The sequence below is a fragment of the Anopheles coustani genome, chromosome 2 (assembly GCF_943734705.1).
Source record: "Anopheles coustani chromosome 2, idAnoCousDA_361_x.2, whole genome shotgun sequence".
Lineage (NCBI taxonomy): Eukaryota > Metazoa > Arthropoda > Insecta > Diptera > Culicidae > Anopheles > Anopheles coustani.
Window position 1 is genome coordinate 63755633 of NC_071289.1, and position 280962 is coordinate 64036594.

At 45.4% G+C, this 280962-nt stretch overlaps 29 protein-coding genes and 1 pseudogene across 30 annotated transcripts in view; 12 read left to right on the forward strand and 18 right to left on the reverse strand.

Annotated features, from left to right (window-relative positions):
* Positions 1-1578: 1578 nt before the first annotated feature.
* Positions 1579-3557, reverse strand: LOC131264799 (sodium channel protein Nach-like). Its single transcript, XM_058267065.1, has 5 exons — positions 3247-3557; positions 2407-3179; positions 2240-2340; positions 2073-2131; positions 1579-2011 (listed from the first exon to the last, which is right to left on the reverse strand). The coding sequence occupies exons 1-5, from the start codon at positions 3555-3557 to the stop codon at positions 1579-1581; spliced, it is 1677 nt and encodes a 558-aa protein (XP_058123048.1).
* Positions 3558-4326: 769 nt separating this feature from the next.
* On the forward strand, positions 4327-6342 carry LOC131264800 (pickpocket protein 11-like). The gene is made up of 7 exons (XM_058267066.1): positions 4327-4529; positions 4642-4932; positions 4969-5372; positions 5437-5505; positions 5580-5680; positions 5762-5823; positions 5898-6342. The coding sequence occupies exons 1-7, from the start codon at positions 4327-4329 to the stop codon at positions 6340-6342; spliced, it is 1575 nt and encodes a 524-aa protein (XP_058123049.1).
* Positions 6343-6906: 564 nt separating this feature from the next.
* On the reverse strand, positions 6907-15181 carry LOC131264801 (uncharacterized). Its single transcript, XM_058267067.1, has 12 exons — positions 15169-15181; positions 14818-14930; positions 13790-14032; positions 13619-13714; positions 9626-9818; positions 9449-9532; positions 8306-8439; positions 7976-8112; positions 7655-7888; positions 7422-7584; positions 7172-7340; positions 6907-7094 (listed from the first exon to the last, which is right to left on the reverse strand). Exons 1-12 carry the CDS (start codon positions 15179-15181, stop codon positions 6907-6909), a joined length of 1767 nt encoding a protein of 588 aa, XP_058123050.1.
* A 7987-nt stretch (positions 15182-23168) lies between these two features.
* LOC131262638 (uncharacterized) lies at positions 23169-23599 on the reverse strand. Its single transcript, XM_058264686.1, has 2 exons — positions 23331-23599; positions 23169-23253 (listed from the first exon to the last, which is right to left on the reverse strand). Exons 1-2 carry the CDS (start codon positions 23597-23599, stop codon positions 23169-23171), a joined length of 354 nt encoding a protein of 117 aa, XP_058120669.1.
* Positions 23600-28614: 5015 nt separating this feature from the next.
* On the reverse strand, positions 28615-29723 carry LOC131262634 (chymotrypsin-1-like). Its single transcript, XM_058264683.1, has 3 exons — positions 29491-29723; positions 29027-29420; positions 28615-28962 (listed from the first exon to the last, which is right to left on the reverse strand). Exons 1-3 carry the CDS (start codon positions 29721-29723, stop codon positions 28813-28815), a joined length of 777 nt encoding a protein of 258 aa, XP_058120666.1. The 3' UTR covers positions 28615-28812.
* A 3184-nt stretch (positions 29724-32907) lies between these two features.
* On the forward strand, positions 32908-33881 carry LOC131264802 (uncharacterized). Its single transcript, XM_058267068.1, has one exon. The coding sequence runs from the start codon at positions 32937-32939 to the stop codon at positions 33879-33881; it is 945 nt and encodes a 314-aa protein (XP_058123051.1). The 5' UTR covers positions 32908-32936.
* Positions 33882-33907: 26 nt separating this feature from the next.
* Positions 33908-34866, reverse strand: LOC131264803 (uncharacterized). The gene is made up of 2 exons (XM_058267069.1): positions 34819-34866; positions 33908-34731 (listed from the first exon to the last, which is right to left on the reverse strand). Exons 1-2 carry the CDS (start codon positions 34864-34866, stop codon positions 34387-34389), a joined length of 393 nt encoding a protein of 130 aa, XP_058123052.1. The 3' UTR covers positions 33908-34386.
* Positions 34867-35142: 276 nt separating this feature from the next.
* Positions 35143-37694, reverse strand: LOC131262625 (BTB/POZ domain-containing protein 9). Its single transcript, XM_058264673.1, has 2 exons — positions 36597-37694; positions 35143-36532 (listed from the first exon to the last, which is right to left on the reverse strand). Exons 1-2 carry the CDS (start codon positions 37444-37446, stop codon positions 35523-35525), a joined length of 1860 nt encoding a protein of 619 aa, XP_058120656.1. The 5' UTR covers positions 37447-37694; the 3' UTR covers positions 35143-35522.
* A 458-nt stretch (positions 37695-38152) lies between these two features.
* On the forward strand, positions 38153-42919 carry LOC131262629 (serine/threonine-protein kinase OSR1). Of its 2 annotated transcripts, XM_058264677.1 has the most exons (2): positions 38153-39354; positions 39409-42919. In XM_058264677.1, the coding sequence occupies exons 1-2, from the start codon at positions 39324-39326 to the stop codon at positions 40992-40994; spliced, it is 1617 nt and encodes a 538-aa protein (XP_058120660.1). In that variant the 5' UTR covers positions 38153-39323; the 3' UTR covers positions 40995-42919. The 2 variants fall into 2 exon arrangements, with proteins under 2 accessions (XP_058120660.1, XP_058120659.1); XM_058264676.1 differs by having other exon boundaries at positions 38153-42919.
* A 633-nt stretch (positions 42920-43552) lies between these two features.
* On the forward strand, positions 43553-45124 carry LOC131264804 (gustatory receptor for bitter taste 66a-like). Its single transcript, XM_058267070.1, has 4 exons — positions 43553-43563; positions 43986-44793; positions 44851-44940; positions 45020-45124. The coding sequence occupies exons 1-4, from the start codon at positions 43553-43555 to the stop codon at positions 45122-45124; spliced, it is 1014 nt and encodes a 337-aa protein (XP_058123053.1).
* Positions 45125-45858: 734 nt separating this feature from the next.
* LOC131264805 (putative gustatory receptor 59e) lies at positions 45859-47554 on the forward strand. Its single transcript, XM_058267071.1, has 3 exons — positions 45859-46986; positions 47058-47147; positions 47438-47554. The coding sequence occupies exons 1-3, from the start codon at positions 45859-45861 to the stop codon at positions 47552-47554; spliced, it is 1335 nt and encodes a 444-aa protein (XP_058123054.1).
* Positions 47555-48565: 1011 nt separating this feature from the next.
* On the forward strand, positions 48566-50639 carry LOC131262632 (putative gustatory receptor 59e). Its single transcript, XM_058264681.1, has 3 exons — positions 48566-49693; positions 49764-49853; positions 50275-50639. The coding sequence occupies exons 1-3, from the start codon at positions 48566-48568 to the stop codon at positions 50383-50385; spliced, it is 1329 nt and encodes a 442-aa protein (XP_058120664.1). The 3' UTR covers positions 50386-50639.
* Positions 50640-50722: 83 nt separating this feature from the next.
* LOC131262631 (excitatory amino acid transporter 3-like) lies at positions 50723-57064 on the reverse strand. The gene is made up of 5 exons (XM_058264680.1): positions 56902-57064; positions 52751-53494; positions 51870-52261; positions 51606-51777; positions 50723-51532 (listed from the first exon to the last, which is right to left on the reverse strand). The coding sequence occupies exons 2-5, from the start codon at positions 53461-53463 to the stop codon at positions 51319-51321; spliced, it is 1491 nt and encodes a 496-aa protein (XP_058120663.1). The 5' UTR covers positions 53464-53494; positions 56902-57064; the 3' UTR covers positions 50723-51318.
* A 698-nt stretch (positions 57065-57762) lies between these two features.
* On the reverse strand, positions 57763-58895 carry LOC131262633 (transmembrane protein 177). Its single transcript, XM_058264682.1, has 2 exons — positions 58686-58895; positions 57763-58618 (listed from the first exon to the last, which is right to left on the reverse strand). The coding sequence occupies exons 1-2, from the start codon at positions 58841-58843 to the stop codon at positions 57835-57837; spliced, it is 942 nt and encodes a 313-aa protein (XP_058120665.1). The 5' UTR covers positions 58844-58895; the 3' UTR covers positions 57763-57834.
* Positions 58896-59062: 167 nt separating this feature from the next.
* Positions 59063-64431, reverse strand: LOC131264806 (uncharacterized). The gene is made up of 11 exons (XM_058267072.1): positions 64283-64431; positions 63954-64154; positions 61832-62030; positions 61545-61705; positions 60346-60454; positions 60165-60268; positions 59953-60031; positions 59757-59847; positions 59529-59667; positions 59306-59418; positions 59063-59223 (listed from the first exon to the last, which is right to left on the reverse strand). Exons 1-11 carry the CDS (start codon positions 64429-64431, stop codon positions 59063-59065), a joined length of 1506 nt encoding a protein of 501 aa, XP_058123055.1.
* A 6802-nt stretch (positions 64432-71233) lies between these two features.
* LOC131264807 (uncharacterized) lies at positions 71234-136761 on the reverse strand. The gene is made up of 8 exons (XM_058267074.1): positions 136716-136761; positions 126607-126748; positions 108555-108700; positions 108320-108486; positions 108031-108225; positions 82377-82574; positions 79771-80222; positions 71234-72510 (listed from the first exon to the last, which is right to left on the reverse strand). Exons 1-8 carry the CDS (start codon positions 136759-136761, stop codon positions 72504-72506), a joined length of 1353 nt encoding a protein of 450 aa, XP_058123057.1. The 3' UTR covers positions 71234-72503.
* A 29716-nt stretch (positions 136762-166477) lies between these two features.
* LOC131264809 (esterase B1-like) lies at positions 166478-170821 on the reverse strand. Its single transcript, XM_058267075.1, has 5 exons — positions 170140-170821; positions 169610-170078; positions 169198-169528; positions 167740-168237; positions 166478-167668 (listed from the first exon to the last, which is right to left on the reverse strand). Exons 1-5 carry the CDS (start codon positions 170591-170593, stop codon positions 166478-166480), a joined length of 2943 nt encoding a protein of 980 aa, XP_058123058.1. The 5' UTR covers positions 170594-170821.
* Positions 170822-171885: 1064 nt separating this feature from the next.
* Positions 171886-188165, reverse strand: LOC131264810 (esterase B1-like). The gene is made up of 4 exons (XM_058267076.1): positions 188128-188165; positions 172909-173722; positions 172367-172835; positions 171886-172285 (listed from the first exon to the last, which is right to left on the reverse strand). The coding sequence occupies exons 2-4, from the start codon at positions 173684-173686 to the stop codon at positions 171886-171888; spliced, it is 1647 nt and encodes a 548-aa protein (XP_058123059.1). The 5' UTR covers positions 173687-173722; positions 188128-188165.
* On the forward strand, positions 174494-176145 carry LOC131265621 (esterase B1-like). The gene is made up of 4 exons (XM_058267906.1): positions 174494-174816; positions 174890-175498; positions 175562-175684; positions 175758-176145. The coding sequence occupies exons 1-4, from the start codon at positions 174509-174511 to the stop codon at positions 176056-176058; spliced, it is 1341 nt and encodes a 446-aa protein (XP_058123889.1). The 5' UTR covers positions 174494-174508; the 3' UTR covers positions 176059-176145.
* On the forward strand, positions 178491-180342 carry LOC131264811 (esterase B1-like). The gene is made up of 4 exons (XM_058267077.1): positions 178491-179101; positions 179173-179781; positions 179847-179969; positions 180042-180342. Exons 1-4 carry the CDS (start codon positions 178491-178493, stop codon positions 180340-180342), a joined length of 1644 nt encoding a protein of 547 aa, XP_058123060.1.
* Positions 183730-185624, forward strand: LOC131265620 (esterase B1-like; annotated as a pseudogene).
* Positions 185669-188149, reverse strand: LOC131265619 (juvenile hormone esterase). The gene is made up of 4 exons (XM_058267904.1): positions 188095-188149; positions 187236-187603; positions 186177-187163; positions 185669-186111 (listed from the first exon to the last, which is right to left on the reverse strand). The coding sequence occupies exons 2-4, from the start codon at positions 187601-187603 to the stop codon at positions 185811-185813; spliced, it is 1656 nt and encodes a 551-aa protein (XP_058123887.1). The 5' UTR covers positions 188095-188149; the 3' UTR covers positions 185669-185810.
* A 2861-nt stretch (positions 188166-191026) lies between the features above and the next one.
* On the forward strand, positions 191027-197292 carry LOC131264812 (juvenile hormone esterase-like). The gene is made up of 5 exons (XM_058267079.1): positions 191027-191107; positions 195409-195435; positions 195510-195877; positions 195938-196921; positions 196992-197292. The coding sequence occupies exons 1-5, from the start codon at positions 191027-191029 to the stop codon at positions 197290-197292; spliced, it is 1761 nt and encodes a 586-aa protein (XP_058123062.1).
* Positions 197293-197887: 595 nt separating this feature from the next.
* Positions 197888-199495, reverse strand: LOC131265421 (ester hydrolase C11orf54 homolog). Its single transcript, XM_058267680.1, has 3 exons — positions 199377-199495; positions 199214-199312; positions 197888-199142 (listed from the first exon to the last, which is right to left on the reverse strand). The coding sequence occupies exons 1-3, from the start codon at positions 199453-199455 to the stop codon at positions 198352-198354; spliced, it is 969 nt and encodes a 322-aa protein (XP_058123663.1). The 5' UTR covers positions 199456-199495; the 3' UTR covers positions 197888-198351.
* A 2100-nt stretch (positions 199496-201595) lies between these two features.
* On the reverse strand, positions 201596-205506 carry LOC131267432 (uncharacterized). Its single transcript, XM_058270312.1, has 5 exons — positions 204934-205506; positions 204598-204831; positions 202715-204518; positions 202499-202638; positions 201596-202425 (listed from the first exon to the last, which is right to left on the reverse strand). The coding sequence occupies exons 1-5, from the start codon at positions 205169-205171 to the stop codon at positions 202250-202252; spliced, it is 2592 nt and encodes an 863-aa protein (XP_058126295.1). The 5' UTR covers positions 205172-205506; the 3' UTR covers positions 201596-202249.
* Positions 205507-206065: 559 nt separating this feature from the next.
* LOC131262275 (THO complex subunit 4) lies at positions 206066-210784 on the forward strand. Its single transcript, XM_058264242.1, has 4 exons — positions 206066-206539; positions 208814-209048; positions 209129-209332; positions 209410-210784. Exons 1-4 carry the CDS (start codon positions 206297-206299, stop codon positions 209541-209543), a joined length of 816 nt encoding a protein of 271 aa, XP_058120225.1. The 5' UTR covers positions 206066-206296; the 3' UTR covers positions 209544-210784.
* LOC131262274 (DNA repair protein Rad51 homolog) lies at positions 210785-211834 on the reverse strand. Its single transcript, XM_058264241.1, has one exon. The coding sequence runs from the start codon at positions 211819-211821 to the stop codon at positions 210865-210867; it is 957 nt and encodes a 318-aa protein (XP_058120224.1). The 5' UTR covers positions 211822-211834; the 3' UTR covers positions 210785-210864.
* A 4899-nt stretch (positions 211835-216733) lies between these two features.
* LOC131264813 (cilia- and flagella-associated protein 44) lies at positions 216734-223392 on the reverse strand. The gene is made up of 10 exons (XM_058267080.1): positions 223271-223392; positions 223029-223191; positions 222637-222946; positions 221031-222540; positions 220324-220962; positions 220152-220259; positions 220034-220069; positions 219617-219800; positions 217824-219545; positions 216734-217756 (listed from the first exon to the last, which is right to left on the reverse strand). Exons 1-10 carry the CDS (start codon positions 223390-223392, stop codon positions 216734-216736), a joined length of 5817 nt encoding a protein of 1938 aa, XP_058123063.1.
* A 7695-nt stretch (positions 223393-231087) lies between these two features.
* LOC131264814 (zinc finger protein GLI4) lies at positions 231088-235067 on the forward strand. Its single transcript, XM_058267081.1, has 3 exons — positions 231088-231698; positions 233914-234187; positions 234261-235067. Exons 1-3 carry the CDS (start codon positions 231088-231090, stop codon positions 235065-235067), a joined length of 1692 nt encoding a protein of 563 aa, XP_058123064.1.
* Positions 235068-266833: 31766 nt separating this feature from the next.
* The window catches only part of LOC131264815 (uncharacterized protein DDB_G0271670-like), a 17318-nt gene continuing 3189 nt past the window's right edge, over positions 266834-280962 (reverse strand). Inside the window, exons 2-5 of the mRNA XM_058267082.1 lie at positions 271262-271356; positions 271028-271109; positions 270695-270985; positions 266834-268030 (exon numbers count right to left, since the gene is read on the reverse strand). Of these exons, the coding sequence (XP_058123065.1) occupies positions 266834-268030; positions 270695-270985; positions 271028-271109; positions 271262-271356 (1665 nt within the window). The remainder of the gene's footprint in view (positions 268031-270694; positions 270986-271027; positions 271110-271261; positions 271357-280962) is intronic.

Here is a 280962-nt window from a genome sequence, read left to right on the forward strand (position 1 = left end):
ATCAGGACCTGATATACTTTTTATACCGGATTTTCAATAAAACTATCACTCTACATAGATAATATTCTCAAGGCAAAGTAGCATCCAAAAATCACTGTGTCAGATTTTCAATGCCAATGCGAAGCACATCGATTCCATACTGTCGTGACTGTTGGGCGACGTTTTCTGTTTTCTTTCCAAAACGACTGCTGCACCCTCTACAATTATTACAGTTTTTTTGGTATCTTTATTTTAAGCGATCCTCCATCGCTTACTTCTCTTTGCGACACATACCACAAGACTGACGAGCCCATGTGGGGCTCGCGTGTTCCTAATCCATCTCTTCCTTTCTCACTTCTCTCGCTAATTCCCCTTATTCGAATTTTCTGTCATCCTGCTTTTCGCGTGAATTGAATTTAAACTCGTTTGCAATTCTGCCCGATATGCATGCCGTTGACCATACTATCATTCCGTTACGCTCTTCTTTCTTTTTACTTGATCTATTCCTTATCTTTCTTTTACCCTATACTCGATCCCTACACATACGTTAGTTGATTTTCAAGATACATCGGTGAAACTCACATAGGAAATGTGTAGAAAAGGCGAGTTGTGATTTGATGGGGATTCAGATTAGGGTAAACGATTTGTAGATCGGCATTTGATCCAAGGTGTTGTTTACCTTTTGTACAGCACAGCGACGAAAACACTGACAGTAAGTTTTCGGTCCTTCCAATCATGATAACCTAAACTGACAGGTTTAAATCGTCTCGTGATTTTTTTTATAGATTGGGATTCGGATTTGGAGATTCGGTTTACCCACCACTAGAACGAAGCTCCAGCGCGCCAAACGAGTATCAACAAGCTTCAAAAACCTTGGTCACAGTTTGAAATAATCCGTCCAACACAAGCTTACTCAAAAGGTTGGTTCATATGGAGCTATTTGACAGGTAAATATAGCGCCATCTTGGAATTTTTGATAACTAAAACAAACATTCGTAATGAACGTTTGAATTCAGTTCGGTAATAAGGATATATGGTCTTAGCAGCCGATCCTTACCGTTAACAGAGGTCTATGTCACCAGATTAGCTTGCGAACGTCCAGGAAGCTGGATTCAATGGTGTAAACCCTCGACGAAGAAGAAGAAGAATTCGGTACCAAAAAACAGTTTAACCATAATGTAAAACATATTTATATTGATCAACTGCTACCCACCATATGATTCCCGTATCAGAAAATCTATTCGATTGCAATTTTAAGGAAAACTCCTATCTGTGTATCTACATCACCCGGCGATTTTAACCTCATTTTTTCAGTTATGGGTATGTAATAACCGGAATAATAACGGTTATTATGAGGCTTCACATACGAAGCTTGAGAAACAGGCACAATAAATCATGTCGGAAGGTTTTACAGAAGGTTTCAATATACGAACAGAAGGGTTACAGAAGGTTGCACACAGCACGTGTTCTAACGGTTTTCCGTTCCTTACATAAACGGCTCGATTAATAAACTGGGTTTGTGATAATTCTCCATAATCTAAGAAGCTTAACATAATTGTCATTGTAAATGTTGGATCAAATTTTCAAAAGTCACACAACTCAATAGATCATTTTCAGCTCATCCACATAACTTTGCCTCCATTTCGGTGAATTGGCATAATTCTTTTTATCGATTCCTTTGGGGGTGCTACCATCCTGCGTAATAGCCCGGGCGATTACTTCATTCCGTCGAAAGTATCCAATTGGTGGCCGCCTTGGAAAAGGCACGTGGGCCATTGGCAGAGGGCCGGCTTTGCAACGCGACACCAACTGTTCCTTCAGTTCTTGGTACACTATAAACGGCGTAATCCCAAAGTGGTACATCATTTCTACTAGACTCAGTATCGAACCGCCCATGCAGAGCCCGAAGATACCACCAAACGTCGCTACCAGCGTCTGCCAGGTTACAAACGGCTCGCGGCGGTACTTCAGACAGTTGGTCGATCGGAAGTGCACGTGCAACAGTCCCTGGGAGGAAAAGTTGAACTCTGGTCTGGGGTGGAAAAGAAGGCTGTGTTTAGTTTGTACTCAGAGATTGAAAAAGATATGCTTACAGGTTTGCGTTTCTTTTAGGGTTGTTGATGGTATTGGAGATAATGTTAACCTGATTAAGCTGGGAATTGAAAACTGATTATAATCTTACAGGGATATTCAGATGATATCATAGCAGTAGTAGCATTATTTATAACTGCAACACTTGATATTCCACGGACCTCCTTACCTCAGTGGTACAACTTGGATAGCATTGGCATTTGACGATGCTGCGATTGAAATTGGTTGCTGCTGACGAATCAATCGCCGCTGAGGTAAAACTCACTCCATCTGAAACGCAATGATTGATCGTACGTTACTTCAGCCAAAAACCCCCACACATCATATGATACGTACGCTTCATCTTCAGCAAACACCCGACATCGCGGAATCCACAAATGGGAACCTTAAACTTTACTTGCAGCTCGAAAATTTCTCTAAACAACGGGATGCATTTGCACACCTCCGCGACGTACCGCTGCTCACACTCATTCATGCAGTTGCTATAAGTGTACGGTAAAGTCGTGGACATGTTTCCTTCGTCGCTGAACGCACATCCTCGCCGTTCAATAGGGACACTACGCAACGACGGACTAGCGGACACGATCGTCGGCAGAACGGACACATCCGTTTCCCAGCCCCGCTGGACGACGGTCGTGTAATCAGAGTAGTCCGGGAAATCGTACGATCGATGGATAAACACCTCAACCCCGTAGGTGAAGCGGTCCGATGACGTGTAGTTCGCTTCACCGATATCCACCACCACTGTCAGCCCTTCACCCTTACCGATCCCGTTGACGTGGATGCTTTTCGCGTCATGGTTCGACCGCCTGATATCGGCCGGTTCGAGGAAACCATCCGCATTAAACGAGCAGCAGTACCCGGCGAAGATTTTCGTCCTACGAAACAATTGCCCACATGGTACCGGTTCCATTAGCCAGAAGCAGAAGGCCACCATCGTTTCGCAGGGTGGGGCCAGATCGAAGGCAAGCTGTTCCACCCGGTATCCCTTGAAGTTGAGAAACCGTTCCAATTGAAGAATCCGCTCATCGACAGGACGATAATCGTTCAGGCGTTGAAGGGACGCTAGCAGATCGATGGTGTCATTTTCGGCCATTCCAAGGTTCATTCTATCGGAGAAATGAATATATAAAACCTGAAACGAAATCAACTCCGGGATGTAGGATGCATACTTACAACATCTTACTCATCTCCAACGCCTTGGCCGAGTGTATCTTGTTGATGTTACACAGCGTTACGGAAGGGAACGGAATCAGTGACACGGGGTACGTCGTCGTCTCGATGGTGGTCAGCGTCGGGTTACTGCGGAACTGATCCCAGGCCGAGCTGGCCAGCATCAGCGTAAAAGCCAGACTTACCAGGGCGAACAGGCTCCAAACGAATCGCAGCAACAAATTGGCCCGGGTTGCATTGCTCCTCCCAATGTACCGAAGTCCGTGAAGCGACGAGTTTTCACAGAATACCCAAAACGTCTGCAGGAGTGTCATCGCCGCCAGCCGAAGTGCGCCGAGAACGGTCTGCCAGTGTGCCATTTCTTTTTGTAGGTCAATGCTACTACACGGGATATGCGGTCAGCCATGGCGTTAAGGTACGGTTTATATAGGGCGGAAGGTGCTTAAATATTCATCGTTCAGACCAAAAAGTTCCCAATTCGATGACAAGTGCGTTATCGTGAGCATAAAGACGCTTCGGACGTTCCCATTGTGCTTCCATTTTCGGCTCATAAGCTAATTGAATAACATCCAAACATGCGTTGGGGATGTGGTATCGTAGGCCGTTGCATTAAAGGATCTAAAGCAACTCGTTGGACTATCATAAACCACCATCGTTGGAACAGACTCGATATGTTTCGTTGGTACTATAATTAATCATTCATCACCAACCGACGCGATGCATCGTTGGACGAATTAGCAATCCCAGAAATGCATACGACATCAAACACGGGGTGACGGAGCTACTAAGCCTTGAATTATGGACAATCCATTAACAAACAATGTCCCCGATTACGCTGCGGAGGTATAAAAATGGACTACCTTTGATCGCACACGAAACGCTGACCCAACACTTCCGGGTTTGCTTTCCCACCAAGAACAGGGATTGAAGTGCGTTATGAAAATACCACAGGCGTTGTTGGCCGCCCGGGAAACGGTGCGGTATATAGTTAGAAATTTCTGTGAAAATACATCCCTCCACGGGTTGCGGTACGTTTACGGTGGTGAAAGGACGGAGCATCCGAACGGCCGTATGTTACGCGCAATGTGGCTGATGGTGTGCCTGGTCAGCATCGGGTTTACGATGGTCATGGGTGCGATCGCATGGACCCGGTTCCGCACAACGCCTACGATAACGACCATCGAAACGATGACGTATCCGATCTGGAACATCCACTTCCCGGGCGTGACGGTGTGCAACATCAACAAGGTCGACAGCCGAAAGGCCAAAGTCATCGTTGATCGACTGTAAGCAAGACTGTGTGTGGTGGGAATGTGGGAAATTGGCGGTTCCTTTGGTGGGAGTTCCCAGAAGCGCTTATCGTAATTTCGTTTACCTATCTTTGGATCTTATCTCTAGCGTCCAGGAGTTCGGTTTTAGTGAGGTCAACGCGACCGGTCTGCTTGTGGCTCAAGCCAGTCTGGTAAACTTTGAGCAAACAAATTTGAGCTTTATCGAGCTCGAGGGGGCTCTGGGTCAGATGGGCTGGAACCCGAACACGCTGCTGCTCGAACTAAGCCAACCATGCTCGGAGCTGATCAAAGTTTGCTACTGGCTCGGCTCGGAGGTTCCCTGCGCGCAGGTGATCCATCGGACGAAAACCGATAACGGATTCTGCTGCTCGTACAACGTCGACCAGGCGATGTACCCGCTGGTGGGACGAAGAAATGCTAACTCCACCGACAGTGCGCATCAGGGCCCGTACCGACCGCAACGGTTGTCCGGCGCCGGACGGCATGTAGGACTGTCGCTTCTGATCGATGTAGAACCGGACACGTACATGGCACCGACAAAGTCGTTCTACGGAGCCGAAATCTATGTGCACGACTCGATGGATTTCCCATCCGATGCGGACTTTGAGTATGTGGCTCAGCCGGGCTGGGATTTGGCGATGTCCGTTATACCGCTGCCTATCGAGAGTAGCAGCACGATGCGCCAGGTATCGGAGGAGATGCGCAAGTGTTTCCTACCGGAGGAAAGTTCTGAGAAGCCGCATGCTGAGATGAACCTGAACGTTTGCTTGGCTCAGTGTCGCCTACGGACGATCCTCAAGCTGTGCAACTGCGTCCCATTCTACTATGCCGATCTGAGTAGGTCCTGAAAGTTATTCCCTTTTTGATCTTCTACATTGAGTGTTGGAGGATCTCTTTTCAGGTATTCCCGAAGCAAGACAAAAGGATTTGTGTGCCCTGAAGCATGTGGCCTGTCTACGATACTTTAGAAGTGAGTCCGATGCCTAGAAGCTTAGAACCTCAGAACCGCTTTACAACAAACGATTATTTCTTTGTAAAACACAGGATATTTTTACAGTCTACGCCCAGACTCACAGTCAGAAGCGGACCTTACGGACGTCGAGTTCGGCATGGACTGTGAGTGCATGCCACCTTGTTCTGTGCTGGTAAAATAAAACATTAGCTTGTCATTTCCTGAAAGTGGATGACATCTTGTTTGAGCTAATTAAAATTCGCTTACATTCTAGAACTACAACGTACAGACCATCTCGAGTCAAAGGCTTTCGAAGGAATTCGTGTCGTCGCAATTGTGAGTATGCTAAATGCTATCAAGAGATTTTATACACTAACATCGCACGCCAAATGGTCTTCGTCCTAACATAGCGGTGGAAGAAACGTCTCCAAGTACGCCACCCTCAACATACACTTCAAGGACATCTACTGCGTGAAGTACAAGCGTGACGCGTACATGACGTGGGACTCGCTGGTGGCCACCTTCGGGGGGATTTTCGGCCTGTGCATGGGCGGCTCGGTGCTAAGCATGGTTGAGATGCTGTACTACTTCACCGTGAAGCCGTTCACCGCTTATCGACGGGCGCATCGTGAAAAGCGTTCCGGGAACCGCACCAGGAACAGTGTGCGGCGGCATCCACCGATCGCGGTCCTTCCATACGAAGGTCAACGGTTTCCGGTGGGCTACTTCCTGCGACGGAACGTGCTCGCTCGGTCTAAGGACGTGGTGCAGCACAAGATCAACCGTGGCCAGCTTAGCTGGTCGGTGGAGAAGCCCTCGAAGGAAATGTCTCACGGCCTATCTTTCATTTATTGATAGAGTTGCACACGTGTTGGGAGTTAACCGGGAAAATTAACATCAGAATCAAACAGTTCATTAGATTTATGTATGTGTAGTTTATTTACAGCGTAATATTATTGTAGCACAGACGACAGTTTGATTAATCTACGCTAGCTTCTAGCACTAGCAGGGCACAACCGGCGCGGATGAATTCGATGTTCTTAGGTTACTGATAGCGTTGTACGATGTTCAATTATAGCAGTTATTGCCGTTTACAGCTTGGAACAACGCGAACAACGCGTTTTTATGGAGAATACGCGATGAAAATGTGTCGTTTCTATGAGTCGCAAAAAATGCTTATTTACACTCGATGAAATGTGTGTCCGGGGAAAGGTCGTCCAACATTATCCTTTACCGAACGGCCGTTGGAGTCACTCCAGACAGTCCGAAATAGCCCTCTAGAGAACGCCTTCCTGATCTGACTACTAAACCTACCTTAACCCTATAGCTTATCGATCGATTATGAATGTGTTTTTTGAACGACGACGTGAAGCACTAGTTGCTTCAATGAGCGCGCTGTTTTCGACCACCGGGCAAATTTCAATCCAGCTGTGCCTTGTGGCCGACGTAGTTGTCGAAGAAGGCGGCATCCTTCTTGCGGTGTCGCAGCTTTCCGCACGCGGCTAGGAGCGATCCACCGAGCACGCAAAGTAGCACGCAGCACGTGGCCAGCAGAGCCGACAGGACGGACGTTTTCATGCATGTCTCCGACATATCTTGTTGAGGTTCTAAGCGTGTGGGGGGAGGGCATTAAACAGGCATGTGTGAGCGACAGGGACACGGCAGGGGCGGACGTGTGACTTACTTGCCGAGGTGATCGATTCCTTCTTGGCACGCGCCTCCTCGTCGTCCTCCTGCAGTACGCGCAACGCTTGAAAGAGGCTGATGTTGTCCGAGAGTGTCGTGTTGACGGCCGGTTGAACGGCCTCACGCTTCGAGACGCCCTTCAGGTTTCTCCAGTGACAGGGTTGACTCTAAGGAAAGGGTAGGGTGGAATTAAAACCACCAGTTGGTCAGTTGGTAAAATTCGTGGCAAAAATGCCGAGGTCACCTACCGGGCACCGTCCGTGACACATGCGAACATCGCACTCGATGTAGAGGGCGGGCGAGCCGGTGAAGCGGAACGTCTTCATGTACGCGTACACCTGCGTCTCGAACACCCCAGTGTCCGACCAGCTGCCACGGAATCGCGAAATCAGCTTATCGTCCACGGGGCACCTGTGGAAGCATTGGTTCAATTTATCCGAAGATCCGAAGCGTTTGTTGCTGTGGAAATCTGTCACCATACCCATACTCGTCGATCAGCTGGATCCTCTTGTTGGCCCCGTTGTGGGCGAAGCAGTCGTTCACCACGATGTCGAAGCCGTCGTACTTGCTGCGCATGTAGATGATCAGCGTGAGCGGGTCGCCAACACGCACCGGTCCCGTTACCCGCGCCCCGTTCGTTCCGTATCCGTTCCGGATCTCCATGTAGCACTCCGGTGGGCTGAGGGTGAACACTACCGGGTTTCCCGTTGCGACTCTGCGTCAAGAAAGCAAAGAAAAAGAACGGAAATGCAGCTCCAATCCCATCGACTTCCGTAAGGCCAACCCTCGTTGTTCGACTTACTCGACGTCAAGAAAGGGAAATGTCACCGTTTTCCAGAAGTCGTAGCCATACTCGCAAGTCACCTTGAAGTGCTCGTCGAATTCCTCCTCGATCAGCGGATTGTACTGCACCGTCACCGTGTTCCACATGAAGTTTTTCTGTCGCAATGCAACGAAATGGAGAAGAACCGCACCAGAGAAAGACACAGAGAGGTGGCGTTAGATGAATTGCATTTCCCACTCGCTCACGTTTGGAGTAAGGATTGCACATGACGTGAATTTTGTTTGCCAATCCTCCCCTGGGAAATGGCTTAATTTTCCTCCGGTTGGAACGGAGCACGTAGGTACGTACCGTTGGATTCTTGCGGCTATCCTCGCCGATCGCATTCTTTCCCAGTGTTCCGCAACGGTTCAGCTGGATGAAGAACTCGTAGTAATCGCGACCGGAACCGTTAATGTACATACAGTCTGGATCGTACGCGTAGCCTGGAATGGTGGAGTATGGGAGTAGATTGGAAAAGAGAAAATAAAATCCAGCACGTTTTTGGGCAATATAGGTATTTTAAACCATTGAAATTAAAGGAAATTCTTCAGGAAAATCCTAAGAGGTTTGTTAGGACAAATAGTAGTACTTGTCCGTTACCTAACCCTACCGACCATCTTTTATGTTTGTTTGAAATTTTGCTATGGTTGTATTTATAATAAATAAAGTTGTTAAGAATTAGGTCGATACATTAAAACCTCTTTTAAAAATGTGTATCCATCCCCATTTAACTCAAATCTTGATCCCATGATCCTAGACTCATATGGTACGATTTACATAAATTTCCATTCATCCTTCTTAACATAATCTTTTTAGGACCAATTTTACTATTGATCCATCTAATTTTTCTTTTTGAGAAATCTTTCGTGAAAAAATGATTAGATTAACTTAATTTATTTTTATATAAGCAGGAAGTTTTATACTCTCTCTTAATTTGCCCTTCTCTCTATATTTCTCTTCAACACCGGTTTTCGTGGGTTTTGGTCATATGCTATGATATAAAATCGATGCTCTATAATTTATTTAAATTTAAGATGTTTTACTGTCTATTCTATTTCTATTCTACTATTGTACCAAATTTTCTATATAGAAATTACTAACTTTTCATACTGATCAGGAATTCTGTTCAATAAATATTAATGCTGTGCTGATTTGCCTAACTCATATCTAAAAACACTTGGCACAATATTGTAAAAAAAAGAAGTTCATTTCATGCTTCATTTAGCATAAAATATTTGAAATTTAACACTTTCATTCTTAACGCATGAGCAGACTGTTTGCTTAGAGAAAAGGCAACATTCAGTTATTATCGAATTGTTTCGAAGTGAAGCTGCAGAATATTTCAATGAGGAAGCAATTATAATCAAAACAGATAGAGCGAGTTGAAGTGTTTCCATCAATTTATTCTTACTTCCCAGAGAATGCTTAAGAATGAATCCTTATTCTACCTACCAGAGGAGTAAAGTAGTCCATTAAAGGAACCGTTGAATCCAATGCGTATCTTCATGTAATCATCTTGACACTCGGCTTCGATGTCTGTACTCGATGATGATAAGAAAAACGGACATGTTAAATATTAAATAATGGAAGAAATGATGCGCAGTTGGCCAAACTAGGCTCGATACTTACGTTGCACACGCGTGTTGTTGAATCGGTACCGCCGATTGTAGTCCCGGTCCCAAGGATCGGGCCGCCAGGCCGCTGCATCGATGTCTCCACCGTAGACCGAGGGCTGTGGTGGTGGTGGTGGAGGAAGTCGCTGGTGCGATGACTGCAGTGCCGTCAGTGGGATGTAGCCGGACGTGTCCGAAACGTACACCACCTATGGGGTCGGGGGGTCGATAGGGGGTCACGTTAGTCAATCATCTGCGGTGATGTGTTTTTCCTTTAAATTTTTAGTGTCTCCACGCACGAAACCCGCGCAACCATCAAACCGGCGCACTTGTCATTAGCTAAACGACAGAAGCCACCGCCATTTGCAATCAAGATCGCTATCTCGCGGTCGGGTGGAATGCTCTCGACCGGAAAAGGCTGCGAGCAAACATCGCGGCAACAACGTTTCGATTAATTGCTCACCCGCCTTTTGGCCGCCGGTTGCACGCGAAACGGACGAAGAAAAAGAAGTGGAGCCAAAGTGCATCCGTGACTAACTTTCGGTTCGGTCCACGGTCGCCACGTCTACCGGGGGGCTTGAGCAGGTGGACCGGTAGGCGTTGCTCCTAGTTTTCGCACTCTGCCCCTAGAGTTGAGCCACTGTCGAAAGCGCCGACGACGCCGAGACTTCACAGACTAAAAGGATATTGCATCAGGGTTGTTTTTTTTAACCACACGTTCACGTTTACGGCGGAAAAGGCTGCCTTTTTCCACGACATCAAACCTTGAGCTACCTACAACCAGTAGGAAAAAATATGTATACATCCGCGCGCAACGGTTCGCTCGGTAGGGCGTGAAATCGATGGCACATTTAATTCGATTTTTCACTCATTTTCACCCAACAACGACGGCTCGCTTCATTGAAAAAAGGTCTCAATTGCTGGGTGCTTTCGTGCCATCCGGTGATCTATTTGTTTGATCGATTTTTCCTTTGATCAGCATAAGAAAAACAGACGTTTCAGATTCACGAATGCGTGAGGCGTCGAACCCTTACAACCATCTTCTCATCCGCCGAGGAGATGAACCTCAATTCGGACACCGAAATGTACGTTCGAAGTGCGCCATCCACGCATGAAGAAGCGCGAAACCGAAAGTAATCCAACCGAACCAAGCGCGTGCCGGTTTTACGTTGCTTTAAAACCGTTTCCATCTCAGCGGTGGTGTTTTTCTTTTCGTTCGAGCACTGGGAAGCAACCTTCCGCCCATCCCACCAACCCACCCTAGCGCCGGTGTTGACCAATTTTCTTGGCCACAAATTTATCTTTCCAATCAGAATAGCACCGAAACCTTCATTTCGGCTGCAAGAGAAGTCCGAGGTCACGTGCTCCCCGCCATCTTGCCTCACCGGCGTGCCTCAACCACGTGCCACTGGTCGCTGGTAGAGGAGCTGGGTTCTTTTGTTTGTTTTCACCACCCCGAGCCGCCTTAAGCCGGGCCAATCATTAGCCTTTCTTGGCCTTTACACGTCCAATTCTGAACACGCCTCGTGTTCGATGTCCGGTGGGAAAACTGGCGAATGGAAAATTCTTGCCTCTGTTGCCTTTTGGGTGCGAGAACGTTGGCGCACTCAAAGTTCTCAGCGCGATGATGATGGTCGTGTTTCCGGTGGCGCGAGCGCGCGGAAATGCACGGATGGTTTCCTTGCCACGACGGTCATCGTTTTATACGCCCATTTGACGGGGGGGTCAGTCTCATTACCAGTCCCCAGTGTTGATGGGTCTTGTTTAACCTCCAATTTACGCGGAAAAGCACTCGGGTTAGTTATGAGCATCGTTTCTTAAGACAGTGTGTAATGACAGATGTTTTTGAATAATTATTTAAATGAACTTCCCTTGTATTCTTAATGGCACAAAACTTGTATACGTTTCTCTTGTAGCCAAAAATTATTACTAAAATGTTTCAAAGGAAAAAGTAAGTGGTAAGACTGTCCATGTCACAAATTAACTTCTTTGATGGAGATAGTCTCTGACGAAAAAAATATTTCCCCTACCGTAAATACGTCACGCTAGTAGCATGCTATAAATTCCTGCCATAATTCTTTATCATATCATTTGAATCATAAAAAATGCCAAAAATGTAAGATAAGCAAACATAAAAAATGCCGATAAAATGGAAACATCGTTGGTTAACGCAGCTAACGAATGCCTATCGAAAGTAGCGCAAGACAAACGACCATAAAATGTGCTTCTCTATTCAGGTGGGAAAAATTACCTTCGACTTTTTTGTTGCTTTTAAACTCTTGTATTTATTTCAAATTCATTTGGTTTGCCATTTGATAGAAACCCCTGTCGATCGCATGTCTTAATGTTTAACGTAATGTTGAGCCATTCTTCAAATGCTCAAATCTGGCTTCCAATGGAGTGCATTGCACTCAGTGACGTACAGGGAGTCATTTGAACTCGCACCGTCAACAAAGGTTTCAAAAGTTAACGAACCAATTTGTGTGCAAAACATATATGAAAAAAAGAGCAATCAAGTGATGATGCTAATTTTTGTACATGATGCAACTGAAGGCTTTTAAAAACCGGGTACTTTTCTTTGTTAGTTTTGCATGACTTTTGGTGCACAATCCGCCCGTTCGTCCTCAGCTCTGACTGAGTGCGTTAGTAGTAGTAGTAGTAGTAGAACATAAACCACCCAGCAACGGTACACCGCTGCTGCACTTCTTCGTCGGCAAACGGGAATGGCCGTCCTTCCCACCCACAACACGTCGGAACGCAACGCGAAGACGCATGTCTGCGCTTAGTAAAACACACTAAACCGCCGGACCGGAACCAAAATATGCGCCCGCCGCCATTCGCTTTTGCATACATTCCGTTCGCATCCCATCGTTCGCTCGACGCGGTTTTGGTTATGTAAGACGACGTCGACGACTACGCCGACGACGGTGGCTTTTAAAGAGAAGACTTAACATTTCTGGCGGGATCTGACGCTCTGCCGGCTTGCCGGTAAGCTAACGTATTTTTTCCTTCAATTTTCTTCTGTTTCTCGCTACGGTTTTGGGATGCCCGATGGTCAACCGGTGGCACTATCAACCGTGAGATAGTAATAAGGTGAGGAGGGTTTTCTTCCGTGGGCCACTTGATTGGAGCTGCATAAATGGAGCAATTATTAACTTTTGTTTTCAATCGCTCCAGTTTAGGTTACAGCAGAGCTTCTCAAAGCAGCATAATTGGGTGATCTTTCGAGGTAAACGTATTTGTGAAAAATTATTTCTATAAATTTCCTTTACAAGGAACAACAACAACAACAATCTATGGGACAATACACCTAGCATTTTTGGATAGGTTTAATGTTTTAAATTAAATCAATGGTTTTGCGTTTTAAAATATCGGTAACACATTAAAAATTATTGTCAAAAAACTACAATATTTGAAGTTTAGTTTCCTTAAAATTGTTTAAGTTTGAGTTTTCAAAGGTTCCATGATTCCATGAAACCAGAGAAATGAAATTTAAACACAAAAATACATCAATTTCCCTACAAAATGTTTTCAAACCTACAAACATGTTTTTGATCTTCAATTATACTTTACGGAGCATGACCAGTTTGAGAATGGCTGATTCCTTAGTTCACATGTGATGATGCAGTGGAACTAGCTCTGCTTTTCCTTTTCGAAGGTGGAAAAGGTTGAAGACATGGACGAGGGATGAGGTTTCCGCACCGTTTCTCGTGGCTGCCGTAGTTTGCAATTGATATGCCATCCATTGTGGCCCACGAAACCAAGTGTCTCGAGGCGGGTGAAATAGAGACAAAAAACGCCCCATGGTAGATCAACGAAGCTGGCGCGGAGGTGCATCGGTCGCGTCATAAATCCGGTGCTCCCCTTTGCGTCCGTTCGGTTATGTCGCGGTTAATGCGATAATCGGTGGCACACCTTGGCCGTGACGCCAGTGACACAGATTATCGCCAGCCCCGGCCACGAGCAAAGTACAGTTGTGTGCGGCCGTATATCGCTCGCGGTGACTTACCGGTTCGCTGCCCTCGTGGGAGAGTGCCTCGCGGGAATTGTTGGCGCTGTCCAGCGGTCCACCGCCGGCGGTCGGCTGCTGCACGACGACATTTTTCTGCAACAAGTGAATTTTGGTTTCGCGGTAAATTTCCGCCTGCCTTCGCGAGGAATTTGTCCACCGCAAACCTACCTTTCCGCCGCTGATGCTGCCCCGCTTGCGCTGCACCTTTGGCGCCACCGTAGATGAAGGGTTATGGTGGGCGTTGGGAGAACCATTGGAGCCTGGGGCGGGCCGGCTGGCAGTGGTCAGGGATCCGGTGGCGGCCGTCGAAGGAAGGCCGTGTGTGCTGCTGGCGTTGTTCGGTTGAAAACTGACCGGTGAAACCGTGGTAATTCCCGAAGTTTGCTGTGCAAGGTGAAGGATGGCAATTGTCTGGGGGGAAAGAGTATTTAATTGAGCCGACATTAGCATCATTAATGGCAAACACAATCACCATCAAAATTTGAATTATTTAAAGTATTATATCTTGAATTTGCTTTAGCTAAAGAAATGTTTAGTCAACTACAGAAGACAAATAAAAATGCAATTTAAATTTTGGAATAAAAATAAATCGCAAACATAAAATGGGGATATTTCATTTCTAATGTTCAAATTTTAAACCAACTAAATATCCCTAGTAGCAATTTTTAACAAATGCTTCAATCTTCCTTGTTTGTTCATATAAACAAAAAATATAACTTCACAAACAAATATGACACTAAGATTTAAAAGACTCTACCTCGAATTATAAATTTACATGTTTCCTTGTCTTTTTCTTTGACATAACACTTTGTATTTTCGTGTTAAACAACATATTTTGTATTTCCCAAATAAGGAAATAATCGTGGAATGTTAAAGCTATCAAGGGGAATGTATGTTTTCCAAAAAACAGCTCTCGTTTTTTTCCGCCAAGGATGCCCAGCTTTTGAGTACATTTTTTGTAACTTTTGCTTTCCAAGATGATTTGCCCTACGTTTCGGTTGGAGCTCGCTTTGGTGCCCCATTCATCGGCATTCGTCGCCACGGCTCGATGCATCTGGACCGCCGGGCTGGAGTCCATCCACGGAGCGGACCGATGCCCCGACGATCCGTACCGTTTCGCTTTTAAGGTGGTAGAAAAAAATAAAACGTCCACTTCCAAGTGGGCTCCACCGGTTCGACATGAACTAATAACTCACCTGTGCCACCGCGATGATGAAAGCACACCAGCCCGGATGATGTAACCTGAAACAATGAGAAATATTTGGCATATTAGATCGGTTTGAACTTCTTGTGCTGGCTGCGATCGGGTCTTCCCGGGATCGACGGATCCGCGAAAGCGTTTTGCGTTACGATTTTCCGACCATTTTTCCTACTCTTTGTTGTTTGCTGCTGCGGCTCCGTTTGTTCGAACGGCGCAGGGTAAGCCTTTTTCGGTAAACCCCGATCGTACCCCGATAAGCGGTCCGGTACGCACGGATTTGTGTGCCCAGAACCGGCCATCCGAGCGCATCGGGTCAACCGCCCCGCGAACCATTTCCATGACCTACCACCGATGCACATCTACGCTTTGTGTGTTTGTGCTCTGCTTTTCGTTGCTCAGTGTAGTTTTCCTTTCCTTTTCTGCACGACCTGCTTTGATTATGCGGCCAGGTTTATTGGGCGGATATTATCCAAGATTTTTATGGGCGATCCTCCCCCATCCCCCCTTTTCCTTTCCTTTCCTTTCCAATACTACGTCTTTATCCCCTACCCGTCGGGTGAAAAAATGCGAAATTGCTACAGGAAGCGAATTTTTTACAGATATCTGCCACTGGAAGCGCAATTTATGTCTCTCGAATGGGTCGGGATTTCTGGGTGGCAAATTTCCCGATCGAAGCTACGACGAACGGTAACGCTGCCAACCGAAGGCGCAATCAATCAGTCAGCGCAGTGAGCTTCCGGAATGGGCTTGTGGTCTGCGAGTCGACGTGAAGGATCGGAAGGCACGTCCCAGAAGAAGTATTTTAAAAGCAAGCTTATGCTGGCAAAGATTCAGTTTGCCAGTTTTTCACTTCGAACTCGATCGTTGCAACATCTTCCAAATCCATCGGGGGATCTAGCCGCTCGCGGATTAATCAATGCTACGGTAGTTTGGGGTTATTTGTCGCTTTTCCTCCTCCAACAGCTGCTGCTGTTGCTTCGTTGCGGTCACGGAAGTAGCATTTCCCAACCCGCCCGTGGTTTGACCTGCTTCCAACGGTGCCAACCATAACTCACCGATGCGGCAGAACCACGGGACACATTCGTCATAGCGCGCACCGCACCCGTAATCATAAAGCTGGACAAATTACGACGCGTTCGGCACGGTACACGGTCCAAACACTTCCCGGATAAGAACGGGAAACCGTCACCGATTTTCCACAGCCAAGCTAACTAGAACACGGCTCGCTAAAAATAACTTCGATCGTTCCAAGCGTCCCGGGTGGATCACCGTCATTCACTTACCCACCGGGATGGGGTTTGTTTTGCTTTGCCACTCCACCCCATAATTCTAGGTCCTCGGTACACGTTCCGCTGCACAATGGCGTTATCCCTGTGTAACGGGGGTTTAAAGTGTCTTTTAACCGACACCTCCCGAGCGCCCGTTAAATGTAGGTCAGCTCCGTCCGTTCGGCAACATTGGGTGCCAAGAAACGCAATTGAAACGCCCGCAGGATGATAATTTTGAAACTTTCCAGAATTTTTAAGCAAGACAAGACGCCCACTACTCGGAACTGTGCCACATTGAGCGATCAAGCTGGGATCAAATTTTCGCGAAAGGTGTTAATGCGCTTGGGAAACGCGGGTCAACCGCTGGAGGCAAAAGTCGCCGCGCCCGATCGATGCTAAAATCTTCTGAACAGAATCCCATCCGATCCCTTATTATTCCTCCGCGTGCCTCGTATCGGCGTACGATCGATGGGGTAGGGTAATTTTCCCGCAAAACCCCGATGCAATCTCGTGTTCGTAAAATCCAAAACGAGAAGATTAGGTGTTCGTGTGGCGGTTTGCATACGGATTCGACGACCATGGGGGATTTAATGTGAGGGATTTTCATTTCGTTTAGCAAGTCAAACGTGAATCCACCGTTGGGCTTTGTTGCATGCTCGTTCGGTGAGAATTGTGTCAAATCTTGTCGTGGAAATCAATCTCCGCCAAAGCCGCTGGCCCCCTTAGGAACATTTAAACATTCTCGGTACGGATACTCAAACACCCCCCCGGAAGTGGCAGGATTGTATTTTTTCTTCCAGGTTTATTACTTCCGCCACCGAGCGAAGATCCCCCCTGCCCTGCCTGTACGACAACTTTGTCTTTATTGTCGCGTGGAAAACGGCGCGACCAACTGCAACCAAGCTACAAGATGAGCTGAATCTAATTTTCCTTTCATTAGCCCCATCCGCGCAACGAGGTTTATTTCATTGATTTATTTCTTTCTGCTTAAATCCCCTCCCGGGCCGTCGCTTCCGTGGTGGGCGGCAGAAGCGCAGAAGTTCTTTATGTTTTTCAATTACCGCTGTTCCAATTCATTTCCGCTGCGGCCTCGACAGGATTGAGACAACGGTGGCGCAATCGTTTGATGATCCTCTGGCTACAACAGCTGGCCCGAGGCGGAGGTTCACCAAACCCCGGGGGTCTTTGACTGGAGTTGAATGGAGAAAGACAAGCAAAATGTTGTTCTTGCCTGACAGAAAAAAAAAATTCGTAGATAAGGAAACAACTCGTTTTCAATTCGCGTACTGACAAACTTAATTTCCCTGTTGTAGAACGAACTTTATTGCATTCTTTCACAGATGCAAACAAAGGTGCTGAATGAAATACTGCAATAAATGCTTCTGAATTGCGAAACAGTTATGTAAGAACATTGTATCTCAATTTTCAGATTTTATCAAATTTTTAGAAACGTTTCCAATCGACTGCTATTAAAACCCCGTTTACCCGCCCTACGATGTCTTGCATATTGTAACGTTTTGGCGGTACAATTGCAACGAAATGAGACGTGAAATCGATCAACTGCTAACTACCACCCCGGTTAGCCCGGGGTTGATGATTCGTTTCGCTTCTCCAGAACCAACCGAATGTTCAGACTTAAAAACGAAAAGCGATCAGAACGGTTCTACAGCGCACCTGGTGTGGCGCACCGTGGATGGGAATTTAACTGTGGCGATGGCACGGAAAGTACTGTTAGACTAATTCGTACGTTTGGGTTCTATCTAGCGAAACATTGGTGGGGTGGTAGTAATCTGGGCCTGTCTAGATAGAAACGCCGATGGAGACAAGGGCAGGCGTGCTTTTAAGTTTACACCGACGGTAATTAAAACTGTATACGGAGGTGCCTAAGTTCTTAAAATCGGTACTTGAATGAAAGGATGAAGGATGTTACAAGAAAAATTAAATGAAAGTATGTTTGTATTCAAGAAATCCGCAGCTTCAAGTATGTATATTAAAATGGCTTTTCTTAATAATATTAATTATACAATCAGGTGGTAATTTAAGCACGGTTGACTTACCTGCTGGATTGAGTCATTTTGTGGCAACCGATTGGTCCGGTGATGATCGCTGGGAAATCACTATAGTTATCGGTAGCGATGTGTTACGAACGAAACCAAAACTTATATATCGTCCCGCCACTTTTCTGGCCCGTTTTCGAATCACCACCCTCTCGTACGCGTCGTTGCCAAAAGGGAACGTCGCAGCCACGGAAGGAAAACCTGTGGCGAAAGTCACACTTGCCGCTGTCTAAAAAAAACCGTTCAACAAATTGCCCCCTCCGAGGCGCGTCGCGGTTGGAAATGATTGTCTTTTAAAACCCCGTCGTCAGCTCGGCACCGGCGTGTGTGCGAAGGTGTGTCATCAGAACGGAATCAGCAGAATCTCTTCTTCGGGGGGCGGCTGGACCGGGGTTTTCCAACCAAACCGTGACGAATTTTCCGGCGCGGTTCTTATTACCGCAACCGGGGGGCGGACGGTAGGGGGTTTACCCTGTGGCGAAGAGAGGTGGGCGCGAAATGCTTTCCCACCTTGTCGCTGGTGTTTGCGCCGCGCACGCTAGAACATGTTCACCGTTCGGCCACGCGTGCGGAAGGTGTTGCTTTATGTTTTTCCGGTGCAGTCAGTTTCCGTTGAGACGAGTTTGTTTTTCGTTTTCTTTTGCGTTTTTGTCCCGTTTTGTGTGTCTCTTTATTTGGCTAAACGGTGTTCTGTTGCCTTTTTTTCCATCCGCTACTCAAGTCACTTCGATCGCGTACTTAATGCAATCTTGTGTGCACCGACAACTTCTATCACTCCAAAGCGTATCCCTTTTTTTCTCTTCTTGTTCTAACAATTTTTAAACTCGCCGAACCAAAGGAAAGCATAAATCAATCCTAGACCAATTAACACCTCCTTGCCGCTACTGTTCTATAACTGTCCAGCGTGGAATTAGTTTTCACTTTCCACCGACGTCCTTCGTTTCGGAACCGATGCACCGCGGCTAGCCGAACCGTCGCTCGGCGCAATAAATGGGCTCACTCGAACTTAATTTATTCACACCCATTCACGTTTTATTTCACTGCACACTAGCGCCTTCCAAGGTACGGATTCGCGTTTCGCTGGTCAGCTGTGGGTGCCCTCTTACACAACTCCCCGTCACGGGCAGGTTTCGAACTAGTTTCTTGCCGTCCGTGCCGAAGATTTTGGCCCGATGGCCCGATTTATTTGCCCCGCCAACAATGGGCGCCAGTTACAATGTGCATGGGGTTCGTCGCTACGAGAGCCGTTGAAGTTCTTCCTTTACGGCTAGAGCGCTAGAAACCGAACTCGACGCAAAGGGTTTTCGGCCGTTTTTTGGGTGGAAAATTCACCTCCACACTCGAGCGTTGCTGCTGTCAAACTGATTCGCCTGCCGGTGGCTGCGAGCGAAGAAAACCCCCACGCCGATGTTGATGATGATGATGTTGGGGTGGCAACTGGCGTCGTGTCGAGCACTAATCGGTTCTCTCGCTCGTGCGGAGATGGAAACCATTTTGCGGCGGTGGAAAATGAAATTCGCTCGGAAGGGAAAAGCGACCCCGGGGAAGGCGGAGGGAAAGGGTAGCGCACAAAACGATGAATGAAACATGGAGGAGATATGTATGGACAAGCTGTTGGAATGAACATGCAGAAAAATTTGATCCTACTAGATCTATAAATTTTTTCTACCTTTTACAATTTCCGGAAATGTCTCCGCTTTAAAATTTTATTTTTCATTATTTTGCATGCTCGTTCATTAATCAAAGTAGAGAAATTGGTTGCAAATTGGTTTGGTTTCCTGTAAATGTTTTTACCAGACTTCTTCACCAGATCAATTTCTTCAATTTCAATTTTTTTCACGATAATCCTTCATTTTTATTACATTTTTAAATTGTGAACCAAACATTAGTTCCATCGAAAAATAAAAAAAGACGCGTCACTGAAGTAAGAATGGTAAAAAAAATCATTTTCTTGATCTTGATGATCGTGATTGAAGAATATTGTTGCAAAGCACCAAATCTAAAATGTTTTGCACGTTTGATGGACTTATATTGTGTTTTATTACGTTCGGTATGTGCGAGTAATACCCCGATTATCTCAATATGTAAAATGTTCAATGTTTTTAGCGTCCACCATGATTTAAATACTAGCCCGACAATGTTCAAAAATGCCATAGCATTAACTGAAGGAAATTTTGTTCAGTTTGTGATTTTTAGTTTTTTTTTCAGGAAGATTGTAAACAAAGACTTAAATACTAATTTTAAGTTCAATAAAACAGAGAAGTACCTTGAACAAATAGAAACAAATAAATAAATAAATAACTTTTGAAAACTAAATATTTTGTTTTTAAAGGCTTGAACGAACCATTTTGCAAGAAAATGCACGCTTATCAGCCAAAAACTGCAATTAATACTGGCATCAACATTAGCTAATACCGTGTGGCACAGTTTTGAAACGTTAACCAAATTATGATAATACGTTTGGGCCACTCTTTTATCACCGACCATCGCAGAAACAAAAGGAAAGGAAAGAAAACTTGGTCCACATTTTCACGCTCTCGTGTCAGCATGCAACGTTGACCTAGGGACAAAGGAAAAATACAAACTTCATTGCCATCGTACAATCACTTTTGCTTTGCGTTCATTTTGGGTTATCAATCAACAACAACTCGCCGCATTTCGCGGGCCTTTCCGAGGGTTTGATCCTCATCCTTTTTTGCGCAATTTCTTCACACCCACCGTCGGTGTTGGTCGGTAGTTTCGCTCCAATCGATCCTCCCACGATCGTTTCCTGTGTCGATTCGGTGTATGTTCATTCGGTGGGCTTAGGAGGCCTTTCAGCATTCCGTGGAATGCCGAACTACTTGCTCATTGGTGGGGTGTGAATTTTCTTTTCTCTCACTCCAGTCACCCCCAATTTTTCCGTCCAACGAGCACATTACAAAATGTCTGCGATCTTCTTGCCGATTCGAAAGCCTTCATTTTGCGCACTATCGGCACCACCGTCGTCTGTTTCGAGCAACATCCTGACATTGAACCACGTGCGTCGGTGGTTTATGCGTGCGAGCGGGCGTGACCCGTGTCTTTTGGCTCCTTCACAGTGTGATATATAGCGAACCAACGTACAGGTCAGTGAAACATGGCAGCTGGCGTTGACAAATCGATATCACATCCATCATCGGACGCGACCGCATAATTAGGCGCGAGTAGAGAGCGCAAAAAGTCTAGCAGCATCTTAAAATGGTTTAGAAATAGTGTGAAGAGCTCATGGAGAAGGGAGAGGGTGAAACATCCTTTACACTAGAAGAGATTTCACTCAACGATGGAAACGTTGCAAAAACATTATCAGCTCGTTGATGAATCAATTAGCGGATGAGTTGGACAAAAGATGTGTAGATGCGCAGATTGCCGACTGCGGTCATCGTTAGGCAAGATGGGTACTCCCACGAAGCCGCCCGCGAGGTCATTCTCAACTGCTTCATCATGATGGACGATGATCGTCAGAACAGCACCGATCGAGCAGCTTGTTCTTTGACGGATTTCATTCATGCCGCTAAAGAGAAAAAACAAGCAGAACCAAAACTTAAAAAAAACACCGCACCATCGGAAAGCCAATCTGATACAAGAAGCCAACGAGTATCTAGTCCGGCGAATGCAATTTAATGCGAATCATTCGCCCTGCCCATGGGTGAGAAAATTTCTAATCAGAACTCTACCATCTTTCCGTGGAAGGCTTTCGATTTTTTCCTCCCAACGCCCGTGGCGTATTTCGCAAACTCTCCACTAGAACTAGGTTGGGATTATTATTGCTTCTTCAGCTCAGCCGAGTTTAATCTCCGATGTTATCCAGTGGCGTCAAATGTACCTTCGAACCATACCCGATAAAGATGTAGCTCACCGTCAATCCACCCATGAGTTTTACGACGGCATTTCTTGGCAATTATTTTATCTACCAGATAGTGCTGGAACTATGTACCAATGTTACTTTGAGATTACGCTTCAAAGCCATCGCGGTATGATTAATAAATTACGAATCCGATAGATAGTGATAATACATAAATATACAGCATGTTTAATGAAATCAAACACTGCAAAAGGCCGTTCCTATTTTCGGAGTTATCAAATACTTCTTCGCTTGAACGACATTGATCCACTGATAACGGGATTATATTCCAAGTATTATCTAAAAATGTTATCTTCATAATATCTCTTTGATTCAAGGTGTGTCCATGTTTGATAAGGAAAATATCTTCGCCATGAAACGCCATAAATCAAGATTCTTTTCTTCCAGAGGATTCGAAAAGCCCTCTAGGCTATAGCATCAAGAATGGACGAAACGCTGTAGTTCTGTTCTCACTAATGTTGACCACCGTCCAGGGGTCGCTTCGGAAGCGGTGACGCCTTGAAATTGGGATTCTTTCTTATTACTTCCCGCCCCCCACCGCGGGTGACCGGAAAATATTAATTAACGTGTCGTCGACCCATTAGCAGTGGCCTTTTCCTTTGTCGCACCGTGCTAGTTTCTTCTATACAGGTCCAGGTTTTTCTGTTTCATTTCGCATCTTCCATAGATGCTCCCGTTTTTCGTGCTGTTTTTCATGTGCACTTAATGTAACGCCTATCGGTGCCCGATTTGTTATGGGAAACTGCAAGGCCCCCCTGGCGGGAAAAGCGCTATAGGTTGAGCGATGAGCGGGTGAGGCCGGTGACTCACCGAGTAATTCTATCTGCAGAATCTGTCACCTCGGGGTCGCAACGAGTGACGTTGAACAGCGACCAAAATTTGGTACCAATCATTGCTCATCTTTTCCCATCCATTGTGGAAAAGAATTAACATCCTTCCATCCGCTGCGTAGCCCGAAAGTCGGCACGCGCCAATTAAAAACGCGCCTCCACCGGTGGTGTATTTGAATTTAAACGACTTATTCTTCGACCGGCGAGGGGAAGCGTTTGCTTCCGTGACCGATCGTCTCTATCTTGGCACGCCGAGGGCATCGGATCGGTTGTTTTCGGCTCATCTTCCTGCACGCCACCATTGCGCGCTACCTTGACACTGGTCCAGTCGTACCGCGCAGAACTGAACTGATCACCGACAGGGCGAAGAACAGGAACAACGCCACGGCGGAACTGTTTGGAAGAACGAAGGCCCATACCTCCATCAGCAAATGGCATACCATTAGGTGGTGCAGTGGGGCGACACTTACCGATCCGCATCGAGCAGCCCCAGCCAGAGCTGAAGGGCGCCCCGAGTGAGGGCCACCCAGAGCAGCATCACCGTTTCGATCACGCACCCGGCCAGTTTTATCGTTCGTTCGACGTACGGTTTCCACCGCTGCCAGAGAGTCACATTTTCCGACGTCGACGTATGCCGGCTGACGGCGCATGATGGCACCTGATCCTTAGCGGTCGTTTCTAGCAACGTACGAAGGTACTGGAGATGTGGACACCGTTCGGAAGCACAGGAACAGTTCATGACTTTGGTATTGTGTGCCGAAAAATCGATGTGAAGGAAACGAAAATGTTTTACACAGCGAATTTTGAACGTACACCGACGCGAGAGGTTTTATTCCGAACTAAATCACACTGACATATCGCACTACAACGGCGAACGCACTCTATCCTATGGTTGCTAAGACTACTGGGTTTTTTTTTGGCGTGAAGGTTTCCACTCTTCCAAAGACGATTCCACTCACTTCACTTCCTCATCGCTCACGTTAGCATACAATCGATCTCCTTGGGATTGGAGGGAAAGGGGGCGGGGGAGAAGGGTTTCTTTTCCGGTTTCCGGCACGCAAATGAGGATGCGCCACGATGAACGTTTTATGGCCTATGTTCCGGTTTGCTCTAAGGCATTACGTACGCCGCTGCGACGTCACTAGTATTCACAAGCGCAGGGTCAGTTTGGGTGACCAAACCCTCACCCCCGGTACCGTTGAACGTGGAGATGAACACGTTGATCAGCGTCACCAGGAAGACGCCAGCCACCGAGAGGTTGTTCATGTGGGATGCTTCTTTCATCTCAGATTTGTTTTTCATATTGTACCTACGATTTAAAGAGTGGTGGCATTGAAAAACCAAACTGGAAAGCACTGGACACACACAAATTACCTGCTCATGTACAGCATGGACATTCCCACCACGACCTGCATGACCAGGCTGAGAACGATCAGGCATAGGCTGGTCGAGTAGTAAGGATGTTTCTCCCCTAAATCGATCACGTACCGCAGCTGGTTCGTGTTGGCGGACAGCAGCGCAATGTCCATCATGTTTTGAGCGAACGACTTTTTCTGCACGAAGCTGGTCAGTTCCGAGTTCAGCTGACAAAACAAAACAGGAATGTCCGTTCATGGTGACAACTGCTTAAAAGCAAGCGGCACGAGGATTTAATGTAGTTACCTTATTGTTACTGTTGTTGCCACCCGGTTCTAGACGAAGCGTAAGGTTAAATAAAGATGATTAATCAGGCATACGTTACGACATGCGTTAAATGTGACCGCCCTGTTCGCTTGTTTTGGGCTTGAATCCTTTATGGCACTCACCAGTAGATTCGGCTTGCGATTTTGTATCTTCTGCGTCTCCAACTTTCTTAGCGGCATTCAAATGCTACAAAAAAGCAGCATAAGAGAGCAGTGAGTAAATAATCGAACTGTGAAGAGATTACAAGATATTTACATCAATATCATCCTGCATCGTTATACTAACGTATCCGACACTTCGCTTCAGGCCATTGCTATTTTCCTCCGTGTCAGAATCAGCCACACTGTTGTAATCCTCATCTTCACTGAGATCGTAGCTGACGCTTTTCTGTAATTTTCTCGCCTCCGGTTTGCTACTCTCGACGTCTTCCATATTCGAGCTGGTTTTTGGCAGCGTTTGCTGTACGCCGGTCAAGCAGAGACTAACCCGCGGTGGGTCAGATAAGTGAAGTAAATCCTTGGAATTACTGTAGACTGTGCGATGTCGTGCGGCTTATCGTTATCGATGCGATGTAAACTTTGTATCCATTTCTGGTTCTCGCCCGTCCACCCGATAAGATGCAAAATCAAATAATACCACACGACTATATACAAATATAAATTTGAATATTTGAATTCTTGGTAGTCATCGATGCGCAAGGCGTCCCATTTCTCGAGGAAGGGAAAATAAAAGAAGTAAAAGAAAGTAGCATTTTTTCCCACCATTGCACGATGGAGCGAAGCCGGGATAAAAATCAAAAATTCATTTTTGGATTTCAGAAAAAAGAGACATGTTTTCTTAAACTACAAGATGAAACTAAGAAATGACCCAAAAACTAGAGCCTCTGCTCTTCCAGGTTCTGAGAAACAGCCCCTCAAAGTCAAGATTTGTGAAAATATTGGGTGAAAAATTGAAAAAAATCCATCAACTTTGAAGGTCTGTAACTCCTATAATAATGGTCGGAATCGGATTCCAAGCACAGTTTTGGAAAGGTATATTATCATGCTTTATAATTGTTGACAGTTTGACCAAATTGAAATTGAATGTCAAAAAATATTAAGCATTGTTTCGCAAAACTCCCGGAAAATTTTTCAATTTTCTGTTTTTAACCTTATGCCATCGCTAAGGATTGCGAAAGATTGTAATATGATGCATACCCACTTATAGTCTAGAATGTTTTGTAACAATAAATGATAGTTTTTTTTGCGCATACGCGCGCATCTTTACGTTATTCTGTACTTTAGATGTGAAGCTTATAGTTTATCAGCTACTAGGCGCCTCCATCATGCCATATGCAGCATCATGTGTGGTAAGAAATATGAATTCTCATTCAATGCATTCAAATTTGAAATTTTCATTCAATGAAAAATGTGAAGCAGGGTAGTGATTGAACATCACATAAAAGGGGAAAGACAAGCCAAGTCACTGGCAAAGAATGAAATTTGGTTTGGTTTGCTTTGAATGTATCAGGTCGCTTTTACTTGTTCTACAGCTCACAAACCCATCTTTTTATACCCAAAATTGCCCAAGCTTTACCTTTAACTGCATAAACAGCAATTGTCAGTGAGCTTCTCGGAGAACAAACAACGTTTTTATAGTTTTGAAGTTAATAATCTGTCTGAGATTGATTTAATAATCTCACGATGGTTTCCTTTATAATCAACGATATCATAAACGTTTTGAAAAACAATGCTTCTTGCAAGGAAAACATTGGGTATGCTTTACAGTTCATTGAAAGTAAAGAAAGCATCAAACCGTGTGATAAATTGAAAGTGACTAATAAGTTGATGATACTGGAAAAAAGTTTCAAGGCTAGATTGAAGAAATGTGCTAGAAACTCGAAGAATTTTCAAAAGGATTCGAAAATCTGGTTGAACAAACCATTTGACATTAGTGCCTATACGGAAAACAAAAGTCGTGGACGGCCAAAAAAAGAGTTTAATGATCTCTGCGTGAGGAATAAACGTCGAAGTGTGGCCAAAGAGACAGATATCAACGGCAATCTCGAAAAGGAATTATACTCAGTGAGGTTGTTAGCTTTTAAAGAAAAGCAGTTAAGGCTGATGAGTATGATAGACATGTTTTTGAAAAATCCTTCAAGTGTTATGCCAATGACAACCAAAAGTGATGTTTTAGTATCTGCCGAAGAAGCGTTGGCATGTTTTATAGACAATAGTTTCTCAAAATCCCAGTATAATGATTTGCATAAAGTATCAAAAAAAGTTTTTCCGTCATATTACCAAATCAACAAACTTAAAAAAACCTGCGCACCAAGTGAAGATTTTATTTCTATTAGTGAAACAAAAGCTGAAGTTAATCTACAAGAGTTGGTTAATCACACTGCGTGTAGAATAATTGAAATACAAAAGGCAGAAATCTTGCGACACCTTTCATCTTCTTTGTGTGATTCACTAAGCGTCGTATTATTGTTCTCGTGGGGCATTGACGGATCTAGTGGACACAGCATTTACAATCAACCGCTTCATGGTTCCGGAGAAAATACTGCATCAGACAGTGATTTATTAGTATCGGCATTAACGCCTATCCGTCTTTCGTTCATCAGTGACGATTCAGATATCATCTGGATAAACTTGATGCCTCAAAGTGTTAGGTTTTGCAGGCCAATTGTGATCGAGTTTGCGAAAGAGTCAAAACAAAAAGTTATACAAACAGTAGACGAAATCAAAAGCCAAATAACCAGGTTAGTTCCTTATACAATTCAGCTAAATGAAACAAGTAGTGTGACGGTAAACTATTCATTTTTCATGAGTTTAATTGATAGACAAATATTGGCATATTTAACCGACACTCTATCTATGCAAACATGTTGTATATGTGGTGCAAAACCAACAGAAATGAACAGTGTAGAGCACTTAGAAAATGGATTTATTCCAACTCCTGAGAATTTATCTTATGGAATATCTCCACTGCACTGTTGGATCAGATTTTTCGAATGCTTGCTTCACATTTCGTACAGAATTGAATTTAAAAAATGGAAGGTTACTAAAAATTTTAAAAGCATGTACAATGATCGAAAAAAAATTGTATTGGAAAAGATGTACAAGGAATTTGGTGTAAAAGTAGATGAACCAAGGCAAATGGGTGGAAATAGTACGACGGGAAATGTTTGTCGTCGGGCTTTTTCAAACATAGAAAAATTGAGCGATATTTTGCAAATAGAAACAGAACTCATAGAAAGGTTTCGAAATATTTTAATAGCCATCAACTGTTCACAGCCTTTAAATCCAAAAACTATTAGTCTATATTGCAAAGATACATACAAGTTTTACATACATCATTATAATTGATACAAAATGCCTTCCACTGTCCATAAAGTTCTTGCGCATGTAGGTGAAATCATTGTAAATGCCCCAGCTCCATTGGGATCCTTAGGAGAGGAAGCAGCAGAAGGTAGAAATAAAATATACAGAAGGGATAGAAGAGAACACGCCCGTAAAATGTCACGAGAATTCAATATTAAAGACATTTTTATGAGAGCATTACAATCATCCGATCCATACATTTCAACAATATCTCTGGCTAAATCGTTGAAAAATAAAAAACAAATTCCTTACCCAGACGCAGTAAAAACATTCTTCGTAGATTACAGCTCCTCAAATAGTAACAGTCCCTTGCCAATTCAAGCCCAAGAAGATGATGGTACAAGTTCAGAATATTAAGATAGTAGCTCTTCGTTAGGAGACGTTATGTCCGCGTTAGATGCTTTGAATATCAATTATATTCCAGATGACAATATTTTGAATGAAAGTTTGTAGTAAATTTAGTTTGTTTTATATCAAACTTTAAAAAATCTTTAAGTTAATATAAAAAAAAAAAATTAAAAAATAATGCACCCATAGAAAATTCCAAAAATATGAGGTTTTTGCAGCGCCACCTGGCGGGATTGTCCCGAAACATTATAATTTCGTGTAATATAATAGTATTACACGATATTACAATGAAAAAATTGCAAAACATTTGATTCCGAATTTTATCCCGGCAATTTGCTCTTTTCGCTCCATAGTGCATTGGTAGTTTATTTTAAAACTCAAGTAATAGGCATGACAAGGTAAATTTAATCTGAGGAATTTGGTTTTTCAAAAGAATTTACCGTTACCGCACTCGAAGCAATGCCAACTCCTAGTGGTATGCAATGCGCAATACACTTTGCCCAGCGAGTATGAATGGATTGAAAAGTGATGGTAAGTGAGCGAAGATCAACTAAGGGTCCTACGAATTATTTGCCATCGTTGTGCGCACCCAGTCGTGATAGTAGGAAACTCTTGCGAATCCATCGGGATATCCCAAGGCGCAAGGGACTCCGAAGTTGACAACACCAACCACTTTCCCATCGTACACCAACGGGCCACCGGAGTCTCCCTGTTTGGGTGCAAAAAGAGGTTAGATACATGCCAAGCTTGTGGTTACCACGCGTTTTACTTACATTGCATGCCCCTTCGCCAGTTTTCGTCAACGTGCAGACGTGTCCAACATCAACATTCTTTGGGTTGGAGCTTTTCGTTTTGCATACTTCGTTACTCAGGGTTACCAAGTTTATGGTCTGCAAGAGGGTCGGGACTGGCCCACCGGCACTGGTGCGTCCCCAGCCGGTCAGACGGACGGTCACGTTGGCCGGAAGTGCCTTCTCCGAGTAAGCGATACTTTGGACTACATTTGAAAACGTCACCGACTTTGCCAGGCGCACCAAACCGACGTCATTGTGGAACTGGGGTCGGTTGTAGCGGCTGTGGTAGAACAGTTTGTCCACCTTGTACCGCTGGCCACCTTCCTTGAGGCTGTTCGTTCCAACCAACACCTCCAGAGAGTCGGGGTTACTTCTGTGCAAACCAAAATGACAAGCTATTTAGCAGTGTTGCGATTATCAATTAGCCTGCTGACAGTACCTACCCCACGAGACAATGAGCAGCAGTAAGAACCCAACGATCGTTCAGCAGCGACCCACCGCAATTGTGTCCCCATCCGGCAACTTGCAACGACACCTGATACGGCGCGGAACCATTTGCAGCTACCTGGCCACCAACGACCCGATTGACGTAGTTATCATCCAGAACGAGCCGAGGAACCTTAGCCGCGAGCGTCGTCAGGAGTACGGAAAAAATCACAAGCGCACCTCGAAACATTTTGAGCTGTCTAAAACACTTGTCCTACAAGCTCAGGAACTGACTTCTGTATAGTGAAAGTCTGCGCCAAACTACGTTTATATACCGCTCCCAAACAAAGCGCAGTTGAAGTGGCTTTGAGCGTTCGAAGTATAAATCCGATTGTACGGATAAGGATAACACTAGCCAGGAAGCATCACCTTCACGTTTTTTTTTGTTTTTGCTAAGATCCCAGTAGATAACTTTGAACTATTACATTTTATAACCCTCCTCGAGCCTCGAACAACCTCTTCAGAAAAGTTTATCTTTAGAACCTTGTAAGAATTACGAATTATTACGCCTACAAACCATGTTTCTACAAAACAGACATTAAAACTGACTTAATGAAGCAGATTGTCCAAGGAAAAATTAGGGATACATATTTATTATAAACATACAAATGTGACTATAACTTGAAAGTATTGAAGATAATCTTGAATTGAAAAAGAAAATATATCTGTTAAACAAGTAGTGCGATAAGATTTCATAAGCGCGTGTCTGGTCAATAAGTACTTCAAGTGAAAGCCACTCAATGGAGTCTCCTTCGCGAAGGCCAGGAAGTTATTGTCTAGTGGCGATTACGAGCAGGAATAACCCAAACGTTGATATTAGTTAAGTATTTTAATACTACCATACAGGTACAGATTGAACAAATAGATAATTGAATAAATCCACGACAATGAAGGATCATGATCTGTGGAAACTCTTGAATTTCTATAAATTGTGTCAGGGCATCAATCATTGCGATTATTTTTATGCATGTAGATTTGTGTAGAAGTTGGAGTGAAATTGAAAAAATACTAACAACACTAATCATCTTTCCGATAATAATTCCTACGAAAATAATTTCTTGAGAAAACACAAATTTATCTTTTGCGGATTATAGCACTTTCTCAATTACTATCACCTCCTTGAATAAACTGAATTATCAAATCAAATTATATCGTAATGGTCACATTGCGAAATCTTTTTTCATGAGCCACCCTGAAAGTTTTTATCAAACTACAAACGTCTCAAATACCCGCAGAATTGAAAGCTCCTCGTCATATACAGTATTTAATCTGCCTTTGTCCTCTCGAGTGTTTGTGCCCAGAATGATGTAAGGAAGGGCGCCTTCCTCTTCTGATATCCGATTTGCGCCTTTGCCGTCGTACTCAGCTCGAAGGAGTGAAAGTGTTTTGAAAGACTCAGCTCGATGCAAATTGAATCAGAATGGCAAGATAGGTACTCAATGCGCCAACAAGCTGAAAAAACAAATGAAGCAATATACCCAAAAGTGACCATTCTCTGCCTTGTCTCATAATCAGGAGTTTACCGTAGATATTAGAGAAAGGTTAAGTGGGACGATTCCGCACGCCTTATATTTTTCCTTCTGGTTTAGAATTTGTTGAGAAAAGTGCATCATCTGCAACAAAAAAATCTTTTGTTTTAATTTATCCCATTGAACGATTTTTACATACTGCCTCAATTTCCCGCTCCGAGTGTGGTCCTTTTCCTAGTAGGTCAAAAAGCACCAAACCAGTGCGTCGTCGCTTTTAGAAAAAATGATGGTACAATCTCAATAGAAGCCGGATGAGATATAATGTGATAGCCTCACCTCATATTCAGTCCAATGGCAAGGATACACAATCATAAACAGCAAGCCAAGGTGCAGGAAAAACCATATCACCGCGTACATGACAAACCAGAAGATGGACGAGGTCGTAATACCGTGTCGAATGTATTGGTACAACTCCAGGAGTTCCACGTTGACCACCACGACAACCGTCACCGTGGTGTTCAAGAGCAGCTTGCCATAACCATCGTTCACGTACAGCACCAGTTCGTGCAGTTCACTGTGCTGTCTACGGAGGTCCTCCAGCACATCCAGCCGACAAGTACCACGCAAGCCACTGGAGTAACTCTCCAGTACGCGATTCAGTTGCCGTCGGTGGCGCAGAATAAACATAATGGCGTACCAGTACTGCGAGACGGCCAGGGCGGAGATCATCGTCGGTATGTGCACTGACCAGAAGGAGGCAAGTGACATTACCGGACTCTTCCAGGCGCTAATATCCACCACCAGCATGACGAGAAACGTCCCAGCTGCCACGAGAAACAGTCGATGAAACCACGTTTGCATCCAGCGTAGTTCCGACCGCCTCCCATCCTGGTGCAGGACAGCGAATCGTTGCAACACGTGCTCATACATGTGCCGCTTTCGCTGACACGCCAGGATCGCGAGCGGAGTGTTAGTAATCTCCAGCAGCAACTCCAGGTTGTACAGCAGGTTGTTGAAAAATGGGAGGTTTTTCACTTGAAAGCGGAACACAAATTTGTACAAGTAGCCGCTCATTGCCAGTACTATGATGAGTAGGGAGAACAATAACTGGACTCTTCTGACGATTGACCACCGACTGTTTGTCACACGTTTCCCAGGACCGATGATGTGTAGCGGGGCAATTCCCAACAGTTGGTGAACTCGTAACGATGGCTCCAGTGACTTTCGGATGTCTTCAAACGCACTAGCAGAAAATCGTCTATCAAATTCTTGCGGTTTCATTGTCAAATCTTTTTCCGGTTTTAACCAACTTTTTCCTCTCGATTCCTGCCAACGACAATGGGGTACCGTACGATGTACAGTCTTTTATTGCAGTACCAGCCTTCATGTCAACTATCCATTCAAAATGTTCGTGTGCATATAGAAAGCCTTTTCGATTCAGGAAATTGGTACGCTATTCCCTAGACATAAATGTGTTCTCCAGTAATCGACGGTAGGTACAATTCGCGTGAGAATATGAATGACCTTAATCGAACCTACTACCCCTTTCCCCACGGTCTTGGACTCACTGCAAAGTAATGATTCAAAAGTATAGAGTATTTTTGATGAATTAATTCGCAATATTTGCTACCTGTTTTAAGATTGTTTTCATTTATTAGACATATTTCAATTCAAACTGTTCAACAAGCATAACTTTGTAGTATGAGACATCCACTTTATTTGTTGCGTGTAGTCTAATGATGGATGTACACGACCTTTTGCAAGTTTAATGAGAATAATGATAAGCAGGAGTTTTCAGCGTGCAATCGTCCACTGGAATAATTTATTAAAATTTACGAATGAACAACACCTACATCAAGAGCTAATGGAATGGAACAATGTCGAAGTGGATGCACCGATGCGGGCTTTTAAAGCAACTCCAGTAACCAGTCACTATGGACGAGACCAACTCCCAGAGGGATAGAGCACGATCTCAGCTATATCAGGCACTTAAACCGTACCTTTTCTATAGCCAGCTCATGTGTAGTTCACCATATCCGGTGGAAAGTTTACAGGGCAATACCGGCATGGGGCTTAATCCGAGATCGTATTTCAAATCGGCACGCTTTCTGCTAACTGCCGCCTTACTGGCCTATACCATTATATGTAGTTTGGAAGCCATGGTAGAACTGATCGCTGTCCCGATGCCGTTCTTTACCGGTGTGCTGTACGTGAACGAGGTAGTCCTCGGAGTGATGCTCAGTTTGATGACCACTGGACGAGGCTACAAGGAAGGAAAACATTATGATCGATTTGTAACGAGCATCCTGACGGTCGCCGAAGCTCTACCGCCCAGCGAGTGGAAGAAAATTCTATCCAGCGTTCAGTCTAGATTGCGGTTCACCTGCACGGGCTTGGTGGTCGTCATTATGCTGTGCCTCATTTGCGACTACGTGCACTTTGGCAGCGTGAAGGCGACCATGTTCAGCTTGGGCGCGTACATGATGCCAAACATGTTGGTAATGCTATCCTTCCTGCAATGTTGCTTCGGAACCGTGCTGATCCATCGCCTCCTGAAAAATATGAGACATCGATTGAGCTCCGAAGAACTGGCCCGGTGTGATCCGATGGAGCGCGTTGTGGAAACCGAGCGGCACTACATTCAGCTTACCGCTTGCATGGAGCTTATCGTTCGTTCCTTCGAGTATCTTATCGTGATCAGCACATTTGCCGGTATCAATGTGACCAGCCTGCAGCTACTTGAAATCTACCAACACCTGCAGCAGATCGACGCGAGCGAAGTGTACATAATGTACAATATCTTCTGGATCTTGATGCAGCTGTGCATTCTGCTGACGGTACTCTATCCATGTCATTTGGTCAAGCAGGAGGTAGAGTAAAAAGATAATGAATTGTCGGTCTGTTGTTTTATTGTAACCACATTTTAACTGTCTGCAGCAATCTCGGCTTGGCTTAACGATGTTTCAACTGTCCCAGCGTGGGGATGCACGCATCGAGGCAAAGGTAGCGTTGATAAGAAGTGATCCTCACTTGTTTAAATAATACAAGCGTTTCTTTATGGCATAGCTTGCTCGATTTGGTATTTTAACTTTGAACAGGAAAGATGTGGCGTACTGGGCCTTGGGAATGCTGAAGCTGGAGCTATCTTCTTTGTCTTCGGTACGAAATTTCTAAGATCGACATTTATTAACAAATCCTCTCTAAAATTCCTCTTATCTACTCCAAACATTTAACAGATCTTTGTAGCACTGCTATCATTCCTGATCATCCTGATTCAGTTCGATTCATCCAATTTAAACAAACACAAAGGGGCGGTTACAACCATGGACAGCTTGTACAACATGATACAGGATTAAAAAACCTCTTCTACGCTCAAAGCTTACGCTAAGCTTTGGCGTCGATCGATGTAATCATCTGGGCACGTTTCTCTAGAAGACACTGCACATATTCCTCTAACGAATCCTTTATGTCCATGCACTCATGCAATCCAGCATACGTATACAGCTCCCGTCGGAAGTCCATATCCATGTAGATCGCGTCAACCGTATCCAGCCCTTTCGAGGCCTCATAAGCGGATAGCTTCCTGTGGAACTCTTTGAAACTTTCCGTCTCCTTCAAAAACAGCACTCTCGACGCTTCGTCCACATTTTGACACTCTTCCGGGAGCTGCTTTAGAATAGCGGGATCGTCAAGATCAAGGTCACATTCGACGAATCCTCCGGCGGAGAACTAGACCACAGGAAGACACACGAACACACATGCTCACCGATAAGTGAAACAAACAATGGTTTATCTTGCATTGTTGAGGAAACTTACCCTCAACGAACAAAATACAACGACGACCAACCCAACGGCGTACTTCATCGTGAATGATGTGGTTGGGTTTTGATTTGAAGTGATTTGTGGTTGCCGCCCCAGCAAGCAATAACAAACCCCAACGAATGTGAGTAACCAATGATTATTGCCGCTAGATAGCCGAAGATAAGATAGAAAGGAGTGTATCCGTCATAGTTTAAGTAAGGAATTGAAATTTGTCATCGTTCATAGTAAGCAAATATTAAAATAGATTCCGGTTCCATGCAACGTTCACACATACGTTTTATTTCTTTTTATTATGTTCATAACAAGTTAAAAGTCATCAGAACAAGTATTCTATACATACATATCAAATTGTATTTGTCATCGTTCATAGTAAGCAAATATAAAAATAGATTCCGGTTCCATGTAACGTACACACAGATCCATGCTCCTTTATTTCTTTTTGTTCTGTTCAAAAAAGTTAACAGTAATCAGCACAAGTATTCCATACATACATATCAAATGGTAATTTTAAACAGCCTTTCAAAAATACAAAGTTTTCAGTACCGAATTAGAGACATCCCAATGATTTTTTGAAAATCGTCCTTAAGAGATTCCAGTGTCAGTGATGTACCGGAGGCACAACTAAGTAGGAAACAAACATTCACTTAAACAAATATACTTTCCTCTTTAGGGCTATAGGTATGTTTTTCTTGTTTCCCCTAGTCGCTACCATCACCTTCTGTCGCTGAATTACGATCGTTGGCAGAAATTTGCTGATTCGGGTCTGCCGTGTCCGTTCGCTCCGTATCATCAAGCTTCCCTCCGGTGCCATTCTGACGTTCGGTTTTAATAAAATCCGGATCCTGTGAGGGACACTCAAAGTGCACACAGTGAAACATCTCGTTGGCCGTATTGGCCGTGCCAACGATGCGAATGTACACGATCACCATCGGGGTGAAGGAAAAGTGCTGCCATGACTGCAGTGGTTCCCTCCGTTTGTCAGCAATCAGTTCCCAGTGCTTCATGTCGGTAGATGCCTCGATGAAGAAGCTGTACGAACGATTGTCACGATCCCACAGCAGTAAGCGGAGCGAGCTAATCCAGAACGGTTGCCCAAGCTGAACTAGAATTACACCCGTACCAATTTGGTGACACGTGTAACCCGAATCCCAGTCGTAGTTCTGCACGACTCTGTTCAGAAGGACGTTCCGGGTGCGGCTGACACCTTCCTTGACGAATGCACCACACTCGACGGTGGCCACGTTATCAGTAGGCGCTAAAATACCCTCCACCAGCGGTACCGTTGACTCGGTAAACATCGCTTCCAGGGCGACGACATGAAATACTTTGTTCATGGTGTTGTACGTACCGACCAGCCGGATGTAGCGGACCGCTTGCGCGGGAAAGTACAGCTGCTGCCACGATCGGCAGACGTATTTGGTGTTGTCCACCACGCGTACCCAGTTGCGCTGATTGACCGACACCTCGATGTAGTAGTTATACGACCGGTTGTCACGGTCCCAGAGCAGCATTTTGATATGGTTTATGATGAACACCGTTCCCAGCTCGACGACGATTCCGTGCGCTTCTCCGTTCTCACCGATCGAGTGGCGCGTGTATCCCTTCTCCAAGTCGTACGAAACGGTGTCCCCATCGAGCAGCGCCGACCGCATCTCCCCGATGATGGTGTGTGAGTTGAACTTTGCCGTGGCAACGTTTTCCTCGGGCCCTGTAACGATTGACGCTGATAAGGTCCTAGCGAAGAAGGTAATAGTTCACAAGCGAAAACTTACACAAGGCCCCACGGTACGGTAGCTGCGTGCAGGAAATCTTCTCGGCGATCGCATCAAGAAGCCGGTCGGGATCCAGAATCCCTGACGGTCTCACCACGGTCAGCAGTTCGTCGACGGACATCAGCGAGAAACGAACCCGGCCAACTACGCTGCTGATGTCGTCATTTTTCAAGCTTTCCTTATTAGCACGGCACCAATCAAAGACGGCTTGGAATATGTTTACCTCTGTGGCGAAGAATGAATCGCGCTGCAGTAGGCAAACCAACGAGTCGAGTGATAGGTTGAAGAACGTTTCATGCTTGAGAATTTCGGTCGCATTGCGATCCACGAACAGATGACACACGGTGGACAAACTATCGAGCCCGTACAACCGGGCAGCGTCCAGAATGGCACACACGTTGCCAAGCGCGAGCACCTGCCGGAGATAGTCGGAGATGGATTTTTCCAGGTCGTCGAAGCCGTACTGGTTGGCCAACCCCAGCGTGTCGAGAATGTGCTCCTCCCGCATCTGCGACAGGGACATACAGCCGGAGTAGATGTACCGCAGCAGTGCCTTGAACGCCATCAGGGGCACGTCCAGCTTGATTTCGTTCTGCTGCGATTCCTTCATACCGCCGTACAGTAGTGCATTAAAGTAGGCGCTCCGAGCAGCCAGTATTACCCGATGTGCCGGTAGCCGCATATCGTCCACGATGAACGTCACATCGGAGTACATCTGGGACATGCACAGCTGCGCCATTTGCTCAGCAAAGCGAGCCGTCAGCTCGATTTCCTGAGTGGCCGTCATGCAGCTGGCAGCATTGGAACCGGAACCCGTGTGATGTGTACCGGACATGGTTTGACTGCTCATATTCCACAAGACGTCCCGGCGAGTCTCTTATCACTAAACTCCATCAAAACACACACGCGCGAGAGCTGCGAGGCGCAGAAAGGTGTTGCCTACGATGACCTTCAAGTGGAAGGGGAATTTTCGCGAATAGTATTCACTAAATAGCGTATTTTTTACTCCGCCACTGAACTGCGCCGTGAGAAAAGAAAATCTCAACTGTGACCGCCGACTATTTGATGATACTTTTTATTTACGACGCATTCGAGGAAAACACGGTCTCATTCTAGGTAAAATCAAAACAAACTTAATCCGTAAGCAACAACGCGGTTAATAATGCCAGGTTACCACATGAGACACAGTTTGACACAACACGAGTAGCTTGTTGTCCTTTTCTGCTGTAGTAGATCAAATCAAATCTGATTCGAATCCACACCTAATCAAATCCGATTCTTATCCCAAACAAATCAAATCAGATTCGAGTTCGAAACAAATCAAATCTGATACGAATCCTAAACAATTCAAATTTGAAACGAATTCCAAAAAAATAAAATCTATTTCGAATCCCAATAATATCAAATCGTTAGAATCTGTCAAACGGGACTCGAATCTTTGGAATCCGTCTAGGAATCGAATCTTCGAGTCTTCCAAATCCCAATTCTGCCAACACTAGTCAAGACGCTCAGTCAAACATCGTGCACGTCCGTATCTGGACCGCTGTTTTGTGCTCCCGGAGGAGAAAAAGTCGGTCGCCGCTGTCTCCATTCCATCTTTGCCGTGTACGCAATCGTCCGACGTCAGCAGCCAGCGGTTAGGAAGTACGCAGTGTGCTCAATCCTGGTGGTTTCTGCTGACGTATTCACGTTTCACGACGGATCACGACGTAGCAGCCGCAGCAGCCGGGGGCAGAGGGCACGGGGTGATTGTTGTGGAGTGCGTTGCGGAAAGGAGCAGACGAGGCAGCCGAAAAATAACATGAATCATTGAGTTTGCCATCGTCGATAGCGAGTGCCAGCAGTTTGCGATACCGTATCTAGCGGCCAACAAATCGAATCCGCGTATCAGCAGCAGCACAAGGGTAGATTCTGTGTGCCTGGTCTTATCGTATCCTCGCTCGGTTGTAAGCTAACCAAACACGGCCAGAGGAAAGGCCAGTCGGTTTTTTTTCCTGTCCCTGCATTGCCTTGTGTGTGCACGTTAGAGACAGTCGACGACGGGCACGACATTTGGGTCCATTTCCAACAGGGCCGACGGGTCTCCTCTCGCGACACCAGGGGAGCAGCCGGCGGCTACGGCCACTGGAAAAATTTACACATCACACGTAACATCGAAGGGTATCTAGGCCTCCCGTGTTCGCGCTGCGGCAGTCAACGACAAGAACAACAACAACACAGCTCCAATACCATCACGAACTGTGATATTTGACCGTGGTCATAAAACCATAAAGTCAACAGACGGCGGAACGACGCAGGGTGGAAGGGCCGGACGGGCGGTGCGACGCAACGCGGAGAGGAATATCTAAATAAATCTCGTGTTTGCACACCACAGCATTGCATTTTTCGGTCGCCTGCTCGGTTAATGTGCTTTTTTTTGCTGCTGTATTGGCTCGTGTCTCCAAAGCAGACGTCTGGTAGGCAGAGTGAGTGAGTGTGTGCGCAACAGACGAAGCGCTACGCGACATAAGAAAAGAAAAGGAGTTTCGGATCGAAATCGGTGCGCTATTCTACGGTCGCGAGAACGTTCTGTTCGGTGACATTTCACATTCATATACCTCCGTGACTCTACGCCGCGGCGCGTGTACCACAGTGCGTGAGTGTGTCGTCGTCGTTCGGTTTGTTTGTTTTTGTTTGCTGCCCTTCGAGTTCGTCCGCAAAGGTAGCGTGAGGAGACGGTGGTAGACGATGGCAACGACCGGTAGCGGAACCGGCTCGAGTGGCGCACTCGGCTCTGCAACGGCGTCGGCAGCTTCACTGGCGTCGGCGGCAGCCTCGCTCACGGCGTCGTCCGCTTCGTCAGCGAATCTGGCCGCGGCTAAGCCACAACCCGTGGTCACTCCGTGGTCGAACAGCCGGGACGATTACGAGCTGAACGATGTGATCGGCGTCGGAGCGACGGCTGTAGTGCACAATGCCTACTGCATACCGCGCAAGGAAAAGTGCGCCATCAAGCGCATCAATCTGGAGAAGTGGAACACCTCGATGGACGAGTTGCTGAAGGAGATCCAGGCGATGAGCAGCTGCAACCACGAGAACGTGGTCACGTACCACACCAGCTTCGTGGTGAAGGAGGAGCTGTGGTTGATCCTGCGGCTGCTCGAGGGAGGGAGTCTGCTCGACATCATCAAGCACCGGATGCGGACGGTCAACTGCCGGCACGGTGTGTTCGACGAGTCAACCATCGCGACCGTGCTGAAGGAGGTGTTGAGGGGGTTGGAGTACTTCCACAGCAACGGGCAGATCCACCGGGACATCAAGGCGGGCAACATCCTGCTCGGCGACGAGGGCACGGTGCAGATTGCCGACTTTGGTGTGAGCGCGTGGTTGGCCACCGGTGGCGATCTGTCCCGGCAGAAGGTGCGCCACACGTTCGTTGGCACGCCGTGCTGGATGGCGCCGGAGGTGATGGAGCAGGACCATGGGTACGATTTCAAGGCGGACATCTGGTCGTTCGGGATCACCGCGATCGAGATGGCGACCGGGACGGCGCCGTACCACAAGTACCCGCCAATGAAGGTGCTAATGCTGACGCTCCAGAACGATCCGCCAACGATCGATACGGGCGCGGACGAGAAAGACCAGTACAAGGCGTACGGTAAGACGTTCCGCAAGCTGATCGGCGAGTGCCTACAGAAGGAACCCTCGAAGCGCCCGACGGCGAGCGAGCTGCTGAAGCATCCGTTCTTTAAGAAGGCGAAAGATCGGAAGTACCTCACGCAGACGCTGCTCGCGACTGGTCCGTCGATGGAGACGCGCGTACACAAGGCGGCCAAGCGGCAAGCTGGTGCATCCGGTCGGCTACACCGCTCGATGACCGGCGAGTGGGTCTGGTCGTCGGAGGAGGAAGATAACGTAACGAAGGGCAACGAATCAGATGACTCGGAAACGGAGGAACGTCCGATGAACCGGCTCGAACGGATGGACTCGTCGTCATCGGAAACGGAAGATACATCCGAGCGCTCCGGTGTCACCGTGACCGGCTCGACGATGTCGGATCACAAGGCGGTCGATGCCTCTAACGCGGCCACCGTCGGTATTGGCACCATGACGGTCGGTGACGCGAGCGTACCAGTCAATCTGGTGCTCCGGATGCGAAATGCGAACCGCGAGCTGAACGACATTCAGTTCGAGTTCGTCGTCGGCAAAGACTCGGCGGAGGACATCGCGGCCGAGCTGGTCGGTGCCGGTCTGCTCGACGAGCTCGATGTGGCGATCATGTCGGTGAACCTGCAGAAGCTGATCGACAACCGGAGTACACTGCGGACGGTCACGTTTCAACTGCGGTCCGGGTGCGCACCGGGCGAGCAGCTCGACGAGAAGTCGCTAGTCGGTTATGCACAGATTTCCCTCAAATGATGTGTCGCCGGTGCTGATCCGGTGAGCCCGCCCCATCCGGTGTCGGGTGGCCACTTAAACTGATCGCCGCCGCCGCACTCAACCGCGCACCTTCGCGTGTGCGTGTGTTTCGCTTCCTTTTTAACGTTGTGGTTGTTGTCTTTTTTTGCAGCATAGAAGATTTCCCTTAGAAAAAGAACGAAGAAAGTTAAACTTTAACCGAGTAAAGGAAACACTGGAAGCCATTTACATCAACAGACACACACACACACACACAAGCACATACACACATAAACACATACGTACTTGGTATAATCTAAAAGATTTTCTGATGTTTTGTAGATCATCACGGCAGCATATTAGCAAACGCTCGAAAAGGGGGCGGAAAGAGCCTTACAAGTCGGACCGAAACGAACAAAAAAAACCGACCACCACAACAACAGCTACTACTACTACTACTGCAACTACTACTACAACTGCTACTAGCGCGGTAGTTCCGCATTAGCCTAAGCATATACCACAGTAGCAGTATCGAGAGAACGATAGATTGACGCATATAGCTCCCCAGGGAAGTGTGAAAAACGAAGAAAAACAAAATTCCCCAACAACTTAGTTAGTAGGAAATTTAAAAAAAAACCCTCGTAGCATAAGAGAGAAAAGATTTGTCGAATTGAAAACAGCAAAAACGAGTCACCTAAAAGCACCGAACGAAAATGCTAACAAAAAACACACACACACATACATACTAATATACACAAAAACATAAACTGTTCAACTTCCTCTTTTAGCCGGATGTTAAACGACCCGCTCACGGCGTCGCACACGTGGTCACCGCCGCCACGCTGCTGTTAGCTTTTGGGACCAGGCGGAAACGAACGAAAAGTAACGAAAACGGAAGTGCAAAGGAACATTAGAAAGAAAACAAACAAAACACGCTAATAGTGAGCAGCGAAACGACGAAAAACGAGAAGAACAACGGAGAATGAAGAACGAAACAAAATAGTACACACCTATGTGACCGAGAGGAGGCAATACGCCGCGTCGATAAAGCGGTGACATACACACATATCGTGCCTCCAGCAAGCTGTTGTCCAGCGTACTACTAAATCTAGGGGAAAGCGGGGCAGAGGGACGCTGTGTACATAGTTAAAAGGGTTTTGGATGGTCTTAATTTGTTGGTCGCAGTAGGAGAGAGGGTGAGGGATTTTATCCATAACTAAATGGTAGCGAAACGAAACAAAAATCTTAATTCCGATGAGTGGAGTGAAAGCGCAGGGGAACGAACCGAAGTGGCCAGACGGGTGCGAGCGAAAACGAGCATTGCCCGAAAGTTAGTTACATTCTAATTAGTGGTGAGATGATTTTGGAAAAAAACGAGTAAAACGAACGGAAAACAAACACAATTCAAACAGCAGGCGGAATGAAACCTATCGACGTGTTTAGAAACGAAGTTGCGTAAAGAAAATAGACCTATGTTTTCACCCGGATGGACCATCACAAACCCTCTCGGAGAAGGGGGAGGCACCACCACCACGTCCACCATCGGTAGAAAAGCACGTGTGTGTGTGTGTGTAGTAATCCAAATATTAGAGAGTTGCCTAAATAATGAATAACTTTCCTCTTTTTGTTTTACAAAAAAATAGTGAAATTGAGCTTTTAAAGTGTTGCAAAGTTAAAAATCCGCCACCTGTCCCGACATAGATCGCCAAACGCCAGTAAACTGAAAAACTAACGAGAGTAAAGTAGGCGCCGCGGGAAAACTGAAATGTTTCAATTGTGTTTTTTCTTGTATCGTTGGTTGCGTGAAACACGTGTTTAGTTTTGACTGACAAATAGTTTTGAGTAGTAGTGTTTACTATCGATTGCAGTTAATGAAAGCAAAATGCAAAAACACAAAAAACCTAAAAAAAGATTAAATATATAATTACTGCGCAAGCATCATAATACCCTCTATAAAGCGAACGTGTTACTTATGCTACGCTTGGGAAAAGATGACCGTCTTAAACTCGTTAGGCTTTTTCATTCCAACCCTTTATTGGCACAAGGGAGCGCTGGCGTTGTGCAAAGTACTTCGTGTGTTTTGTCGTGCCGTGAATAAGGTATTATGTTACACGTTTCGCTGACGTCGTCGGCGGGACAGATGTTTACAGTATATGCAAATTGATTATGTTAATTCGTGAGATGTGGATGAAGAAATGAAAGGAACAAGACAACAGCACACGTCGCACAATTTGCGTCAACTCGAAACAGCCGACAACCAGAGGAGATACAGAGTGAGGGGCTTTTAATTGTCGTGCGGCGGGGACCTCTCCGTAGTCGTTTATGTTTATTTTGCGATATGTTGATTGTTCGACATACCAACCTCGGTAGAAACAGCGGTTTTCAAAGGTGATTATCAAAGAAATATTTCATTTGATGCCCTTTAGTTCGCTGGTGGTTTTTTAAGTTACTAAATTATTCAATAACATGACCCGCATGACACTTTGACCCAGGTCTTTTGTTTTTTCAGCTTTTGCTTATTGTTCCACTGAGAGAACTGCACGGACCTTAATTGGAAAATATTATAAAAAAGCACCAACATGAAGGATGAGTAGGTCACGCGATGATAAAACATCATCACCGATGTTGAAAGATGCTATCGAGATCGTTGGTCGCAGGTTGAGGTCAGTAATGTACTTGTCGGTGTTGTAAACGGGAGCATCGAGAAGCAACATTCCACTAAGGAAGAATGATGTTGGGACCTGTTTTTAAACACTCCTTGCGGAAGGAAATCTTTCAACGGTCCATCAGCAGCATACTGCGAGTTGGACTACTGTTTGCTGTTGTACCGTGGGGTGTACAGCTTGATCAACGAGCCTCGCTGGCGCGATCACACTGGGCAAAGCGATTGCTGTGTGTGGTCAACGTAATTTACTCCCTGGCCATCATTGTCGCTGTGTTCATTGCTACCGGTTTTCATTACTCCATCTCTATTACAAGTGAATTTTTTGCTATTCAAATTCTCCACATCAGTGAAGATGTCACGGTCAACGTTATCGTCATCCTGAGTCTGATCGGTTGCCAGTGTTTGCGTCCATTCTATGCCAAGTTTAACATGGCCATCGTTGCCATTGCGGACGAATTATTCGCAAGTGGAGGCTCGGTCGACTTCCAGCGAATGGAATCGTTTACCCGGAGGCTTCTGTGGGTAGCGCTTCTTTCCTTCGCGACACTTCTGGTGTTTGATTTCCTAAACGGTGATGCCTGGCCGTATCGATTAGTGTATCGCACGGTTCTCTACACGCTGCCGAATGTCATCAACGTTCTCGCACTTTACCAGTACGTCGTACTGCTTTGGTTCGTCTGCGACTTCTACCGCACGGTAAACGAACGACTGAAAGCCCTGAAAAGCGACACATCTGCCCCGAAAAGAGTAGGTCGGTTCGAATACCGACGAAAAATACTGGCCATATCGGATGATACCATCGTGTACGACCGTGTCGACCAGATCGAAACCCTACGTCGCACGCATCTGGAAGTTAGCAACCTGACCGGCGAGGTGAATGCTTGCTTCGGGGCACTAATTGTCTGCACCATGCTTCTGTCGTTCGTCGTCCTGAGTCTACTGCTGTTCTTGCTCTACAAGGCGATGTCCACGATACGCTGGTCTTACCGGGAGTGCATCAACCTGATCGGCCTCCTGCTATGGATAGCTTTCCATGTGGCAAAGATTCTGCTTGTCCTCTACCCGTGCCAGCTGGTGCAGCGGGAACGCGATCGAACTGGTCCAATGCTGTACACCTTCGAGCACTCCTTCACCGACAACTATTTACATAAAGCGGTAAGACTCTCGGCAACATGCGTCGACAGCAATTTTATCCACATACATACATTTCAGTTGGTGAAATTTTCATCGCAGCTTTTGCATGAAAAGGAAACCTACACGGCATGCGGTTTAATCACGCTCGATATGACCCTGATAAGCACGGTATGGTACTCGTTGTGCACGATTTTCCTAATCTTGTTAATTCAGGTACGTTTTCCTCTGTCTATCTCCTCCCGTCAAGATGGTCGGTGCACTAACAACATATTTGGTGATTTTGATTCAATTTGACTCGTCGTTTGTGTCTGTCCAACGAAGTGGTGATGGTGTGAGTACTCCAGCACCCTGAGCATGTTTAGAATTATAATTAATCTTAGTTATACGATACAGTTTTACCTTTGATTAAATGCTTTACTAAATGATAATAACACCCACATGAACATGATGGACTAATTCCTTTAAAGCACATCCAAAATCCTCCATAGAGTATCCTTACACCAGTGAACATGTTTCCGGTGGGATGTCTACAATAATAATGCCAGCGCGATAATGGGTGGTAATTTATATCATTACTTTTTTTTTGTAATAGCTTCGTTACGGTTTGATGTATAAAAAACGCAAAATAGCCCTTGACCATCAAATCTGTATAGTTTTCATATTTTTTTAAAATTTCTAAAATTGTTCATTTCTGAGAACCAAACATGGTATAACGCACCCTACAGCATTAGTCGATGAAATGGACGTTTTTCATCGATTAAACCTAGTATCCTAGTGGCGTTACTATGGTTAAACGATGAAATATTGTCATTTTTTTAAAACGTAGTGTGGCGATGACACTTTAGTGTTGCTGCACTGAAAGACACGTATGGCGAAGTGTTCGAGGATGTAACAAAAGGGAAGACACTCAAGAATAACATGAAAAAACATTTAAATATACATTTATCATTTATAGTAAGGGGGGTGAAGGGAAGGTTTGATTATCACGCGGTGCATGTGGCTTATTAAAGCGGGATATGGTATCGTTGTAACGACCTTTTGTCAGTCATGTTTGATCACGAGGTGGGGTATAAGTAGATTGGAGTGATGGTACTAGAGCTGCTCTCGAACAAACAACTGCTGAAGAGTGATTTTCTTCAATCGGCCCGCAAGCTGGTGCGCATTTGTCAGCTTTTTGGAACGGTGCCATGGTATCTGGATCTGTTCGAAGCCGGTTTCGTCCTCCGAGAGCAACAGCATGGCGGGTTGCGAGGCTGGAGACGATGGTGCATGCAAGGGTTGAATATGCTCTACTCGATCGGGATCGCCACGGTCGTCATTATCGCCACCATTCTACAGTCCTCCGAGGATGACTGGAAGATGCCGTTCTTGACGCAAATTCTGTTCATCAACGAGTATATCTTGGCGAACATCGTGGTGCTGATGGTGTTGATCGGGTGTCACTATCAGTGTTGCTACTATCAACAGTTTACAGATAAACTGATGGCAATCACAACCACCATCGCATCCTGCGGTGCTGTGGTCGATTTCCAGCGCATTGAGACCATCTTCAACCGACTGCTGCTCGGGGTGGCACTATTCTTCGGCACCGTGCTTACGGTGGACTTCCTGTACAACGATCGATTATTTTGGAATTTCGTGAGGAGCTCGTCTGTGTACACGTTGTCGAGCATAATCAACGTGCTAGGGCTGATCCAGTACACCTACCTGCTGTACTTCATCTTTCTCTTCTACAGCGACGTGAACCGGTTACTAATGTCCTACGAGGATCACGCATCCCGGGACAAACAGTGTCGCACACACCGTCGCCTATTTTACGAGACGACGGTCGTCACGCCGTCTAGTGGTGGCGCTTCCTTGCTGTACGACTACGCACGCCTCATCGATCTGCTCCGCTCGATCCACCTCGAACTGAACGAGCTGCTCGAACAGGTGAATGACTGCTTTGGGGTGCTGATCGTAACCACCACGATCGCCTCCTTCGTCGTGCTTAGTCTGCAGCTATTTTGCATCTACCTAGCAACAACGGTGCGGTCATGGAAAGTGACTGACACGATATTCCTGGTGTACAATGTCTTGTGGATAATGCTTCACGCTATCAAAGTCCTGATGGTCCTGTACCCTAGCCATCTTGTGCAAAAGGAGCGCGAGCGTACGGGGCCCATTTTGTACCATTTCAATCCGCACGAGAAGGATTCGGCACTCAACAATGCGGTTAGGGATGAACATTTCTACATTTGCGGGAGGGCATTAGTGATCACGTCTTTTATCTTTCACCCTTCCAGCTTATGAAGTTTTCGAGCCAGCTTTTGCATGAAACGAGACATCCAACTGCTTGCGGTCTTATCCATCTGGAAATGACGCTCATAAGTACGGTATGATTGTTTTGCTCATTTTATACAATATTCACACACAAGTTTTGTTTGATTTGAGTGCTATGTTTTCATGTATCATTTGTTAATGAAAAAAAGTTAAGGTCTTTGCGAGACGGTAATGATAAAAAAGGTTTTATCGACGTCCCGAAATCCCATACTAAAAGTAAACAACAACTTTTGTCTGCGCACAGATTCTCATTGCGTCGTCATTTCGCAATGGTCTCTTATCATAATTTTTGACGAAATGGATGAAGACTGATAAATGCATATTATTTTTCCATTCTCTGCAGATGGTTGGTGCACTCACGACTTATCTGGTCATTTTGATTCAGTTCGAAACGGCCATATCCCAAGGCCAATCGGCTGCCAACGCGTCCCAGAAGGATGGTTCCAGTACTTACGGTTGATCTAATAAATTTTGCATTAGGATCGATCACGAAGGTGGCGTGATTCCGTGTTTCGAAGATGGGTGCATCGACGCATAGAGTGTGTTGATGGCGTGTGGTGAAGGCAGTCGTCGGCATAAAATATCAAATCATACCTGCCTATCCTCACATTAGGCAAGATCTACACGAAGCGCAAACTCGTTAAAACATATAAAAATGTCGTTTCAAACAATAAGCGGATAGTCAGAATGAGATGTGTCTCATTCGTTTTGATTTCGATCCAAACAACCGCTGCTTTGCTCGGCGTATACAAATCCCAGCCTAACGCTACGTTTAGACCATATCCAGCAAACTGTACCATTTTCTTCATACCGTACCTCCGGCGAGCCATGTTGTCGTTAAAATTTCGTTATATTTGCTATTAAAATATCATTAAAATACAAACAATCAGTTCATCCGGTTACTTGAGGTGGCAGCAGTATACATTTACGGTTTTTGAGGTTCACGAAGTCAGTTATTTTAAATTGTTTATTATACATAAGTTTGTACTTGGTGTAAACTTCGTTTAACTACAGACTATGCTATTGTCTTACTTAAGAAAGTTGCGTTCCATGTATGAAGAAACAGCGTTTAGAAATTTTTAACCGATGAAAAATATCCATCTAATCGATGAATGCTGTAAGGATTGCTATTATTGACTGCGAAATTTAGATTTTGAGCACCAAAATAACCTCTAGTGGTATCCAACAGTGTACTGAAATAGTGTGATATACATTTGAGGGGAGACACGGAACTAAAGGATATGCGTGCAGCAAATAGTGAAGTGTTTGTGGATGTAAAAAAGGTAAATCACTTAGGAATAACATGATAACCGCTTTCCAATGTAAAATGGGGTGTGGGAAGGGTATAAGTGTCATCACGCGATGCACCTGCCTTCTATCAATCCCGTTAGAAACCAGGATATGGTATCGTATGAAGGGTCTTCTGTCAGTCCTGTTTAACCACGAAGTGAGGTATAAGTAGACTGAAGTGATGGTACTAGAACTGCTCTCAAACAAGCAGTTATTTAAAAATGATTTCCTCCGATCGGCTCGCAAAGTGGTGCGTATTTGCCAGCTTTTTGGAACGGTGCCATGGTATCTGGATCTGTTCGAAGCCGGTTTCTTCCTTCGAGAGCAACATCAGGGTGGGTTGCGATGTTGGAGACTATGGTGCATGCAGGGGTTGAACACGGTCTACTCGATCATGATCACTTCGGCTATAATGACCACCACTGTGCTGCAGCACTCTGACTTCGACTGGAAGATGCCGTTCATGACGCAAATGTTGTACATCAGCGAGTATATCACGGCGAACGGTGTGGTGCTGATGGTGTTGATCGGGTGTCATTATCAACGCTGCTTCTATCGAAAATTTGCAGAAAAATTGCTCGCAATCACGGCCAGCATCGCATCCTGCGGTGCTGCGGTCGATTTTCAGCGCATCGAGAACATCTTCAACCGACTGCTGCTCGGGGTGGCACTATTCTTCGGCACCGTGCTTACGGTGGACTTCCTGTACAACGATCGATCGTTTTGGAGCTTCTTGAGGAGCTCCTCCGTGTACACGTTGTCGAACATAATCAACGTGCTAGGGCTGATCCAGTACACCTACCTGCTGTACTTCATCTATCTATTCTACAGCGACGTGAACCGGTTACTAATGTCCTACACGGTTAACGCATCCCGGGACAAACAGTGTCGCACACGCCGTCGTCTGTCATACGAGACGACGATCGTCACGCCGTCTAGTGGTGGCGCTTCCTTGCTGTATGACTATGCTCACCTCATCGATCTACTACGCTCGATCCACCTCGAGTTGAACGAGCTGCTCGAACAGGTGAATGACTGCTTCGGGGTGCTGATCGTATCCACCACGACCGCCTCCTTCATCGTGCTTAGTCTGCAGTTCTTTGCCATCTATACGTTGACAACGGTACGGGTATGGAAAGTCAGTGACACGTTATTGCTGGTGTACACCGTCTTATGGATAGTGCTACATGGTGCCAAAGTCCTGATGGTTCTGTACCCTAGCCATCTAGTGCAGAAGGAGCGGGAGCGTACAGGACCCATTTTGTACCATTTCAATCCGCACGAGAAGGATACAGCACTCGCAAACGCGGTAAGGGAACGAATTTGCCATGTATGTTGTTAACGGTGATCACGTCTTCTTATACCTTTCACATTTCCAGCTAATGAAGTTTTCGAACCAGCTTCTGCACGAAACGGGACACCAAACTGCTTGCGGTCTCATTCATTTGGAAATGACGCTCATAAGTACGGTAAGAAAAGAGCTTTATAAGACTTTTCCCCTTCGTCTATAGTTAAATCTAGGTTTTCCACATTCGTTCTATGCTCATTCTACTCATTTCTGACAATTGATGAGTTATAGATTGTTACAGCTTCTGTTTTACCATAATAACGTGTTCTCGATCAAAAAAGCGTTGCCATGGTTGACTGAGGGAAAATACCAATCTCATCTCTGAGGTTCGAATATCAAGACAATTAGGCGCAGATAACGGCTGTTGAATTATTACTCAGAAGACTGTCGCAAATTGCAATTACCACTAAGCTGGTTTTTATTTTATTTTTGTATCGTAATACTTGAATTAGTTTTCTGTTAAACGAAGTTATGTTCTTTATCATAGTTATAAAAAGCAATATGAAATAATGACCGAAATACTATGTTTATCGTTTCTGCAGATGGTTGGTGCGCTTACGACCTATCTGGTCATTCTGATACAGTTTGACACGGCCGTATCACAAGGCCAATCGACTGCCAACGCGTCCCAGAAGGGTAGTTCCGGCGCCTAGCACTAGGGATTCCACCCCCATCGCACCGATCTAATAAACTTTGCATCAGATTCGAGCACGAAGGTGGCGTGATTCGATGTTTCGAGGGATCCGAAGCAATACGCTTCGAAGATGAGTGCATCAAACAACGTGTAGAGAAGATAATGATGGACATTTCAATTTCAAATCGTATCTACCTACTCAATGGGGTAAGTTAAAATACTGTCCTTGACGGTCCATTTTACACCTCGCATAAGCTAAGAAATTTATAAATGTAAAAATGTCAGGAAACGATTCGATTTGTACAAATAAGATAAAGTTGGCTCAAAACAATGTACTTAAATTGAACCCCCTCGGGTGTATACTTGTTCTTGAAAATTGAACTCAATTTTATTGAACTGATGACGTCAGTATAATTTATATCACTTAATCCTAATCGTTCGATAAAAACCAATCTTGTACATTATCATTACGGTACACTACACACCGGTAGAAAGTGTTTTCAACTGTTTGCTCTATTGTAGCCACCCTACCCCGGGGGCTCTAATAGTGACAAACGCTACAACTATCTTATCAGCTAGCGGTTTGTGTTAACAAAATTGAGCCAAAACAATAGCAAATCACCTTTCACCAACCCCCCCGTGTGGGGTTTGCTTCTCAACGCTCCAGTCTCTGTGGTATTTCCGTAATAAATTCACATCCAGATACTAATCAGATAAGAGTGATGGAGGTTCAATTTCCGACATTGGCTCATAAAATCGGCAATGATTGAACATATTGGCGTGCACATCCGCAAACAGAGACAACAACGGACCAGCAATACCGGCGGACGGCCGTCGCGTTAAATGGCAGACACAACAAACAAGTAAAAATAAAAAGGTGATAGCCATGCTCTTCCTTCTCAATCCGAGAAGGAGAACGATAAAATACACTCCATCCCGGGCCCCCGCTGGTTTACAACCGGCTGTTCTTATCGACGGTGCGCTCATCGTTCGCCAGTATCGTGTCGGTGTGGTACACTAGCTCCGGATCGGAGTCGGATAGTTCCGTCGACGCTCCCAGGTCCGCGTCCCCTTTGTTGCCTTGCAGCTCGGCCTTGCTGTAGTGGTACACGATCGCTGCCCCGAAGCTGTCCCCGAGCACGTTCACCAGCGTTCGGAAGCGATCCCTGGAAATGCAAGGGTAAAAATACTTGTGAGATCTTCTTCGAGAAATAAAACCCCTCTCCTCATGCGACTTACAGCAGCCAATCGACGGCAATAATGAGCGAAACGTCTTCAGCGGGCAGCCCAACGGTGTCCAGCACCATCACCAGCGTGACCAAACCTGCCTGCGGGATGCCAGCCGCACCAATACTTGCCGCCGTGGCCGTTATACTGATCGCCAGCACGTTACCAAACGATAGCGAGAGTCCTAGGAAATAGAAATCAAAACAATTAGTACTTCGAAGCTCGGAGGAATTACGAGGATCCATCCTCAGAGCATGTGAGGAACTGGGTCCTTACCTCGTAGCTGGGCAATGAAAATAGCGGCCACCGCTTCGTACAGCGCCGTTCCGTCCATGTTGATCGTGGCCCCGATCGGTAGGACGAAGCGTGACACGCGCGGATCTATGTTGTTCTTCTCCTCCAGACACTGCATCGTGACGGGCAGCGTGGCCGAACTGGAAGACGTACCGAAGGCGGTCGCCAGCGCCTGCCCCATGTTGGCGATGAACCGGAACGGGTTTTGGCGCGTAAACAGGAAGAACAGCAACGACAGCACGACGAACCCGTGGAACAGAATGCCACCGGCGACGACGGCAAAGTAGAGCCCAAGCTTACCGAACATGTCGCCGAGGTCCTCGATTTCCAAGATTTTCGATGCAATCAGGAAAGTGACTCCCACTGGAGACAGCCTGCGAAGTGGGGTGAGAAGTATCGTGAGAGGAATGTCGTGAAAAAAGGTAAAAAGACAGAGATAAACGATTGGCGTACCACATCGTTACTATGGTGATACAGAAGCGTTACTTTTCGATCAACGGTTGACAGGTGGATTCGGATTAATCTTTCTAATTTAACTGTTGATGATGTTTTAATGTAGATAAATACCAATACTTCATATAGTAAAAATGAAGAAGAATGCCAATCAATTCCAATATGTCCTAATTATGCAGAAATTAACTCAAAGCTACGAAACCTGCATTGAAAACAAAGTTGTTTTGCTAACCTAATTTTTACTTTCGATCAAAATGATCCTCAGTTCCAACACTTGTACACTTTCAGCTTTCTTATATGTTTCATTGAACTACTCGAGCGATTTGTCATTGACATTTTCGGGAGGTACTCAAGCTGTTGTTCGTTTTTCTGATTGGATTTTGGATTGGTTCGGAAGGGAGCCTACTTACCATATCACCCATCCGGTGACCTTCATCACGACGTGGGACAGCTGCTGGAAGAACTTCAGTACCAGCGCGTTCTCCTGCTTGGTGGCGCCGAGAGCCACCCCGAACACGATCGAGGCGACCACCAGTCCGAGAATGTTCATACCGTCTGCGTACACGCCGGTGATGGTCCACTTGTAAATGTCGCTCTCGGTCGGATTGTCGGCCGGTGGCTTCAGTACCGTCTGATACTGCTGCGTGCAGGCCTGCACCAGATTTGGCGGGAACATGTTGCGCACCAGATCGAGCAGCGTGTCGACCGTCGTCACGTTACGGCCCACTCCTGAGCCGGTCCCTTCCTCCGTCTCGTCGTCACTGTTCGAACCGGGCTTGATGGTGATCACGAGCACGATTCCGAGGATCACGGCCAGCACCGTCGTGGCGAGGTAGTACAGCACCGCCCGGCCACCGATTTTTTTCGACAGCGACAGATCCAGCGAACCGACGGCCGCAATCAGCGAGGACACGATCAGCGGCAGGATGAGTGCCTTCAGCGTGCGCAGGAACAGATCGCCGACATAGTTGATGTAGGCAACGTCACGCAGGTCCCAGGATTCACCTTCGGCCGGCACCGCCCGCAGTCCGAGCCCGAGCCCGATACCCACGACCACACCGAGGATCGTAAGCGTGGTGAGGAGGTTGCGCCTCACAAAACCCCACACGTTCGGCCACTTCATTGTTGTTGCTCGCCGGAAGGTTGCACTGAAACTGAACGGACATACAGCGGCGCGTTAGTGTCCGCAGACGCGAAGAAGCAGTGTCTTTAAACCCGCTGCGAACCCGATACACAGACACACGCGAATGCCTGTACCATTAATGCCACCACCGGTACGACGGCGGGTTCTTTTCTCCGGTATTTGGAACAAGGTTGATCGGTTGGGGACCAAGAATGGGCTGCACTTTATGCGCCCTTAGGGAGGCTCTTAGATACCTCCTGGGCTATGACGATATCTATTGTCTTATTAAGATAACTGGGATGAAAGCCCCCCTCCCTTCCCTCCACCTTCCGGGGGGAAATTATGGCTCCGTTATGGAGATAAGCCTGCCATTAAATGCGAGAGCAATAACCCACCCCTACATGGCGGGCCACGGTCAATCTCGGTTGCTCGTTTTTGAACTCGGACCACCTCAACCGTCTTCAAGGGTGCAAAACGTGCGTGCCCATGAACGTTGACTAAAACCAATGCAAAAAAGTTGAAACCTTCGCCATGTGTCCAAAAAAGTCCGTTGTACGCAGATAATTTCCAGTTACATTCACGCGACGAGACTAATGTGCAGTGACGGGTCGGGAGGCCGCGGAATGCATCACATGTCTTCGACGAAACACGCTCTCAATAACCCTGCGTTTTTTTCATTCCTCAAAATCCTACCAAAAAAAAAAAAAAAAAAACACAACAACATTCTTTCCCCGTACCATCGAACGGAACTGGTTTTAAAGCGTCCGGTGGCTGAAAAATCTGAACCCCCTTCCCGAAACTCCTCTCCAACCCTTCGAAATTTCGTTTTCCTCACGTGTAATAAAGGAAGCAGTGGAAAAGGGAAACCAATCATCAGCATCGCCAACATCATCATCATCATGATGACCGGGCATCTAACGATCGACGGGTGGCATCTGTCGGTGCCCCTACTCATCCGGTGTTCTGTTTTACTCTCGTTCGGGGTGAATAGAAAGCAAAAAAAGTAACAACCCCACATCAAATCATCCCCCGACCCTATTGTGCAGGGAGATTTTCGGGGGGCTTAGCGTAACAGCAAGAGCATAAAAACTGTCTGCATTTTAAGCTTCGCTCGGTAAACCCGCTGTTGTTGGTGGTGGGTATGTTTCGGGACTTTTTTTTGGGGCTTTCCAGCTTTAGTTCAATTACACTCGATTAAACTTTTGAATGAATACTGACCTGGTGTGGACTTTCCGGCGGGGGAATACCATTTTACAGTGATTGCTCATTTAGTTTACCTATTTTATTAACTTTACATGTTTAAAAAAATTAACTAGTCCTTATTTCTTTTAATTTTTTTTGTTCATATAAACTGAAGTCTACTGATGTCAAATTCACTATGCGTTGACCGACTCTTTTTTGTGTTTGAATGCTTCATCATAATGAACAAGTCCAAACACGTGTTTTATAATTTTTTTCAACGAATATCGATTCATTTTAAAAAATTAAGCTTTTCTCTAAAAAGTTTCTTTAACAATTTTGCCTTGTATTTTAGCATGATTAAATCAAGATAAACAAGGGAGTTACATTAATGTGATCGATTTTCCAAAATTAGGTAATATGCAAGGGGTGGAGATGGTGGAGGAGGAAGAGGAGCAGGCGTGGAAGGAGGTAGGAGGATAGAAGAGGACAAGCAATGTTTGAAGCAAAAAATGATCTCTGATCCGATCGTCTTCAAGATTGTCTTGAAAAGAACTTCGTCATTGGATTTACGCCGATTTGGATGTGCCATCATAAACCGGTCACGTATTTGGGGGTTTTTTTTCGCGTTCACTACCACGAACCAAGCCCCCCAATCTTCACTTTTGGTTTCTGATGTTACATCGCCAAAGGGCTGAAGTGTTGTTTGTTGTTATTCTTTGTTCTTCAAATAAAAAAAGGGGTTGAAAGAGAATCCGTATGCTCAAGGTTGTGAAATTACCGAACGAAAGAAAAACCAGATGCTAACGATGTTGCGAATAGGAAAGCGAAAATGTTACCTCAACATTGACTTCATCGAGACACTTTTTTAAGATCATTTGAATGCGATGATCAGTATCGCTTAATAAAATTTGTAAAACAGAACGAGTAGAAATTTTCTTCAAACACAAAACCAACAGGAAATGATCCGAGCCGTTCTTCGTTTGTTGAAAGATAAACCCCCGACCGGGAGGATGTCACGGTTGGTCACATTGTTGGGCGTCCGGATGAACTCTTTGACGCCTATGTCATAAATTCTGCCAGCGCCGATTAGGACGCACACGGTCTATTGCCTCGCCCGCCCGCCGGCCCTCCTTCGTAAGGGTTTTATGACTCCTTATCGTGACCGCGCGAAAACGGTTCCGTACCGATCCGCTTCCTTGATTATGATGAATCGGTGTATCTACGTCTTCCTTAATGGCAGTAATTGACTGTTGTAATGTAGTTGACGATAAGGCCGGAGATATCTATGCCGTTTTAGGGTACAAATCTAATTACAGAAGTACGGCATAGACCGAACTACTCGGTATCAGATTAGCAAGATCTGTCTCGGTCTGTCTTGTTACTTGGTGTCTACAAGAACCAGTGCTTCGAAAGTTTGTATGACTGATCGCCGAGTGGGATACTTTTTGCGTGATTAATGCCACAGAACATCTGCTTACATCATCCCGCACAAGTGTGCACAGATCGTTTCACTGGAGAAAAAGAAAACGAAACCGACTCCACACAGCCAACGTGTGACGAATCGACGGGCGCGGAATCCGGAATCGATCGCGAAAACGTGATAGACAAACTGGTCGTGATCAATTATTTCCACGAGTCCGTACGTACCGCCGACGAGCGCCACGCGGTGGTTGTATCTGTTCTAAACCTGGGCGCACTTTCCGGAGACAAATTCCACGCTTCCGTCGCCCCGGTTTGCTCTCAAGGTGATCTTAAACAAACACAGATAAAACTGCCGCGAAAGAGGCTGGATGGAGCACACCTCCGTCTGGAAATGCAAAACCTCACTATGATGGTGAATTGTTTCCAACAGGTGGAGGTTGGTTTAGGAATCAGAGAACCAACTGACCGACACCCGATGCACATGATCAGATACAACGTGGAGGTATTTAATTCACGAATCGCACATATGTTTTATGCACCTCCCCAGCTGGACCAGGTCAATTCTCCCGCGTGTGCACTTAGTCGGACCGACTGGCGCGACTTTCCATTTTCACGTATCTACTCGACACGGTCACTGAGCAACTCCGGTAGGTTTTCGGTTTGCAGAATGTACTAAAGATATTCGTCACTTCCTGGGTCATGGTCCGCGCATGACCGCGTGAAGGTGTGCCCGATGCAGTTGATCAGAGCTGCGTCCACTTCAATCATTAGTTCTTACTTATTGTTTTATCTGTTCTTTTCCATCTACTGTTTGCATTGTTTGCTCTCACTTACGAATTGTACACCGGGTTCGTTGACGGTTTGTGCCCAACTTGGTTCCGTTTTTTTTTTATTTTATTTTTTTTTTTTTCAAACGCTGCTCGCCCGCTGCAAACCCGTTTGAACTACTTTTACTAAAAACCGAACCGTTCCGCGCGACGGTTCGTTCTGTACTGTGTGCCCCGTGGAAACAACTGTTCCGTATAAAGCCTTTAAGATAATATGCGCCGCCGGCGGGCGGCTGGACGAGATGGGGGGAACGGCGTGGGCTGTTGGTACCCAGCGTGTGTGAGTGTGAGGCTGGGGATTTTTCTTCGTCTAGTGCCGAAGTAAAGAAAACAGTGATACAGTATAAACATTTCGTGAATGATTGCTCGGAACGCGCGTCCACGTGTTGAGCGTTTTACATACATAAAAATATGTAGATGTTCAACTGCCATGTTATGTCTCCAGGAATTTAAACAAAACCGGGAACAACGAGTTAAAAGTTAAATGCACTCGATGTCTGTGTCGATAGGTCAATCTTAGCTTGGACATTGTGGGGAGATGGGTTGGAAGGAAGCGAAGTTGGTTTATTTGCACTTTCGTAGAATCGACCCTCTCGGGCGCATTCTTTAAAGTAATTAAGACCATGAATCACCGAGATGAGCGATCATCCATGCGTTCGAGCTTGAATTAATTGACATAAATTGTGATGTCATTGATCACAATTTTTAATATTCATCGCGAAAGATGAAAAATTGATTGTTATTAATGCGATTGATATTATTAAACCATTTCAAGGTGATTTCAACTAACAGATTTATTTCTCACATCTCTGTTCAATTGCTTTCTTTCTTAATTTTTATATCGAGGTCTAACAAGAACAAATTTAACACGCTTCTTGAGCACTATCAACTTTATTCCAAGCTAAATACAACGAACAACGTTTAATTTGTTTTATTCTACTCAACTGCTGTTTTCCGTTCCGATGAAGTCCTTATAACCCGTTTGGAAAAACTCCTTCCGCAACGTTAGCGGGGCGGCCTTCTGGCGGATCAGGTAGTTCACGTTGCCTTTGGCGGTGTAGTAATCTTCACCAGTCAGCTTCCGGATGGCGACATTTTTCTTCAGTATTTTATCGTAAAACCGAGCGCCTGCATCGATCACATCTGGCCCCAGCTTGGCCATCTGCTTGTCGACGTCGGTTTCGTAGTAAATTTCGGTCATATCGGTGGAAAAAGAGTAAATGCCAAAACCGAACAGACCGCAGATCGTGTACAGCATGAAGCGCAGGGCACGTGGTCGAGCGTAGAAATTGCAGCGCTCGTTCAGCTGGGAAGCCAAACTATATGTGAACATCCACGAGACCGTCGGGATGATGGATTGTATCAGTGATTTGTGCGTTTTCATGGTAAGTAGCTCGCGTGCAATACCGAAAACCTGCTCATCTTCACTCAACACGAGCGCGTCCTCGAGCAGTTTACCCGGCTCTGTGTTCCAGTCGATCGGTTTGTTGCGGATCTTGATATCCTGTCGGTCCATATCCGCCGCACTGTCATACTCGAAGTTGCTTGGGATACCGACATACGCGCCGTACCGTGTCTTGAAGGAACCGGCGTTGAACACATCGAAACCGTACACGACGAATGGTTTGGCAAACTTTTTCTCAAACTCGGACAGGTCAAGCAAATCCAATGCACGTTTGTAACGTTGCTGTAGCTTTTCCGATAGCTTTCGCTCCTCACCATCTCTAGAAGAACGGATTCATGAGAGTTTAGAATTACATTTCCAAACTACCGGCATCTTCCTATACTCACTTGTACGCCTGCACGAACTCTCTGTAGTATGATATGCATATCGAGTGCGGAAAGTAGTGGCCTGCAAACAAACCTAATGCCGCGGTTGTGGCACCGTAGAAAACAACTTGACGGCCTGCTTCGGTGAGGAAAAATGATACTTTTCCCGGTCTGACCATTGCGAACTGTGTTTTGAAGGGATTTTACAAACAATTATTCAATAGGTAGGATCGTTTGTTTTTGTTTTGATTTTTGATACAAGCTGTCAAAATTAACTGGTCTATGCCACAGTAGATAATTTATTATGTACTACAGTTGCACGCAACTGTTGCACAGTCGCACAGTTTTCAAAATGCCAGTTAAAACTATTTTTTACGTAGATTCACTTTTAATTTTTATTAATAGCGTTTGAGTCTAAAGGAAAATCGTTTCCTTTCCTGGAGAGCATGCAATTTAAGTCGTATCCAACCAGCCAACTCGATCGTTAGAAATTCCACAATCTTGGAAACGTAGAATCCGTTTTTACCAATAAATAACGCCACGGCACCACCGAATGACACTGCAAAGCACGGGTGAAAGAGCATATATCGATACGGGACATTAATCATTAGAAAGTGAGCGAATCCACCGGAGTAAGGTACCGAGCAAGTCTTCGTAGCTGAATATTAACACCCGTCGCAGCCGCGTTCGGGGTTGCAGGATCTCCCAGCGTAGCGAAGCCTTGTGGGTAAATGGAATGCCTCCTTCACTCGTCCTGTGAAAAAGCGAACGGAGATAAAAATAAGTTTCTCTCGTATACCCAACGGTGACGGTGTTAGAAATGTGGCCACTTCTTATCGGAGGCAACGTGTACACCATACTCACCACTGCGTTTTGCTGAGCGACGAAACGTAGAAGCTCACGTCGGTGCAGGATTTCAGACACTTGCAGCCCACATCGCTGTTCCACTCGGGATGCCGGTGCTGCAGGCAGTGTAGTCCTTTCACCGTACACTGCGGACCCTCTGCGCTCGGATCCCGTCAGCAAGTTTTCGCAAAAATTCCTTTTGATTAAAAACTCTGCCAACGCAGCAAGCCGAGACGAATTACCTACCGGCGAACGGATAGAAGTGGGGCCGGCAGCGACACAAGGCGAGCGCACGTTTCGCCCGGCAGCTCATGACACACAGGTTGTGGCTGTAGAACTGGAAAAGAAGACGTTCCGAACCGGGGAACCGGTGTGTGCTATTATAAATAACCGGTGCTCGCTTAAAAGCCCCGTTGCGTCGGGACGTCGGGTGGCCACGTACCGGTAACTGTTCGTACGTTTCATCGTAAAAGAAACAATTACGTTGCTTCACCGTCAGATCCTTGAGGCGCTCGTTGGCTCTACCGAAAGGGCGAGAGATGCCAGCGATGAGGCAACGCAGTACCGGACGCCGAACCAGAAGCACACAAAAGATAGGTTTTCAATCTGATTAGACGAAAAATTATGCGATGTACTAGAGCACAAGTGGCTTACACCATCTCCAGCACGCTGTACACGGCAACAAGCTCGTCCGATTCCTCCACGTTGGTGAACAGCTGATCAATGCTGGCCACCTCGTACGGCGAGTGGATGGTGTACTGAAAGTGTAACGGAAAGCCGAAAAACTGTCCTTAATAGGAAAATGGTGACAAAGGGCCAAAACTGGGCCACCTACCGACACTGTTGACCGATACATGTCCAGCTTCATGTAGCAGTGGTGTCTGTTGAATTCGCAGGATATGGGTTGCTTGTTTGAGAAATCCTTCTTGGAAGGCAGCAGACGCCTGAGGGGGTGAGAAACAAAGTCGAAAAAGTCACACACACTGTCCAACCCGGGCCGTCGATAAAGTATAAATTCGGAACAAAGGCCATTGGACTAACAGCTTCTTTGTAATCTTTGATTTTATATGCATTAATAAAAAAATGGACCAATGTTTCCGAAAAAAAAGTTTGGAAAGTATGCTTTCGGGCATTAATAAAAAAATGCTGGTTCCGTTTATCAAGCAAGCGGTCAATTTTTTTACACAAAACTCTTAAAGAAAAGTATTTGATTAAGAAATTTCACAAATTAAACGAACGAAAACTTCACATTTAATCTATAAACCATTGTTCAATTTTGATGTTCCATTGTAGGACTACGATTGTTCGAATCTAAAAGCTGATCAAAACGTTTCCCGGTTTCACCTGTTTAAAATCAAATCAAATCAAATTAAATTTGATCATGTTCTAAAGTGTTTGTGTTGAATTAAAACCAATTAGGAAAAGAATTAGGGAAGTATGGTGTTTCCTTGATTGAAGTTACGTGTCTTGCCGGAGGAAAAATAAACTTAAACCCAGTTCAACTGAGAGTCAGTGAATGAAAGTGCCTCTGCAAACTCTAATAAATTTTTTGATTAGTACTTTCTGAATGGGAAATTATCTGTTAATAGACGCAAATAAAAATCGCACTCAATCAAATCTAATCTTATATTTAAGATATTTATATTACTTTGATTAATAATTCACATTCATAAAGGATTTGTTATGTTAAAAATAAATCATAATCATGATATGGTCAATATGCAACAAATAAAATAATTACATGATAATTTGAAGAAAGATTAAGCTATACTCGACGCGCTTCTAGATTTAGTGCTCTGAAAAATGAAATATTCAACCCAATGAACTGTTTGACACTCCATCTCGTTCGTAGCAAAAATTAAGTGCTACTAGGGGTTAAATTATCCTGACCCTGCCCCGTGGCCAACCCCAACCGACCTCCCATTTTCCCAGTGTGCGAAGGTTCAGTCAGCCATAAAGAAATCGTCTCCAAAGCGCGCGTCCACCCGTTTATCTTTATGGCGGACGGTTGCTAAGTGCACCGGCGGTACTCACTCCGTCGCGTTGGTCCGCTGCAGGTAGGACAGGGGTGCATTCAGGCTGTAGCAGATGCCCCGCTCCGTGACAATCTGGTGCACCGGCGGAACCTCCTCGCCAGCCCCGACCGTCGTCGCCGGCTGGATGCTGTTGATGGCGATGTCATGGTGCGGATGGACCTGAGCCAAAAACGGTAACAATGAAGATAAAACCCGAAGGCTCTAGCGAGAGAGGCAAGCCGTCAACTGTTGCTGACGTCCGCGGGGATGGGTGAGAGGTTGCACCTTTTAGGGTGGTATGCTTACCGAGCTGATTAGCTCCAGAATGTCAACGGCATCGGCCGGCAGGTGGCGGGTGTCGTCGAGAAAGCGGGACAGATTGCCAAAGTCGGTCGCCGTCGCGTCGACGAGTGTTTGGACGAAATCGGTAAGATAACGACTCCCGGCGGAATCATTTACCGGGAAGCTGCCCCCGGGGAGGCTTTCCAGCGTTTGGGGATGCTTTCTGATCGTGTTGCGGTGAATCGTGGCGTTTTTTCCGGGGAAGGGTACGGTGCGGAATTAGAAAGTAAAAGAAGATTAATAGCAAAACCCATCGCGCAGAAAGGTAAACAGATGTGTAGACAACATCGTCAGCTTCCGTGCGAGGGGAACACTTAAAGGCCGATTGTCGGGATGGGCATCATGGAACGGCTGGCCGTGACTTCCGGTTTACCACCACCCCCAACCACGGTGCGGGTGGCACCGGGTGTCACCGGGTGTCACATTTGAGGGTTTCGTCAGCGATGAAGGATCAGCACTCCGATGTTGTACAACATGGTTAATCGTGTCGTGCTTTATTGCCTTCCTGTAGGGTTAAACGTTAACGGGTCTTGGTGACGGCATCCGAGCCAGCACGCATTCGCTGTCGGTCGGTTATGTTTTTGGGTGCTGGTATTGGTATGTATAGCATGGTATCATCATGTTGTTCTGAGCTTTAAAGGGGTTTCATTTATGACTTGTGCATGGATGATGAGGTTAAATCTCAAGGGTAGTTAATGGTGTTTTTTTAAATAGGTTCATTGGCTTTTGAAGGTTTAAATTTTTAAATTATATTATTCAAGATTTTCATTCTGTGGTATGGCAAGTAACTCTTCAAGTATTCTGTTTTAAACACGTTGTCTATTATACCTATCTATTATTCTATTATTGATATATGGATAGTTTCCTATAAATTATTGATATATCTATTATTGATATATGGATAGTTTCCTATAAATAATGCCTGTTTCTTTCCAGCAGAGCGTTGAAAAAATGAATTCTTTTTTTTTTTAATTTCCGGTTATAAATCTTGTTGATGATGATGATGAGCCCTACCTCTTACCCCAACATAGGTTTGAGAATGGCGGAGTTATGTTAAGACATTTGTGAGCAATAACCAAAGCAAATCACAAAGTGGGGGTATCGAAGTGACCCTTCATGAAAAAGACCCGTCAGCTCTCTTTTCCTTGCGTATACAGCGGTTAGCACAACTTCCAAAAGACAGAACGGGCAAAAAAAGTTGAAAAAATTGAAGTAATAAATCTGGTTGTAGAAACTTTTAATAGTTGAATGAACGAGAAAATAAAAATTGAACTTTACTACTAAAATAAACTAAACTTGCTACTGGTAATGATCATGAAAATAATTTTTCAAATCATAGTAATGAATAGTCTAATTACATTAGGGGGTCCGCGACAGCCGAGCGGTAGCGCCGGTTAGAAAATCGGCCCATGAGCGCCGGGGCTCACCACCTCGACAGCGTGGGTTCGAATCCCAACCGAGACCGGACCCCCTCCCCTGTACGAGAGGACTGACTATCCACGTACAACAGGGAAACAAGTCTCGTAAGCCCTTAACGGGCGGGCAGGCATGACCAAGAGGTCGTTACGCCAAGAAGAAGAAGAAGTCTAATTACATTTGCCCAAAAACTCCTTAGATAGAAGAGTTGTAAGAACACCATATTTTTTCAAAAAGGGTTAAATATTCAGGGATGGTAATATAAAAGAGTCCCGTTGAATATTATCAGCAGAGGCTCGACCTAATTAAATGGAATTAAAAAAATATGTTCAGTGTTTATTCTATCAAGCTTCCTTCTTTGATAGAAATAATTGACAAAAACTGAAATATACACAATACAATATCTCATTTCATTTTCCCCAAAGCAAAGCATATGTTACAGACAGCACAAAAGTCAAGAAAATAAGCTGCTTAAGCACAATGGTGTATGCTTGTTATGATTACTTTTCTTTCTCCCTTTGGCCACCTTTGGGATTAAACCCGTAAAGAACACTAATTTTCACTGCGGACTTGCACCGCATAATAGCGCCGCGATGCCTTGGCCCTTTCGCAGCTGGCGGCGAAGCAGGGACCGCCCGGTTTCCCGGAACCTTAATTATCATCATCTCACCGTGCCAGGTATGCCCGCGCCTTCCCCCAGTCGACCCGGTCGTGGAAGCAGAACGTTAAGCCCGGCATAATACCGATCCAATCGCGGTAGTTTTTGTCCAGCTGGATCGCGGTCGGGTTGGCCGCGTACCGTGCGTACTGATACTGGCCCAGCAACAGGACGCCCCGGATCGCCGCCAGGATAACGAGAACCCAGGAAACCCTACCCCAGCAAGGGAGAAAAAATAATTATAACATATTATATACCAAGGGATGCTGGTGGCCGCACTCACAACGGGTTAGCGTTTCATTCGTCAACCAAGACGTCGGGAGGGAAGGGATCAAGCTTACCTTTCGAGCGGATGTTTTCGACGATCAAACACGTACTGGAGTCCGGGCAGGTTCAGCACGGCCAGGAAGTTTTCGGCAACACTTTTTGTCGAATCCCGACCCACCGCCGACCGAGGGTCGATTGGTTTGCTTCCTTTTTTCCGCGCCATCGCTTCTGCCCCGCCGCGGGGGGTGTTTGGTTTGGTCAAAAGACGAACTTTTTCCCCACCACGACCACCACGATCTTATTTGCACCACTACCCGAAGGGATTCGTTCACGTTTTGTTTAACCTTACCTGGACCCTTTCGTATTTCCTTGCAGAAAGAACTAACCACGAAAATTGACCGCAGCACAGCCAAAAAAAAAAAAGGATAAGAAAACTTGGCGGAAAGCCTCCAATGCCTAATCTAACGCGGATCCTGGCCCTTAGGAGTTGCAGCAAGATGAAAGTAAACCAACTCTTCGACCGGCGCTCGCGGCACTGATTTGGGAAACTGTCTGGATAAAACAACCGACCAAGGATTAATGCTGACCCCTATCAAAACCGTTCCGCGGGAGAAGCGGGACAGAGTCCTAATTTATAGATTGGGCTGCCCGGCGCGGGGGAGGGATTATTAGAAATTAATTACGATCAGCCCATAGTCTAGCGTGCATTAGATGAATCAAAGCGAGCGAACAAAGACATCATCTTGATACGGTTCTCTGCTTTTATCGGGGCTCCATTGTTTTCCCGCCTTAAAAAAGGGAGCTTTTTCGGCCCTCAAATGGGTTGGTCGACGGGTTCGTGGTGTTAGCTAAATGTATTTCCTGTGGTAAGGTAATTAATCTTTTGCTGACCAAATCGTTCTCTATCAGGGACATATGCGAGAAAGGGATTTGAGTAACCAAAGTTTTACACACAACAAAACACATTGAATTATGTTCTCCTTGGCAACCCTGGTTAGAGTAGGTGATGAAAGTAATTAGAGCACGATAACGAAGATCGACGACAGGTTATTGTAATTGTTATGCTAATGTTTGCGAACGGGGTCGAATATCTTTCCAAAACAATTCGCCGTGGAATGCAGACGAAAAAATCAAATTCAAGCGAAAGGTTGGAAGAAACCGGCCCGAAGACAATAATTAACCCTGTTGGTGTCTGGAAAGTTTTACAAGTATTCGCCAAGTTGCCAACGAGGTGCACACGTACACTGGAACGTGATTCTTTAAGCTCGACTTAACGACAACTTTTCTTAGACAAGGAAAAAAGTGGGTTGCCAGGGATTTGTAATTGGTGTAGTACGCAAGTAAAGGATTTGCTTGCTAATAGCATCGCAAATACTTACCCCTCCTTAACGGAAATTATTGCCATGGGTTATTTTTCTTTCCGTGGTGTCATACAGTCAAAACATAACGCGCTAGTTCGTATTAAAATACTCTGAATGTTTATTGACCTTCATTGAATTAGGTTTCACTTTTTTTATATACTTTATTTCCTTAGTGGACAGTGCTGCACTTATCGGTTAACTACATAAGGGTGTAAAACAGACACGAGTCTGGGGTTGAGTCCTAGATGTGCTCGTCTTCTCGATCGTGCGTTTCTACAGGTTCGCACTCTGAATTGAACCTTCAATCATTCATTTCATAAAAACCGTCCAGATTTGTTTCTTAATGAGTGCAACCCTTCGTAGGGGGTTTTATTTTTAAATCGTTTCTAGCGATTTTTATACCTCGATCGAACATAATTTTTCATCTTCCCCCCCAGGGCCATCCTACAGGATAAAATGTGAATCACAATGAAGTATAGTGTAATGGCGTTCTAGGATTCTTTCCTCTTTTTCAACGTATTTATGTGTTTTGTTTTCACAGAAATGGTCCTCGATGTTTTTGATAGTTTCACATAATGCGTAGGTGTTTTTTTGGCTTCCTAAAGAAGTTCCTAGTATGGTGCAAGGATTTTTTTGATAGGTGCTTAAGTTGACTAGAAACAGTGGGACCGGAAAAGAGAACTCGGGACAATGGAAAGCGTTTGACAAACAACAGCAAACTTGCAGTGGTTGTTTGTATAGAGATACACGGAATAGGAAAAAGTGAGAATGAGAGAGATAGAAATTTCAATCTAGATAGAGTAAGTGATGTGTATAGAACAGTAGTATGAGTACGACGCTAGCAATAGACAACGATAGTTGTAAGTTAGTTAACAGGGATATGTGTGTGATTTTTAAATAGATGTTTTCGCAAGATTAGTAATGCGCTTGTCGTTAAGTTTTACCTTTTTAAAAATGGTGGATATTTGGGGTTGGGGGAAAAACGGTGAGGATGGTGCATTGGCGAACTTTCGAAGGAGTTCGTAACAGGTAAACAGGGTGAGCAAGTGTGAGGTAAACGTTAAATACTCTGCGAGGTCCTACAAGAGGAGAATGGTAGAGGATGTTGCTCTTTCTGCTAAATGGTGTTTTCCTTTTTATTTTTACTTTTTTGAGTCTGTATGGTGATGAGTTTTTTTTTATAAAATTCCTTCCATAAACTTCTCTTCTCATCCGGTCTAACAAGGATACTCGCGGGAGAGTAGTATTAAGGCTTAGTTGCTTAGTTCTTGCATTAGAATATCGACCACGTTTGGTTTTGGTTTTGCTTACTGGCGCTAACGTTTTTATTACTATTACTATTATTAATATTATTATTATTTTTCTAACATTGGATATAGAAACAGCAATTGTATTTTCCAGTAACATTCTTCACTTACCACGCTAAAGGTATTTCATGGACATTTATTGGACAATATTTTCCCGTATGAATTCCTATGGTCTTATCCATTTATTTACAGGTCCGGTGTATATGCGACTCGCGGAGGGTTTTAGTTATAAAATGTACGCTAGAGGAACGTCTTTCCACTCTACACTACACATTACTTGTTGTGGTGTCTTCCAAATCAAGAATATTCTAGTAGATTTATTTATTTTTTTTATCCCTTTATAGCCATCTTTTTATTTCGGTTGGGAAAACGACCCGAAAGTGGTCAAACATAAAGTAAACTATTCGAATTGCCTTTTTTAAAAAAGAACTAGCACTCATTTCTAATTGTGCACTTTGTAAGTACATTTTCTCATATCCTTCCTATTGAGTGCATTTCTTCCGGAACAAGACACAAAATGGTCCCGTGTCACATTTATTTTTTATCATCGTGTTGTGTGCTTAAAGAGTTGTATAACTTATATAATTCTAGGAGCGGTTTTGATTGCTTCTTGAAGTTGTCAACCAAGCTAAAAATAAATTCATTCCTTCCACGACTGTCAGAAGTTAATAATAGTTTTGCTCGCTGTAAATGGCCGGGAGTTGTTGCTAATCCACTACGATGGACATTAACACACACACAAACGCACGCTCTATTAGTTATATTTTGAGAGAAAATATGTGAACAAAGTCTTTGAGGAAATTGTTATTCTTGTTACTTTTTTTCTTGCTGTTGAATTGTAACAAACGAATAGAATGCTGATTATTGTCTCTGTGCTTGAATGATCATCATTTCTTATTTCCACGTCGATCAGATTTCATTTAATTTACAAAAAAAATGTTCCACAAAATGTATCAAAACACTTTTCACGAATCCGGCGGCGAGTTATTCGGTTGTTAATTCAACCCAACGCTTAAGATTTCCGTGAAATTTCCATCCCCGATCGCCTTCGGCGTGTTTGCGCCATTTTGCGCCCGAAGGAAATTGTTTTGCCGTTTTACCAAATTACCATTCCATTAGTCGTACTTCGTTCGTCGAACTTCCTCCACAATCGGTGGAACAATTATCTCCCTAATTGGCGCCGCGTTGTTATAACGAATCATTTTAAGGCGGCATTTTCCCTCCATCGGTCAATTGGAGAACGCCGTTCGTTAGTGGATCCCGTGTGGTTCCGCGTTTTGCGCACTGCGTTTTAATTTTGGTTCAACGGAGAAGGAAGAGATTAGCATAGAGCTGAAACAGGCCCAACCGAACGAAAAAAAAACAAGACAAAAAAACTGGCATGGACCTTCTCGCCATCCTTCAAATAAAGGAAAATTCTCCCCGTCCCCATCTAAACGATTCATTTACTAATTATCACTTACTTTCGGTGCCTTCGTGTGTCCTGCTTTCCGACACTCGGCCCTATTCCCGGGTGAAGCTTGTGTGAACACTCTCATCGACCGGGGACGAGATGGAAACCAAAAAGGCTGCTCCCAAAATCATTCCAACCCGGCGGTCGGGATTTAGGCTAAATATTTACACTTCAAATTAAACCATCATCGTTTCGGTTCGTCGTTCGGCTGGCAAGGGGGAAGTGAACGGGGCGTTTCATAGGAAATTGGGACCATCTCACGCCGGAGAAGAAAGCTATCCATTTTGTGCCAGCGAATTGTCCTTTTTTTGGTTTGAATTTTCTGTTAGTTTTTCCGCTGCTTTCGGTGCTCTTTTTGCTGGTCTGATGATCCTGTCCATGTTCATTCCCTTGTTGAGCAACGTTTGACTAAACGGGTACGAGTTTAAATACGCTCGCCGCTTCGTATACTTAGGTTTACCGTTTGCATTAAGGGCTTTTAATTTTCTACATTTACCCAGAGTAAAAATAACAAAAATTAAATAACAATATAGTGACTGGCGGGAATCCGTCCACTATCGCGTGTTCCTCCAAACTGGGACTGTTGTCGCTCCCGGTACGCACATTCAGTAGCGCTCCTTTTCGATGGTTTTCCCCTCGGGTATCGTACCTGGGCCGTCCGCCGGAACCGCCACCTTCTTCGTAACCCCATTTCTGCGCTCGGGAAAGTTTCCGTTTCCCGCGAAATGACAGGGTTTCCACCGAATGTCCGAAGCGACGCGCGAAGGAAGAAATGAAAATTAATTTAATTACACCAACATTTGGCAAATCAGTCCGGCGCATTTGGAAGCTCTCGCCAAATGGGGAGCAGGGTGAGTTTTGTTTTGTCAAGCATGGCTTAAAACACCCCGGCCGTTGTTGATTTTCCGTTGAGCAAAGCAGCAGTAAGCGGGGCCATTAAATGCTACGAGGCGCTACAGGCAGCTATGAAGGGACGGGAAAGCAAGCGACAGGCGACAAGTGCTCACCTACAGATTCGGTACGGGTACGGGCTTCGGCGAGCTATGATTGACACGGGCACGATGACATGCAGGATGTTGGATGGAAGCAGTCCCCGCCCAGGGGTCTTTGCGGTGGGGATTGTTGAGTGGTAATTTTCCCGTTTTTTCTGCCCATGAAATGGGGTTCTCAAAACATGCTTAGTTGCTTCAGCAAAAGGCGTTGACAGGGCTGGAAAATGGAGCTCAACTGAAAGCGGGTACTGAAGGGACTAAAGGGACAGTAGTTACGATACCGGGAAACTATCCAACTGATGAAAGGGAGTTGTCCTACTAGACGGCGATGAGTTGAGTATTTTTAGCGTTAAGGTCGAAAGCTTGGCTAAAAGTGCTACCGGATGAAAGGTCATCAGCAGAGGAAAGGTCTTTTCTCTGAATTCTACTTTGAACAAATTATTTTATTCTAGCTACAAAGTGTTGTTTGCCAATCGAATATTTTCTGCAATGGAAAATTGCTCGTTTTCGTTATATTCAGTTTTCTTTCGATAAATCATTTGCGTTCTTCTGACGGTCAAACATAACTTGCGGTCAAACATATCTTTGTAGGTCGATTACGAAACAATCAAATCGATTTCGATTAGACTTCAAATCGAGCAGCAAAGGAAATTAATGAGTTCCTTAACGGTTTAATGAGCGGTCGCTCGAAACCCGTTGATTGTTTGGCACTATAGTGATAAATATTCAAATGGAACCGGGTTTGTCGGTCGAGGGTTTACCGCAAACATTGTCCAATGTGTCCACCGTTATCGCTATTTTGTCATTCCCATTCGGGGGCTGGGCATGTTCCAGAACCGACGGTTTTACTATCCACCTCCCTCGTGCAGGGAAATTTGCATTCCTGGTCGGTTGTTTTCCTTTCGTTTTTTTTGCCTGTGGACTAGACCATCAATCCTCAAGCGTTTCGTCGTTGTGGTATGCAAATCACAGCCAAATGTTCGTCAACAGAAAAAAAACAACACTAGAAAAAGTTTCTCTCACTTCGGTTGCCGGTTTTTCGTTCAGCTTTTTTATACAGCACGTCATAAAAACTCTTTTTACGCTGGCGGATGATTCACGGCAGACTCGTGCGAACGGCCGAAAGGATAATCCATCCCGTTCACCAGCGGTCACGGGAACGGCATCGTGTTGGCAAATGAGCTACCATTACCGTCGGATAAGGATGTGACTTTTGTTCCCTGCTGGTGGTCGGTGGGAGAGTTCATGAAGCGTGTAAATGGTTGTAAAAATTTCGGAGAGATTGCTGCACGTCCGCCAACTGCTAGCGCAGGATCTGCTACTTTGTCCCAGGCATCGCTTCTTTATGCTTCCGTCTCGCAGTGTGGCGAGTGTCCTTGCATTTTGATTTGATTCAACGCCACCGCATGACTTTGATGATGACATTGTGTGTGTGTGTCGTTTTAACGTTTTTTTTTATACGCCAAAGAGACACACTCGAAGAGGCAGCTCCGAAGAGCACCCTGTTGAAAGGTGCAGCTTTTCGCGTGTTTTGAGGATAGCGCAAGAGTAGCGAGACAATTTATAGTCATCGCAACTCGGTCCTTTCCGGGGAAATTTATTGTACATTTGAATCGATGCTGGCAACGAGACGGCGCTGGGATACCGTTTTTGTGGATGATTTATCATTATGACCCGTGCTCGTGCACTGGTGCACTGGTGAGAGCGCAATGTTCAACATTTTTATGTGAACTGATGCTCCTTTCTTCCCCATGGTGCAAGCAGCATAATTTATGGACATTGAGCAGAGCAAGCAAGCAAGCGAGCGAATGTCCTGTCGTACAAGACGTACGAAATGTGAAAACCAGACAACTTCACACAAACACACACACACACCCCAAGATACTCTAAACTCGTATGCAATATGATAAATGTTTGTTAAACTTTATTATTTCGTTTCGATACTTCCACCCACTCGATACGTCCGAACAGTGACAATCCGCTATACGTTGCGTGTAAGAATACATACATATTTCGTAGGAAAAATATGGGTCCTTAACGGTCACTGGATCGGTTGGTTTAAATTTAAATTTCAATGTTTCTTTTCCTTTCTCTCCCCTTCTCTAGCTCTCCCTATCGTTCTTGGCGCTGGCTTTACTCACTACGGTCCCGCTCGGAGAAAGGTTTCAAAGTGAAGTCTTTCGGAGCACGCCATGATGTCCTTTTATCGATGTGGTTGATTTATTTTAATTATTTTCTTACGCATAAAAATATACTTTCCTAGCAAACGATGCTCCCTTTCATGCTCCTTTCGACACGCGCATAACATTCCACGCACACATACACACACACACACATACATACATATCATTTTGAAATACTTTGGTCTGCTCGTTTCTGGAATACTACACACACACACACACGTCCTCTAGTCGCTCGCTACCTCCTTACGCTATGCCGATAAGAGATTCCACGATCATCGTCGATCGAATGTACGTTTGAAATGTAGGAAAAAGGTACATGTGGGCCTGGATGAGTTGATTCCACTCCTAACCTACACTACAAAAAAAATACACTCATTTGTGTTCGGTATTCTTTGGTCTTTTCTGATAAATACCCTTCGATAAAGGAAATTAAAAACAAACATCGGTTGGTCAAATGTCAAGGATGTCAACATTTTGTCCTAGTTACGACATACAGAAACGTTCGCTCGAACGGCATAGTAGCAGTGTTGGTAGTGGTAGTCGTTGCAATAGTAATAGCAATCGCCGCCTGCTAGTGGATGAACCGTTTAAAGCTCATCGGAGTTGAAGCTAGCGGCACGATGGACACGTACGTCCTATCGTATCGCAAGTCACCTGCGCTTCGAATGAAGTAGTTGTCCTTTAAAGTCCTACTTTCCACGAAGTCGAACGGTAATTTACAGGAGTGTGTTTTCTCCACAACAGCTTCGATATACTAAGAGAGGATTTGTTTTGGTCATCTTCTACCGAACTACACACCTTCAAACTACGCTTTCTCCCACCACGAACCTATGTTACAAAACCTACTGCTCTAAGTGTGTTTAAATGCGCCCTGCGTTTCTCATTTTCTTGTTCCCTTGTTGCTCCGCTCGGCCTATCCTACCTGGTTATCACACCTTGTCACCCAATCTAAGCGAGTTTATAAGATCTTAAGTTCTAAGTCGCCAGGTCGTACCGGGATTATAACCTACAGCCACCGGATTTAGGGATCGATTGTGTGTTCCGATATTGTGTGTTCGGTTTCAAAGTCAGTGGGAATGTTTGTGTGTTAGTAAGAGTAAGATCAGGAAGAGAAAGAGAGAAAAAGAGAGATATAGAGAGAAAGAGAAATGGAAAGAAAAGAGAAAAAAGGAAGAAGAAAAATGTATGATTAGTTCACAATTTCACCGGGAATGGTATAGTTTACAATTAAAGCGATAACGAGGAGGGATATAATGTTTAATACAGAAACACAAAAAAACACACACACACACATACAGGGTTCAACCGAAAGGAACGAAACTAAAATATGAACAAACTCAAACCAGCAATAAGAAGGGGTTGAACGGGGACAAAGACTGTATGTTGTCTGTCGAGGGGGTCTGACTCGAACAGACGAGGGTGGTAATTGTTTCTGTCTCTACTTTGTGTTGCTATTGTACAAAACGTGGGTGATTCGGGAAAGTCTGGTGTACGGTGATTGCTCCAGTAAATAAAAGCACTCAAGTTCGTCCATCTCCGATGCGTATCGCTTATCGATACTCCGGTAAACGCTCGGATGCAGGATGCAGCTTTGCCAAACGAGACAAACTACCTTTCCCGCGTAAGAGGATTATGAATAATTGGCTTAGGTGTTTCCACCGTGAGCCTGCCACCGGATGGCATTGTGCCAGGATGCAAGGCTATTTACGTGATCCTCTATCCATCGAACCGGAACTCCAGTGCAATGGAACATAGGTCCAACGTAGCCAGCGGGTGGTTTTAGGTGCTGAAGCAACGAGTTTGGGTGATGATGTTGTGATCGTTAAGCTTCCCTGATTAGAGCTACACCGCAGAGGAGTCCATCATGTTGGTCTGTACTGGAGTTTGTTTTAATTAATGCTACTGCTAATACTTCTACTGGTCTACTCTAGCGCCCGGCGGAGATGTTTATTTTGCGGTCTATTTTGGAGCAAATCGATGAAGAAACATCATCATAAGAGGATAAACTGGATACTATAGCATATTGTATGGGTTTGAAGGTATGTTTTTACAGAGCAATTTTTAACTAGGTATTTATGGATAGGTTTCATCTACGATAATCGAAGAACGAATGAAGTGTATCTGCTTGGTAGAGTAGTATTAATATTTGAAGAGAAATCCTACTACTCCGGGAATTAAAAAGCGAGCAATAAAATCCATTAAAATATTCTCTCGAAGAAAACTCCATTCAACACCTTTCGCTTCACTCGCGCACTTCATGCTAATCCTCATTAGCTCTCAATTTTCACCACCATAAGCCCCACCAGGCCACTGCAGTGGCCAGATTTCCCCGAACATGGGTTCGACAGCAACAAAGTGTCTTCAAAAACACCCACCTCCGTGGGAAAGGGCCGGGAAAAAAAAACGATCTACACAACAACAGACGACTCCCGTAACGACTGCGGGGATCTGTTTCTCATTTCTTAAACATCCGCTCCGTGGGAGTACTATTTCCGTTTCCGGGGGTCCGGACGGTGAAACAAAATGGCAGGAAAAAACGGCAAAGTAAAATAAAGCGTCACCTAAAGCTTATCGCAATTGTGTGAGCGCGCGCTTTTCTAATGGTGAAAATGGAGGCACACTCTGGTGGTCGGGTTGGTATGTTGCCTTTCTAGGTTTTGTTTTAGCTGGTAAGTGGTTTGTTTTGAGAATGGACGCCATAATGGACCCACTTTTGGCCTCTTGTGGTGCTGTGGAAATTGTGGCAAATATCCTTTTTTTGTTTTGTTCCCCCATTATCCGCTTCGATCAACGTTATGCATTAAGGGACCATTCCGCCCTCGCCCTCCGCACCGTAGTTCGATGGTTCGACAGAAAGACAGCAAATGAAAACCTCTTCTCGGGCCGGAAAATCTCTGTACCGGTTGCGGTTCAAATCGGTGCCGTGCTTGCGCTTCCTTGCGCTTGCGGTGATTTTATTGTTCGTTTGTTTGTTTGAAAATTGAAACGGTTACGGGACACGAAAGTCACCCAGCGTGAACGGCATCCTGCTGGATGCTTTTACCCGAAAAAAACCCCCCTGCGCACCGAACTCCAGCAAAGTTCAAGCGCAAATGACAAGAGGCGAAAGCTATAACAAAAATGGTGGCCCGTTCTCGAGGACCTACATGGCAGCAAAGGTATTGTCCGTGTCCTTCGGTAACGCGCGACTGGATAATAATACCGTAATCGAAATCCCGGTCAAGTATGTTTCATGAAATTGCCATTTTTGCAAGTGCCACTCGACTCGTTTTGGAGTAGATAGTCCGAGCCCGACTTCGGTCCTGGGAAAAAAGGTTCCCATTTCCTCCGATTGCGGTGTAGTGAGGAAGAAAAATTCAAGAGGAACAACTCAAATCGACACGCTATTCTTATCGTATGTCACTACTCTTCTCGTCGGTTTACTCCCCGTGCCAGTGGTTTTTCCCAACACGGACACGAACATTGTTACTAGCCCCACCCCGTGCCACCCATTCGTCTATGGCTCAAGGAAAAGCACACTTATCTTCTGCGCCAAACTAGAACGGATGCAGTAATTTCCCGTAGCGTGACACGTCTCCGGAGCGGATATGCGATCACGGGAATCATGCAATAAATTTACTTTCGCTCTTAAACAGGACGTCCTGGGTCGAACTCGGGTGCTTGCATGCCTGCACGGTTCGATAAAGTGCACTTTGCCGGCATCCGCCAACGGTTCGAAGAAAACTTGCTCTTCATTTTCCGAACCGGATCGAAGAGTGTTCTATACGTATCGTTTTGATCCACATGCATTCTAGCCGTCTTAAGCGCAAAGGTACACGAGTCATAAAAGTGATACAAACTGGAATTGATCAAATTAATGTCCACTTCGGTAATACATTGCCTTTCGGAGGGAAAAGTTCGTACACAGGAAAACCACCCTTCCCTCTCGACAGTGGCACATAAATTACTAGCAGTAGAAAGTAATCCTCTAATGGAAAAGCCTTACCCTTCGCGCGCTCATGTATTTAATTGCAGACGCCTCAAAAACACAGGTAGCTAATTTAAAATGTTATACTCTGCCCAGGATGATAATGGGAGTGAATCAACAAATTGCGCGAAAACAAGCTAGAGTTGGGAAAGGGCACATCCGTTTAGTTAATAGGCGCTCATTTAGCGAAAAGTTATGGTTAGAGGGGATGCGGAACCGTGTAAATAATTTATTTACCCCTTCATGATGTGTGTGTGTGTGTGTGCTGTTGACAGATTTCAGTTGGAGGTGTTAAACCATTAAATTAATTATTGTCACAGAAAGGAATTACAGCTTTGAACAGCTAGAACAACTTTGAAATTCAATAACGTGGGACGGTAAACTTTTGATTTTCATATGTAAGCTTTTCGTTTCAGTCGTCCCTTTCACATGAACAATTGATAATCTGTGTAAATTATACTAACTTTGGGGTGTTATACGCTCCTTTTGTTTTGATTCTTACTTATACTTTTTTATGAATCAAAATTTTCCTAGACATGTTAATTTTTTTGCATGTTTCTGTTTGCTAGTATTGATCTACTTAACACGTTGGCTGTCAAGTCTTCTAAGTATACTTCTTTGGGAATTTTTTTTTGAATGTGGATATGTGAATGTATTCTTTTTGGATGTATATTATAAAAGTTATTAAATCGATAGTTTCCAAATCAAGCAAAGAGTATGCTTTCCAAAGAATTAGTTTTTGGTAGAATCACAAACATGTTTTAGAACTTTCGACATCCCTCGTACAATTTAATTGTTCTGCCTTCGTAAGGAAAATTTAAAAGAAACTGTGGAGAGAAAAGGAAAAGTTTTCTTAGATCTGTTAACCGATGGCAGCAGTAACTTTACTTCAGTGTTAAACAATATTATCAAATGTAGTTTAAATAAGAACTCTGTATAAGTGGAGGAGTCTATTTGAACGAGAATTCAACATGGTGTTGAACATTTATTGATTTGAACAACAATTGATGAAACACAAATAGTACACCATAATACCTTTGGATAAGCCAGTAAATGGTCAAGTTCCTTAAATGGTACGTTATCCCTGTTCATCAACTATCAGCAACAATATCGAAAACATTTCGGCAGCTCCATAATTCCAAAATGCCCACATGATTGATCTTGTGCGTTTACTCCAAAAGCCGTGGAGTTTGAACAAAACTCTCCATCGCCTCTGTTCCCTTTGTGGCGAACCCCCCACCTCAAATCCAACATAGCTTTAGACTTATGACAAGACTTTTCCTTTATTAAAGCTCCCTGGCCAGAATGGGTGTGTGTGCATCCGGTGGCGAAAGGCAAACAAACGATGTGAAACGCGTCCGTTCGCTGGGACACGGACACGCTGGCAACACACGCGCTCAGGAGCACACGCTAATCCACAATCGAGCCACTTCATCGAGCAAAAGCCCGATGTAATCCTGGCCAACGTCGTTCAAAAGGATCTCCCCTTTGGGCGAAAAGCTCCCCACCCCCTCCGGGAGCGAAACCAAACAAAACAAAAGGGAAGCCCTTGAAAATCCCTCAAGACAAGCGTTGGGCTAGGGGATCGGAAGGTTCCTACCCGGTAGGGCAGGGGTTGTGGGACAGGATGTAGATAGTTTACATATTTTCGTTTCGTGATTTGCATAATTGAATTCGGCGAGCCTTCCCCTTTCGCGGCGGAAGATCAAGGCTGGGAGCGAACCGGATGGTTGTTTAACCCTCGGAGTGTTGTCCTGCTTGACAATTTGATGATTTGGATGCATATCGGAAAATAACGACGCTGGCCAAGATGGACCCCGCCACAACCACATTAGCATCAACACGAGTGACGTTGATCCCAAAATGGTCAAAAAATAAAATCAATACCGCCAACGAATTCGTCACTGTTACTTCTGTCCCCCGTGCGAGAAAACCACTCAATGTTTGATTATCCTCGTTTCGTTTGGGTCAAGAGGACGTTTCCCCCTCCTTTGCGTGCCTCTTCTCCTCTTCGAACGATGGCAGCCGGGGCATGATGGGAAGGTAGCGGGTTAACGAGGAAAAACCTAGCCCCTAATCCCGACGACGATTCACAGCGGGCTCAAAATGTGACCGCAACGGCTTGACTCCCCGAACCCCCGGCCCGAGTTTGACATTGATGGGAAAAACAGTGAGATGAACTTCGCACACGCCCTTGCGGTTTTCCGGTCTTCCGGGCGGTCGCTGCTGAAGCTGACACGCGACCGAACCGAACGTGGCCGTCGATGACCGGTGAAGTGGAACGTGGCACATAAATCTCCCGTGGTTTTCCCATAAACAGGACCTTTTGTAAATAAGAAAAGTGAAAAGAAAAGATGACACTCCACACAAGGCACAATTTGCAACGACAAACGTCAGCTCCTCCATCATCGTCCGGAAGGAGGACGGCTCGAAAGAGAAAGAGAGAGCAATAGGATGGGAACTGGAAAAATAGAAGAAGAAGTGAACCACTAAATGAAGCTATCCCATCGCGCAAGAGGCCATACTAGAAAAGGCCGATTGGATTGTGGTCATTTTTACTCCACTGAGATAACCTGATATTGTCATTTCTATCGTGCTGACATTAGGGAGGGGACAAACGGACGCAACGAGTCTTTCGAGGCCAATCGAATTCGCTTTCCGAAGCCTGATCCAATGCGTCCAATGTTTACTGCCGTTCCTGTCGTGAGCGGCCCTTTTATGGGCCATCATGGCTGGGAAGAAAAGATCGAATTCTGTCTGTCCGCATGCTCGCCATTCACGAGGGAACCATTTTTTCTGACGCAGGTTTCTAGACACGACGCGGAGGAAAAAGAACAGCTCCCTCGAGTGTTGGAAAGCGATACAATCTCTTTTCGATTCCATCGACAGTGCGATAGATGTTAAAGGTCAGCGAGTCAGCGAAATCCGTAAGAACCTGTATGTTTGTGTGCTTATGCGCATCGTAATGGTCAGCCCATCAGCCAGCAAGTCCATTGGATGATGGCGTGCGAGACGACGCATAAATATGTGATAATTATGATTTCCAGTTCGCAAGCAACAGTTCGATATTTGTTTTTCTGCGTTCGTTTCACCATTCATTAAATAAGATATCGTGCTTCAGTACAGTTTCTATGCTTTCGACCCATTTTCTCTTTGATATTTCATTTCCATCATGAGTTTTCATTTTGGTGGATTATTTTCTCATGTTATGTTTGTTTTTTGTTTCCACCTTTTGCTGGAATAGTGTTTGTTTTTATAAGTTTCAATTTTCACCACTCACCTCACGTGACGTTCACGTGTTGTGGCATCATTTGTTTCAAAGTTTTTTCTTTTTCTTTTCCACCACCAACCCCTTTTTGTGGTCCACCACGTTTTGTATATGAATATAAAAAGAGGGTTTTTTTTTGTGTTTGATTCCGAATTCGCGCACGCGGCGTGACTTAAATTTTTTCTTCTTTGTCAAGTACTTTGGTTTTGTCGATTAAGCTTAGGTTTAGCAGAGAAAGAACTAAATCTCTCTACAAGTTTTCCACCCACCACGTTTCGATCGCCAAGCAACAAAGGGCGGGCTCGGAAAAGATTTTAGTTAATTTTCATTTTCGTTTAGCTGCGTGCTTATTTACAAAAATGAGCAGCTTTTAGTACTGGTTTCCTTGCTTTCTTTCGTTGCTTCTGTTATTATTCATTCCACAGCAGATGTTAACGAGGTTGATTTTGCGGATGAGATTCGGCATAGCAAGCGTTAGCTAGCGAGTGGTTGCTATGGGGGGATGGGAATTTCGATTTACACTGTAGGATCTACGGTTTGAAAGCGAACACTTGTCTACTACTATTTACAGACGGCGCTTGAAGTGACCACGTGTTTTTCTTTGCTTTTTTGCGTTTCTTTCGGGAAGAAGTCCTTCCGTTACGATACCCTTAAAGAGAGAGGAGGTCACTTCAATCGTCTTGAAAGCTGCACTACCCATTCTAGCGGTCGTTTTGTTAAACTCTAAACGGCGAGTCTATAGAGCTAGTTTGCAAACTGTTATAACGTAATTACGAATTAAACAAACGAGCACAAGCAGCGCAAGATTATGATATCGATTAATCAGTCAAGTGAAAATCGCTTGGCAGGCGATTACATGTCTGATGGTTGGAATTGGTGTTTGCAGTTTTCATTCAACATTTTGCCATAAATTTCTTCATTTTTACAATTTGGAGGGAAAATGAAACATTTACAATCGGGGGACATGTGGGTGGGAAGAAAAGCGGTTTTTAGCAGTTTACGGTGATGAGAAAGTGGGAGCGGTACATTACAGAAATTCTTCCTCGTGCGGTGGCGACGGTCCGGACACCGAGAGCGTCGGCAGGTTGGATAGCTTCGGCGTCGGTTTGACCCCGATCGGTATTCCGGCGCCTCCCCCGGTGCCGTTGCTGACGCCCTGACCACTCAGGACGCCGACGCTGCTGTTTCCGGTGAGCCCGGGCGGGATCGTGATCACCTTGCTCGGGGCCAGCGCGATCGGAACGCCGACCGTGACCAGCGTCGCCGTCGTGCCGGCCACCACCGGGAGGGCACCGGGCGTGACGGTGGGCACGGGTGGCACCGGCACCGTGACCTGCACCGGTTCCTTGTGGCATTCCACCATCTCGATCGAGTCCTGCGGCTTGAGGGACTTTTTCCGCCGCGCGTTCCCACCGCCGGCCGGCCCGCTGGTGCCCGTTGTGCTGTCCTCTGTCTCCCACTCGGGGTACTCGGAAAAGCGCCGCTGCAAGTGAACACGGAGCAGGAATTAGTACGAACCAAATGCAACACGGTACAACGGGGTTAACGGGGGAACAAAACCAACGAAAACGGGCTTCGGTATACAATACATGACGGACTTGGGATTGAGGCTACCGAAAAACCGAACAAAAAAGTAAAACACACGCAAGGGAGTAAAGGTAAAAATACATTCAAGCAACAACCTTGCACGGAAGTTGCCCTTAGTTTAATTTTTACACGTGGAGTTGGGGCTTTTTGACACATTTTTGTACATTGAGTGCCAATCGGAACACGGTGATTGTTTTTTGGGGGGGATCGGGGGTATATAAATTGGACATAGAACAACACGCACATATAAAACAGTTTGTTGGGTTCAATTTACTGGAAAAGCTTTCTTCTACACAGCACAACGGAATCGGGGGAAACGAACAACGTGTGGAACGGCTATCGCCGGTCAATTTTATAATGGTCTAAGCTAAGCGACTACGATTGATTGTGGCACGCGCTTTCCCAAACCTTTTGCGGGACTTTTTGGACGTCATTTTCCGGCCACCCCTTCTACTTGTAGTCCCGGTGCAATCAACACTAAAGCGTCACAATACCAAACCAAACAACCCCCTTGACGGTTGGGAGTGGGGGAGGGTGAGTTTCGGGGGGCGGTCGCCGGGCGCAAAGTTTATGCCACCGAGGCCTACAACAAACGCGTGCAACAAAGCCGGTACTGACGACCTACAAAGTGCTTCATTAATTTTGCCTACGGGTGCCATTCATCAAAGCCGGAAGCCTGGCAGGACAACTGCTCCTTCCGGTGTGTACTCCTTGGGCCAGGAGCCTAATTAGTGCCAGGGGTCACGTTTTGGGTTGAAGGGAGGGAGGGAGCGAGGTGTGGTAGAGTACCCACGCCAGCGCATAAACTTATTCCTTCGGGGGAGTTGACAACGAAATAGCTGGTGGCAAGTTGACCCATCAAAGGCCGAGGGCAAGGTGGTAGGTTAAAATCTATCGAAATTTGACTTCCTCAAAATGGTGCGTTAAAGTTGAAATATTTATAATTTAACCATTTATTCCATGCTGTTTGGCCAATTAGAGAAGCCAATTAGAAAAAATAAGGTTGGAGAATAGTTTTTGGCTAGAATTTTCTGTACAAATATCCTCCCAACAAGCTGGAAGTGACCAATTTGAACATCCAAAATAGCATGTTTATCAAACTATTCTTCGCTAAGCAATAAAAGGGGCAAAAACCAATCTCTTTCGTCCTGTTTTAACTAGTTAAGGTACGAAAACCACATGTTTAGCTTCATAAATCAACATATTTTCAAACAGAGTTGAGAAGTTTTTGTTTGCTATCCCGAAAGAAGAGCAACGTGTGGAAAATTGCGTCTAATACACCATTTTGATAGAGTTTCTAAGATGGCTGAAATAGTATCCACTTAAACCTATAGTCTAATGGGAAGTGTTTAATAGAGGATTTTTTATTCCATGGGATTTATACATTTGTACACGATGTGTTTTTGTTTAATTCTCTTATCTTTTATCATTGCATATTTGAAATAATTTTGTGATACAGTGATGTTTTTTGAACAATTATATAAAGCATAATGTGTTGAATGAAAATTTCGGGATGAGCGAGAAATTTTGGTATGGAAAAGTGATGGAAAAAGTAGAGATGTTCCAGGGATGGCGCAGAGCAAGCGAAATGAATGCAGACCGAATCGTTCCCTCATACGGTGTTTGTGTGCAACGTGTGGACATCCAGCATCGAAGGAACGCTCAACCGAATGGTGCTGTGGCAGCAACATCGGACGACATTAAGTGTGTAGTAGTACATCGAGTGCAGAGTGTTCTGGTGCAAAGGGTGGGCCCGTGCGCCCCATCCCAGTTGTGTCCCGGGTGAGAACATAGAAGAAATCGTAATTTATTAAGCCTACAAAACACGACACAGTCTCAGTGGCCAGTGAGTGGAGAAACATCGGAGTGAAACACACACGCACACACACGCACATCAAAGTAAACACACATCGAAAACCGCAAACGGAACAAAAAACATCGGCGAAAAGCGCACCGCTTTTCCAGGACGCCCGTCGCATGTTGGACCCGGAAAAACGAATCGAACACTCACACACTCACACGCAATTACAGAGAACACTTAGCCACTCACCTGTCGCTCGGAGGCCGACACGTTCTCGGCACTCTTCGCCTTTCGACAGAGGACACTCTGGGAGCCGTACCGGCGGATGAACTCGATCGAGTCGAACCCTTTGCCCTCGGACGAGACGAATATGGCCGAGTTGATACGGGCCCTCGTGCAACGTTCCGAGATCACCGAGGAGGGCTCCTCCGGCCACGGATGGTAAGGCTTTTGATGATGCGGGTGGTGGTGGTGGTGGTGGTGGTGATGGTGAAGGGCGAATCGGTTGGTTAACCACACGCGCGCGGGGGTTGGGGGGGAATGGAAGAGTTCGAGGCCGAGTACGCGAGATGCGGAGTGGGGAAAAAGGGGAGGAAAAAAGGGCAAACCCCCGAAACCGAACCGTTTTCCCCCCGCAAACACGATGGATGGATGACGGATGCACACAGGAAACGCAGCGAGTACGGGGGATACATACGGCGAGACGGTACCGTAAAAGAAAATGGCAGAGAACATGGTTAGTTGATACACGGTTTCGGTTTTTTCGCTCCTGCTTTGGTTTTGTTTGTCTCGTCGAACGTTGCCGTGCGTTGGTTTAAAGTGTGCGGTTCGAAATGTAGAGTCAGAATGAAACAGATTAAAAGCAGATTTTATTCCAGTGTGTGTGAGTGTTTACTGTGGGTATGTGTGCTTGTTCGGTAGAGGAACGTAAAAGTGAAACATAGAAAGAGAGGTAGGCAGAAAGATTGAGAAAGAAAAAGATGTGGAGCTAGAGAAAGAAGAAGACACACAAACACAGGCAGACAGGAAGGAGAGAAGGGAGGGGCATCAAGCAAGGATGTTTCCATGACGTTCCATGGCTATGTAGGCATCATTCAACTATTGAACGAACACATCAAACCACGATCATGACATCCTTTGCCGTTAATTACTCTCGAAAGCATTACGTTCGATTACTTCAGCTACAGGAAGCTCGCTAGTGGCTAAAAGCTTTGACAATTTACTTTACCAAGGTAAAGGGCAAGGTAGGTGGGGCAGGGTGGATTAGTGTGGGTGCTAAAGGGACCGAAAGGAATTCACGGTTTAAAGCTGTTTTTTTGTGAACTTTAAGAAGGTTGGAGAGAACGATAGAAGCGTACAGGAAACATTGAAGCAAAAAGGGGTGGGCTGGCGTAGAGCAAAAGATAAACAGCGGTCAAAGTACGACGGGTGACAGACAAGAAAGTGGAAAGAATAAGGCGATCGTAGAAGAAAACCGGTAAGCCAACCCAGGAGCGTCGAAAAAAGTGTGTGAAACGAACGGTTAAGGAGACTTTAAAGAGTTTTACAATACTGGGCGAACAAAAGCACACAAGATCTAAAGAAACTGTCAAGCTACACTAAAACGAAAAAAAAGATCAATACAAGCAGCAGCTGGTGAGGAATCATATAGCCAAAGATTTCTGGGAGCAGTCCCTGCCATAATTCGACAAAAACTATGATCCAATTGCGACAAAAAATGTAAAGCTGATCGAAAGGGTGGACGACACAAGAAAACTCTGCACGTGCAGCAGGAAAGCGTCGGTGAGTGATAAATCACAGCAGCTTGCCTGCAACCAACCGGTCACAATGGCGCAGTGAACTGCATTGACAACGGCCGTTGCAAATCGGGAAAATGTGGTTAATCAGTTCGAATAGCTGCTTTTTGGGGCCCTTCCGCCTCCCGATTGCTTCAAGCCACAAGCCATCGTGTGTTGGTGTGCGTGCGACGAAAGCGTAGTGTGGTTTGTCTATTGTTCCCGCATGTTCTACGGTGAAGGCGAAAAATCGATTCCAAAAACCAAGCCGGTGTCGGTGCGAAGCTTAACTACAGATTAAATTTTGAACCGAACTGCTCGATTCCGGCGAGAAATGGGTTGGAAAGTTTTCATTCACTCCGGAACCAGTTCATTGGACGATAGCGGTGTGAGTGTATGTTTGTGTGATTGGAGTTTCTGGTGAGTTTCTAATGGAAAGCGCTGCGACTGTGGCAGAATAGCAAAGTTTAGACTATGGTTTTTCCTCAACCGTTGGGATATTGCCTACGAAAAGCGATCGAGTGCGAAAGGAAGAGAGAAAACGAGCGGAAATTTTTGGCTTTTCTCTGTTTTAGTTCCATCAAGCAATATACATGGCGGAGGATAACACGAAGGGCGAATGAGCGATAATCGATATAATTTGAAAACCATATCGGTGCGGAGTGAATTAATCGAAAAAATAATTGGGTTTCTAATAAATTAACCAAATGGTGACCTTCCATTTACAGCTTTACGTTTCGCTCTGCAGCAAGATATAAAGATAAATGTCGATTTAAAATGTATGGAGTGGATTTTATATTCCCAACTAGGTAAGGGAGCTATATATATCACCTAAAGACAGCATTCTACTAACTTATCGATATGATACAAGCCTCCACAGTCATCGTTGGGTGGTTTTGTCGGCTCTTGTAGAAGTATCAATAGTTCTAATTTAAGCTAAACACAAAAATCCCCTCCAATCCGTTCAGTAAGTAAATAAAACTATAAACACCATAACAGTGTTTTAGTTTTTAATAATCGCTTCCATTAGCTAACGATGATCAACAAGTACAGCTCATTTGGTAAACGTCGTCCGATAAACTTTGTTACTTCATTACTCGCACGTTATGGGATCTTTCGTCATACAGTTACAGCTAAATGCTGTTCGACGCTGATGAGAGCATGATGACACGCGCAATAAAGTTTACGATGGAGACGGACCAAATTCGAGCATAGTTGCTTCCCGCCCCGAAACCGAGATGTTCCAGCGTTGGAGCAATTTATTTATATTAAACCATCACTGTCGGGACCTCGGGAGAAAGCCAGAGCGTGTGCGGTCAGGGCACACCATCGGCGCGTAGTTTTCATCTGCAATCGATCAGCGGGAAGTACAGTTTTCGTCAGTTTATTGCAACCCCAGCTGAGGCCATCAAGTGAAACGAGCGACGGAGCAACGGATCTCCATCGAACGGATAGATCTCGAACGACCTGCATCGACAGGTCGGATAGGACGGGGTCGAAATGCTCGAACGTTCCGACAGAATACATCATCTCCGTCCGTCCCGGTGCGGAGCGAAACTCAACCGACATCATCAGCTAATGCACGGGTTAGCGTGCCGGTCCAATCAGTGGCCGATTAGATGGAGCCTCCATTTGGCTTGCAGTGGTATAGTTACTTTCACATCCGAGATAGAGTGAGAGATTTCTTGTGAATCCATTCGCAAAGATCACACATGAAGAGGATTTTCAACTCGTGCGCCATTTTCGAGCATGTGCAAAGGCAGCAACAGTCGGACAGGAATTGGCCACACTGCATTCCAGCAGCCTCCCTGGTAAATGCTGCTATTGTGTAGCCCTTCCAAATCCTCGTGCCGCAGAACAGCGTGTGTATTGTACTTTAGGTGATTGCGTGGCAGTGACTGTTCGAAGGAGCTTTAGTTTGTTTGCTTTCCTTCGTGCAGGAAATAAAAGCTGTGCACAGAAGCGTCGTCCCCCTCGGCACGATTCGTTTAATGGAAATTGATTCGTTTCGTTGTTGAATTGGGCTTTATAAAAAACGTAAAAAAAGACTGTGCATGGCATGTGCAGCAAATAGAGCGTGTGTGGTGCCATGTTTTCTGTGAATTGGAACCACCACCGCCAGGAAAAACCAGTTAACAACGGTCCAAAAGCAAACGGTGCCAGCGAAAAAAGCTGCTTTAGGGTGTTTCGGTTGAAAATTGCTTGGAGCAGAGTGTGAATGGAAAAAGAAAAACTACAAAACATATGCAATAAGTGAACACATGTTCTTGTTGAAAATAGAAAAAAAGGATTGTCATAATTTGGTGCTGTCGTTTTCCTTATGCTTACTTGCCACTTCACCAGCGGAAAGGGAGCGAAAACCCCTTTCGCCATCCGTCTCGTCCACGACGCGTGGCCCCTCGGTGGTCACGGTTTAAACACGGCATCCGGTTATCGCGCCCGGATTGAAGGCGAAGGAGAAGGAGAGAGAGATAGAGAGAGAGAAGAAGAGGGAGAGACGGGCTCGCGTGTTTTGACCCGGCAAGCACGAAGCACGAAACGAACAAAATGATACAATTACTAAAACAAAATCATCAGCCCTCGGACGGAGTTGGCCAACACTGAGGGTGCGGTGTATCATTATGCACCATTTCGATGCACGGTCGGTGCATTTTGTTGCAAGAGTACTTGTGTGTGTGTGTGTAAGATTGTTGTAAGGAAATAGAATCAATAAAGAGCAAAGTATTCATGTGTCATCACGAACGATAATTTAACAGTAGCAAACCCCGCAGAAGCGTTAATGTACAGCTTAAATAGTCTTGAATGACGTGGAGAAACTCTTTGAAAAAATAAACAGCAACGATTTTCAATCAAAATGCTTCATTAAGCTGATTGTTTATAAATTCCTTAAACTTAAACCTTTGAACACTTTGAGCAGAATGAACAGACTTGATGTTGATAAAGAACAATAGAAGAAGAATAAATAAACATTTGTTGAAAATACCGTCAAATGAACCATAAGTAATACAAGCAATGTTTTAACAGTAACCATCAACTGTTTACTCCAATGCGTTTTAATGCATCTGATTTGTTTGAACTATGCATTTGAATTACTGTTTAATGATCAGCAATAAATGTTCATCTGCCATAAAATAAATGACGTTCCTCGTGTATGTTTCGCCCCATTCAACGCCTTTTACGATTGCATACGTTCTATTTACTATTAAAATTTAATTTAATACATTTCCTCTACAAAACTGCTCAATACATTCGCCCAACACGAAAACCGCACACGCGATGAGAAAAATGGAAATTGGTCGATTTGAATAATTCGTTCGATGCAAATTGAAATTTCCTTCCCCACGATAGTGGATGGAAAATAGAGACCATTCTGGATGAAAATTCTCTACCGTTCCCCATTACCCGCGCATTGGTGAAATCTTTATCGTTTTCCATGCGTTTTTTTTTCTCCGCGACCGGTGCTTCGTTCGCCGCAGTGCAACATAATCCGGAGTTTCGGGGTCATTAATAATTTTTAACCGGGCTATTTCTAAACACTTCATTATTTATTTTTACGGCTTACACCGCAGGTACCGTTCAGCCGATAGGGCCCTGAATGGGGTGAACGGGTAAAGGGGTCTTTTCCACAGTCAGTTTGCACCGTGAATGATTCATGTCTTCGGCCCCGTGTGTCGGTGGTCGATAAAGTGGAGCGGTTCCTTCTGAACAATCGTTGGACGTAACGGGTTGGTAGCCTGACTCGCGGTGCTTGGGTGCACCCGATACCAACACTCTTCTGAACTCCGATATTTTCAACGAAAACGAAGGAAGGTGGAAAGTGGTTTTTGTTTTTTCTCCGAAAATCGCGATAGAAAAGATCTTTCTGTACCGGCGCAATTTATGGTAGTGATGTTTTCCACGACGCGACCTCGTGATTGGTGAAAGCTGACGGCATTTTCGCAGAGTCCAATTAATAGCCAAACGTGTAGGAGCGTACATAGCCATCTCTTTTCATACAAAGAAATTAACCTTCAGTCAGCTACAATGGCCGCTGAAAATGCGGGGGCGATTGGCGATGAGTTTATGAACACTTAAATCATGCGTTTTACGTTCGTCCATTACGGGAACGGTCGATTGGCGGTGCATGGTCTGCATCGTAGCGCACTGTTATGACGCTCTGACCATGCGCCTCCATGGTTGACTTCACGGGCCACCATGCGTCTCCATGAGTGCCACCCCTTTGGGTTCGTCGTGCGCCACCATGCGTCTCCATCGGACGAGGCGATCTTCGAGTCACGGTACAGTGGACGACTCAATCTGGCCGGAGCTGCAGCTAACGGTCGGTGCGTAATTTAACCGTTATTATGATTTATGATGTAAACAAATCTGACCGCCCGCGCACCGTACAGACGATCCGGTAATGGATGAACTGATCGACAAATCGATGGACGTTGGCCAACGTTTGGTTGCGCTCTTAGATTATTGGGGAGCTCGGGCAAGAAGCACGGAACAGTGATGGCAGACATTTTGAATGGAAATATCATTAAATCATGGGCCAGTTTTCAACAACGTTCAGTTCAATGTATGTGGGCTTAAAATTATTGCACTTGCATAAATTACTTTCTATGTAAGTTTCCCTATTACATATGATTAACCATCTTCGTCGAAACAAAAAAGACATCTTTAATAAATTTTTCAATGGGAAACACACAGTGCACAAAATTACATAAACATCCACAAACCAAACACTGTCAGTTCCGATGCCAGAAGCGGACAACCTTGAACAGTACGATAGCACACAACTTCGTTAAAGCAACAATGATGCGTACGTGTACATCGTTCGGCCATCCGGGCTGTCCTCGGGTTACCGTTCGTCATTGTCGTTTGAAACAACTCGACTAACAATGGGGCCACCTCATGGCCCGGAGCTCGTCAATACCGACCGATAGACTGACCGTTTATCCATCAGCGGCCCGAATCGGAACGTCCCGTCCCTGGGTTCCTCTACCGATGGTCCACCCACCTCCACGGGGGCGGGGGGCGGTAAGCCGATGTAACGGACCAATATTTCCACCCCGGAGCGTATAAACAATGTTTTCGTTTCGAGTTTCCCTCCGACAACTCCAACGAAGGTTTGTGCTCGAGGAGGAGAAGGAGGTGGGAGGGAGGCGGTTTACGATGCGATGTGCTTTTATTTATTTATTTTTGTTCTCCGTTTTCCTGTCCCAAAACGGTAGGTGGGAAGGGTAGGGGGAAGGAAAAAGCCTGCGATCAATTGGAAGCCGGTTCTCGGTGGACTGAGAACACAAAACAATAAAACCACCCCCCTCCCCGACGGGAAGTTATGGAAAATCGATCGAGTTTTTATTTTCGTCCCCGGTTGTCTCGGACTCGGTCGCATCGCAAGTTCGGTGCATTGTGCTTGAGTATCGCCAGGCCAAACCGCAGACCAAATGTGTGCTGAATGAAACATGTCAACCGACTCCATCCATCCTAGCGGCGGACACGTGGACTTCCTGCGCAATGGCAAATTCTGATGTCATGCCGATCGAAGGATATCCGATTGCCAGCTGTCTTGTAATTTCCAACTCCCTTCGCACGCACTCCGGGGTTCCTTAGTTCCATGTCTTGGACTTCTGGATTTCCGTTGTGGTTATTTTTTCTTGCCTTTTTAATGTTTTTTGTCCCCCATGCCCAGCGAAGCCCCAACGGAGTTCATTAGCAACTCTTGCCGGTTTCAATGTGAGCCATTGTCTGATGCAGCTGATACATACACACATCTTTTCCGGCCTGTCTGGTGTCCAATGCTTGATTGGAATCGGACAGAGGTTGAGAGAGGAGTGGTAACGCACGGTTATGATTGAAGTTAATTACGGTCAAACAGTGACCGGAATGGGGAAAACAGATGGTAGTAAAACAGAAAAGTGGTAGGACGACGAACACTATCCATCCAGGATTGTTATATGTTGTTTGGTGCAGAACCTCGTCACAGATATAACTTTGCGATACTGGAATTAAAATTTCTGGTCCAATAACTATTGCTCATTTTGGCTCGTTCTGCATTGAATGATTAAAATAAATGAGCATTTATCTCTGCCGAACACACACACATTGTGAATACACAGATAGTGGAGGATGTGGGAAATAATTCCACAGCAGTAGCGTTCCAACCCAACCAACGGGTAATTAAAGTAGATCACACTCAGCACACGGATTGGGAAACTTGTTTTCTAGGAAAATTACCATCCAACAGTTTTGCTGGGGATAATTCAATGTAATTATTCATAAACCGGTGTATGTAATCTTCCTAAGTGCATTAAGCAAGGAGTATATTATTCTTCACATCGTCTCCCCAACGGTAAGGGTGTTAGAATATCATCAAGAACAAACAATCAAACATCCCTCAGCGTTTGTTTGTTAGCTTCCCACCGGGCCCGGCAAACCGTTTCCACTGCGCCAAAACCACTGCGCCACTAATTATCAGCCATCGCGGAAAAGTAGCGAAAATCCAGCCGAGTGAACCCGTTTCCAGCCGATGAACAGCCACGGCACAAATGGGGGAAAAGTTTCTCTATTAATAGTTGGTTTCCCTCTTTGTGCGGTGGGTTGGGGGTTGGGACTAAATGGAAAGAGTTATATCTGCCGCTAAGAAAACACGTAATTTTCCCTACCATGGTGGTAAAACCTGGCGGGTGGAATGGTGTGTTGTAAATAATTAGACCACCTTGCTTATCGTCCCTTTCAACCAGCACGGGGATAAGGTGTAGTTTTACTTTTGGCTTTTCTTTTTCAGAGAACACATTTTCCATCCTTCGAAGTAGCACGAATGGAACGCGGTGAACGCACGAAAGGGTAAAGGGAATCGAAAACCCCGCACCAGCAGGTGTACACAAATTGTCGATCTTTGCCAATTTTCGTGCCAAACTCGTGGCTGATTATGATGTTACTCAAACCGTTTAGTGTGCGCTCGTTCGCTTGTTTGTTTTGCCTCGCGCTCCTTTCGTTCCCGACGCGCGAAAATTGGCGCACGGAACGCGCAAGGACAACGCGCCATCCGACCGGCTCGTGTTGGCGTTGATGTTGATAATGACGGAAATGGTCGGTTGCCATACTGTAAGCCGCAGATTTAGAAAACAAAACCAACCGACCAAATGGACCGGAGCCCGGCGTTGAATTGCTTGGTTTTGGAAGGTGAATTGTTTACGGCAAATGGACACAACAACATACGCGGATGGACACGCCGGGGTTTGGTGCACGGATGCCCAAAGAACGATTGGATGGACTGTAAATAGTGTTCGCCGACCCGAATCGCCATGCGTTTCTTACGAAGCGGGGGCGAGTACTCGTTTGTGGTGTGTTTGTTTTCCTTTTGAGAGCGGGGGTTTTAGAAGCGGGAAATATTGCAGTGGGAAAATTGCGCCGTACTTGTGAATCATTAATTTGCTTCATAGGATCAAAGAGTAAGATTTGGTAGAGGGATTTGCAGAGATTTTGAATCACGCCGTGGAAAAGTTTTGAACCAACTTATTAACTCCTTTTCTTTGTTCATACCATATATCTTGAGGAAGATATTCTTTCAAAGATAAAGACAAATTTATATACCATGTTTCCACCTTCTTTAACTCATTGGGAACATAAAAATGATTTAACAAATTATAGACCTCTGGTTAAACATTACTTAAATGCTGCAGTTGCTGTTAAACGTTGCTACATTTCCACCTCGTTCAATTCCTTACAATTATCCCCGGCTAAATGAGCTGTCATAGTCGGGGCGGCTATTAAGGCCAATCGTGCAATAATTAGAGCCCATCGAACACCATGAAACCGTTCTACCATCGGTCTATTTATCTTCCCTACTACTTTCGTTACCTTTCAACTTCTTCAAGAGGCAAGAAAACCCACCCCCGATCAAATGCCTGCGGGCTCCACATCGTGTGCGCCCGTTAAGCAAAGCGAAATGATGGAATTGCGTGCTAACACGTTGCTTTTGGCAAAAATTGATTGAATTGATCGCTCAACGCAAGCGTCGCTTACGCCGTCGGTCCACTTCCGGAAGCCAATTTTGCTTCGAGTCGTTAGGAAAGGTAAGGAACTAGCTCCAGCTGATGGTTCTGCCGCGTCCACTTCGACTTCCCATGTCCTTCACCAGTACTCAAACTCGCTATGAACCCCCTGTTCCTCCGGTCCGGTGAAGGTGAAGGTTAAATGAGCCTTTCCCATCCGCAATGAACGGGAACTCGGCGGAATGAACCTCTGGATGGGGAGGTGGAGAAGCGAGGAAAGGTTTAATATATGTGGCGATCGTTCGGTCACTGGCATTGGCCAGTCATTAATGGTGGAGTGGCCAGGGCAGGGCAAGGTGACGATAAAAGGGCCGGAGTTTTTTTTTTCTCTCACACCCTTCCACCCACGAAAACTATGTTGATTTGGAAGAATGTTGCCCCGGGTATCGACCATCAAATTGATGGCCGCCGTCGTTGGGTTCGTACGTAGGTGGCCCAGACACAGTCACAGCCGAGTGACATTTCCAGCACATGTAATCAAGCAGGTTTCATACCATTTGCTCCATGGAAACATTACTCCGCGGTCTAATGTCAATAAAAGTGTATCATGGACGTCGACGGGAAGAGAAAGAATCAACTCATATGAATGATTTATTGGTTCGTATCCTTCGCCTATCCCGACGTCCATCGACAGGTGCATATTGGATCGCTTTCAGCCGTTTTTTCCCCCCACCCAGCTGACCTTAACCCCTCGTGCCATTGGCCTTGCCTTTTTTCCCACCCCTTGCTTAGCAGAATAAAAACTAAAACCAGACCGAAAAGTAATCAAGAGAAACAAAATTCGGCTAGCGCGTACTTGCGTTCGATACGATTAAAGTTTATTTGTAAACATGGGAGAATCGTTTGACATTTCAGTTGCTAGGATTTTGCGCCAAGCGCTACGGTGCGAGTGGACCGACGGAGTGCGTCACGAAATGTGGGTCGGTTCCCCTTTTTTTGTTCCGCGGAAGTGCAGGACGAATTTTGACGAAAAACGGCGCTACACTAAGGAAACGAACAACGAACAAATGTTACCCAAAAACACTAGTACTAACGCGAGCAGGACGACACACGACGGACGGCGACGACGACGACGACGACGTTGGGTTTACTGTTGAGAGACGGAAATGGGAAGAAATGGCTTTAATGAGGGATAGGTGTGATTCCGAAATGGTCAGATTTCCTTTCCCTTGTCCCGTTCGCTTCCAAATGGAAGGAACCCAAAGAAACTGTGGCGTTCCTGTGATGCTGAAGATGAACCTTATCCACCAAGGATGATTAGTATCCTAAAAGCTATGTTCCAAATCTAGTAATGTGCAAAGTAAGCCAGAGTTAGGGAGTGAGTTGATTCTTCTTGAAGAGGGAATTGATTCAATTCACCATGTTTAATTCTTTGGTTTTGCTCATTTGTGATGTAACTGACGCAGAGAGATTTGGCTCGCAAATATTTGTGGCATAATCAAGCCCAAAAATTCTGGTAAAATGGGATGTAAGAAAGAACTCTACTTCTCATTGTTTTTCTAGTTGCAGGATCTATGCACGTGAAGCAATCGCGATGATTCCAACGTAATTAAGAATTGAATCATTGTGAGTGAACCTAATCTTTCAGAGCCAATTAAATAATGGACACCCCATTCCAACTCACTCACTCTGAGTTCGCATCCCTATTGCAAATATAGAGCCGTAGGATTCGAACTAGACTCGTTGTGCATTTCCATAAGAGAGTTTCAATAAATTTGTGACATAATAATGATAGACGCTATACCCATAAAATCTTGCTGGAAAAGTAAATTTGATAAATAAATATAAAGTGCTGTTTGATTACTTCTAAACCATTACTACCACACACCCTTAAATATATACTTTCATGAACTAAAATAATGGCACACCATCCTACTAATCTACAATATGGTTTCTTTTCTGTACAATTTTGGTTATATTACAAGGACAAACAAGAGATTCTAATGGACGGGAAGACAAAACAAAAACCCACTAATGTCGACATATCACGATGGAAAAGATGTCAAGGAGCTAGCCCAAGTTTACTTACAGATTGCAGGAATTAAGTGGACTTAGGAGGCAATAAACAGACACAGGGCAACACACAAATAGAGATAGATACATTGCGCGAGGATGAGAAACAAAAAAGAGAAAAGAAAGAGAGAAAGAGGAAGAGAAAGAAACAGAGAAGCGAAAGAGGTGTGCAGTACATTGGGTTAAAGCGGTCCGTGGCTATTTTCCCCGCCTGGAGCGATCGGTCAAAGGTGATAGTAATCGTACAAGATAAGTGTGTAACAACAGAGGGCACAAACCCGCCGAACAAGTGTGAACGACCATTGCCAAACACTACACTGGGCACAGAGAGATTAACACCGGACACAGGGAACACCACGTTGGACGCTCGAAAGGGCACGAAACGCGAGACAAAAGGCACTTGGAGCACTTGATCCGGGTGAGGCTTTAATAGTAAGGGCAGCGGCAGTGGATAAGGTTCGTCGGCAACATCACAGGTTTAAACTACGCGTACGAGGACTACAACGATCTAAGTCTAGGTGGTGAAAGAGGAGGGGATGATGAATTCTTGGATGTTCCAAGCAGTCTCGATGGTAAGGGGAGACACGTTGGCGTAATCTACGGTGACAGCGAGGATTTGGGTTATGTTGTGTGTATGTGTGGTTTGTGTTGTAGCTTTGTTTTATTAGGTTTTCGCACACACGTACACGCACACCAGCAACACTTGGAGCAGTGATTTCTGAATGGACATGGCCACAGACACTTTGGTGCAGGGAAGTACTTTCATCCTTCCGGATTTTCTACGAATTACGGACAACAGACACGTTCGGCAACAATGAGTTCAGCTACTTGTGGATGAGCGGGAACGTATGACAGCTGTCAAACTGGTAGTGTTTCGAGGTACTAGTATGTTTTGAGTGTGTTTCGTGGTGGTGTGCGTGCTCGTGTTCCCTGTCAGTCCCTGAGTGTTTTTATGTGTGTCTGTGTGTTTGTTTGACCCCCGGGGTGTTTAAATGGCGCTGGATGGCCGGATCGAGGGTTCGCTTCGCTTTGGACACTTACGCAGGATTCAACATCGTCGTCCGCGTGCTCCCGGGAGGACCGACTGCGCGTGCCGCTATCCCCCGCGTAGTGCGTACTGTTGCTGCCCCCGCTGCACACCGACGTGTACTGTTTGCTGCGCGAGAACAGCTTCTGGCGATGCTGTTGGCTTAGGCGCGGATGCGACCGGTGATGGTGGGGCGCATGATGCGGATGCGAATGCTGCTGCTGGCCGACGGAGTGGGAGTGTGCTAGCGGGGGGCGCTGCAGCAGTGGCCTCGACTGCCCTCCGGCGTGACGCTGGCAGCCTGTTGGCCCGTGCCGGCCCGCGGATGTTTCCGGACGTGCGGGCGGAGGCGTCGGCCGGTCCTCCGACCGGTGGCGCTGCAGAAGCGGATGGACGTGGTGCTGGTGGTGCTTCGCCCTATGATTGGCGCCGGCCGCCGCTGGAGCCGGCGCTTGGCCACCGAGCAGGGGCTGCCGGTGGCTGTGCTGCTCGGCGTGGAACAGCGCCATCGAGTGGCGCCGCTGGTCGTCCGGCGACGACGAGGACTCGCGGCGCGCCACCGCCGCCAGATGCGGATGCGAATGTGTGTGCGGCTGCGCGTTCAGGGGCTCGGATGCTGCCATCGACGACGAGGTCGGCGGCGCCGCATCCGCACCCGGATGCTAGCTGTCCGTGTCCGCCCGGTGCAGCAGCGCGAACTGGCAGCCGCACTCCCGCGAGTCCGAGTGGTGCGACAGTGGACACTGAAAGCAGCGGTCCAGCAGACTGCAGCTGTCGCAACGTGGTATGCACTGTGACGGGTAACACAAAACAGGCGATTGTATTTTTACGCTTTTACCCAACACTCTCCACCCCCGCTCTCGCTCACACATTCATGCATGCCCCTTCCCATACACACACACACATACACACTCTCTCTCCCTCTCTCTAAGCCATCTTAAAACGATATGGTGTAGTGTAAACCAAGCCGACCTTCTAAAGCCAGCCTGCTTCGATGTGCACCATTGTTGCTCTTCCGGTGTGAATTTGTACGTGAAACTCGTGAAAGGGTAAGGGTAGGCGAGGTGTTTTTTTATGACAAGTGTGTATTAGGTGTGTCCGTGTGAGTGTGTGTGAAGAGGTGGGCCAAATACGGAAAACTGCTTTTCCCCCGCGGGAGGGAAGCGTGAAATCAGTGGTCGAGTGCCCAGCTATTCGAAGGGAGTGGTCATTTACTTAAAGATTTTCGACGTCCTAATTAAATACACCTAAAATCTCAATTTGAAATGGATTCCTTGAAGCCAGTAGATCATTTTAAAAGGAGATTTGTTTGCTTAGGACTTAATTCGTTGAGAAGCAGAAACATAGTGAGAAGTTCTCATTTTGACGGAGCTTAATAATAAAAGGTGACATAAAGTTACTCACTATGACAACATCTTTGATTTAGAAATTCGATAGAAAAAGTGAAATATTTCTTCGATTATAAATCAAATAAAATGAAGTAAGTTTCGTACACTAAGGCACACACATCATGCATATCAGTTTCAATCGATTCACTTCAATGCCTAGCTTCACATAACACCCGCATTCAAAGGTATACAGAGAAATGTTTATTTACATTCAGTAAATGGTTAATCGTTACCATCACCAGATAGGTGTGACGATAAACATTATCGTTCAATGGTGTACATTCAATGGATAATTTCATCACAAAAACATACGAGAGTTCCTAATGAACATACCGACAACTTACCACCGCCTTTTTGTGGCTAGTGCCGGCTTTGTTTTAGGTACGTAGGTAATGGGCTGAAAAAAGGCTCACCGATTTGGTTTTCCATCTAATTATCAGGCCCAAAAAACCACATTCAGCCCACCTCTACATTCTTTCAACCATGCTGAAAGTGATCATCCGGGGCACATAGCTCCGGGGCATCGAACCGGACGAACCTGTGATATGGGTTGTGGGTTCTCTTGTGGTCTGTGTATCTTTTGCCCGTACCGTATGAAGCTTAGGTAGGCGTTTGGGTTAATTTTCACGAAGCGATAAAATGACCGACAAGGTGGTGAAAGTATAACAGGAGGTAAGGTTTAAAACATTACAATTTTTTAAAACTGTCGTTTTCACTGTTGGAATACATCTTGTCACGTGTGTTTGTATTTCTTTTTTATTCTCAATTTTAAACCACAGGTAAAGACTTACAAATAGAAATAACTTGTGGACATATGGGAAAGAGAAGTTTACGATCATGCCCATGCAGTTGTTTAACAAATGTGGGAACCACTCGTACATGACCACGATTTGTTTAGCTATTTTTATGTCCTTGCTTTCTGTGAAAGGGAACGATTGGAAGACGAGAAAATATGGGGACATAAAAGAACAAACAAAAAGCAGTACGGACGAACTGGCCGGACCCACCGTCATGATGATGTTGTGGCGATCGAACGAGAAGAAAACAATAAAGTGAACCATAAAATTGGAAACATTTTATTAGGCTCATAAAATCAACCCTCCCCAGCCGGATCGACGTCAAATTGAAAATGGTATTGATCTACTCATGATGCGGCGACACTTTGGTAAAACTTTCGTGGTTATTGATGCTGTCACCAAGCGATAAAACGAAGCAGAAAACATTCAATTACTTCTCGTCCATAAGGGGCCATTTGTCAGTACGCAGAAGTTTCCTGCCGCAGTTTTCATCGTTGAGATAATTGTTTCCAAGAAGCCATAGCCATGCTGTCAAGTATTTTTTCCAGTTTCATCAGCAATGGATTTTCTTATTGTGATCTACTCCATGAGGGAATTTTTTAACGCAAAAAATTCAGGATTACGTCGGGTACGAGTATAACAGATTTCTACTTCTGCTTCCTAGGATCAACTTCTGCTTACATGCTAAAGTTTTGTTAATCCACAACTGCACATATGCTTCGCATATTTTCCCAGTTATATGAGAGGATTAAGTGTAAGCTTCTTTCAAGCGGAAGGTTTACGGAGGTTCCGTATTGTTCAAGAGATTTTGCTGGATGGCTTCTCTTGTAGTAAAATGAAACCTTTCCATGTGCAGAGCAGGTAAAATGTTGGGCAGCACACGGCAAAGAAAGGAGCTATCAATTTATGATACGGAAAAGTTATAAACGACAGTTTTTCAGAATGTAATATAATATTTCAACACCACCATTGCTACTATAATTTACTAAGCGATTAAGAAAAGAATCGCTACCGTAAATATAACTAAATTCAACCGGTCTCACATGACATAATTTATCTTTCATATTGAACAACACACCATGCAACTTTCGCACCATTTAGAGCTTAAACAGCTTTCAATACGAGGTGTGAACAAAGCGGAGATAAACCAGCATATCATAAACAATCCCACCGGCGGGGGGTCCTTTGTACACACGCATACAAACCGATGTTTTCGCTCCAATAAACACTTTCCGCTGTTGCTGTGTTATGCTGAACCCGAGCGCACAAAAAGCGTACCCTTTATTGTAGGCCAAAAGCCCCATTTTCATTCACCACCGCCTGAAGAGAGGAACGAACCATTTGGCAAACGTGTCATCAATGGTGTATGTGTCTGTTGCGATTGTTGTTTCACTGGTATTTTCACCTTCCTCCCCCGAGGAACTATTTTCTTTGCATTGCGGCTAATGGCCGCATCGTCACTTGCGAATATGTTGGACGTGCAGCAATACGGTTTGCACTTCCGGCCTGTGGTGTCCGGTGCAACGTGAACAACATAACACTGACCACGGTGGTGTTCGTTTCTTATATTCATTTTTCCCTTTTTCTTCGCCGCACTGGGTAAAATTGTTTCCAAGAGAAAAAGGCTAGCTTTTCTTTGCCCTTTTGAATAGTGTTTTTTATGCTTTCACTTCCCGGTGAACCTTTCCTCGTTTTTATACTTATTTAAATGAGTGTGAAAACAGTACCGTTGATTTACGGCTGCCGGTAATTTGGAAGATGCTTATCGGACGGTGCAGTTTATGTGTGGCTTCCTCCAGGAGCCGGGAGAGCTTTATTTCTATTTTATTTCGTTTTATGCCCCTCCCAACAAGAAGGTCATAAGCGCCGCAAACGGTCCGAATAATATGTTTATCATGGAGTGGGGTGGGACCGGTGCAAGAAAAAAACGTCTGAAAATAAGCACTAGTGCGGCACAACTGCACAAAACCGGCACCGGTGCCGATAATTTGCAACACATTCGTGCGGATAATGTCATGTTCAAGCGGGAAAATAGCGCAGCATAAAAAAAACCCTTCACTGCACAAAAGAAAATGGCACAGTTTTGGTATTTCGGTGGGACCTTGCGTCCTCGGGGCGCTGCAAAGAGGGAATAGGGAATTTGTTGCCAGCGAGGAGGTTGCATTTTTTAACAAGCTATTTTGTACACCCTTTTACTCCTTAGCTTTTCTCAGGACCCCAAGGGGGAGCCAAACAATGGCCGGACATGGCTGCAATAAGAAAAAAAAACGGAGCGAGCTTTTTAGCGCCCTCGGGGTATTGTGCAGGTTCAGCACAGATCCTTTGCGGGAAGATTTACTCCTTCATCCTGATGCTCTTTTCGTAGCCAGCGTGTTCGACGGTTGCGAACCCGAGTGGATTCCTTTCGAGATAGTTTTGCCGGAAAGCGGTCGGTGCAAACGTTCCCTGCCGGGAGGAAAATGTTTGAAAAATGCTAATTTTATAGTTTCTCGTTAGATCCCACCGTAGCACGGCGGTGGAAAGGAAAGCGGAAGCGCACTCGAACAATATATCTTCCCCGAGAGGATTTAAGAAACGGAACCTTTTCGAGGGCGGTTCACGGGTGGCTTTGCACGCCGGTCTTTTCTACCGAACATTGTAATCCACCGGGAGGGAACGAACATAGTGGAAAGGACAACAAAACTGTCCCCATCCATCAAACCGAACAATCAGCTCACAGGCGGAAGGATTTTCTCAATCTGCTCCGTGCGACATAAACGTGCAATCAAATCAAAGGCATCACTGGCGCTCGAATCATCTCGAATGCGCCATCCGGTGTTTGAGAAATTCGAAGCTAGTGACATGGTGGACTCGTAAAGTCGACACTCGATAGTCACAACCCGCCGGGTTCACCAGCCAGTCGTTAAATCGATCGTAACGTGTATCGTGCGGTATGAGTCGATCGCGATTGAAATGCGGAACTGGTCGTCAAACCGGCACAACCATCCTTGACCGGACTGCAACATTGTGCACTTGTCCGTTGGAAGGCGAATTGCGGGAACCACGAACTCGATTCGAGAGAGTAGATTTGCCATTCGTAATGTAATAAATGTGATTGCTATTAATTTAATTCTGGGTTTAAGATTGAATACTAAACAACTTCGTTCGTTCACAGCTGCACTCAAAAACGAGAAACAACTTTTCCTTACTTCAGGAAGGTTTCGCCTGCGAAAGCTATCGTGTAAAATCACTTTCAGTTTATTGTCATGAAAGTGCTGTAAGTATTGCTTGAGCGGATTGTATTTATTTTTAATTTATTTCCATTACTTTTGTTTCATCGGATCGCGTGCTTCCGAGGCCATCGACTCGAAACGAACGAAATAAAAATCCAACCCCACCCCTGGCGTCGGTGGATTCGAGGGTTTTCAAGCACCAAACCGTCAAGCCCATTCCGATCCTGCGATTGAAGTTTCTTCTGCCAAGATTTATGATACAGTTTACGTACACACCGAGGAGGGCTTCCGCCCTGCCACTCGTAACGTAGCCACCAGTCCTGATTGTTCCCGCGCCTTTGAACGGCAAAAAACCACATGCGCACGTGCTCGAGAAAACAAACGACATCATCATGCTCATCGCTCGGCACAGCCAGTTCCTCGAGGGCGAAGGCAAACCCCAACCCGGCAAGCTTTCAAGTCGCTCGAATCCTTCGACGCCACACCGTTCGCAACCGCAGAACATACGGTCGAACAGCGGAGCGTGTGAAGCTTAATGCGTACCGGGGTTTTCGGGAAGTGTCAGCGTCAGCCGAGGCTGAGGCGGCAAAACTTTCGCTCGCTTGTCGCAGGCTACCTAGTGCGACAACAAAGCCAAAAGCGAAACGAGGGATGAAGAGGTTCCATTTCCGGTTCGTTTTCATCTCCTTATTGAGGTCATAAATTTAGCACCCGATTTGCTGGCGGGGCGGGTGGAAGTGAAAAGCGATTCTTTTGGGGGTGGACGGCATTTTGGGGAGTGGGAAGGTATTGTCTCTAACTCGATGCTTCGAGGTACACATTGTCTCCTTTTTATCGGGCGATTCCACTTTGTGAAATGTTCTTTGTCTTTAGGTCTGACGGCTTCCTTTTCGACGGAGGTAGATGTCCTTTAACTGGTTGAGACTTTAAAGCGACAATGGGGGATATTTTGAAATAAATTCGCTTCATTTAATGCATTTTGTGATAAAACATAATAAGAGAAAATGTTGTGGTTTTCAAAGAATTTTTTTATGTAAAGAAAACAAACTGATACTTATTCTAAACGGGAAATGATTCACTCAAAATTATTTATTACAACAAGAAAAATAGAAAAACAATGCTCAAATTTTCACGTTTTTTTTGTTGCCCTTAAATGTTGACACGAAAACTTAGACATTTTTGAAACATGTTTGTGAAAAACAAAGATCCAGGAGAGACATGCAATAACTGCACAAATATATGCTCTGTGTAGCAATCCTATGTCTTAAGCCTGCTATGCTTAGCTCGGGACATAATTTTATCTCGATCGATTCAGCGTTTTGTAATTTGCACTGAATTTCACCGTCACCATCATCATTAGTGATTGGCCACGTTCGGCACGAATGAGGCCAGACTTGCAATGAAAATGGGACGTTGCGATTGGATGCATCAATCTCGACGGACTTCTACAACATTCAAACAAAGGCAACCGTAATCCAGGCTGTAGACTGGAATCGGTAGATTAGAAAGTTTGCACCGCTACCAGCAAAAGGTACAAAATCGATTTTGATATGCTCGTTTGCACTCCACTTCCGCCCAATGGACTGGCCCCCGAAGGACGGCAAGGGTGTTGGGGCGGGTTAAGATAGCAGTGGACTTCGATCCGCGTCTCCACGCCACCGACAAGGACGTAGCAGGGAAAACGCCGGGCGGATGGGATTGTCGCACCTGCAAGGGGCGTGTTTCCACGCGTGCGGACTCCAACCAGCTTGAATCAAAGCCTGCAAGCCTCTTGAATAATTTAGTGCCCGAGCTGGACGTTTGTCGCAATGACGAGCTGCCTTAAAGAGCGGACTGAAAAGGGGGTAGAATTCCTCATTTTATTCCTCCCAATGCGGAAGCCGCAGAGTGTGGCCGGTGGGAATTCGGTGGGACATTGATTTTTTTGCGACTGTTTGTGTGTGTTTGTATTTATTTCCGGAACGGTGGAAAAAATATCTATATACCCTGCATCAAAAGAAACGAAAGCGGGAAAGAAAGAACGCAAGTGTCGAGAGAACCAACAAGCAAGTGTTGTGCGTGGGCTGTGCAATATACTTCGGGACGCACTGGCCTGAAAACGCGTCTGGCGTGCCATCGGAATCAAGTAAAATTTATGACAACCCGGGCCGGAGTCGATGGTGAGCAATTTAAATAATTTCACCCGCATCTGAATCCGATTACGCCGATCGTCGTTAGCTTTAATTCGAGCGGCTTAGTATGCGGCCGGCTATTCAATTGACGCTCGTAAAAAGGTCGAATGTTGTGACTCTACGACTGATGGCCATCATCAATCTTTAGGTGGCTGGAGCCGGATAGAATTTCCGTGCTTGGATTTTTTGTTTGCAAAACATTCCAATTGCCTACAGCAAATACAGGATCAGCTGAAGAAGGGTCAATCAAAAAGGATGTTTAAAAAAGGCCAAAAACTAAGCAATTTGCTTAATTTGAAAAGAATTGCTGATTGATGAACAATTAACAGATGTTTTCTGCCAAAAACAAGCAATGATTTGAAAACATTTTAGAGGATTCGTTTAGTCTTCACGAAGACAATAATAATAAAACTTTTCTTCGTATTCTTTTTAATGAAATCTATGTGCTTCGGAAACCTCTCAACACAAACTTCCATTATCCAGCACGCCAAAGAACTAGCCCAGGTTTTAGAAACTCCCAAAGACGCCCCAAAAAAGCGTCGTTCAATTTTGGATAGGTAGCAAAGCATCACGTCGCCTCGAACTTGACTCCATTAATCATAGATCCTCGTGCGACAACCTTGTGGCTTGGACCGGGCCGGACACGGAACGTTCCAAAGACAAATTGCCCCAATTACGAGCGATAAATACAGGTTTTCGTGAGAAGCACTTCCAAACCTTTGGTCCCACACACAAAAAAAAAAAATGAGAAGGTTTCCCTGTTGTGATATTTCAAACAAATTGGTTCCGATTGCACGAGATTAGACGCAATAGGACACATATTTGAGATCAACTCAAAAGAGGGAAGTTAGAGAAAAGGAACGATAGAATGGAACACCTGGAAACCGGTCACAATTTATCCCCGAAAGAAACTCGTTCGAACTCCATTCGTCAAACTCGTTAAAAACCCGCGAGGCTAGAGCTGCCTAGATGCCGGATACCAAACCTGGGCCAACACGATAAGGCGTTTAAGAACCGTTTAATCACACCACTGTAAATCGCTTCAAGCCAAAAGTCTTGTGCGGAATTCAGCGCCAGCTCTGGTGGAATCATATTTCATTTTTATTCCTTAAGCCCTGCTTCGTGTAGGTGTTTATGCTATCGTCGCCGGCCCAATCCTACACGGATTTTCCCGACACTGTGCCGGGAAAAATCACCTACAACTCAATTCCCAATAAGCTGAATATGAGAAATCGATTTATGCTCGAGACGGTGCGACTTCACCGGGCAGCGAGCAGACAGACGAATCCGCCCGGTATCCAACCCAGTGGCAGGCCAGTGAATGTTGTTGCTCTGTGGTGGATAAAACCCCTCCAGCTTGATGTCTTCTTCCTTCTAACGGTGTTTTTCTTCGTATCATCATTCTTGGAAGATATTGATTCTCCTGTTTTCTGAGCTTCGGTGCCTGCGGTTAGTAACGATACCGCGCGGGATAGAATGTTAAGTCTTCCTACATACTTCCTTCCCTCGTGGAGAGTTCGCAAATGGAACAAAGATACACACCAAACCCTTGTTAACATGCGGTCACCAAGCCATCGGACCGGAACCATGAACTATCGCGGATGGATGCAAATATGGTTTGGGATTATGAAAGCGTGGAGTAAGAAATGATGGGAAAAATCTTGAAAAGATGTGGTATTTTCATCATCATTCTTCGACGCGAAAAGTCTGGGGGTTTCCATTTTTTTTATCTTCCGATTTCCCGAGATGAGAAACCAAATGTTCTATCCGCCGAAAACCAAACCCTCGCTGATAAAAGTTTACCCATTTTTACCCAAATCGAACTTTCGTCGAAGTGGAAATAAACGGCTTGCTGCGGTGGCATCTTCATCCGCGCACCAAAACTCCTCCCATCACCACCGTTAGTTGCTAAGTTTGTTTAACTTTCCGTTGCTCTTCTTTGCGCTCTTTAATTTTGCCCGAAAACTTCGGCCACTTTCCGTTCGTGGTGTTTGTTGTGGGCAAAGATATTTTTGCCTGGAAAAGTTTGGCTTGATGGGAATGTAAATCGTTAATTACAAACGAAACACTTTGCAAACAAATGAATACGAGTTTTCGATAGAAGTTGGTAACGGTATAAATATGCAGCTGCGAAAGATTACGCTTTTTACGATGCATCACATAATCGCTGTACGATTTTGATTATTGCTGTACACGGTAGTATGTTGATCCCCGCCCTGTGTCATGCAATTGTTTGACAAAGTCAAAATTATGCCTAAGAAATATGTATATACAACTAAAAAATATTGTTGTTAAGAAAACTTCCATATTGCATTGAGCAGAAAAATGATTGTGAAATGTATACATATTTCGTAGGTGGAATTAAATTTAATCATTCAAATAATAACTACTGTTACGGTTTTTTTTTAAGTAAGTAAGGATAGAAGTTTACATACACTCGTGTGTTTTTTAAGTTTTCCAACACAACCAATGTACAGCCAACGCCGCAGGGTCTATAAAGTAAAGTGGTTACAGGTCGGTCAGTTAGTAGATTCATTTCATTTCCAAACATGTCAAACGAAAGTGAATTGCAATAATGCTCCACTCAAAACCGTGATGGTGGGTGAGAAGCGCGTGAGGCAAAACTTGGGAGGACGGAACTGATACAGTCAAACTGGGAAGCTGCACGATGCGCCATCAGCGTCAACGACCAGGCGCCTCCATTGGGAGAGCTTCCTTGAGGAACCAAAATTTTCAACGTGCGTGGAAGGGGATGAATTGGCAACGAACTAACAAAAAAGCTCAGAATGAATTACATATTGATTGAATTAGTTTGACGATTAAGATTTGTCTATGGTAGCGAAGTCTGAAAACTCGTTATTTTAGGCAGACAATAAATGTATAGATAAGTTTGGTGTGAGTTAAACAAATAAGTATTAATGAGAAACAAATCTCTTCAAAAGTATCGAAGAGAATAATGAAAGTAAATTTGAGACCAAACACGCTGTGCGCAAAGTGTTGGAATATTGGAAAAAACAGCTTTTTTTCTAAAGTGTAACAATGGAAACCGTATAGAACTTTGGGAAACCATATTTGTCGCTTCATTTTCGATACACATGGTGCTGATTCTTAACAAAAGCTTGCTAGCCAATTGGAGGACAGGACTGAATTTCGACCTCTATTTCCTTTGTGACAACCAACCACAAACTAGTCGGAGTGGAAAACATAACAATCGGAAGCGAACGAACGAAACCAAAACCATGCTTGCGAGAAGTTAGCCGGGAAAACAAGGGTGGTCGTACGGTTGGAAATTAGATTACAGTCGCTGCCTGCCAGGAAGGTGATAAAAAGCCAAGAATGAAAAAAGAAAACAAAACTGAGCAGCTTGAGGTGAAACGAGAAGAAATGTTTTAGTTTAATGGTACTAGTATGAGTAGCAAAAAGGAATCGCTTTACTTGTAAGTGCAACATGGTGAAACGTTCCAGTCCAGGTTCGGAATCCTGTGAGTTTTGGGTTGTTTCGTTTCAGGTCCGTTGCAGGGGTAGCAGCGGTTGTTGCGGGGTTGTTTTGGTTTTTGTTTTTGGTTTTTGGAAGAAAGAAGAGAAAAAAAGGGAATAGTAAGTCTGACCAGGAAGCTGCATCCATGTCGTCGTTCTCCAAAGCGTTTCCTTTTGTGGCGTCCTCCAATTGCTAACATCCCAAAAGAAAAGGTGCACTTGCTCATCGGTGATATCGGAGTATACACGTTTGGGAGTAGTTTTTCGGTAGAAAAATGTTCCAAGTTGTAGCGTTCATCGATATGCTTGTGTACCCGCATAATGGATTATTTCTAAAATTACCAATTGCGCCATAATCCGCGGTCCATTTAGAAAATTAAAAAAAATCACCTATGAGTATCACCGTGCGGAACGATCTACGAATTTAAATTTTGCTCCCAATGAACCACCAAACGCTTATGGAGAACAGAGTCACGGTAACATGTGGAAATCAGCCACGTGTTGTGATATTGTAAGAACAAAAAAAAAAGCTGATCTTGAAAAATCTTTCCTGTCTCGTTCATTTTCTACCACAAAAATTTTCTCGTTTTTGATTGGAAACATTCTAACTATTTGCTTCGAACGCAATAAAGAAACAAGAAATAAAACTGGTAAAGACGATATTATGTGTAAATGCGGCAGAAAAATAATACATTGTGCGATAAACAATACCTTTTTTAGTTTGGGAAAAATTTTGAAAAAGTTTTAAGTTTTGACTACTTAGAAAGATTTTTGTTTGTCCCGAAAATGAATACCTAAAAAGTTCAAGATGCAACCAAACCAGGGTTGGATGGTAAGGGAGGAGATTTGACGGAATAAAAACCAAAAAAAGGGAGTGAAAAGTAAACCCACAAATACCACCTACTCCGACGAAGGAGTGGCGTACACTGTATAGAAAACAAAACCGGAGCAAGGGCTCGAAATGAAACAATGTAACACAAGGGGGAAAAGTGGAAAACTCTCACACAATATGCCGAAAGGATTTGTAAAAGAGGGTTCGTGTTGCACATGGCGAAAAAAACAAAGCCCAATCGTACGGAAACGGACTAAGGTCCTTGTGCAGTAACCAACCATGGCATAAAAAAGGGGAGAAAGAAGAGACATAGGGCAAAGATTCAAACAGTTAAAAAAAAACCACACGCAAATGCTGGATAAGCTTAGAGAAGTGGTTGAGTAAGAGAGGGTAGGAGAAATGCAGAAAGAGAGTAAGGAATAAGAGACAGAGTGACTGAAGTTATAAGAATGTTTGTAAGGTCAGAAGGAAAGAGAGAGAGAGAGAAAAGAAGAAAGAGACACGCAGAATCGTCATGTAGTCAGGTTAAGCCACACCGGTGAAGGGTTTTCAGCGCAAGTAGAGCAGAGAAGAGGGCACAGCTATCTAATCCACAGTGTGTTTGAAGTGTGTTGGAGGCGAGCCAAACAGCGTACGGTTCGCCGTAGTGTATTTCGATCCTGTATATGGATTTGGCAGTGTACTAAAAGAGGCTAACAAATGAAAGGAGATCGATGAAATCACTACAGAGAAAAGGATGGACACTCATTCCAATGGGAGATAGTGGTAAAGAGACGGGTTAGAAGATATGAAAACTGTCGGGGGAGAAGAAGATATAAGTCGTCCACGGGAGGGAAGTAACAGATAGCGAAAGAAACACTATGGTAAATGAAGGATGATTTCCAAACAGAGCTACATAGATACGCAGTAGATGCAGGTTATCGACCTGCCGCGAACAGAATGCACTCGATAGTGGAAAACGGAAACAAAAATAGAAGAGTGGCGAACAAAAACACACACGAGAGGTGTTTTACGCTTCTCGCCATGCACCTAAACAATCTTCTTAGGCATTTGATTTTTTTTCTTGTTTTGTTTCATATCGTTTTGCATAGTTTCTTTACTGTGGTGGGTGAAAAGAAACAGGTGGTGACGGTGAAGGTGAGCGGCGGCATGCGGGATGATGATCCTACCTGATGGGAATGTTGTCCGTTGCAGGTACCGTTGGCACAGACGCCCGTACCAGGAACCTTCAGCTGTTCCTGCTTGTAGTCCGGTTGATATGGAAGCAACATTCGTATCTTACCCCATCGGTTAAAAAATAAAGCTATAGCACCAGCCCAGACTATTAACACTAACACTACGATACCGATCTCTACACCACGGATCTGCGAATGGGTGAGGTTGTAGGGGAGAAAGAAGAAGAAGGTACGCGTTTGAGAGGCACGCCGATGTAAGCGATAGCGTCGAGCAACAACTTACCGTTGGAAGTTCGCGGGACGTGGAGTTAACGGACATGTTGCCGAACTCATCGTTGAAGATCCCGAAGCCGCTCAGCGAGGGGGCGGTATCGGCGTGGGGTGAGTTCGGGGGACCGCTGCTACCCGCCGGCGAGCCCGGATCGAGCGGGTGCGAGGTCTTTGGAGGCTCTGGAAAAACGCACCAACGTTAGTTGCGCAAACTTTCCGCGCGGGAAGCGAAAGTCGAGCCGACTTACCCAGTGTTCTGAATACGATCGGTCGGCTGCGATACTTCTTCCCGTTCCAGACGGCGGCCACCGTCAACTGGTACTGCGTGTCCGGCGTCAGTCCACCGAGCGTTACCGCGTCCCGGTTACCGGCCACCACTACCACAACCCTGTAACTTGAAATGCATCAATTATTCTGTTTTGTCAGCTAATCTACGCAAACACGAGTACACGGCAAGCAAGCGGCCGCCTGGGCTGCGGCCATGAAATGTGGCTATCGGATGCTGCAAGCGTATCGAATGAACGAATGGAAGAAAGAAAGGGAAAGAAAGAAAAGGAAACGGAATTGTACATCAACAGCGAAAATTCTGGCAGAAAAACGGACGCCATACTAGCAAATATGACACGAGCATGCACTTTACACTGGTATGATTGATGTCGCTCCTTGAAGTTTGATGGATGAACCGTTCCGGGGGCCGCCTTGCGATTGCGCAACGAATGGATGCCCCTTTTGTCCCCTTGCGACCCTGTGTAACTATTTAACAAACGCATTATTTATTCCCACTGATGCACACTAATGCGCGTTGTTGTGCATTATTTGACAAGTGAAAAGCTGCTCTCCAATACCGCTTAATGCATTCTGTTAGTTCTTCAAAAAATGATAAGCTAAATGATCGAACGTCAGCCGGCAACATATTATTTACCGACATTAATCACGTATTCATTTTCGCATTGTGTGCGGGGAGGTTAAAATCGAAATGATACATTCTCTATACAAATACCGAGACCTGAAAATGAAGCTTATACACCCTGAAAATACTTAAACAAACCGGTTGCATGGGATCTACAAAATGAATCCTAATGGATTCGCTGAGATTGACAGCAATTGTTTCACAACAATGTACCGCGGTATTCCCCCTCCCTCACCATGGGAGCGCGGGTAAAATAAGTCACTGAGAACGATTCAAACAATGCCACTTGCTTGTTTGTGAAAAACCATCCACTAGAAAACGAACGCTTCGTGCGTGGCCAACAGGAAACATCCCCATTCATTCGCTTCCGAGAGGTTTCCGTGATGGAAACCCATGTACCGTTTCAGCGAAAGGGGGGGGGGGGACTTGAGTTCTTCCCCACCGACACTAATACCCCTTATTTGCGTGTCAATTTTTCAAATCGAAATTCATAAATAGACTTATCGATTTTGACCGAGTGCTGGCTTTGAGAGTGTAGCTTTCCCGGAGCGGGAGCTAATTTCTGACGTCCACGAGGGAAAAGAGGAGGAATGGGGAAATGTTATTAGCATGCAACAGACACGAACATTATTTGGCGCGCGTTAGTTGGAAGAGATTCTCTCGTGTCCGTTTGTACGAAAATATTGGAAACGGCCGGGGGGTGTCGGATCCTGTTCGGTTGATTAATATGACAGCTAGTCGATTAATGGCGGATCAGGCCCGGGGTTTGCTTTTAAAATGATTTAGTGGCATACATTTTCCGCCATCGGTATCAACATTCTAAAAGAATTAATTCGAAAGTACGTTGTTCACAATAATGCTTGTTGATGAATAAACAACAAGTCAGAAAAGTGTAATAATAAAATAGGAAACTATTGTATATATCATAAATCAGTTTTATGATAAGCAACGAGAACAACGCTATCGCTTTCAATGGCAGCTTAAATAGAACTTAAGCACACACAATTAACCCAAATCAACTTTCAACATTTACCGGAGACAATGTGTGCATGTCCCACTTGGAGATACATTTAATCATATTAACCCATGGCGGTCAGTTTTTACCCCGGACGAAGCAGTACGGAGCATTTTAATCAACATGAGTAAAATTAACTCGACCATTCATGCGGTCCGGGTCGGGCGGTCCCAGGGGAAATTATCCGCCAAACAGTTCACCTGCCCCATGCCAATCAGTCGAAACGAAAGGGACAAATTAAACTCCAACGAATTTTCGTTTTTCCTGCTTCCTTTCCGGTCAACACTTTGTGCTGAAGGAAGGAAAGTTGTTCTGTTACTGATGAAATGGCGGCAATTTGTATGTCACATAGGAAACATATATGCATGGTCAGGGTGGTCATTCGTTGTAGGAGTTAATGAGGTTAGGTTTCTTTTCCAGAGTTCGAAAGACGGATTCATTTTTATGATTGTGTAACAATGAAAATGTAAATGAATTACAAGTTGTCCATTTGAAAACAAAGAAAGGTTGATCTACATTTCTTTATTTTTAACTTAAAATGGTTGCAAATTTCATAATTATGAGCCATAACTAACGGTTGGAAGTTGGAACGGAATAATAAATGAATCAATGCATAAGCCCTGCGATGCTACAAAGTTCTTCGTTCGGTTGAAACGTCCAGCAGAAACAATCAGCGAGCCCTCATAAATTATGATAATATCTTTCGAACATTCTTCCGAAATTCCCGCTGCTCCAATCTGCTTAAGCTCATTGCCATCATAATCCTCTCCCGGGCAGAGTGTCGGGGCAGGGGAGGGAAACGCTGGGTACTAAAGTATGCACCGAAAGTCACAAATCTTCGGCATGCTTAATGGTGCCGCGATAGCGATCGCGTTTATGCCACGAGATGCAGATGGAACTCACGATGGCCATCATGAGTCCTTTGAAAATTATCCTTCTTATGCACCGGGTTTGAAAAATGGAACTACCGTGCCATTTCAATCCGAACCGAGCGGGTGTGTTGAATATTAATTTACCGACACACGTACATTCACACATTCACAGCACACGCACATACAGAGGCACACATTCCGTCTGTCACCGACTTCCGGCGAAGGCACTAATTGAAAAGCATGCAGGTGGTGTAGATTTATGTGGAAATTATGCTAATTTTCGAGCCAATTTCCCGAAACTGGTCCGAAGCCTTTCGGAGCACAGTGGGAAAGCATTCTTGTCCAACTCGATGGATCGCATGGACGGCACGAATAGTGACGAAGAATCTTGAGCTACGGTCCCGGTTGCGTTGCGTGAGATAATCCCATTTTATCACTCGATTTCACTTGTCAAACTACCAACACCGGTAAAGGGCACAAGGTGTATCCGGTCGCAAACGTTGCTCGTCCCGCGCTTCGTAGATTGCAAATCTAATTTACTGTTCATTAAATCTAATTGTTTGCTGATTGAAATGTCCAGCACCGAGCGCGAGTGATTGATGTTGACTGTCAGGGAATTTTAGAGTATTTTGTTTTCTTCCATACGAAAAGTTTCCCCCAGGTTTTAATCAACGGGAAAACAAATTCGGTTGCAGCTTAATTACGGTGTCAGCTCATTCCGTCTTTTCCCAAAAATAACACACTGGTAGACGGTGTCTTTTAATGTTTCATGAATTGAGTTGTTTTTTTTCCAAACAATAGGGCCGCCAATTCCATTCAAATCACAACAAAAGAAAGTAGATTTAATTACACCTAGCGAGGCAGAACGCATGCAAAATTAAACTGGAAAATAATATCTACACTGACTCAAATAACAGCGAACACATTGAAGGGTTAAAGTTAATTAAATAAATCGGTAAAAAATGTAACATAAATAGAATGCGAAATGTTCAAAGGAAAAGAATGGGAAAAAACAGAAGTGTACTGTTCACGTTACACAGCAACAAACACCGCAACACAAACGTTGGGAAGCACTCGTTTCTTGTGGGGGCCCAACGGAGCGCTTGAATAATTAAACCACTGTGTGCTTCGCACTGCGTGCCTCCGGCTACACACGTTTCGTGACTTTTCCACGAAAATCCGTCTGCAACGGCGGATGCTTTACACACCGCCGACTTCACTCGATTCGCTCGCTGCACACAACACTGTCGTTTCTTTCTGGCCGGCCGGATGTAGATGGTAGAAAACAAGGGAAGCAGTGTTAAGCTTCCTTTCGTTAATATCCTTTCCGGTTCGAGCTTTCCAGTTGTAAATTTTCAATAGCAAAAACAAAAAAATGCTCACAGCGACAAAGAACTACTTCAGTGGATTATGAGCACACAGTACGAAATAAAACCACTAGCCTAACCGTGAATGAATGAAGTTAAGCTCATCACGGAGCTGCCCCGTGTTACGTAACAGTAACCAAAGTGAATCGCTTTCCAACCGATAAATTCTACCCAACTTTAAATATCACACCGAGTTCAACTAAAGATTTGGAACGAAAATTAATGTTACAAGTTAATTTTAGAGTTGAATAAGACAATCAGTATTATTTACCGGCCGGTCTTGCAAAGGATTGCTTTGGTCTAAGAAATTGAGCGCACAAATTCGATCACCAAATTCACTGAATCACTCTATCAACCGAGCACGATGCAGTGTTCTTAATATTCCACATCTAGAGTTGTCCTTCGATAATTCGATTAATGCAGTTCGGCCTGCGGGAGTGCACTTGGCTGGCACCGGATTGCTCCCGGAGCGGCGAGCGACAGGATGTGAACTGATTTCCGTCAACGAGCGAACCGCGCGCTCGCTGGCTTACATAAATTCTGGTGCACGGTTCGTCGCCGGCCAGACTTCAACATTCGCTCGTGCGCCGCCCGTTTTGCTGGTAAGTGTGCTCCATTGGAAGCCAACACCGGGAAGGGCCTCTCAAGCACGCTCCACCGCGTGTATGTGTGTGTGTCTTTATGTGTACCCGTGCGTGTGCCTCGTGTGGCGTAACGTGGCCACCAGTAGCCACCGGAAGCCGAGTAGCCCAATGTCCACTTTGGAGCGGGGGAAACACACAACACCAAACCGAAAGAATGCCGAGCGTTGGTTTGCGATTGTGTGGAGGTTGCATCGGACACTCCAGGACTGTGGGCTGTGTGTGTGGGTGTGGGCATGCAAACCCCACGCGGCCAGGATCGCGGAAGTAGTTGGTCGCGACGGTGTGCGCGCACGCCGTCCGATGTGAGCCAAAGGAAACAAAAATAGCTCACGTCGCGTCCAACCATTTTTCTTTTCGGTTCACGTTTGCTTTGTCCTTTTCACTGTTTTTTTTTTCTTCCTCCAGGCGGCATAAGAGGCACCCAGCACTCGGGAGGTGGAGGCGACGTTCGAAGAATGGCAGCAAAAACCCTCCAATTGGTTACTTTTGCTTCCATTCACTCGCCCATATACAGGTAACCGGATCGGACCAACATTGTGCGCTTTTGTGGACACACTTTCGGGTGGTGGAGAACGAAGGGGAGGCATGATGGAGGGTGGCAGTGGAGGGAAATTACAACAACTACCTCCGGTGCACCATCGCACCACCGCCCGGTGTCCGGATTATAAGTTATGTCCAATTTATCACGTACGAACCGACGGAACAGAACCGGTCCAGGGTAAGATTACGATCTACGGATTTTGGATTTTCCGCTTTTCCTGCGAACGGCCGATCGATCGGCGTGCACGACCGGACGTGGGCTATCGATTGATAGGCACCTCCCCCCCGAGGGATGGAGGTGATCGATTTTTCCACCATCAACCGGGTTTTGCCGGGACCGGCTAATGACGGTTGGGGAGGAAAGGAGGCGTTTTGTTTGGACGGAAAAAAATTGAAGCACCGTTGTCCGCTTGTTCGCCATTGTTACCTTTTCCTATTTTAAACACGAAGCTTGAATGAGGTATTTATTATCGTTTGTATTATCAATCCTGCAAGAACTAATTGAATCATAAAATATGATTTGACGGACATTCTATTAATCTATGCTCTTCTTTTCCCACAAAATCAGTAACCTTAACAGATTTTGTTTGCCTGTTAATCGATACGAGTGTAGCGAAAGTAGACTTTCGGAAAATCTCCGTTTTCGATAGGAAACCATTTTGTCATGCTCAGGAATTTGGACACAAAAATCATGTCATCATAAGCGCTCATCGAAATTTGATCGGCCTTCCGCTGATCGTTGATGACAAATCACCCATAAAAAGTCCAGGAAGTGTTGTACCGATCCTCCCGGGTCCCGGGTTTGGTGGCACGCATGGCAAACATTACTAATAGCCCGGCACAAAATAAAAACCCTCCCGAGTAATGCGATCCGGGGTGGGTTTAAAAATGCCTGCGGTGGCGGCAGCATTAGCGAGCCGGAAGGTCGCTACAAGGTCAGACGATGTCGGAGAACAAACATGTGTTTGGATGATGTATGCGTCGTTCGTCATTTTTCCCCTCCTCGAGGCCCATGTAAGGGTGGTCGAAATTGTTACAGAATAAATGTACCAAAGTGGAAGTGAACGAAAAACAAGGAAAACGGTAGAAAACAAACGACTCGTCAACTCCCAAATCGACGACGTAACGTTTGCGCTGGGAGTACACAACGAAAGCGGACGCACGGATGCGTCGGTTTATCGTCGCCACGTGGAGCGGAAGAATGCGGAACCACTTGATTGTCTGCGGCTACCTTGCCCTCGGTTCTTCACGAGCAAATTCTTCCGGTGGTGAAGCCGAGTGAACTCCGGTGTTCCACTCGGGGGACTCGAGGAAATACTAGGAACCATTGGAACCAACCGGAACCAAGACACACTTTTATAAGACTTTCGGTCGGATAGAAGAAAAGTGTCGTCGACGGGTTCGTTTTCCCGTGCATTCACAAATTGGCCCTTCGTGGCAGGTGAAATGGGGAAACCCCAACGGGTAAGGCACCACAACAAAAACACCGAAGGTAACAGACTGCTTTTTATTTGGTTTTGCTTTGGGTATAACCATATTAAGTTTCCTTCCGGTGTCTCCTTCTTTGGTCCGGAGGTTTTGTTTTATTTTTCATCACCCCCACAGCAGAATCGGCAACCGGTAGGAAAATGTGGGCCAAGGGAAAACATTGTCATCAAGGAAACGCAAACGTTTCGCTCCATGGCCATGACCACGCGACACCATTTTGGCGAAGAGCCGGAAGAGCAAACCGGGCTACGCGAAGAAGCGGAAAGCAAATGGTGAAATGCGCGCCATTTTGCGGGAGAGAAAAGATTTACTACGCCGTACTAGCGTCGGTCGGGTCGAATAGCTGCTGACGGGGTGTACGCTGAGCAAGTCCATACCTCTATTGCTCGTCCTTGGTCTACGGAAGTCGCTGATGGCGATGACAGAAAGGATTTTGATCCTGTTAGGAGCGTTGCCTGGTGGAAGTGCTAACTGTTTTCGTAAGTGCTTTTTTCCGTCGTGCGCTTTAAGTGAAAGTTGAATTGAAAAGTAGCCGAAGTGGGGATGCAAAGTGGGAGAAGATAGGTACATTTTCCACCTGTCAAACTCTCTACTTTTGACTGCTCATTTTGTTGAGCCGATAAATTGGTCTTTTTAAGGTAGTAGATTTCCTGCACAGCTTTGCAAGTGCAGTTATTTGAAATTACCATTTTTTTGCCAAAATTTAGCTAGGAGTGACCCCTTCTTGAGTAGTATCAAATTTGGTGACTTTAATTGAAACGTATTCTGCAGAGCCTGGAGTTATTTTTCAACTGTTCGTGGAAGTCAGTTTTTGTTCTACTCTGGCGAAATTCCAATTCAATCAAAACTTTCCATTGGAGACACGATCTCGACCATCGTTTATCCATCGTTTCGCGGGACAAAACCCGGTCACCGACGTCCGATACTGGTGGAAAAGGAAGTTATAACGACGATCGCATTCATTTTCCACCTGCCACCCGAACCAGAGTACGGACTCGGTTTCTCCATTCAAGTTCGGCGAAGAATTTTTCGCCAAAGGGTTGAAAGAAAGTACACAGTTCGGGTCGTTTTGGTGTCAATTTCAAGCTAATTGGATTTCCCCAAAAGCGACCCCATTGTGGATGGGGCGAAAAACAGACATACAACTGCGAACAAATACTGAGGATGATTTAGCTTCAATTTTGGGCAAAAAAAAAACCAAACGGCAGGTTTTGTTTCGCTCCATTTTCCGCCATCGATTTGCTCGCTGTAAGAACATTTTAAATAAAAGTAACCAAAACGCCCTCCAGCCCTGTCCGACGTGTATCGGTTCGTTATGCAGTGACATGTCGCCGCATTGGAAAGACTTACAGCCCGGCCCGGGTTCCGCTCTTCCGAGAAGCTGACTCCACCTTGGCGAGACCATCGGGTGACGGCCGTGGAACGTTAATGTTGCGTTGTAAATGCTGGCGGTGGCCTTTTTCGGGGCGGAGGCCATTTCATCGTTCGCGGTCGATTTGCAAACGACCCGGGAGGTTGGCCGGAGTTTGTGTTTCTCTCCACGGATGGATCTTCGCTTTTTTCCTTCATAACAGAGCAAATCACTCACTTTTCCAGACAAGGACGTCTGCTCGAAGGCTTTTAGTGTTTTTTTTTACAAAAGTTTTTCACAACGTGCACACAGATTTTTCTTCGTGGTTTTCTTCCGCGTACAAGAAATGACGACAAGAAAACACACTTTTCCTAACCATCTAGTCCTCATTGATGATGGAAGAAGCAGAGTAAAAAGCCGGCCTCGTGCACAGTAGGCGGCGTAGATTAAAAAAGGACGAAAAAAGAGAAACTAGTCACCCGTGTCACATCATGTCCATCATAGTCGGTTTTCGAATAGATTACGCCGAAAAAACGCCAGCATGGGGGAGGCAATAATGTTCGGTGCCACGCAGCTTCATGGTAACAAGGTTCTCCATACGAAGGATTTCTGTTTTGGAAAGCGAAAAGCAAACAAAGCTTTGTGGAAGACGCCACAATCCTTCGTAGAAGCTTTTTCGGTCACCATGGTGAAGGAGCGAATTTCCTATTTATCGCTCGAGGGTCGGATGTGGCAATAAATTCATGGCCCGTGTTATCGATGCTTATGAAAAGTTGACATGCCGGATTACGGGTACACGGTGTCTAATATACCGTTCCGTGGGGGTCATTGTGCCGGCATTCTCCGCCTGATTTTGAGGGTTTTTGCGCCTCAAGGGTATCCTCTTTTCCGCAACAAAGGCAACGGTTTTGATGAAAATGTTTATCGTCGCACAAAAGTGGAATATTTATTTAACCAAAATGAGCATGTAACTAGCACAAAGGTTTTTAGAGCAAACAATGGCAAATAATTGTTGTTTGAAGATATCTCCCCCGGGACTATTCTTGCCGATCGACATTATTTACGATCGTGTTCACTTCCCTCCTCCCATTTCCCGTGTGGAAACGTCCTTGGATAGCTTGGGCCATTCATTGTAGATCGTAAAAGGAACGTTCAGTGTCAATAATAATCGCTCAGCTGGAGGAAAACGATACCCGGCAACAGTTCGCTGGGCGCAGTCGTTTCTATCTTCTACGAACATAACTTTTCACACGCAAACACACATAAAACGAGACGGCGATGTTCGCATCAGTCTACCCCTTGCGTCGATCGTCCCAGGAACTGCCGCGACTCGGGCGAGACTTCCAATCGATAAACATGTCCACCCAACGTTTCCGAGGAACGGCGCCGGAAGGCGAAGACAATTTTGAAACCGGAAGGTAGTGGAAAAACACTTTCACTCGCTCGTGTCAACACGCGCACAAGGCCAAACCGTGCTCCACGCAAGTAATTGAGATTAATGGAAATGGTAACCACGTTTTTTCCGGGCGGGTCTGCGGGATGCCGCCAACAACTTAAATTGAAGTTTGGTGACAGTTGCGAGGCAATTTTAAAGGTTTCCATTCCAAACGGTGCAAGCTGTTTTTTGTGCGAGTAATTTTTCTTATCAGTAATGTCCTTGAACATGGGACGAAAAGAAAAAGACCATCGTTGCTGCGGGGGGAGTGAAAAAAGTTTCCAAATTGCTGTCAGCCATTTTGCATCACTCCGCATCTCGCTGTGGTACGCCATTTTGATTCGAGCTCGATCGTGACAACATAAATTTACTCGCACAAAATCCAATTGTAGGCTTGCGTTTGCGTGCGTTTTTCCCGTCGGCCAAAGGTTGCCAAAGGACACGCGAAAACGGAACTACTTACTCAGCAGGAGCGACTGCGCTTCTTGTTGACTGAGTTCTTTTTTCTTCGCTTAGATGGATTATTATACTGTCTCTTCGCGTTTTTCTCCTACCAGGATAAAAAATACGGGTCACTTGAACTAGCCTACAGCACGCCTACAGTGAGCAAAACGACCGGCAAAGAACAACCCAGATGATGACCCCAAGTTGGAGCAAAAATATAGATAAAAAACCGAACGACCCATCAGTAGGACCGCCTAACGTCGCCGAAAACCGCCTGGCGCACGATATTATGGAAGAGTTAGTGGCTTCATTAGCATAACGAAGTGGAAGATTTGTGCACAACGACTGCCTCGGATACTTGTTGTATACGTAATATATAAATTTTCCTTCCTTGTTTTTCCAACGCGAAGCTCACGGACGCACCGAGCAGAGAGTGCTTCACCGGAAGGACATAATCAGGGGAAATAGGTTTGCCAATGCTCCCGGACGATCGGAAGACAAACGGCACACGCCAACCGTAGCAAAGCCATCCGTAATGAGAAGTAACTTCCGCACGCTACGTGGGACGAGGGCCGTTTCTATCGTGGAGTTCCGAAGCGAAGAGATTGCTGAGCCGAAAATACTTCCGCTGATTATTCCGTCCGAGTCCGCTTTCCAGCACCACTCCATTTCGAATATGTTCCGGGTAAATTATTGGTGGAGATTTGATTTCTGTTTTGGTTTCGTTTCTCAACGATATCCGATGAGTATTATGGTAAAATCTGTTGCTTTTATGTTTTATCCATTTTTGACTTCGATCGACCGGCTTGCTACGTTGAACGTATTTTGAATTTTAGTTTCAGATTCGGATTCAAATGAAATTATTAAAAGCTAAATTTAAAATTCATGAAAAGTAATGAATAAGTTAGAATGTTTTTTGATTAGTCAAGCAAATAATTAACAAGTAAAACAAGAGTGTATTGTTAAGAACATCCAAAATAACATTTTCGTTTAAAGCGCGAAACAGTGCTTCGCTTTAATTATGCATTCCTTTGGTTTGAAAGAATCGTTCGAAATGTAAGCGAACTTAATGAAACGATTCAGCGCATTCTTCTGTCTCAGGAATGTAAAACGGTAGCAAATGTGGTACGCCGTTTGAATACAAATCATACTACGCTGTAACGCTTTAGTAGAGCTACCTTTTGCTGTAAGCGTATATTTGCCCCATCTGCTATACACTTCAATTTTTCCAACAACAACGACCTTCAATAAATTCATTTCCCTACCCACCGATGGTTCCCTTTTTTGGCTGGAATGCAGTGAAAAGCGGCAGTTCAATTTGCTGTGACCCGCAAACCCGTAAAATCAGCGCTCGATTTACAACGCGTCGTGCAGTCGCGCCCCGATTGTTGTTTGCCAAATGCCATATTCCACGCCGGGCCAGGCTTTTTCTTTGACGCGTATTGAGCGTTCCGGAAGCAAACATTTCGAAACGCCACCAGCCGAAACCGGTCACATCAGGGCTGGTGGGCAAATAATCGTAATTTAATTCCATCACCGGCACAGAATCAACGCACGATTCAGGTCACGGTGGGCATGTGTTAGAGAGTGAGAGGAAGGCAGCTTTACGCCATCAATTCCGTTCCCTGATGTAACTCGGCGCTGCTGGAACGGAAATTCAGAAGGATCGAGGCTCTCCGTCGCGGGTTGGGCGAACATTTCTTGGAATTTTCATTAGCATGTTACTGGAAATTGCGGGAATTCCAACCATGTAGGAGGGAAACCGTGTCGATTCGTAAGGCCCACGCTTCAATCCGATCCCCTCGCGGAAAGGTGTTGGCGCGGGATATAACTGCATCCGAGCCTGATGGCGTTGGAAAAGTAGGAGTTTCATTTTGCACATTCCCATGTTTGCATCATTGTTCAAACTGTGCGTGTATATGTGTTTGGAAACTAGGATCACCAATTCTATCCTTAGAGTTTTCCCAAGCCAGTGGAAAAATCCGTGCAAATTTAGCAGAGGATTGCACAAAAATGTTGTGCTTAAATGAAAACACGGAAATTACTGGTACTTAACCTTTCTAGACTTTATTTCCGTCAGAAAAAGGCATTGGAATAGTTTTTCAACGTAAAGGCATGAGTACTAGTTGAATTTTTATATATGAATATCCTTGGTATGTCCACGAACGGTTGAACACATTTGGAAATTACACAATGAAATGAAATTCTCATCATGGCGTTGTATGCATGCGAAATTGATTGAAATATCCCACAGTCAAATGTGAGGGTACGTGGAAATTGGGTAATTATGTGAAATCTGAACATATTCTGATGTGGTTTGTTATGCTATTCAATTAGACGTCCAAAAGATTCACCATCAACCACCGGTGCATCTGAATTTCGCGGTTTGGTTGATTCGAAATGCAAACGATTGTTTCTCTAGTGAGGTTAAACAATCGAAAGTTGGACACAATAACCAACTAAATGCAATATTTTTCTTCAATATGCTTTTTTCTACTCTGGTTTGGAAATCAATTTGCTTCGAAATTTCATTTATTGGTGCAATTTTCTCTCAACTGGTTTTTACGACTACTTCCACCCAATCTGTCTCTTTACCATTCTCAACAGAATTTCTATCAATTATTCATATTATAATCTTGAATTTCCCATTTGATGCTTCGCTTTAAACCTATGCTACAAATAATCAACACCATATTCACCTTTTAATATTAACTAATCAAAATGTAGAGGGTGGTACAAACACACATTGGAAAAAAACTGAATTTGCTCGAATATCAAACTGGTGCAGCTTTCCCCGATTGGGTTTCGAAAAACATGAAACCAATGCCAGAAAAAACAGCCACAACAAACCTGTGATTTGCTCGCATCCTAGCATCGGTCCACCGGGATAGAAATGCAATTCGTTGGCAACGATTGCATGTCGTCGCACGTGTGTGCTATGTGCATGGCGATGTTAACGCGAAATTCAATTACCACCAACCCTGTCCGCTCGACTCGCGGCAGATTCAGAAGTTTGTGGATAGTGACCAAAAAAAAAACATCCCTCAGACTATCGAACATAAAAATTTCAATCGTCCTTACTTATCACACGTGCGGGGAATTTCATCCCGGAGCTGCAGCAAACGACATCGTTGCAACGTTATCGCATGTTGTTGTTTTTTATTTCTTCTCTCAAATCAATTTATGATTATTCGATTTGGTTCGCTCGGGATGTGAATCACCATACCGCACGTTGTTGACGGTGTACCCCGGTCGGGGGCGTGGTGATTGCATGGTGTTTGTTTATATTAATCTGTATCCGTACCATAAAAGTGGTTTTGAGCAATTCTACAAACGCTACTTTGTTTTTAAAAATGTAGAAAGAGATATTTTGATTTAAAATATTGGTGTCGAGTTGATAAATTTGTCTTCAAAGTAACAACATTGACTATGATTTTAAAAGACCTATGCAAGAAAGGTGTATAGAAACGGTTCAAAACCTTGAGTTTGTCGTGGTGTTGCAAAGAGAGTGTTAGTCACTGGTGGCGCACGATGTCCATTCAGGAACACTATTGCGCACCCAAACATATGTACAGCCCGAAACTGTGCAAATATTGACCCTTCCATTGACCGCGCCATTTCAATAATTCACAGCATCGAGCGGCCAGCTCCAATATTTACCCTGGCCGTTTCCTCGGACAGATGTCACGCTCGAGTACTCGTCACTCGGCGTGATCCACGCTGGCGCCAAGCCTCATGTACCCCAGCTGGCGCCATCGTGACCATTTGCGTGCGCCTTCGAACTACCATTCCGTACGAAACCATTCGTCCGTTGCATAAAGTTTTCTGGCGTAACGTCGAACTCTAACAGGACAGTGACCAGTCTCTGGTTTCTGCCCCGGCCACTGGTAGATGCATGAGTAGAAAAAGTTTGCAAACTTACTCAGAGTGGCTGGAGTTTCCCCCACATCCAACATGGCACACTGACTCCCGCTCGCCAAATGACCACCGTGACAACGCAAATGTGAAAACTTAATCAGGTTGTTAATTGATTTTTAATGGGACTATTTACAGCACGGAGCAGCAAGTTGGGCCGACCATCTGCTACCACCTGCGAGCGATGATCCCCTCGTGTGGAAATCGCCGTTTTACAACTACAATTAAGGTCAGCACACGATGACACAAGCTGACCTCTCGCGGCGGAGTGAATAGTGCTTTACATTATGCATGTCGCCTTCGCTGCAACGCTGCTGGAATTCTAATGATGTTTATCGATTCATGATTGCTGGAAATTCCTAGGTCCTGCATAAATGCAAATAATATCTTGCGCCAGCGCAACGAGGGTTTGCAGGCCTTTGCCAGGACAGACCAAGTGGTCTCCGCGTGATTTTGGTCTGTTTGGTTTTCGTGGAATCGAGATCGATAATGCCAATTCTTTGCCATCCTGATTTTCTACGTTCGTTCACATTTCAATTAATTTTAATTGTTCAGAAAACTCTATCAATGGCGTCAACGTGTCTCAATTCAGAATTGGGACCAATTTTGAATGTTAATGAATATAAGCATTAATATGTTTATTTTGCAAAATATACCTCAGCAATATGCATAATAAAATTTTCAAAATAAAAATAAGGTTGCAATGGTATATCACTGTTCAGCAAAGCATAACAATATCTTTCTATCCATCCAACAATGCTATGAAAAAATAATACAAAATCGAAAAAGGTTTTCATTCACTACGGATAACCACAACCCTCTAGGTCAAGGTCAGTCATATTGAAATACCGTTCTTTACACAAAATGTCCCGCGCAGGGGTTTCAGAACTCGCGACGGAAACTCTATTCAGATGACAAATTGATTCGCAACATTTTCTCGCACTTTGAACGGCGTCCCGTTATAACCGCTGCGACTCCATCCGATAGCGATTCGCGGAACGCTGTAAATGTAAATTCGTTCCAATGATGTTATGTTGGTTCTTTATTGGTTTGCCTTTCGCAAGGCGATGCTCGCTAGCGTTCACTTGTAACCACATTCACATCCGGCGGCGTTGTTAAAGCCCGAGGAAACCTTCTGCGAGCATTCGCCACACTTCCAGTGCGAAGGAAGCATCCAGAAGTGAAAAGAAATAAACCCCAAACTACGCGAAGACGACGAACCGTGCCCATGGGATTACTGTCTGATGCGCTTACGTCCTAACGTCAGCTTAAATGTAACGCAAACTGTAGCCACGAAGGGACGGGACGGCGAAAGGAAAAATAGAAAGGAGCTTTCGTTTAGCTTAAGCTCACAGAAAAGAGAAAAAAAAGGAAATCAAACAGAATACCGACCCAAATGGTGATAGGAAAAAAAAATAATAAGTGTATTTACTCAACTGCAAATAGGTCACCCGAGTGCAAAATGCGAAAAGCATGGAAATGAGATTTCATAATTAAGGACACTTTTGCCCACCCACTCATCCGACGTCCTTTTCATTTGCCTCTTAGTACGTAGTAGTATCTTTTTTTTTTTGTTCTTTTTTTTTGTTAAATCTCTTTCATCAAGAAGGATAGCAGACTAAGGACAACAGATTACCGACACCCCGGCGGACGCGATGGGACGAAGAAAACGTACCGGTAGCGATTTGAATAAAAAAGTCCTTAACTCTGGAGATAGTGACTATTATCGTTGCTTTTGTCTTTGCACATTGTGTATGTGGATGTGCGATGCCCTTTGTGCAGGGAGTTCTTTCCTACAACTATGCGCAAAGTAATGATAATTAACATTTATGTTCAAAAGCGAATTATTATCTGGACGTTAACGTTCGCTCAGATGGGACTTTCAAGGCAAATCATGTTAGAAAACGGTTTTGGGTCAAATGAAAACGAATATTTCTTTATCAAATGTGAGGAAATTGATGAATACAATTGAAATGAACAACACATATTGTCAGTGCCTTTATCTAAAGACACCAACAACGAGATTTTACGATAAAAAAATCTCTATCTAAATGAATTAACACCTCACTCCAAATAGTGATAAAAGAAAACCTGAAGCTTCGTTTACATACGACCGTTAACCCGTTTTGCGAACAAGCTTTCAAAATAAACAAACCGGAGTCGGTTGTGGTCCCATAAAAACTCCTAAAGGAAAGAGAGGTTCACGAACGGTGAAGGACTGTTTCGTGTTTATTGTGTGACGTAAAATAAATTAGGTTTTGTGTGGCACGCGGTGCGAGAGGAAGTTTGCCCCGCATTCGATTAATATTAACCAAATGCTTTTACTTCAAATGGTATCAACCATCGGAAAACATGAAAGCAACACAGAACGGATATCAATCAAATTTCTTCGATTATCGGAACCACTCGCGATGGAATTATTAATGTAGGATTTCTCCGAAAAAATCACAATGGAATGAAGTAACGATCTCGATCACCGACGGCGGCCCATCCCGATTAAGTTCGATTTCAATTTCGATAAAAGACCTTGTAATCACTGCCGTCAGCCGCGGGGTCCACCGTACGTCGAAGTAAATAACCGTCTAAACGTCGTAAATCGATTATGAACCCTGTTCGGTCGCGGTTCTCGAAGCCAAACGGCGATACGGGTGGCCTTATCGAGATCCGGCTACCCCACAACCTGGTGGTTCCGTCTGCACGATAACAGTCCGGTTGCTGCCCTACCGATTCGCTCTTTGATGTCTGTGCCATTCCGTTTGTGGATCTGTCATGCCTTCAAGGTGAATAGCAATATCCACGCGACCAAGGAGGTTCGTTGTTGGGATGTCTTATCTGTCGAATCCACGACAACGGCCGCCCGGAGGGCCATCTTCCGGACATCCGGTAGCGGGCGCTACTTTCTAGCGCACGCAGTTTAAACGCTTTTGTCCGCCGGACATATAAAATTGTGGTACTTTTCTACGAACCAACATCAGTCACGGCGCAAGGCAAGAAGTACAGCAATCGTCAAGACTACTTTCGCTTCATCCCAGGGAACACTGCCAGGTGGTCAGTCTTTGCAAAACATCGAGAGAAACCCCACAATCGCTTACGGTAAACAACCAACATCGAGTACATCGTTCAAAATGAAACTGTCAACAGTGTTCGTCGTCGTCCTGCTGGCTACGGTGCTGCTGTTCGGTGGGCCGGCCGAGGCGGGCGGTCTGAAGCATCTGGGAAAGCGGCTGGTAAGAGTTTGTTGTAAAAGCAGTCCTGTTTCCTTTTTCCCCATCATCATTCATCATTATCATCATCAAAAGGAGAGTTCGCTGATTTTTTAATAACGCTGTAAATGTTTTGTTTCACAAAACATTTTTTTCCATTTCTCTCTTGGTAGGAAAAAATGGGGCAGAACATACTGCATGCGGCGCAAAAGGTGGTTCCCGTATTGCAGGAAATCAAGGACCTTACTAAGAAGGATAATAAGTTAAAATAGGAAACGCTGTTTGCTGTAAGAATTCCCTCGATGGAAATTACTGAACTAAATGAAACATAAGAATATTTTTAAGACCCAAAAGTTAAGCATGTAAAGATTTTGTTTTGTTTGAACAATAAAAACCGTTGAAAAATAATAATATTTTTTCTTTAGAAATATGGAAAAAATGTCTAAATGAATGTTGCACTCGTAACAATCTCTAAGAAAATAGTTGAGCTGGATAGTTTTTATACATTTTGTGGACGATGAAATTTTACATATTGTTTAAAATTAATAAATCTATACCACACAATCCATGCGCAGCGGCTGGAAGTTCTAAAAACAAAATAGAATAAATGTATGTTACAATGTAAATGCTTTTTACAGCCTGTTTTTCTACATTATCTGATTGTCACGCTCCAAGCTTGAATATACAAAAACGAACGACGGAAACGCAACGAACGAGATGCAAGCATACACAATCAAACGTCCAGCCGGGTGAAAGTTGCACACGCTGCACGCCGTTTGGTGAAATCCTACGAAAAAAAACAATGTACAAAACAAACACACATGCTAGAACAAACGCCCCCGGGGGGAGGACATATTCCACACATGCACCGACGCGTTTTGTGAAGCAGCAGCGCGTTTTTGCTCGCGCTTCCACTTTCGACGCGCGGCATCGGAAAGTTTCCCCGGGAGTTTTCCCCGGCACGGCACGGCCGGGCCAGAGTTGTAAAACGCATTCTATCGAGCCAACGACCAACCGGTACCGGTACCGGTAAAAACTTCGAACCGAAAAGAATAAAAGGAAACCAAAACGCAAACAGCGCAAAACAGTGGAGGCGACAACTCTTCTGCTGATTACCTGGCATCGGTCGGCTTGTACGTGACATCGTATTTGTCCACCGGCAGCGTGTGCGGATCCATCGAGGTTTGCCATGAGACTCGTACCGAGGTGGGCGTGAGGAAGGTGACGGTAATGTTTTCCGGTGCGGTAGGTATCGAACCTGTAGAAGTAGAAGAGCCGGAAAAAGAGGGTTAGTGAAGATGTCATACCAACGTGGGACCGTTCGTGGCAGATTTCATCCAATCGGAACGTCTGAACAGCCTATCGTGTTGTTAAAGGTGGAAACGTTACCTCCTCGCCACAAGGGACGAATCTCTTCGACAGAAGTTAATTAGACTAAATCATCAGACTAGAAAATCCCTACGAGAAGAAGTCCTCAATTCTTGTTTTTCCTTCTAAATGAACAATTTTCATGGATTAACATTGTTCACTTTCAACTTTCAAACTCACTGTATATTGTTTATTTATATAGCCTTTTCCACCCGAGCAATTTAAGTTCTTTCTATAATGCAGAACATAAGGTGGATTGGTACCGGTACGATCGAAAAGGATCTTTTTGTGCCAAGTTACGGCAGCGAGTGGGCCGTGCGAAAGCGCTAAGCTAATTATCAACGAACGCCCAAACAAGTTGCCGCTTCGAACGGGGCGCGTTAAGCTGTCGTAAGATTTTGTTACAGCTGTTAAACGGTTACTGCTGCGCCCGTTCCGGAGCATATACTCAATCACGGCACAACGGCCAACCGGTGGGTGTTTGTGAAGAAAAACCGAAAAGCTATTTCCACCGTTGTTGCCGGGTATCGATTTCTGGTCCCGCTCAGACCTCGGAAAATGCCAAAAGTGGTGAGACCCGGGCTGGGTTCGTTGCCTTCCGGTGCAAAATTCGGGCGTGCAGTAAAACCCGGCCGCACGCACTTAAAACGTTAAAACTAATGACCTAATGACATGGTAAGCGGTAAGGTTTTTGGAACGGTTCACTCCTAGCTTTTAGGGGTTCGTTTTCTCATTTCAAGACCCAGCGCATAAGCAAACCGAGGAAGTTGGGCCTGTAAATCAGATCGGGTTCGGATGGCTGGAGCGAAAAAATAAAAATACACCAACTTCACTTTAATCGAATCGTAAATCTTCCGTTTCTACACCCAGACAGGTTCTCGGCCGGGCTCGGGGTGGCCAGTGGTGGAAACCCAAATTGGTCATTGGGTGGAACGCAAAGCATTCGGTTTCCATTGGCCTATCGCGTTTTTCTTGGCTTCGAGACGTCCCATTCCATCAGCGAGACAAGCGAGCAGATCTGCTGAACGTTGTTATGCTAATCTCGCCGTCTGAAGCAATTGGCTGACAGCATGAATGTTTGCTGCCGAATAACAGCTTCGAAGAGACCGGGAGGTCAAGAATAACGATCGAAAAGATGGAAACGCGTTGCGTGAAACACATTCTAGTTAGCAGACACGACGGACCGATGAATATTGGATTGGAGTTATTATGGAAATTATTGAACCTAATAAATAGGCAAGGAAGCTTCCAATGGTCTCGAGAGATTTGCGTTCGGTAATAAAACGAGCAGATAAATTTCAATGGATTTCATCGGTAATCTTACAAACCGGCTGACAAACCCAACAGAATGCAATTGAAGTTCCCAGAAGTAACACCCTATTGCGTCGAGTGTACGATATTGATCCCGTTTTATTTTACCATTACTTCATTAATAATGAGACAGTTCAACAACGCCTATGATGAGATCGTTTCCAACGAAACGTGACGTTCCCTTCCGCCAGCAGCGTCCTATTGTATTATTCAATCCATGCGCTCTCATCAATAAAATCACTTCACTTTGTCCTAAGAAAACCCATTCCCCCCTGACCGACACGCTAATGGTGGCCGCGGCTTGCAGCCCCTGGATGACTTTGTTGATTCACGATTAATGTTGACGATGATGGACGCGCGATTGGCGCTAAAATGTGGTTTAACGGTTACGCTAACGTGCTTCAGCTCCCCATGTAGCCAGTAATGCCAGCGGAAGGAAGCCGGAACAAGTCTAAACGATCGTATTACTGCTGGCATACCGCTACCCCTCCGGTAACGCGCCTGGGGAGAGTTGGAAAATTAAAATAACCAAAGCAACGGGGGCAGAAACGGGAGGAGGAGGAAACACGAGCGCGTAGGAAAAATGTTAGACTGATGCTTTACATCAATCATTCCAGCTTTATGCCAACATTTGTTTGCTTTTGCGAACGATTTGAGCTTCTCGACTTTGAGTTCTGAGTTTCCACTTCTCCAGACGGGTTTGGAGCGAGATTTGGCGCCACTTTTTGCGCCGCGATTTTAAAGACACTTGACAACGAGTTGATGGATTTCATTGGGGTGGATTTGTTATTAGTATTTGCATTTGGTTTGATTTCTCGGGAGTGACATTATTGGCTTTGGAAGACTTTTTACAGCGAAGATAGAAACAAACAAAGCAAGGTTTGTTGTTAATATTTTTATCAACCTACTTTCTGAAATACATTGCCTAATAAATCAAAAATATTTTACAGAAAAATAGTAGTAGAATAAAGGGTTTAACTCCAGGCATTTACCTTGTCACAAAACAGACTAGTAGGGTTTATTTATCGTTCGTCGAAACATTCATCCACGCCATAACCTCGCATATGCAAATTTGCAAACTCTGTGTCGAATGTAGTCAGTGGAGATCGATCCAACAGGATAGCACCAACACATCCGGGAAGGAATTATGACTGTACAGTACGACTACCTTCAACTGTACGACCAGAACATCCCGACTCACAACATCAACATCATCATCAGCGTCCCGCGGGTAATGCGCATTCAGTCCGACATGCTTCACCGAAATGGTAGCAGCTCCGTGTACATCCCGGTACAATCCTTTACCTCCTGGCCCAATCTCCTGCTAAGGAAAATGATTATACTCCTCGGAAATCGTATTATGCATGGTTGGCCGAAGCCCAATCTCCTCCGGACAGCTCAGGGTTACGTTGAACGTCACATGGGAGTGAAGTCTTCAGGCTCAGAATATCGTACGGAATTGGAAGTGAACACCCGTTTAACCCTTGTGTGAGGCATACTAGCTGTTTTGAATTCTCATTGCAGAATTCGTTATATCGTTATCTGGTTCAGAAAATTGTGAATCCGATTCAAAATGGGTTGAGGAATTCTATGCCTTTTGTTTCATTTTCGAAAATTGATTCGATCACCATTTTCCCGAACAACTCTCCAAACTACACCTTCAAAGGTTCGAAATCAAAACAACACACACGTCCCAGAGCGTTGGAACATTTCGTTTGATTTCAATTCCGTGTGACTGTGTTGTTCAACGAATAATTGGAACTGTGAACATGAGAATCACTCCCGAGTGGTTCTGGAGAACTGAATAAATCCACATCCCAAATCTTCACTAGGCGGCATAAAATGATGCTTTGATCAAGCGCTCGGAACGGGAGGGAAGTTTCTTAGCCTTCCCTAGTGGAATCAATCGTCAAAGAACAACTCGGAGGCAGTACGTACGAGTGGGCAATCTTTCCCCAATGGCTTAGGCACGTGCTCGGAACACGCAAGTGACACATTCTTCTTTCTTCTGAAGTGCCTCGATGGTTTGTGACGAGAGCGTAGCATCAAAATCTCATCAATTATCCTAATTATCCCCTATAATCGATGCTCCCGTTCCGAAGGGCGGCAGACGATGGTGGAGATCGATGTGATGTGTTTGTTTGTGTGATAAAATAAAATAATTAATCGTCCCTTCTGCCCGCAGGCGTGTCTCGTGACTCGCTCTAACTAACGACTAGTCGTCAAGACGTGCTTCTCGGGACCGATGGCATTCCTTTATCTTCAAGCACTCCAGCTTGGAAGCAGCCGTCCGGAACGAATCCCGGTAACGCACGGCGAATACTTAATTGAGCCGGCGCTCGACTGAAGCTCATCGATGGCGTATAGTTCTTCACACCCAACGTGATGTCACTGTGACATCACGTTGTTTACCTAAGAAAGCTCATCTCCATCGTCATCGTCAGGAAAATAATCGATTCCTGGAGACAAATCCACCCCGGAGGTGGATAACATTTAACGAGCTGCACGTCCTCTTCCAGCTGATCAGATTCGAACCTCAGATTTCGTGCCAAATACACCATTAGCAAGTGTCAGTTGCTCAGCTTTCCAGCGGATGCTGTTTTCGCCAATCTTTTCCACGGAACATCCGGAAACCGGAGCGCGTCACAATGTTAGCCCAAGCTGTCAGACTTTGTTTCCACCTCACGCCAATGGGAAAGTTTACATCGGGCTGTTTCCGCCTCCGCAATGCCCGGATGTTTTTCGCGATTCGGTATTTTTCCTTTGTCTCTCAGTTCTCATGGCGACGGAGCAAACAATGATCAATGGAGGTGGGAAAAATTAAAGTGGGAAAACAGCGCTGTCACTTGAACTGTCATTAACTTTTTCCCGGTACGCCTTTGGAAGAAGTAATGGTTTCTCGAGAAGATGTGGCTCTCGACGAGCAGTTTTATGTGATTTCTATTTTGAGAAATGCACAGAAAATGATGCCACGGCGGAAGAAGGTTGAAAACAGACAAAGTTCTAGTAGTGGAAAGAACAATTAGTGCTACTGTTGAAGCTTTTTAAAAATTCAAAAGTATTCACTTAGGTAAAGGCTTTTGTTAGGTAACTAAAATACAATGCGATTTTTTACCATTGTTGTCTAGTTTTTCCAGCAAGAAAACGAAACAAATAAATATGTTGCAACTCAAAAACAACAACTATTTCTCCATCAATCATTTACAGCGAACAGTAAGCGCTCAAATACTACGCCACAACCTTCTCGTGTGCTAAACGATACCCTAATGTGATAATCACCTCCGATGGAAGATCAGACACTTTGCGCTAATGCGCTAAGGGAATCTGCCGCCCTTCGGCGTCTTTTTGTGCACCGTTGTTTGCCTTTCCATCCCGTCGTATCAACGACATGCCACCGGGGGCATCCTGAAAAATGGGCCAATAGAACTAATGGAAGATTGAGCCGGTTCTCCGACGGAGGAAGGAGTAACTGTTGTTTGCTACCCCGGAACGAACAGGAAGAGATCCTTGAGCCAAACCGATCGATCGATGGTCGAACAAATCGCGCTAATCTCTTTACAAACAACCGGATAGCCGAGTTCGTGTTTGCGTTTTGTCTCTCGAAGGCAACGCGAGAGATAAATCGGAAGGATGCTAATTAAATTTTCATGAGCGACAAATTTTCCACCTTGCTGTTGTTCAGCCATCCTGCCCGAAGGAGTAAACATCGCACGAACTTTCCGCTCCGGAAGCGTTGTTGTTTCGGTTTATCGAGGCAAGACTATCACATCCAATTAGAGGCGAATGGAAATGTATGGTTAGATTATGCGTAGAGGTTAACGATGGGTAATTTTTCTTCTTGTTGTTTCAATACAGCCTCGAATAAAGCGCAAAGTGACGGCTTACCGAGAATTAATGTTTCATAAGGTAACATTGATTTGTTTTCCACCTACCGAAACGGATGTGTTTCATGTATTAACTATGAAAGTAATTTTCTCGCGCAGCATGAAAGTGGGACACACAAACCGGCGACGGATATTTTTTTACTTCACATTGGCCAATGTTTCGTCATTCTCGTGCTTGTATAAAGTTGTCCGTTCCCTTCACATTGATATGTGCATGTCGTCACCTTCAAACAAACAGGCAAACAAATATTGCGAGTTCCAACGGGCTTCCACGTTTCATTACACGCCGCTTCTCAAACTGTTCTCACATGCCGTACGTTGTTTTTCCACCCAGCTTCTGCCCAACTTTTTCCTGCCCATGTAAGCACTTCGATACACTTACTCGAACGACCCAGAAATAACTCACGCAAAGATTGCTGTCTCCTGCGACGGCTCGGTCGGGAAAAGTTGACCCCGCGCCGCTGGAATCCATAATGAAAATGGATATTGCATGTAGCTGGTCGTGTCAGTCAGAAAAGGTCACCGTGGACGAAAGCTCAGAAGCTGTGTAAAGTTGGCGCCCGGCTCGGGAGGAGCAAAAGAAAAGTGCGCCAAAGGGGGGCTCGCGTGAGAAGGGACGCGGTGAGCGGCTAAATGAGCCGTGGGTCGTGAATACGCAAGTGGAAAAATTCACTTCGCTGATGTTGATAATACACCGTGAAAGCGTGGGGCGTGTCGTGTGCGTTTTTCCCTACCATCTTTCATATTTCGCCATTGTACTGTGCTTCATCTTCACCATCTCATTTCCATTTCATCTTCCACGGTCGCTCTTTGCGCTTTTTTTCTCCACCCCGCGACCTTTATGTCGAGCGCGTGCCGCTGCTGAGTGTTTCGCATCTTAAAAATATCCCTTCGAGATGGAAACACTACTTTCCGTGGCGAGCCCCTCGAGGGCCGGCTTGTACCTTTTCTTCCATTCAGCATTCAACCTCCAACTCACACACGGCGCCCCGTGGTTTTTCTTATGCTGTACTCCTCTTTTCTGCTACAATTCCCTCGAGTTTCCATTTGTTACCTTTTCGCTAAAGCAAACACGAGTTCCGCGAAGGTTGGAAGGTAAAAACTCTCGATAAAAGCCATACCACGGTGGAACCAAAGCGAAATGTGTTTGCCGTCAGCAGTTTTCCACCACCGTCCACCGGTCGGGGTTTCCCCTCCGAACAAGTGAAACCATTCGGTACACCATTCACACCTTGGCGTACTGATTTACATATTCATGCATTCTCCATATTCATACGATTGCAAAAGAACCGGAAGGCTTTCAGGTAGATCCAAACCGGAAGGGTTCGAAAACGACGATAAAGGTATCAAAGAGATAAAGAATGAAAAAGCAAAGGCCAAGTCAAGCGGGAGTGTTCTCAACAAATAATTGAAACACAATTGACGCCATTGCAAATGGCTTACGCTCCACAGTTTGCGCCAATCGAAATGCTGTCAATGAACCATTAGGCCATACCCTTCAGCGAACCGAATCTAAATGCAACAGGGGTTGGGAATTTAATTTTCCCGATGCGTTTATACGTATTGCATTAGCTCCAGTGGTTGACAGTCACCGACTGGTGAGACTATAATTGCGCCGGGAATTGGAATGCCATCTGTGCCGACGGTCGATGCTTGAATATATGCTCAGGCTTTCCTTTCCTGATGTGCCCATCGATTTTACTCAATAGGTTGCAATTATTTCCATTGGATTCGTTAGTATAATGCTTGGATGTGCTCTGAATTTGTCGAGGTTTAATTGACTATCAATAGTTTAATGACAACGTGCTTCGTGGAGTTAGTAGAATGACTTTAATGAAGATTGACTTAAGAGACAGATATTTCGATTTAATATCTACCTCGATAAGCTTTCGTCAGTTTGTGATTAGTCAGAGAACTTTTTTGAAATGAATTCATTATTAAAATTAAATAGCTATTAATCAAAATCAATATAATGCATTATATAAATTGCCTTGAATTGTTTTTAATTAATTAAGGTAATTCAATAAGTAATATTCAGCGCGTGGTTATGAATATTTAGTGTATGTACTGTCTGTTTATTCGTAAGAGAATCCTAGAGGGAACATTTCCTTCATGCTTGAATGTTGCATAATGTATCGAACCTACATGAATATAACATGGTACTTTTACCATCGTACCTCGTGGTGAAAAACGAGCCATACCAGCAGGTCACACCAATACGGTTCTACATCGTGACATCTTAACACTATAGAATCATGTTGCCCAACCGCCTCTCTTATCCTGCTTTCCTGATACCACTCTCCTCGGCAACGTTGAAGCCGTCCCATAAATTTTTCAAATAAATATTCCTCCATTTCGCTACATCGTCATCGTAATTAATAAGTGTGTGTCTGAGCTTCTTCTCTGTTAGCATATCCTTCCCTCCCTCCCCTTCCCATCCAACCGAACGCCACCGGATCATGTTGCCGACCAGTTGCAAAGTGCTTTGGTAACTAATTGAACATCGAACCGTACCATCCTGCCGCGAGCATATCACATTGCAGCTGCTTTGCATGTGCATGTTTGCCGGCATAACGGCTGCGACCTTCGACGTGGGGGGAAAATAAAGTACCCTCGAGCTCGTTCGGCTGCCGATTAACGAGCCCAATGCTTGTGGATGCACTTTCGCTTGCTCGCTTTTTTTTGTTTCGCGGAAAAATATGCAACGAACCAACGAGCCAGCGTTCGATCAGGCTAGAGGCTTTTTCGCATTCTAAAGATGGGGAGAAAGTTCGAAGGAAAAGCATCGTGCAGAAAAAAAAGGTACGAGCCCCTTAACCCCCCCGGGCAAGCGATGGGGATGGGAAAGAAAACCAGCCAGCCAAGGACGCAGAACGATATCCGGCGCATGAAAAAGGACACTACCATACACAGACACACCCCACGACCCCGAGCTACGGAGGTTCGGTTCATCCGCATTAATGTGTGCATTTCAGTTTTGTAATTTAAGCCTGCTATGACCCGAAGTCGGGCTGACTTGTTTCACATCGTATCCGCACGTGCAGCAGAGTGCAGGCGATTCATGGGAAATGGGAAACTCTGGCCCGGAGCTAGAAACGGCGCGGCTCCAAGCTCGCTGGAAGCGCCAGAGGAATGTATAATTAATTTTCAGTCAAACTCACACACGGCCCCGGCTGGATATGATCCGGCACATGTGTGTTCGAGTGGCTTCTATTGCCGCCTGCATCGATAGGGCACGGATGAGCGCCGTGGAGTGGCATGGAAGGATGCAGAAGGACTTCCATTACACCGCAGTCGAAGCAACGCAGTACAGCGCTCTGGTCGAGGTTTGCATAAGGCAAAATGATGTATTTCACAACCGTGACAAAAATGGAGCTTATGTTTATGGTAATGAACATTTAATCACTAACTGGTACAGAACAAATTTTCCTGCCCATCTTCCCTCCTCCACATAGCTCTTAACTTTAAATTGAACACCGCGTTTTCTGCCTCTGCCTAAAGGGTTCCGAAAAGCACACAAGGTATTAAAGATACATGTGACCTAAATTTGCCTCCCTTCTACGAAAAAGGCGCACACTTTCACCAAACAAAAACTATCCCATTCCATCCGCCCCAAGATGGTGGTCGATGGAAAAACCTCAATCCTCGCGGGGTTTGGTTTTGTGTTCCACTTCTTTTTTTTTTCTCCGGCAGCACTTAGCCGTATTACCGAGGCACACAATTTAAACCATGACATTGACAAACCCGTCATTATGTTGACGTTACTCGTGCGGCGTGTGAGTGGAGGCAGGGTACTTAACCTAACAGGAAACGGTCACATTCGGGCCGTATAAAGCCTTCCCGAGACTCGGTCTCGGCAAACAAGCTCGGTCGAATTTGATGAGGGTCCATCGTGGTTCCGGTTGGAAGAGTTTCCTTCACGAGCCCGCTCTTTCGATTGGGACGAGCCTTTTCAGAGCAAAAACTGTCCTGCGTATCTTGGTGGCTTTATTTAGCCAACAAAAACCCACCTCCGCCTCCGCCCCCGGGACACTTCCAATCGGTCCGCTCAATATCGTATCCCGTCGAGGTTTTTCCGTCGGTCTTGGATGGAGGTGTTTGGTGCGGATAAGTGGGGAGACATACTTTCTCACTTGATGCGGTCTTCTCCCCCGAGGGGGTGGCACTAATTAATGGCTACCGAAGATTGATGGGAGTCTAAAGGAGGGCAGTATAAATACAAAACGCACACACACACACCCACACAAACCCACGCGCGCGTTTACAGACACGCATATTTCAAGCGAGAGGAAGCAGATCGCTCCAGACCTTCCGGTTGAGGAACTGGGAAAAGCTTTTACACGATGCCGTTGTTGTGATGTTTTCCCAAGCGTAAGGAAAATGTTTCTTCTGTATGTGCTGCGTCCTTCGGTCGCCTGTGCTAGATTCACCAGCCCAACCCCGGCCACTTCCCTTTACCCAACGACGATGTAGACGATTTGTTTTTCCGCTCGATCTTTCGCGTACAAACATATGTCCTTACGTCGTCATCTATCAGCTTGATTGTACCCACTGGCAGGACGTTTGGACATCGTCGACGACGACACCGAGGATGGAGATGGTGCCTCCCGGAAAAGGGTCACACAAAATGGAGCACGGAGGGAGGGAGAAAAGGCAACTTACCAGCGAGTCCTGCGTGTACGGCCAGCAAAGCGGCAATTGCGAGCATCTTAGTGTCGGACGACGCCCTATCAGGTTTCTCCTCTGAACGTTGGCGTCCGGTGCCGGCGCAGCATTGGTGATGCCCTGGCGCGGAACCCGTGCGGTCGGGCGGCAGGAAGGATCCAAGATGCTGCCGTGTCTTCTGGCGACCGGAGCGCGGGTCGTAACGCTTGCGGCGGTAGTTTATGTGCAAAGATGCCACTCTTTCCCAGCACCCTTGAAGCCTCCGATTCTTACTCGCTGCAGTTTGCCTGTTTTTCGACAGTAATCTTTGGAAAGGAGTGAAATCAACACCACAACGAAATACAATCGTACCCTTCTTTATCCGTTACGCACGATTTCCTTTCTGTGGGAATTTCTTTATCGCTTCGGGAGAACGCACACACAAACATAGACGATAGGAAATATAGCACTCGCTTCCGTCTGAACGATTTTCCACACGTTTGTTTCACTCAATCGAAACATTCCCCGAATCGACCCGCGTCTTGCTGAACCCTTTTCACTATGGCAACCGTGCTTCACTCCCGATCTCTTGCGTTCACTACATTCGGTTGCTAACACTTTTCATCCCGATATCCTTCACGCGACGAACGCGAGTGAGTGCTCACACTTTTAACTACGGTTCACTACGCGCATCCGCTCGTTCGGCTTCCCTTCGGAAAAAGAAAAGAAAAGGCAATGGAAAATATGGTCACAATGGAACAACGCACCAGACACCGACGGCGATGACCGAGTCAGCCGTTACTGGGATGGAAAGGGCATCCTGTTTTTACGAATGCGACCCACCGAAGCCATGGATTGCTCAACCTCTCACATTCCTCCGTGCTCCGGTCGGCAATGATTGACACTGGGACGGGAAGGAATGTGTTCCTTTTTGCTCCGTTTTCATTTCGGCTTCTCCTTTCATTCACGCAACACTTTCTTAGCGGGTCCATTCGTGGAGAAAACGTTCGAGGAGCTGGTCATGGCAGGCCACTCTGCGATGTTAAGAAGATACCCTACCGTGCGGGGCTGGGAAAATCACCTCTCCAACCACGAACACCGTCACCGCCGTCTATGGTAGCGATTGGTGGGATTCCTTTCAAACGGTTAGTTTTTTTTCCTAGCTTTGAATTTTACTTTCTCGCTTCCCTCAACTCCCCACACAGCCAGGTTGACACGGTGTTACTTAACAATTTCATAACTTTCACCCCCCGGTCACCACACTGGATAGAACGACACGGGTCCCGGATCCGTTGTGTTTGCACATGCCCCGTAATGCTATTAATTCCCTGTTCTTTACCACTTGCGCCAGCGACCGTCTTTCCGTTCCGATACCGTTTATGTTCACGTAGTTGACACTTGACACAAACAATGGTCTCGCAATGGTCGGTGGAGAGCCTTCCGGATCCTTCACTCAACGGCCGACGGAAGGGTCGAGGGCTACGTTTTCCAATTCCCTCGATGGGCGCGCATCGTGTGGTTACATCGTCTGTTTCACACCACCGGTGACGCCGATGTTCCACTTCTATCGCCTGTGACGGTACGCCGGCATAACTCATACACACTCAGGGGAACATTGCACTCCGGAACGTTCGCTTTCGCAATGAAGCGGGCCCATTGGGGAGTGTTTCAATGGGAAATCCTGAAAGTGAAAAACCAATGGAAGAAAGTAGAAAGTTAGTGCGTTAAACCATGGTGGGAGATAACAATAAGGAATTCTTTTCTCTTGGTAGAGTAGGTAGAAATAGAAAAAAAACGGTATGAAATCGAGTCGGAGGTCATTGAAACGTGCAATTATCTATAATTGTTCCACCCAGACACGTTTTATGCGATCAATTGAAACAATTACCAGCAATCATTTCATTTGAAGTGGGCTTATCAAAGTAACCTTAGATGAAGGTAGTGTATAAGCTGTTTGAATAGAAATGCATTGAAAAGATACTCAAACGGATTGTGTAATGTGACCAATTAAGGTTAAATATAGTTAAAATAACATTTTTTAATTATATTTCCAAAGTCAAACAATATGAACGAGATTTTGCCATTAGCCTTTGGTTTATTTTAGACAGACAAGTTCTTTCACCAATAAAACTGGATCAGGGAACAGAATGTACAATGTAACAAAAATTAAATGATAACGATGAAAATATAAAAAAATCAATGTTATAATGTAACTAATTACAATGCAAATTCAATCATAATATTGTTCTAGCAGTAATATTACCCACGTTTACGTTAAAGATAACGATATGATGCACCCTCTCCCTGCGCCATTACCGTGAGGTAGGAAATTTACATCTTTTCATCGCTCCACCTTGACGAACGTTAACGAAAACATCGCACGGGCCCCCTCATTCCTATCTGGGCGTGTACAGGAGTTTGTTTTTCACTAAAAAAAAGGCAATAACATTTTTCACAAACAATCCATCGTACCGGGGGTAAAACCGGTGAAAATTCATGGCCATCAAACGACGAAATGGAAACTCGGAAGCAAAAGCCTTTTGGCACCGTACGTCCAACGTGATTCGTGGTTGGCTGACCACCCGAAACACAACGGTCGATAAACATGATGTAAAACCGACGGGTAAACAAATGGATAATGCTTTTCCTTAGTAATTTTGTTGTTTTTTTCATTCGTGTCTTTAGGGTTTGCCTGCACCCATCAGATGCCGTTGGTTTGTGTTGGATAATATTTGCAATGTGTTTTACGATCGGACAAACTAGGTTGGATTTACTGAACGAAATTTTTCGTGTTTCTAATAAAATGAACCTTTTTTCTGGTGATTTTGCTCTCAGTATACTTTCCGGGATTTTTCCAAACATTTCAAACAATGTTGTGTTCTGTAAGCTTCTTTTTTGTTTGGGTTTTCCTTCATTGTAGGTGCATATCAAAGCAGTAATTAAAATGTAAATCCATCGATGCTCAAAGCTGACCATGACCGGAGGAGCACATAACTTCACGCATATCCCCACAACAATAAACAGCACGTCATAACCAAATCAAACCGAATCATCGCTCCGGCATCTGTTGGTAAACGTTCCTCCGCTCGAAAACATCCGACTCGCAACGCTTAAACTGGCCGCTCCAAATTCACCACCGACGCACGCGGTTCGTATTTCATCTGTTTATACAGTTTTCCCTGATCCGCCTGGGGTCCTCCCCCGCGAAAATAAAAGGAAACCAAACGAGGCAAGGCCGGTTTACCACACGCCGGCACATTCCACCAATAGGGCCACCGGCACAAAGAATGCCAGCATGTTCGGGTTTCGGATTTCCTGTTGTTTGTTTTCTGCTGTTTTTCCCTTCGTTGCTGCTAAACCCTGAGCTAATTTACACCATGTGAAAGGCCGCATGTACTCCTTCACAACAATTGCACGATAGGGTATTGTGTGGGTTTTCTTTTTTGTTTTGTTCTTTTACACGACAGCAATTGTACCAACGGTGCATTTTCCACGAACTTCTCCTTTGTTCTTTCCATAGACGAAAAATGTAAAATGACGGTATACGATGAAGCGGGCAAAAACTCACCGTACGCCGTTAAATATCTTTTCACACATAAATTATCCTGAATAAAAAACAGGGAAAAAATGAAAAGCTTCCCATAAATTTTCCCCGACCGACGGTTGCAAACGAGAATTGAAAAATCAACATCAACACCGCACGGACGAGCTCGTCCGGTTGACGTCCAGCGTAATGCCAAGAAAATGGGAAAAATCGTCACCTACTGTCGCCCCACGCCCTTCACCCCTCAATGTAAACGATTTATTCTCTCGCCTCGCCCCCTGGGTAGAAGGTGGGACTGGTCGAATGCAGTTGCTAATTTTGCTCCGATTGTTCTCTCATTCTTAGTTTTTCGCCTCCCGTTCAGTTTGCCTCGACGGATAATGATAAATGGCAGTTTAATTTGGCCTTGCGCGAAGGAAAGACAAATGACCCAATTTTACGCCGAACTGCTTCACGCGTTGGAAAAGAACGGTACTAACGTTTGTGTCTCTAGTGCTTGGACCATTCTCGACAGATGGTTGGAATACTTATCCAATTAAGTAAAGAAGCAAAAGAACAAACCATACGCGGAAATTATTTCGAAAAATAAATTCAATTTCCTTCCACTGAATCGAGAGTTTTCCATTCCAATTTTCAGCCACACCTTTCGCGAGCGGTGAGCGGAGCGGGAAATTAATTGCTCTCAATCAATATCGAATAAAATCAACCGTACGATATGCGGCCATACGGGTCGACGTTCCATGGAAAAGGCCAAGGTCTGGCGGTGATTTATTATCCGACAAGGAGTACCGTTGCAGCCAGAGCGAAAGATATGCACCGCACTTTTTGTTTAGGATTAATAAGCACACTGACCCCTACTTAGCTATTATTTACAATGGTCACCGTTTAAGAAAAAATGTTTCATATGCTCATCGGGACGGCGGGAGGGGAAAGGTAATGACCGCTTAGAAAGGTTTGATTAATTAATGTTATTAATAAACAACAAAACGCGTTTGATGAATATAAGATTTGGTTCGTTAATCTTGAGTGTTTTCGTCCGTGAAAAACGCATCCGTTTCAAAGACATCAAAGGAAAACAAAGTTTAATGTAGCTGGTATAGTTTCTCAAAAACACGCTCTTTTATACCTTTTTTCGTTCTATGTTTCTATTTTCTTTTAAAGTGCTAGAAAAACATTAAAAGAGCACTACTAAACTCAAACACAAAGGACAAAAGTGCTGCCTCGCTTGAGCCATTACTGTCAGCGAAAGAGCAGGTGATAAAAAAAATAAGGTGAAAGCTCTTGCACGTCAACCGTGAAGAAGCACCTTTTTATGTAGCACTTTCAAGCTGCATCCCCGATGTCTCTTGCATGGTTTTCCCAAAGTGCATTAGGCGAATAATGAGCACCGGCGGCAACCGAGGGTGTTTGGGTGTTGAAAGTCACCTCAAACTCATCCAAATTTTTCTTCCACTCAGCACCAGCTACTCGCCATCGAAATAAATGGTAAACTTCTTTATTCACCCTAATAAACAACGCACCAACGAATGGCAAATGCTAATAGCTCGAAGATATATTGCCTTTTTCCGGGAGCTAGCGATAGAACTGGTGCACACGTGTACGTGTAAGTGTACGTGTAAGTGATGCTTGTACTCACTCTATCGACACGTTTGCCAAAAGACACAACTTGCGAAAGGAAACTGTACCGAGTAAGAAATGAAACAAACAGCTCGCATCGTTGCAGCAAAACATGACAAAAAGTTTCTCCGACATTTAAAGTTACCAACTGCTTACTGGTGCCGTGGGTGGGACGCCACGGGTGGTGGGCGTTTCAAACTAACTTCCGACCCCGGATCTCGATTTGCACGTGCTGTAACGGTGGCCCAAAACGTTCCCGGTAGCTTCGAGACGTTCGTCCTTCGAACGAGCCAGCATCTATTGATTTTATTTTTACCGTTCTTACCTCCGGCGGTGGGAAGTTTGTCTTGTGAAAATTCTACTACCCGTCGGGCTGGTTCCGGCCAACCAACCAACGAACGACGGGCTGCATTTTGTGTTCCGGCACCAGCACAGAGTTGTACGAATTTCGGCACCGGCTGTGTCTTTCGATCTATTGCTTTGGTCGCTCGTTGGAAAAGACAAACTTTTTATTGAATGCAGTGAGTTCTGGCTCGAGGCACCACCGCTATGTGTGTGTGTGTATTTTTTTTTTTGTTACGAGGAAAGGCTTCCACTGGCGGGAGGAATATGTCACACACGCTTGGGTGGAGTTAGTAAATGAAAAAGTAGACCGGAAAACTTATGCCCTGAGCCAAAGCGAGCGAGTGTGACTGGAGTTTTGTTCTCAGCTTGAACAACTCGCTGGCGGCAGGGAAGTTAGTTTTTCCACCCAGAATGTGAATCAGTTTTGGAAACGGTATTTTTGCAAACAAAATTAAAACTCCTCAAAGCAGTAATTATTTTGATAGTAAAGAGGTTGTTCTTCTAATTAAAGCTAAATCCGGGTTCGTTAAAAACACTAACTTTTATATCCTACCAAGGTTTTTTTGTGAGCCTTGTCGTGATCTCACGGATTATTTCTCTATTTCATTATATTTCAACATCCAAATTCAACTACTTGTTTCATTTTCACTATCCACTCTCGTCAAATTCAATCACAAGGCTGATGGTTCAACTCTTTCCGTTTTTCAATGTCTACTTTGTTCCATCTTTTTCCATCTGCAGATCCATCTCGGTTCAGTAGTAGGCCATCGCTCTTCTAATTTTCGTTGCCAACTATCTAGCGATTAATTTCATTTTTAATTTTTCGTTGCCTTGCATTCATAATTCATTCGTTTATCAATTCGTTCATTATTACTATTTTTCTAATTATTCATCCAGCTCGGCTCAATCCCTACAAGCCTCACTTTCCAATCACCAAGAAACCATTTCGATTGCCGTTTCATTATTCAAAATGTATAAATGTTCTCCGATAGCCCTCACATGTCATCTGGCAATTAACCAACGCTGCACAATAACTCAACTTGCAACAGTTGAAGATTATCGTTCGGTATCGTGACCGTTTCCGAAAAGGACCCCGCAAAGACTTGCGATAAATTATTCTAAGCACCAGCACCAGTCCAATAAAATTAATATCAGCCTTTCGGGCGCGTGATCCGCTCCGGCTTCCTCCGCTAAAAATAGTCATCTACTCACTCCGATCCGGGCGCATCGTTAACCGGGATGCGTAAACACTTTAATCGGTTATGGCTTAATTGTTGACACTTGCCCCGGGGAAAATAAATAATCCATAATCCACCGCCGGCGTGTGGAAAATGTGCGTTTCCCCCAAAGCCACCACTCGAAGCGAAGGAAAAGACACATGCGCCACGACGCCTTTTTCCGGGTTGGCCAGGCTCTGTTTTTTTTCTAGCACCTTCTCCCTCGCCTTCAACCGAGCACTAAAACGGCGGTCATAAATTGTCAACATTTGGCACTTTTATTGACCCAAACGACTTCTTCCGCGGAATGCCGAAGCACTCGGGAGGGGGGGAAGCGTTCGTGGGGCGGGGCGCGTGCCGAAATAACCACCCTCAAGGACGACGAACGGACGACGGATGGGACGATATGATCAGCCCATGACTTTCCCTTTCCCCCGCTCATTCCGTGGAGCTTTTGGTCAATTCGATCGAAATCTTGACGTTCATCCGTTTTCCACCGTCCGCGTCCTCGGTGATAATCTTCCTTCCTTGCCGCATGGTACGGGAAAGGGAAAAGGAAATAAATAACGGCAGATCAAATCTCGCAAACATTTCCCACATTTTCCATGTGCTTTCGGAACGACTTCTTCCAGTGAGCTTGAAGGTGTGTGTGTGTGTGTGTATGAGGCAAACGAACGTTTCTTTCGTTCACTCCACTAACGGGCGTCCTTGGCGGCAAGGCGTCGGTCAAACATAAAACAGCAACTGCAGTGCCATAATCTTGTGTACGCAAGCAGCTTCCTTGCCAACCCCTTCAGGTGAACTCTCTCTCTCCTTGAACGTGTTGGGTAAGTCAAAACCAAGGCAAGCAAGTAAGCTCGGGCAACATAAACTTAACTCCCCGGGGTGGCGACGGGTTGTGGTGCGCCAGTGAGTAAAGCGACTCAATTTATGCAGGCGTTCACCGAAGCCGGGGCCACCTTAAGGAAAAGCGAAAGGTTACGCTTTGCTTTGATTCGCTTTTTCTTTGCTGGACGGTAGGAAGGAATTTGTCGCTCGAATGACACTACGCCATGAACTCCTATTTTCGCATTCTGAAGACATTTGATTTGGGTAACGGGAAGTCAACGTTATGTCTTCTTAGAGAGGACCGAAATTGATCCCAGAGTTTTCCAACGTCAAGAAGTCAAAAAGTGAGTAAATCGTCGCCCACCATAGTGGTCAAACGGAAGGACGTTCCAGCCCGAATGCCGCAGGAAACCCATTTTGGCTGACCAATTAGTTTTGGAGTGTGTTCGCCTTTTTCTTTAGTACAATTGGGTATTCTATTCTACCACGGACCGATATTGCCACAGATAGCGAAAGGTTATGGGTAACCTCTACCGGCTCTCGGGGAAAACTGGAACTGTTATTGAAGCCTTTACCAGTTCGGAGGAAAAAAAAAAGCCAAACGCCAAGCGTCCCAAACCCTTCCGGCGGTAAGCGGTCAGATCCGATAGAGTTTCAATTAACATAACTTCCGAGTGCTTCTACCGCACGCGGTGGGGGATGCCTCGAGTGTGATTTCATTACGGTTCTTCTATGGTTTGGTTTGGTTTCCCAGCTCCCGACCTCCCTGGGGGCAGCCGAAAAATCATGACTCGGAGAAAAACCTCGGGAATCTGTTTGCATACGGAATGAGTTTTCGAGTGCGCGTTTAATGAGACTTTCTGTCCTGCAGGATAGGTGCATTTCCTCGATTTAACTTTGGGTTGTTTATTTCGTGTTCATTTTTGACAGCCGATTGCAACTTTTAATTGCAATCTGTAGTTAAGCTAATGAGTTTTCACATTGGAGGATTCAATAAAAAAGGCTATGTTTAATGTATGTTTTTGTTTTAACTTAAAACACTTCCGAAAATGTTATTTTTTACTATTTTGTGCAATAAATCATTATTCTACACATCTTTTACTACTTTTCGAAATTGAAAACAATATCAAAATGTATATGTACAAATCTTACCTCACCATAGTAAAACGGAATCTCGGTTTCATGCTCATTCCAAGAAACCACTGACGGCAAAAAGTCCAACAAAAAACCTTATGTTGCTTTCATGACGACCTACTGTCGGACGTTATTTTCCACGTCCAATTACCATTTGATCCTGTTTGTTCGAATCGTTTGACACGTTCGGCTCGTGGGCGGCTGATATAACTAATCCGTCCGTTCGGAAAAGTCCCACCACGACAATTGGCTCCATGTGTTATGCTTTGGTTTTAGTCTCTTTTTCCCACGGCAGGTTGGTTGGTATCTGTTCAGTTTTTCTCTCTTCCTGCCTTGCAACGGCGTAAATCGCCCATGACCATAATCGCTTATGACAACGAGCTTAGCGAAAGGTCTACCGGTTTCTGCTCGGTTAAGCAATCGCGTAAAGCGGCAAAAAAAAAACAAAGCACAGCTAAAATGAGTAAACCGCATAAACTACCGCGGCAAACATTGAACAACGATTTAGCAGCGTTGCACTCATCGCTTATAATCCTTGCTGAAGTGGATAAGTAGCGAGTCCCCGATAAAGGACGGCGGGGGCGTCGGCACCCTCGAAACGGGTATAGAACAATAGAAACGACTCCTCCCCCACCGCACCATCCTCCACTTTGGTCTTCTCGTGTTTCATTCAACCGAGAGTGTCCGGAATAGATTTTCCGAGACCGGGGTTGTGCATAAAAGAAATCCTGTTTTATGACGATCCATATTAACCATACGGTGGAAATCATTGACATTGGAAAACATTCCGTTCATCTGAATAGAAAAACATTGAGTCGGTTGGTAATCAAAATATCATTAGAAGTAGCAAAGGGTATACAAAGCACAATATGAATCAATAGTTGAAATTTGATTTTATAGCTCACAATCATAATATTCTAAACAAGTAAAATGTTTCCAATTGGATTTTACATATTTTTAAACACCACAGGTATCATTAAAAAGTCAAAAACTCATTTTATTGATCATTGGATTCAGTTGAACAATTTTAACTGACTTTTTGATTCAATTTACTTGAAACGTATTTACTTCGACCAAATCGATCGAATTCGAAAAGAAACCGAAGAAACCAATGCTTGACCGTGCAAAAGTTTTCCGAACTAGTGACGCGGGAAAACGTTTCAATTTTCTTTTACGCCACACAAAGCAATCAAAAAGTAACTGGCGGCAAACAAATCAAACGGTAACACACGAGCTCGAAAGTTCAGCTTCGTTTCCAACTTTCGACGTACTTTCGATAGAACGCGCGACAAACGAATCTTGCGCTGGTGGCGTGTGACATTCGATTTCGTGGACACAAATGGGGGAGCCGAAGTTTCGTTCTAAATAAAAACCGGGAAAAACTTTTTCCGATTGTTACACACAAACACACACACATGCTTCAAACAAGCGGTACGCGCTTCAGTAACAATTTGTTTCTTTGGATAAGCAAACTTTTTCGAAATGAAATACTTCAAGGTGAAGGTTGTCCAGCGCAAGCTTGGAAAAGATCGAGAAAATTGTTGAAAAAGACCATTTTTCCCTGCCAAGCATCCACCGCACGTGGGCTCGTAAAACGGCGACCAATCAAAACACGCCGGACACGGTGCGGTAGGTTTTCCCGCGAAACGAGTCCTCGTTAGGTTTTCCCTCCGTTTACGCCTAAGCCTGCTTTATGGCAGTTTTCCAGACTTTACGAGCGTAGTAGGCCCCGGCCACGTACGGTTTTCGTGCGCTCGCGTAATATCGACCGAATGTGGGGAAATGTCGACGGTCAAGGCGGTCAGTTTCAGGTGTTGGTCAGTTCGCGGATTGGTTGGGGCCACCGAACCGGCAAGGACCGTCAAAACGTTCGTTCCGACCCACCCGACCCGCGATTGACCCCCGAACCTCGCACGGCAACGATTAAACCGAGTGCGACGGAAATGAAACGTGAAAGAGAGAAAGAGAAGCGCAGGACAAAAAATCCACCCGAAAGCAATTAACGAACACAACCAAAGCTGGTTCAATTTGCTCGTCCAGTATTTTTTTTATCCACTCACCTCGCTCGCTTCCGCACATCCAACCACCCTAATGGATGGTCAGTCAAAATATTTGCAACGCACAAAAAACGACCAACAAAATGAATAAATATGATTATAAGCCTGACAGCGTTAATTATGACGTTCAGTGCGAAACTTTTCTCTGCGAACGTCCTAAACGGGAGGGGCCCGGTAAACCGGTGGTGGAAGGACGATATGATCGATGGAACGGCTTCAACCACATGCAAAACAAATTTCGACAAAACGAACACATCGATCGGTAGGGATAAGCGAAAAACCGGGGACCATCGTTAGTCTGCGGCAGAAGCAGCTCGTTTGTCAAAAAAACCGGAATCCATCAACTCACTATCACGATGTAGATAGTGTAATGATGTTAATCAAATTGATGAAAGATAAGTTGTCTGAAACCAAAGCTCATTTTTTACACAACGAATGCATGCTAAGCACTTTTATTTATGGCCTGTCTGTGCTGATAATATTCATGCACAGCTTTGAGCAATATCTAAATATTTTACTTTGTTTCAATTTTAATTGGATTTTCCTCTATTTCTCTTTTGCTTTCGAAAGAGAAAATTGCATTACGGCCATGTATCTTCATGCAGGAAAATTCCATTAAATCTTTCCTATCGGTTCATATGTTCCATCTTCATGGGAATTGGTTTCGATAGAGAGAGAAGATTTGCCATTCCGGTCAGCACCAACAACACACACGTACACACAAAGTCATGCCCTGAAGTAAGTAAAGCAAACCTTGACGAACGCCCATTTCTACAATGAAACTAATTCCTACCGGAAAGAACGAAGAGAATACCCGGAAGTAACGATGGAACAGAAGTTGGGTAAAATACTGAATACTGGAACAAAAGCCCCATCTCTAGCGTATATCTGTTACATCCGGCCGGGAGGAAAATGGTGCTGGAGGAAAAGTTGGTGACACATACGCTCTGCGCATCCACCCGGTACTAAATCCCTCCGTGTGTCGTTCGGGCGGTTTAGAATCGAAACCGGTTCACGAAGTTCTCCGTGCAAGCACGACCCCTCCGTGTATGTGTCACGACGAAACAAATGTGATTGTCAAAACTGGCTCGGAACATTCTCACAACAACGTCACGACCGAGAAAGAACGCGCCCCAAAGGGAGGAAAAGCGGGAGACACATCCGTCGGTTGACATCCGTCCAAGAAGATGAATGTAAAGTTTCGTCGGATTTAATTTAAATCTACCCCACAGTGGGGGAGGTCCCGGTCCCGTTGTGTATTCAGTTGTTGTGCGATCTATTAGCAATATAAATTATGTATCGTCCTGCTCGCATGGCATCGGTTTCACGGTGGATATGCACGAAACTGCACACTGCACATCTCGAGGGAAAATGTATTCCACGACCACCTAGAAAGCAATCGTTCGTTGCATCCTTCCGTGGTTGGGTGAGCTTATTTTATTCGCTTTTCCTTGTACATTTCTGGGTCCAACGCGGAAGAAGAATACAGAAACCCTTCTCATAAAATTCAACCAAGTCTCTGTTTAATCACGCAACAACACCGAGACGCTCACCAAACGGATCGATTGACCGTTGGATTGAGCTACAAGGGCTTTTTTCATTCATCACTTGATTAATCTGTTACAGCTGTGTGACCGCAACGCCCCAGCCATCAGGAAGTAGAGGAAAATTCGAGGAAAACTAACAGGAAACGGCCGTGATGTTTTTCCTTTCTAGAACCATGCTTCTCCCGCTCCAGTGGGATGTAATAATTGGTAAATTCATTTTTCATACCGACAGCTTTATTATGTATGGAATAATTTGATTTTCATTTTTGTCCCGCCAAGGCTTCCCCACTCCGCCTCCCCCCACAGGGGACGCCGTCTTGGAGAGCACTTGATAGGCCAGCATACCCGGTGTGTCAAACAAAATTTCCACATTTCCACTGTCCGCGTCACACTTATGGCTTCGGCGGAACGGGACTTCATTCGTCCTCTCCAATCCTCGCCGAGCGTGTTCGAGTGAGTTTGTATGTGTACGATTTCGTCTAACAGGGCTGTCAATCAATATTTTTCATGCCAACCTCGGCCGGCCGTGCATTGTCTCGCCTGCTTTTTGACGCTGTAACGTAACGTCGTGTCCCCAACAACAACAATAGCAAAATCCCATCAATTTCCAACGAGACCCATCAGAACACAATCAGAATACGCCACGCCAACCAAACCGAAGGGGAGTCTCGCGTTTTCCATCCACTTTCTGGTCTTTCGGAGAGGTAGGAAGTAGTTGGGAGGCAAAGATGCTGCTATTTTTATTACCTCCTCTCTTCGTCCGTCATTCTTTCGGCGTTGTTTGAATGTACTTCTTGGTCGACGTGGTAACATGTCGGCCCCCTTAGGTGCTGGATAGACAAAAAATTGGTTATTTATATGGCGGACAATCGATTTCGTGAAAGCTAACGGAGTGGTTTTGTCTGGTTGTGGGATAAAAATAGACACTCCTAGGGCTGAAGTCAATCGTTTACGAACTTCCATCTTGATGTTTTGAAAGGTTTATCCCTTGTTTACGACGTAACGGTTAGTAAGGAATAAGTTTTCGACATTAAAAGAACACTTATTATCGATTATCAACTTTCGTGATGCAGTACAGAGGAGCAAAGAGTGATCGAAAGAGCAATCAATCAATAGATAGCAACAATTCTATAAAAAAATAATTGAATTTTTTTGATGTTCAAAGAGGAAAATGCAGATGTCCTGTCTCAAAATGTGATGCAAATGCTGTTTTCCTTAAAAAAACCAAGGCAACCACAACAAGTAACTCGCTTCTCATCTCAAACAAAACCACGGTGCGCTAAAGATTGATGGTCTGCAGTAGTGGCAGGAAAAACTTGCAAACCCAACTTCACTCAACTTCAGCTGCATCAGTTTCCATCCAGCTCTACCGACCCACGGTCCTCTATAAATCATCATTTATGGAGCCATGTTCCATTTGGCCCTTGCGGCACAGAATCAAATTTTCATATTTCAATCCTTTGCCGAACCGAACTACAACCGACTAAGGAAAAGAACAAGGAGAGAGAGAGAGAAAAAAAACAAAACACGTCACCCAAACGGGGTGGACCTTCCGGGAAAAAATACCATGGAAAAAGGAGAAAAATTATAAACTTACTGCCCGGCTGCTATGATGGAACATTTATTCCCCTCACATGCATCCAAAGCGAGCGGTGTGAAGGTGGGAGTGAAAAACAAAACCCAAACCGACACAAACGACTGCCACCGTCAGTTAAGATATTGTTTCGAGATTTGGCATGCATAATGTGTGAGTGTGCTGGACGAGTTTTCTCGCATGGTGGAGGAGTTGGAAAGAGCATCTTGAAACACATAAATCAGGCCCGCCGAAAGTGGCCCGAAATCTACGAAATCTACTACATCAGCTGCTTGAGAGATGAAAAAGTATCTCCACTTCTTGCCCCGGGGTCTTATAAATTCCATCTCGCCAACAAAACGGGGTGGACGAGCCATGCCGCGTATCGTTTATCTTAATCCAGTTTTCCACATTTGCCGAGCGCGAACGAAGCGGAAAACGATTGTGCCACTAATGTTGTCCAAGGGTTTACGCTAGAGCTTCTCCATCAGCTGTCTACTTACGGAGCGGCGTTGTTTATCATATCGGTGCGGCGAGCAGAGTGTCACTTGTTTGTAAATGTTGCGTTTCTTTCTCGACAGTTGATTACTTAAACATTGATTACATGAACCAACAAATCGGATTTATTTGCGGAAGGATCTTGAGGAAAACGACGAAATCGTAGCACGATTTATAAGAGGATATTTATGTATGTAGCATATACCTTTGTCAACCGAAACCTAACCCTTATGCGGCATAAATGAAGCTAAATTGCTCATCAGCAAGTATCTTATCGACCACTTTCGGGCGCAACGATATAACGTGAATTATGTGCAACATGAATATTTTATTTCAACCATCCAGATTTCACTTCACCACCCGAAAACCAAACCACTCATCGATTCACTCTCGGGGGAAGGAAACAAATGACACGCTACGGCCGATTTCCCGAAACAATGAGCCGCACTCCAGTATTAATGGGGAAGTTTTATCACTGTCGAAAATGCAATTTTATCTCCCTTCCAAAAAACCAATCGAAGCGGGCATCAAAAACCAATCAATGTACCGATTTACAATCCCATCAGCCTTAACCTTCAACCCGAGCGAGAAACAAAAGCTCCACGAGGGCGAAGGCACTTTCCAAGGTTCGCCGGGCCCGTCGAACACCCGGCTTTAGACTCCATGCCACCACTCCTCAGACCGGCATTTTTCACATTCCTTGCTGTGGTTATAGGGCATCGAAGTTTTCCCGACCTTTCGGGTGGATCTGGGTGGTTTCCCCCCCCCCCCCCCCCCATCCCTTCGTTGGCCGAAATGGCAATTTGGAATTTTAGCGCCGAGCGCTAGCGAACAGTCGATCGATTGAAGGCCCAGTGCGGTCATTTTGAGTTTAGCGTACGTTCACGGAACCTCTCTGGCGGGGTGGCCGGTGTGCGTGACTAATTGATAAAAGAAAACACGCTGGCTCCAGAATTCCTATTACCCTTTGTGCGGTTAAGGTGAGCCTCGAGCGGTTCGAAAGCCAACCGCCGAAACTACTGCTCCGGCCAGCCCCACCCCGATTAACTCCCCAGGGCCTGCAAACTTCGAGTGAAGTTTGGCGTTTATGTTTATTTTGTGGTGTTTTTCTCTCCAGTTTGCTTTACTTTTGCTAACCACGAAATCGTGCGTTTTGAACGCTGAGAACGATTGCAAGGGGAGTGAATTTATGGTAAATTTAAGGCACTGAAATTAACTTAGTTCTGGGAAAAGTGAACAACTGTTGCTGTATTTTTATTATTATTTCTTTAACAATAAGCAAAGGAAAACCTTAATAGAGCATTATTTTTGTCAAACAAAACACAGACAAAACGGTTAGAACGGCTCGCGATGGAAAAAACCAACAAACCACCACAAAAAACCATTCTAATGGCGCTATAAAAATTATCTGCGACCTTCGCCGACGTATTCCCTTGGCAAGAATAAACACTATCACCGAACTATCGTCCGATCGGGCCTTTCGATACTTCCAGCCAGGTGGCCGTTAAAGGAGTCCGGAGGAGAAACCGTGGCTCGGCTCGTGTCGGTTGAAATGATTAGCTGGGTGGAGGTATAAAACTCCCCCGCCCTCAGTAGTAGCCCTCATGCAAACAATGGAACGGGCAGTTACTTTTGCAGGAATGAAAAATCAATATTCAAACCTCGCCTCTCCAGTCTGCACGGAACTCTTTGCGCCTGAAAGGCACGTCCAGGCGAGCCCTCGCACGGTATTAATAATGAATATCCTTCCTGCCGACAAGTGGTTTCATGCTCTTCAGCAGCAAACTGGGCCGTTTAAAAAGGCCTTGTTCTCTGACACACACCCACACACAGTCACACAAGCACGCATAGAGCTCTCTCTCTCTCTCTTTCTCTACCCACACCGGAAATGGATGACGACCGGCTGCCTGTTCCGTTATGGGAACCGTTTTGGATCGGGGCCAGCTTGGGCGGAAATTGATTTGTCTTTTATCGCATTTCGGGCGTCCGTTTTGTGGATCTCCCTCCCTTCCGGCGTCTGTGGAGGGTGCGGCCAGGGAGTTGTTGGGTTTTTCGGCAAATTGAGCGGAACTAAACTCGGAATCAGAAGTTTATGCTGGCGATCGTATGATGTTGGTCGGTTTCGATTTTAAGCTCGGGTTTCGATTTTCTTTTCCGGGACAAAATGTTGATTGGTTTCATTTTAAAGACTTCATATTTGTTGTTAAAGAAAAGATACTTCGATTCAAACAAATTGCCCTGTTCAGAAAACTTGCTTTGCTAAAACGAAAAATTACTCCTAACGAACGGCTGTGTTATAACAATCTTTTTTTCTTTGTTTTTCCAAGAAAGATGAATAATCTTGCGTGTCGTAATAACTTCATCACGAGGAACAACACACGCAGGTTCTCTCGTCAAAATTGCAAATCGTCCCGACTTGCTCCTTGATGCGAGAGTGAATATGTCCTCATGTAATCCCATCAAAACGGCATCTTTCAACGCCCAACGATGAAGGAACATTTCTTCCTTCCCTTTTGTCTTTCGTCCCGCAAATCGTCTCACCATCAGCGACCCACTCCGATTCGCAACGTAATAATATCGACCCTAGAGTGGAACGATGAAGATTTCCCGACAGTGAAGTGTTTTGTTGTGTGAGCATAAATAAAAATGAAAGCAAATCTGACGTGAAGCAAATCACAATTTACTACAATCACAATCCATTGTGCGGAACCGATGCTCATAAGCTTCCACCGCGCCGGTGACTGGCAGAACGATGTAAAGAAAGCATGGGATGGGAGTTTGTTTGACTAAATTGAAGCATGGCTTTCATTCGCCCGCAATCTCACCCCCGGCAGCCTTGAGGGTGCTGTGGAACCGTTGTTTTAATATTTGTGATGAATTTTTGATGTATCATCATTTCTTTCCTTTTCGACCGGCATATCGACCTTCGTCGCCAGGCTCAATTTCCGTTCCGGCGATATGTGTGGGCTCCACGATCTGTGTGTATGAGATCGTCTCTTACCGCAGACAAAAGCTTTCACATTTGCTTTCAATTATTTTCGATATCGTTCGCTTCTATGGTGCGGGACAGAAAACTCAACGAACCGGTTCGAACCGTTCCCTGGAAGCGGGCCTTCTCCTGTGGGGACGATTTCGAAAGCATATCCCGTTGCGAAGAAAGCCCTTTTTGTTGAGTGAATTCTGGTGCCTTAAGCAAACGTTACCTGCGCCATAACCTCCCCGGAGGCAACATCGAAGGCGGCTGTGCGAAGGTGTTCGAAATGAAGCCTGGCAACAAAAGGTTGTCAGTAGTTTCCAATCGATGAGCAGCTGGATGGAAAGCGGTGCACGGTTGGAAGGATCGATCGCGGAAGGAAAATTCGAGAAAAATGAACCCGGCCAGATCAGCACTGAATATCTAATCAAGCCGACGAAATCCACCGAAGGGTGAGCTACGTGTCAATCGAACCGGTAACATCTGCCAAGCCCGCAACTGGTCCGGGCCTTTTCCACTCTTTCGAACGCGCAAAGTGTTGATGAGGCTGGCTCCATCCGGAGTTGTTACAATTTGATTTTCGCTGGCGCACACAAACACACACACACATATGCACACAGTTACAAATGCACCATCATTGTCGGGATGGTTCTTCATCGTCACAATAGTGCTCGGTGCTGCTGATACGCCACTTCATGGCCACGTCTGGGCGAAGTCGCTGATTCACTTCAGTTCTTCCGTTCGGCGCTACCGACGGGCCGAGATGCTTCTCGAAGCGCTTTCAGCCATGCGATGTGTGCCACACACTTGACTTTGCCGGCTTAACACCGAAAGCCATCGTATATCGATGATTCGGTGCGGTGTTTTCAAGCGAAACCCCGATTTTCAAGGCGCTTCCCACGATGGGAAAGGATGCTGTGCTTTATGTGCGGTAAGGATTTAAAGTTCATCCGACTAGCGCGTTTTCTACGACCGTCTCAACAACACACGCACACATATAGAAGGTTAAACTAAGGTTCCGGGACCGTAAAAGTTTGAGAAGATGTCATAAAATTAAACGATTTATGATACTTCCACACCACACCGCCAAGTGATTTTGAACTTTATTGGGCCAAACTAAATCCCCACACTCGAGGCGGTTGGTTGAAATGATAAATCTACTGTGGCTTAACTGGTTGACGGTTGACATTATGATGAAGTTTTAATAAGATGTTAGATAAAGCACTGGTTGGAGGCATTAGAGATGCTCTAAGAAAATAAAATTACACTACTTCTACTGATGAAGAAATTAAACTTGATCTCACCATCTACCTGGATTAGAAATTTCATAAACTATGCGAAAAATAAAAATAAAAATAAAACGTTATAAACTTCCTGACATGTAACGATGAATAAAATAATCGTAAAATATTTCATAAAACTGTCATATTCAACGAGAGCACCCAGCAGATCCTATATCCGTTGAGGTTACATAGATAAAATAGTGCTTCACTTGACAGGAAAAGCTCGTTCAGTTTTCTTTTGCCCCCCAACGGTGACCCTTTTCATACGAGTTTACGACCACACACCAATGTCACATTCTCATTACAAGTATTTCCACGAGTACGGTGCTACCGTAGGGTTTCGTTTTTGTTGCTTCACTAGTTTCCGTAAGGATGCACTAACTCCGCCCGTTACTCTTCATAAATTATCCGCTGGCAGTTCCTCTATCACCCGCTGTGGCGAGCCCGTTAGCACGCAAAAGGTATTGAATTTTATCGTGAAGGATCTTCAGCCGAAGAATACTTGAGAAAATGTTATAGCATACAGTTTGTGCCGGGAAATGGTTGAAATGTTCTCGTTTTAATTATGCCTTTTTTTATTGCATGCTTTAGGATTACGGCTCTTGATTGCCTGTAGACATTCAATTTTCAAGTTGTCTGAAACAACACGATCGATTATAAGAAACGCATTTTTTTCTAACTGGTACGGAATGAGGAAAACAGGCCTGTCTTGAACATTATTCACTTATCCTTGTGAGGTACTGGGCGCCTCCATTTCCTTCCAGATGGAGGCGCCCAGTACTTCACAGCTGGAAACTGTGTTAGAAACACAACACGAGACTCCATTACTTTCTTGCGATCGAAATCCTTGACCTTCAACGAACGCTCGAACGATGCGAGTTTTCCTCCCATTCGACATTTCACTGGATCGCAGAAGCAACTTCATCGCCGAGCCAAACATTAAATGCATTATGCAGTATCAAATTCATAACCCATTAGTTCGCCGGCTCCGGCACCACACTGTGGGAGAGTGCCAGAGTACTGGCACGAGAGCTCCCACTTAGCACAAACACCATCCATCGGCCATTCCATCGGTTGGCATCTGTTTCGAAAGTTCAAGCAAAAGCCAACGACGATGGAGTCAGAGAAGGAAAAGGCAATGAAAATGGCAATTCCGATTGGGGATCGTCCGCCACACGCCCTTGGTCGAGCACACAACAACAGGAAACTTTCCACTCAATTAGAGCATCCAATAAAACTTATCATCAGCCCGCTATGATACGCTCATCTCTTTTTCTGTCCGGCTTCCCTAATCGCCAATAAGGAAAACTTTTCTTTTCGGGGTGCGCTTTTTTAATTCGCTTCACGCGCTGTGCTTGTCGACAAAGTTGTTTTGCCTGGTGCCATTTTTCACGTGTTTCCGTGTTATGTTTTTCTTTTTATTTCTTCCCTTCTGAAAGATCGCCAATTTATTTCGCCCGCACACACAACCTAGAAAGTGTAAAATTGCTCACCATCTCGCGTGAAGCCTCCGTACCGATGGCAGCGTAACGGAAACGGTTTAGTGGCACAATTTAGCGCACGAATAAATTTTCACAACAAAATCGAGCCGGCCCAACTGTTCGTTCTCATGCTCCGGGGTGCCCAGAAGTGTTGAGACACGATAAAATCTGCCACGGGACGAATCCGCGGGGGCAAGTGGGGTGTGGTGATACCGAAGGTAGAAAGTACAAATACACCGGAGTGTACGTTAAAACTATTTCGAATCGAGCCAGATGATGATGACGGGTGTGGAAAACGGAAACAAACGTTACTGGTGGTGAGAATATGTGGAAAAATCCCTCCCAAACCACGGCGAACGACTCATCCACACGAGACTGTCACCAGATTCCGATGGTTCGGATGCTTTTTGAACCACTTATCGGCAGCGAAACGAATCCCCATCACCATCCACTCGCAACGAACGCAAAAGAGATAGAGAAAAAGATACTTCCACACGAAACCGCCATCAATGGCTGATGATGCTGATGATGATGGTGCACATTTTCCCGACTGAAGCGGCCCCGGAAGCTGCCCTCAATCGTAATCGAGTTCCAACTAAATGCATCCCGCACGTCCCGTCCGGTTGAGGTTTGGATTCACATCAAGCTATCGGTTGTGTAAATATTGCTCGATATTTTTACCCTTCCCGTAAGCCGCCAAAATGGGGTTTCCCTTCGTTTCTATGTCGAGGAGAAATGTGGGTTAACTGTAAAATTTATTCTATTGACAGCAGGCAACTACTTAATGGTGCTGTTATGCTGTTCAACTGCCATTTCATTGGACTCGTTCGCTCGATGCTCGATTTCCGTAGGATGCTGTGAGAAATGTGACAACCTAGGCTTAAAAACGACTGGTAATCTCGCACAGTGAGATACGAGGCGTATGAAGCGATGAAAAATATTTTCATTTTCCCGATTCTATTTCTATTGAATCATTTTGGCTTAACAAATAAAGCTCATTTGAAATAGGTTTATATAAAATACTAACTAAATTATATTTACCATAAATTTAAAAAGCGTTGAAAAACGACCATAACACTTTTTCCTGCACAAACAACACAATAAAACCGAGTAAAACACATAAATCTATCGACTGTTAAAACTCCTATTTCAACCAGGCATTCGGTGTGCGCCTCTGCGCCTCAACATGTTTCACGCCGACTCACAAATGGATTTATTTCTGGTGCATACAACGCTGCCCTTGGCCAGCGCCAGTGAAGGAAACCCCCGAAAGCCGACAGCTTCTCGCTTATACCGATCATTATAGACCTTCACCATCGCATCACGCGCTCGTGCGCCGCCGTGACACTTTTAAAACGCATCATCAACACAATCCGAGCGAATGCGGGGCAGTCCGAACAATCACACACACAAACATAAATAGACGTACATGGCAAGCATCAAACGGTTGCAGAACGCAGCGGGGTAAATGTGCGAAAATACATTTTTATTACCATAATAAAATTGAACCAACGTGCACCGACGTTTGGCAACTTTTTTTTTGTTTTGAATCCGCTGACCGTTGGCCCTTCGAACGCCACTGGGAGCGTTGGAGGGATCCCACTTGATCGCAGTCTGGTGTCCCCAGCATTTGCTTTTTTGTGAGAAAAACAAATACATACAATCAAACGCACCAAAACTCGCCCAAGCGTGCCGGATTGCAGAGGAGGAGTTCTGTGCGGGATTATCCAGTTTTCGTATCATGTTCGGTCCACCGTGCACCGAACGCGATAAAGATGATGATGAAAGGCTCACCCGGCTCGTTGTAAATATAGCATCCGTTCGCAACGAAAAAAGGTGCCCTTAAGCCGATTGAAGTTGTTTCCTTTCGGAGGTCGTGTATTTTTCTGCTATTTTTTTGATTTATACATGCAGCTCACTGAAATACGTCCTTTTTTTCCTTTTAACCTCTACTTTAACAGTTTTTTTCTCATTGATTTTGATCACCTTCAACACACACCATGAAACTAAATGAAGAAGAAAAACACAATGAAAATCGTAAAAAACCATAAAAACCATCCGGCCATCCACCGAAACGGAACACATGGAAGAAATTACTTTCACTTTCTCTCGATGGAAAAGCAACCGATAAAAGAAAATCCATGATCGCGCAAGAATAGGACGGCCCATTCCCTTCCCTTTCTCGGAGCTTGGCCCCGCACCAAAAAGCACCGGACACCCTCCCATTTGCTTGCCAAAGGGCCAAGAGGAACATTCTCGAGACAAAACAAACCAACACCGTAGTGACGGGCCGGAAAAAGGGAAAAATGAAAACCAACCGCCCGGTGCACCGCCGGGAGATTACGGGTTTATTGTGTTTGAAATGGAATCCAATTCGGTTTACGAGTTTATGAGCCTCCGTCCGGCCGCACGCCAAAAATTCATCGTTTTGGCTATGCGCGCGACGTTACTTCCGAGTGATGACAGGTCGCTGCAGGCCGGAAAATGGAACCGAAAGTTTGCCCCACGAATAAGGTACGCCAATTGCCCGAGATGAGATAATATTGCGGGTGAATTTAAACCGTTCGGCGGGGAACGGTTGTAAACAGGAACCCTGGAAGTATCCCGCTGGCTACGCGCTGGTGATAAGCGTCCATCATAATGGATAAAGTTTTTGTCCCGCACAACACCATCGTTTGTTGTCCACTTTTGTTAAAAAGACTCGGGCGGTGCTTCGTTTCCTTGGCGGACAGATTTAGTGCGCTGAGAACGCGCGACAAAATCATTAAAATTTACAACATTATGAGCTTGTAATCGGAAAGACAACGGATATAACCGTTTGTAAGCATTGTTGGTGTGTGAATAAAAATTTATTCACGAAAATCCCAAAATAAAGACTCTGATCATAAACAGGAATGATCAGTGTTGGGGTTTTAAAGCTATTTTTTACCACTCTCCCGTTCATCCAACGACTGTCTCACCTGATGTGTCACGCATTACACAACCTTTAATGTTCAGAAAAATCGTATAGCGCGTATTTAAACGACGTTGAAGCGTTCAACAAAGTTGCTTCTTTAGAGATTCAACTTATTTTTCACTTTCTTTTATCAACATTATGAACAACACGCCGCAAAATGGCGCCTTGTGATGCTGGAAGGATGTTTTATTTTGTACTCGTGTTCTTCCGTGTAGCACTTACAATATTTATTTTCTTCACCCCGATTCCATCAATGTCGGCTGCAGCCCCAACGTCTGCTTGAGCATCGCAAAACGGACACACAAATTGAAACGAAAATGAACTGCTAGCGCAAGGGAATGTTTAAATCATCGTCACGGAAATACAGTGTACCTGAAGTGAAATGCTTCCATCCCGCGTCCATCTGAGCCCAGTTTTCCCAGCGTGAAAAAGACGCTCCCTACCTTTTCCCTCATTTCTCGGCTACTTCCGAATGCAATTACCTTTGGCTGGAAAGTCCACCGCAGAGTGTTTCTTCCTATTTGCTCACTTGTTTGCGCGTTTGCTTGCGCAAAATTCCTTTAATGATTACTTCCCCATTTGGGTGGTTTGGGAGGGGGAGCGGGCTTAGTTGGAAAATACTTATAATTTTAATTTCCCTCTCGCTTGGCGAACTTCAAACTGGCGCTTGGTGAACTGCAGTAAAAGCCGCAGTAATCTTGATTTTATGTTTCATCCAGCGGGGCAAGAAGTGGGTCGGGAAAAACCACGCACGGGACGTTCGAGACTTAATATCTTAATGATGATGCTGCTGCTGCTCGGGCTGCATGCAGTCCTCGGTAACGCCGTGTGTGCATATGTGTGTTTATTAATAGACCAGCTGGTATTGTACTGGGTTTGGCGTATTGCGGCTGGGAACCTCTTTTGAACGACGCCAAACGTCGCCAGCTTCAATCGCACGCGTGAGCAACGGAAAATCTGTGCGTGGAAAGTGGTAAGGGTCGAGCACCAAAGCGGAATCGCGAGAAAACGGTCGGAAAAGATGCGGTTACAAGCGGCATTAAAAGGAAAATGTAGGACGCTGCCGAGTAATGGAAAGCCCTGTTGAGGTAAATATCAGAACGGATTAGGTTCGTTCACGGAACGATCTTGCCGATGTGTTCGGCGGAAGGTAAGAAACGAGCTGAGTCAAGCATTCGGTATGATTTACCGAAGTATATGTGCTCCGCAACTTTTGACCAGAAATTTAAACCGTTTAATGGTGAAAGTTTTCGCAATTGAAACAGCTTTATCGATTTTTACATGTCGTGTAGGTTGTTCTCGCAATCTAAGCACATGTTTTGCTTCTTTTAAACAACACGTTTTACTGTACAAACTCTTATGTATGAAAGTGATGGAATCCTCCTTGGAACGTTCTTTGTTCAAACAATTTAATTTGTAGCAACACTGGTCGATTCTTGGAATCTCCTGGCAACAACATTGAAACGAGAAAAACCTTCCCCTGAAATCAGAGAACTTTCCACGAAGCTACCCTTTCATACGAAAAAAACCGTAAGAAGAGTTGGGCTTGTAGACTCTTTTGCCGATTTCCTCAAACCTTCCCGTGTCGCAGCATCCCTTTTTATTTCATCATTATATTTTTCAAGGTTGCATTTTCCTGTCTCCTATCCCTCCTTTGAAGAGACCCACTTGGAAGGCCTTTGACTTAAAACTCTCGAGACGGTATTTGCGCGACAGCGAGGACAACAGTGGAGCTAAATTAATTAACTCTACTTACACTTTATTAGTTTCATCGTCGTCCGTGGGCTGCATCGTCCAGCTTCCAGTGCACCCGGGGTCATCAGTCGGGAAAGTGGGTCTTAGCGCTCGTAATAAAACACTCGGGAGTCAACTTCAGTAGACTGAATGGCGAATGAAACCGAAGGAACCCCGTGCAGACCAGAAACGAAGCACCAGCGAACAATCAGCGCAAGGTTGAAGCGTCCCATTGTGACCATCATTCTTTCCTTTCTTTGCGCGAGGTTTACATTTTCCACGCGGAAAGCGAATCCGAGAGCGAGAAGGTTCGGGACAGCAGCCGTTTCATATTTCGTGGAAACCGCAAGGTTGTCAGGTTGGCTACCGGGCCAGATGGGACCAGGGATACCAGGGCGAATCCTTTTCCCATCTTCTGCAACCCATTCGGGAGCGGATCTAAATTTAATGCTTTTCCACACCTGTCCAAATCCGATCGATTGTTTGCCGAAAACGATTTAATTAAAAACGGCTTCACCGTCCACGTTGTCCTGGGGATAACCCGTTTTTGTTGCATCGAATGTAACGTTTCGGGTGGTAAAGGTATTATATCCTGGGACAAAAAATGTTATCCCATTCCGCCCAGTTCGGTATGTTTTACGATGGCACGACCTTTTCCCTCTTCTGGACGGCAGACAATCGATAAGTCTTATCGGACGGCTGTCGAAGTTGTTGTGGGTAACACCGACAGGTACACAATATAAAACATTGAAAATAAAGCATCCCGGAACAGGAAAATGGGAACAAAAAACTGAGGGATACTATTAGTAGAAGCTACCAATAAACAACCTATTCACATACACCGACAAACAAGGCAAAAGGTAAAACTCACTCTGTCGGAAACGGTGGTTCGGTGGCGGAGTGGTTCCCAATTTTTTCTCGAGTGTCTACCCCAACCCTTTACCAAATGACGATACCCGGCCAGCGGGTGGGTGAAGCACTAGTCAAACTCCTCTTTTTTCTAATTAATTGACTGCTCGGGAAAACAGCACTCCTGCTGTGGGGTGTTATGTTTTTTTTAATAGCCCTCGACGACGACTATGACGACGACGGGAGGCCAACCCAAATGGCGCTCGATCGTTCCTGAGTAATTGATCTTTTTTTTTATTATTATTAGTCTGCCACTGGAAGTCTTCCTTCCATTCTTCCACTTGCCACCCGGGGGCCACCCACTCGCACTTCGCTGCCAGATAGGAGGTGATAAGTTTTCCCCCCGCTTTAGTGTTTCACCAAAGTGATGGCACAGTGTACGGCTTCCTTCAACTTGTCGCTGCACAGTGTGTGCTTACATTTGGCATGTCGGTGGATATAAAACGGGCCACTGCATTACAACTGCGGCCAGCGTAAAGCAGTGTAGTACGTACTAGGCATTTTAAAGGGGCTCGTGACGAAAATCCTACTTCACACAAGAACATTCGTTCCGCGTTCCGTAACCATTAACACAACGGATCAATTGTTAAATGAAAAACACTCCAGACCAACGTAATCCCAGGATAACCGGGTGGTATCGAGCATGCAACCGGTTGCCAGCTAAAACACTCACTTCACAGCACGATGGGTTGCGTTGCAGCACTACTCTAACGGTCGGTCGGTGCACCGTGTTCACCACCATACCGTGTACACACACAGGATTCCACGCACTAGTGCACGCACGGCACGCACGCATCAGCACGGCGAAGGTAGCTCGGAGCGAGTCGACATCGTTTGCGAAAATAACATACACACCAGAAAGGCGCACCAGCGCGAGAACGCACCACTGTCGGGAAGCGCGGCCAAACCTGGACTGAACCGTTCGATGCTGCGAAAAGTGTGTTTTATTCTCCCCGCCCGACTGCCGACCAAGGGTGCAGGTGAAAAGGGGCGCGCGGCATGGGGGAACATGACGAAAACAACATCGGATTGCGGCGAGCAGTGAGAAGTAAACCTCACCCTGTTCGATATGGAAAGCGGTGAGGTAAGGATGGATGTTTGTTTAAATTTGAAAGCTTCTTTAACAACTCCACTTGATATGTGTTAATTTGATTATGAAAATTCGGTTCGGGAAGATTTTCTTGTAGAACATTTCGTTTTCAGTGTGAATGAAGCTTATAGAAGGGAACAACATTTAGAAACGGCCGTTATAAATAAGTTAGTAAACATTCATCTCTTTATGTTAAACACATGCAGAAGTTGTTGGTAATTACTAAAAAAGGATGCCTAATCATTAACTCATTTTTTCAAAGAACATCAAAGTAGAGACTCATCAAAAATTCCTCCATGTTTAAATCAGTTGTTTATGGTCGAGAAACTTTTAGTGAACTGCGATGGAGGCGCCTCATCTCGCACGATCTGCTCACCACAACAAAATATTTCACTCTCTTTCAAACTCAGGATTCCTTACGCTCCTCACTGCTATCGAGAGACGCCATTATTTCCACTCACTTTTCGGGGAAAATTTGTCTCACAAGTCTCGAAGGAGGCCGCCAACAGCTGTCCGGAGGAACTGTACGTTACATTGAGCTTTCTCTCCAGTTAGACTTTCCACGATTTTATTAAATATTTATCATTCGACAGTAATAGCAAGTTTGGAGTGTTGTGCGCTTTTGTTTACGCGATCTCTCGGCTATTTAAACTCACTCCCGGAGCAATGATGAGTGTTTCTCTCGCACGGAGAAATACCACCGGTTCGGCAGTTCGGCCGTCGTGTGTGCTATAACCGGTTCACAGTTAGTAGAACAGGGAACTGGTCCTGGCGAGCCTGTACCGGGTTGGAAGGATCCCCGTCAAGTACACTTACTGCTGCTGATATTATTACCAAATTCGGAGGCGGTTGCCTTCGCCATTTGTCATGCCATTACGGCTCACGCACGGTTTTCCTTCACGTAATATTATCGCTCGCCCGGCACAGATGGGCCACCTGAGAATTTTGAACCATACTCACGATGGTCGGTCCGTCCGATCTGATGGACTGGCGCTCGGTGTACTACGGAGGAGGTACGTAAGGCCACGTCGCGCGTGTGAATTATGAATCAAGTTGACCAGAATGCTTAATTTTATTCAAGTTGACGATTTGTCTCATAAGAGCTTTTCAAGAGCACAATAAACCGTCGAAACCTGAAATACAATTTTTTAATCAACCAAGCATGCTGATGGCCCTATAATTTATTTTATTTGATTTAATAGAAACTTTGCCACTCACCAACCATTTTTCGTAATTCTAATCAATTACAAAATTCGACAAATTCCAGCAAAACTTCATCGAAAAACAGACAAATCAATTATTCCTTAATGCATTATTGAGCACCGGATGCGTCTGCCGGAATCTACGTTTCTCTTGAATGAATCAATAATTAGATTCATAATGGAAACGGAAACAAAACAGCCCCACGCTTTGCGGCACTCCAAAGCCTAAATCGAGAAAGAAGTGACTTTCAAGTCTCGAAAACCGGAAAGCTTTCCCTAATCGGTCGAACCGTGCAAAACACATTTTTTTCCAAACCAGTGAATCGCGTTGATTTACAACACGGCTCAGATTTTAGGGCCTTCTTTCCAATGCATTTTATTGAAGTTTGATGTTGATCTTATTGATGAGAATCTACCGCTCCTATACCACAAGTTATTTATGTATCGCTGGTTGTACAAAAACAAGTGGGATTAAAATAATCAAAATATTAACACTAAATCGGCACATGTTTAACAAACATTTTAATCATATTTATGAAGTCCAAATGATTGCTTAAAATATTGACTTATATGAAAAAGACTAAACGTTCTACCAGGAGCAGCAAACAACCACCAAATGCGATGGCAGCAAAACAACCGTCGTGCTTTTAAATTAGCACCGTAACTTCCCACTCCCATTCGCACCCTCCCTGGGAACCCCTGCCGCTGACAACTTAATTATTTATCATTCGTCAGCGCGCGAACTTGTTTGATCCACGATCCGTCGGCGAATATGGTGTGCCAGGGTTCATAGTTTTACCGCTACACACACCTACCCACCGCCCGGTTTGGAGAGGAGACATTAAAAAATCATCATTCCGATATTACTGAAAGATTTTTATTCGTCTCGCCTCAGCTCCAAAGCTTTTGCAGACGAAACGAAGTTGCTTTTGGCATTGACTTTGATTAGCAGCAAATCAAGAGCACCAGTTGTGACGAAAATAATAATTTTAGCTTCAGATTTTACCTGTTACTTGCAGCTTTTTCAAGCTTGAATGTTTTTTTATATATATCTCACACAGTTTTTGTAACCATAAATTTGTTGGTGGGCGTTCCATACTTCTTCTCAAATTCCAAAATCGTTCATTGGATAACTGTTGGTAATCCTGGTTGGTACATTTTGGAGTTGCTTAGCGTGTACATGTTTTAATAATACCAAATAAATCCTTTGTAACTGTTGCGCCAATGTTTCCATCAATCAAAATAAATTTCTATTCATAGATCCTGCATTCCATGTTTGAAGGAATTGTAAACATAAACAAACTACTTTATTTGGATACATTTTACAGCATTACAGTATTCTTTAACATCCTTAGGTTACCATCGGGACATAATTTAACTATTCCTCCGATTGCTGCATAAATTTCAATATAAAATCATTTGCAAACTTCATTGATGTGGTAGACTAATTACCTAATTAATATATACTCTCGCTGAACAAAGTTCCCTGTTACTAATATTGATCCTCAGAAAGCACTACGCTGGTGTCTTCCAAATTTCGTCTTCAAATTACCGACTAATGAATTCAGTTTGGCGGCCTTGGGCTCACAAAATGCGGAGCACCACACCGAACCGCCGTCCAATGTCAAACAATTAATTATAAATTCATTACCGCCTCACCAAACTGGCCGTGTTTCGGTGGTTTGCGGAATAAATTAACGAGTACCTGGAATTGAAGGTACAATGCATGTCACCGTACACACATACGAGCATGTTCATTTAGCTAACATTATCCGCTTCAGGCAGGTCCTTTCAAGCGTCAACACGCGGGATAACGAAGTTATCTATTGACCCATTGCATCGCTTAAGGATGTCTAGAAATTTGGCCAACCGTTGCAACTCCGGCAGCGTGTCCATCTTCACCTCCTCGTTGCCGATCGCAAGCAGGGTGTAGTTGGGTGGATTTTCTTCACCCTGTGGCACCGCGACCATCGATTCCCAGCGGCACGGAAGACGAGCTAAATCGTGCGTTGGCGTCGGATCGGAGTACTTGGCGAAGTTGGTCCACATACGAACCATCGTTTGACGCATTGCGTGCGCCTGGTCGGTCGGTGGAATTTCCGTCCGAAGTAACGGTGAGCTGAAGATGTAGTACACCTCATCGATGTGGCATGCGCCCGGCAGATGCTGGAACTTAAGCAACTCCTTGCCTTTGTTCAACGAGCCGTCGAAGGCAAACCGGTACGAGTAGAACGGTGTCTGTGGCTGGTAGGTATTCCACAAATGACACAGCACGTAATAGCCTACAACGAAACGGTCCGATAGGAGGTCTACCATGTGGTGCAGGTTGTCGCGTGTGATCGGCTGATCGCCAAAGTAATGTCGCTTTAACTCCTCCCCGAGGGCTCGAGCAAGCGGGCTAAAGTAGTCCACATTGAACGAGCCACAGATAAACTTCTCTGGCTGACGGTTGTACACGGAGATTGTTTTGATCGTGTCTACCAGCTCCATAATGCCCTCCTTATCATTGTATCCGCAGAGGACCGGCACCGGGATACTGCCGTGCTCTCGCAGATAATCCATGGGAGTCTTGAGTAGAACGGCATCCCGGGACTCCTTCCGCTCAATGACGGCAGTGAACGGGAAGTGGAAGATAGGTCCATACTCACGCTCTCGATCGGACAGAACGAGAAACTGGGCCTCGTAGAGACGGTGTGCCGGCACGTCCCGGAGTGTTGCCAGTGCTCCCTCGTCCGATGAACCCTCGTATCCGAAGATGCGCGCCAGGGAACGAGCCCGGTTTTCCGGTTCGTTTTGGTAAATCAGATCCGCAAACACAGTCGCACTCTGCGCGATTGCCTTGTGAAAGAATGGTCGCGAAAGTTCGGAGAAGCAGTGCATCATGACGTTGCTTCCACCGGAGCTTGCCCCAAAGATGGTTACGTTGTTCGGGTCACCAGCAAACGTTGTGATATTCTGAGCGATCCACTGCAACGCCATACGCTGTGAAAGTGGTTCGAGAAAACCGCATGCAACAACGATTTAATATCCTACCAACGGTTACTTATCCTCACCTGATCTTTCAACCCAGCGTTCCCTTCAATGCCCGCATGCGGTAGACACAGAAATCCAAGCACTCCAAGGCGATAGTTAACCGTGGCAACTACCACACCCTCCTGCACCAGATAGTCCGGCAGGTAGAGGCCGCTTCCTCCATTGCCACCCGTCATTCCACCACCATGAAAGAACACCATTACCGGCAGCAGTCCGCCCGACGATCCATCTCTAACGATTCGCGGTGTATATACATTCAAGAACAGACCATCCTCAGATCCGGATATGTCGCGGGTTATCACATCTCGACCCATGCAGTTGCTCCGTTCGCGGCTACAGTCCAGGTACGACACGTTGTATCTTTCGATAGCCACCGGAGATGCGAATCGAAGCTTTCCAATCGGAGGCTGCGCGTAGGGGATACCTTTGAAACAGTAGTACGGCTGCCCGTTCGGGAGACGATCTTTCGTACCGTAAATTGACCCCTGTACCACCTTCACCATCACTCGAAAAGAAGCCTGCAATGTGAAACAGCTAGAACACGCTCGTTGCCCAATCATCCAACCAAAGTCTGACAAACTTACATCGTACTGCTGCGTTCCGTTACCTAGGCAACTCGACGCACCATGCTTGCGAACATTTCGCATAACCATCGTCACCGAAATCAATTAAAGTAACGGACGGTAAACTAACTGCCCACCGTATCACCATGCAACTGCGTTTGTAGACTGCATTCGTCCGATGGCGTTGTTTCTTTTATAAAGAGATCCATTCGGTGGATTAGAACGAACGAGGTGGTAAGTTGACAAAACAACTGCAGGTATGATTAGCATATGATTATTTCCTTCTGTTTTGTATCGTCTCCATTTAACTTCACTGTCGAAACGAACCGTCTGCAAGCAGTTCCCTCACCCTGGCGCACTGCGAGACGTCATCGGCCATTTGGATTGCGAAAGTGAATTTTTATTACACCCGACTTAGCGTGTGAGTAAGAACCGCTACGTCTCGTCTGCCCTCAACCCTTATTACTTAAGCGGAATGATTTGCGCAAAGACCGATTGCAGCCGGGTTGCATAAATGCTCTGCCCTGCGCTAACATTGACCGAGAAAACAATGCCGCGGCAGATACGGGCCAAAAAATAAAAGTATATCACCGTCTTATCTTGGCAGCCAACCTGAAACGGAGACCTCACCACAATTTCGGATATCTCTCTGCGGCGTAAGCAATCAAAACGCGAGCCTTATCTGTCACCCACACGACGGCGGTCGGCGGTGTTTTATAGCTAAGGTTTTGTGTGTCCGTAAACTCTCCCCAAACGGGGCGGCATCTCAAAATCGAAGAAAAATAATCCCGGGGATTACGCTCAGCAAAATCCCAGACCCTAGGGCGATTAGCCCAGCAGTGTCGGGTTATAGCGTTCGGCCAGCGACCTCCAAAACTGTATCCGATCGTGCAACGGATTCTCCAGCATGCACACTGGATCGTTCAGCTCGAGGGCCTTCAGGACGAACGGTTCGCCGGAGGGTGTAGGAGCGACCGGTTCCCATCGGAAGCCGATGCTGTCGACTTGCTCATCCGGCGTAGGGTTGCTGAACTTGGCAAAGTTAGTCCAAAGCTGGCACAGCAACGAACGAGCTCGTCCGGCGCTGGAATCAGGCTGCACCTGCACATGGAACTCGGAACCGCTGAACAGGTACGGCAGCTCGTCACCGTGGCAGGCTCCCGGGGTTCCTTCCGGTACGTTTAAGAACTTGCGCATCTGGTTCAGCTCGTTTTCGTATGCGAAATTGTAGAAGTACAGTGGAGCTCTGTTGAGAAAGAATTCGAAATTGGCATGTAAATACTAGGTCCTTGACTAAACTGTCCTCCAGAATATGCCAAAAACTTACTCCTGCTGATAGCGAGAATGCAACTCAGCGGCATTGAACACGGGGAAATTGAAACCAACGTCAGCCAAAAGATCCAACATGCGTAGAACCGTATCCTGGCTGATCGGTTGATCCTGGAAGTAGAACTGACGAATTTCCTCCAACACGGCTGGTGCCGTATCGCGCGGGATTCCGAAATCTAGCGGCAGTGTCATGCCCAGGTTACTCGCCAACACGTCCAGCATCGTATGCATGTGTCCATTCCATAACAACCCCTCACCGCTGTTTACCCCATATATCAAAGGAATCGATGTCACATTGGGTTGCTTCAGCAGCTCCTCACCACGCTGCGGAATGATCGGATCCTCCGAGGTAGCGTCCTCGATCGAGGGAATGAACGGTGACGCAAAGTAGATGCTCTTCTCAGCCTCCTCAAACGCTTTGTTTGCATTCGCCACTAAATCTTCGGCCGAAGCGTTTCGCAAAGTTTCTGAAGGTGGACGAAGGATCGATTATGACTCACCGACTTTTGTAGTTACTTTTATACGTACCCAAAACTCCCGCATCATCGTCTCCCTCGTAGCCCAACACCGAGGCCAACTTGCGTGCCTTATGCTCCGGCTGGTACTGCAACCCCCAGGGACAGAACACCGAACCCGACTGGCAGATTGCCTTGTGGAAGAACTGGCGAGACGTTGGCGAGAGGTAGTGCCAGTTCACCGATGCACTGCCAGCACTTTCCCCGAACAGCGTTACGTTCGATGGATCGCCCCCGAAATGGACAATGTTCTCCTTCACCCAGCGAAGAGCCAACTGTTGATCTTTCAGTCCCTGGTTGCCGTGGATGCCGACAGACGGAAGGGCAAGGAAACCGAGCGGTCCCAGTCGATAGTTGAACGTCACCAGAACCACGCCCTCCTGCACCAGATAGTCTGGGCCGTACAAACTCGTGCTCGAACTGCCAGTATAGAAACCGCCACCATGAATCCACACCATGACCGGCATCAGCGTACCGGGCTGACCACTCGGAGCACTCGTTGTGTACACGTTCAGATAGAGACAATCCTCCGTTCCGTGGCCACCTTCGGGCAGGTAAAAGCAGGCAGTGCAGATACTCCGCTCCTGGCTACAGTCCAGCGGTTCTTCGGAGAACTTTTCCACTGGAACCGGCGGCTTGAAGCGCAGCTCACCCAACGGCGGTTCCGCGTACGGAATACCCTGGTAGGAGTAATACTCCTTGTTAGCTGCGGTTACCTTCCGGCGGCCAACAATCTTCCCCGGCTTGATGGTAAGCTCTACATCGTCCGCAAACACGAGCGGCTCACCGCCATTCGGCACACTCGTCTCATCGACGATCAACGGTAGATCGCTGGAAGGGGGCTAAAGGAGAACCTGTTTGAAACTAAGTTACATAATCGTGCACTCAACGTTCACTCTTACCTGATAGGCGCTGGCCGGAGGCAAAGAGCTCGGATCCACGCGCGGCGGAACTGGATCTCTCTTTACGACCGTCGGTGGAACGTACAGCTTGCGGATAACCATCCTGTCGGGCAGTTTGCTTCGAACTAAACGGGCCACCCACCGGATTTGGTCGGTTGAAGCTTAGAAGTATACTCTATCTCCGCTCCAAAAGATACGTTGATAAGATATGGGCAGAGGGAGCAAAAAGAAAAATCACGCCGCCCCGGGGAATGACTGCGGATTCTTCCGATTGGTGCGAGATTTGGCAAATACTTGCCATGACATCATACCCACTTTGTCGTACACCGTTCGGTTAATGTTTCTCGATATTTGATCAGCAACACCGCTCTTGAACTTTCGGTCGCTTACAAAAAGGAACACAACTGTGTGTGGTGAATTAATTATGCTCGAAAACATATTTCCTGGTGCGCTTTTTTAAACTTTTATCGTTTTATCTAATCACCTTATCGCGCACCGTTTATCATTGATTTGGAAACCGGCGCAATTTTTGGGCAAGGCTAAATCCGTGCCCAAATGTACCGAGAACTGTCCCTTCTCTTCCTCCTTTCTTCCTCCCCAGGGATAAATATACAGAATAAGCCACCTCTTGCATCTTCATTGGATGAAACGTAAGTTCTTGTACCACATGGGACCATATCTAATTTTAGAAATCAAAGCGATTCCTTTCATAACTTTTAAAGGTCTGTGTGTAATGGAAAATTTTATATAATTTTTATAGATCGAACTTTCAGCGATTTTCTCATTCAGTTGTGTGTTTTCATAAATAAGCACAATTAATTCATGGTTATTAATGATACAACAGTTACATGAATTGTTTATTCCCAACAGTTATATTTTTGATATAGCTCTCTCCAAAATTGAATCCGCCTGTTGGGAAGACTCTTCATCTTTACCCCTTGGTTACCAATCTCCAGCGCCATCCATTGAATCTCCGACGGGCCCGGGCTTTCCAGTGGAGTCCACACAACGCCATCATTTGTCGTAGCGCACGGGGAGGAAGTTTTTGCGAAACTGGCCCACAGCTGGCACACTGTTTCTCTTAATTGCCAACCCGTGGACTGCCGTTCGATGGCGTCGGTATTGAAGTACGGCGAGCTGAACAGATAGCAAACGTCGTCCGCGTGGCTGGCACCCCGATGTTCGTCCGGCACTTTCCACAGTTTGCGAAATTTGTTCAGTTCCGTTTCTGCGGTGAAATGGTAGAAAAATATGCTCCTGAAAAATACACACACACACACACATATCAATCAATTGTGTTGATAGTACAAACCCCTGCGCTTGAAAGAGGTCCCTTACCCAGTCTGGTGCTTTAAATGCAACTCGGCCGCTTGTACCGCAGGGATGAGGTAGAAAATGTCGGTAAATATTCTACTCATCTGCAGTTCGGTGGAGCGAGCGATTCCGGTTGTGCAACAGTAGAAATCTATGACGTCTTGCGCTACCTTCTGTCGACGGTCCGATGGAATGTTCAGTGAGGCCGGAAGGAAGCGAGTCACTTCAGTCCTGTACCGGTCCAGATGCAGACGGAAGGTGTTTATCTTGTACAGAGCCTCCTCACTGGTCACTCCAATGATCATGGGGATGGTCACACTGTTCGGGTGCTTCAGCAAAACCATCACATCCTCCGTGACTACAGGTTCGTCCGCTTCGGGCACTTCCACCGTTGGCCGGAATGGGTAAACCGAATCGAGTGTTTTCTCATACACGGTCAGCGCTTCTTTCTGATGTTTGGCAAGCTGGTCCGGAGCCACATTCATAAGCGTTTCTGTAAATCAACAAGAGTATTGCAATATTGGATCGAAGTTGGTAACGTTTCATTTCATTTTATGTTGACGTACCCAGCACAAGGTCATCAGAAGCACCCTCTGGACAGCCGAAAAACTCCGCCAACCGCCTTGCCTTTCGCTCCGGATCGTTCTGAAAGGTAATCGAACTAGTCGCAACCCCCGATTGACAGATAGCTTTGTGGAACAGGTGGCGGGACCGCTCCGATAGGCAGTGTAGATGGGTCGAAACCGCACCGGCACTTTCACCGAACAGCGTCACATTACCAGCGTCGCCCCCAAAGCGACCGATATTTGACCGCACCCATTCGAGCGCCATCCGTTGATCCTTCAGCCCCATATTGCCGTAGATTCCCACCGACGGTAAACACAAAAATCCAGCCGGTCCGAGTCGATAGTTTACCGTTACGACGACGACACCCTGCGCCACCAGCCACTCCGGGTCGTATACCGTCGAATCGGCGCTCCCAGTGCAGAAGGCTCCACCGTGCAGCCAGACCATCACGGGCAGTAGGAGGGTTCCCGTACAGCCGTCTACCACCGTCGGGTTTATCGGTGTGTAAACATTTAAAAACAAACAATCTTCCGAACCGATAGCATCCGGCGGAAGGTAGCTGCTGGCTAAACTGACGCATCGTTCGACGCTACAATCCAGCGGTACGGGCTTGGCGTGTTGTTTGAACGGTTGGGGCGGACGGAAGCGACGACTTCCGACCGGTGGTTCGGCATACGGGATTCCCTTGAACCGGAAGCAGGGCTCGCCGTTCGGTAGCGGTGCCGTTACGCCTCGGATCACGCCAGACGACACTCGAACCGTGCAGTTTGCCTCCATCAGATTGTGGCTGATTGGCGAAAATTAGCAAAAAGCCTGAAAAGAAAAACAAAAACGAAATTCGCAAATTGAACAACAACCCACGTCCGAAAATAACAACGAACTTGCCACTCGCCAAATTTGTGCCGGTCGGACACGGGGGGTTAAGATCAAGGCCAATCAAACAATCAAACCGGCAATAAGGCGGGGTGTTTACTTCCTCAATTTGGCGCTAACAGCGACATAGTTGTTGCTTCAACGCGCGATGCACTCTCGATATCGATGGCGAGTGTGTGTGTTCGTGTGGGAAGATGCCTCCGAGAGCACTCTGGCTCGATCTTCGTTCAAGTGGCCCACCCCACACTCAGCATCGCAAACAACAAGTTCGGGAAGATAAGCGACTCTCTCGGTGGCTAGTCAACGGGGGACGATTCCGACGAACAGTAAGAACCCAGTGTTTGTTCAAGCAACACCGGGAAAGAATCGAAACCGCACAGCTTCCTTCCAGTGAAATCCGTGTTTCGTGTTATCAGCAAAGCGATGGCCGAAAGCAAGATAACCGTTTCCCTGCAGCCGGGTAGCATCGTCGGAATCAAGGGTTCACTGCCAAATGGACACGATTGTTACATTTTCAAAGGAATTCCTTACGCAAAGCCACCGATCGGTGAGCTGCGGTTCAGGGCGCCGGTTCCGCTGGCATCTTTTCCGGTCGACCCACTGGAGTGTCTCGTGGACGGTCCCAGCAGCTACTCGGATGAGGTGCGGCTCGAACGAAAATCGGAAGATTGCCTCTACCTGAACGTGTTCAGCCCGGAGCTGGAACCGAAAACACCCCTCCCGGTGATGGTGTGGGTGCACGGTGGGGGATTTTACACCGGTTCCGGCGACTCGGCCCTGTACGACCCGGAGTATCTGGTGCAGCAGGGTGCGGTCGTCGTCTCGCTCAATTATCGCCTCGGCCCGCTCGGTTTCCTATCGCTGCCGAGTGTCGGAATCGCGGGCAACGCGGGACTAAAAGACCAACGGATGAGCTTCCGGTGGGTGCAGGAGAACATCGACCGGTTCGGTGGTGACCCGAACAATGTAACCATCTTTGGCGAGAGTGCCGGTGGTGCTTCGGTGCATCTGCACTACCTGAGCGAGCCGTCCAGGTGAGGGGATGGGGATGGATGGACAACCAATCCGGCAGCTGTGTGATATTTTACAATCGTTTTTTTTTTTAAGGCAATACTTCCACAAAGCCATCGCGCAAAGCGGTACGGCGTACAACGAGTGGGTATGGCAGCGTGAACCGGCCGAACGTGCCCGTAGGCTGGCGAACCTGTTGGGTGCGGCCGAGGACAGCACTGACGAGGAAGTGCTGGCCACGCTAATGCAAGCGTCGGCCGAAAAAATGACCACCATCCAAAACCAAGTGATGACCGAACACGAACAAACGCTACTGATACGCTTCCCATTCACTCCGGTCGTCGAGCAACCGGACAGTGAGGATGCCATTCTTACCGTCCATCCGGTGGACGCGGCCAAGGCGAGCTTCACCAGAGAAATCCCTCTCGTCCTGGGAAGCACCAGCGCGGAAGGTTTGGTCCTGTGGTCGGCGATAGAGGAGAAACTTTCGCTCTACGCAAGCGAACCGTTCCGGATGGTTCCGGCCACGCTGCGCATTAGCAACGAGCAGGACAAACAACTGGCAGCGGAAACGATTAAGAAATTCTTCTTCAACGGACGTCCCGTGTCGTCGGATACGATACAAAACATGACCACTGTTTTGGGAGATAATCTCAACACCTTTCCGGGTTACTTTGCGGCCGAACTGCACGTACGACACCAAAGGTAAGGTTGTGGAAGTACGGATGTATGCGCAACTGCTAAAAACTGGTCTTTTTCCCACTTCAGTGCACCCCTTTACCTGTACGTGTTCTCGTTCATGGGAGAACTGAACAAGTTTCGGGAGGAAATGAAGGTCCCGCCAGAACCGGTCGGTGCTGCACATGCTGACGAATTGTACTATCTCTTTAGGTAACTTTTGAGCCACAAAAAATGCCCGTTATTACCTTATCAGCTATTTGTGCACGTTACTTTAAACTTTCAGTTCCACATTATACAACACTGCCACGGTAGACGATCATTCTGATGCAGCCAAGTTTCGCGAGTATTTGTGTCGCCTATGGGTCAACTTGGCACGCCATGGCAATCCATCTGAAGTCGCCGCCGAGTGGATCCCGGTCGAGCACCCCCTGGAGGAGGTCACCGATGATTTCTATCCACATGCGTTCGAGCTGAAAGAGGGTGGCTGTGCCATGACGAGCGATTTCTTCCTCGAGCGCTTCCAGTTTTGGAAGGCCCTCTACAAACAGTTCAACGGATCGCATCTTGTTCCGAGCATTGAGTAAGGTTTCGGAGAATCGAGATTGATTGATGCGACACACTGTGCACGTATACTAAAGCAACAAATAAACGTTTTATTAAAAATATATACCCCCATTAATCCTGTGTTGTACACAACGTACCTTTAGTCGTGTAACGACGTGGAATTGTCCGATCAAGCGCGAAGGTAGCTTGACCGTGTGCGTTAGTCGGCTCCAACGCGAACACCTTTTACTGTGAACTTGACTCCTTCGGCTTTAGTATCAACGTGTTCGGTCCGGGCCGTGACTATGCCGACACCGGAGAAAACAACGTGTGATGCTAAAACCTGGACTTGACGATAACCGAGAATTCGGTCCGCGACGTGGCTATGCCGCCAGCGGAGAGAGATTCCGACGAATTATCGTTAAGTCTTTCGGATAGGGTTAGGAAGCTGGCTTTCGGTACGATCGGTCCGCGCCGTGACTACGCCGACGACGGAGAAATCGCGACCGAGGATGGGATAGAACCTTGGATCTTTGGAGAGTTTGGTCCGTGCCGTGACTACGCCGACGCCGGAGGGGACGCTCTCAAGATTTCCTAAGTCCTTAGGGTAAGGTTGCTGAAAGGGTAAAAAATGATTAGACCGAACTTCCTTTCCTCTAAAGCGTCGAGGTTAAGATGATGAGAACATCCCCGAGCCTCGTACCAAGACGGTCAAGGTGACCGCCTCGGATGGATTCCCATGAAAGTCTGATTTTATTCCAAATTTGTCCGTCTTATATACCTAAATGGTTTCTATGGACTAAAGAGCGCGAGCGAGTTAGAAGATCTCACTCCAGAATCCAGACTTGTTTGCATTTGCGTTGAACTAACGTAAATTCCTGTTCCAACTTGTTCATTCATGCTCGTTCGAACATATTCGCAGTTTTTCTATTGAACTTGAAATCGAACAGCGCCATTTGTAACTACATTGTTGTTTTGGTTTAGATGCGTATGCCTTGGCCTGACTCACTGACTTTCGCATGATTTGGTCACACGCTTGGACCATTATGTCGATCGAGTAAACAACTGAAAATTGTTTGTCAACGCGTTCTTGCTTCGCTCGATCGTTCGTTCTTTTTACAATGTTGTATCGTTCGAATTCGGTTATCTGGATTTTGTACTGGATAAAACATTGTTAGATCGCGCACGCTCGCGATTCTTTCCACAATGTTATATTGTTGGAATTCGGTTAGCTGAATTTTGTTCTCGTTACAACATGTTATATCGCGCCCTCTCGCGATCGTTCGTTCTACAATGTTGGAATTTGGTTATGCTGAATTTTGTACTTGTTACAACATTGTTATATCGCGCCCGCTCGCGATTCCTTCTACAATGTTGGAATTTGGTTAGCGTACGCATACGTGTGGCGTTTCGACTTTGTAGCCTTAAGCGATCTCGCTTTCCCGGTCTTTGCTCCCACGCGTTGAGCAAGCCATGTTTTGATTTAATCATTAATATTTGTCGCGCCATACGTTTAGCGCTATCGTTGCACGCATGCTTACACATCTCGTTCCCGATGAATAGTATCCGGGAAGTCATGTGTATTTTGATCCACGATTGTACTTGGTACCGAAAGTAACAATCGTTTCCTTTATCATAATCTACATGCGAGTTTGCATTGGTGCAACGACAGCAGTAATCGCTGTTTCTAGGCTATGCGTTTATCCTAAACTTTACTCGTGGTTGTTCTGTGTTAAACCAACAACTTTTTCTGACCAATTCAAGCATTTTCTGGCCATCTTTGTTGGTTATTTGTTCCATCCTTTACTTCCATTTTCTTGTCTGTGTGTAAATTTTATATTTTGACATGCCAATTTGAGAACCGATTTTCTAACTCGAACGAGACCTATCGTCCGTCCGTAACAATTCGTTTCTTTTGCCCTTTCACCAACCCCTACATGTTTTTCCTCTCTCTGGAACGAAGTTGATCCTAAAGTTTGACTTTGAGAAAATCTTCATTCCACTTCCGATAGACACCGCGCCAGAAGTCAATCCGTTCTTTCACCGGATCAACCATCATTTGCGGCTGCCGGTTGATATCCAAACACTTTAACCGGAACTCTCGATATCGCTGTGGAGTGTGTGTGTGTGTGTGTGTCTGTGTGGGAAGATGCTTCCGAGGAGAACACTCCGGCTCGATCATCTTGCAAGTGGCCCACCCCACACTCAGCATCGCAAACAACAAGTTCGGGAAGATAAGCGACTCTCTCGGTGGCTAGTCAACGTGGGACGATTCTGGCGAACTTCTTCTTCTTTCGCTATGCGAGTCGGGCTCTTATAAAGGAGCTCGTCCTTTAGGACCGGCTATAAAAGCCATATGTCCAATTCTGGCGAACAGTAAGAACCCAGTGTTTGTTCAAGCAACACCGGGAAAGAATCGAAACCGCACAGCTTCCTTCCAGTGAAATCCGTGTTTCGTGTTATCAGCAAAGCGATGGCCGAAAGCAAGATAACCGTTTCCCTGCAGCCGGGTAGAATCGTCGGAATCAAGGGTTCACTGCCAAATGGACACGATTGTTACGTTTTCAAAGGAATTCCTTACGCAAAGCCACCGATCGGTGAGCTGCGGTTCAGGGCGCCGGTTCCGCTGGCATCTTTTCCGGTCGACCCACTGGAGTGTCTCGTGGACGGTCCCAGCAGCTACTCGGATGAGGTGCGGCTCGAACGAAAATCGGAAGATTGCCTCTACCTGAACGTGTTCAGCCCGGAGCTGGAACCGCAAACACTCCTCCCGGTGATGGTGTGGGTGCACGGGGGAGGATTTTACACCGGTTCCGGCCACTCGGCCCTGTACGACCCGGAGTATCTGGTGCAGCAGGGTGCGGTCGTCGTCTCGCTCAATTATCGCCTCGGCCCGCTCGGTTTCCTATCGCTGCCGAGTGTCGGAATCGCGGGCAACGCGGGACTGAAAGACCAACGGATGAGCTTCCGGTGGGTGCAGGAGAACATCGACCGGTTCGGTGGTGACCCGAACAATGTAACCATCTTTGGCGACAGTGCCGGTGGAGCTTCGGTGCATCTGCACTACTTGAGCGAGCCGTCCAGGTGAGGGTATGGGGATGAGTGGGAAACCAATCCAGTAGCTTTGTAACATTTTGCAATCGTTTGTTTTCAAGGCAATACTTCCACAAAGCCATCGCGCAAAGCGGAACGGCGTACAACGAGTGGTTATGGCAGCGGGAACCGGCCGAACGTGCCCGTAGGCTGGCGAAACTGTTGGGTACGGCCGAGGACAGCACCGACGTGGAAAAGCTGGCCACGCTAATGCAAGCGTCGGCCGAAAAAATGACCGCCATCCAAAGCCAAGTGATGACCGAACTCGAACAAACGACACTGATTCGCTTCCCGTTCACGCCGGTCGTCGAGCAACCGGACAGTGAGGATGCCATCCTTACTGTCCATCCGGTGGACGCTGCCAAGGCGAGCTTCACCCGGGAAATCCCGCTCATCCTGGGAACCACCAGCGCGGAAGGTTTGGTCCTGTGGTCGGCGATAGAGGAAAGACTTCCACTCTACGCAAGCGAACCGTCCCGGATGGTTCCGGCCACGCTGCGCATTAGGAACGAGCGGGACAGACAACTGGCAGCGAAAACGATTAAGAAATTCTTCTTCAACGAACGTCCCGTGTCGTCGGAAACGAAAGAAAACTTGGCCACCGTTTTGGGAGATAATCTCAACACCTTTCCGTGTTACTTTGCGGCCGAACTGCACGTACGACACCAAAGGTAAGGTTGCGGAAGAACGTTTTTCGTATGCGCATCTGCTAAAAACTAGCCTTTTTCCCCTTCAGTGCACCCCTTTACATGTACGTGTTCTCGTTCATGGGAGAACTGAACAAGTATCGGGAGATAATGAAGGTCCCGCCAGAACTGATCGGTGCTGCACATGGTGACGAATTGTACTATCTTTTTAGGTAACTTTTGAGTCATAAAAATACCCGTTATTACCTTACCAGCCATTTATGCACGTTACTTTAAACTATCAGTTCCACATTGTTCAACACTGCCGCGGTAGACGATAATTCCGAGGCAGCCAAGTTTCGCGAATATTTGTGTCGCCAATGGGTCAACTTGGCACGCCATGGCAATCCATCTGAAGTCGCCGCCGAGTGGATCCCGGTCGAGCACCCCCGGGAGGAGGTCACCGATGATTTCTATCCACATGCGTTCGAGCTGAAAGAGGGTGGCTGTGTCATGACGAGCGATTTCTTCCTTGAGCGCTTCCAGTTTTGGAAGGTCCTGTTCAAAAGGTTCAACGGATCGCAACTTGTTCCGATCATTGAGTAAGGTTTCGGAGAATCGAGATTGATTGATGCGACACACTGTGCACGTATACTAAAGCAACAAATAAACGTTTTATTAAAAATGTACTTACTTACTTACTTATGTGGCGCTACAACCGCTGAGCGGTCTTGGCCTGACGAAGCTCTATCCGAAACCGCTCACGGTCGCTCGCCACGCTGGTCCAATTCCGTATTCCGGCTTTATTGGCGGCTTCGTCTACGCCATCCTTCCACCTCAATTTAGGCCTACCACGCCTCCTCTGTCCTTGGGGACAGCCTAAAAGGACTTTATGGGCTGGGTCGTCCGGTGCCATTCTCATGACATGACCAGCCCACGGGAGCCTGGCGAGTCTTATTCGCTGTACGACAGTAAGGTCGCCGTACAGCTCGTAGAGCTCGTCGTTATAGCGGCTCCTCCATTGTCCCTCCTCACATACGGGGCCAAAAATCCTCCTGAGCATCTTCCTCTCGAACACGGCTAAGAGGGTTTCGTCAGATTTGGACAGAGTCCATGTCTCGGAGGCGTATGTGAGCACTGGTACTATGTATGTTCGGTATAGTCCCAGCTTCGACTGTCTTGACAGGTATCGTGAGTGGAAGAGATTTCTCAGACTGTAATATGACCGGTTGGCTGCCAGCACCGTGGCGCGAATTTCATCTTCAATGTTGTTGTCGGTGCTGACCTTTGACCCAAGATAGGTGAAAATGCCCCGCGTAGGCTTTCGGCAATTGTTGGCAGGGCCGCTGATGGTGCCACCATCATCTTGGTTTTTCCCTCGTTTATCTGCAGTCCGAGGTTATTCGCCGCTTGCTCGATCCTTTGGTATGCTTCTGCTACATAGGAGAGTCTTCTACCAATAATATCAATATCATCAGCGTATGCCAGGATCTGGATTGACTTATAGAAGATGGTCCCCGAAGTTTCCACCTCCGAGTCTCGGATGGCCCTCTCTAGCGCTAGGTTGAAGAGTATGCAGGCAAGTCCATCCCCTTGGCGCAGTCCCTTGGTGGTAGCAAAGGAACTTGAGAGTTTTCCATCCACCTTCACCTGACAAGTGACGTTGGTCATGGTCATTCTTACAAGTCTGATTAATTTAGCCGGGATTCCAAATGAGCTCATGGTTTGATACAGTTTTACCCTGGCTATGCTATCATATGCGGCTTTAAAATCAATGAAGAGATGGAAAGTGTTTTGTTGGTACTCTGCCATCTTCTCCAAGACTTGCCGCATGGTGAAGATCTGATCAGTGGTTGATCTCCCTCTTCGGAATCCCCTCTGATAGTTTCCTACTATCTCTTCAGCGTATGGGTCAAGTCGTTCTTGAAGAACGAGGGAGAATATTTTGTAGGCGATATTCAACACCGTAATACCCCTGTAGTTACTGCAGTCTAACTTATCTCCCTTTTTGTATATGGGGTAGATGATACCAAGATTCCAATCACAAGGCTCGATTCGCTATCCCATATCTCAGATATCAGTCGATGAATTTCGTTCTCTAGATTTGCGCCTCCGTTTTTGATCAGTTCGGCTGTTATTCCGTCCGTGCCAGGCGACTTGTTGTTCTTGAGGCGACGGATAGCCTTTCGTTGTTCTTCAATGCTAGGTGGCTGAAGCATGATTTCATCTGCTGGTGGAGCCTCCAGCTCCTCGTTAAACTGATCATTTAGTAATTCATCGAAGTACTGAGCCCACCGCGAGAGGACCTCTGGCTGGTTGCTGACCAAATCTCCATCCTTGCTGCGACAGCAGGTCACCTTCGGAGTAAAGGTGCTTCGGTGGTCTGCTATCGCTTGGTAAAACTGTCTTGTGGGTCCGTAACGCACTCTGGTTGCCTCGAGTTTTTGCATTTTGGCGTCCTCCCACAATTGCTTCTTTCGCTTGAAAACTCGTTTCTCTTCTCGTCTGAACCGGTGATATTCTTCTGCGCATGCCCGTGTTCTTTGTTTCTGCTGCATTGCTCGGTATGCGCAGTTTTTGCGTTCATTCACAAGTCTACACTCCTCGTCGTACCAGCCAGATCTGGTGTTGCCACGACGTTCTCCTAAAACGTTTTTGGCACAGTTCGTGATCGTTGTTTTTAGAGCATCCCACCTCCCGCTCGTATCTGTTTCTCCTTGTTGCAGTAGTAGAGACTCATCTATGGCTCCCTGGTAAGAGAGTTGGACTCGACTGTCCTTAAGAGAGTCCGTGTTGTATCGTGTCTGCGTGTTGTTTCTACCCACATTGGCTCGTGGGCAGGCGATCTTGCATCTTATCATTAAGCCAACCAGGTAATGATCAGAATCGATGTTGGCCCCTCTATAAGTTCTGACGTTTAACAGACTCGATTGGTGGCGGCGATTTATCAACACGTGGTCGATCTGGTTGGAAGTGGCTCCATCCGGGGATACCCACGTGATTTTGTGGATGTCCCGTCGCGCAAACTGGGTACTTCCGATGACCAGATTGCTCGCTGCTGCGAACTGGACCAATCTACTACCGTTTTCATTACTGTGCTCGTGTAGACTGTGGGTTCCGATGTACTGGCGGTACATCGACTCCCTACCGACTTTTGCATTGAAGTCCCCCAGGATGATTTTGAGGTCATACCTGGGGCATATTTCATAGAGTTTCGCGAGGCGGCCGTAAAACAGGTCCTTCTCCTCTTCATCTTTGTCTTCGGTAGGGGCATGAACGTTAATGAGGCTTATATTATAAAATTTGCCTCTCATGTGCAGGTAGCATAGCCTTATTAAAAATATATACCCCCATTAATCCTGTGTTGTACACAACGTACCTTTAGTCGTTTTTTTTGCCCTTTCACCAACCCCTACATGTTTTTCCTCTCTCTGGAACGAAGTTGATCCTAAAGTTTGACTTTGAGAAAATCTTCATTCCACTTCCGATAGACACCGCGCCAGAAGTCAATCCGTTCTTTCGCCGGATCAACCATCATTAGCGGCTGACGGTTGATATCCAAACACTTTAACCGGAACTCTCGATATCGCTGTGGAGTGTGTGTGTGTGTGTGTGTCTGTGTGGGAAGATGCTTCCGAGGAGAACACTCCGGCTCGATCATCTTGCAAGTGGCCCACCCCACACTCAGCATCGCAAACCACAAGTACGATGCACAAACCTGCATCGCAAACCACAAGTACAAACAGGAACATAAGCAACTCTCTCAGCGGTGGCTAGTCAACGTGGGACGATTCTGGCGAACTTCTTCTTCTTTCGCTATGCGAGTCGGGGTATATCCTCCTACGCTAAGTCGAACGTTTGTTCCCTTACTCGTAATCAGAGGCGTACCAACTCTGTCCGAACTCCTATAAAAGAGCTCGTCCTTTAGGACCGGCTATAAAAGCCATATGTCCAATTCTGGCGAACAGTAAGAATCTAGTGTTTGTTCAAGCAACAGTGGAAAAGATTCGGAACCGCACAGCTTCCTTCCAGTGAAATCCGTGTTCAGTGTTGTCAGCAAAGCGATGGCCGAAAGCAAGATAACCGTTTCCCTGCAGCCGGGTAGCATCGTCGGAATCAAGGGTTCACTGCCAAATGGACACGATTGTTACATTTTCAAAGGAATTCCTTACGCAAAGCCACCGATCGGTGAGCTGCGGTTCAGGGCGCCGGTGCCGTTGGCATCTTTTCCGGTCGAACCACTGGAGTGTCTCGTGGACGGTCCCAGCAGCTGCTCGGACGATGTGCGGCTTGAGAGATCGGAAGATTGTCTCTACCTGAACGTGTTCAGCCCGGAGCTGGAACCGAAAACACCCCTCCCGGTGATGGTGTGGGTGCACGGGGGGGGATTTTACAACGGTTCCGGCGTCTCGGCCCTGTTCAACCCGGAGTATCTGGTGCAGCAGGGTGCGGTCGTCGTCTCGCTCAATTATCGCCTAGGCCCGCTCGGTTTCCTATCGCTGCCGAGTGTCGGAATCGCGGGCAACGCGGGACTGAAAGACCAACGGCTGAGCTTCCGGTGGGTGCAGGAGAACATCGACCGGTTCGGTGGTGACCCAAGCAATGTAACCATCTTTGGCGACAGTGCCGGTGGAGCTTCGGTGCATCTGCACTACTTGAGCGAGCTGTCCAGGTGAGGGGATGGGGATGAGTGGGAAACCAATCCAGTAGCTTTGTAACATTTTGCAATCGTTTGTTTTCAAGGCAATACTTCCACAAAGCCATCGCGCAAAGTGGAACGGCGTACAACGAGTGGTTATGGCAGCGGGAACCGGCCGAACGTGCCCGTAGGCTGGCGAACCTGTTGGGTGCGGCCGAGGACAGCACCGACGAGGAAGTGCTGGCCACGCTAATGCAAGCGTCGGCCGAAAAAATGACCGCCATCCAAAACCAAGTGATGACCGAACTCGAACAAACGGTACTGATTCGCTTCCCGTTCACGCCGGTCGTCGAGCAACCGGACAGTGAGGATGCCATCCTTACCGTCCATCCGGTGGACGCTGCCAAGGCGAGCTTCACCCGGGAAATCCCGCTCATCCTGGGAACCACCAGCGCGGAAGGTTTGGTCCTGTGGTCGGCGATAGCGAACCGTCCCGGATGGTTCCGGCCACGCTGCGCATTAGGAACGAGCGGGACAGACAACTGGCAGCGAAAACGATTAAGAAATTCTTCTTCAACGAACGTCCCGTGTCGTCGGAAACGAAAGAAAACTTGGCCACCGTTTTGGGAGATAATCTCAACACCTTTCCGTGTTACTTTGCGGCCGAACTGCACGTACGACACCAAAGGTAAGGTTGCGGAAGAACGTTTTTCGTATGCGCATCTGCTAAAAACTAGCCTTTTTCCCCTTCAGTGCACCCCTTTACATGTACGTGTTCTCGTTCATGGGAGAACTGAACAAGTTTCGGGAGATAATGAAGGTCCCGCCAGAACTGATCGGTGCTGTACATGCTGACGATCTGTACTATCTTTTTAGGTAACTTTTGAGTCATAAAAATTTCCGTTATTACCTTACCAGCTATTTATGCACGTTACTTAAAACTTTCAGTTCCACATTGTACAACACTGCCGCGGTAGACGATAATTCCGAGGCAGCCAAGTTTCGCGAATATTTGTGTCGCCTATGGGTCAACTGGGCACGCCATGGCAATCCATCTGAAGTCGCCGCCGAGTGGATCCCGGTCGAGCACCCCCGGGAGGAGGTCACCGATGATTTCTATCCACATGCGTTCGAGCTGAAAGAGGGTGGCTGTGCCATGACGAGCGATTTCTTCCTTGAGCGCTTCCAGTTTTGGAAGGTCCTGTTCAAAAGGTTCAACGGATCGCAACTTGTTCCGATCATTGAGTAAGGTTTCGGAGAATCGAGATTGATTGATGCGACACACTGTGCACGTATACTAAAGCAACAAATAAACGTTTTATTAAAAATATATACCCCCATTAATCCTGTGTTGTACACAACGTACCTTTAGCCGTTTCTTTTGCCCTTTCACCAACCCCTAAAAGTTTCTCCTCTCTCTGGAACGAAGTTGATCCTAAAGTTTGACTTTGAGAAAATCTTCATTCCACTTCCGATAGACACCGCGCCAGAAGTCGATCCGTTCTTTCGCCGGATCAACCATCATTTGCGGCTGCCGGTTGATATTCAAACACTTTAACCGGAATGGCTCATTCGGCGGAATCTTATCTACCGGATCCCACCGGAAGGGAAGACTCTTATCGTCGGCCGGGGTGGGGTGACCATATTTAGCGAAGTTCGTCCACAAGCGACACATCACGCGTCGCACTTGGGCAGCTTCCGTGTCCGGTTGCACGTCGTAGTTCGCTAGTCGCATCCTGCAACGTGCATTCATAATTATATGAAATCAAACTTAAAATTAACCGCTACCCTGGATACTTACAAAAATAGATACGATAGTTCGTCCGCATGACATGCCCCGGGGATGCTCAACTGTAGCAACTTTTTGTACATGTTCAGCTCCCCGTCGAAGCTGAAGTTGTAGTAGAACATTGGCGAGTTTGGCTGATGCCGTGCGTGCAGTTCGGCGCAAGTGTTGGCCAAAATACCGAAATGGTAATCCGTCATCAGGTCGGCAAGCTGGTTAACGGTTTCATTCGTGACACCCTTCGGCCCACAGTAGAATCGTTTGATTTCTTCTCCCAGCTGCTCACTGGCGGGACTCCCCGGGGCCACGTTCACCGTCCGTGGGATCATCCGTGCCATATCGTTATCGTACAGGTCGAGCTTTCTTATCGCATCCATCATCATAATGGTGCCCTCGCGATCGTTATTGCCAAATATGATCGGTATCGGTGGGATACGGTTCGGTTGTTGCATGGCTACGAACGGATGCACCGGAACGACGGTATCCGGTCCAATCGATTCCTCCACCACCGGCTTGAATGGCATCGGCAGACCGCGACGCTTCTCATCAGCCGTAAGTGTGTTCAACATCAGTCCCATCAGTTCCACTTTGTCCGCTTTTAGCAGCGTTCGGTATACCTCCTCGTCCGATTTTGCCGCCGGATCGATCAGTCTCGCCAGGGTGCGCGTACGGTTTACGGAATCGAGCTGCATCGCCCATTCCATGATGGAGATACCACTCTGGCAGATGGCCCTATGGAAGTATCGCTGCGAGACGGGCGATAAAAGATGCAGATGGACCGAGGCGGCACCAGCACTTTCACCGAAAAGTGTCACATTCAGTGGATCACCTTGAAAGTGGGAAATGTTGTCCTGCACCCACTTCAGAACCATCAGTTGATCCTTCAGTCCGGCGTTCCCCTCGATACCCTGGCTGGGTAGGTGCAAAAAACCTAACGCGCCGAGCCGATAGTTGAGTGTAACCACTACGACGTCCTCTTGCAGCAAATATTCAGGAGAATAACTAAAAAGAAATCAGCCGTGAATAAATGTCTGCCGTTCCACCAGCATTTGCCGGAAACAAGCTTTCAACTACCAATCACTGTTGCCACTGCCGAAAAGGAAGGCTCCACCGTGGATAAACACCATCACGGGCAGGGGTTTAGTGCAGCGCTCTGGGGCCGGCGTATAGACGTTCAAGTGGAGACAGTCTTCCGTACCCTCCAGCTCCTGCGTGAACATGTTCCGGCTGAAGCAAACATCCCGCTCGACACTGCAGTCCAGTACGGGGTACGGGAACCGCTCGAGAGGTTGCGGCGCCCTAAAGCGCAACTCTCCGACCGGTGGTTTCGCGTACGGGATACCACGAAAGGCACAAAATTCGTTCCCATTCGGCAGCTTCTCTTTCACGCCACTAACTGTCCCCTGCCGGACCTTCACGTTAACACGATCAATGTTTCTCATCTGCAACGGAAGACGGAGCGCGTTTGAGTCGATGAGAAAAATCTTTTTCAACTGTTCAAAAAGCAAACAAAACTGTCTCTACTGGCCAAAGTTTCCCTCCACCAACATGAACAACGTGTAGTGCGTCAGGAACAAACCGATTATCAAGCGATCGTTCCCAGATAAAGAAATCTGCCCATTCATGCATCCCACTCCTACAAGCTTCTAATCAACCAAACACCCACCCTATCACGCGGGAACAAAATTACATCCAATAGAATCGAGGTAAGAAACGGAACGAGAATTAACAAAATTTGGACACAAAACCACACAATACTTGCCCAACGTTGAACACTGGTTGAAAAGGAAGCTTGAGATAAACACGGTAATTTCGATCGAAGCAGCCGTGCACACTTGAACATTATTGAGAAATAAATATTACGAAATATCGCTAGGAGGCTCACTTTACAGATTCACGCACAGCCAACAACGGATGCGCCAGCCTTATGAACTTTTTATCTTACAAAATTCTTCTTGTTTGCTACCTGATGTTCACAGCAGTAAAATTTATAAAAATATCCCCTTTCACTGAAAGAAATAACTAGAAATTGGAAGTTGTGTTATTTCAGAAGAGAAGCACAACAACAACAAAGTCGAACTGTGACAGTTGAAAGTGATAACAATCGCTCAGTGACGTGGCTGGCTTGGAATAAGAAGGGGCCATACGTTTTTACAGGGATTTTTAGATGGTTACATAATAGCAGCAGCATTATTTCTACGACATCAGTTGATTTTATAAAGCGATCATGTCTATTATAACTTTGTCACTTGAAAACAGAATCGTAGCAGTTGATATTATAATCCTGGCAGCTTGCGCGAAATATGCAACTAGCATAGCGCATTCAACGGCGAATCCGGTTGAATTCATTTGAATCCGGTTGAATCCAGGGTGCTTCTACCGATTTTATTTTTTTATGTGGCACGACATCCCCTAGTGGGACAAGGCCTCTCTCCGGAGAGAGTTTGGGTGACCGAAAGACGGTATATTATAGATCGGTGGTCAGCCGTTCGTAATACCGGGGGGTGCCAGACTCGAGATTCGATCCCACACCTGTGGTGTGGTGTTTCCTCGCGCTACCGCTGCGCCATGGGCACCCCCATGGCTTCTATTAATGCTGCTATTATCGATTATGGTACCAATATGTTGTGATATCATGTGCTACAGTTAGAAATAATGCTGCTGCTGTTATAATATCATCTGAAAATCCTTGTAAATCGGTCGTTATTGTGTAGCAGAAAGCTATCTCTCAAAAAATCAAAACAAATTTAACCGTCACCCGTTCAACCGCCTACCCGGGTAGTTTTTAGAGTTTTGTTTTGTTCTAACTTTTGATTGGATTGACGTATCGGCATGAAATTTTTAGAATGCCTAGAAAAACTCATTTTCTGTCGTTTTGCTAAAGAAAAAAAATTGCCTAGGAATTTAAATAATTTTTATTTGCGTTTTTCGGTTGATACCCCTCAAACGATCAACCGGACTACCCGGGTAGTCCATACATTTTGTATGGGAGATTCCGTTTTCCTGTACTTAAGACTTAATAACTTTTTATCTAGACGTCGGATCGATTTGAAATTTTCAGTGAAGATACTTGGGTGTTTCTCAAAATATTGTATAATTTTTATAATTTTAAAAATTCATTAAATATGTTAATTTGAGGTTCCAAAAAATTTCACCATTACATTTATAACCATTTATCTGTGTAGTTCATATATTTGACATAGAAGTTGGCTTTTTCTGTATTTTAGTACTGATATATTTGCTCGTAAATACTTAACTACTTGAAATTTTTTGTAAAATTGCATAACATATTGTAAAAAATAATTAACCTTCAGGTCTACGACCAAAAATACCTACGTTAACATACGACCGCCTACCCGGGTAGGCCATACGTTTTGTATGGGGGTTTGCATTTTGCTGTGCTTCAAAGCTAATATCTTTTGTTCTAGATGCCGTAGTGAGTTGAAATTTTCAGTAATGATACTTAAGAATGTTTTCTAACAAATCTCATTCAAATAATAATATTAAAAATTCGATAAGTAAGTAATTTTTTCATTCAAATATATTTTATCCCATAGATCTACAATCGCCAACTCTGTAAACCATACATTTTCAATAAGTTATTGTGTTTGTTTATACTTCTTAAGTTTCTGGTGAAGTAACTTCTTGGTGCCTTCAACATTTTTGCTTATAAATTGAAGCTTCAAAGATGTAGAAATATCTATATCTATAAAATTCTTGTGTCACGGTGTTAGTGTTCAAACTCCTCCTAAACGACTGAACCATTTAAACTCAAACGTTGCACACACGTTCCTTAGGTATGAGAATAGGTTTTTAACTATGTCTCATATCTGAAAATTTTATACTTTTTTAATTAATTACAATTTTCTATCGTCATACATTGGTTTGTTTGTTTTGTTTACATTCAGCAATGACACATAAAGTGAACTACAACAAGTATAAACCGACACAGCAACATGCCTTTTGACATACTGTGGTGGTGAGTTTAATACAAAAGTGGTGAATTTAATTCAAACAAGTCGTTTCATATAAGTGACGATAGTAAAATCTTTGTTAATTTTTGGTAATAATAACTAATGTTGTTAATTGGTGGTAGTAGAATATGTGTTCAAATTATTGTTGCTTAGAGCAGTGAGAAAACCTTCTCATTTACCAGTGTTGTGAAAACGAATTTCAGTATAATTACTACAGCGAGGCTATGAACTCGCGAATAGGGACGAGCATGCTTATTCGTCACGTTTACATGCAATCCAACGTGGCGTAAGTTTTACTGTTACCAGGACAAAATGCGGCGCATAGTCATGATACAACAAAACGTGTGTTCAAACATTAATGTCGCTGAATTTAGTCCGACAAGCTATGATTAGTATCGAGGATCTTTGCATGGTAATTAAAAATTTATCGCTAAGTTATTATTATGTTTTAGGTTCGCCGAATCGAAGTGCATCTAATTTGATGGACACTGAAATAAGTCGTGAACTGCAGCATAATATTGCAGTCATGTTGGATATCGTTTCTCACAACGTATCAATGTTGACTGATGAACAAGCATATGTTTACGAACGCATTATCATGGTAGTATCAACGGGACAAAGTGGTATCTTTTTTTGGATGCCCCAGTCCGAACTGGCAAAACATTTCTCATATCGCTCTTGCTTTCCAAAATACGAGCAAACAATGACATTGCAATACCAGTTGCTTCATCTGGAATTGTAGTTGAAAATGGAGGTAGAACGACCCATTCATCATTTAGGCTACTTCTAAACATCAATAGGAACTCAAAAGCCGTATGAAACATCAAAAATCAATCACTCATGGCCTAGGTCATGGAACAGTGAAAAATAATTTTCTGGGAAGAATGCACCATGGCAAAGAAGCATTCTCTTGAGGCGCTGTACAGAACACTCAAAGACGTGAAGTGTAATAAAGATTGTTCCAGTAATACAGTAGGTCCCTGCAGTACGCTATACTCGATATACGCGAATTAGCAATACGCGATTTTTTACAACTGACAGCTCATAGGGTTGCTAGACTTCTGATTAGTCAATTTTACTTTGTTTTGGTAGAATGAAGTTTTTAATATGCACTGGAATAGAAAAAATGGAACATTTATTAGTGATTTGGAAGATAAGTTAAATAAGCGGTTCCCTCTCAGTGTCAACTCTTCAATATGAAGTATAAACGATATGGCAGAGGAATCCGCAATACGCGAAAATTCGATATACGCTATTGCGTTTGGTCCCAAACATTCGTGTACTGCGGGGACCAACTGTACTGTGTTTCTCCTCTCAGGTGATTTCAGGCAAACTCTTCCCGTAGTGCCACGATTCACCTATGCTGATAAGATCACCTGAACTTGCCTTACTCATCGGTGTTATGGAGCAATTTTGAAAAACTTTAGCTAAGCATAAACAGGCACGTCCAAATGCTACAGGATCCATCAGCTTCTACTTTTTCCAAACAGTTATTAGACATCGGCAATACACCTTAGCAGATTCTTAAAAAGCTCTAATAGAAACCCAATTTAGAAAACTAATATGTACGTCATACATGGCTTACCAGGCGTGCACAAAACATCGTTCATTCAATTGGTCTGCTTGATTAATAACAAAATAAGGATGATAATCATTAGCAGCCTCACTATAAGCTTATTACGACGTAAAAAGGGTAAATACAATGAAATTGTAAAATGTACTTAAGAAATATAATGTGACCGTTAAACCAATTTTTAACAACATCAAACGGGTCAGCTAGTTTTTCTATAAAATTTTACGTTTTGGAAATGTTCATGTTCCTCAGTAAATTCAGTGGCATATCTGGCGGAAATTCTTCATTATACATTGTTACATCTGATATTTAAGCCTTAACATTTTAAAACTTAGCTCATATACATAAATTTGATCGTTTTGTTTCAAACGATAACAGTTTCTTTTGTATTTAATTCAACCCGTTGCATCATGATTTTCTTGCAATTAAAAATTATTATTTTGTGTAGCAAATGATGAAGGTTCAAATGTAGCATAATTTGCATATTTGTAGATCGTCTTTGAGTTTATCTCATTACTAATTGTTCGAGGAGTTCGAGGAGTAAAACAGTCTTTCATAGTGTGTCTTAGATAAATTTGGATTGTTTTCAATATAAATATAAAAAGAAAAACCCGAGGGGCACCTCCTTTCACCTACTGGTGGTTTGTCTTGGTACAGAAAAATATAAACTCTCGTACAAAACGTATGACTTACCCGGGTAGGCGGTTGTAGATTTAAGGGGTATAAATTGAAAAATGGTTTATAAAAATACTTAGAATAAAAATAAAAAGTCGGTTTTCGGCAGAACGATAGAGAACATGTTGCTTGAGGCATTCCAGGAATTTCGAGTCGATATAACTGTTCAATTCGAAGTAATTGCAAAATAAAAGGGGAAAACTTACCCAGGTAGGCGGTTGTAGATCTGAAGGTTAATTGCAAGAAAATCATGATGCAACGGGTTGAATTAAATACAAAAGAAACTGTTATCGTTTGAAACAAAACGATCAAATTTATGTATATGAGCTAAGTTTTAAAATGTTAAGGCTTAAATATCAGATGTAACAATGTATAATGAAGAATTTCCGCCAGATATGCCACTGAATTTACTGAGGAACATGAACATTTCCAAAACGTAAAATTTTATAGAAAAATATTTCTACATCTTTGAAGCTTCAATTTATAAGCAAAAATGTTGAAGGCACCAAGAAGTTACTTCACCAGAAACTTAAGAAGTATAAACAAACACAATAACTTATTGAAAATGTATGGTTTACAGAGTTGGCGATTGTAGATCTATGGGATAAAATATATTTGAATGAAAAAATTACTTACTTATCGAATTTTTAATATTATTATTTGAATGAGATTTGTTAGAAAACATTCTTAAGTATCATTACTGAAAATTTCAACTCACTACGGCATCTAGAACAAAAGATATTAGCTTTGAAGCACAGCAAAATGCAAACCCCCATACAAAACGTATGGCCTACCCGGGTAGGCGGTCGTATGTTAACGTAGGTATTTTTGGTCGTAGACCTGAAGGTTAAAAATTATTATTTTGTGTAGCAAATGATGAAAGTTCACCTAGAATGCTTTCGATGCCGCTGTGTGGTTCAAAATGTAGCATAATTTGCATATTTGTAGATCGTCTTTGAGTTTATCTCATTACTAATTGTTCGAGGAGTTCGAGGAGTAAAACAGTCTTTCATAGTGTGTCTTAGATAAATTTGGATTGTTTTCAATATAAATATAAAAAGAAAAACCCGAGGGGCACCTCCTTTCACCTACTGGTGGTTTGTCTTGGTACAGAAAAATATAAACTCTCGTACAAAACGTATGACTTACCCGGGTAGGCGGTTGTAGATTTAAGGGGTATAAATTGAAAAATGGTGTAAAAAAATACTTAGAATAAAAATAAAAAGTCGGTTTTCGGCAGAACGATAGAGAACATGTTGCTTGAGGCATTCCAGGAATTTCGAGTCGATATAACTGTTCAATTCGAAGTAATTGCAAAATAAAAGGGGAAAACTTACCCAGGTAGGCGGTTGTAGATCTGAAGGTTAACTCTCTGTCGCTTCATGCCACCTTCATGCTCCAACTGGGAACAGAGTTTTGTCCGTTATTTAATTCTTTTTTCGTCAGAAATGTTGTTCCTAGTAATTCTTCTATAAGTCTGTTCGGTTTTATCTATTCTAAGGATTGATATTTTCCATAACGCGCACTTTTACTTAGCTTTTCTTGCACTTTGAATCACACACATAGTCGACTAGAAGCGGATTAATAAACGTGTTTGTGGCGCACATTTTCTGAACAAATTGATGTGTAGCATACTTGTATTTAATATTAGATTAAGATTTTAATACCTATACGTAAGGCATAAATGTTTGAATTATCGAATTCGTGTTTTCGAATGAAACATTCCTACTTGAACATTGAACATTTCTCAAACACTTTTGGAAAAAAAATTGAATAATTTTCTGAAAATTTCAAGCAATTCAGCTTTAATGATCAAATATATGTACAGTTGGTCCCCGCAGTACGCGAATGTTTGGGACCGAACGCAATAGCGTATATCGAATTTTCGCGTATTGCGGATTTCCTCTGCCATATCGTTTATACCTCATATTGAAGAGTTGACACTGAGAGGGAAGCGCTTATTTAACATATATTTTATCCAAATCACCAATAAGTGTTCCATTTATTACATTGCGTAATTATGTCTCTGTTAAAATGTGCATTTTAAAAACTTCATTTTACCAAAACAAAGTAAAATTGACTAGTCAGAACTCAAACAACGCTATGAGCTGTCAGTTGTAAAAAATCGCGTATTGCGAATTCGCGTATATCGAGTATCGCGTACTGCGGGGACCAACTGTATACTGAAATACAGAAAATGCAAGCTCCTATCTAAAATGTTGAAGCTACACAGGTTTGGGTCATAGATGTGAAGGGTGAATTTTTTTGGAACCTCAAATTAACATATTTAATGAATTTTTAAAATTATAAAAATTATACAATATTTTGAGAAACACCATCAAGTATCTTCACTGAAAATTTCAAATCGATCCGACATCTAGATAAAAAGTTATTAAGTCTTAAGTACAGGAAAACGGAGTCTCCCATACAAAATGTATGGACTACCCGGGTAGTCCGGTTGAACGACTACGTATGTAGGTTTGGTTGAACGGGTGACGGTTAAATTATCACATAAAAATGCACTTTTATTATGCTTTAATTATCTAATTCTTTTACTATCCGCTAGGCGATTTCAAGCAAATCGTCCTAAAAAACGTCCTACGTGACACAAACGAGCAGTTTTGTATGGTGAGTAGGACGAAGTAGGACGACTGCTCGAAAAACGTGCTACATTTGTTTCATCCCGATACAAAAAAGTAGAACGTTTGTTCGCGCGTCGGACGTTTTAGGACGATATGTCGAGCTGCCTAGCGGGTATCTTTAGTTTTCTGAAGTCTGAAGCTATACCGGTTTTAAGTGATTCGATTCACAATTGTGCATGTCCCGTGCGTTGCACGCATGTTCTGCTCTCCGCCTGGAATTGATCACGCTATTCGTGTAAGCGTCTTGATCAATTCCTTCCCACAAACTATAAAAGCCTAGAGTATGACCACTTTTTACATCAATCCTTTCAAAGGAACTCGTGGTGTAGTGCGGATAAGTGCTTCAACTTACTATGAACTATTTTTTCCTTTCCCGTTTGCAGAGACACGTGTCCAGTGTTGTTAGGAAAGTGAGTGTTACATTGTGATAAACAGCTTAATGAAATCCTTTAATCAATCCTCATCTCCGATTGTAACAATACAGTTTAGTAGCATGGAACGAGTGAATATCAACGTTAAAGCTGGCACAGTCAGCGGGGTCATCGAGAAGCTACCGGACGGTAACGATTTTTGCGCCTTCCGTGGCATACCCTACGCTAAGGCGCCCGTTGGAAGTGGTCGCTTTCAGCCACCAGAACCATTGGACCGTTTCCAGACACCCGTGCTTGACTGCAGCGTAGAGCGTGATGTTTGCATATCTAAAAATCCCTTCGATCAAAAATGGAACGGTTCGGAGGATTGCCTTCACCTCAACGTGTACACTCCTCAAATACGACACCAGGAAGAACCTCTCCCAGTCATGGTGTTCATACACGGAGGATCATTCAAATATGGCAGTGGAAACAGTGACTGGTATGAAACAGCGTGATAACGGGCTGGACCACGTGTGTTCTTATGGTTATTTTTTCGCAGCTACTCTCCCGAGTACTTACTCGAGCAGAACGTAATCGTGGTCACGATAAACTACCGTTTGGGGCCGCTCGGATTGCTGCACCTCCCGAGCCAGGGAGTCGAAGGTAATATGTCACTGAAGGACCAGCTGATGGCGCTTCGCTGGGTGACGGAAAACATCGTCAGCTTCAACGGTGATCCGAACAATGTGACCCTGTTCGGTGAGAGTGCCGGAGCGGTCGCGGTCCACCTGCATCTTTTGTCCACGCGTTCAACACAGTACTTCCACAAAGCCATCTGCCAGAGTGGTGTTCCGTTGGCCGGATATGCCTTGCCGAACGATACGATCGGTAACAGCCGGCGATTGGCGAGATTGATCAATCCGTTGGCTAAAACGGACGCCGATGTACTCAAAACGCTTCGGAATGCTCCGGCGAAAGAACTGGCGCTGCTGGGCGATCGTACAATGACGAAGGACGAAAGCCGAAGCGGATTTCCGATAGCGTTCCGCACAGTTATCGATACGAACAGCAAAGAACCGATAGTGGCACTTCATCCCATCACGGCAATGCAGACTACCGATCGGATCCCGCAGATTCCACTGATGCTCGGCTACAACGATCGTGATGGAGCCTCCTTCACGCAGCACATGATAAAATATCCCGAACTGTACCGGGACGATATGCAGCGGATGATCCCGAGGACACTCAACTTGGACAAGCGCTCACCGGAAGCGGCACAGCTGGCGAAGGAAATAGAACAGTTCTACTTCGGCCCGGAAGGGTTCTCACCGCGAAAGGTCGACGATTTTGCCGACCTCGTAACGGATTGCAATTATTCAGTAATCATACGAATGGCCGCTGAGCTGCACGCCCGCTTTCAGCACCGGTCACCGCTCTACTTCTACCGCTTCGAATACGACGGGGATTTGAATTTGTACAAGAAATTCCTTCCGTTTCCCCTGGCCGGAGCGTACCACGCGGACGATCTAGGATACCTGTTTCGGTGAGTAAGGTGGCTCTTGTTTACCATTCACCGAACTCTGATTCGCTAAACACACACATTTCCACGTCAGCATGCGGATGGCCCCTAAGGAGGTGCACGCAAACTCGGAGGCCGCGCGTGTCCGTCGGTACATGTGCCGCATGTGGACCAATTTTGCCAAGTACGGAAATCCGACGCCTGCACACGACGAATCACTTCCGTTCAGCTGGACTCCGGTCCCGCACGTGGAACCGGAGTCGCAAGCACGATTTCATCTCCCTTACCTTCGCATCAATGCCGAGCCGCAGATGGACGTCGATCCAGACCGAGAGAGGATTGGGTTTTGGGAAAAGATTTACCAGAAGTACAATGGGGGATTTAAGAATATTTGAAAATTACTATATCATCCCATCATAATCTGAAAATAATTTAAATGGGTTTGCTTTCGCAAATAACAATCCTGACCTACACATTGGATTGAAAAATCGGATTACTAGATGAAAATATATTTGTTCTTAAAATCAAAAGCTACTTTAAAAAAAATCTCAGTTTTTATTTGACCAGTTCCAAGAGCCAAGTTGACCAGCCCCGAATGCCCCTGCGGTCTTTTTGACCACTCTTTTATAAATGTTATAACTTTGTTGTTTTTGAACATTAAATCTAGAGACTAGATTTACAGATTACATTTCCTCCTAGGGTGGCCTTTCCCGGACTTTCTCGGTTAAAATATAAAAATTAAACATAAACGCGAATATATAGTGGAATGATGGAAGGGAGCATAAAAATTAAAATCAAACAAAAATATTAAAAAAGTAGCCATTTACGGATTCGAACAAACTTAAAAATTGACGAAATTATAGCATTTGCGAAAGAGTTGTCGAAAAGACCGCTAAAAGCATTCGGATGTTATTCAAAAGCAATGTATTCAAGTGTTAAAAAGCGATTCAATTATAAGTCACTTGTAATCTTTTATTCTTTTTTGTTGTGTTAATTAATTTCCCTAATAAAAAAAAGTACGAAGTAATCAGTAATTCGTCGTCACCTTTTGTGAAACAATTAATCATTTCAAAGATCACTTAATTTTGGCTGTCAAACAAACGCAGGCCAGGCACGAGACGGACACTATCAAATCTTCCTTGTCCAAGAGCACCGACTTAGCCGTTCGCGGTCAAGTTCTTCTCGCTCGGGTGAGTTCTTATCAGTTCTTATTATTCCATCCTCCAAGCAATACACACAACGGTTGTGTACCCATAGGATGACCTACAAAAGCACATCAGACAACGAAAAGCGTGCGCGTATTGCCTGGTTCATTATCAATGTTTATTTGTTGACCCATTAGTGCATGATACTCTCCCACCCTTAAGGGCTCCGAAGGGCTTCCCCTTATGTTTATTGTTTCCCTTATTGTGTGTGTGTGCTTTGCGAAACCGAATGGATTGCGCTCGATCTGCTTAGTCTCGTCCGAATTTGTGCGTAATGACCGGTTTGTCGACGCGCACGATCCGCTCGCCGACGACAAAATATCCCTCGTACTCGACAATGTCCGGCGTGGTGTCGATATGATAGTGGCCACCATGGCCGTGCGTTGAGAAGCTGTGGAAATGCTGCAGCCGCAGATCGAGATCGCACTCGGTTGTCACGAGGGTGCCCACGTTAATCAGCGGTGCCGGCATATCATAGAAGTTAAGCCACTCGTTGAGCTCTTCCTCCGTGTTAAGCGGAGTCTCCGAGAACGGCGACATTACGTGCTGCTTCGCTTTACCCGCCTGCAATAGGAACACACCCCCGAGACCGACCGTCTGCTCTCCGTAGTGACCCTCGAGACACGTGCGGATGCTGGCAATGAAGTCCTTCTTTCCGGTACGCCGCTTGCAGCTCACCTTCAGCACCTGGCCCGCTTTGCCCTCCGCGACGAGAATGTTACCAAGCAGTGCGCAGCGCGTTTCCGTGTTCGGGATTTTGTGAACGGTCACCGTTCGATCGGTAGGGGAGATCACCGCCAAGTGACTTTCGCTGGCCACCGTTCCTGGGGGCGTGTAGCGTAGGTTGAACATACCCTCGCAATTGGAGTTTACCAGCGGGAATGGACCGGCACCAGCACCGATGGCAATGAATTCTTTCTTCGTGTCATGCAGGGCACGCTGGGAAACGGACACCAGATCGTACAGCTTGCTGCGATCGACGTTCGGGAGGAGGTACGGTGGTCCACCGATTTCCACCAGCGTTGGACTGCCGTTCAAACCTATCGACCCGACACAGTAGTCCTCGATAATGAATCGTGCATGTTTACAATTATTCAAAAAGGCGTTTTACCTTGTCCGGCAAGATGGAAAGGGGCTTTGGTGAGATCCGGACATGCCACGACCTCCACGTTGACCGTTGCGAAGCTAGACTTCAAGCCAGTCGCGAGCACTAGAAGAAAAAAAAAAGATTTCTTTTATAATCCGTTATTACTGATCACCATCGAGCAACTTACCATCGCGTATTTCGACCAACGAAGGTGTATGCAGTGCTTTCTCTTCGAACAGTAGGCTTTGCGTATCCAGACTTGCCATTTTGGAGCTTTCCTTAGCTACCTTTCACCGAACCAAACACTGCTTCAACTTGAAACTTCCGTCGGTTACGACTGTTTTGTACAATCGACCGCCAACAACTGACCCCGAGACCGGTGGAAACGGCTTAAATGGCTCTCGTCGCGCAAGGAGTAAACCGCGAGCGCAAAAACCAACACGATACACTGACAAATGGCCGATGACGATGACCACCACAACGGAACGACGACGACGACGGCATCAGCTCAAGTGTTTCTCCGCGGAAACGGTCGATGTTACTGTATCTGTGCACTCCATGGCTCCATCCAGTCGATTTCATGTGTTCCCGACAATGAAGGGCCTGTAAACAGCGACCCTCCGTGGGGTTTATCATCCAACAAACACGCTCCACACGTTGAGTGTTGGTGTAGCTTATCTCCTTCAACCGCAAATATTTCCTCGATAAAACGCAAGATAAAAAGCAATATATTCACACCCTCCGCCACGCAACCCCACCCGGATGCATTCGGTGATGTAAATACGATTTCAAATAGTGCACGCGACGCGAACCGCGGTCATTGTGGTGTTTCTGTTCCGATCAGATGTTTTGTAGCATTATTTTATCCCCTGCTGGTAAGAACGCTATGCGCAGGTGCAACAACAATTGGTAACGATGAATGGAACGTAGCAGGCCGCGCGTACACCAATACCAGCTAGCAAGGTCACCCCCGGCGTATGTTTTATGCTACGGAGAGCAAAATCAAACGAACGAGAGAAACCCGAGACATCCCGCGGAGCATACCTTTTCACCTTTCCATTCCCATAGTCCCGGCAATCAGGCGCACACGTGTTTGCCCTATGCATGTGCGATCAAAGAGGAACGTGAATGGAAACATGAAGTTTTTGAATGGATTATCGAATTAACATTTTAAAGAAGAGAAAAGAAAAAAATCTTGAATTCTTACTACGTATGCTCACACTCCTCTCAGCGTGGTTGTTCGTAAACAACATTTCTTTACGTCTTGCTTTCCTTTCATGTCTTGATTCCTTTTTCTTGACGGCATGATTTTGAGCCTCATGCTTTACATTTTAAAGAAATTAACGCCACTATCGAACAAATTACAAATTAAAAGTATTATTCCTCTTTCAAATTTCCAAACTGAATAAAATAAAATGTGTATTGTTATCGTTCAAACCAGTAAAGGAACTGAAATATATTATTTGTTCTTTCGGAGAAACGGTAGATGCTTATTTGAAAAAAACTATTTTTATGATGTTGTAGTATTGTTTATTACGGTTATTACTCTAGTTTGCAATCCGAATTCATTAACCTTTTCTTTGTTTTTTGCTTTTGCACACCTTGCCAAATGCTATAGTAAGTCTAATCAGAGAATTTTGGTTGAACAACGTTTTAAGTGTTTGAGTGTGTGTGTTTATGTATTTCAACGGACATCTTTCCGTAAAGTGAGTAGAATATGTTCATTGAGTTTGCAAGTTTGTAGTACGGTTTTAACAATGAAATTAGCGACAGCATATTAGAACTGTGTGTTTTTTGGAGAGGAGGGGGGACAGCATTCAAAGATGTTGTAAGGATGTCCATCGGTAAGGGTCACTGGGCACGAAAAAAATGGCACGCGCCATGTAGACACCGGAAGGAGTAGGGGGGAAACATTGTGAGTAGATTCTCTAGACAGCATCCTTTGTCTTCTCTATATTGGAGAAAATACTTCACCGTAGTAGTATCGTTTAGCACCCAAGATTGTTCTTGTAATTTTGTGTGTGTATATTTTCCGATCGAGTTACCACCAGTATTACACTTTTCAGCCCGGGGGGGGGGGGGGGGGGGGGGGGGGGGGATTTAGTTTTCCCTCTAATTCTCACATCCATACGTTCATCATACATTGAAACATGCACATCATATCACAATCACACATTTAAACATACTCGGTCTTTGTAATGCCTTCACATAAATATCCTTGTTTTAAATCCACCGATTCGCGGCATTACATAGCAGGAATACTATCGGTTACTGGCCTTGGTGCTCGTTGGCGGACCGCACCGGGACTAGCAGCACGCCCGCCACCCAGCAGTAGCAGTCAAAGATGCAAGGAATATGCAGAGAATAAACTCGGCGTACGGCGGAAGAAAGTAACGTGCCATTCGTTCTGAGTAAGCTCGCTAATTACTCCTCATTTTCTACACGTTCTACTATGTGTTGATTTAAGTTTTCTTCTCTCTTCTTTTTTTTAAATCCTAGATTAACTAGATCACATTTTTCGTTTATGTTGTTCGTCGGGTTTCCTATTCCGGGCGTCTTAATGTTACAGTTTTATTTGTCCTTTGTGTGCCGCACAAGCACTGGAATAAGTGAAACGGGTAACGACCACTTGTGTCTACAACAACACCCGTGTGTGCAGTAGTGTACGTCAATGTCTCGCGCAATTGGATGAATTAAATTCGTAAAATTAAAAACATAAATTCTTGCATTCGGATGAATTGGATTCATACAAATTAACTAGATTTTCACCAAGTCGACCCTGGTGCCGTATCAGCCTAGGGAACACGAGAAACTACCTTTCGTAGCGTAGAGAAAGGTTGAACAATTTCAAGGAAATTAATTATCGCCAAAGAAAACTCCCTGCTATTTGTGTTTCCAGTCACGAATAAACCTCCTAGAGAGGTTTGTTGATGGAAAACAATTGTTGTTTTCAAACATTAATAACGATCAGAAAGGAACATTCACAAACTAATAAAACAAATGTGTCTACTTATCCTCCACGTCTATAAACGCGGCACATGAAGACGGTTGGCGCTTACTTTAGGCTCGGAAGAATCGTACAACGCGCACGATGTACTGACGGCAGATGGGACACTCGGTAAGCACCTTACCGCAGGCGGTACAGGTTGTCATATGGCCGCACTCGAGAATCACGCACTCGATCGGAGCATCCATGCAGATCTTGCACAGATCATCCGATGTAAGCTTTTCAATAGCTGAAAAAGCGCGAAAAGGGACGAGATTAGAACGATGTTATGCATTGGGTTTGGTATTTCAGCATGGACTTACATGGGATGGACTTAAAATCGCGCCACAAGCGTAGCACTCTTTCTCGAAGTTCCGCCTTTTCACAGCAACCTTTAAAATCGACCCGGTTTACCATCAGGATTCCTTTTAACTGCTTCACGGACAGCACGTCCAGGTCCGCACTGTAAATAACAACGATGGAAAAAAAAGGTTAATGGAGGTGGACATCGGGAAACGACGCCTCGTTTTAAGTCGTACCTTTCCTTGATGTCACTCAAATTGATTTGTTTCATATTGACCAGCTGCTGATTACCGGACGAGTAAAGGTTCACACAGACGGTGGTATCGTCAGTCGGCAACCGATTCGAAGACGTTTGCCCACTGGTTCTACTATTGTTGACTATCCCGTTGGTGGCCCTTCCCGCTTCTGACTCGTGACTATCGCTGACGTCGGCCGCAGCAACCGCCCCATCCAAGACGGCTCTCGTCCCCGGGATCGTCGATTCTTCCGCCAAACTTACGCTCGCCTCCTCGGTGATGGATTCCGAATCGGTCAGCTCAAACGAACCCTTGCTGCGCCGCTCGAGATAGTTAAGGAATGCTTCCAGCTGGCGGCGCTTTTCCGCCTCCGACGCACCGGTGGCCGCCTCTAGCTGGCGACGGAACTTCTTCAACTGTCGCCGGATACCGTTGCGGCGTTTGCCACAGCGGAAGCACATGCTCGTGTGGTTGGCAGGATGACTAGAGCTGGGGATTGCATCGGTGCTGAGGGTGCTGTTCAGTCCCGGTCCCGGAAGCCTTGCACCGGGGACACCCATTTCGTTGGCGCGACCTAAAGTGAACGGATGTCCCCCAAACAGTTGTCCAACGATTGGCGCCCCAACGGGACGCTGTTGTTTCGGGTGAAGCGAAAGCAGATAGCTATCGGAGCGACGCCGGGTCACGACACTTGGCGATGGATGGATGGGACTTTCGCCCGCCACCGGCATCATCATGGGGGCGGCAGGTTTTGATTTGTTCGTCTCCGAGTTACTTATGCTATCACTGCTCTCTTCGGCATCGTAGATCGTAACCGTCGTGGCATCATTCGCTTCGGTAACATCGACCGCTGGAATGCCTTCGGTATCGGCCGTACCAACGTCAGCGCCACCACCGCCACCACCACCGCTGTTCGCATCTGAGGTATTGATGATTTGCCACTGCTCCGTGTCGTCCATCGAAGCTGCGGTGGTCATCTGGGCGTCGGTTTCGGTTGTTGTTACCGCGAGCGTGTCGGCTGCAATCGCGTGATCAGCATTGCTGCTGCTACCCTCCCCGAGAAGGTCGTCGAACGAAGACGATGGTGTTTGACTTTTCGAAGGGGGACCCTCCTTCGGTGTTGCTGCCGCCGACGGCACACTGTCCGAAATGGCCTCCTGACTCGGCCCAGCCGGTTCGGGTGAGGGCAACAGATTAGCATGGGAAACACTTCGGCGAGCGAATTTCGACCGGCGAGGAATGTCTTCATCGCTCTTCTCGACCACCGGGGACGGAATGTCACCGATTGGCGCCTCGGGCATCGCACCTTCGTTTCGCCCGTCCTCCTCGTCGTCCGTACAACATTCACAGCCATTTGCGCCAGACTCTAGTGCCAGAATACTTTCGATTCGATCGTTCAGTGCTGTCTGGGAAGTGTTACTGTCTATTACAGTTCGAAATGGTGGATCAGCTCCTCGGATCGGCGACGAAAAGGACGAAGAGGCAGCACTCGTATCGGCACTGGAAGTAGGACCACTGCTGACACTACTGTTAACCCCACCAGTCCTTGGCTGTACATTTGGTCTTTCTCCATCGTGCGGCTGGTTTGTTCTTTGGTTCGCTTCACTAATACCTCCGGATCCGACCGTTTGACCATTAGCACCGTTAACCGACCGCTCACTGGCATCCGTACTGTGGTACACATTGTTACTGCCGAATCGGGGCTGAGTAGAAATGTGACGTTGTTCTTCCTGTGGAGAAAAACTACCGTTGGCTGTGGGTTGGTCGGTAAATCGTCGTTCATTCCTTGATCCTACGGGAGAATCTGCAAACCAAAGAAATATTTGCTAATGACGGTTGCTTTGATTTAAAAAAAAGGCTCGGCAAAAGAGCAATCCAATTACCTCCTTGGAATCTGTCGGAAAACGAGGAAAACAAATTCTGGCACGTGTTTCTTATGTGATCGAACGTATTGGAATAATTCCTATCACCGTTTTGCGAAAAGCTTCCATAACGCGAGGACCCTCTAGAGGCGGATCCGTTCGTCGATGAGGTGGCGCTGAATGCACCGGGCGTTCGTGGAGAGCTTCCACCGGAGTTTACATGAGCAATCACCAGGTTGATTAGGTCGTCTTTTTCTATAAACAAACATTAAAAAAAAAAGTACAACAATTGAGAACGTCCCCTACTGTGCTGGCGTAAGTTGTCAAGTGCCCTTTGGACCATCGTGGTCCACTTACCAACACAACCAGTCGTGGAAATATGCTTCGACTGCAGATAGAAGATCAGGTCCTTCACCTTGAGCTGGGCCAAATCGATACGCGACAAGGGCCGTTTGGTGAAGATGGTACAGCTGGGACAGAAGAATCGGTCCTGCCGTTTGGAGAGGCAGTCCCGGCAAAACAGGCGGCGGCATTCGTAACAGGACCTTTTGCGCGTCAGCAGGCCAAATTTCACGTTACACTTTTCACAGGGCATGCTGCGATGTTGACGCAAAGTCGCCCGAATGGAGGAACGTATTTTCTTTCTAGCAGCAATCGGCAGTGCACGAAAAACAGCATTGGGAAAATCTCACCCGAAGCGCAACCATTGAACTGGCGACAAACTAAGAATGTGTCCTTTTCGCTTGGCAACTCGTTAAAGGGTGACGAATTCACTAGTGACGACGGTGATTATACGCAGCAATTTACGATTATCTTGCAATGCACGATGCCAAGAGTGTCATGCACATCTTATAGCATCGACACAATGCTTTACCGAAGCGGGCAGGCGAATGGAACTAAAATTTACACTCCACCATACGTAGAGAAACAATTTCCTGCCCACAAACTGAGATTTTTATTTTTCTAATTTTTGTTTGTGTTGTCACAATCGCCCTGGACTTTGTGTTGAAGTTTCATGCAGCAAAACTTTACAAGATAATGGTAAAAGTTATTTTTAATGGGCTACACTGCTGGAGGCAAACTAAAGTCAATATTTTCTTATAATTTGCATTAACTAGTTATTTCTGCAACACCTTACACCCTGTAACTGTAAATTTCTTTCCGATTTCGTCAAAAAAGATAATGAGCCTATGCAGCAGATATTTTTGAATAGTAGGTGGGACATGCGCGCAAGATTGACAATCGGTGTGCATTGGTTTATGGTACATCACATATTCTCTAATTTCAGGAAAAAATGAACTGATATTACATAATCTTAACAATTAAAACATTTTTTCAAATACTTAGCAAAACCATTAGTTTACAATTACTCTTATAAACAGACAAAAATAAACTAATTCTAATTCACTCGACCTATGACTGTCAATTACATTTTTGAGGTAACCTGTCAAGTGTAGGTTCGCGGGCGCTTCTACGCATCATCGTCACTTCGCTTCAAGTTTTCGTTTGCTACGCATCGCAACGTACGAAGCCGAAAGAAAATTTAAAGAAAAAGTATAATTCAACGTTAAAACGTACCACAAGTGTAAAACCAGTGAAACCAAGTATAACTTCAAACTGCCCAACGTGCATTAGCTTCAGAGTGTGCTGCCAAGCTAGCGTAAAATCCGTTCGAAGTTCATTCAACCAGGCGAGGTTAGGCACCAAGCGGAAAAACAAAATGGTCGACAAAATTGAGATGAGCCTTGATGAAATCATCAAGTCGCAGAAAGGTTCCCGTGGACCTCGTGGAGGAGGCCGCGCCGGCGGAGCCGGTCGGCCAAGCCGTCGTCCAACCAGCGGAGCAAGCAGCCGTAATGGATTCCGCTCGAACCAGCCGCGCAACGGAGCCGTCGGTAGCGGCGGTGGCGGAGTCCTCAAGGGGCGCAATCGTGGCGGAATTTCCCGCGCACGCTTCGGGCGGGTAAGACAGTGAACCTACCATAGAACGACGCGCTGGGTGTGCGATTTCAACCTCTGAGAGAGCAACCGTGACGAGCTTGAGCTCTTACCTTGGGTGCTGGGCCAGTTTCCGGCAGCCTCCCCAAAATCGTCCGACGGACGCCAGAGCAGCGCAAGGTAGCTGCGGCTTTCCAATCTCGTCCTCCGTTGCCGCAAGCACCGTTCGTTCCTGGCAATTACCCGCTTCGGAGTTTCGCTTCCGTTTCTCGAGTGCCCCCGTGGGCTAGGGAACCTTCCCGGAAATGATTGACGGTAGTACGAGGGAATAATGAAATCGGATGGACAGTTGTTGGTTAACGAAGGAATAGAAATGTGCCGATGGGGAAATTTGAGCGTTTTATGTGAAAATCGATTGCATCGCTGCATAAAGGATGCACGAAAACTCTTTTTGCGCTGCAGTAATATGTGCCCAAGGTGACGCCATTAAAAATCAAGATGGCGCCGACCGTGGTGAAAATATTGGCTGCCTCTTCCTCCCCTTCCTCCGCTCTTGTTCATCTTACGATCAGTATCATGGTGTGCTGGTAGTAGTAATACGTCGCGTGAAACGTGCAAGTGTGTTCGTGTCGTGTCGTGTTTCGGGCGATCGAAAGGAAAAGAAAAATGGTGCGTGCGTTGGAAAAGGAATGCGAAAAGTGTGAGGAAAAGCAGCAAGAAGGTGGCTCAATCTGCAATGTGTGTTAGCGAAGTTGCAGTATTTAGGAAACGGTTTTTGTTGCTTAAGTTTTTCCAATGTCCCGTTATTTTGAGAGTTCCTATGTCGTCCTATCAGTGATCTGTTTTGATGGTGCTTACCGTCTTGAAATTTCCACCGCCATGTTGAGTTCGTTGGTTTTCAATGCATATAGTCTCTACGAAAGAAGGACCATTTTGTGGCTATTGTTTCTTCATTCGTTTTTGTGCGCGTGTGTGTTCATATTCACGGCAAAAGAGTAAATCCTTTTCAAGATGAGTCATAATGCGTGAAAAGAAAAATGTCAGTGTGTTCCAAGCGATGTGTGTTTGCGATGATCACGAATCCTAGTTATAGCTGAAAATTTAATGAAAATGTCTTAAAGTGAACACTTTTCCCCAATCCTGTACCTTTTTGCTGGTTCATATTCGAACCGTCACACATCCATCCAGCTTCTTGCAGTGCGATCTAAGTTCCCAGTGTTCGTAAAGTCGCCGTGGTTACGCGCTGTTGCTATATCAACAAACCTCCCCTCGCTGTTTGGAAAGAAGGAGCAGAAGAAAGGAGTATTGTATTTACATGCAGCATCAGACGGTTTCTTGCTCCTTATCATAGTATCAACGTCTATAGTTCTAAAACCACGTATTATTTTCGCAGCTCATCGTTTGATTTCCGCTAATTTTCGAGAGAGAAACAAAACATGCTAAGCTAGCAGAATCCCTTCGTAGCATTTCTTCGCTGGATTGCACTGAGAGAAAAGAGAAAGAGAAGATCAATATGCTGACAACACGAAATAATATTCCATTCAATGAGGAAAGGATGTCCTTTACAGTAGAGCTGAATGCTGACATAACGTCCTTTCCAAACAAAAACCAGCCGCAGCCACCATCTGTCGGGTGTCTCTTCATCTGAAGCAAGTGGACGAGCGTTCATTGGAAGATGTTGAAGCAACTGTGATAAATCTGCATCTGCGGTGGGATCACAACTCTTTGCCAAAATATCGAACCAGATGGCGACTGGATTTAATTTTTGCAGCTAGTAACATATCTATCGAACGATTCCTCTCGCCTTCCTGTCACAGAACAACTGATGACGCTGTCTGTGCATCATCAGTCCTTCGAGTCCTCTAGTATTCTTACCTTTTCTACGTACGTACAAGAACCTAAGCATAAACACACGAACGCTACGCTCAAGGGAATGCACGCCCGAAAGCGGCCTCCGTGTCCCAAGCGGGTGAGCGGAAGGAAACCGGAGCAAACGGAAACCGGAGATACGGAAGCGAATCGGCCAAGGAGAGAATTATTCCATTATTGTCCCAATCGGAAGAGCAAAGGAAGCTCATGAGGAAAAGGGGTTCGGGCGTGATTATTTCGAGATGATCGGTTGCTGTCCGCTCCTCCGGGTTTTTTTTGGATACGGACCGGCGCGGTGTTCTGCATCAAAAGAGGAGAAGGCGCGCACGTAGCGAAAGACACACACAGAATTCTTAGAGACCAAGAGAGAACCAATGAGTGATGAAAAACCAAAATCCACCAACACAAACCCCGTCACATCAATCCACAGGGCGACGTAAACAGCGCATGGAAACATGATATGTACGATGGACCCCGCAAGGGGGGCCGTTCGCTGACGACGGGTGGCGGCGCAGGTGCAGGAGGATCATCCGGCGGAGTCACGAAGCTCCTGGTTTCGAACCTGGACTTTGGCGTGTCGGAGACGGACATCAACGAGCTGTTTATCGAATTTGGACCCCTGAAGAACGCTTCGGTGCATTACGATCGTTCGGGTCGTTCCCTTGGTAAGTGATCGTTAGAAGCACGCAAACAAAAGCAATTAGCAGTTAATAAACTGTTTCCTTGTCCTGTTTCTTTTCCTTAGGAACGGCGGATGTGATCTTTGAGCGGCGCGCGGATGCCATTAAAGCAATGATGCAATACAATGGAGTACCTCTAGACGGGCGGCCGATGAGCATTCAGCTGGCGACCTCTGAAATACCCACCGCGCGTCCAGCGCGTCCCGCGCCAATTCCGTCCAGTTCATCGCGATCCCCGCGCAAACCGACCGGAGGACGAACAAGCGGAGGTACGGAGACTTGCAATTTTAGTTTCGTTTCGTAGCAAGCGATCATTCTCATAATATTTCTCCCTTGAATTCCTTAGGAAAACCGCCTGCACGTCGCGGTGGTGCTGGAGGTGGTGGCGGTGGCGCTGGAGGAAGACGCCAGCCACGAGAAACGAAGACCGCTGAAGAGCTGGACGCCGAACTGGATGCGTACACCAAAGACATGAAGTAGAATTTCTGCGGATCTCTCCGATCGGGTGCTGCTGCTGCAAACAAGAGTGAACTCTGCTGATACCGCTTGATATTCAAAGATCAAAGTAGAGGGCACACAATGTTAAGAGTATTTCCTGCCGACAAACAAATCTTTCTAAACGGTAAAAGAACAAACGTTTGTACGCAATAGTCGGTGGAGAGTACAAAGCAGCGAGAGGGCACCACGGTTCACAATTCACAATTCATAACCTTGTATATAGAAAATCGCAGCATATTAGGGTCCAATCGATCCGACCCCCGGGGTCGCTCCGTACGGAAGCGGTGGCCGTTTACACAAACCATATGTGTATTCTGTGTTCTGCGTGTAAATTCTACTGTTGAATTGAGCGTGGTTAGGTCTAGATTACGGTATTTGAAGGTAACGCATTTCTTGCTTCGTCACAATTTATCAGCAGTTATAAAGATCGGTATGACGTTTTAAGTTTTCCCAAAAAATAATGATGAACTGGATGAAGTTAATAAGCGGTAGGTGAATTCGTGATCATAAACGAATTCCTTGCAAACGCAACCATGCGCCGGGTCATCTGACACGCGACGAGGGAACGTTTTAATCCAATTTTTTGGACGTACTAGAGTACCGAAGTAAGATAGTTTATTTTCATTCAACACTATCAAGCATAGATTGCGCAGCAAGAAGCAGACAACTGATAATCTTTAGTTTTTACTAAGCTAGACAAATAGGGACGAAATAATAGGAGAAGGAAACGTAGCAAATATTTCGGTCGGAAAAGTTTAGGGGCTGGGAGATGCTGAGGAAAAACCTGAAGGTTTGATTTGATTCTGCTATCGTATCAGGGAATTGATATTTTCTTCAACGTTTATTGAATGATTTGTTCTAAAATGAGCCTCTAGTGAGGGGAGGAAAACACATTTTCTTTCTTTATTTTTTTACAACATCTGTTTTTGGCGGGTTCTCAACTCATCCGATTTGTCTTACGACGAGGGGAAAGATCTAAATAATGTTTTTTTAATATTACTTTTCTTCATCTCAATGCCATTTCAATCATTCACTGTTAATCCACACTTGCTTGAGGTATGCGAAAAGATACGAGCAATTATCCAGAACTTAGGTCAGGTTTTAGACGCGCTATAGCTTTTTTTCTTCTCGAACTACGTGACGCCAAGAAGTCGACTCGGAAAAGCACTGCAATACAGTGAGAAAATAAAACATAAATAAAAAATCTAATCAAGTTTGTACAAGTCTTGTGTTTAATTTTATTTCGTTAATATATTTTTCTTACGAATAGTTTGTACAGTTGTTTGGTATTTTCTCCCCTCCATCATTGCTCTATCCAGTTGAAGCCAAACGAATCGATCAAGTAGAATCGGACATACTGTTTGTCCTGCGTTGTCACGAATGCGTTAAACCGCATCTCTTCGTTGCCTTCGTTCGAACTGGTCCGAAGGCTGGGACTGTCCATTTCAGCAAGCTCGATCCGATGTTCGATCGTTACGCTGGCTGACGACGACGCGAACTCATTTAAGATCGACATATGGCGGCTACTGCTTCCCGCGAGCGATGAAACCTGCGTCGAAACTGACCCATCCAGTGGGCTTCCGTGCTCGAAGTCCCGCGCTGTTCCGCCGCTGGCAAAGTACGAGGGTTTCGTAAAGATGATGGTTTTCTTCCACTTCTCCGCCAGCTTGCGGAGCGCTTTGCACTGCGTTCTCAGGAAGGTGTCCATTCGGACGAGATTCTGCTCGGTGCATTTGCTCCAATAGAACGTTGCAAGCGAATCTATCAACACGTAGGACAGTGTGCCATCTTTGAGAAAACGGTCCGGCAGGGCGACCAACGATAATTCGTACTGCTCCAGTGAGTAACACCGCACTAGGAGTAGGCGCCGGAGGGCGGTACGCTGGATGGTGCCAATTTGTTGCGGTGTCAAGCTTGCCGCCACCGACGGGTCGGCCAGGTTCAGGATGTACTTTTCCATCACACTCAGTAGCATCATCCGGTTGAAGCTGTTCTCGCAATCGATGAAAACGGCACCCGTTTCATGTCCTCCGCAATTCCCGGGAAGGACAATGCGCGCAATCAGTTCGTGCAGAAGCAACGATTTGCCAGTATTGCTTTCACCGTGAATTTGTACCAGCTCGCCAGATTTCGGACCACCGTCGGGAAATATGGCTGAATCGAGGCAGGGTATGCTTTCTCCGCTGGACGAAACGCGCACAACAACGGCTGAAAATGCAGACTCCATCTTTCGATACGAGTTCCGACAAAACGCCGGCATATTTTTGTTTGTAAACAAAACCAACAACTGGTTGATGTAAAGGATTTGGTTTGTACATGCAGACTTTTTTTGTTTTACCAAGTGTTTTGTGTACTTTTGTTACGTCCACATGAATTATTGGTACAATGTTCATGGTAGTTTAGTGAAAAAATTTATCAAACGAATGGTTCAGGAACTTCTGGCCAAGCATTGCAAAGGAAATGAAAATGCAGTAGCCAAACTGTATTTACATTTAAGGTCTACAACAAATTACAAAATTATAATACTAACGAATATATTGAATACGACTATTATTGATTATTGGTCTTCACTATTAGTTAAAGAAGCGCATTTGTTGGTGGGAACCTTTTATACAACCTACTTTACGTCGTTTTGGGAAACATCCACCGCGAGCGATCTGTCAGTTCAAATGAAATTACGTCGTTTGAAAAGCGGATGTTAATGTACTAAAACTATTTCATCTTCTAAGCTACGTAAATTTACATGTTGCATTATACATTACAACGTGTTTACAGATTGGTCAACAAACCTTCATTCAATGTCGATGCTTGGCTTTCGAAACATTACTTACAAGTTCCCTCTGTAATTCAACAACACACGGTTGGGTTCCGAATAGCTACCAGCGTGTTGATATGGCTAAACAATTATTCTTCACATTGTGATGAAACTGTATTTCAAAGCTTGGATTAAAAAATCTTGACCTATACGAAATATATATTTTGAAACACATGCTTCAACGTGGCCTAAGTGAGCTAACATATGATCCGTTCTGGTCTGAAACCTTGGGGTTTCAACTACAACACGAAGGTAATGATCTATCATCATTGTAGGCAATAGTGTGGTTAATGATTTTACATAGTTGCCCCGGCTTGTCATTCGACTATTTATATGCTTCATATCGTCGTCGTTTTGTCGCTATAGATAATCTCTGAATTCTTTATTCCAAAATTTTACAATATTCACCGAGATTAAGTCGCTGCATGATAGTGGTTTTGGAAACGCTTATAATACTGAATTTGTTCTATTGATTGTTTTTATAATGATTGCCTCTGCATAGTGGACTAATCGGTCAGAGACCTTTTACTAGTATATCAACTATTTAAAACATATTTGAATCAGCAATTCAGTCATTTATAGAAAGATGTTATATTCCCTTATGACGTTTTGATGAAATTAAACATTTATGACACAAAAATCTAGATCAACCATCTGTTCTGATAACATATTATAGAAGAAAGAATATGTTGTACAATACACGTTCAACTTCTGTTTGTAAATTTTAAGGAACAACCCCGTTTAGTTTGTTATGTGTACAATCGGATTAAGTAACAACTGAATCTATTGTTAATTAAACATAATTACAACAAGAATCAGACGTGAAAAAAACCACACATTCCAATGCATATATTTCCTTTAAAAACCATATTGTGGGTATTTCATATTGATCGTGTTGGTCGCGTTTATCCGAAACCGGCTCTCTACCACACGGTAACGCTAGGCGTGGATAATTATAAATCAGCTGATCTCCTGCTAGGATCACCAACTCCATACGGAGGTGGTCTGATCGGCAGGTAAAACTGTCCCCATAGCGCATCGCGCGTTATCCCATGAGGAGAACCGTCGCACACATATTGACTGATCCGATCTAAAAATGATCAACGGCTCACCAGATTGGAAGCGATCAAGAAAACTAAAACGAAAACAATAGAAACCATAATTTCCATTTGTCCGTCCTTCAGGTTTTCTCACTCGCCACGCTCTTTCTCATCTGTTTGGTGCTTTTCTGCCGTGTCTTCCCGAATCTTCTATTTTCGTGCGGCTCTTCGGGGCGCTCTGCGTACGATCCACTTTGTATTGACGACCCACCATCCCTATGCGGGGGGTGGATTTTCCAATCCGTTTTCCAACCGGCGCGCTGCTTGCGGTCGCAGCCGGTTTTGGGGCCCCGGCAGCGGCTCGTGCCATGGTCCCCGGATTAACTGCGCCGGCAATCGTCACTCGTTGGTCGTGATTCACGCGAGTCGTATCGGTGCGGTGCAACCCGGCGAGTCACCTCGTCATCGTGACGTGCAAAGTGCATCGGCGAGTGATTGATCCAAGCAGTCCGGACAACTTCCGTCAAACGAGGAAGAAAAATTGAACCGTTCAAAGTGACTAGTATTTGAGTGATTTTAAAGTTCCTTCGTGAATAATGTTGGTGAGTTATGTAGCTTACCTTTATTTAAAAGAAATAGTAACCATTCTAACCATAATGTACCGTGACGTTAATGTGTGACTGTGCTGGTTTGTTTATTAAACAAAATGGGGTGATTAATTTTTAACGTTTCAATTCTATCGGTTATAACATCCAGTTGGTTTCCTAAATTTTTAACGTGGTTTATTCGGCTAACCTTTAGACCGACCGTTTGCTCACCGGAGTTAAAACGAAATCTACCAAAAATATCCATCCCATCTAATCAGAACGTTCGGTGCAAACCTTGACCGCCCGCGAAAGAAAAAAAAAACCCGATTGTTCTCTATCAACAATCCTCCCTCCCCCCTGGTGGGGGTATCAGGAAGCGATGGATGCGAAGGGAACATAAGAAACCAAATCCATCATTATCAGCGCACGATTGGCATGCGTCCGTGTGTCCGCTGTTGCCGGGAGAGCGCACAGTTTATCGCTCGGCGCACACGGCACACACAAAAATCGATCGGACGCGAACAACATGCTAAGCGCTGGACTAAATTTGTTTGCCCGAGCTGATAAAGCGCGCACGAAACGGACAGGACACAGGACAGGAAATTGGATGCCGTTGGTGGTGGTGGTTGTGGTGGCTCAACGATGATGATGATGATGATGATGATTTGGTTTATTGTTGTCTTCTTTCTCTTTGTAGCCCGACGGGGGCACTATCACTAGCAAAACGGCGTAAACAAGGATCGAAAGATCTCGAGAGTGTCTGCTGGGGGGAGGGAGGGGGAGGGACTGAGCACCGTGGGGGGGACTCGAGGGTGGGAGCACACACTCACCACCCATCGAGCGGACGCAAAAATGGGAAGTGACACGATAAGGAGTGTTCGCGATAGATCTTCCGCCGGCGAAAAACAACATATTGCACCATGTTTTTTTACCTCGGTCGACAAACAACGAGAGACACAACACACGGCAGGAACGTGCACAAATTGAACAAACAGAGGCGAATGAAAAGAAGAAGGGAAAAAACAACACATCCATAATGAAACGGGTTCGCGCACACTTGGCGCACACTGGAACCGTCAACGTCAAGGGCGAAAACCATGCGCCCCCTGCGTGTGTCGGCTTTATCTGCTGAAGGACGAATGGCGCTGTTTTAGGAAATTCATTTGAATAATGATAAATCAAGTGTTCGCGATCACCGTTATCGTGTTTGTAAGCTTTCGGTGGGCAAACAGGAAGCTGATTTCGAATTTATGTTTTAATCATTTCAAATCTATCCTACCATAAATGTGGATCTTCCTTTAAATTAGTAGTCAAAAAGTCCGTTGGCTTATGATGGAAACCTTTTTCAAAAATATCCTCTTTATTCATTAACTGAACCTAGTATTCTTAGGATTTGAACAGCCTCATTCAATCCGTTTTAAAATAAAATTAAATTCACCGCAAAAGTAGTACTCTGTCTTATTCGTCAATGTGTGCTTCTGCTATGTGACCTTGGCTTGGTTGATCTCGGGATTTCTTCCGATAATCCTACATTGCCAAACCACCACAACCAAACCCCAACGACTCGGATATATCCCCCGGAATATCCGTTGGGTGGGAAATTTCCCAACCTGCAGCCCAAAACAGTCACGTTTTCTGCGGCCGCAACCCGTCGCTCCATTATCTCCTATCGTGGGGACGCGTGTGTTTCACGTTGCCAAAATACTGGGTACCATGTCCCCATCTCTTCCAGTAGATGGTATGATAGGCGCGATACACGGAATGGAGTGCTATTTTTAGAAGGGGGTTGGGTCTACAGGACAAGGGAAGATAGGGCCTCACCGATACCAAAATGGGGCACGTTTATCGACCAAAGGTGGATTGATGGAAAATCCTGCAGATTGGTTTACCTGTGGTCATCTTATCTAGGCCTAGGTATTCTAATTGAATGATACTTGTGAATGCTGTTCTGCAATTCATAAGTCATATAGGTGATCGAAAATGTTGGGTGGAACAAAGGATTATTAAGTACATAGTCACACAAGTAAAAGCCTCAATACAATCGCTTCTAATTTCTAAAGTTCTTCGACTTATCCTCAAGTAAAGTTATCGACAGTCCCTGCTTTGATAATAAATCGTCAGCAAAACTTCTTCTAGCGACATTGGTTAAGATAAACGTCATAAGATAGACAAATTTCATCATCTTCCGCGAAAGGCCACAGCGTCGAATAGCAACCGATTTTGGGGGGTGGGAGGGAATATTTTGTTTACTTCCAACACCACGATAACGACGTACGCAACCCGATCCTTCCACCCGATTGCGTGTGCAGGGCAACGTCTCCCCCCCCCCCACCCCAAAACTTTGCAGGTAGGGTCGGGTTGCAAAAAGATAACGCGGCCGTCGTTGTTATAACATGGACCGGCGCACGCCACGGACGCATGGTATTTTCGCCCAAACAAGACAAAAATTTGGGGGGCCTGTTTGTGGCACACTGTCGCTAAGGGCACATGGTTGCAGCTGTGGTGTGTCCATTTCCCAAAACACGTTGTTTTTTCGTGTTCTTGACTTAGGCGTGGACCGTGTTTGTTTGTATGTGCGTGCGCGGAATGACGTTGCAGTTGGGTTACGCACGATATAAGAAGGTGGTCCTATGCCGATTATCGAGGCTCGCGGTCGAATATCAAACCCTGGTTCACCATGTTTGTGGCAAATCACGACTCTGCCCACTTCTCTCAAGGTTTCTATTCATCTCATGGCTCACGAACGCACTGTAAAATGCCCTGAATTACTCCCTTGATCAGCTCCAGGCTGACCTCGTCGACCGTGTTTTCCTGCGCGTACAGTAGAATCTCCTCGCTGACCATCGCCACGTCGACGCCGTCCGGATCGATGCCGGGCTTGTGACGGATGCCGTTCGCTATGAACTCGATCGTTTCCGGATGGTTGATGTCGGCGATGTGCAGGGTGGCCAACACCTGCTTCATAATGTCCACCAGGATGTTGTGGGAGTAGTTTTGCGAAGCGGGAAATATCATCTCCAGACTGTTGCCGACGATCTCTCCCAAGATTTCCTTGGTGTCGATGTCGTAGCCCTCCTTGAACGTGCGGAAGATGCTCTCGATCAGCTCGGCGATCGCCTGAGGTGGGATCGTGATCAGCAGCTCTTCCGGGATGAACGATTTAAAGTTCTCGATAATGTGCGGCAGCAGGTCGCTCGCATGTTCCGGGGCAAAGTTGTGTATAATGTTGGACAGGTAGTGGGCCAGATGGTTCACCACTCGCTTGATGTCCGACTGGAGGACGCGCGATCCTAGCTGCTCCACGAGGAAATCGTCGATAAGGCTGGAAATTTCGTTGTACAGGAAGTTATCCGGCGAGCTGGCCCTGGTGCTCGGCGGTGCGGAGTCCATTACCGCGTTGTACACCGACTCATCTGGGATGGGCACCGGTTTTCCGCAGACTGGCGGTGGGATGGCGATCTCCACGTCCGGACTCTCGGCTGACAGTGGCTTACACTTCATGCTCAGCGTACGTATCTCACGCTGGAGGGTGTTTATCTGTTCTTTCTGAATCTTGGCGATTTCCCGTAACTTACTGAGGTCCTCCGAGTAGGTGGGTGGAGGATGGGCACGCTTCTCTTGCAACTGTTTCTGGTGAGCCAGCGCCTTCTCCAAATTATTATACTCCTCCTGTAGTACGGTGAGCACGTGTAGCTTTTCCGTTCCCTCCTGAATGACCTTCTTTAGCTCTTCTTGTTTTTTTGCGTACAATTTCTGAAATCATCAAAGAGTGCGTGATAAATTAACACTATCAGAAAACAGTTAGAATGTAGAATTGTACCTTCAATTCCTTCGTGCGTTCATCGTAGTTCTTCTTGACGTCGTCTAGATTGGCCCGCATCTCGAACGTGTACTGACGAAGGATGGTTTCTTCCAGCTCGTCCAGATCGATCACTCGTCCAAACTTCTTCATCATCGTTTCATTGATCTCCTCCCGAAGTGTCACTAGCTGCTGGCGCATGTACTTGATGTCGGTTTTCATGCGCGCTAAATGGACGACGTTCACCCGATGCCTGCGCTTTGTCTCGAGCGTTTCAACCGCCAGCTGGTCAACCCGAGCGTATAGCTTCAACAGCGCCTCACGGTTGAACAGTAGACTGTGCTCCACGTCGTGGAACTCCGTTTCCGTGCGGAAGTACTGCATCTGGTCCATCTTAACGATCACTAGCGTGTCGATGTCGTTCAGCCGCCGTTGCTTCTCACGGCGTAGTTCGAGTAGCTCGTCTTTCTTCTGCCCCAAACGAAGCTCTGAGTCGGCCAGCTGAGGCTTAAGGTTCTCCAGTGTCTTGTGTAGTTCGCGCAGGGAGCGATCTTCCGCGTAGTGACGTCGCTGAAGATCCAGCTTCTCGTCACGTAGTTGTATGGCCAGATTGTACGTGTCCGGATCGCAGCCGGATGGGCATTGGTTGAGATCAAGGAACACCTTGCTCACCTCACTGTCGTTCGCAACTTCCAACCCATCGATGTCTTCCGAGGAGTACTCGGAGGAGGAGTCGGATTCGTTGTCGTTGATCTTACATGGCTTGTATTTCTTCTTGTAGATACGTTTCATGACCTTCGCGAACTCGTTGTCCAGGCAGCTCGAGTTGAAGCGCTGTAGGTTTGAACGCTGCTCCCTCTGGATCAGCTCGATCTCTTGTTCAACCTGATCAATCGATGCCCGTGCGTCCTGTACCGCCTGGAGCAACCCATTTCGTTCGATGGTCACTTGTTCCACGCCATTCAAGACGTCCGTCTCGAGCTTGCTAAAGTCCTTCAGTATCCACAGTTCCTGATACAGTGTAAGTTGGAAGTTTTCCAGCAACTTTGCGTTCGTCTCCACCACCAGCCGTTCGTGGGACAACTTTTCCAGCTCCCGATCAAATTCAGCGATGCGCCGTGCTACTTTGTCGATAATTTTATCCTGCTTGAAAAGTTTCCTCACGAGCCTCATCTCACATAACTCTTGTTCGTGTTTGTTTTGCCCTGGTAATGGCTTGGCCGTCATCCGTTCGTCGCTGCTTAGACCGAGTGCTTCCTGGAGAATTGAGTCATAATAATCTGGTGTTCCCTTAACACCCTTCTTCCGCACCAGATCTTGCGGGACGGTGTCCAATCGCGTTCGATCCTCTTCAAACTTGTACTGCTCATCGGCGTACTCCAGTTCCACATCGATCACCACTTCCCGCTGCAGTTGCTTCCGTTTGTCCGTCGGAAGTTCTGCATGAATGTCCCTCAGCTTGACCTTCTGCTTTTCCACGTAACATCTCAACTGCACCTTTCTGTCCCGTAGTGCAAACACTTTTTCATTGTACTCGTTGCGTAAGGTAAACATCTCCCGACGGACGCGCAACAGCTCGTGGTACTTGCCGGTCGTCGTCTCCACTTGCTCCTCGCTGGGCTCATACTCCGGGTCACTCTTCAGATTGTAGTCTCCGATTGAGCTGGCCGCCTCCCGGATGGCCAGATCGTCGGCCGGATCGTTCAAGTTCGGATCCGGTTTGGACGCTTTATGTTCTTCCCACTGAAACAATGTGATCACATTTTAAAATTACCAACTCCGTGGTTCCCAGATAATCATTGCAACCATTTTACCTCCTGTTGGCGAATCATTTCCTGGTTTTTGCGTTCCCGATACTTCGATAAAAGTCGTCTCATTTTACTTTCGAGCTTAAAGTCGATGGTTGACTGGGACAGACCCTCAAGGAACGACTCCTTCCGTTGCAGCTGTGAGTCTTTGCGGCGATCCTTCCGTTTATCTGTGGATGTTTCGGGAAGCCTAGAAGAAATCAAAGCATTACCAAACATATTCTAAAATTTCCCTAGATTAAGTGAGAGTGTCAAACTACAGTGTATACTACACAAACAAAATCTGTGTGGGTGTGCGACATAATCATTAGAAATATAAATTTTACTAAGGTGTGATTTAATGTTTGTGTAATCAAACATCTTCAGCTCGTGCAAATGGATCTTTTTAAAACACATTACAAATGCACTCTGGGTCCAACAAACCTGTCCTCCGGAGTTTTACATAACTCAATGAATTGGCTTAATATTTAACCAATGGAAAAATTAGAAGAGAAATTATCAATATTACCGCCCGTCGCGATTGCGTCAAATCCCTACTCACCGTCTACGATTTTCCTCTTCTTCTACTAATTTTTCCACTTGTTTAAGCGTTTGGAAATAGTCATCGTCTAGCTTCTCGATTCGAAAACTTTTCACTGACTGTCCGGTGCTGAAATGGAATGAGATTGTTTTACATGAAAGCCACCACCTTCGACGGCAACTATCAACCGTACCTTATGGCCAACACCTCGATAGGGAAGCCCTCCAGCGGGTTCAGAAAGAAGCGATGTAGCTTGCCCGCCGTAATGCGCACTTTCTCGACGTCAAACGCCATCCGGCGGTGGACGAGAGCCATTTCGGACTCGAGCTGCCTTTGCAAATCGTCCGTTATGCGCTCATCCAGGACAAAGTCCGTCACCGGAATACGGTACGACTCCGGCAACGAACGGTTGCGCTCGAGCAGAGCCTCAAACTGCTTACGGTATGTTGCGACGGTCTCCAGCACTTCGTTCTTACGCCCAGCGACGATCCGTTCGAGCCGGTCCCGCTCCTGGCGAGCCTTTTGCTCTTCCAGCGATGGGTAGTTCTGCTCGTCGATGTCGAACACACGCTTGACGGATTTTTCCAACGCCTTAGGCGGGATGGCTTGAAACGGTTCTCCTTCACCGTACCAACGGTACGCAAACAGGTTTCCATCGGTACCGGTGCTGAAGATGTACGAATAGTCGTAGCTAAACGCCAATCCCGTCACGCGTCCGGTACGGTTGTCGTGCATGGGCAGCGTCCAGTAGTCACCGAGATCACGGAAATCCTCCTTCGTCCTGGTCACCCGCAGTGCGCCCTCGCTGGTGCCAAAGATTGTGTAATGAGTGCTGAGAAAGAGAAGAAAAGTAACATGAATCAACACTGAGACGATCGGAAAGTGGAGCGTGTCGCTTACTCCCGCAGGTAGCACGTCAGCTCCGCGTCTTCCGCCTCCGGGATCGGTGTGCACGAGATGGGGTCTTCATCGTCGAATCCATACTCATAGACGTATCCCGCGTCGTAGCCTCCCATGGAGAGCCACAGCGTGTCCTCTTCGGTGTAGCGTGCCCATAGAATTGGGTTTGGTATTTTCGGAATGAACAGCGGTTCCAGCTCTTCCTCTCCGTCCGAGTCAGCTAGAAACGCTACTTCGTTGATTTCGGCCCGTGGGTCGTCTTGGCGAAGCTTCTCCAGCGTTTGCAGCTTCCGTGCGCGCTTTTCCTGCTTGCGCCGCTCGATGTCCGCGATGCGCAAGTTTCGTTTGATCTCCGACTTGACCGATTGGAATGTCAGCTGCTTGATCTCGACGTGGCGCAGGTGGTATGATATGGTCGTATAGTCGACCGGCGATTCCGGGAGTTCTACCTCGAGTAGCTGACCGTGTTGACAGCCGACCAGAGCGATCGAAGCGTAGCCTGGCTTCCAGTCGAGTGATGTCACCGGAGATGGTGTGTACACGAGTCCGATGGGTTCGATTGTCACGTGTGGAGTCCCACGGACACATCGGTGCACGAAGATGGTCTTATCATCCGCACCGGACACCAGAATCGTCTCACGGATGTTGAGGGCCAGCGCGGTGATGGTCCGGGCGTGTGGTTTCAGTACCTGTATCAAGTTGACTCGATTCTCCGGGTAGGATAGGTGACCATCGTGTAGGTTTAGTGCGACGGCTCGTAAAAATCCATCGCTGAATCCGAGAATCAAAATGGCTCCGGTTGGATCGAGTGTCGGCGGGAGCCAAAGCATTGTTCTACCGGCACACTGGAACCGGTGGCTCAGTAGGAGTTCCCGCTTGGCGTAGTCGTACACGCACAGCATTCCGTCAACACCGAGCGTTGCCACGTGGGAGGATACCGGCGAAGCCTGAACGGCGGCGATAGCCCCAGCGTGACACTTGAACAGCTGCTGCGGTGGTTCGGTGTGATGCGCCGGTGTGAGATCACACAACCAGATACAGCCGTTGCCATCCTGCGCGTACCATTCGTAATCGCCCTGCTTGTTAACTAAACACATCAGCTCGCTGTGATGGTGCGGGTCTGACCCGATGCGAAACTCCATGATGGGTTCGATCTCCACAAAGCGATCGTCGTCCGGGGGGTCGGCCAACTCGACCGTCTCCCAGAACCAGATCTTTATTTTTCCATCCAAACCGGCCGTCATTACCTCACCAGCGCGCATGTGCAGCTGTGTGATGGAGCCCTCGTGGCACGGTTTCCTTCCCTTCCGGCACACCTCTAGCTTGATCAGACCGGCTTCCCATACCAGAATGTTACCCCACTGGCAACCCGACAGAACCTTCTCGTCGGGCAAAGGCAATATACCGATGATGTCTGATATTTCCGTCTTCCCGAAGCGTCCCAGCTCGCCCTGGAGCTTCAACCCGGTGAAGGTGTGTGACATCTTCCAGAATTTGATATGCCCAAGTCCTTTCAACAAAAATGGAATATTCTGTTAGTAATTTCCAATTGACATCCTTAAATAAGAACATGTTAGAGATCCTCCTTGAGGTCTACACTACTTACCACAAGTGGTGATGTGCCCGGGAACAGACGGTGAAAACATCACATTGATCACGTCGTTCGAGAAGGACTTGCATCGCAGTACTATCTCCCCCTCCAACCAGTTCCACACCGTCAGCATATAGTCCGGTTCGATGCCCTGCGAAATTAGCAGCTTCCCATCGACGGTATAGTCGATCCGAGAGTATCCGCCCGTCGTACCGCCGGTGAGAATCCTCTCTACCGTCATCTCCGGGTACTGGTAGATGATGATAGGCGGATTGGGCCCATTTTCACCGACGGTCAGATGTGAAAACTCTTCACTCGGATTGGTCTAAAAGGGCGAAAAAGGCAAACAAAACATGGTTGCTAGGTAACGACGCAACGAGATACATTGGACACGCAAGTTTTCTTACGGTAATACATCCGATGCCGCCACCGGTAGAGCTCCGGCGTGTCGTGACCGTGCGGGTTCCAACGTGAAAAAAATGTATCAGATTTCCCGACGCAAATACTAGCACATTCTCGTCCACTTTACACAAGTTAAAGTAGCGCTTGCAGTCGTAGCCGTAGGAGTAACTTGAAAGAGAAAGTTTAGTGATAAAAAAATGGTCAGAAGTGGCGAAATATTGGGAAATTGTGGAAGTGGGCTACTTACTCCAATTCCAGAAGCTCGATTGGGATAGTACAGGATGAGTTCCGGATCGGTTTCGATATCATGGAGTGGATACGTTTTGATTTTCCATTCGAAGACGAGCCATTCTGCTGAGTTTGTTCCATTTTTGCTACCGTTTGAAGCTAGTGATTCTCGAGACTAAACGAAACATTCTTCCAGCAGGGCTTGCTTGGTTGCACCCTCTGCTATTTCTATAGGAACAGTGTCAGGAGCATAGCAACCGCCAAACATGTTGCACATTTACGATATATAGGAACATGCGGCCGAATATGTTGAACATGGTTTTGTTTTAGTTTGTTGACTTAACGAAAACGTATTTCTTAATTTTTTCTCTCTGAGGAATGGGTACACAAATACAATACCTAATGTTTGTTTATTTCGAATCCTGTCATTTTCGTAAGATAAGAATGGTCGTTGAATCATGTGATTAAAGAACAATAAAGGTTTGTAATCTTCCACTCCAATCAAGGTAAACATCGTCCCTACTTAAGATATTTAGCAGAGTCACGTTCGATTGAGCTGCAATCTGCAATATTCCAGCGTTTATGATTGTAATCGCCCCCTTTCGAATGCAGATTGCGCACCTGCAATCGGGGAGGTGAACCCCAAAACTGCATCAAAACCGGCTGCCCAGCTAGAACCCGTTCATTGACCGTGTGTGTTTACGCTTCGTGAAATCCCGACAAAGCTGATGAAACATCGCGTTCGAGTTTCAACAGGTCTCCCGGTTTCGATAAGCGCCGTCCCGGTACATCTGTTTTACGAGCATCCCCCGTGCTCGTGGAGTCCAAGGTATACCGGCAGAAGGGTTCCGCCGGATAATCGCCTTATCGCGGTGGCTATCCCAGGGCTAACGATATTCGATCGGCCTACGACCCATAAATAATCGTCCCGGGGTTCGGTGTCAGCGGCGAAGGAAACGAGCGCACTATCAGTAGCCACCTTCAGCTGCCAACCGACACGAACCGGATTCGTGTACACGGTGACTGATTCCCAGGCCTTTGTGACGGATTTGGTGGCTCTATTTTGGGCACCCCCGGGCCCCTCAGGAGCTGTGGAAGGAGACGTTCATTAATCATCGTGGTCTGGGTGGAGTGGGAGGGAGTAACCCGGTCGTAACGTCGATTTCCAAACGCTGGCAGGGCAAAGTCCGCGAGGAATCGCGGAGTTTCGGCGACTGATTCCACCGGCGATACCCGTTCGACTCCATTGCATGTGCAGTACGGCGGTGGGGTAGATACAGGCAGTGGGTGAAATACTGAGCGGGGGAAAATAATGAGGCAGAAGATTGCGAGTGGAATCGTAAGTGCATCCTTTCTAAGTGGGCCAAACCGGAGAGCGCACGAGTGGCGATAAGCCCACCCGGCTACGTATGGAACGCCATGCACTGAGAGCCGGAACCGGTTCGAACCGGTTACGGATAACCCCCGGCTGGGGGTTAATTTACTGAACAATCGCGCTAGCGATCGGGTTGATCTGGCCCGTCTTCCGGCCGGTTGCGTCAATGAATGGCAAGATGGTTCTGGTCCCTCGTTATAAGTGTTTTGAAAATGTTGTTAAAAGAAATTGTTTTAAAACGAATGCGAAAGCCTTGTGGAATGAAATTCATCTATGATTTTTCCACCCACTTCCCAAGCATGCCGTTATTCGAATCATCAGCATAAAGCATGATTCCGCTGCGTGATGTAATAGTTCCCAAACGTTGCCACGGGATCACCGGAAAGTTTCCAAAGTCCACGGCCTCGTTGGAACGACACCGGTAGATTATCGACAGTGTTATAAATATAAAAACCTAGTCCAACTTCACCGCTGGGAAGCACAACGTCCCGCCGAATCGGGGCGTTTGTTTCAATAATTGACTCGGAATATTGTGTTGCGATAAGGCACGAGGTCGGGAAAAATGCTAATCGAAACCGGGTTGAACCGGCTTCAATCGCTGCAGTCATTCCGAGGCGGGTGGCTCTAGGTTGGGAGGTGACGCGGGGAAACGTTATCAGGTGAAGACTACATCCAGATCGGACAGTGGACGCTGAGTGACAACAGTAGTGCATCTTGAAGGCGGTGTACATTATGCATACCGCGCATCGGGTTTGCACAAGAGTTGTGTAAATCGGATTCAGATTCATGAATCTGAATGAATCTCTGCCTTATAAGGGATTCATGAATCTTTCGCCGCGAGATTCATGAATCCCAAAGACACACCAAATGATGTAAAGTCACCAACCAAAAGTCGGTTGAGGGACCACCTTTTTTTTTTTTTTTTTGGTCTCATTGTCCACGCCTATGACAGAATCGGGGAGATTCATGACAGAACCATGAAAGATTCATGAAGATTCATTAAGGTTTCGAAAAATTCATTAAGCTTTGAATATTCGAATCCGCAAAGATTCATGAATCCATCTGAATGAATCTTAGGTAAAAGATTCATATGAATGAACCTCGCCAAAAGATTCATTAAGCACAACACTAGTTTGCACCGTTTGGAAGCTGGTGTGAAGTGAGGGCAGTCACGCGATTGCCGTTTGTTTTGCTAGTGACCTCTTGTTTACGAAGCTTCTGCAGAAAGCTAGCCTCCCCGCCAAGCAGTGTGCGAAGTTGTTTGAAGCTTTATCAACAGAATTGCACCCTTTTCGTTTGCGACTGTAACTTTCTTCGAATAATAAACTCCTACAGTATGTGTTTTATGACGTTGCACCGCTTTATTGGGGGTTCAAAAACGCAATCTCATAGACACACTACAAGGCGTAGTAGAAGATGGCCCCATGGATTAGAACATGCTCAAACACTCGGCACTGATCGTAGATCTTCCCCCCTGTCGGTCCGCTTGGTATGGCCTAATCCCGTTCTTCCTGGGCGGACGTCATAAGACGACGAGTTGTTTGATAAACAACCCACTGGAAATAGAAAACAAAAACTGGATTTACAATTTCTCTCCACCTTCGGACACCCAGCAGTTTACCGCACAGAGGAAGGGGACGTCTTGGATTTACTTTATCGTCTTGCCCTCTTCTGAATGCCGACCCTGTCAATAAAGGCATCCACGAGGGTCCGGGAGTTTGTTGTCACAGGTTTGTATACTGGGAAAGTGGAATAAACATTCGAAAGACTTAAAACCGTTACGAAAAGCACAATATTTGCCATTGGGAAACAATTGACATTCCCGTAGGGACTTCAGACACAAAAATCCCCTCTTCCCAAGGGGTTTGTTCCGCACAGGTGACGAGCCAGAGTGTAAGTGGTCTAGTAGATTAGAGCTCCCCTGTGAATCAAGTAGCCAAATCATACCTAACGGCCTTGCTGCGGCCCAACCAGCAGCACTTCGATTGCGTCCGATTCGGTCACCTACACCCCCGATAGTAGAGTGCGCAGTAAGTCTACGCAAAGTCATCGTACATCGACTCTATGGAAAGCTTAAAGCTGGCACGCCCCAGGGTGGGCTGACTTGTTCGGTGTGACCTGTGCAACCCTGGACCGGCGATGGCGTCGCAATGGGCATGCGATGAACGGGTGGCGGTACAAGGATCCATACCGCCATTCTTGTACGTGACGTAGCTCGGCTGGACCGGGTGGACCAGTTCGAACCGGATCACGCAGAGTGTCTGACGGGTGCGACGCCTCCATCGATAACCGGTTCGATGCGGTTCCGTAGACATTGACGATGCAGCTTTCGCTTCACGTTATCGCAAACATAGTCCCTGCGTGTGGGCTCAATCGATGGCGGAGGGAGGGCCCCCCCAGCATTGCACTCGAGGGGATCCATCGCTATACTTTGACCCGAATCGCACTTACTCAAAGTGCAACGACAGAGGACTCTGATCTGAGATCTAATCGTAACTTTGTTAACATTCTCATTCCCTGGAAATCTAATCATCTTAACAAAATTAATTGCTTCCCAACATAAAAAAAAACCGTGGGAGATGTTTTTCCAAACCGGAATTGTGCGAGCCTAACGCGTAGTAGCTGACGAAACCAGTCGGTATCGAAACATAACCATCAAAGGGCCGAGTCTAGACGATGTCTATGCCGATACACGCTGACAACGTCCAATTATCGGCATTCATTTAAATGCCCTTGGGTTTTGTGACCCATTTTTTCTATTTGCTTCACAGGAGGTACTCCTGACTCATGAGTTTGATTGGTTGATTTTGATACTTTTTATCAATACCCCCCCCGATGCACTTACCTGATACATTGTAGTCCTATGATATGGTAGTTCTTTTAACATTGACCACTGAAACTGAACACGTTGACTGCCGTGTCACCCAAAAAGTGGATGACAGCAACAATGCTCATTAATCCTTCACACTAAAATGAAAGAGGACTGAAGTAGTAGTAGGCTATAATAACTACATAAATGTGTATCCTTTTGAAAGATTAGTTTTTTGCAAGATCAGTCAAAAGACAAGTCGGGTCAAAGCTATTTTTTGCTCCGCCATTGTTGTGACAGTTGGTTGAAAAAGCGTTTACAAAAATTTCTAGCATACTTGTGCGAGATCTCCGTCAAAATCTTCGCGAAATAGGTAATTATTAATTCTAGATCGCAGTATCCATGGTCTCGCGGATAGAAGCAGCTCTTCGGTGTGAAGTGATTGGATATGGATCCTTCTGCTCGCCTTGATTGTTGGAATTAAGAAGTGTAATGGTCTGCCTTATATGCAGCCTTCCTCCAGAACATATTTCGAACGCCTCAATTCCTTGTTCATACCAAATTTGCAGTTTTATCTCACTTTCCTGGCTGCTCGTGAGTGGTAAACAAAATTTCAACCAACTGTCAAAAGTTTTCCCACGGTTTTTCTCTCGTTACATGGTATGCTGCGACCACTTTTCCATTGATTTTGGTTTTTTGCTTAGTTTTCGAAAACCATTGGTTAAATAAATTTGGTAATCTAATTTTAACGAAAAATGATTGTACTTAAACTGTATGCTCACCATAAAATACCCACTGTTTTTTGGTAGAAAACGGTATCGGATCTTTTTATGCGAGAGCCTTTGCTAATTTACTACGTAGTTGCTAAGGCAGAAAACAAGAGTGACCAATCAACGATTATTATTTAACCAAGCTCAACGTTTTTATTGTTTGATTGTCCAAAAACTCACACACCCTGATGGATAGTTGAATCTTAACTATGATTCACATCTACCCGTTTCGAAAGAATTATGAAATTTTATGTAAATAATTCTCCGAAAATAATGTTTTAAAGTGTCTTAATAAGTTAAAACAATCTTACAATAAACAAATGCAAATCTCCTATTCGGTTTCATTTCGCTTTACATTTTGGTAAACATTTTTCATTACAAGGCGGTTACACAGGCCTCAACTGGATGAAGAGCAATTAAACCTACCTCCCTTGTTTCCACCAATAAACAGGATTTCAATCACCATTTTTTTTTAATGCAACGTTTTCAATGGTTAAGAGGAATAATTTATTTTCAGTTGAGTGGATTCAATTTTTTCACAACCAAGAAATACGATTCGGAACATTTTCATACATGACGAATGCCTGACGACCGATCTACAATATACTGCCCCGTGACAGTAACATTAACTCTTCTCGGAAATAGGTTAAGTCCTACAAGAGAATGTCGAGTAATTGATAAAAAGGCAAAAGCAAAATAAAAAGACAAACAAAATAAAATACTGAACTCGATAACGAGTAAGTTAATCTATTTCTTCTGAATCTTGATTTCCGGAGGAGTTGATTCACATCCTCAACTTTTATACTTCAAGTCAATCACACTGTTAGGATTCGTCCTAACGAGCGCCAATAAAAAAGAATAAAAAAGGATTTCTTATTAGCACTTAACCTTTTTATCGCAACTTCTGATTTTTGCCCGATTTCCTCCATTTATATTTTCGACCCGGAGGCGTTCGCCGACCTGAGAGGTCAACGATCGGCGATCAGTCAGCTGTTCGCTGAAGTTCCCGTTTTTGGTGTTACCGTTATCTGTCGGGGTATCTTTTCTGAGTCGAATAGACAACTGGCGTAAGGAACGAAAAGTGTTTCTAACACTCACTATAGAAGTAGATCTATCAGTCGACTGATAATTTTTAAACATCGAGAGTGATGTGTGCTCACTAGGAAGACAATATTTGAAGCCTTGCTAAGCCCTAACTCGTCGATCTGCATAATACTTTATCCATTTTGGGTCGAAACTATCGGCGATATCTTGCCATGATCGATCAAATCCTCCACGTTGGATCACGGCAACCTGTGAAATACCATGCGCCTCCATCTGGGAGTTTCGCAACGAGACCTCTGTTTGGATAAGCAAACCCATGAACATGAACGGCTTAGCAATCTATGCTTCGTTTCCAGTTTGGGACCTTGAAAACTACCAAGTAACCACCTGCTCGTAGCGGGAAGGCCCTCGAGAGGTTCCCTTTTATAACTTCCAATCTTCGAAATTTCTTATCAACCGGGAAGTATTCTGCCACCGCAACCCCCTTCCAACCCACCGAGCGTTGCCAACGAACCGAAGCGCCCGAAGATGTCATCGCGTCTTTATCGGCGCGCTTGGATTTGTCAACGAGAGTGAACCACCTGCCAGCGAACAACCGAACCGGCCACCGATAGTGGCCACGGTCACTCTATTCCCACTCTCTCTCTCTCTCTCTCTCTCTCTCTCTCTTTCTCTCTCTCTCTCTCGCTCTTGCCCTCTCCCTTGCCCTACAACGAAGGCCTGAACAACGTGAAGGTGCATTTTTCAATCCCAGACCTTCGCAATGTTTTCGCGACAATGACGTGCCGGTTTTTGGGAGGCCTTCTTCCGAGTGGCCTCCCTCGGAACACGCACACAGGCTTTGTACGGATACTGTACCGTTCACTGTGGTTGTGTGACTTACCCCGGCACTTCCCTCGATCGGTGGACGGAACCCCCCTCCTGCGACAACCGAATCGAAGAGGACCTTATCAGTCTTCCCAGAGTCCGGTGAGCCTCGGCTACACCTCCTCCGCACAATCAGCGCGCGTATGTGTGTGTTTGTATGATTGAATTGGGGATGCTCCCGCTTCCGACGAGGCTCCACACACACCGTCCATCCGGCGCTGGGGTGGCTTAGTAGGGGTGCTCCCATGTGTTGTATTAAAATGTGCGCGACTCGGGCGGGAGACTTTCAGTCAGAATTTAGAACTCGTAGCGCTCGGATCCGCGGTTTGGTTCCGTGGCGTGGTTCAAAAAACAAAATCATAAAAAATAGGGTAAAGAAGGGCAAGAAAAGTCATTGCGGGCGCGCGCGGGCGAGAGGAAGTGATAACGACAAGTCGGTGCCCAAGTGATGGCAGTTTTGTTAATGCTTTTCTTAACCTGGGTGGCATAATTTAACATTCGAGTGCGCGAGTTTTTGTTTGTCGCATGTGGTCTGTCGCCACCCCTTCCACCCTGTGCGCCTACCCAGCATTCATCCGTCCATACTTATAGTTTTATAAGCCGCAGAGATAAGCCGAAAAAGTATGACTTTTTGGCCTATGTGAAGAAGCGTCCAGAGCGCAGAGTATTCCGTGTCTAGTCCAGTTGCAGGAAGCAAATTTTAAGTCCCACCTTGAATGCGCGTGTGTGTGCGTGTGTGTTTTATGCAAATAAGCTAGCTGCTAGTGGCTTTAAGCCAGTGAGAAGAAGGAGAGATTGTTCGCGCAAAAAAGATAAGCGTGCGAAGTGAATAGACAAGTGTGTGCCTGCGGTCCAAGCAATAGCGAATTATTGGACCGATTAAGACAGTGTGTGCCACTAACCAAAGAAGAGATAGATGACATAAAAGAACAGCGCCAACTAAATAACGCGTGTGTGAACGGCTTGCCAGAATGCTAATCAACAAAGAAACCATTCCGTACAGGATGGGCCTGCAGCCCTTCTACTACTACCAGTCGTCGCCGCCGGTGAAAAATGAACGTCTAGGTGGTTACCACCCGATCACGCCGCCCTACCACCACCCGTACGATTTTGTCCTCCCGATGCAGTCGCCCGCCAACTCGGCGGCCGCGGCAGCAGTGGCGGCGGTAGCGGCCGCCGCTGGTCTCCCCGTACCGAGCGGAGGCTCCCCCCGCTCTCCCACGTCCAGCTCCGGAGCGTCGTCCTCGTCCGGATCGCCACTCTACTTCTACATGAACGACCGTGCCACGGCCCGTTCCGACGGAACCGAAGATATCAGCTCGGTGCCGCTGTCACCGCCACACACTCCACCACTCCGGGAACACGCACCGCTAATGGTCACCGGCAAGTACGGAGCGCTATCGAATATATCCGGCACCGATCCGGCGCTCACTTCCGGGGCCGCGGCTGGAACGCGCAACTCCGTCATCATGAAGGTGCAGAACCAGCAGGTGGTTCCGATACAGCGCGACACCGACACCAGCTCACCATCAGAGCCGGAAACGGTGGAAGAGTTCATCTGCCGCTGGGAAAATTGCTACTGGTAAGAGACTATTTCTGTCACCCTTTAGTAGGTTAGGGCCTAATATATACAGTCGGCATTTCAACAAAAGTTGTTCTGAAAAGTATGCTACATCCTTTTGGCGGAGTCGTTCTTTACCTTTCTTATTGAACACTGAACACTGATTCTAAATGCCGAAGCAATCGTCCTACATCAACTTCATTTTTAGCAATTGTGTATTGCTGCCTTTTTTCGTCAGGTTAATCACACAATTGCTATAAACCAGCATCCCATTCGTTGCCATAAAACTAATTACGCGCCTATGTTTATGCAATTGTCATTGCATTGCGTAATTCCTTTGGTATGTTTGATTTTTGCGAATTTTATTCTTCGTTTAATTGTTTTGTTATAAAAATCTATATAGTTTGCTTAAACGATGTTAATACTTTTCATTCCCTTGGTATCAATAACCTGGTAAAAATTGTATAAGAGGTTTTTCATATTGTTTTAGAGTAAACAAAAATGAAAACATAGTAACTCCTGAAAGATTTTAAGTTTATAAATGAAACAAGAATAAAACTTTAACTATTTACTTACTAACAATCAAAGATATTGCAGAAGAAGAAGAAGAACTGTTTGATAGTGGTACTCATGCTAAGAAAAGTAGTTTTCATTATTTCACTGTTTAGTGTTACCCATGACCGACTGACGAAGTTTCAACCGATGTAAAAAGACAACCCTTTCTACTAGCATCTTTAAGCATTCCGTTATCTTGGTTTCCCACCGCGGATCATATAACTGTCTCCAGATATAGTCACACGGTTGCTTCTACGCCCGGTGTCTCAGGCGTTCATCTTATAGTACGAGGGTGAAAAACCTCCCCCGTAGCCACCGGCCGACAATGCAAACAAATGCCCTTAGCGTCCACCACGTTCCCCTGGTATGCCATCGGGTTGTTCTGATTCCGTGTAGAGACACGTTTTCGTGTGCACACGTCACGCACGCTGGAGAGAATCGGAGATCTGAACCGAATGTCAACCGTCGTCGTCGTTGTGTAGGGGTGCTGCTTCCACCAACACTCACTTGACTGAGCACAACACTTGACTCTTTGATGTGCAAGGATATTTACTTCCCTGAGTCTTTATGGTCAATTGGCGATTGGAAATGTTTTGACTCCAGGTTCTATATTATTCAGTTTTTCATAATTATGTGGTATTTTCTTCTTTTTGAATTTAAGTTACAATATGAGATTTGATGAACAAACTGAAAATTAGTCAAATTTCAGTTTCGATTGATCAGTTAGTGCCAAATGGACATTTTAGCCATTGTCAAGGTGAATTCAAAGTAAACAAACTCACATCCTGTAAACATATTTTTCTGTTCCACTTTATGAGTATGTTTACTGTTTTTGCGATTGCTTATGCCCTGCAATGGTTTATCAGTTGCCAAATTATTCCGGTGATGTTTATACACTGATTTTCTACATCTGTGCATAAACGTCTTCCTTTTATTACTGATAACTGAACGCTGAATTCTTAATTCAGATTCTTTGTGGTGCTATAAACAGTTCACTCTCTTGTCGCTTTCAGCTGTTCACGTTTCTAACTCATGACGTATCGCTGCTTATATTTATTTTCACTTTTTCGATTGGAATTCACGGAGCTGTTTTAACATTCACCTTATTCTGATTTGTTTTTCTTCTTCCATTCAACAAAAACTCACGCGATACGATAAGAAATTGTTTCGCAACGTTGAACCATTCGAGCCCACGTGGTCCTCTATCGGTTAGAAAACAAGTCACACCCTTCCTAACGCCATTCGGATTAGGTTGGATTATAATGTTGCCAAAATTTTCAATTGCACACCATAAACAAAAAGAAAATAGGTATTGGAACACACAAACAGGCTGTGAGACCTACTCCTGCCATGAAACAAATACAAAGTTCGGGCATGATAATGGTTGTAAAAAAATGGAACCATTCACAACACCGTTGCTTTACCGGTGGCTTCTTTGTCTGGCTCGGCAAGGTTTGTGTTTCATTTTTTCGGCAAGCCCCGAAAGACCCACCGGTGGATATCTTATCAAGTTCACTTCCGCTACGTGACGTCTTGCTGGGGTTTGCCGGTAGGGTCTCTCCCACGGGAACCTCCCACCATAAAAGATATCCGCCTGAGAACCCCTGTTATGAAACCCTTTGATTCGTCATACATCTAACTCAAGGTTTTTTTTTCTCTTCGTTCTTCTTCTTCGAAACAGTGTGTTCTTCAAGCTGGAAGATCTAGCAAGTCACGTCACGCAGAAGCACGCCGTCATCGGGCTGGACGGGCTATACTACTGTCGCTGGGAGCGCTGCCTGCGTCAGGATCGTGGCTTTAACGCGCGCTACAAAATGCTGGTGCACGTGCGCACACACACCAAGGAGAAGCCCCACCAGTGTGGCAAGTGTGGCAAGTGTTTTTCGCGCGCCGAAAACCTGAAGATCCACTTGCGCTCCCACTCGGGCGAAAAGCCGTACGTCTGCCCGGTCGAGGTAGGTCTTTCCTGGCTGACTCTTCCAATTTCGTTCCCGATCGCTAACGTGTTCCGGTTGGTGTTTATTTCAGGGATGCAATAAAGCCTACTCGAACTCGTCGGATCGCTTCAAGCACACCCGGACACACGCGAACGACAAGCCGTACGTGTGCAAGGTGGCCGGATGCAACAAGCGCTACACCGACCCGTCCTCACTCCGGAAGCACGTGAAAACGTTCAAACACCCGAACCAATCGTCGCAGAACCCGCTGGCGGACGCGTACTGCATGGAGTACGAGAGCTACTCGCAGGACAGCACCCGGTCGGACGCGACCGGTTCGAACCCGAGCATCGCCTCGCCGCTGCCGTCGGCCGATTTCGACCCGGAGGACATCGGCGAGCTGATCGATGTGGTCAACCTCGACGGGCGGTGCGACGAAGCGATGATATACGGCGAGTACGAACGCTTCCACCGTCTCGGGGAGTCGTGCGGCCATCCGGCCTGTGGCGGAAATGAACGCCTGCTGCTGGCCAGCGACGAGCTGGTCGATCCGACAGAGACGGACGAGATGCACGACGCCAGCCAGCTCGAGGGCGAGGGTGACGACGATGACGATGAGCATGGTACGACGGCCGTGTACGCAACCACCGCCGAGGCATGGGCCGTTCCTGCGGTCCTCAACAAAATCCCACCAGATAGTGACGCCCCGGAGGAAGGTGAACCCCGCGGCGTCAACGTTGGTGCTGGTGGCGATGGCGGCGGCGCCCCCACCAGCGCCAAATCGATCGAAGACGACGAGCTGTGCAGAGCCGTACGGAGGCTGAACGGCAAGCCGAAGGCTCAGGTGCTCAAGATGGACGTCGACGGTCCGCTCGATCTCAGTATACATCACCGTTGAAAGTGGCACGGCTGCGACGAAGTCGCCTGGTGCACGTCGTGGTTTTGCTTTTTCAATCGGAATTTTCCCCATGTACCCACTCCCAAACCCAATCCCCTTTCCCGCACCCTACCCATCCCCAAAAACAACTTTGCAACTGTGTTCTGCAACGCAACTGATGGATTTTGTAGTTAGTAAGCAATTCGTTTTTTACAACTTATATACTTAACTATAACAAGAAATACTTACAACTAAAGCTAAAACATTTTTAAAACATTTTTAAACAACACAGAAAAGGCAAATTATTGTCTACAAACGTTATAAAATCGAAACAAAGCGAAAAGTGCTATCAAAAGTGGGTAAAATACACACACACACACAAATGGTGTGTGGCATGAAAAGAAAACAACGGTTTATTAGCATGTTCAACACGTTTTTGCAACTGCAAGAAGTAAGAAGCAAAGCGGAGAAAGTAAACGAACAAATGAATTTATGGAAAAAGCAGCTAAGCTAAAGTAGCATGATGTTTGAAGCGAAGACAAGCGTCTTCGAAAAGAACCAAGAATCGAATGATGAGCAGGAAAGATGGAAAAATAAATAGGCGAGAGAGTGTGTCAAGAATAGGCGAGAGAGTGTGTCAAAGTGTAGGAGAACAAACACTGTGGTTTGAAATGAAACTCAATTTCTAATAACTAGAAACAACCTACTACTACTACTACTACTACTTCTACTATTACTACTTGTTACAAACTTTGCAATTATGTGCAGTGAATGAATAAATAATTTCACTAAAGGTGATGGTTAACAACCACTGGAAATCTATAGGAAAGAAGGATAATGTTATGGATATTTTGAACAAAAATCAACGTACAAATGTGATTATGGTAATATTTATTCACAATGGAACAGTCTTTAAACTAGTGCTTCTCATACCCTGAATTCTTTCCCAGCTGTTCTGTTGCTAGGGTTTGGATCCAGCTGGAAGCATGGGGAAAATGGGAATCCCACCTGCACCTCCAGTGCCGCTGCCTGTTCCGCCACCCAACCCTCCTAGTGGAGATCCGATCATGCCAGGATTGAACGGTGTAATGATAGCTTGGAAAGCGCCCAGGATTAACGATGCTCCTGGCGACGATGATTGCTGCGGCGCTCCCGGGCCAAGTTCCGGCAGACCGGCGCCTCCCAGCAGCTCACTGGCTCCCCCTAGTGGTCGTTCCGAGGTAGATGGTTTTTCCGTCGACGTGCCCGCTAGTGGTGGACGAATATCGAACGGTCCTGCTCGTGCTTCGGCGGCTTGAGCACTTTCTTCCGCCGATGGTGCTGTTGGTCCGATCGTGTTTCCGTTTGGTAACGCTTCGCTCGTTGATCGAGAACTGTCCAGGAGCGTTAGGAAAAGAAGAACAATCCCAACTGCGTTGCGTCGTCTCATGATCGGTGATGTTTGGTCGTCGGGTTTTCAAATTAATATTTTCCCGAAAGTTTTCAACTGTTCAACCCGCTCTCGTTAATTTACTCCAACCGATCCGACCTGAGTTGCACGACAGACTGTTTAAATTCAAACGCGGCTATGCGCTTTACGGGTGCATAAAGAGTCCCGGGTGGGAAAACTCGATGCAGCTCCCTGTCGACTATTACTTTCTCAATGGGGAAGCTCGGAACTTACGACAACTTCATAGCCCCCCACAATGTCTGCGGGATTCCTTCGGAATGGGAAAGTGGCGATACCGACGACCCATTCTGCTCGGCGCCGGTCGTGGAAATAATTAGAAGCCGGGCGACCGATAAGAAAACCTTTCGGTTTGAGAATATGTTATTCAATTAACGTGCGGATATGCTGGCGCCGCCCTCGTTGCAATGGATTGCACTGGCTCGATCGGGTGCCATTTTACGGAAGTGGTGGTACAACTATCTAACTCAGGGGTTGGCAAAGTTCGGCCCGCGGGCCAAATACCGCCCACCAGCTGTTTCTATCCGGGCCAGGAGTAAAATGTTAAACAACATAGAAAAAAGCAAAAAAACATTTGAATTCTTACCGGATTTGTTCACTGTATCACACTTTGTTTTTGGTACGCTGAAACTATTGAACGAAGCGATCAATACGCAGGAAACTTTATTAGACTTTTTCGATCGCATTTCAGATTGCCCAATTGATTGTTCTGAAATGTCTAACCAAGCGGTAAAATAACATGTTAACTTTGCGTCGAGAATAACCACAATCAAGGAATACAAGTTTCGACACCATTACCAAAAAGAATATGGTTTTTAATATTTAAAAAATACCGAAGCTAAAGGTAATTTAACTATAGAGAGTATGCCGTAAAAATTTGCTTTGCTACAATAATTAGAGTGCTGGATAATAAAAGAGATTAATACGAAAAAAGGTTAGTACTACGAACGAACGTTTTTTGAGAAAAAGTACCAAATGCTACGAAAACCAATTTACAAATTAATGGCTAATTGTTAGATTTTAAAATATTTATTTTATCTTTATCTATATTACTTTCTGGATTAGATAATTGATACTCCGTTAAAAAATGGTTTAGCATTGTTTGGGGCCTCTAACCTTCAGTAACTGGTTGTGTTTCATCATTTGACCCTTTTCAAGAAACGTGTGAAGAACCCTGATCTAACTTTAAGGCAGCACTCGGTTGCGGTGCTAAAATGTGCGTTCGTTTACCTGCCAACCTGGGCGGCGGAAATCATAAAATCAAATTGTTTTTCTCATTAAAACCATCGCTGTTTTGGTAGAAAGAAACAAAAGGTTTCTCTCTTTGTTCTTTGTGGCAAAATAACTACACAAACACACATTGATAATGTGAAATTAAATCACGGTGTTGTTTAACTACCTCTGTTATTTATGCTTAAAATAAGTAAATAAAACTCGGCACATCATTTTGGTACACTATTTAGGTTAAAATGCAAGAGTTGTAATGATTTTTATCAATTCAGTAAGCATAGGACGCCATTGAAATAAACCAAATTAAAAATAAACCCCTACAGACTGTAGCATGCAAACTTGGTACAAATATTTGGGATTTTCCCTCCGCCATACGGTCCGACAAATTATGCGCATGCAAATTGCGAAAAAACAACCCGAGTTGGCTGATTGATTCGATTCGGTCGGGACCCCCAACCCCGTAGGCCATGCTCTTTAAATATTGCCTTCTGATGAGGTCGTGTTTATGAAATAAAAATTAAACAATCCTCCTCTCCCCATCCTCTGCCACATCCACTCATCCCGACTGGCTTGATTACACTGCAACAGGTTTTTTAATTGACGATGGTCAAACCCCACTGCCCACCGAACCCCCCGGGTGGGTCAGATCAGTTTGAGTAAAGTGGAAAAAAGAACGGACAGAAAAAAACAACACTCGATTCCGTGCTTGGAAAACAGAGCGGAAAATAGCAACGAAAGTGAACCGGAGAAAATAAACATCGAAAACTCCTGACCGGAATGGAAATGAAATGAACCGAAGGATACAGGGTTGCCCGTCAGAGCCATGACGACCAAACGAATGCTGAACGATGGGTGGAGAAAGTTTGAAAGGTCACTTTTCGTAGTTACAAAAAGCAAGCGAAGCCAAATTCGAGAGCGTATCAGAAAGGATTTAAATTAACGCTACCGAATAACGCATCGTATGCGTTTCGCATACACCTCATCAAAGTGGTGTGCAAAGGCAGAAGTTTGATTTAACGTTTACCACTGGACACCACACGAGTCCGATATTTGCATTCCCGATCTAGTAGTCACGCTTTCCCTCGTTCTCTTGGTCGTCGTTGCGCCGGTCGGTTTATTTAACGCAAGCACGGAGCACGCGTTACAACGGCAAAAAGTTTAGGAAACGGGGGCCAAAAAAAGAGAACTGAACACCGACTCCGGACAAAAACACTTCCGCTTCTGTCCCGGAAGCCAATTTTGGTCGGCAGTCGGCGAAGGAAAGTAATAATAATTCCCAACCTGCAGCTGGCACACGTACTATCTGGGAGTATTAATGGCAGGTCCGGGGGAAGTCCACAGTCTGGCCGGGCGGTCTGGCCTTTTATGGGCCCCGGAGACAGCCCGGCCAGACACAGGGCCTTCCAACGCTCGGTAGTAGAAAAAAAGGAACCCCGGATAGAAAAACCGGAATCCACCCAAATCCAGTCCCCGGCAAACGGTTAACTCTGTGCATGCGCTCCCGGGGGCTCTGGATGCAAACGAAAGAGTTTTCATTATCGTCTCGGCCCTCGCAGCAGCCGGCCCTCCTGGCTTCCGGCGTGGGGGAAGAGAGTGTCTTACTGCGGACCCCGGTTCCATCCCGGCTCGAGTGAAATAAACGAATTTTAAATTCTTCACCCAACTCGGTCGGCCTGCGGAGCGATGGACGGTGCGGAGTGCGGGCCTCGGCAGTCTGGCAGTTGGTCAGACACCGATGGACACGTCGAATGCAATTGACTCGGCGCAGGAAGAGTAGACGGTGCGCTCTGTCTGTCGCAAGCAGGCAAACAGACACCAGACACCAGGCGTCGGCCATAATGGAACTCCATGCCCTCAGCCTGCTCAATCGCTCACTGCACCAAGCACGGAAGCGCACGAGATTTGCTTTGCCGGACGGTGAACACACAATGTTGCACCACTGTGCACCACTTGCCACCGTCGACGCCAAATCCGAAGCTTCCGGGTTACGGTTTCGGGTCGGGCTAGACCGAACAAAAGCGGCGAAACAGCAAACGCTAAAGGAAATAATAATCTCGTTCTGTGCCATTGCCGGGGTTTGAGGTTAGGTTTTGGCCGCTACGGACGGAAGTCGCAGCAGGCGATGCAAAAATGGAAGCCGATGGAAGCTCTCGTCTGCTCTTTCGGCGCTTCCTGATTTCCAACCAACCAACACAGACATGAACAGTCGGAAAAAGGACCTTCTCTCCCTCCAGCACTATCTCTCTCCCTCCAGCAATATCTCTCTCGCTCGCTAACTATTTGCAAATCTCGTTCAGGTCGTTATGATATTCACCTCTCTTTCTCCCTTCCGAACGACCGCTCTCAGTCGCCGCAATCTCTCTCTCTCTCTCTCTCTCTCTCTCTCTCTCTCTCTCTCTCTCTCTCTCCCTCTCTATCTCTCGCTCGCCCATCGTTCTGTTTCTCTTTCATATCCTGCTGCTCTTCCACCTCCCTTTCTCTCACGGGAGTACGTGGGCGGGGGGGGGATCTGATGATGTTTACCACAGGAAAAGGATCCGTCTGCCACTGGGCGATCCCCTCTCCCCGCAGGACCCGCAACCAGAGGCAGGAAATGAAAATCGGAGGAAAAAGCAAAACTTTTCCCAGACAGTCTGCACCCGCTGGTTGAAAGGGTGTGCGAAATTGATGACGTCTGCTCGCTGGATCATGTGTGCGTGTGTGTGCTGTGCCGGTATCTGTTGGCCGACGTTTTATGGACGACGTTTTCAGATACAAAAAGAAGATGACCGCACCAACACGGGGAAGGATTAGGAAGCTGGCATGGGCATCCCAGCTCTGGCGAAATGAAGTAATGGAAAATATGATAATATAAGGCATTGCACAGCGATTGCTAATTCTTAAATTTACACAGTCAAACCCTGGATCGACTTGAACAAAAGGAACAAGGTTATTGAAAGCTTTTATTAAAAGCACCAAATTAAAAAAAAAAACCCTGAACAGTGTTGGTTCTTCATAATATGTTAGCATCTGCATTCATTCAAGAATAAAACTATCCAAAACTGCTTATCGATGGAAGCTGGCTTACACAAATTCTATTTAATATTAACAATGTGACCTATTTTGTAAGATAACGAAAAGCTACAAAAACTTTATGAGAAAAATAACTACAAACCATTAAATCAGTAATAATGTTGGAAAGTAAGCTGTTGAGTGGAAATCAATATGAATGAATAGAGTGGAAAGGGGAAAACAAGCAAATTTCACCCTTAAAACAGTTTAGCAAATGATTTGTAGTTGAACTCGAAAAGTATTCGAAAAGCCATAAGAAAAAAAAAACAAACGAAAATAACCGGCTACTTTAGCTCATATATTTGTATTTATTTGGAATAGTTGAGTAAAACATATGAAATTTAGGACTTCAAAAATTATGAAGGTACAACTGTGAGTAAACATTTAAGTGAATAGTTTGACAAGCTGTTCACATGTTTCTAATTGTAGCTAGATGTTTAGCATGCACGAATTTTCCATCGCAGTAAACTTAGACCGGGTAGCATCAAACTTAGATCTGCCGGATTTCCGTTGCATCCATTGGTCCGCTTGGTTTCGACTCGGTGGCCGTTGAAGCAAACCCTAAACTCATCATATCCACTGCCATATCGGCAACTTATCTCCGTTAGCGATGCCTTTGACGTACCGGATGCTCGTACGATAAAGTTTGGTTTGGTTTTGTTCGTCGCTAATGGCCGGCGGATGTAACGCGAGTCCGACCGGCAGCCTTCCGATGCACTCCCGACCAGCAGGTCGAACTGTCAAACTTTGCACAAATGGTCCCATCTGCAGCAGGAATGCACAAAGTACTTCACCACAGTCCAAGGGGGGAAGGATGCCGCATGTCGCATCGAGAGTTTGCAGCACGTGTTCGATCCCCTTCTTCCACTTGGCATCCGTCCTAAGCATATGCTTCCAAAAGGGTGCTTCGGAGGGATGTGGAAACAAGTTCAAACATCATCGTTGGTCGACGGGCAAACTTTAAATGAACGTTGTTACTCACGACGTAAATGTCGTCAAATGGGTTTAGCCAGTTGGTGAGCGAATTTGTTTGTTACTTATCTCATTTTATTTGTCTGGCAGTTGGTACTCCAATGTAAGCTTTTACACATAAAATTGTGTTGTTTTTCATAGCAATATCGCAAGATGGTTTTTCTCATGTGAATTATTTCCTTTGATAATAAATCTACCCATCTTTCGTGAAAGCGAAACTAAAACCATCTTTCAACACCTGCGGGATGCACTTCGGCCAGCATTAAATCTGTACCGGAATGCTTCCCCTCCCCCTCCTTCCCTCCCTGGGATGTAACGTCACGCGGGAAGGTTAATTCAATCTAGCTTCCAAAGCGGTGTGTCAAATGCATCGATCCCTTGGCGCGCGGCTTCGAGCACTCACCAGATTAACATACAGAAGTGGCTCTCGTAGGGACGACGTTGACTGCAAGGATCGCAGGAAAGCGTTCCGTCACCATCTCCCCGAGGGGAGGACACGCGATGTCTGCACATTTTCGTCAAGGTTATTCATTAGCAGACATCCATCAGGCAGCCGTCTACTGGTTCGAACCGGGTTGCGCCTTTTCTTCACCACCGTCAGGGAATCCTTGCAAATGTGGCGCCCATTTGGTTAGAAAGGGGTGTCTCCCGGAGGGTGGTTTTTGGTATCCCTTTGGAAGACGTGACGCCTGTGTGTATGTGTGTGTGTGTGTGTGTGTGCGCCTACCTAAGGGGCCACGTTTACCACAAGCGCTTGCAAAATCGTGCCGAGGACGACGTGTTGACGGATCATAATAAAATGCAAATGAAGGGAAATGGAAATTTTGATTGCTCTTGTTTTGTCTCTTGTCTTTTGCTCGTCAGGCCGGTGCGGGATTGTCTTTTTTTTTCTTTTTGTTTGTTTGATTTTCTTTGCTTTCTTGCCGTCAGCAGACCGACGTGATGAAGAAAGTGCTGCTTCCCTCATCCCACGGGAAGCACCGTGCGGGGAGTGAAGTTTTACACTCTTTTCACGCCCGACCCTTTGACAACGACGGTGTTGTCGGAAGACACCCAGCTCGGGTACGGACACACACGGTGTGCGGGGAACCTGTCTCCTGACAGGTGCCGGGTACGTGAACGGGTGGCGTGTAGATTACCTTCTCCGGGCGCCAGCGTGTAGACACTTGTGCATAATGCGATGGCATTCGGTCGGAGCCGCGCTTTCAGGGATGCTTTTGCTTGCCGTAAATTATGCGTAAAAGCTTATTACGGGAAAATTAGAATCATCATCGTCGCCTCGCGAAAAGGTGTAGCTGTACACTCACCCGCACACAGGGCGGGCATGATGCTGTCGGATTTGATCAGTGTGCTCGCGGGTATTTGGTGTCATTTGGCTGCAGGCTGTAGTGATTTCTGGTAACCGAGCACGAAATCGCGTTACTTCAATAAATTTATTTCATTTGGACGGGTGATTCATGTTATATGGTTCTTTTTCTTGGGGGTCCCCGACAGCCGAGCGGTAGCGCCGGTTAGAAAAACGGCCCATGAGCGCCGGGGCTCACCACCTCGACGGTGTGGGTTCGAATCCCAACCGAGACCGGACCCTCCCCTATACGAGAGGACTAACTATCCACGTACAACAGGGAAACAAGTCTCGTAAGCCCTTAACGGGCAGGCATGACCAAGAAGTAAGTGGGTCGTTACGCCAAGAAGAAGAAGAAGAAGAAGAAGATTCTTCAAAAAGAGTAAGTGTATTCACAAATTCGAACAATAAATATACAATTTGGCCTCGTTTATAAATAAAGTAAATACAAAAGCTATCCAGATAAACAACCGTTCTAGTACAACCAGGGGTACTTTAAAATAAGATTAAAATTTCTTTATCACTTTTGATTTCTTCATTAATTTCTTGCATGTTTGGGCCTTGCCGTAAATGAAAAAGGATTGTGGATTAAATCTAACAAAAGCATTTCTTACAAATAACCGGAAAACCGAAAATCAAAACCGTTAAAACTCCTTAAATGTTATTATTAAAAATTTGCAAAACTGGCCATGTTAAGTTTTAACCAACGGTTATCTCCTACTCAACGGAATCCAAAGCTTATCAGGGCGATGATTTTACAATACGAAGCGTCTTGAAATATTCCTAAACGTAGGCTATGAAATGAAGCATTTTATGTTGATGACACACTAAATTTATGTCCTATCTCTTCCGGAAGATCGATTATATTGGATCGGTGAGAATTGAACGCATGCATCTTGACTGAACGCCATTACCGAAAAATGCATCCAAATAAAAATAACTCTGAGCTTTTGCTGGACGAAAGAAAAAGATAGAAAAACAGACAGAGGTAAATTGTTCGAAAGCTTGATAAAAGACGAGCGGACGGAATTTATCGTCCCGTTTTGCAACATTTTACCGTGATTTACCGTTGATTTGTAAGTAGATTTATCGATACCTCCGATCCGATTGCAGCGAGGTTTGGGTTTTGTTGTATTATTTATTCGCTTTAAGGACAACAAGCACAGCTGCATCCGATGAGTTTCCCTTCGGCTTGAGGCACGAGATATGTTTTCGCTTCCTTTTGCTTCGATCGAATTGGAAAATGAGGGCGCCAAGGCATGGGTTTGGTCGGATGGAGGGTGTTGGGAGTGGAATGGAATAGAACAGCAGGGACCGATAGCATCCGACCCCGGGGGGGTACATTGACGGTGGACTTGAAAATGGAAGCGATCCCGCACAGCGAGACGAATGTAATCCAACGAACCTTCCTTCGCCCTGCACGCCCGCCACCCGAAGTATCCCGATGGCCTGGAATCGGTCCTGTGCAAAGTGCAACGGTCTGGTCCTGGTGCGACCAGCGTGCGAACGACCGAATGGACGAACGAACGCACGAAGGACGTCGGTGCACGGTTGCACTCACCCCTCGACTACGGTTTGGGAATGTAAAGTACTATTTACCCTCGCTTCTCCCGTCCGTTCCACGAGATCTGGCCCGCTCCGTGCACTTCACTTTCGATGAAACCCGTCCGACGTTGGCTGGGTGACAGAATTTAATCTGATTCCAGTCGACAGCTGCAATTGGCGTCGATGGCGCTGGTCGTCGCATCCCGTAATGGGTTGACAGCAACGGGGGGGATGGAATTACGGTATCGATCTTCTGCCCACCACATTGTAGTGTCCTCGACTCGAACCATCATCGAGTGCAGGACCAGTAGCGTCATGTGCTGTAAATGCAATTCTAATCCCCCACTCCATCCTGGCCGTTTTCCATCTTCCTTAGTTTTCCTTCCCCGCTTGGTGATTCCAAGTTTATTTCTCTTACAGTGCTTCTCGGGTTTTAGGATTAATTTATTATGTTTGGCTTTATACTTGTTGTATATAAAAAAAAAAAACAAGAATATGTTTGTTTTATTTCATGTGCAAGCTTCATTAAATTAAATCAAACCATGTGAACAATCAGCCTAGCAGTATTTAAATGCATCTGTGGGGATTTTTTTTCTGTATAACCTTTTGTATTCTATTACAAGATTCGCTTTAAAAACTTAAAACATTATAAATTTTGCGCAATTTTCATGACCATCTTGACAAATTGTGGAATTTTTTCTAGTAGTTTTGGGGAAGTTTTGATTGTTTGTTATACTTTTATTTAATTATGTTTTCTTAATGACTTCAACAATACTCAAGGAGTAACATTTATATTATTCACGGTATGACCGTACATAGTTTATCTCAAAGTTGACCGTACATAGTTTAGCTCAAAATGGTTTGCGAAAATATTCGGTGCGATCGGTATTGCAAATTGTCACTCACTGTAAGTCCGGGTGCTTCAGGATCTCGACTAGTTGTTTGTAATCGAACACAGGCAATAATGCTCGCTGCAGTATCAAAACCGCATATTGCACCCACAGTGGCAAACATTGCGAACCGTCTCGAATGGTGCATTTTGCAACCACCCATCCGTCGCAACATCGGGTCGGGTCAGTGGAAATCAGAAACGAACGAATTAAAAACAAACACACACACACACACACAGCACAGGATCAACATCGCCGCTGGTGGTGTTGGTCGAACGGTTCCGGTTAAGATCGATGCAAATTTAATGAAAAACTATTTCATTAGCCCATTACTTATTAACGGGCGGCGTAATTAAATCAGTTCGTTCGATCGAAAAGTGGATAACACGCGCCCGGGAGGGGAAGAGCCGTTCGTTGGTGCAAAGGTGTGACAGTTTCGCAAGACATTCGATTCTCGGCACGGCAAAAGTTGGCGATGGCCGTCGACGACGACGACGACAAAGCCTTTTGCCGAAGGGGGAAAGATCCGTTCCTAGCGAAGGATAAAGTTTTCCGATTGATTGGCTGCCAGACATCGGACGAAACACAATTAACTGTTGGGTGAGCGTCGGCCGACGGATGTCCTGTGGTTTGGGATTGCCTTCAGAGTGACATTATTGGATCTGTTGCAAGTATTGATTTTTTCAAATTTCTTTTAACAATTTATTTACAATACAAAATCACAGACTACGATTGACACGAGTTCCACTTAGTTTTTCAGATATATTTACTTCTTTTATTCCTGTTAACACAACTGCTTCATTGAACTTCCAATCATCGCAAGTATCCTTTAAGTTTATTAAGTTTGTTTTTCGTTCGTTATTGCTTTATTGTAAGTAATTACCATGCATTTTACCCCGCAAAATACAAAGGCTCACGTCGTAAACCTTCGCGCTACCGCTGTGCGTCAACATGTTTCCGATAATTAAAAACCATATTTTACAGCCTCTACCGCTTCTTTTGTTATACGATCGAACTTGGGCTTTATTATCGAACCGGTAGTAAATCGCGAACTCTGCATTCCATTCACATTTCAAACCCTGCCGAGGTCGGTCGAGGTGTTTTCTACCCTGCACCGCCGACAGGGTAGATTAAAAACATTCACACCAAAATCGCGTGGCCGGAAGGGGCCGAACGGAGTAAAAATTAATTCCCGGCAAAAATATGCACGCTCCAAATTGGGCACAGCCCGGAGGGGATACCGTTGTGGTGTCCCTTTTATTTGGTTTATTGACGTATAGGTTTTTTTTGTTGTTGTTTTCGGCCGCATTACCGTAAAATTCCATCCGTCGGCGGGAGGGTTGTGTTTTACTGCCGAAACCTGCTGAAAGCGATAAAACCAATCAACGGGCTCGTTTTCTGCACCGACCTGATGGTGTTTCAGGGTGGTTGAGATCCATCAAAGTATGTAACAACGAAAGTGAGTCTACTTTTTGTGTAAAGTGGTGATATTTGAATTTTACATACAATATCATGGTCATGACTTCAAGAAAATGTAAGTGGGTAAGGAATTCTTTATACAATATTGAATAGGGAAACACGTAATAATCTACATCTATATATCTGCCTAATATTTAAAAATTCGAAATATGTCTAATATTTATATGACTTTCTAAAGAACTATAACTTTTAACACTTTTTTTCAAACAAATTTTATATAATAATTTAAAAATTTGAAAATAGATAAACAAATCTTTTACAGATCCTGCCCTTCATATTAATTACTATTTGTTTAACTATTTTATGATAGCGACATAAGTGATCTCCGAAAGAAGAAAAAAGTTGATGGAATAGATTTCATCAACTTCGTTAACAAACCACGTCAAACTGGCATTTCCATCGCCGTCCGACGGAGGCTCTCGAAAGGTTCTATTCCTTTTCCTTTTTCCAATTTGACGTCCTTCAGTAAAACTTTCATCCCTCCCTTCTCCAACCCTCGCTTGGCGAACTTATCCGTCTGTCGGCTATCAAAACCGTCTGCATGCACCCGGAAAACGCCTCCCACTCTCACCCCACTTGAGGCGAGACGGTGCGGCTTGTAATAAAATTGCGTCCCCTTTACCTGAGATTTTAACATTTCCACTTGCCTTTCAAGGTCGTCCCGGCCATTTTTCATAACGCACCGTTTTATTTTTCTCTCTTCCTTGGCAGCCCAACCTTTTCAAACGATGCCTCGAGGGGGACAGAGATGAGATTTTTGTTTTCGCTTCGCTCGCACCCCGTTTTCTGGATGGAGATGTGCGTCAGATTTCTTCTCCTTTTCCGCGCGCGCCAGTCCATGGGTAAGCGTTAAGTTGAGTGCCGTCTGCGCCGGGCCGGAGTCCCGGACACCACTTGACGTTGGCAGACACAAGGCACGACACTGGTCTTCCCCCGCGAACCCGTGCGTCCTTCGTTAAAACCGGCGTTTTCACGCTTTTCAACCAATACCACTCATCGTGTACTCAATTTGCTCGCACTTTTCCCGTTGAGCCGGCTGAGCTGTAGTTGAAAGGGTACTTTGAATTTTTTACAGCCGGACATCACAATACGGACGCATCGAACAAAATACGGGGCCCAAACAGACGGAGATAAACCTCTGAAGGAGGGCTCCGGATGGGCTCCTTCCAAAATAGGGGTTTTGGTGTTGAAAATAGATTGACAAATAAAACATGTAATGAAAAGCGAAGACTCAACACGGGTGCTTAACTTTTCCCACATGTTGTGACGATAAGCAATGTAAAATTCTCGAAATGAGTCATCCCAGAAACCGGGAACCGTAGGAGGGAGGTGAAAACTCAGGGGAATTGTGCCAGGGGAAAATTAAAAGCTTTCGAATCGGTTTCCGGCGAAGGACCGAGTGAACTTGAAATCGTCTTCCACAGACGGAGCACGGAGGTGACATACCGGCTCGGAGCAAATGATGATGGTGGCAAACAATTCGATGGTGGGCTCCAGATAAGGACTAATGAGGACGAGAAGGGACCGTCGCCGAGTGTCCGGGAGGAGGAGGAGCTTTCGGAAGGTTTTTAAGGATTGGTTGTGAGAGTGTGTTGTTTTTTTTTTGTCGGTCGTCTGTCTATACCCAGTCTGGATGGAATCGAGCCGACTCTCGAGTAGTCTGCACTAAGTGCCAGGGCCCTTATGTACCACTAGACCGCGTTTTTCCTTTCTTTTTCTTCCCCGCTTACACGCTCTCCTACTCCCTTTCGACGTGCCTTTCGCCGAAGGATAAATGTGTGTCCCGTCGGTGCCTTCGCCGTGTGCGAGGAATGCGAGCAACCCCGTGACCTTGAGACATTTTACGAATGGCATTTTATGGCATGCGCCAAGCCCGCCAGAGCTCCGGAGCACCGGCGCAACAGGGAAAAGGTGGGCGAAGCATATCGAATACATAAACACATGGCCACGTCCCGGGCGAAAGGTAGCGCCATCGAAGTCCGACCGAAGCGCCCAGATCCGTTCCAGAGCGGGGCATAGGATGATGACGCGATGGAGGCTCCTTATGTGCATGCAAACATGCGATGGAGCATGGGATCACCCGGCGTCGGAGAGATAGTAGACCTTAAACTGATCGTCTGTCGTCGGGAATTTCCTTTCGACCGACTGAGAAAGTAATGATGTTGAATATATTACAGCTGCATCGTAGTGTGTTCGACGAAAAAGGGCATAAGCTCGAAGGTGCTATTCGTTTGCACAAAATACCTCAATATTAATTTCTTTTTTGATAGAGGACTTAAAAGTCCATCTAGAGCCATATTTGTGTTGCTTCTGATTGAATTTGTTTGATGTTCCATGAATCAGCGAAAATTTTTGATCATGCTCTATGATTTCCTTCAAAATTTTTGCATTTTTCGAAATATGTTGTTTTCGACTATAACGGGAATTTATTTCGTTGTGGTATTAGGTTTATATGTTTATCTGAAAGAACTATTCAAAGACTTGATTGGAGCTTGGCCTAATTTAAAAATATGCAACATATTGGGTTTTATCATATTCATATCGTTACTTTATTTTATCAATAAGATGTTGTAAAAAAAATTGCACGAGGTAAAGTGCTTTCGGAAATCTTTATTTTCTTCCCCTTGTAATTGATAATCGTAATTAATTAACCTGAGTTGTTATTGAGATACGATTCAATTTATTGTTTCTTCTAAATAACTTCCCCAAAAAAGCCTGACTATCGCACACTAGAAATCAAACTTTTCTCCGTTTCCATAATTTAACCAGTTCCGACAGGACACAAATCAACAATTAACCACCACGCACCTTCTGCTTCCCGTTTACCTGACGGCAAACTAAACCAATCCGAGGTGAGTGTTGCACGATACAAGTGCCACGCTAACGATACTTCATCCGGGGCCAATCCATCACCGTCAGGTCCGATCCTGCCGCGATTAGTAGCCAGACTTCGGCCAAACACTTGCTGCTCCACGCTTGGCAGTTATTTATCGAACCGAATCGACGACCAACATGCGATTGTCTTGTGTCTGGAGTTGGTTAATGGACGGGGTGGGAAATTCAAGGTCAAACGGTCGAGGTTAGGTGTGCGGGTTGGAAGGTACACCTTCCCCAGGCGGGACACGCAAAAGGTTAGACGCACCATCATCATGTCGTCCATCAACCCGACGCGGTTAAGACGTTACGCAAATGACCGTGAAACGATGATGGCATGTTATTGTTTGCATGGTAGGGGAAAAAAACGCTGGAAAAACGGTTACTTTCTCCTTCATTCCGTGGATGATTACGGACCACTTCGGACGCAAATGTGACCAAATCGAACGGGCACCAGCAGACGCTAACCACCGACTTGTTTGCTGGAGCTTTCTAATGAAGGTTTGGCGAAGGCACCTGGCGACAGAAAATGGTAAAACGTTAATTTAGAGTTTCTTTCACTTTTTCCCCTTTCGTTGGGAATATTAATAACCGACCCGGAGTGTGCTTACTTTCCCTTTTTTTTGCTTTCGGCGGGTTTCGACCCCTGATCCCTTAGAGGTGTCCGAGATCCTTTGCATTTCATCAGCCCAGCTTCCCAACCCTGGAGCTTTAGCTTGTCTTGCAAAAGAACAGCTTCATCTTAGATCCGACGTGGCGAGAGAGCAAGTAAAACATCGGCTCAACGGCGGGGAAAAAAGGTGAAATTTGCATAATTTATGACCGGCCGATCTAGACGCGGTGCAATGGTAGAACGGTTCCCGTCTCGCCAACATAACTTCTCATTTGCGACGGTTTCTTGCACGTGTTTTCCGGGGCGGTTTGTTTTGGACCCTTTCTCCCAGCCCAGGGGAGGCCACATTCTCACACAATTCTGCTCGCCCACACGAAGTTGAGTTTCGCACCTTAACAAGGTAACGTTCTTCAGGTGGGAAGAAGGGTGTGTGTGTGTGCACACGTGTGCACTGGGAAAATAATCAGCATCGTCTAGCTTGGAAGGAAATAGAACACATGTTCTTTCCCTCGGACCAGAATGGATTGTGTTTCCCTGTGGAGTCTCTTTCAGGGAACTTTTCTTCGCCATCATGGGTTGTTGTAAATGAAAGTTTACTGGAAATATTATTCATTTACGTCTATTTGTATTATTTTTTTTTTATTTGTCAAGTTTTAAAAAAATCTTCAACTTTCATTTCGCTACCTTACCAATCTAATATGAAAGAAAATTAACTTCGAAACGGGAAAGTGGCTCTCGGAACATGAAAAGTGAAGAAGGAAAGGTACACTTCACTCCGAACAGCCAGACAGTGTAAGCTGAAAGGTAGGTATGGCGAAGAGTAAGGAAAAGCGATATGTATTAGAGCGGGAAGAGATCTTTATCTAACATGCTATTTTCATGGATTTAAATGAGGAAAAGGTCGTACCGGACGGCCAGAAACTGCCAGCGGACGGAAGTCGGGCGAAGTCAAAATAACAATTCCTTTCCTTCCGCCCACCGATCAACTTCCCTCCTCACGCTTGACCCCCTCATCCTTTCCTTCGGCCAGACAAATCTGTCTTCTTTCACCGTTTCGTCGGGTCTTCGTTGTTGTTGTTAAGCAGTGCCGAAGGCGTAAAACTAATCCTGGGCGAACGCGAACCCCGACCGGCGAGCGTCTTCATTTTAAGGAACCCAACAACGACGTCGCAGTCAAGAGGTGAAGTTGCAGAAGAGGCGGAAAAAACTTTCGATTTCATCAGTCACCGGTTTACCGGTTCCTTGCTCCCTTGGATCTGTTGGACTTGAACTTCTCGCTGTCTGCGTGTCGCTATGCAACCCACGGGCGGAAAGTCCCGACGGTCCAGCTTTCCGGTCAGGGCGGGATGGAGGCGCATGGTGGCTGGTGGTGGCGCATGGGCGAACGGTAGGTTCGGTCGTTCGTTCGTTCGGTCGTTCGCTCGTGCGGTTCGCTATCGTATGCCCTTGCCCTTGAGCGGACGGGCATGTTCGATTAAACAGAACACGGGCTAGTCAAGCAACGGGACAACATTTTGTTGTTGTTTCGGTTGTCGTCGGTTTAATACAGTGACGGAGAGAACATTTACCAAAGGTAGAGCATATTCACTTATTTATGGTGTGAACTTTGGAAAAAAGCTTGATATTGCGAATAAAACAAAAATGTACCGTTCAAACTGTATACCAAATTTTATAAACGCATTTTAATTTTTTACAATTTATCCTGGGTTTCTCGATTTATAATACAAAGCAAATATGTAATGTGACATTTCTCTCTTTTTGATAAAATAGTCACTATTCTCGATGGAATATAGTCGCCAAAAAGTTACGTGTGAGCAATGAGGAGAGTTCAAACTTCTCAAACTTATTGTATTATCGTTGGTATGACAAATTATTGATCGTGCATGACATTGATTCGATGATATTCGTGTTAGCTTTCGCAACTTCATCCGAAATAAACGTTACAGTTTTATTTGAATCTTCAATTTTAGGCTTTATTTTTTTGAAATGATTTGCATTAAGGCTATGGCTAAACTTAATAATAAAAACTGGCTAAAAAACTGAAAGCTGTGAATTTTTTTTGGTTTCCCAAAGTTTATTTTGAAGAAAAAGGTACCCAATTTATTTGTGCCGTTACTCAAATGACTAACAGAATCGAAGTTCAAGCTACTAATATATTTCCAAAAAGAAAATTCTGTTTATTTGAAAACAAAAAATCCAAATGGCGTGTGAATTGAAGGCTAAATATTATCTTTCTGTGCCCCAAACATTGCTTGTTTGTATGTATTAAGTAAAAAAGCTCGCTTTTTTGGATCGTCATGCGCTACACTGTAAATTTACCAAGACACCACGAGCAGACAGAAAAATCGTTAGTGCCCACGAATGTGCGCAGAGTAGGAGATAAATTTTCATCATTGTTGGACATTTTTCCATTGGCTTACGCTGGCTCAGGTGCGGTTTCACCCCCTCAAATGGTGTTTTCATGCTGCCATTCTCCCGTTTCCGTTTGTTGTATCCTTCGAGCGATGTCCAAAACATGCCCGAGGAACCTCGAATACCTCCTGATGTGTCGTTTTGCCCGTGCGTTGGTTTCCGTTTCGTTTCCGTTGTCGTTACGCCCCGTGGGAGTTTCGGGACCGGCTACATCGGTCTTAAACCCGGTGTACCGTCTAAGAAAGTACTTCATACTGTTGCCATCTTTTCGGGCGATTCCTTCCATCCTTCCCAGAGAGGAATGGACAATTCACACGTGTCGTTACAGCTCCTTGAGCAAGATGGAAAGAGTATGGGGTGATCGTAAGGGGATCGGTTGAAGAACGTCGGGACGCTCAGGGTCAGACAGGTAATCATTTTCGCCCGGTCATCTCGGGAGGTTTCACCGTCCGGTACATCACCAATAGAGGGTTTGAGACGGTCGTTGTTTGTTGTTTTTACCGGGCAATCCCGGTGTCCTTCTGGTGTACTGGTTCGAGCACTAGACCGAATGGTGCTCACGCTTAGCGTCGGTGAGTGGCGTCGAGCTTAACTTTCGTCTCCTACAACGCAAAAAGCAACAAAACGAACCATCTCCATCACAGGGAGTGAGTATTTTTTTTTTAACTTTGTTTTTCAAGTCGTTAGAAAGCTTACCATAGGAATTATTTTGGCATTTTCCACGACTGGATTTTTTTCTTCCTATTTTCATCGCCCCATCGCCTGCACGTTGTTTACAATTTCGGTAAACTCAAGCCGGACATGATATCGTTTAGCGCAATTGAAAAAGTTTTGATTAAGTTGCAGAGCGTTTGGACGGCGGAAACTGACTGCTAGGATATTTTTCTTTATTCGTTCGAAACTGGATGAAGATTTTCGTACGTCAGTGGGTACGTTTTTACCTACAAAACCCTCCTGTTTTCACGGACGTCAATTTTGCTTTTGGTTTATTTTACTTACCTTTTAACTTTTGACGAACCAGAGTGACAATCTATGGTGAAATGGAGATCCTTGAAGTTCACTGGATAGATGATACGAACGATCATAGTCAAGGGAAAAAATAGAATGTGGTTGACGGCAACAATTGGAATGGAAAATTTGTGAAAAACTCCAGAAAAACAATACCAAAATCCAAATTTAACCGTCTTCAAAGCTATCGAACGTTCAATAGATTAGGTAGCTGCTGTTGTTGAATCCTTCGCAATTGACTACAAAGGTAGACGATATATCTAATACTAAGGATAGGTCGGTTTTAGCATTATTTTGTATATATTATGATAATACTGGAATAATATAACTGGTTTGTATTGCTAGTGAAAACTTTATCTCTTTTCGTTTCAAAGTACTAGGCGTTCCGATCGTTTAACAAAGTACCAAGCGTCCCCATCTTTTAACAAAGTACCTAGCGTCTCCATGTAGAAAATTTAAATTATTGTTCATATTTTAAAATACAAAAGTAGAAATGATTTTTCAACTAAACATGCAATAGAAATTTTGTGTCATATGAAATTGAATCTTCAGACATTTTGTAACTGAAGCACGATCCTGCCAGCAAAAATGTTGCAAAATGCGCAAACCGCTGGTTAACCTTGAACCATCCCGAACGCCACAAAACCCACGGTACGATAAACCGGTAAAAGAGCAGGGCATAAAGCTACCATTCGCAATTGCAAAAGTGTCGTTAATTTGCACGTACCATCTACGAAGCATAAAATTCAACTACGGTAGCGCTGGAATGCTGCAATCTGGCCCTGGCAGGGATGGCCGATAGCTGGCTATCTTTATGGACATCGGTACGCCCGACTCCTATGCCGGTGTGTTCCGCGCGAATTAATGTCCACCATCCGTCGTCCGACGTCGTTCGGTGCTCTGGGATTGGCGTGGAGCGGGATGAACGGCTTGAAGAATATGGTTCTTTTTTTTTCTCCTTCACCCGATGGCATCGTTAGTTCTCCTGCTATCTAATGCGTTGAAGAGGAAAAAAAGGAAAACATTAAATTCTCGCTTGACCGAAACTCCCGGACCAGCGGACCAAGCTTTCAGTAGCCATCGGGTTGTCTCGAGCGCTCGACATTGCGCGATTTAAGTGATCGTCACATGAAACGTCCTGAAATGGCAGACATTCCGGCGTGCGTTCCGGAGAACGACGGGGTGCGGCGACGTTGGCGCATGGAAAAACTTTCCCGACGACCGAAGTCCGACGCCAGCGACCTGTGCAGTCATTAGCTGTAAATTTGAAGACATCATTTATTTTACTTTCATATCACTTTGCCCTCAACCTCCCCACCACCAACTGGTTGTGTGTATTTCCATTTATTCCACACGTTTCTATACGCTAACGCTCGGTATGCGTCCCGTTAATGGGCAGCATGGTGGTGAGCTTTTTTTCTTGTATTTGTATTTAATTTTCTACCCTGTAAACTGCTCAAAGTAGATAAGCAAAGTCTGTGAACTCGGTCGGTTCCCGAGTGGAATGTTCTTTTTTCTTTGAAATTTCTCCCACCACGCGAGAGTAGAATGGATTGTCCTTTCGGGGTGACATCGCCACGTCCCTTGTCTTTCCGAATGGCTGTCTTAACTAACTGACACTGAAAGTAATTGTAAGTTCATAAAAAAACCGTCGCTACAAGATTAAAATTGTGAGTCTAGCAAAACTTCTCCTGCGGGCAAAAATAATATGATACTCATGAGAACGACTCGTGTGAATCTAGCTTTTGTAACAAAATAAGATGGCAGAAAAAATGCTCAAGCTTATATTTCAAAAACAAAGTATTCGAAAGGCATTTTTATAGCGCATTTTATAACGCAGAAGGTTTTTTTGCGTTCAGCGTGCTTAATTTTATCGCTTAACACAATAAAATCTTGGAAAACTGAAAGCTGCTTGCTATTTTTAACAGATACAAATAAATCTCAGCAGTAACAAATTCCACGAAGAAACCGCTAATGGTTTCCAATCCCTACGATCCTCGTTTGCAGGGATTCCGTATTGGCAAGGAAAAGGGAGAGATTTTCCCGCATTTTCGTTTTGGAAAATAGAATGAAGTGTGCAAAAAAAAACTTAAGGAAAATAAGGGTCATTACAGCAGCTGAACTTGAGGTTTTCTGGTTTACTTGTTTTTTTTTGTCTGTTCGCAAACAAGTTATTTTGAAAGATTTTAAAGTGAGGCTAGAATATAAGGCGAAGAAATTGAATGTCGGTTTGGAGTAAGTTTGTAAAATAACATTCACAATTCGCAAGCATGCTCCTTCCAAACGAGGATAATGATGGCAACTACCGAAGTGATGCTTCTGCGAGTGTGTAAAGACGTGGAGAAGTCTTTTCTAATTGTAATGTTTAGGGAAAAGTACGTCATTCATCACTATATGTTAGTATGTACCTAGTGATTTTATTTTTATCCCTTTGAGAAAATTGAGCTACAACAATTTTATTTATATTTACCGAATATAATACGATACGGGTATGATTGGTTTAGTTTACAATAATTTTAAATGTAGTTTTGGGGAATCCTTTTATCAGCTATCCATGGGTGTCGGTAATTTGACAATGTACTGGACTTCAACGAGGTGCAGACGTGCTTCGCTATACGCCTATTCCGTAACGTGGGCTAACGAGAGCGATATCCTTATTTTTTGAGTTCAACAACACATACAGTACGGTCTCGCTAGAGTACATCGCTTTCATCAAGCATGGCGAAAGTATGATTTATTTCTTAGCTTGTCCTCTCTGAATCCAGATACCTTCGATAAATTGCAATACTTTGCTTTAGCACAAAAAACAAGAATATAAGAATGCACTGAAATTTTGCCTTTTTCGTTCGAGAAAAAACAACCCTCTTAGTACCTCGCTACTGACGCTAGAGATTACGGCGAGAATTGTTTGATCGAGTGCCCACTTGAGATTATCAGACACCGTTCATTGCTCGACTGGTTCGGTGGCTTGTGGAACATGAAGAACTCCAGGCAAGGGTGCTCGACAGCTTCGGTAGCATCAAAGCTACTACGACGTGCCTGTCGAAATAAAACTTTCCAGCCAGCGTGCCGAAGTTGGTTATGGTCTCGGGCGGACATCCGTTATCGATACCGACGATCCTATTGCTCCATCTCTGACCCAACATTTGACCAAGGGAGTGGTTTCGTGGGCGGATCTCATTTTTTTCTCCCGGCAGTCAGTAATTAAATCAAGAAAAAACAATTTGTCTCACATTTCACTTTCTCACAATATTTTTAAAATGTGTTTTAAAAAGCTATTTATTTCAATAAAATCTTGTGATATGCGTCAATTCGTAAACGACTCACAGTTGATGGTGTAATTGAGTGCGGTTTGAGTCGATTTCAAAGCCGACATGTTTATACATTAATGAAAAGAACTGTTGGAGACGAAATGGGAAACGCTATCCAATCATCACCTTATGAGGAAATCTAACTCAGCGGGAGATGCCAACGAAAAAGTTGCATTGCACGTGGGATTGTAACGTGATTCATCATCGAGGGAACATTGGAAACAGTTCAAAGCCCCTAAAGCTATGCAAACCGTAACGTATGTCGTGGTAGACTTGTGTTGCGTTTTGCATACTTTCCAACGATGTTTGCTAGCTTCCGTTTAAAGCAGTTTCGGCACGATGCTGGTCACTCAATAATGATGCTTTAACGCTCCCAGTTGACAATATGCATCACACACCGAACCTCTGACTGCAATCTGATACGAACCTTCCATTACGCACTCATCCTAATCCCCTGATTTCTTCCAGAAACCGTTCCCACTAGACAGGAATCACCCCAGACTGGAACGTGTCGCATCCGACTGCCTACCTTCCGAGGAAACGGGGGGGGGGGGGGGGGGGGGGTGCGGAACATCTCGCACCATCGGTCACCGTAGAGCAGCGTTCGACCCCGGGCGTCAACAGCAGGATGACCTTAATGCAATTACCAATTCAATTTTATATCTAAATCAGAATCAAACTCAACATGTGCAGCGAAATGCAATTATGATGGTGGTAGTATTTCAGTGATTTTCAAATTGAATTATCAACCGAACGGTTTCCGGCCCGCAAGGGCTCGCTGTTCGCATCCGGATCCGGGTGTCTGGTGTCTGGCCTCTGTTTGACCAGCTACCAGGGACAGAGAGATAGAGTTAGAGAGAGGGAGAGAGCATTTTACGGCGTTTTCAACCCTTCTTAGGAAAATAAACCGAAGCATGAAATTCGACTTTCATTTGTCAATATTAAACTAATCGCAAGGTTTCTCATCACGGAGGGGACATTATTATACATTATTATTATATTCTTTGAGCCAAGAGGGACCGAGTTTAATGTACTCCCTTTTTATAGGGGGGATATTGTTAACGTTTTTGGTTATGAAGAGTAAAATAAAGTTCGCTACGAATATGCACCAACACCATAAACAGCGGAGAAAATGTAACCCATTAACGAACCATTAAGAAGAAGAATGGATAAAAAACGGTAGAATCAAATTGTAAAATTGTATACCGAGTCATTTGATTTACATCTGCCAGGTTGCACAGTAGCGGAAAACAAGATTATTATGTTTATAATTACATTGTATACGCTTAAACGAAAACAAATATTCCGTGTTCGTGGCAGCATCCATCGCGATTACAGAAGCCGTGACCGCCGATGAAAAATCTATCAACCGTTAATCAATCAACTTAACAGGATGCATTTACGATTCGGTGCATCCACAATACGTGTACGTACAGTGGTTTTTTGTTCCTTTCCACACATCAGAATGTTTTTGTGTGCATTAACAGCTGCCAGTGCGAAACAATTGCGGGAAAACAATCACCCATTCCGTAAATCATATGGAAATGAAATATTAATGCTGATCTAGTCGGTAACCGATAGTAATTGTAATTATTTCGCAACAAACAATCGATCACTGGGCGAAGGTGATTGATGTGGGAAGCAAAAATGAGCAAAAGAGGGGAGAAATATATAAATATATGTATGAAAAAAAAAACTCATCATGCAACAATGTAGCGTGAAATGTTCACTTCTAACACGGCGGAAAATAACAGCACCGAGGTTAACCGCGGTCAATGTTGAAATAACTCGTTAACCCACCGGCAGAGTTAAACTTTTAAATGGAAAAGTTTCCAGTTTAATTAAGATTTTTGTCCTCTCTCTAGGTTGCTTTGCGAACTCTGGCTGTGCTGGCAGGATACGCTTCACCGGATGTAGCAAAAGGAGTGATCATGATCTGAGACGATGTTGTTTGATGCGGTGGCTGTTTTCTTAGCGTGAATCCTCAAGAAAAGAAAATCATGACCATACTGATAAGTGAAGAAAATTTAAAAAAAACATATGAAAAAGAAGACTAAACACTATTAACAAGAATAACCTGAAACAATATACAAGAAAGAAGTCAAAAAAAAACAATTGATCTACCCATCATAAGTCCCAATCATGTGATATTTTCAACAGCACTCCGCCACAGTGATACCAAACGAGACAACATTGGGGAATGTTAATTTCATTATTTATTATTTCTCTTTAAATTATTTAGTTACTTCTTTTGCGTTATTATCATTACCATTATCAATAATATTATTATTATTATTACTTGTATTATTATCAATATTACTATCGTTCTAACTCATATTAATATTAATATATTCAATATATATTTTTTCTCATTCGTACGTGAGAGAGTAGTTGCGAGTGATTTGCGGTGTTTTAGCTTTCTCTCTCTCTCTCTCCTTCTCTCTCTCTCTCTCTCTCTCTCTCTCTCTCTCTCTCTCTCTCTCTCTCTCATCTGTCGTTTCCTTTTTGAAAGTTTTAACCCGAGCCCTACACGTAATAAATATGATTTGTTTGATTTTAATCCACACCTTCCCTTCTTCCGTCGCTCGGTCGCACAATTCATGGATGATTTTCTTTACAATTCTCGGAAGCTGCACACAGTTCAAGTTTTTTTTTATCTCTCTTTTTTGTAATGCTTTTGCTTTCTCCTAACTATTTCGACCCCACGACATAGGCTGGACAGGTTAATAACGATCGGTTCTCAATATTTCGGGCTCGCGTGTTTGTGTGTGCATGTTTTTAATTCTTCTTTTTTTCCAACATAAGGAGCCGGATAAGAGCGGGAAGGGCACGGTCCTTCACATGGACGAAACGGTCGAGGGCAAGGACAGTTTGGCGTCGCACCGGACATTGGGTAAATTAAAATTAAAAAAGGTTTGGAACGATACCGCCGTCTCGCTGGTTCAGACGATAGTTTTTTTGCCTAATTTTGTTTTGGTTCAATCTTCTTATCACGACAACCACATTCTGTGTAAGCGACTCTTGTGTGCGATAAATTATAGTTTACAAAGCAAACAAAAAAAAAAAACACGTCCATTTCACCAATACAAAACTTCTCGCTGCTGCAACACATTCTAGCATATGACGGTATTTTACGTCGTGTGTTTTTGGGGAGATCCGTTTAAAAAATGTCCATTGCGACTCAAACCCATCCTCCCCATCGACTACCGTCCACCGTTTGCAATCATTACGACATCGCACACCACAAACACACACACATACACACAAACTCACACACACACTCTCTAGCATACTCGGTCACTTATTACTCCTTTCGGTTACTTTTTACACTATGTACAAACTTATCTATACTGCTCGGAGCCGGGCTTCGGCATCGTCGATGATTATCAGAGAGTGACATTATCATTGATTTTCTGTTTTCTTCTCCGCCAACGGGCAGTCGCTTCTTCGTCAAACAATTTGTTGCTTCTTCTGCTGGTCACTTGACTTGTCTTCTTCTAATGCTCTAATGATATCTCTTCCGTGGGTTGGGGGTTAGCAAACGTATTGCGTATTCGATGGATGCAGATGGTTTTGGTCAAAGAGAAACATTAAAACAATCACGTCAAAAACCCAAAGGAAGAGCTTGTTACTTGGTACACGAAATAGAAATGGTAGGGTTTTTCCGAGAACACGATGGCGATGAAAAGTGGAAGCTTTGCTTTCCTTTCCATCTCATCGCCCCTCAATCCTGTGGTCTTTCCGTCGAGATTAGTTCACAAACCGTCCCCCATAGCTTCTCTGTTTACATAATTGTGCTATAAAATGAGGTGGAACTCCTACATATGCAGCTGTTGCCTTATTGTTTTCCCAACGTGTTCAGTTCTGGTAGCTAAAAAGCGAATCAAACCAATCAAGCCCCCACATTATATGCGTTAAACACCGAGTCTTCGCGCCATCACGTGGAACGGTGGTGCCTCGCTTGTAAATAAAGTTTATGGACAATACGCGAGGACACCGACCACCGGCTACGCGGGGAAACCGCCTATAAGGTCCGCGCGCCGCCCCGCGCTAGTTGACGTGCTTCGATAAGAAAACTGTCAGGCTAACATCGAGATGGGTTTTTGTTTTGAATTATTTACTTTTATGTATATGCATATTTTTTATTCGGCCGACCTGAACCTGATGCTTCATCGTTCTCTGCCAGGGGTCTCAAGATAAGGAGAGTGGCACTGGTTTTCGGGGTGAATTAAATTGGAAACACTATTATACACGCTTTAGACGAATCCCTACGCGAACCCTTTTTCGGAGAGATGAAATGGATTGCCAATGCAATCGTGGGAAATGCAACAACAGAAGGATGGAAAACCCGATCAAGAAAAACCACCTGCCACCCCGCTTGGTGTGGGACAATGTGTACGGGACAATGTTTGCTTCCACTAGCTTGGCCGTTTGGTTGCGGTTATTTTGTGTTTATATTTATTTAGATGTACTTTGCTGTCTATTTTCTCTCCTTTATTTTATGTTCGAGCTTAATAGTTATGATTTTTGTGTTTCATATAGATGTAAACGAGTGTGTGTGTATGTGTGTATGTGTGGGTTTGTTATATTTTTGTTTACTCACATTATGTTATAGTAGTTGCCCGCATTATTAACCATTTAGTTTTGTTTTCTTTGTTTTTGGTTTGATAATCACCCTTCTTAATTTGCCCTCCCAATTTAAACTCTTCATCTCTGCCAAGTGTGCCAATTGGATGTGCGGATCTAGTCCATATTGTTTCTAAAATTATTTTGCTTGCTTGATTGAATTGGTTTCTCACATTAGTCTACATCGGAGGAAAAATGAACGAACAACAAATTCAAATAGGATAATCGAAACATCACCGTAAACCACATTTCTTTGTCTGCCTATCCGATTCCGCTTGCTGGAAGCCGACCGGAAGAAACAGACACACACCTACACACACAATATTATCTCTTTATTGCTACACTAACCACTTCCACCTCCAATGGACCTTCTCGTTTCCTGAACACGCACCGAATCACCGTCGAAATGTTGATCAAGACTTATCATCCCCTTGATTTTTTTTTTTTTGCATAGGACTTCCTTTAATCATCCTTCCCATTTTCCCGCGGCCCACAGACAGTTGCGAAGGAACTAAAACGAAAACGAAACGAAGGCCAGCTGCAAAAGTCTCATCTTAATCAGTTAATGAACACCAGACATTTCCCTCTGCTATATAGGCTTTTCTGCGCTGGGCACTTTCCCCCGTTTACCAGACGTTATCACATTTTTTGTTTCTCGTTTTCTTTACAAATGTCATCAGAGGCAAACGGTCTGTCGATGCTGGGAGAGAAATTAATGGTGGTGCCTTGTTGGTCATTACAGGAGTGTCGTCCAATAATTAGATGTTTCGAAAGGTCTTTTTCTCGGTGGAGAACTTTTTCCAAGCGACAGCAAGAAAAATATTCCATTCCAAAACTTGTTTAATATTGATTGCTTGCTCATATCTCGTACCGGTTTGAACTGAATTTAGTGTACGCAGGGATTTTGTTTATCATGGTGAAACAACTGGTTGGCGCAAAGTGATGTTTTGCTTTATTTTATTTCAAAACCATAACATGCTGCCTTCTGAAAAATCGAAAATTATTATTCGAATGTAAATATCCCTACTAAACAAGCCTTATTTAGATTCTGGTTGCAAGTCGCTTCCTTCGCCGGGCTCATGTACGTTGCATTTGGTTTACCCTTCCTTTTTCCCTTGCAGTGCCACCATTCCCCTCGATGTACCCTTCCCAAGTCTACCAAAGCTGTTGTGTGCAGTGCTATTAATAATTTTCGTTAAATAAATATTTATCACAAATTTGTCATACGTTCCACAACTATGCACGCTCACACACATACACATACCCACAAACACACACACACACACACTTATCCATTTGTTTTCCTATTCCTCTGTTCTCGACGTTACGACCGTTACCTACCCCAACGTTACGGGATACCAATTCACTACCAATCTTACTAGTGCATGGGGAACTTGTTTGTTTTGCTTTTTCAAACATTGACTCTCTGTTCCCTCTCTCGCTCTGTCACTCTTCTACACGCCCGCATTATCGAACTATTAATTCATCCTAGTAGCCCTCCTTTACACCGCATACAGCAAAATGCCCGCCTGTTACTATAGTTACTCTCAAACGTATCGAACACATTATATTAGCACACGTCCTGCTCTCACTCGCATTCGGGTACCCCCTCCCCCTCCCCTCCCCCACATTCGCATACCATTTGTCTAAAATGAAAAAAAGGTTCAATGACGAAATAAAATTATTACAATAAATATATTGGTTGCTTTCCCGTCCGCCTTTGACGTGCGCGCACTCGTAACACTATTGGTGCCGTGGTGGAAAGTAACGCCTTTGCTAGTATTCGTAACGCACTTGCCAACCTAGCCCCTTTCCTCCGAACTACACAACCGGCAGACCTAGCCAATTTCTGTACAATTTTCCTAGCAAAACGACCCACACGATTGGGTTTCCCGTCCTTCATCGATTGCGTTACTTGAACACATAGATATACACACGCTCACACACACACACACACACACACACACACATACACACACATGCGTGCACATTTTCCCCCGGTTGGCAATCCCCTCACTATGTCAAGCTCCTCCATATCGGGGTTTTCTGCGTACGTTGCAGCAATCTTTTCCCTTGTTGATTAAAAACAAAAAAACAATAGCTTTAAAATGTTTTCCGTTTTCCCTATTAGAAAGATTACACATTCCCAGCCAAGTAGTATTCAGTAGTAGTTGTTTGTTGTAGTAGCTGTAGTAGTAGTAGCAGTAGTAGTAGTTAAATTTATAGTAATGTAGTAATAATGGTAGTAGTAGTGGATTCCTGGTGCGGTTTACAGTTTCGTTTGCTTGTTTAATCGTTAAATCGTACAGTTACAGTTTACGGTATCGCGTTAGTAGCATTAATAGTAGGTTATTACTTAGATAGTGTGTGTCGTTTGTTGATGCAGTTGGCTATGAGCAACTTATTGTATCATCTTTTTTTCTCTCTTTCTCTCTCTTTTCCTTTTCTTTCTCTCATTCTACCTTGCTCTCTCCCTGGCTCTGGTTGTTTGTTTCTCTGTTATTGGCTCTGATTTTAGTGTAGTTTGCGATGCACTGCTTACGTCTGTTTGTTAAATGTATCTTCCAGTAAAGCAAAAACAAAAAAATATGTCCATGGTGTTGCTCCGATTGAAGCAATAGTTACTGCGGTGTTGCGATGAATATTGTGGCAATTAATATTGTTTGTAGTTGCTGTTTTCATACTAGTACATGTGATAGTGTGGTAGCATCAGTCGTTACGAGACACTAAGAAGCATAACGGCAGGAATTATTGTAGTGTAATTACCAAACTTTCTTACCGTTATCGCAGTTCCATTTGTGAATTGTTCAAATTGGTAATATTATTAGTGTTAGCTCTAGTTTGTATTGTTAAAGTAGTAGTTATTGTAGTGGTTTGGTTTTTTTGTCCCACTTGGCGTTGCCATCAGGATAGTGGCTATTGTTTTGACCAATTTTGTTTTGAGGTTGGTTTCTTTTCCCTATTGTAGTTATGAGCAGAGGACTGTGGTAAAGCGTTGTGTCGTAGTGATTTTGTTTATTAACTTGTCATACCGATACACACACACACATACATGCAAAAACACACATACCATACTGTTCCTTTCTTTCCTATGAAATAGTCTTTGAAAGATTTGTTCTTTTTGTTTTTTAAATAACATTTACATGTCTCTTTGTTTTTACTCGCCATATTTCTTTTTTCTTCCCTTTGCAATAACCTACCAGCGCAAAACCAAGCCCTTCCTTGCTTCGAGCGTGCATTCCTTCTCACAACACCGGCCGTTCCGGATATTGAGAAAATATTGATTTACTTAAATAATACAACTTATAACAGAAAGAAACATTTTCGCTACTCCATTCGACACACACACACACACACACATACACACACACATATGCTATCGATACTCAGCCACCCTTTCGTTCACCCTGACGATTATATTCTTGGCGGTCCTCTTCATTTTGGTTGGTTTGCACAAGAAAGCTGTTGAAGAGAGATGCCCCTGATTTTTTTCTATCCTGCTTCTTGTTTTTGCTACTATATATCTGACCGCACCGTAGTACCTCCCATTTCCTAGAGCCGTCCCGTTTAGGAACCGTGCCGCCACCCTTTCGTGGGGGTAAATGTCATACCTACTAGTCTCTAATGAATAATTGTTGCACATAGAATTTGTTTTGTTTAAATTTTATACTTTTTACAAATGTTCTGCGGCAGCGACCTCAACGCGACTGTTCTGGCCGGCGTTGTTAAGCCGTTACCTCCCCCCCCCCCCCTCCTTTGCTTTACCTATGGTTAGAGTTAAAAATATAGATATAGTTTTAATTTACGTTTAGAAATCTTAAGATACGCGCATAAAATGTACAGCTCGGTTGTTTCTGACGCTTGGTTCAGAACTTGTGTGTGTATGTGTGGGGGGGGTTCTTTTTAGTTTTTTTTGTCATCTGCCTCACATGCACTGGTTTCTATCAATAATTGTAATTACGATTATCAATATTAATATTCCTTAATATGTCCATTTATTCCAGTGCGCGTTTACAGCGCATGTGTGTTTCCTTAGGTTGATGTCCTTTTCACTGGGCGTACAATTCTTGTGAAGAAGCGGGAGTAAGGTCGGTTTACCGTTTGCTGGTTTTACTAAACTGAGTACATGGCAACATGGAGGCAGGCATGGAGAGAAGGCCATCGTCGGAGGAAAAACGGGAAAAAACGGACGCCAAACGAGTTGAGTTTCAACCGGTCAAATCAACCGAGCCAACCACACGGTGGTGTCGAAGTTCAAAGGGAACACTGTCGCCCAACAGATCGTCCGAGTGCCAAAGCGAGCAGAGGACCAACGAGACACGAGGGAGTGTGTCTTCAGTTCGATATCTATGACTAGGATTGGCCACAGTTGATTGAAAGTAGGAAAACATAAAATTGGCATTAACGGGACTCCACAACAGCGCGTGTCCACGACGTCACCTCCGCTAGAAGATCATAGTACGAGGGTGTAGACAAAATTTGTACTTTTAACAACCGATGCGACATGTGTCTGGTGGCATGTCAGTTTGAAATGACCGTTTTCTTATACGCTTGGTCGAAGCCGCAGTTCCAATTGTTTCCTTCCCTGTCGATACTTTCGCTCGACGGTGGACACCTTTGCCTTCTACGACAACCCGCTACACCCGCACACGCTCCCCTCCCTACCTCTTTCTCTATCCTTCTTTTTCCTAATCCTTTCGTTCGTTCATCACAAATAGTATCACGACATCGATTGGCTAAATAATGCTACGCCACGGGCTTAAAGCGTGTCAGTTGAATAAAAACAAAAACCACGATGGAAGCAAACGGAGTCTCGGGAGGGTAAAAGGATACTGCACACACCCGTCACACCATCAATGTGATGGTTGAGGGGTGGCGCGTTGGGGGAACCGGTGGCAGCTCAGAGGCTACTGACCGCACTGCCCCTTCCACCGCTGCCTCCTCCACGGCGTCCGCCAACTCCTCCGCCCGCCAGCGACGGTGGTCACATGTAATGGGCGTGCGGGTCCGGGCTGGGACTGACCGAAGCGGGGACCGGAAGCGCGACGCACGCACCGGTGCTCCCGGGAACGGTGGTGGGCAGCGACGGGGGACCACCGGGGGGAGCAGGTTCGGTTCCGGACTGCAGCCGTTGCTGCACCGTCGCCGAGGAAGCTAGCGAGGACGAGCTTGAAGCAGACGACGATGACGAGGAGCAGGAGCTGGAGGAAGGGGAGGACCCGAGCGGTGACGTGGCCAGGTTAGGTGAGGTTCCGGCGGGCCCAGAGGCCACGGCCGCCACTACCGCCGCCACTCCCGACGACCGGTAGTGCTGGTTGTGGTTATGAATACCTGCGCCGGCTCCCGTCGCTAAACTCAGTCCAGTGCTCGCGCGTCCTTCGGCTCGAGGACCTACACCGTTCCCGCCCGCCACCAACGCCACCGACGCTGCCCTCAACTGGCCGGCGTTGTTGTTGATGATGTGATTGTTACAACCGTTACTACTAACGCTACCGTTCGGGCCACAGTTGACCGTGCCTAAGCTACTACTACTGCTACAACTAACGCCGTTGTTGTTGCCGCCGACCGCTTGATACAGGAGACCGTTGCCGTAGTTATTATTATTCCCGACCGCGGAACCGGCACTGTTGCCACCGTGGACGTTGTTATTGATATTATTACTAGCACTATTAATACCACCGCTGTTGGATGTCGACGACGACGATGATGATGATGACGTGGAGGAGGAGGACGAGGACGAGGAGGACTTGGAGGTTTTGTTACCTGGGAAGAGCCGCAAAATTTGTCCGATTTTCTGCAGCTTGTCCGACTTCCCAGCCACCGCCGCCCCGCTGGACGCTAGGTTCAAGCCGTTGGCAGCCGAGGTTGCCGACAGTCGGTGGTTACCATCGGTTGGCCGGGGGATGGTACCACTGCCGCCGCCCGACCCGCTACCGTAGAAGTGGTACCCCGTCGAGCTGCCGACGATGCTTACGTTGCTCGCGCTCGTTGCGCTCAACGCGCCGCGAAGGTAGACGGCCGTACCATCGCCGGCGACGGAAGCTGAGGCTGCGGCCAGCGACGACAGGATGGTGCGGGTACCGTGCGCCGTGATTGCATCCGTGGTCTGGTACTGCACGGGGACGTCACGCACGGTTTTGTTCGGTGGGGGTTTCACGCACGTGCCCGATATTTCCGCTTGCTGCGATTGCAATGAAACAACCAAAGAGAAACACGTTAGTAAGGACTCTTCTGGAGGACGATGAAAACTAGATTTAGGTGTGTTAGAAATTTGGTACAACCCATTTTAGTCGTATATGGTCAAGTTCAATAAAAAAAGAGGACGCAGCATATCCTGTAACGAATTAGAAACCGTAGGAATATGTTTGACAGTTGCTTTGAGTTTTGTTTACCTTTTACAAGCAACTAGGAAAGCGGGGTAAAACTGCAAGTTTGATATTTTTCAACAGCAAAGCAAGCGGCGTTCGGTATATGTTTTAGAGGAAGGCTACGTATGACATCACACTTAATTTCGCAAATCATGACGACCAACAGGATCCACATCCCATGACTTGACACAGAAGAACCATGGAACACAGAAGAACTGTGATCCAGAATTTCCAATTACCTACTTCGTTCAAGAGTTTTTTGCCAAGATCTCCCATCAGTATGTTTGTAAACACTTTTAAAAATAACTGTCATGACATTGGCAGAGCAGAAAACAGCTTTGACCTGACCTGTCTTTTAATCAATCAGATTCATGAATCTGAATGACGAACGAAGAGCTTCATTTTGGAAATTCAGGAATCTTTTCTTCTTCTCTTTCTTGGTGTAACGACCTCTTGGTCATGCCTGCCCGCTAAGGGCTTACGAGACTTTTTCCCTATATGTACGTGGATAGCCAGTCCTCTCGTACAGGGGAGGGTCCGATCTCTGTTGGGATTCGAACCCACGCCGTCAAGGTGGCGAGCCCCGGCGTTCATGGGCCGATTTTTCTAACCGGCACTACCGCTCGGCTGTCGCAGACCCCACTCAGGAATCTTTTAAAGAGAGATTTATTCATTGAAAAGATTGGAAGAGATAACATTTGTTTGTAGCTTAAACCACGCCAATAAAAGAGTTATGAAGAATAGTAAAAAATTTCATGAATGATTCATGATGATTCGTTAAGGCTTTGAAAGATTTATACATGTTTTAAGATTCGTGAATCAATCTGAATGAATCTTAGGTGAAAGATGAATGAATCTTACATTTACCATATTGCCTCAGAGTCAATTGCCTTTTTCACAATTAAAACCACCTCTTACATCATTTTATTGTAAAAAGTACTCAGAAATCCAATAGACGTGCACTGGAAACCACGTTACCCTTTTTACCTTACTTCACTTGTTCTGCTGTGGTTCGGTTTGACCCGATTTAATTTTCAGAGGCACTGGGACGTGGTGCCATGGCCTACTTAAGAGTCGACCCGTGACAACCAGTCAGGCCACCACACGGGAAGGACGTTACATAAATGAAGAAAATCCCCGGCACCATTGCAGCGGGGAGTGGAAAAGCACCAGAATGGCGTCAACAACGACTAGAAGTGGAGCAATTTGAAGCACTTGGGGAAGTTGGGGGTGCATTGCCGGAAGCGCACTATATATACCCGTAAGTCGGGAAGTTCTTTTCCCGGTGGATGTATGGGGCTTTGGTCGTTGGGGTGTTTGTGTCGTGTGCATCACGGTGTGTGTATTTCATCCTTGGCTAGGTCCGGAAGCATTGAACAACACGTTAAAAAAGCAGGTCACTCATGTTCTCAGGATCCGGCAGTGTAGGAAAAAAAATATTGGCGAGCGCTTTGCACCATGAAAAAAGTATAGAGAAAATAAGTAAATACCCACGCAGAACACATGCGACCAAGAATGTCCAGCGGAAATGCCTCTGCACACAACGTCGTCTTATGACTATTACCACAACAGGTTACTCGCAAACAGGGGCAATGCGGGACCATAATGTTATGTAAAGTCTTAAGGCACACCGCAGGAAACACACATTCTATACACAAACAATGCAATCCGGGAAAAAACGCTAGGTGCACCAGATAAGGTTTCCTCTTGAAACATATCACGGGACAACAAGAATGCAGCACACACAGGGAAAGAATGTACGTCACTAATGCACCTGCACATGAGGAAAGCATCCTCAGTGAGCGTGACATCACACGTACACGGGCTGAAGTGGTCGTTGCATGGTTACATCGTGGTAGCGCGCTGACTAATCGTTTGCTTTTTGCCCCGCGTAAGTCGCTAAGCTGATGTTGGGTATGTTTTTGAAATCTCACTGTTTAAACAGCGTTGAGTCATCCACCGAATTTGTACATGTGGGGGGAGCATGATCGTAAGCAAGATCGATTAAAAGACAGGTCGATTCAAAGCTATTTTCTTCTCCACCGTTGTTGTGACAGTTGCTTTGGAAAGTGTTTGTTAGCATACTTCCAGTATGTGGGAGATCCTTGCAAAAACTTCTGGATCACAGTGTCCATGGTCTAGCGGATAGAAACTGCTCTTCTGCGTGAAGTCATGGGATATGGATCCTGTTGGTTGCCATGATTGGCGAAATTAAGTGCCATGGTCTTCCTCACACCCAGCTTTCCTCACGCGCAGCCTTCCTTAAGTAAGAGGTAAATGAAACTCAAACCAACTGTCAAAAATATTCCCACGGTTTCTCGATCGTTACATGGTATGCTGCGACCTCTTTTTTCATTGATCTTGATAGTAACCTCTACCGGGTTACTTTGACCAACGGATTGTACAAACATCCCTTCAACGATCTAAACAACCGACCGATTGTTAGGAAAACTGTATCGCAGCCTGATTTGACTCACCTGACACGGCGTTCGTATCTGCAGGTCCCGGTCCGGTCCATACTCTCCGTCCGGCAGCGGGACGTGGTGCGTGCATTGTGCGAAGCTGCTGGTGACGGGATAGGCGCTGGTACTGCTGCTACTGCTGATGCTGCTACTGTACGCGCTCGCTTTGCTGTAGTGAGTCTTGTAGTTGATGCTGCTGCTGCCACTGCTGCCACCACCGAGCTGCTGATTGTAGTGCTGGTGCGACGGAATGGACAGGTAGGATTGATTGTGGTTGCTCCGGAAGTTGCTGCTTCTGTTCAGCATCAGCTCGTGGTTCGACCGGTGGTGGTGATGCTGCTGCTGCTGCTGCTGCTGCTGCTTTTGCCTTTGCTGCTGCTGTTGCTGGTGCTGGTGCTGATGGCCATGGTTATGGTTGTGAACGCCGGCGGAATGATGGTGGAATCCCGTGGAGGAATCCGAACCTCCACTAACGCCGGACTCTGCTCGTAACCGTCGAGTTCTGGAGCGAAACATGGGATGGTGAAAGTGAACATTAGCCACTGCTTCCAGCATCTTTAACCAGTTGCGTTTGGTACCTACCGTTCATCTCTCATGGGTGGTGATCCGATGGAACTGCGGGCAGGAACGCCGAGCCGCTCCATCCCCGCGCAGCCCGGTGACTGTACCGATAGCATCTGGAAGGAAGGAACGAGAAAAGGTTTGTTGATGTTAGATTTAGTTTTTGAATTCGTATGCATATATTCCTTTTCTAATTTCTTTATAATGTCCTTCTCACAAGTATTACCCAAACAGGTGTTTTCAATACAGACAAACATTTTCTGACCGGGTGAATCAAAAACGTGGGGTCGGCAAAGTCCAGCAACTGATTTTATTCAAACCGTTAGAAAATCAATCCCGTATACAAACTCCACTAACTGAGTGGTTCCATTAGACAGTACGATTGAGCGAAGTGAGCACGTAAGCGAGATGCACAATTTCAACAATTTCTACCTTGAGCTTAGATAGCAATAGCACCGTTGAACGAGCGAAGCGAGCGTGAAAGTGAGATGCACAATTCCTACGCACCGGTTTTCCCACGCACTTTACGGTTTCCCCAGGCGCTATACTTTTGCTAAGGATACTATGGATGCAGGATGGTAGGGGAAATTTTTCTTGCGCTGAACGAGTTTTTGATAATCGATGGTAACTTTGTCGAAATAAAACAAAGCAAAGCGTGAACGTGCTATACAGTTTCATTCAAACTTTGAAGTACGAAGGAAATGAAACGTTTTCGAGATTTAAGGGACCATTTTTTCGAAAATTGCATTTACTCTTGCGAAAAGTGGTGCTACAACGTGATGGAAATAACCAACGCAGAATAAAATTAAGTATAAAACTAAATCCATAAGCGGGCCATGTAAAAGGGTCCTGAAAACGGGCCGTGTTACCAGGGCATGTAAAAGGGACCTGTCACCGGGCCGACTTACCGGGCCATGTAAATTGGCCGTGTTACCGGGCCCTGTAAACGGGCGCTGTAACCTGGCCCTGTAAACGGGCCCTGAAAACGGGCCCTGTAAACGGGTCCTGTAACTGGCCCGTGTAACCGGGCCGTTTTACCTAGTCCCGTATACAAACTCCGCTAACTGAGTGGTTCCATTAGACAGTACGATTGAGCGAAGTGAGCACGTAAGCGAGATGCAGACAATTTCAACAATTTCTACCTTGAGCTTAGATAGCAATAGCACCGTTGAACGAGCGAAGCTAGCGTGAAAGTGAGATGCACAATTCCTACGCTCCGGTTTTCCCACGCACTTTACAGTTTCCCCAGGCGCTATACTTTTGCTAAGGATACTATGGATGCTGGATGGTAGGGGAAATTTTTCTTGCGCTGAACGAGTTTTTGGTAGTCGATGGTTACTTTGGCGAAATAAAACAAAGCAAAGCGTGAACGTGCTACACAGTTTCATTCAAAGTTTGTAGTACGAAGGAAATGAAACGTTTTCCAGATTTAAGGGACAATTTTTTCGAAAATTTTTACATAAGGAAAAGTGGTGCTGCAACATGATGGAAATAACCAACGCAGAATAAAATTAAGTATATAACTAAATCCATAAGGTTAGGCCCTGTAAACGGGCCCTGCACCCGGGGCCTGTCAACGGGCCTACTTACCGGGCCCTATAAACGGGCTGTATTACCGGGCCATGTAAAAGGGACCTGTCAACGGGCCGACTTACCGGGCCCTGTAAACTGAGTCCTGTAACTGGGCAGTGCAACCGGGTCCTGTAAATTGGCCGTGTTGCTGGGCCCTGTAACTGGGACCTGTAAACGGGCCCAGTAAACGGGTCCTGTAACTGGACCGTGTAACCGGGCCGTTTTACCTAGTGTTAGTGCTTCATACCAAAAACCCATCTCAATTTTTATTATTGTCAGAATGTCTGTTTTATTTTTTCCCAAATGAAATGAAAATTAAAATTGTTGAACGAGGTATTCAATACCAAGTGAATTCTTCTTATACTTTTTCTATCGTACTTGCATTATTTATCGTGCTAAAATTTCCTAGTCTCATGAGCCTCGTCCAACATCCGGCTTTAAAACCTCGTTTTCTTTGCATCCAAAAAAGCTGCGATCAACAAATACATGTTTTATACTCATTGCGATGTAAAATAAGACTCGTAACATTGAAAAATTCTCGTAGCTGAGTTATTTTTAATACTGAGTGTAAGCCGGCAAAACCAAAACACTATGAAATAATTTGAGTAAAGAATTAATTTCAAGTACAATTACAATCATTTAATGGTACAACGAACCAAAATGTATTTGTTAAAAACGATCCAAATTCAAAATTCAAAATTTTGATTATTTTTAACTAATACATTTTGTTTCAAACACTTTAATGATGATCTGGCCTCCTATTTTTAGGAAATGTATGCCGACCCCTGGAATAGACGGAACACGCCAGATAGCGGTGCGCCGACGTAGACATTCGACACAAAAGCCAAATGCAAGCCGAATGCGATTTCGCCGTCAATGCCGTCTGTGGAATGCGTTAAAATGCGATTTCGATGCGAAAGTTGCAGCAGCAACAGCAGCAACCAAATTCAAATGCAATTTGATAGCGTATAGGCTTCCCTTGGGCCATGCTGCTTGTGCCGATCGAGGGAATGAACAAATTAATTAATTAATTGCCCCGTCGGCTAATGGAATGCTAATTGTTCGGCCCGCGTAAGCCCTGGTCCGTTTCACTGCCGTCCCCCGTACGGTTTCCGGTTTTACAGCTATTTTTACATGGCGTTGGCCAAAACAAGTGGTTCCGTGGTTCGCATTCCTTGGCTCGAAGCAATTAGCTGCGATTGTTTCGAGTTGTGCCCTTTGGGAACCTTATTTTCTTAGTTTATAACATGATTTGATAAGAGAAAAAGTTTGTAAAACCACTTTTATTACCATTCTGAACCGTCGCGGGAAGTCAACATTTAAGTCAAAAATAAAAACGATTCATGTTAACACACATACCCTCACCATGCGCAAGTAAACTGACCCCGCCCAGCAAGTAATAAATTTCCATTAAATTCATATTACCAAAATTAACCGCCAACGTTGGTTGAAAATGATTATGTCCGTGTCCGTCTACCCAAAATTCGCTAAATTGGTACTCATGCCATTGTACTCATTATTCAATCAATACTGTGAAAACGGACCAATAAAACAATCCATGATATCCACCATAAACCATCAGTAACAGACCCTCTATAATAGGAAATTTAATTTATCGAGAACATGAGTGATAAACTGCAGAACAATGCTTTTGCGTGTTGGCATACAAAGGCTCTACCATTAATTGCTTGTTAGTCGTAATTTTTGTTTTACAGCCTAAAGTAGCAAATCCATCAGCAAACAAATGGCAACGACGTAGAACTGCATTGAAACAGTTCATCGGCGCTTTCATCGCGTTGCGTTTAAATGCGACCTGGTACGATCGACCATAATTGACATTGGAACGCGATCAGTTTGTGAACAATTAGTCGAACATTATATGCGTAAACCATGCGCCACAAACACATCAACACGCGGCGTGTCCCGTGATGTGGAAAGTTGGTTTCCTTCGTGGCGTAAAAACGGTGTACCTTTCTCCGATAATCGCATCGAATGACATTCGGGGGAGGGCTGGCATTACGCACATGATATCCATGCGAGGCGAGAAACCAAGGTCCGGCCGGTGCAAAATGTGCATCCGACGAAGCCTACGCTGAAGACGTACTTCCCCAGTTTTTTCTTCTATCTTTCCCTTTTAGACACCCATTAGTGCACGCGGAACGCATTTCTTCGCATCCTTCGCTGCTCGGCGAGGCGCGGGTGCCTGATTATGTTGATTGCTCTCAATTGGGTTTGATAGTGGAATTGGTTCAATGTTGCCATTTCTCGGGAAGCCACACCGCGCTGGAACTAAACTCCGCCCGGCTGCATGTCGTGGGTTTGCTTTTCCCACCCGTTTTACTCTCCCCATCGGAGGTTTCTGGGGGGAGGAGGGTGGTAGAAATACGATCCCCATTGCAGCTCGGTGCAACGGTATCAACAAACGCAGAGCTCCTCTAGGTCGCTCCGAGGAAAACCGAGCCGGCGGAAAGGAAAGAAAGGCGGTAGCGATCTATGAAATTTGATACCTCCGACTTTTCAGTGCAACGTGAAAAACATGCACCACCGGGTGGGTGGTGGTGGGGGGAAGGGGTCGGCCGAGTGTAAGGCGAAACGTTTTTTTTTACGGATCCGGGTTGGATGATTTGGGAGGGTTCAGTGGAGAGGAAAATTTGGCTCCGGACCAGTTGAAGCAACGGTGTTGGGTGCAAGCGCAGTGAAAAAAAATGAAAGAAAAATAGACACGCACCCTTGTGATTAGACCTTAACACAGTCCGTCTCACTCTCACTCCCAGTGCGATGGCGTTGCATTGCGTTGCAGTTGCAACCACGCAAAACAGGTGAAACGCAGTCAAACGGGTCGTTTTCACACCTAGGGTTTCACACAGGCTTTTCATACGCGACTGGTAGGCAGGAAGTCTACACCATAAGTGGGTTTAGTTACATTTTCTAGTTTTGTTTTCCTTTTCTTTTTGGATTATCAATCCAGCTCTATTTCCGTCCTCCACTGGTGCAGGAAACGATGACAAGGAATGGAAGATATATCTTATATATATATATATAAATATATTTATAGTACTTTCATAGCGGACATTGGTTTGAAAGCTTCTAAGAAAAAGTTATGGTAACTACCGCTATTTTTTTTCTTTCTGCTGTTGCTAATTTTACATCAATTTTTAGCTGTAAGCCCTTGTTATTTTTTTTAAGCTAAAGAACTGTTTTTCCACCAAAAGAAAAGTGTTAAAGACATGAAAGATTTTTTTTTGAACATAAAATAGGTAAAATAAGTCACGAAAATCTTTCTACTTTAAAACACCCATCAGTATTTCGCATCTTTGCGAAGGAAAATGTACACTAAAGCTTACATTAAAGTCTGCTTTATGTCCATAGATTCTCAGTTCAGGAGATTTAGAAGGGATTCTTATAAATATTTAATCTGTTCGCAGAATAATGTATCACTACGCCTTACTGTTATACGATTTCTACATTAAAAAAGATGGAAAATGGTTTTTTTCAACAGACTTTTTTCATTCAAACGGATTTTTTTATCAATAAACTAACATTGAATCTATATGATATTTCAAGAAAAGAGTACGAATCAAAAGGAAACAAAAATCAGAAGCAGAAAAATTTACTAGAGTTAACGAAACATTTAGCGAAAATCAACTTGGCAAGAGCAAATAAGATGAGATAATCAAAAGGCTCGGTTTTAAAATATTGTCTTCAATTTGAGTCCATTCTATTTATAAACACTTTTGAAATGAGAGATAACGCTCGGCAGCGTTTTTTCAGCAACAACAGAAATGCGAGCCCCAAAATCGCCCAAGGTCATGACGATGTATAAATCAATGCGCGCTTATCAGAGGTTTACCATCGGCGTACAAACGTCGCCAGACAAAGCCATGCCACGATAATCTTCAGCCCGACTTGAAGACAACGGCCCGTCACTGAACTGCATTCATCCGTCGACTGGAACCAAACCGATTAACCCAAAATACAAATTGTCACCAGAAGAGGAGGAAACAAGAACAACGCAACGGGGAAAAGGGAACGATAAACACAATACAAAATGGCACTCGTTTGCTGCCGGGGCGGAAAGATTGACAGCAATCCGGCGCGACGATCAGGTCGTCCACCGTGTGTGATGCACTTTTTCGACACAATCACACACACACAAACGCACATGCACACCTCCACCGTAACGCAACACTCGTCCCTGCGCCGCAATCCTGTCGCTTTATCTTTGCAGACAAATCAGTCACCCCATGTGGAGAGCTAAGGGAGAGAGGGAAAGGGAGAGGGAGGGGGGAGGGTGTCCGGTGGCCAGCGACGGCCGGTCTGCTGCCAAAAACAGCCGAGATGCAATCGTCATTTGCAATGATTTTTCGTCTGCCATTTGAGAATGGTTGTGTTTTTTTTCGCCGCCATTTCTTCTTCCTTTCTGCTGTCAGGCTCGGAAGTGACATTTTTCTGGCAGCTCCCATTGCAGCAGTTGGTCAGCCCCGACCCAAACAACTGGCACGAATGGGGTGGGGGGGAAGTAAAAGGAACCACAACTCGTCCGAAACGGCGGACAAAATGTTCAGCGAGCGTGCGCCCGTCGACGTCGTGTTGCCGTTGTCGTCGTCTGGACAGCCACTTGATGGAAGCTCCTCCGTTCGCTGAGGTGGCCGGAGGTGAGGGGTTGAAGCGAGGCCAGAGACCCCCAGCGGTCATGTCTGCACCGTGCATGCCCCAAACCCCTTGAGCACGAGCGAACTACAAACGGAACGTGCTAAAATGACGGAATCGTGCTGAATTGCACATGCAGATGGCCAACAACCGAGCGCCCGATCGTCGCAACACGAGGTGTCTGCAACAGACGCCTTCCCCTGCCCAAAAAGCCCTCCCCATCATCAGTGCTTGTGCCATCATTCTGTTGGGCGTGCTTCACCCCCCCACCGCAACCGAAGCCAAACAACAACAAAAACACAAAAAAGGAACAAATTCAATAAAGCGATGAAGAAGTTCCTGCACCGTTCGGCCAATAAGTGCACTGGCAAGCAGAAAACCACTGCTCGTTTGTGTGTGTGTGTGTGTGTTTGAATGTACCGAGAGCTCACATTTGGGATGGAAACCACTAGGAGGAGGGCGGCCTTCGGGTCGAGACAGATACTTTTTCGACTGACAATGCGCAAATTTAAAGCCAGACAGACCAACGACGAAACGGCGGTCGGTGCCAGACAGTTAAAGTCAATAAACATGCAGCTTTTATTGTTGTTACTCGGCCGATCAAGAAAATCAAGATCAAGCGAAAGGGGGGCGAAAAACACAATAATCAGAGAAAGAAAAATCAAACGTGTATGTGTTTTGGGTGACTTTTTTCCTCTCGTCCTTTTTTTCCACTTCGACAGTGAAAGAAACCACATGGACATGCGGCCGCGACATGCCAGCGCCAAACCACCAAGACGTCGCTCCGGCTCTTGTTACACTTGATCGCGTCTTTGGCGATGATGATTGAAGAAAGAACCGGACCAAAGAATGAAAAAACACAAAACCCCCAACGAAATAAAGCCATGAATCGGAGCGCGAAAACGAGGCCCCAGAGCTGTTATCATGTTTCAAAGGGGATTTCAATTATTCATCGGGTGGAAAAAATGGCATTGGAATAAGGAAAATAAATACATCTCATTGTGATGCCGTACTATCCTATTCTGGTAAAAAAAGGGTCAAATGAGAGATGGACACTTTTGGTTATCTAGGTTTTTCTCTTCAGTAATTGAAACTGACAAATGTCTATTTTCATTTAATTTTGATGTTATAAAATACTAGCTCGTAGAAGAAAGGATTGAGAAAAGAGTTATTGTTTTAACTCCTTACTCGAGGGTTATTTTTTAATTTAATTGTTACAATAACGGCTTATTCAAAATGGTTGATATTTTATCCATTTCCCGGAGGTGTTGTGTTGTGCTTGTTTTGCTTGTGTTAGTAAAACTGAGTTTTAATTTAAAAAATTAGATGTTTTTATCAAAAAATAGTGATCAAAAAAACCATCAACAACATCTGCAGTTCATAAACTTAATCTGTGGAAAGTTTCAAAATCGAAGATTACAATACTAATTGGTCGAATTTTAAATGTACACAAAACTCCACACAAAAAGAACGAAATTTGTAATAGATTTAATTATTTACCATTGAAAGTTCATATGGGCAATAGTTAGATAAGAATAGATGAACATAGACTAAGGTGAATTAAATGAATGGATAATTTTCCAACGTATCGGTTTTCAGTAAAATTCACTGATGGTTTTACCTCATATCATACATTTCTTATACCATTAGTTGCCTTCCTTATTTTTTTTGTTTAGTTTTCAGATTTCGATTGATTAGAGAGGGATATATGAAATTTTGGGTTTATAACCTTTAAAAGCCCCTAATTAGGCATCAGTAAGAGGAAAAATACGCAAAGTTAGACATTTCCAAAACACGATATGCTTCATCACTGGGACAATGTCAAAATAATAAAACGATCGGTTGAAATTAAACTGAACACGGTTCATCGGGAAGGCAGCCCGAATCAAGATGCAGCGAAACGGAAGAGCAAAGGCACAAATCCAGATGATAAAAATAAATGGCGAATCATTGCAAATTTTAACAGACTGCAACTCTAACGACCCTGAGCCCGAAAGAAGTTCAACACTTGAAGAACAAGCCAACGGGATGAACCGAAACGAAGAGACGAAAATGTGAAGATCGATGCTACAAGCCCGACCGAACACGTTCCAGCGCTCCAGCGCGTGGTTAAACGAGCGTAAATTTATCGGTCTGCATGTCTCGGGAGGCCGGTGGATGGAGAAATGGATCCCCCGACAAGATGAATGCGATGTATCATGTCGCGTTCGGTCGTCCTGGTGTTGCCCGATTTAGTGCAAGACCAGACCCGCGGGTGTTGTTAGAGTGGTAAGTCGGGGGGGGAGTGCGTGAGCGATTACTAGCTGTCGAAGATGGGACAGAAAAATAAACATGTTCCACCATGGGAGGATGCAAACGAACGCGTCGCCCACCTGCCGGCGTGTTGTGTGTCGCCTTATGTGAACCCCGTCGTGTATGTGCCATGTCCGAGGCACATCGCCAGGGCGTAAAGGAACCACTTGTACCACTTGTACCAGCCCAAGCCTCGTAGGAGGACGTCTCTATTTCGGCCGGTTCGACCACCGGAACCGGTTCAGGTAGCTGGCGCGCCTCGACACGATGTCTGCGAGATGCGGCAGAACAGGTGTGTCGGGTTTCTTCCTCGAAATCGTCTCCGGTCGGGTTTGAATTTCCATCGAACATCGACTGGCCTCGCGTCTTATCAAGAATTTACACTCCAATTATACACGGGACCGACCTTACCGTTGGGCGAAAAAGGAACACCACGACGAGGAGAAAATAAGAAAGGTCAACGCCTACAATGGCCGAGTTAATCTATCTGCGTCGTTTATTAAAAAAATGGGATTCCCTCCCGCAGAGAAAGGTGCCAACCGTGGTTAATTAGTGGCTGCCGAATTTTTAATCAGGCTCCCCGTCTTTGGCGGCGGATACAAGACCCGATTAACGGATGACAGTGGTTAATTGAATTTCTACACTTTTCTAATTGGTTCTTTTTCTAGAAGAAAAATTGACTCTCGTGGTTGGGTGACTTTTGAATTTGAAATGTTAGGCCTACGACTGGTCGTTTAAATGTAAAAAAAGTTCGGAAAACGTTTAAGCAGATAATAAGATGCACCAAATAATAGTCCGAAATGGACGCCTTAGAGTTTTCTATTTCTTCATTCAATTTGATACCATTTGTTTTTTGAAGAATGTCACAATCGTTTCAAATAGAGCGTGATGTTTAGTGAATGTGAGGAAACAGTAGGCAAAAACAGACCCATGGCAGTATCGAAATAAATTCGAAACGAAAACTGGGAGGTTTTACAATTAAATCATAGGAGCCCCTGTTTGCGGTCTGACAATCCTTGCACTTCTGATTTATTTCTGTTGATACTTTTGGCAGAAATTCTCCTTTCAACGCACACGTTAGAAGTGACAGCTTGAAACATTCCTTCCACGTCAAAAACATCGTCATTTATATACTTTCCGGGGCGCACTCCTCCCGATGGAGACGCCCGGTACCTCTGGTCGTCGTCGATCGTGTTCAGCAGCGAACA

Excerpts from the sequence above, each read along its gene's own strand:
- LOC131262625 (XM_058264673.1), bottom strand. The coding sequence starts at position 37,446 with ATGAGCAGTCAAACCATGTCCGGTACACATCACACGGGTTCCGGTTCC. Across the intron at positions 36,533-36,596 it reads ACCGTACCGTGGGGCCTTGT|GGCCCGAGGAAAACGTTGCC; the intron begins GTAAGTTTTCGC and ends CAATCGTTACAG.
- LOC131262633 (XM_058264682.1), bottom strand. The coding sequence starts at position 58,843 with ATGGTCAGACCGGGAAAAGTATCATTTTTCCTCACCGAAGCAGGCCGT. Across the intron at positions 58,619-58,685 it reads GAGTTCGTGCAGGCGTACAA|AGATGGTGAGGAGCGAAAGC; the intron begins GTGAGTATAGGA and ends CCGTTCTTCTAG.
- LOC131264804 (XM_058267070.1), top strand. Across the intron at positions 44,794-44,850 it reads ACAACTATTTACATAAAGCG|TTGGTGAAATTTTCATCGCA; the intron begins GTAAGACTCTCG and ends CATACATTTCAG. Across the intron at positions 44,941-45,019 it reads ATATGACCCTGATAAGCACG|ATGGTCGGTGCACTAACAAC; the intron begins GTATGGTACTCG and ends CCTCCCGTCAAG.
- LOC131265619 (XM_058267904.1), bottom strand. The coding sequence starts at position 187,603 with ATGAGAAACATTGATCGTGTTAACGTGAAGGTCCGGCAGGGGACAGTT. Across the intron at positions 187,164-187,235 it reads GGCAGTGGCAACAGTGATTG|TTATTCTCCTGAATATTTGC; the intron begins GTAGTTGAAAGC and ends ATTTCTTTTTAG. Across the intron at positions 186,112-186,176 it reads GAACTATCGTATCTATTTTT|GATGCGACTAGCGAACTACG; the intron begins GTAAGTATCCAG and ends TGCACGTTGCAG.
- LOC131264806 (XM_058267072.1), bottom strand. The coding sequence starts at position 64,431 with ATGGCGCGGAAAAAAGGAAGCAAACCAATCGACCCTCGGTCGGCGGTG. Across the intron at positions 61,706-61,831 it reads TTCTGGAGCTAATCAGCTCG|GTCCATCCGCACCATGACAT; the intron begins GTAAGCATACCA and ends TTTTTGGCTCAG. Across the intron at positions 59,419-59,528 it reads TCGCTCAGCAAAACGCAGTG|GACGAGTGAAGGAGGCATTC; the intron begins GTGAGTATGGTG and ends GCTTTTTCACAG.
- LOC131262634 (XM_058264683.1), bottom strand. The coding sequence starts at position 29,723 with ATGTTTCGAGGTGCGCTTGTGATTTTTTCCGTACTCCTGACGACGCTC. Across the intron at positions 29,421-29,490 it reads GCTGCTCATTGTCTCGTGGG|AAGTAACCCCGACTCTCTGG; the intron begins GTAGGTACTGTC and ends TGGTTTGCACAG. Across the intron at positions 28,963-29,026 it reads CTGGCGAAGGGGCATGCAAT|GGAGACTCCGGTGGCCCGTT; the intron begins GTAAGTAAAACG and ends GCACCCAAACAG.
- LOC131264811 (XM_058267077.1), top strand. The coding sequence starts at position 178,491 with ATGGCCGAAAGCAAGATAACCGTTTCCCTGCAGCCGGGTAGAATCGTC. Across the intron at positions 179,102-179,172 it reads TACTTGAGCGAGCCGTCCAG|GCAATACTTCCACAAAGCCA; the intron begins GTGAGGGTATGG and ends TTTGTTTTCAAG. Across the intron at positions 179,970-180,041 it reads GAATTGTACTATCTTTTTAG|TTCCACATTGTTCAACACTG; the intron begins GTAACTTTTGAG and ends TTAAACTATCAG.
- LOC131267432 (XM_058270312.1), bottom strand. The coding sequence starts at position 205,171 with ATGCCCTGTGAAAAGTGTAACGTGAAATTTGGCCTGCTGACGCGCAAA. Across the intron at positions 204,832-204,933 it reads TTCCACGACTGGTTGTGTTG|AAAAAGACGACCTAATCAAC; the intron begins GTAAGTGGACCA and ends GTTTGTTTATAG. Across the intron at positions 202,639-202,714 it reads TTGAGTGACATCAAGGAAAG|TGCGGACCTGGACGTGCTGT; the intron begins GTACGACTTAAA and ends TGTTATTTACAG.
- LOC131262638 (XM_058264686.1), bottom strand. The coding sequence starts at position 23,599 with ATGAACTGTTCCTGTGCTTCCGAACGGTGTCCACATCTCCAGTACCTT. Across the intron at positions 23,254-23,330 it reads GGGCTGCTCGATGCGGATCG|TTCCGCCGTGGCGTTGTTCC; the intron begins GTAAGTGTCGCC and ends TCTTCCAAACAG.
- LOC131264799 (XM_058267065.1), bottom strand. The coding sequence starts at position 3,557 with ATGACACTCCTGCAGACGTTTTGGGTATTCTGTGAAAACTCGTCGCTT. Across the intron at positions 3,180-3,246 it reads TTGGAGATGAGTAAGATGTT|AATGAACCTTGGAATGGCCG; the intron begins GTAAGTATGCAT and ends TTTCTCCGATAG. Across the intron at positions 2,341-2,406 it reads GTGTTTGCTGAAGATGAAGC|ATGGAGTGAGTTTTACCTCA; the intron begins GTACGTATCATA and ends ATTGCGTTTCAG.
- LOC131262631 (XM_058264680.1), bottom strand. The coding sequence starts at position 53,463 with ATGAAGTGGCCGAACGTGTGGGGTTTTGTGAGGCGCAACCTCCTCACC. Across the intron at positions 52,262-52,750 it reads GTCACCGGATGGGTGATATG|GCTGTCTCCAGTGGGAGTCA; the intron begins GTAAGTAGGCTC and ends CCCACTTCGCAG. Across the intron at positions 51,533-51,605 it reads ATTGCCGTCGATTGGCTGCT|GGATCGCTTCCGAACGCTGG; the intron begins GTAAGTCGCATG and ends TTGCATTTCCAG.
- LOC131262632 (XM_058264681.1), top strand. The coding sequence starts at position 48,566 with ATGGTACTAGAACTGCTCTCAAACAAGCAGTTATTTAAAAATGATTTC. Across the intron at positions 49,694-49,763 it reads ATACAGCACTCGCAAACGCG|CTAATGAAGTTTTCGAACCA; the intron begins GTAAGGGAACGA and ends TCACATTTCCAG. Across the intron at positions 49,854-50,274 it reads AAATGACGCTCATAAGTACG|ATGGTTGGTGCGCTTACGAC; the intron begins GTAAGAAAAGAG and ends TCGTTTCTGCAG.
- LOC131264812 (XM_058267079.1), top strand. The coding sequence starts at position 191,027 with ATGGCAAAGAAGCATTCTCTTGAGGCGCTGTACAGAACACTCAAAGAC. Across the intron at positions 191,108-195,408 it reads AAGATTGTTCCAGTAATACA|AGACACGTGTCCAGTGTTGT; the intron begins GTAGGTCCCTGC and ends TCCCGTTTGCAG. Across the intron at positions 195,878-195,937 it reads GGCAGTGGAAACAGTGACTG|CTACTCTCCCGAGTACTTAC; the intron begins GTATGAAACAGC and ends ATTTTTTCGCAG.
- LOC131264807 (XM_058267074.1), bottom strand. The coding sequence starts at position 136,761 with ATGCTCGCAATTGCCGCTTTGCTGGCCGTACACGCAGGACTCGCTG. Across the intron at positions 126,749-136,715 it reads CGTACACGCAGGACTCGCTG|GTTCGATACCTACCGCACCG; the intron begins GTAAGTTGCCTT and ends CTACTTCTACAG. Across the intron at positions 108,226-108,319 it reads CGTCCCGCGAACTTCCAACG|ATCCGTGGTGTAGAGATCGG; the intron begins GTAAGTTGTTGC and ends ACCCATTCGCAG.
- LOC131264801 (XM_058267067.1), bottom strand. Across the intron at positions 9,533-9,625 it reads CAACAACACGCGTGTGCAAC|ACATCGAAGCCGAGTGTCAA; the intron begins GTAAGTATCGAG and ends CATCGAGTACAG. Across the intron at positions 7,889-7,975 it reads TTTCCCTTTCTTGACGTCGA|AGTCGCAACGGGAAACCCGG; the intron begins GTAAGTCGAACA and ends TTCTTGACGCAG.
- LOC131264805 (XM_058267071.1), top strand. The coding sequence starts at position 45,859 with ATGGTACTAGAGCTGCTCTCGAACAAACAACTGCTGAAGAGTGATTTT. Across the intron at positions 46,987-47,057 it reads ATTCGGCACTCAACAATGCG|CTTATGAAGTTTTCGAGCCA; the intron begins GTTAGGGATGAA and ends TCACCCTTCCAG. Across the intron at positions 47,148-47,437 it reads AAATGACGCTCATAAGTACG|ATGGTTGGTGCACTCACGAC; the intron begins GTATGATTGTTT and ends CATTCTCTGCAG.
- LOC131264813 (XM_058267080.1), bottom strand. The coding sequence starts at position 223,392 with ATGGAACAAACTCAGCAGAATGGCTCGTCTTCGAATGGAAAATCAAAA. Across the intron at positions 220,963-221,030 it reads CTGACGTGCTACCTGCGGGA|CACTCATTACACAATCTTTG; the intron begins GTAAGCGACACG and ends TCTCTTTCTCAG. Across the intron at positions 219,801-220,033 it reads TGTAAAACTCCGGAGGACAG|GCTTCCCGAAACATCCACAG; the intron begins GTTTGTTGGACC and ends GATTTCTTCTAG.
- LOC131264802 (XM_058267068.1), top strand. The coding sequence starts at position 32,937 with ATGGACGAGACCAACTCCCAGAGGGATAGAGCACGATCTCAGCTATAT.
- LOC131264809 (XM_058267075.1), bottom strand. The coding sequence starts at position 170,593 with ATGCCGGTCATGGTGTGGATTCATGGTGGCGGTTTCTATACTGGCAGT. Across the intron at positions 169,529-169,609 it reads CATTCTCGCTATCAGCAGGA|AGCTCCACTGTACTTCTACA; the intron begins GTAAGTTTTTGG and ends CTTTCTCAACAG. Across the intron at positions 167,669-167,739 it reads ACGCTGGGTTGAAAGATCAG|CGTATGGCGTTGCAGTGGAT; the intron begins GTGAGGATAAGT and ends CCACTTTCACAG.
- LOC131264800 (XM_058267066.1), top strand. The coding sequence starts at position 4,327 with ATGTGGCTGATGGTGTGCCTGGTCAGCATCGGGTTTACGATGGTCATG. Across the intron at positions 4,530-4,641 it reads AAAGTCATCGTTGATCGACT|CGTCCAGGAGTTCGGTTTTA; the intron begins GTAAGCAAGACT and ends TCTTATCTCTAG. Across the intron at positions 5,506-5,579 it reads CTGTCTACGATACTTTAGAA|GATATTTTTACAGTCTACGC; the intron begins GTGAGTCCGATG and ends TGTAAAACACAG.
- LOC131264803 (XM_058267069.1), bottom strand. The coding sequence starts at position 34,866 with ATGAAGTACGCCGTTGGGTTGGTCGTCGTTGTATTTTGTTCGTTGAGG. Across the intron at positions 34,732-34,818 it reads TTGTATTTTGTTCGTTGAGG|TTCTCCGCCGGAGGATTCGT; the intron begins GTAAGTTTCCTC and ends CCTGTGGTCTAG.
- LOC131265621 (XM_058267906.1), top strand. The coding sequence starts at position 174,509 with ATGGTGTGGGTGCACGGTGGGGGATTTTACACCGGTTCCGGCGACTCG. Across the intron at positions 175,499-175,561 it reads CTGCACGTACGACACCAAAG|TGCACCCCTTTACCTGTACG; the intron begins GTAAGGTTGTGG and ends TTCCCACTTCAG. Across the intron at positions 175,685-175,757 it reads GAATTGTACTATCTCTTTAG|TTCCACATTATACAACACTG; the intron begins GTAACTTTTGAG and ends TTAAACTTTCAG.
- LOC131262275 (XM_058264242.1), top strand. The coding sequence starts at position 206,297 with ATGGTCGACAAAATTGAGATGAGCCTTGATGAAATCATCAAGTCGCAG. Across the intron at positions 206,540-208,813 it reads CCCGCGCACGCTTCGGGCGG|GGCGACGTAAACAGCGCATG; the intron begins GTAAGACAGTGA and ends ATCAATCCACAG. Across the intron at positions 209,333-209,409 it reads CGGAGGACGAACAAGCGGAG|GAAAACCGCCTGCACGTCGC; the intron begins GTACGGAGACTT and ends TGAATTCCTTAG.
- LOC131264810 (XM_058267076.1), bottom strand. The coding sequence starts at position 173,686 with ATGGAGGCAAACTGCACGGTTCGAGTGTCGTCTGGCGTGATCCGAGGC. Across the intron at positions 172,836-172,908 it reads TTCTGATGACCTTGTGCTGG|AAACGCTTATGAATGTGGCT; the intron begins GTACGTCAACAT and ends GTTGATTTACAG. Across the intron at positions 172,286-172,366 it reads CATTTAAAGCACCAGACTGG|GAGCATATTTTTCTACCATT; the intron begins GTAAGGGACCTC and ends TGTATTTTTCAG.
- LOC131265421 (XM_058267680.1), bottom strand. The coding sequence starts at position 199,455 with ATGGCAAGTCTGGATACGCAAAGCCTACTGTTCGAAGAGAAAGCACTG. Across the intron at positions 199,313-199,376 it reads GTTGGTCGAAATACGCGATG|TGCTCGCGACTGGCTTGAAG; the intron begins GTAAGTTGCTCG and ends TTTTTCTTCTAG. Across the intron at positions 199,143-199,213 it reads TTTCCATCTTGCCGGACAAG|GTTTGAACGGCAGTCCAACG; the intron begins GTAAAACGCCTT and ends TCGGGTCGATAG.
- LOC131262629 (XM_058264676.1), top strand. The coding sequence starts at position 39,324 with ATGGCAACGACCGGTAGCGGAACCGGCTCGAGTGGCGCACTCGGCTCT.
- LOC131264814 (XM_058267081.1), top strand. The coding sequence starts at position 231,088 with ATGCTAATCAACAAAGAAACCATTCCGTACAGGATGGGCCTGCAGCCC. Across the intron at positions 231,699-233,913 it reads CGCTGGGAAAATTGCTACTG|TGTGTTCTTCAAGCTGGAAG; the intron begins GTAAGAGACTAT and ends TCTTCGAAACAG. Across the intron at positions 234,188-234,260 it reads CGTACGTCTGCCCGGTCGAG|GGATGCAATAAAGCCTACTC; the intron begins GTAGGTCTTTCC and ends TGTTTATTTCAG.
- LOC131262274 (XM_058264241.1), bottom strand. The coding sequence starts at position 211,821 with ATGCCGGCGTTTTGTCGGAACTCGTATCGAAAGATGGAGTCTGCATTT.